Source organism: Podarcis filfolensis (genome assembly GCF_964270895.1).
Source record: "Podarcis filfolensis genome assembly, chromosome: 14".
In the NCBI taxonomy this organism is placed as follows: Eukaryota; Metazoa; Chordata; class Lepidosauria; order Squamata; family Lacertidae; genus Podarcis; species Podarcis filfolensis.
The window spans coordinates 15,706,100-15,991,177 of NC_139616.1; the positions used below are offsets into that span (position 1 = coordinate 15,706,100).

General features: G+C 44.9%; 4 protein-coding genes and 2 long non-coding RNA genes across 15 annotated transcripts; 2 read left to right on the forward strand and 4 right to left on the reverse strand.

Annotated features, from left to right (window-relative positions):
• Window positions 1-108,678: 108,678 nt before the first annotated feature.
• On the forward strand, window positions 108,679-143,710 carry TMC3 (transmembrane channel like 3). The gene is made up of 23 exons (XM_083586290.1): window positions 108,679-109,009; window positions 111,366-111,908; window positions 116,493-116,636; window positions 117,742-117,817; window positions 120,902-120,983; window positions 121,877-121,983; window positions 123,991-124,089; window positions 124,202-124,344; window positions 126,838-126,985; window positions 128,268-128,311; window positions 128,447-128,594; window positions 129,312-129,421; window positions 130,841-130,919; window positions 131,578-131,832; window positions 132,257-132,385; window positions 133,101-133,168; window positions 133,669-133,797; window positions 136,505-136,615; window positions 137,348-137,473; window positions 138,809-138,887; window positions 139,093-139,135; window positions 140,156-140,501; window positions 142,793-143,710. The coding sequence occupies exons 2-23, from the start codon at window positions 111,811-111,813 to the stop codon at window positions 143,652-143,654; spliced, it is 3,426 nt and encodes a 1,141-aa protein (XP_083442416.1). The 5' UTR covers window positions 108,679-109,009; window positions 111,366-111,810; the 3' UTR covers window positions 143,655-143,710.
• On the reverse strand, window positions 143,654-149,225 carry LOC310749782. Its single transcript, XR_014541778.1, has 3 exons — window positions 149,016-149,225; window positions 144,243-145,504; window positions 143,654-143,752 (listed from the first exon to the last, which is right to left on the reverse strand). It is a non-coding gene; the product is annotated as an uncharacterized lncRNA (long non-coding RNA).
• Window positions 149,226-149,477: 252 nt separating this feature from the next.
• STARD5 (StAR related lipid transfer domain containing 5) lies at window positions 149,478-159,444 on the forward strand. Its single transcript, XM_083587068.1, has 6 exons — window positions 149,478-149,770; window positions 153,247-153,296; window positions 154,437-154,569; window positions 155,022-155,139; window positions 157,689-157,782; window positions 159,272-159,444. The coding sequence occupies exons 1-6, from the start codon at window positions 149,681-149,683 to the stop codon at window positions 159,417-159,419; spliced, it is 633 nt and encodes a 210-aa protein (XP_083443194.1). The 5' UTR covers window positions 149,478-149,680; the 3' UTR covers window positions 159,420-159,444.
• Window positions 159,445-160,940: 1,496 nt separating this feature from the next.
• Window positions 160,941-229,144, reverse strand: IL16 (interleukin 16). 10 transcript variants are annotated; one of them, XM_083586222.1, is made up of 23 exons: window positions 228,816-228,948; window positions 219,098-219,457; window positions 208,033-208,185; window positions 200,954-201,347; window positions 197,539-197,675; window positions 196,283-196,415; window positions 194,010-194,118; window positions 192,350-192,495; window positions 190,770-190,880; window positions 189,848-189,962; window positions 188,800-188,873; window positions 187,869-188,082; window positions 186,628-186,745; window positions 181,122-181,254; window positions 177,725-177,812; window positions 175,820-176,301; window positions 173,911-174,049; window positions 169,000-170,074; window positions 166,975-167,161; window positions 165,829-165,930; window positions 164,799-165,048; window positions 164,063-164,188; window positions 160,941-162,456 (listed from the first exon to the last, which is right to left on the reverse strand). In XM_083586222.1, exons 4-23 carry the CDS (start codon window positions 201,260-201,262, stop codon window positions 162,260-162,262), a joined length of 4,245 nt encoding a protein of 1,414 aa, XP_083442348.1. In that variant the 5' UTR covers window positions 201,263-201,347; window positions 208,033-208,185; window positions 219,098-219,457; window positions 228,816-228,948; the 3' UTR covers window positions 160,941-162,259. The 10 variants fall into 10 exon arrangements, with proteins under 10 accessions (XP_083442348.1, XP_083442341.1, XP_083442347.1 ...); XM_083586215.1 differs by lacking the exon at window positions 208,033-208,185 and having other exon boundaries at window positions 187,869-188,085; window positions 200,954-201,350; window positions 228,816-229,144; XM_083586221.1 differs by lacking the exon at window positions 208,033-208,185.
• Window positions 229,145-233,587: 4,443 nt separating this feature from the next.
• On the reverse strand, window positions 233,588-243,324 carry CFAP161 (cilia and flagella associated protein 161). Its single transcript, XM_083587006.1, has 7 exons — window positions 243,143-243,324; window positions 241,797-241,886; window positions 238,965-239,200; window positions 238,135-238,219; window positions 236,595-236,753; window positions 235,307-235,380; window positions 233,588-234,026 (listed from the first exon to the last, which is right to left on the reverse strand). Exons 1-7 carry the CDS (start codon window positions 243,230-243,232, stop codon window positions 233,825-233,827), a joined length of 936 nt encoding a protein of 311 aa, XP_083443132.1. The 5' UTR covers window positions 243,233-243,324; the 3' UTR covers window positions 233,588-233,824.
• A 12,991-nt stretch (window positions 243,325-256,315) lies between these two features.
• On the reverse strand, window positions 256,316-260,208 carry LOC310749825. Its single transcript, XR_014541824.1, has 2 exons — window positions 259,684-260,208; window positions 256,316-256,880 (listed from the first exon to the last, which is right to left on the reverse strand). It is a non-coding gene; the product is annotated as an uncharacterized lncRNA (long non-coding RNA).
• Between the last annotated feature and the right edge of the window lie 24,870 nt (window positions 260,209-285,078).

Below are 285,078 nucleotides of genomic sequence, written 5' to 3' on the forward strand. Positions count from 1 at the left end.
CTCGTTGCACACAGCCAGCAGAAAATTCATTCAAGCATCATTGGGCAAATGCCTCGAGGCCTATTGGATCCTTGTATGCTTTTACTTTTCTTGCTCATCAGGGAAAGCAGAGAACTGTATAAAGACCCTATGCAGTTCAAGCATCATCATACCACACAGTTCACACCCACACCCAAATCCTGGAAATTGTCATTTCTTAAGGGCGCTGAGGGGGGTGCAGGTGGCGCTGTGGGTTAAAGCACAGAGCCTAGGACTTGCTGATCAGAAGGTCGGTGGCTCGAATCCCCGCAACGGGGTGAGCTCCCGTTGCTCAGTCCCTGCTCCTGCCAACCTAGCAGTTCAAAAGCACATCAAGGTGCAAGTAGATAAATAGGTACCGCTGCGGCGGGAAGGTAAACGGCGTTTCCGTGTGCTGCTCTGGTTCACCAGAAGCAGCTTAGTCATGCTAGGCACATGACCCGGAAGCTGTACACTGGCTCCCTTGGCCAATAAAGCGAGATGAGCGCCACAACCCCAGAGTTGGTCATGACTGGATCTAACGGTCAGGGGTCCCTTTACCTTTGCCTTTAAGATAACCAGGACCCAAGTTGTTGGGGCTTTGTAAATATAAGGAACTTAAACCATGACTCAATAGTGCAGTGGTGTCTCATGTCAGGGGTCCCTTTACCTTTACCTTTTAAGGGCGCTGAGAATCATTGGGAGATTCCTACTGCTCTCACAAAACTGCAGTTCCCAAAGTGGATTAATAACCAACCCCTCCTCCCAAGGAACCCTGAAAATTGCAGCTCTCTGAGGGTTATTTCAGTCATGGCTTCCTCCCAAAGAATGACGTGAACTGATAGCTGTGAGGTGTCCCATATTCTCCTCATGGAGTTGCAATTCCCAGAGGAGGTGGGCAGCCGGGTACAGTTGCCCCAGACCTCAGAGGGTTAAGCCGATCAGGGCCCCCCACCAGATACCGGCTGCTTTTTTTAGTTTATAACTTTATTCTAACAAGATTCCTGCTCCGGACCTCAGATAAGCTCTGCACGGGCAGTTGTCACCCTGGGAACTGTAGCACTGTGAGAGGAATGGAGGAGCCCTAACAATTCCCAGCACCCATAACAAACTACAGTTCCCGTGAATATTTAGGGGAAGCCATGTAAAACAGCATCATAGTGCTTTAAAAGTATAATGTGTTCAGCAAGAGGACTAAAAAAATAAAATAAAATGCTCGGAGCTATAAGCTCTTGACTTCTTTCCAAGCAAGAACCAATTAGACTTGTCTAGTGATCTCTGAAACAAGTTGACTTCAGGGGTGTCATCACAGTCAAGCCTAGTGTTGTGGAATTGGAAAATTCCCCTTTTCTCACAGGGAATTTCCTGCCCTCCAGGGTGAATTCCAACGAATCATAATAGTTACTTTTAAATATAAACCCTTTTCTCTCATGGAGACTGAGAGGTATTTGGCGTCTCCACCCCCTTTTCCTGTTTTGTTCAGCCCTGGCCATCTTGATGAGAACAATGCTGTCTGTTGCTACCCTGTTCACCTACAAGAGACCTTTCCCTGCTCTTCCCCTTAATAGTTTCAGGCTCTTTCCTGGGAACCTTCCCCTTGCTAATACATGAGAAGTCAGGGCAATGCATTACAGGTCAGATATTTTCCATCATCGATGGCTGAAGCCAAGGGATTAGCCTGATGATGGATGGGACTACTACAGAAGCTGACTGTGCGGCTGTGTTTTCGCAACTGGGATTTCATAGAGATTTCCCTCCCACCCCCCCATGTGTCCTTTTCTTTCCCATCCATCAGCTCCCAATTCCTCCCTCCCCTCCCCCTCCATCCCTCTTTATAAGGTCTTGAGTATCCTTTTGTATAAGGGACGTGGGGTGGGTTAAACCACAGAGCCTAGGGCTTGCCAATCAGAAGGTCGGCGGTTCGAATCCCCATGTTGGGTTGAGCTCCCATTGCTTGGTCCCTGCTCCTGCCAACCTAGCATTTTGAAAGCACGTCAAAGTGCAAGTAGATAAATAGGTACCGCTCCGGCGGGAAGGTAAACGGCGTTTCCGTGCGCTGCTCTGGTTCGCCAGAAGTGGCTTAGTCATGCTGGCCACATGACCTGGAAGCTGTACGCCGGCTCCCTCGGCCAATAAAGCGAGATGAGCGCTGCAACCCCAGAGTCGGTCATGACTGGACCTAATGGTCAGGGGTCCCTTTACCTTTATCCTTTTGTATAATGAAGAGTACGACACAATAACAAACACATGGTACTTGCAGTTGGCTATCTGAATAGTGGCCTTAGGACCCACCCTACTCCCATGACTGATTTTGTTTAAGCTGTTCTTAATACTGCCTTTTCTATTCCTGTGACTCACGCTGACACAGTGTGGGGCACAGGGTTGCTGCCCTGGGTGCAAAACTATTGGGGGCACAAATTTTCAACACCCGGTGCTGCCTCAATACAGCTGTTCGCTTCCATCTCTGGACTCTGTTGAAAACGGCTTCTCCATGTGAACCAGGAAGTGGCCTCTCCAGACAACAGAGCAACTCTTAATTTCTTATCTCTGCAGCTGCAGTTTCCTGGGTGACATGGATGCCGTTAGGCAGTTGAATGCACATGCGTATTCCGTCCATTTCCTGGCAATCCACACTATGCCACTGCCCTGGCACCTTGGGTGAAGGGCAAGTAATTAATTAAATTTATAATGCTAATAATATGGAATATGGATATAAAATTTACAGCATGTTATGGACTAAGAGAAAATTATATGAAAATGTTGTATCGATGGTACATAACACTGAGTAAATTAGCAAAAATGTTTAAATCCAAATCAAATAAGTGTTGGAAATGTAAAGAGAAAGAAGGTTCTTTTATCACATGTGGCAGTCTTGTAGCAATGTTAAAGCTTACTGGGAAATGATATATAATGAATTGAAAAAGATGTTTAAAATAATGTTTGTAAAAAAACAACAACAACCCAGAAGTTTGCCTTTTGAGGATTATAGGGACAGACTATAATCGGAGGATTATAGGGACAGACTAGACATTATTCATGTATGTGACTGCAGCAGCAAGAAAGTTACTTGCCCCAAAATGGGAAGAAGAAGTCCCAGCAAAAGAAGAATGGATACAAAAACTTATGGAATATGCAGAAATGGCGAAACTTACTGAAAAAGAAGAAATCAAGATAACAAACTTTTTATAAAAGAATGGAAATGATTTATTGAATATTTACAAATAAACTGTAAACTGATAAGAACATTGGTAGGATTATTCTAAGAACCTGCAGTTTTATGAGAGTATATATTTAAAGTAGATGAATAAATGAGCAAACTAAGTTAATTTGTATATGCAGAAAATATTAAAAATACACTTAAGGAACTGTAGAAAAGTATTGTGCTTAAAATAAGAAAATGGGTCAACAGCCAACATTTGCTCCATTTGGACTTTCTCCTCCCCATTACAGAGCCAATGGACCACTTGCATTCCTACCATGCCATGTGATAACAGTACAGAGGGAGTTGCACTGGCTGGGGATTATCTTCTGAGCCAAGATCTGGTCTACAAAGCCCTAAACAGCTATCTGAGAGATTGCATACACTGTCAAGGTCACCACAGTCCACAGATGACGGCCTGCTGATTCTATAGCATTCTCAGAGGTACATCTGGTGGGAGGTGCAGAGGAGAGCTTTCCCCATTGTCCCACCTTAGCAAGTGTCCCATGATTGAGGAAGAGCCATATGGAGGACCCTGAGACCCTGAAAGGTGAACGTGTTGGTCACAGGTAGTACCAAGAGGCTGTTGGTCAAGAGTACCAAGAGAACGTGTTGGTCACAGGTAGTACCAAGAGGTACTACAGAGGCTGTTGTCAGCATAGGAATGAGGTGGGTGTGGCCTTAGCTTTGCAGTACCCAAGTGGCTGCTCTTTATGGCTGGCGCCAGCTTACTTTAGGATTGAAAGGCAGACTTCCCCTGGTAAGAATGGATCAAGAATGAACTAGGTCCATGAAAACGCTGGCAGTATTAAGATAAATTCAACAGTGTAAACACGTTTTGATGGATGTATTAATGGAATACTGAATGGTTTAGTTTTTGTAAAATATGCAGGGATTTATGATATGCAAATTGAACCATTGAAAGAGAAGAAGGGAAGTCATTGACATTTTAAGGCTCTTTAATGAATATTTTAAATTGTAAAATAGAAAGCTTAATAAAAATCTCTCTCTCTCTCTCTCTCTCTCACACACACACACACACACAATATGAGGATGTACTAGACTCTGAGTTCCAACAGTGGGACAGACAGGAGTGAGGGAGAAATTTGATTCAGTTCTCACTCACTCATTCATTTATTCATTATTATTTATTAAATTTGTTTACCATCCTATACCCGTGGGTCTCAGGGCGGTTTACAAGATAAAATTACAATACAATACCTAATCCATACTTTCTGAAACAGTATGCAACCGTATGCTTAGACATTTGCACGTCTCCAAATTTTGCAATCCAAACTTTTGCAAGTGATGAGTGCAAAACTGCATATACTTGGGTAAAGTGTGCATAAAATTGCTTTGTAACAACGTGTATATGAGGAGAATGTTGCACTGAAATGCTAATGAATTTTCATGAGGACTTTGGAGGAGGGGGAACACCTAAAAGTGATATGCAAATGTGGACGACTGAACTTAAGATGGGGGGAAAGGGGGGAAACGAGAGAAACCAAAATTAACAGATTTTCCCACTCTAGGACAGCCATGCCAGGACTCAGGGCATAGTCTGGCTATGTGAATTGTGATGAATTTTTCCCTCTGAATAATTGAACCAATGTGCTGGTTAGAGTGTTGGACTAGGTAAAGGTAAAGGTAAAGGTAAAGGGACCCCTGACCATTAGGTCCAGTCATGGCCGACTCTGAGGTTGTGACGCTCATCTTGCTTTATTGGCTGAGGGAGCCGGCTTACAGCTTCCGGGTCATGTGGCCAGCATGACTAAAGCACTTCTGGCGAACCAGAACAGCACACAGAAACACCATTTACCTTCCCGCCGGAGTGGTACCTATTTATCTACTTGCACTTTGTGCTTTCAAACTGCTAGGTTGGCAGGAGCAGGGACCGAGCAATGGGAACTCACCCCGTCGCTGGGATTCGAACCGCCAACCTTCTGATCAGCAAGTCCTAGGCTCTGTGGTTTAACCCACAGCGTCACCCACGTCCCTGTTGGACTAGGACATGGATTCATATCCGAAGGAAGCCAAGAAACTCACTGGGGGACCTTGAGCCATTCACAGTCTCTCAGCCTCACCTACCTCACAGGGTTGCTGTGAGAATAAAACAGGAGGGGGGAGGGGACAAGCCTGCATGTCAGCTCAAGCTCCTTCCAGGTCAGTTATGAATATAAGTAATAGCAGAATTTTTTCCTATTTAAAACTTCTTTTCTTTTAAGCTCTCCTCCTAAGTTTAGGGATGCCATTCTCTTTCTTTTAAATGGTAAACCAACAATAGAGAGTGTTCCTGTGGGGAGAAGAGATGGCCTTTTTGAAATGGGCGAGACATACCCATCAAATCAATACCTTTTGTCCAATTCTAGTTTCTTCCAAGTTTTTTTTTTTTAATAAAAAATAAATAATAATAGAAATCACTTCTGCCAGGCAGACAATGCCCTGATTGTTCCACAGATGCAACTTCCCAGGTAACTTCTTCCATTTCAGATCCGTGCCTGCATAATTAAAACCCAAAGCTGAGACCCTCCTCCCTTTCCCCCATTCACCCTTTCTCTCCCTGATTTCTCATTATGCTGCTTGATGAGATTTTTAAGCTTCGCAGAACACCGACTAGGCCACTAATCCGAGGCAGATCACAGACCCTTCTCCGGCCATTCTTACTGGGTTAATCAAGGAAACCCAGTGAAGCAGGAGCCTTCTCAAAGCCTGCCAAATTCGAAACCATAGATCAAAGTTCAGGGCCCTCTGACCTTTGTGCCCTGCATTCGCCTCAGCACATTTCCCATGAATGGCCTCTTTGTGAACATGTCCTTGTGAGAGGAGGGTTGGTATATATATATATATATATATATATATATATATATATATATATGCGCATGCATGCAATTCTTTGGTCTTAGAATTGGGCAGGGGATGTGACGTGACTGATAAAATGCTTTTGCTTCTCTCTCTTCCTCAACCCCAGAAGTCTAAAAGGCTTGTGTGGTTCCCCCCTCCCTCTTGGTTGCCTATAGAAATGCCCCCCCCTCCAATGGCCACAATGGAAGTAAGGTGATAATTGTTCCTGTCAAGACTCAGCTCTGGGTTTTGTGATGGAGTATAATTAAATGGTTCAGGAGGCAGGATTAGGAAAACGGCTGTGTGGGACACAGCAAAAGCTTGATTTCCATATGGTCAGCCCATAAAAGACAACATAGCGCTGCGCTCTAGAACAGACTAGATTTAAGGCCTATATGAGGTTCCTTCATCCCCGCTGCACATCATGCTCTAAATTGTCTACCTAACCTGGGCTATTTTTTATTTGGTTTTCCTGATGACTGAATATTTTAACCTACCTGTTTTAACTAATAATAATAATAATAATAATAATAATAATAATAATAATATTTTTATTTATACCCAGCCCTCCCTGGCCAGAGCTGGGCTCAGGGCGGCTAACACCAGTAAAATTACAATAAAAACATAATGGGGGGGATTTAAAATACAGGTTAAAATGCAATTTAAAATGCAGCCTCATTTTAAAAGTAGCCGAAATATCAAGACCATAAGGGGAGGGTCAGACTGAGTCCAAACCAAAGGCCAGGCGGAACAGCTCTGTCTTGCAGGCCCTGCGGAAAGATGTTAAGTCCCACAGGGCCCTAGTTTCTTGTGACAGAGCGTTCCACCAAGTCGGGGCCAGTACTGAAAAGGCCCTGGCCCTAGTTGAGACCAATCTAACCACCTTGTGCCTTGGGACCTCCAAAGTGTTGTCATTTGTGGACCTTAAGGTCCTCCGCGGGGCATAGCAGGAGAGGCGGTCCCGTAGGTACGTGGGTCCTAGACTGCATAAGGGCTTAAAGGTCAAAACCAGCACTTTTAAAGCCCTATGCCGCCTAGGACCCATGTACCTAGGGCTGGATGAATACCCTAAGCAATGAAAAATGATGGTGCCCTCCCTATGTGATTCAAAATAAAAACAACACTAAACCATAGTAAGAGAAATAAAACAAAACAGATTTATTACGTCATGGCCCGGATAGCTCAGTTGGATAAATCATGGGCTGTTAAGACCAAGGCTGCAGGTTCAATCCCCATATGAGATTGTTGCATATTCCTCCACTGCAGGGGGTTGGACTAGAATAGATGATCCTTGTGGTCCCTTCCAACCGCAGTTCCACAAATCTTACAATTCTAACCCATAAACCGTTCTGCCTGGACACTGAGGTCCAGCGCCGAGGGCCTTCTGGCGGTTCCCTCGCTGCGAGAAGCCAAGTTACAGGGAACCAGGCAGAGGGCCTTCTCGGTAGTGGCACCTGCCCTGTGGGACGCCCTCCCACCAGATGTCAGAGAAAAATAACTACCAAACTTTTAGAAGACATCTAAAGGCAGCCCTGTTTAGGGAAGTTTTTAATGTTTAATAGGTTATTGTATTTTAGTGTTTTGTTGGAAGCCGCCCAGAGTGGCTGGGGAAACCCAGTCAGATGGGCGGGGTATAAATAATAAATTATTATTATTTATTATAACAAGATCTGATTTCCTCACATCATTTCCATCTACATTAGTAGGATGGTTCCTGGTTTAGGTGATAAGCAATAAAATAGGAACAGAAAGATGGGGGAAGTTTGTGTACAGGTGGTTAAGGTAGTCTGTTGGCACAGATGTCATAGAATAGAATCGTAGAATTGGAAAGAGACCACAAGGATCATCTAGTCCAACTGGAATCTTTTGCCCAACATGGGGCTCAAACCTATGACCCTGGGGTTAAGTGTATCAGGCTCTACCAACTGAGCTTTGATCCTTTCTTTTTTTGTGAAATATCAAATGTTAAATTTAAATCTGTGGTGCCCCTGAATTACAGTGCCCTAAGAACACGCTTAGTTTGCCAGTTGGGTAATCCAGCCCTGAACCTATCCTCTTTTTGTTTCTTTCATCATCAACAGCAGCAGTGCAATAATGAACTAACTAACGATATGATACGATAATCTTTATTGTCATTGTCCTATACAGAACAACAAAATTGGGGGGGGGAATCTACATAAGACATTCAAAACCAACAAGCCTGCTATCCCAGCTATCCCAACCTGGTTAGCCCCCTAAAAACTCTGATACCCCATTTTAAAAGTACAAGCCACTCCCACAGAGACTCCTTAGGTAAAGGGTAAAGGGACCCCTGACCATTAGCTCCAGTCATGACTGACTCTGGGGTTGCGGCGCTCATCTCGCTTTATTGGCTGAGGGAGCCGGTGTATAGCTTCCGGGTCATGTGGCCAGCATGACTAAGTCGCTTCTGGTGAACCAGAGCAGCGCACGGAAACGCCTTTTACCTTCCCGCCAGAGCGGTACCTATTTATCTACTTGCACTTTGACATGAATTCGAACTGCTAGGTTGGCAGAAGCAGGGACTGAGCAACAGGAGCTTACCCTGTCACGGGGATTCGAACCGCCGACCTTCTGATCAGCAAGTCCTAGGCTCTGTGGTTTAATCCACAGCACCACCCCCCGCATCCCAAGAGACTCCTTACACTGCATTTAAAACCAAAATCGCGTTTGGATAGAAACTGTTTCTCAGGCAGCTAGTCCTAGTCTTTATAACCCTGTACCTTCTTCTAGAAGGCAGAAGCTGAAAGAGATCATTTCCGGGGTGTGCACTATCCTGCGCTATCTCTGCAGCTTTCTTATAGCATCTGGAAGCATAGATTTGATCCAAGGTGGGAAGAGTGCACCCAATTATTCTCTCCGCAGTCTTTACAACCCTGGACAGCATTGTTTTTCCCTGTTTAACTAACTATCAGAATCTGGCAAGGTTGTGTCCTCTGGTTGGGAGGGGCTGAAGACAGTCCTGAAAGTCCCCCCGCCCACAAAAGGACAGAGTCAAAGGCTCCTCTTCCTTTTGAATCCATTGCACATCATATGGTCTCTGAGTCATGACACTTGTGGATAGCTTGGTTGGTTAGAGTGTGGTGCTGAAAACGCCAAGATCGCAGGTTCGATTCCCTTCTACGGCAGCTGCATATTCCTGCATTGTAGGGGGTTGGACTAGATGATCCTCAGGGTCGCTTCCAAATCTACGATTCTATTATTCTAATGCTGAGGAGGGCTGTGTACAGTATCTCAGGTTTCCAGATACTCTTTATTTTCAAGGTTAGGCTTTTTATTTGTTTTGGAAGGAACTGCAGTGTCCGTGATAGTAGTGATTTTAGTTTTTGTGTTCACTGGAATTATACCTATTGGTAAGATTGCAATCTGATTAGAGTATTTTTTTAAATATAAAAATATAATAATGTGAGTTTTAGTCAATCAAATTGGACTATCAATTAAACTTGCATCTGGGTAAAACTATTTCTGAACACACTTTGTTTTTAGATTGTGAAAACATGTAGTAGTAGTTTTTATTCTAGAAAATATAGTCCTCCTCTGAGAGAAGCAGAACTCCTCTCTTAAGATGATGCTTACCTTGTATTAAAACATTTTTTTAAAACATACCTGCTTAATCTTGGGCACCTTTTTAGTTAAGTGTTTTTAAAATCAGTGATGCTAAGAATACAATAGAAATGGCACTTTTCTGATACGAAAAGGGAGGGAGTTGGTGCCACCACCGTAAAGGCCTTACTTTGGCAGTGTATAGTACAGAAGGGATGAAACAATCTTTCTGCTGTCCTGATCACAAGCTGTATAGGGCTTTGTACACCAGGACCAGCACCAGCTTCTAGAATGCATTCTAGAACACTCTTCAAGACCAAAGGTATTTAAATGTTAAGGTCCAAATAAATCGGTAAGAGATGTCCAAGCAGGAAATGACCTGTTGGCTCATAATGATAAACTACGGTTATGAGAATGAGCCTTAGATTTGTGCACTCCACACTTCTTACCTTTTCTAGAAAGGTAGTGGGAAGATCAAAAGCATGTGCCTCCATTTCTCATCAGCCATAGCCTTCCCTGTTGACCAAACCCAGGCAAACTGTGACTAGTCTTGACCGTGGTTAGTTGAAACAAACCAAATACAAACCATAGTGTATAAAGCTAGCTGGTTAGTTTCAACAAACTCGGCCCTCCAGATGTTTTTGGCCTACAACTCCCATGATCCCTAGCTAGCAGGACCAGTGGTCAGGGATGATGGGAATTGTAGTCTCAAAACATCTGGAGGGCTGAGTTTGAGGAAGCCTGCTTTAGATTAACCAGAGATTAGGGTCAAGAGGACACAATCAACTGTGGTTTGTCTAAAGCGGAAGCATACATTTCCAATCTTACACTTCGAACATAGCTGTCTGAGCCAAGTAGAATTTGTCAATTTGCTTCTCGGCTAAGTAAATGGCATAATGCTCCTTACTGGTTATCTCCTCTTCAGCTTTGGGGATATATGCCTTTGCCTTCTGCCTGCAGAATGCCCTGTCGATAAATCTGAGCAGAATTTCTTGAAGTGTCACACTGATGGATGGTGCCATGGCAGAGGCGGCTCAGCCAGAGCAAGAGGGAGACTTGACCCATTCATCACTCTTCCTGTTGTCGAGGCTACCAGGCAGGTCCAGACTTGTCTAGGTCACTGTGCCACCAGGGGAGAAATTAGGTCTCACCACCACCACCACCACCATATTTCAGACATAGAATGTTTGGTACATACACTCCAGCCTCTGTATTCAGTTCATTAACTTGGAATCTTATTATGTGTGGTGGTAGCAATTTTGAATAATAAGAAAAGAAAACATTGGGACTGGAATGCTATTTTTTGCCTCTATGGAATATTTCTGTGGCTGTCATGCTCATGAGCAAAGAAAGACTTCTGTCATGATCATGAGCAAAGAATGATTTCTGATGATGCTTCTGATTTGAATTTTTAAGAGGCAGCTAAACGAAGAATGATTGATGGTAAATAGTAATTGATTTTATAATCAACCAGTGTTAGAATTTTAGACTAGGACCTTGGAGACCAAGGGTAGGGATGGCTGAAGCTGTTCATTTCAATTTCTCTCTGCTCCTCATTTTTACAATCTTAAATTCCAGCTCTCTAAATTTTCACATCAGTTTGCGAATTTTGCAAAAGTCATCATGAAAATTCACTAGCATCTTCTCCTAGTATACACAAGTTTCCTATGCAGTTTCTCCTAATATGCACACTTTTGCAAAGCAATTTCTCCTAAGATAATACAGTTTTGTAAGTTATTTTCACTGACATTTGCATTCTGATGCATTTTTTTTTAAACACACTACTTGGGTGGACAGCTCCACTGCAAAATTTGAAAAGAAGACTGTGTTTCAGTTCTCATATTGCTTTGGAAAGTTTGAAAATTTTTACTCACCCTTCACTCCTCACTTTACTGCAAGACACGATCAAGCCATAATTAACTCATGGTTTCCAGAACAAGTCAGGAGAGTAAGCCATGGTTTGAAGTTAGTTTAAGATTATTGCCTTCTCAAAAGTAAGTAACCATGGTTTCCTTGTTGGGACAAAATGGAAAACTAATGTTATTTAAGGGATTCCCAGTTTTATCTTGTGAACCATATATATATATATATATATATATATATATATATATATATATATATAAAGTTTAAGAAAATTAATCACAGCTCACTCCAATGGGTTCGGTGCATGAGCAAAAGTTTCATACATACTGTATTTCACATTAATAAACTGTAGTACAATCATCCAAACTGGGCTGTTGTAAACGGCTGATAACAGCTTGCAGGACAATAGTGCTTTTTCCAATGTAATGAACAAAGACCCACTTGGCTCTTACAACTGTACAGAAGTTGGCTATTTCACAGTTAATGAATACAGGAAATGGCAGATGGAGCACTGCCTTATTGGGGTAGGGAGGGGGCAGGGAATGCTGGGCAGTAATTCTTGGCATAAGAATAGGGGTGTTATAACTAAGTCCTCTTTCTGTTTCCCTAAGTCAAATGACATGAGATGCAGCCAGATCAACAGCGTTAGGAAGCCCTACTGAGCAGGATTAGGAAGAAGGAGAGTCTTAAGTTTGCGGTGGTTACAATTCTATCCCACCCTTCATGGATCACTGCCTTGCCATGGCAAAGGGGCTTGAATAACTCAGAGACGTTTTCTTGGGAGAAAAGCAATGACAAACTAAGACAGCATCTTAAAAAGCAGAGACATCACCTTGCCAACAAAGGTCCGTATAGTTAAAGCTATGGTTTTCCCAGTAGTGATGTATGGAAGTGAGAGAGGGACCATAAAGAAGGCTGATTGCCGAAGAATTGATGCTTTTGAATTATGGTGCTGGCGGAGACTCTTGAGAGTCCCATGGACTGCAAGAAGATCAAACCTATCCATTCTGAAGGAAATCAGCCCTGAGTGCTCACTGGAAGGCCAGATCCTGAAGCTGAGACTCCAATACTTTGACCACCTCATGAGAAGAGAAGACTCCCTGGAAAAGACCCTGATGTTGGGAAAGATGGAGGGCACAAGGAGAAGGGGACGACAGAGGACGAGATGGTTGGACAGTATTCTCGAAGCTACCAGCATGAGTTTGACCAAACTGCAGGAGGCAGTGGAAGACAGGAGTGCCTGGCGTGCTCTGGTCCATGGGGTCACGAAGAGTTGGACATGACTAAACAACTAAACAACAACACAATTCTATCCCACCACCATGTCTAGCATGTCTCCTACAACTGTATAACAAATGAAATTCAGCCCGGTGAAGTTATATCTTCTGAACATCTACTCTTCTGGTGAAAAGAGAAAAACATTGATGACCTCAGCAAGGTTTGGTTTGCCATCCTTGTTCCAAAGGAAGTTTAGACGACTCCAAACAGCTTGCTCTGTATGAATCCGTGGCATATGGAAAATGTTGAAGTGAGACAATAATGATCTGGAGTGCTCATGTTCTTATAGGTTTGGACCCTGAAGGGCAACTGCTGAGTTATCAGAGGCACAATAAATATAATCTAGGAGTGCAATTTGCTTAGATGGGGATGGAAAGAAACACATTATCCCAAAGTGATCTTTGCGATAACATCTCTAATTTAAGAACAGAATGGTGTGTTTCCTGGTGCTAATTAAGCTGTTTCTGCACCCAAATAAGAGGTGAATTTTGGCACGGGTTGTAAGCCACAGTACCTACAAATTAATTAAATTCAATTATCTGAACGGATTAGCAAAATGGCTCCGTTAGCACTCCTAAAAACGTTGTGCTTTCTCAAGGTATGTAATGCAAAGGACTCCTAACGCCACGGAGCCTGTTTTGTTGTTTTTGCCTCCACCTCCTTTGAGCAAAACAGCAATAAGACAAAAATCGCCTCAAAGGGACACTTTGTGTTTGAGGGAGAACTACTGATTGATAGCAGAGGAAATTTAATATGCTTTCGTTCTTTGGTTCTCTATCTTTGTAGTGCAGCCAAGCTCTTAGAAATAGTTAATTATGGGTTCAATGGAAAATATTTAGATGACAGCTATATGCCTTCATCCTCTCTGTGCCTAATAACACTACAAAATGCGCTTGTTCTTTCTAGTGTGTGTACTAAGTGGATAAGCAGAGCAACTAAAAACAGATCCCAGATCCACTGGTCAAAGCATAAGGAAGGAAGACTTAAATGGGAGAGGCCTTGTTGTCTTCTGTTTTTCTCTGCACTGAATAAAAATGTAGGGCTGCTGTAAGATTCAAGACAAGACAGACCCAAAGAGTTAAATTATAGAATCCATTCCTACCAGATGTGGGGATGCCCAGCCACTTGAAGTCCCCAGGACTTCAAAGGCAGAATTGATGTCCACAGGGAATTTCTAGAAGGTGGTGCTTTGTCTTGGATCTTAGGCAATTGAAAATTTGTGGGGGTTTGGACAGTTGTTTCGTTTTTGTTTTTTCAAAAAGCTTTTTAGACAAACTTTGGGGTTTTCCTAAAGAAAGCTCAACAACTTGAAATATAGCAACTTTACACTTGGCTAGCTTTAAAAGAGCATTGGAAATGGAGGATAAGGCTATCGGTGGGCTACCAGCTTCAACGGCTATGTTCTCCCTCAACTATTGGAGTCACTATAACCTCTGAATTCCTGTTTTTGGGAACCCCAAGTAGAGAGAGTGCTGTTGCACCTGGGTCCTGCTAAATTCTCTGTGGAGAGGGATTGAGTGTTAAATCATTTGGGAATTGTAGCATACCCTCCAAGATTTCTCCAGTGAAAACAGGGACATCCTATTTCACAACAATAATAATTTTATCATTTATACCCTGCCCATCTGACTGGGTTGCCCTAGCCACTCTGGATGGATTCCAACACATATAAAAACATAATAAAACATTAAACATCAAACCTTCCCTATACAAGGCTGTCTTCAGGTGTCTCCTACAGGTTGTCTAGTTACTTATCTCCTCGGCTTGGGGACGTCCTAAGGAAACGCAGGACATTCTGGGATCAAATCAAACTGGGACGGCTTCTGTAAATCCGGGACTGTCCCTAGAAAATAGGGACACTTGGAGGGTCTGTTATAGTTCTGTGAAGGGAATTGGGACCTCCTAACAACCTTCAGCTCCCTTAACAAATTGCAGCTCCCAGAATTCTCTGGGAGAAGAAGCCACGACTGTTTAAAGGGGTGTCATAGTGCTTTAGATGGATGGGATGAATGTGGCCTTGGCCTCTGACTTCACCCGTAGCCCCTCCCTTGTAACGTGTCTGGCTTAGAGGCGCCTGTCCAATATACCACGGGCCACATATATTCTGCTCTGCCTTCAGCACAGCGCTGCATTGCTTGCTGCATGCTCCAGCTAGCTCTGCTCAGTGCGGCTGGCTCCAGGCAGAGGAACAGCTGGCGAGAATTACTTTCCTCCAGGCTTTCACGCAGGCTTTTAACAACGGCTTTCTGGCAAGGGAAAGGGGACCGGGTTCCACTCCGCAGGCAGAGAAGATGCTGACACGGCTAATTCTCTTCCTTTTGTGGCTTTGGGAGCCTGCTGCCAAATGGCCGGCGTGTTGAGAACCCCAGTGCTGCGTGCCGGGAGGAAATGACTCCTCTGCAGCCTTAGGGTTGATGTGGATTAATGGGAGGTTTTCTAGGGACAGCAGAGATTACTTTTGAAGCGATGGTGCAAGGCAGATTCTGCCCAGGTCAGGAAGTGGTTTCATATCTCTCTCTTTCTCTCAGTGTGCGTGTGTTTGATAGAAAATGTACCAACAACAGATGTGGTTTGTATACCCTCCAACATTTCTCCAACGAAAATAGGGATGTCCTATTTAATAATAATAATAATAATAATAATAATAATAATAATAATAATTTTCAATAAGAATACATATACCCCACCTATCTGACTGTGTTGCCCCAGACACTCCAGATGGCTTCCATCATACATAGGTAAAGGGACCCCTGACCGTTAGGTCCAGTTGCGGACGACTCTGGGGTTGCGGCATTCATCTCGCTTTACTGGCCGAGGGAGCCGGCGTACAGCTTCTGGGTCATGTCGCCAGCATGACTAAGCCGCTTCTGGCAATCCTGAGCAACGCACGGAAACGCCGTTTACCTTCCCGCTGGAGCGGTACCTATTTATCTACTTGCACGTTGACGAGCTTTCAAACTGCTAGGTTGGCAGGAGCAGGGACTGAGCAACAGGAGCTCACCCCGTCGCGGGGATTTGAACCACCGACCTTCTGATCGGCAAGCCCTACGCTCAGTGGTTTAGACCACAGCACCATCCGCGTCCCGATACATCAGCTACAACATCATAAAAAAGAGGGGGGAGTATAGATTTGCATAAAATTTGCATGTGTAAATGCCAATTCAGGAAGCACGAGTATAACTTAAACAGAAATACAAGACATCTCACCTTGTGGGGGAGTCTCAGGTGAGGGGCCCTATGTGCCTGCTCAGTCTAAGAACATAAGAAGAGCGTGCTGGATCAGGCCAGTGGCCCATGTAGTCCAGCATCCTGTTCTCACATTGGCCAAGCTGTTAAGGTAAAGGGTAAAGGAACTCCTGACCATTAGGTCCAGTCGTGGCCGACTCTGGGGTTGTGGTGCTCATCTTGCTTTATTGGCCGAGGGAGCCGGCGTACAGCTTCTGGGTCATGTGGCCAGCATGACTAAGCTGCTTCTGGCGAACCAGAGCAGCACACAGAAACGCCATTTACCTTCCCACTGGAGTGGTACCTATTTATCTACTTGCACTTTGATGTGCTTTCAAACTGCTAGGTGGGCAGGAGCAGGGACCGAGCAACGGGAGCTTACCCCGTCGCGGGAATTCGAACCGCCGACCTTCTGATTGGCAAGCCCTGGGCTCTGTGGTTTAACTCACAGCCTGTTTGCTAATGCAAGTCACTTTGGGGCACCCTGTGACTAGCAAATACAACAAATAAATAAACTGTGAATGGGCCCATACAATAGCTGATTGTAGTCACTAAAGGCTTCAGGTTAGGAAGGAGCAATCTGTTTATTTCGGTTTCTTTCAGTTTCTCATGGGAAAAAAATCACTAGCATTTTACCAAATATACACAAGAAAGACTAGACGCCCTTGACTGAAGATGAGCGCACATTTGAACCCAGAATTTTGGGCCCAGTTTTGTGACAACTGCCCCATATAGGTTTAATGTTTTGTTCTTTATTTTAGTTATGTGTATCATTACTTTAAAAAACATTTCCCCCCTCCAAAGCAACTCAAAAATAAAAGAGAAACAGCCATAAAACACAATTAAAACACAATATCAAAGAATTAAAAAATGCCTCAGCACGAAATGTTCCACAAACTCATAAAAAAAACCCTTACAAAATAAGGTATTGCACAGAGATTACTGTAAACCATTTCGTGAGTTTGTCAGACCAAAAGGCGGGCCTTAGATTTAGTAGATAAATTGCACTGTATAATATATTCTGACATACCAGTTGAGAAGTTAGAAAACTCTGAAGGTTTCAAGAGAGTCTCCAACTCTCTCTCACTCCCCATTAAAGTACCCAACAATATTTGCTGCCAAGTTAGCCGGAAAGTTAGTAAGCCCAGGAGCTGCTGAAATAAAAAGCGCAGCATTTGAACTTCATGATCTGATTCAAAACAGGACTTTGTTGCTCCTCCTGTCTGTAGAAGAATATGTAAGGTGAGGGAAGCCTGAGGCTGGCTGATGCATTTTAGTGAAGGGGGGACAACAGAAGGAAGAAAGGAAGGGGGAAAGGGGGAAGGGGAATTGGGGGACACATTGAACATCAAACAGCTGAAAGCATCCCTTTGATCAGTAAGGGTAGGGAAAAAACACTTTGTGGGGTGGTTGGAAAAGAAAAGGTCTTGATGGAGAGTACTGTTCAACCACTACTGTACATTTCCAGAGCTGTCTTGCCTTCTCTCTCTTAGGCAATGTTTTCAAAGTTGTTTTTTTAAAAAAGAAAAAGACATAATCAGCAAATATATCAGTTTTGGGTTTTTTGGCATCCTTTCCTTTCTTTGCAAGATTATCTGCAACATGGGTGTCTTTAGTTTGTCTTTTTCGGTAATATCCAGCTAAGTTCCACTCACTGAACTGAACGGACCCAAGTTAGTCATGCACATTCATTACAGTGGGTCACACTTTGGCAGAATACAATTTTGTTGTATTTTGCATTAGTGGAAGGTTTTTACCGGGCAGTCCATACACAGGGCCATAGCTAGTGGGTGGTGAGGTGGGCCCTCGTCAGGGGCGAAGGCGATTGGGGGGCACAAAATCGGCTTAAAAATATGTCCATAAATATAAATATCGATTATTGCCTCATAAAAAATGGTTTTAAATAGAGGGTGAAGTGAATGGGTGGAGGGGGGGTTGGAGGAGAGGTGAAAAGAAGAGCTAATTTGTCTGTAGCTAGGGGGCGCAATCTGGACAGTTCTGCCAGGTGTGCAAGATCACCTAGCTACGGCTCTTTCCATACATCACTTTTTTATTTCTTAGTTTTTCTGCAATGCTTCTCCGATTGAGGAAGGGCCATCACGCAGTGGCAGAGCATGCAGGAGGTCCCAAGTTGAATGCCTGGCATCTCCAGGTAGATAGATGCTCACCTGAAACTCTTCATTGGCTCCCAGTACATTTCTGAGAACAATTCAAAGTGTTGGTGCTGACCTTTAAAGCCCTAAACGGCCTCAGTCCTGTATACCTGAAGGAGCGTCTCCACCCCCATCATCCAGCCTGGACACTGAGGTCCAGTGCTGAGGGCCTTCTGGTGGTTCCCTCACTGTGAGAAGTGAGGTTACAGGGCAGAGGGCCTTCTTGGTAGTGGCGCCTGCCCTGTGGAACACTGTATTGTTTTTAATATTTGGTTGGAAGCTGCCCAGAGTGGCTGGGGAAACCCAGTCAGAAGGGCGGGGTATAAACAATAAATTATTGTTATTGTTATTGTTATTGCGTGCTGAGGTCCCCCAAAACACCCCTACCCCAATAACTCACACATCACTCATAAATTTTGTTTAAGGTTTTTGGCATAATTTTGGCCACAGCTTTATTAAACCTACAAATTGTGAGTGGTTGCTTAGGCATTGGTTATGACTATCTGTCCCGCCCCGCCTTGGGGGACAGCACTGACTCCCGGATTCCAGCGAAAGCCAGTGTGGAGGAACAAGATCAGGGATAACTGGAGCTGCGGCACAGACCCTCAGCTTCTCCCCGCATGCTCCCAGGGGCTTACGCGGCCCAAACCCGATTCCAGGGGTTTGGATGAAAGGATGGTAAGCTCCTGAATTCCTTTAACGGAATTCCCGTGCAACAGCAGCATTGGAGGGGCAGGCACAGCCAATCCATACCCCTCCAGCAACCAGTTTAAACCAATGCCTAACCGCCAACCTTACAAGTTGTGACGATTTGCTATGCAGTAGGCAAAAACCAAATGGCACACACTAATCAGCCAAATGGAAAAATTCCTACCAGGCCCCCGCACCAAGGCGGACGACCCCATGACAGGCATAGCAAGGTCAAAGCACAAGCCCAAACAAGGGAGGGCGGGCGGGTGATCCTGTGCCCACAGCGAAAGAGAAAGCAGCTTGCTGTGAACCTTGTTTAAATAACCTCTGTTCCCACCCCCAAACTGGCAACATCAAATTTACCCCAGCAACATCAACCACCAATCCAAGCCAGGCCCCTTCAATCTATCCTGCCTGGCAACTACGGGGTGCTTTGCCTGGCCCCATCCGCAACACGTGCTCTCCTTTAGTGAGAACACGCTTTGTTATTGTTATTGTTATTGTTATTGTTATTGTTATTGTTATTGTTATTGTTATTGTTATTGTTATTGTTATTGTTATTATTGAGGACACTAACATAAATGGACCTCTGGTCAGTAAAAGGCAGCTTCCTATGAGGTGTGTTAGGGGGCCCCCTTCAGACTCCCCAACCTCGCAAGTACATACAGTGGTACCTCGGGTTAAGTACTTAATTCGTTCTGGAGGTCCGTTCTTAACCTGAAACTGTTCTTAACCTGAAGCACCACTTTAGCTAATGGGGCCTCCCGCTGCCGCCGCGCCGCTGGAGCACGATTTCTGTCCTCATCCTGAAGCAAAGTTCTTAACCCGAGGTACTATTTCTGGGTTAGCGGAGTCTGTAACCTGAAGCGTATGTAACCCGAGGTACCACTGTAGTTGTATCTGCAACGTGTCATTAATGCAAGAACATCTGCGGTGTAGCAAATTTCAGGATTTCAGCAAGAAGTCACAGGACATGCTCTGATTGGAAACAAAGCAACAGACCTCCCTCTACGGTTTTGCAGATGTGACAGTACTGGAAGCAGGAATCTGTAAAACCAACCCAATACTTCCATAAGCCTAGGCCACCGTGAAACAATTGCAGCCAAAGAACCAAACCCAAAATGATACATGGGACAGAGTGACCTCCCTTTAAAGTAAGGTTGAAGCACTGAGGATTTTTTAGTTTAGAGAAAAGATGGTGATGATGATGTATGCTCCACCCATCTGGCTGGATTTCCCCAGCCACTCTGGGCAGCTTTCAGCACATATAAAAATATAGTAAAATGCCAAAGATATAAAACTTCCCAATACAGGGGAGCCTACAGTTGTCTTCTAAAAGCTGCGTTGTTCTTTATTTTGGTCGCCCAAAAATTCCTGCAGCATGAGCTGAGCTTCTCTTTAAAACCATTTTTTGAACACACAAAAATACACTTTCCTTAAACGAGACTTTCCTTAAGTTCACTGAAATCTGCCACCTCGTCCCACCCCTCGATCATTTTCAAAAGCTATTTCTTTTCTCATTAATTGATAGAGAATATTTGTGTGAATGTTATTTTTTTTAAAAAAAAAAAGTGGGAGAAATTTTTATCATTAGCTGTTAGGAACAGGCAGATCTGTTGATTTCAGTTTCTCATTTCTTCCAGTCCTAGATTCTATTCTCCACATTTCCACATCAGTTTGTGTTATTTTAATTAAAAAAATGCCTGTGGAAATCCGTCAGCATTTTCATGTGGATTTCTCAGAATATAAACAGATTGGTATGCAATTTTGCCTAAAACACATATTTTTGCAAAGCAATTTCCCTTAATATAAAGCATTTCTGAATGTTACTTTCTAGGCAAGGCTCAAGCTGGTGTTTGTATTTTTGTACACATTTCTTGGCCGGAGAATCGAACTGCAAAATTTGAATAAGTGAACATTTTGAAGGAGGGCTGTGTTTCCACTGCATTTTGTTTTGTTTTGTTTTGTTTTGGAAAGGGAGAATTGGGTAGGTTCGCCTTTAAATGTGAACTAAATCAAATTGTCCTCCCATCCCTTCTCTCTCTCTCTCCTTTCCCCTCTTCCCCCAAATTCACCGCAAGCCCACAATATTTTTATAAAACTGCTGACTAATTCAAGACGTTTTACAGATTTTTGTCTTTCGCTACGCAACTTATTGTAAAAACAAATTTTAAAGGAAGCTTAAGTGGGGGGCAGCGGGTGGTTTTTTGCATCGCAGCGAGGGGGACGAAGAAGGCCCGCTCCCCCCTGACAGAATTGTTCCAGTGTTGTTTGTCAGTAAGAGAGAGAGAGAAATGGAGAGGGAAGGGATGTAACAGCGGCTAGACAGACCATTAAATTGGTATTAAACACTTTTCCATGTGAGGGAAGTCTCCTTCTGCCAAAAGCCCGGAGTAGGCAGATCGCTTTCCATTCAAGCACTGCTGAGATGGGGCTAGATAAACTTTGAAAAATTAAAAGGCGACCAGGGGTCAAAGCACAGACTGGAGACCTCGTCTGGCTGGCTTCCTTATAAACTCACAGAGAATTGGCTTGCCCCACTTGCATGACGTCCTCCTGCATAAACATTCAATCTTCCTGACCAGTTTGTTCCAGTGCTTAACGTGGGAGGGGTGGGAGAGAGCGGGGGAATACATAAAACCAACCCAAGCTGTTTTATATCAGTTTTCACCATGCAGAACCCACAAAAGGATTCCTGTACTATATCCAAAAAAGGGGGGGAGGGGGGCAGGAATGGAAAGAGGTTTCGCTGCCAAACTGCATGCATGTTTTCACTTCTTTTGCAGCTCTTTCCAACAGGGGGATTCCTCTGAAATTATGCCCAGGCAAGACAATGCTACTCTGTACAACGGCATCTATTCCACCCAAAGCAAAGCAAAGCCATAAAATCATAGAACTGCAGAGCTGCAAGGGACCCTGAGAATCATCTACAGTGGTACCTCGGGTTAAGAACTTAATTCATTCTGGAGGTCTGTTCTTAACCTGAAACTGTTCTTAACCTGAGATACCACTTTAGCTAATGGGGCCTCCCACTGCCACTGCGCCACCACAGCGCGATTTCTATTCTTATCCTGAAGCAAAGTTCTTAACCTGAGGTACTATGGCATGCTCTAGTTATCTCCCGCTTGGACTACTGCAATGCGCTCTACATGGGGCTACCTTTGAAGGTGACCCGGAAACTGCAATTAATCCAGAATGCGGCAGCTAGACTGGTGACTGGAAGTAGCTGCCGGGACCACATAACACTGGTCCTGAGAGATCTTCATTGGCTCCCAGTACGTTTCCGAGCACAATTCAAAGTGTTAGTGCTGACCTTTAAAGCCCTAAACGGCCTCGGTCCTGTATACCTGAAGGAGCATCTCCACCCCCATCGTTCAGCCCGGACATTGAGATCCAGCGCCGAGGGCCTTCTGGCGGTTCCCTCATTGCGAGAAGTGAGGTTACAGGGAACCAGACAGAGGGCCTTATCGGTAGTGGCACCCACCCTGTGGAACACCCTCCCTTCAGAAGTGAAGGAAATAAGCAGCTGTCCTATCTTTAAAAGATATCTGAAGGCAGCCCTGTTCAGGGAAGTTTTTAATATTTAATGCTGTACTGTTTTTAACATTTGATTGAGAGCGATACCCAGAGTGGCTGGGGAAACTCAACCAGATGGGCGGGGTATAAATAATAAATTATTATTATTATTATTACTATTTCTGGGTTAGCGGAGTCTGTAACCTGAAGCGTCTGTAACCTGAGGTACCACTGTAGTCCAACCCACTGTAGTCCAACCCGCTACAATGCAGGAATATGCAACCTTATGGGACTCGAACTTGCAATCTTGGTATTACAAGCACCACGGTTTAACTAACTGAGCTACCCAGGCAGACAAGGCTCCTTCTTGCCAGCTAGCACACAAAGCGATAATTGTTAAAAAAAAACCTCTTGGACCTCCGCCTGCAGGTTCTTCTAGACTTGGGCTTAATATGCAACTACACCACTGAGAAGTCATAAACTGTTGCAGTCCATGCTAGTCCTACTCAGAGTAGACCCATTGACATCAATTGACACAACTAACTTCAGTTTCCCATTGTTGACAGTGGGGTCGGATTTTCCCTGGAAAAGGTAAATTACTATTAATCTGGAGAAGGGGGAACAGAGGCTGGCATTTTGATACCAACAATGTCATGTGGAGGTTGTTAAATAAACTGCTGGGATAGTCCAGTTGGTACAGCACGAGACTCTTAATCTCAGGTCACGAGTTCGAGTCCCACATTGGGCAAAAGACTACTGCAATGCGCTCTACCTTTGAAGGTGACCCGGAAACTGCAACTAATCCACAATGCGGCAGCAAGACTGGTGACTGGGAGGACTTTCAGGTTAGCGCCATCGGCAATGGCGGAGTTCCTCTGACTGAGAGGAACCCGCTCCGCGAAAATCGGGTCTTGCCGCCACGGTGAAGGCGGAGACCCCTTAAAAATCCCAGGCGGAGGAAGCCTGGGAACGTGGAATTCGGCTGACACCAGGAGCGCCTCCCCTACTCGCAGGGAACCCCTTTTTTGGGGATCCGAAGCGACGTGGGGTGAGGGGTGCAGTGTTTTGAATCGACCGCTACTTTTACGGAGTGAAGCCGCACAGCCGTTGCTGGAGAGCGCTGACTTTTTCCTGTGGACAGTTGGACTCTAAACAAGTACCCGTGAGTAGAACAGAAAAATGGATTAAGAAACATTTTAATTTGGTATCGAAGCGGGAAGGTCTAAACAGGAAGCCCGCCTTCCGCTTTTGTAAATAGACTAAAGCAAAAATTGTGCAAGCTAAAGCCTGGAAAGTTGTATATAAAGGTCTAAATTTCCTTCAGTTTTAACCACCAAAACCCCTCTTGGAAGCAGGAGAAAAGAGGGGGAATTTTGATTGTTCAAGCCTGCAGAGAGAGTGTAAAGAAAGATAAATTTCCACCGTCTCAAACCTGGGAACGGGGTGTCAGAGACAGAATTTTTTGTGGAAGTTCATTGACTCTGACCTTGAATAAAAATGTGTTTAGAAGAGGTTTTGGTGCTTGCTTTCTGCAAGACAAGTGCATTGTTGGAGCAGATGCATGAGAAGATGGATTTGATGACTGTTGCAGTCAAAAACTTTGGACAAACAGAGAACACTTATATAGAAACCATTCAGGAACCAACCCAGGAACCTGTTTTGAAAGGGCAAGTGCAAATGCAGAAGACAATGGAGGAGGTTGCTGTTGAACCTCAAGTAACACAAATGGAGAGACCCGAGGCCCTGCAGGAGCATAAGCCACTGTCCTTGAAGATTGAATCTGGAGCGGGCCAGGGGAGGTCTGGAGTCGTGGGGGCTCTTAATTTTGGAGGGACTTTGAAACATGCTCTTAAATACTTTTTGGACTACACTGCTGACTGTGGGGAATGGGACTGTGGGGAATGGGCTGATCTGCTGAGGGGAGATGGAGATATCTTTGGGTTGGAGTTTCCCCGAGACCTACCCCTCAAAGAGAAAGGAAAGAAACTAAGAAAGAGATCAACAAAAGACAAGGTAAAGTGCGGGTATAAACAAGAAGAAGATCTGCAGAAGGGACATGGAAAAGACTTAAGAGCCTCGGACATAAGATTACCAGGTTGATGGACTAGATGGAATGGACAGTAAGGACTGATACAACCCGAGACCAGGAAGAAGAGACGTTGGAGGAAGATTGGAAGAAAGTTTCTAAAAAATTTATTTGGGGAATAAAGTGTAAAATTAACGAGTATTAGGGAAAATGTTGGAATGAAACTATTTGGCTTTAGTAGAAATGATATAAGGAGTTATGTATAAATAAGCTTTAAGGTATTTTATGGTAAGATAAGGTTAAAACAAATTAAGGTAAACTGAACGATAGAATATAGTGAAAGATGGAAAGGATTTGCTGAATTAATTAATAAGTTAGACTGCTAAGATAAATTACCCAATAAAAATTGAGAAAGATGGAAAGAATTTGCTGAAACAAATAAATAAACTAGAATACAAAAAGGGAGGTGTGAGGAGGTCAATGAAACAAGTAAATGAAAGATAAAGATATGGAATTATTGGATGTGTGTTTTTTATTGTTATTGTTATTGTTGTACTTTTATTTTTTTATTTTTCTTTATGTATTTTTTATGTATTGTAACGTATGTTTTGTTAAATTTTTTGTTCTTTTTTTCTTTTCTCTGTAATCTTTAAACTTCTAATAAATATCATTAAAAAAAAAAAGACTGGTGACTGGGAGCGGCCGCTGAGACCACATGACACCCGTCCTGAAAGACCTACATTGGCTCCCAGTACGTTTCCGAGCACAATTCAAAGTGTTGGTGCTGACCTTTAAAGCCCTAAATGGCCTCAGCCCAGTAAACCTGAAGGAGCGTCTCCACCCCCATCGTTCTGCCCGGACACTGAGGTCCAGCGCCGAGGGCCTTCTGGTGGTTCCCTCATTGTGAGAAGCAAAGCTACAGGGAACCAGGCAGAGGGCCTTCTTGGTAGTGGCGCCCGCCCTGGGAACCGCCCTCCCTACCTGACATTTAGAAGACATCTGAAGGCAGCCCTGTTTAGGGAAATTTTTAATGTGTGACATTTTAATGTATTTTTAATCTTTGTTGGAAGCCGCCCAGAGTGGCTGGGGAAGCCCAGCTGGATGGGCGGGGTACAAATAATAAATTATTATTATTATTATTATTATTATTATTATTATTATTATTATTGCAATAGATGACCCCCAGTGCTTCCTTCCAACTCTACAGTTCTACAATTCTGTCCCACAATAAACTCCCACCTAGATGTACCCTCCTTCTCTGGCTTCATTCTAACTCCTTCTCTCTAGCCCCGCTGCCAACGAAGCTGGTGGGGAGATATTGACTACCTAGTAGCCACCAGCCATAAGTGCTCAGTGAAGCAACTGTCAGCCCCAATTTAAAGAAATTTAACCAGCTGTGTGAAAACGTCTAGCGAGGCTTACCTCTTTACTTGATATAATTTGCTGAGTTCCTCTTTGAGCCTAAATCCAATATAGAGGGGAGGGGGAGAGAGATTGTTAGAGGCCACATTTCAGACCCTAATTAAAATTAAATATTCAGCACCTGGTGAAATACCTCAGGGCAAGATAAGTAGAGTCTGCCTTAATTTTGCTGCCAAGATTTGAACGTAGGGCTGGGTTGTTAGCAGCGAAAGCGGCCGTCATGGTGCAAGGTGCAGCTATTGCCAATTTTGTCCCACCCCCCAGAAGGTTAGCAGCCTGTGGCTGTTTATAGGATCTATACATTATTGTTAAAGCGCTCATGCGCGCGCATACATGCATGGAATTACCCATGAGAGGCTGCAGGAACTTCACCTCTGTTGCTGCTTTTGTGGCAAGTCATCCACAGTGGAATATCTACATCATGGGTAGGCAAACTAAGACCCAGGGCCCGGATCCGGCCCAATCACCTTCTAAATCCAGCCCGTGGACGGTCCGGGAATCAGTATGTTTTTACATGAGTAGAATGTGTCCTTTTATTTAAAAGGCATCTCTGGGTTATTTGTGGGGCATACGAATTCTTTTCTTTTTTCCTTCAAAATATAGTCCAGCCCCCCGCAAGGTCCGGCCCCCTGCTGAAAATGTTTGCTGACCCCTGGTCTACATTATATCCTCCCCTTGCTATGTGGGAGTAGAATCTTGCAAAACAGAAGCTCCAAAATGTTGGATATAAGCTACCTTGCATGCCTCCATTCAGGGCAGGATTTAGGTTTGACGAGGCCCTAAGCTACTGAAGGTAATGGGGCCCTTTATATGTCCAGCTGTCCTTTGTCAACAACAAATTGCCACTGGGTTTTGAGTTGAATATATTCTATGTGGTAATTTATGGACCTAATAGGTATCTAAAACCATTTGCACATGCAGAATGCAGGCACCCTATACAGTGGTACCTCGGGTTAAAAACTTAATTCATTCTGGCGGTACGTTCTTAACCTGAAACTGTTCTTAACCCAAGGTACCACTTTAGCTAATGGGGCCTCCCGCTGCTGCCATGCCGCCACCACGCAATTTCTGTTCTCATCCTAAAGCAAAGTTCTTAACCCGAGGTACTATTTCTGGGTTAGCGGAGTCTGTAACCTGAAGTGTCTGTAACCTGAAGCATCTGTAACCTGAGGTACCACTGTATATAGAAATGAGCAAACCAGTGATATTTCAGGGAGCAGGCTAGCAGGAGGGGCCCATTATTTACATCATAGGCGCCTACACAACACAAAACACTGTTGCTGTATGTGGGTTTTATTTTGTTTCTTCTCTTATATTTTGGAAATGTACATCCAGGTTTTTTTTCCTTTAATTTTTTTGGGGCCCCCAAGAGAGTGGGGCCCTAAGCTATAGCTTGTTTAGCTTATACATAAATCAGGCACTACCTCCATTCAGCAGAAGGCAGGAAGGTTGTGTAAAAACCTTCCTTGGAGGTTTTTAAGCAGGGGCTGGATGGCCATCTGTCATGGATGCTTTAGCTGAGATTCCTGCATTGCAGGGGGTTGGACTAGATGATCCTTGAGGTCCCTTCCATCTCTATGATATGCCTGCAGCAGCTGCCCTTTTCATATCTGGCATTTAAAAGAGCTAATTCTTTGATGGAATTCTGGAGCACAGAGAAACTTTTCTTGCTTTAGGGTGTCTGGCTCGATCACAGGGCTCGGACGGAAAGTTAGCAATAAATGAAAGATTTTAAAAATAGAAGCCTAATATTTTAGCCGGGTGGGAGGAGGTGGAACGATGCACCAACCGAGGGCTGCTGTCCAGAGAAGCGACTGCAAACAAGACTTGACAAAGGCAAGATTTAAAAGTTTGTTCTAGGGTAGAAATGGCCCAGAGGAGATCAAGAGACTCTGTAGCGCAGCTCAGGAAGACCAAAGAGGGCAGCAGAGTTCAAAAGGAGAAGGTTGAAAGATTATAGCAGCTTGGCAGCGGCTCAGCCAGGGCCACAATCAAAAGGCCACGCTAAAAATTGGACGATGTATAATGGGAAGGTCAGGAGTCAACGTTTGCTCTGAAGTCCTTTCAGGCAATTCACGATAGAAGAGATGAGCTTCCTGGTGTATTTTGCAAGCATCTGACCTTGAAAAATCCAGCTGTAGACTTGAGCGGCGCATCTCGGTGACAGATGCATCCTGGAAATCCATGTTAGCTCTGAGCTAACTTCTGCCAAGCTGCAGCTCTTCACAGGTTCCTGCTGACCTTGGCTATGAAACCCCCATTCAGATTTCCCTTAGAATTGTGCCAATGGGTAGCACTCGGTTCTCCCAGTAAGACCCCAAGGGGACCTTTCATTAAGGCAGAAAGGAGACTCCAAATGTGGACCTCTAGGCCTCTCTAGCTCCAAATGTGGACCTCCAGGCCTCTCTAGCTCCAAATGTGGACCTCTAGGCCCAGTGGCGTAGCGTGGGTTGTCAGCACCCGGGGCAAGGCAAGTAATTTGCGCCCCCTAACCCGTGGATTTGCGCCCCCTAACCCGTGGATTTGCGCCCCCTAACCCGTGGATTTGCGCCCCCTAACCCGTGGATTTGCCCTAACCCCAGATGTTGCGCCCGGTGCGGCCCGCCCCCCCTGCACCCCCCACGCTATGCCACTGTCTAGGCCTCTCTCTCAGAGTGCACCCCTGTTAGCAAAGTCACTTAAATGACACAAATGGAGGGGGGGGAGAAATCCTTATAACATTTTACTGAGGAAACTGAACAAAACTGTGTATTATTTGAGGAGCAAGGAACAGGAAGGTTTTGTCTTTTTTAGTTCGGGCCTTGTACATAGCAGGCAGACGTTCAACGAAACATACAGAGAGAAAACTCCCTTGGGATGTCTGCAGGGAGGAAGCTATTGATCCCTGACATCTGCACATATGCCAGGGGTCAAAGGCTTCCTGGTTGGGTGGGACTGCAGCATAAGGTTACCTGATTACTAGGACTGATGGGAACATCAGCAACATCTGGAGGCCAAAAGTTTCCCAATCCTGCAATATGGGAACACAATAAGCCCATGATCCACCTAGCTCAGCACTGTTGACACTGACAGGCAAAAACTCTACAGAGATTCAGACAGGTGTCTCTCACAGCCCTATCTGGATATTGAACCTGGTAACTTATGCAGGCCAGGCAGACCCTCTATCACTAACCTACATAGAAACAATATTTCTCTCGGACAATATTTCTTAATTTTTGATGGTAAGGTTGTGTGGCAGGTGTGTATATGTGTCTCCTTGTGTGTTTCCTTTCTGAGTTGCTTAAATCTTTTGAACTTAGCAAATGTAACCTGAAGTAGACTTTCCGCAACCCCTCCTGAACCGAGCTGAACTTCATGTCCTTTTCTAATAAGCATGTTTTCCTTGCTTATTACAGCTTACTGAGTTCCTTTCTAATCTTTCAATTGCAGCTTTGAAAATAAGCATCTCATGTAACAGTTAATAGCGCTTATAAGAAAATGAAATGGGTGTGTGTGTGTGCAAATTTCTCTACCATAGCTGTGTTGACAAAAATAGCCTTGACTGTTAAGCACTCTCAAATACAGCTTTGAAATAAGAATATTCAAGAAGTGGGTTATTTGAGTTTGTCATTTATAGAAAAGTTGTCGTTGCAGTGGTTATACCATAAAAATGTTGGGGAGGGCACAGAAGGGGCAGAATGCATTTCATGAAGTGGGGAGGTAGCTTTTTCCAGAAATCTTATCACGTAGGTAAAGGTAAAGGACCCAAGGATGGTTAAGTCTAATCAAAGGCAACTATGGGGTTGTGGCGCTCATCTTGTTCTCAGGCCAAAGCAGCCGGCGTTTGTCCACAGACAGCTTTCCGGGTCATGTGGACAGCATGACTTAACCGCTTCTGGCGCAATGGAACACCGTGACGGAAACCAGAGCGCACATAAACACTGTTTACCTTCCCGCTGCAGCGATACCTATTTATCTACTTGCACTGGTGAGCTTTCAAAATGCTAGGTTGGTAGGAGCTGGGACAGAGCAACTGGAGCTCACCTCATGGAACCCCAGAAAACATCTGCATTGCCACCCATATCCCTTCTTATCGCATAGAAGCAACCCAGGCATCAAAGAGAAAGCAAGGGTGTAGGAACACAGGTGCATCTTGTTTGCTCAAGTAAGGCTCAAGTGGAACAAGAAGCCTTCTGATATCTTGACCTGTCCACAGTGCCCAAAGGCCACCATAGGTGGGATGAGTCAATCTAATGTAGTCTCTACTCCAATTCAGCATGAAAAGTTCAGCTTTCTATTTTGCACATAAGAGCAGCGATGGGGAACTTCAGTGCGGCCCTCTGAGCCTCTCTATCTGGTCCCTGTGGCTGTTCTCAGGAAGAGAACATGGTGGAAGAAACGACTCTCCATCTGCACAAGTACCAAGCCCTGCTGAATGTTGATCTTGAGGCTGCCGTTTAACAAGAAACTGCTGGAGGAAAAAGAGAGCAGAATTATAATGCCCATTCCAATTTTTGCTTTTCTGAACGGGAGAGGAACAACCCGCGAGCCAGCAGGAGAATGCACTGAGCAAGTTGGAGTTAAAAGGTAAACGGACCTCTGACCATTAGGTCCAGTCGTGACCAACTCTAGGGTTGCGGCGCTCATCTCACTTTATTGGCCGAGGGAGCCGGCGTACAGCTTCTGGGTCATGTGGCCAGCATGACTAAGCCGCTTCTGGTGAACCAGAGCAGCGCACGGAAAAGCCGTTTACCTTCCCGCCGGAGCGGTACCTATTTATCTACTTGCACTTTGACGTGCTTTCGAACTGCTAGGTTGGCAGCAGCAGGGACCGAGCAACAGGAGCTCACCCCATCGCAGGGATTCGAACCACCGACCTTCTGATCGGCAAGTCCTAGGCTCTGTTGTTTAACCCACAGCGCCACCCGCGTCCCATAAGTTGGAGTTAACTCTTAGCAAAAACAGGATCTACACAGGAGTGTCAGGCCTAGTGAGCACAGCAACTCATCTCTGGCAGGTCGGGCCCCCTATGAAGCAGTTGCTAAGACTGAAGGCCCCTGCCTCCCCAGTCCCCTCCTCTCCAGGGTTTTTCTCAAGCAATCTGAGACTATATCTGTGCAAAGCTAACTTTTCTGCCCTCTTCACGCCTCTCCTGGTTCTGGCAGACCGGTGGGAGGGGAGCTTGTTGCAGAGATCTGTGCATCTTGACCAGCCAGACTCCTCTCTCTGCCTCTTGGCCTCCAGCTTCTGCCCCTGATTCTGGACATCTCTCTTCTACAGACTCTCCCTGCTTACCAAGCCCTGTTTCCTCTTCAGCTTCTGAAACAACCTCCTCCCAGTCTTATCCCTCTGACCACTCATCGTCATCCCACCATCAATCCCCTGGCTCTGAAACGCCTTCCCTCGGGGGTTCCACAGCTGGTTCCTCCCTGTGTCGTTAACATATGAGAGAGTGCTGGAGGTGAAATAGTTAAACAGGTTGCCCAGTCAGGACCCAGGGGGGTGGAGTCAGTGGGACTATAAAACCAGCTCTGGGAGGGACAAAGGAGAGAGTTTGTTGGGAGTTGGGTGGTTGGTTGGAGTGGAAGTGAATTGGGCTAGAGTTGTGGGTAGGGTGAGTTAGTGTAGAGAAATAGGCTGAGTCAGGAACACTTAGGGGCTAGGCAGACAAGTAAATATCGGAGAATTGGTTTAGTGAGTGACAGCAGGTAGCGGAAGTTATAGGTCTGGATAGGCACCCCATGAATGTAATTGACTGATACTGTTTATGAAACCACACACTTGTTAAACTGCAATAAATAAACAAAAGTTTGTTTCAATTTAACCCTGACTAGACTTAGTATTGTCCCAGGTAGGGCCTGGGTGGTGGCAGCGAGAAATAAATTGGTGGCACAGGGATCAATAGACGGTGAAACGTCCGGGGACCCTGTGTGATCGCCACACTCCCTCCATTCCTCCTCTTCATCCAACCTGTCCATGACACCCACCCCTGATTAAGACTGTTGAAATTAGGAGTGGCCTAATGGCCCTCCAGGGACGCAGGTGGTGCTGTGGGTTAAACCACAGAGCTTAGGACTTGCAGATCAGAAGGTCGGTGGTTCGAAACCCCGCGATGGGGTGAGCTCCCATCGCTCGGTCCCTGCTCCTGCCAACCTAGCAGTCCGAAAGCACGTCAAAGTGCAAGTAGATAAATAGGTACCACTCCGGCAGGAAGGTAAACGGCATTTCCGTGCACTGCTCTGGTTCGCCAGAAGCGGCTTAGTCATGCTGGCCACATGACCCGGAAGCTGTACGCCGGCTCCCTCGGCCAGTAAATCAAGATGAGCGCTGCAACCCCAGAGTCGGTCACGACTGGACCTAATGGTCAGGGGTCTCTTCACCCTTTACCTTTAATGGCCCTCCTCGGGTGTCTTTGCCTGGCTGGAATGTGCCCTTGAGCTCTTGATCGCATCTTTTGCTTCCCTGGGTGGAACATAGAGAGAGGTGGGTGAAAGTGTATATAAACTAACATACTAGTTTCAACACTTGACTTGACACTCATTGCTGTGCTCACTTGTGCCTCTGACCACCCCTTTCACTGCCCCGTTGGCTCCTTGAAGGCAGTGGCCCATTTGCCCTACTGGGCCAGCTTCCACTGGGACCCAGAACTTTGCTGCCCACATGTATTTCTAGCTGTCAACCGGTGTAACGTGTGAAAATGTTTCATTTGCTTTGCGTTGCTCGCTTTGCTTGATCTTGCTGCATCCCCCTCTCTCCGCAGTGAAGCTGGAATAGCTCCTCTCTATTTATTCCCTCCCCACAACCAATTTTGAAATTTAAAATCCTGCGCAGCTCCCAGCAAAACAGATATTATCAGCCACCTATCACCTCTGTTTCTGGCTTCTCCCGTCTCTCTCTGACCCTCTATGCTTTTTCGAGCTATGATTATTGCTTCCAGGAATGAGCCAGGAGATGAATGTGTTAGCATTGCCAGCACGCTCATTTTCTGCATTAAGTGACAAGTTCCCTGCCACTGGTTTTTAAATGCCTGTAATTAAAGAGGCAGGAGTGCTTGTAATGTCAAAGGTCCAGTGAATGGAAATAGAACAGGGTAGAAACGACAGCCCCGTTAAGGGAGCGGAACGATCCATTTCAGTTAGTTAGATCGATTGCGCCAGCATAATCTGATCAACTCCTATTGATCTCGGTTTTGCGCCCGCCGTGTAAATGTTGCATTTCAGCACCCTGCAAGCCTGAAATGTTTGGACACCGTTTTCACAGCTAGGGGAGGGACCACAGCTTAGCAACAGAACAAATACTTTGTGCGCCGAAGGTCCCTGCCATCTCCAGTTAAAAGCAAATGGGGGGAAGGGAGATAGCTCAGTCGGTAGAGCATGAGACTCTTAATCTCAGGCTTGTGGGTTCATGCCCCATGTTGGGTAAAAGATTCCTACACAGTGGGTTGGACTGGATGATCTTCGTGGTCCCTTCCAACTCTACAATTATGCGATTCTGTGATTATAGTTAATGCTAGTCCCACTCAGAGTGGACCCATTGAAATCAATAAAATCGTGGTAGTATCCTTCAATGAGTAGGATACAATCCACAGTCTGGTGCTCCCCGAGTGGGGCATTTTGTAGTTTCAGCACATTATGCAGAATCTATCCTTTGGGGCCAAGGAAAGGGAACACCAGCCAAATCTTAGGAATGTGGACTGGGTGCTAGGACTACTCCCTCACTCTCTATCTTGTTTTGGAAGCAAATCCAGCTACAATTTCAATAAGACACACTTCTAAGTAAATGGCTTAAGGGGGAGAAAAAACGACAACCCACTTATAGTCCCAGAATTAAACTTTTGACTAGGAGACAAAGCCTTTAGATCAGGGGTGCCCAAACTTTTTTCAAAGAGGGCCAGATCTGATGAAGTGAACATGCGTGAGGGCCGACCAAAGTTGTTGAACTTTTTTTTTACAATTTTTTTTTTACAATTTTTTAAAAAGTTGAGCTTTTTAAAGGATTTTACCCCAGGACATATACTGCCATGGGGGCCGGATTAAATCGACTGGCGGGCCGGATTAGGCCCCCAGAGCGGACTTTGGACATGCCTGCTTTAGATAATTAGAAATCCATCCACTCATACATTTTCTCAACCGGCCAAAAACAATCACTCGAGCTACATACTCTTTAACCACCTTTGAGCAAATAGTTGACCCCATTAACCCACTAGAAAAATGAATAATTTCCCAAATTCATAAGATACTAGTTCAGTTGGCTTTATCCCCACTTACGCTTTTAAAGAGGTACACCGATGGCGCAAACACCCTGCAAAATTGCATAAAATCAGCCAAAATACCTCTCCATTATGCTGGCGAGATTGTAAACTTCCTGAATCACTGTACCACACATATGGTGGTAGCGTCCAAAGTTTGTTCCCTTTGCGGGGAAAAGTTTTCCAGACCACAAACCAGATTAGGAAATACCTACTCCAAAATAGCACTCTTATCTTATTTTCTTTTAGATGCTCAAGGAATGCCTATAAAAGTTCTTTTTACCCATTTGCCAGAGTAACAATTGCCAGGTTTTGGAGGACTCTTAAAATAAATCCCATTGAAGCCTGGCTGTCACAGATATGGGACTCTATTCTTACTGTCAGGGTCTGGGCAGAGGAGGAATGGTGACTCAAAGTACATTTAAGTATGCAATTTTACTCACCTATATTCCGAAGTGGGAGGCCTGTACAACATGATTTTTAATGAACATTATAACATGCTGCTCAGGCTGTAATTCACGGTGTCTTAAATCAGCTTCTAGTGAGTCTACTTGGAAATCTTGTCCATTGTAGTCTCCTAAGCAATTCTCCCCCTATCAATCTTATGCTTGCAAATCCTAATCCTATTTTACACCTTTCCTGGTGTTTCAAAAACTCCTTCAGCACATTTGTGCAGTTATCACTCATGCACAGAATGAGCAACTGAACATTCCTTAATAGTTTCTGACACTTATCTTCCTCATCAATCCTCATTGTTTATCATCAAACTCCTCACGGTGACAAAGGATGATTCAAGAGCACGGATCTTAAAGTGGAAGCTGGTGTCAGAAACTCTTCCTTGAGTGCCCTGCTGAGGTGTGTGTCAGTAATACTGCTGCTATGAAAAGCAAAACACTGCTTGAAAAGAAAACCCACAGCATTTTGGGAAGAATGCTTCTGCTTAGCTGCAACAAAACCAGAAATTTGCTCACCCCCTCTACAGTATGAAATGGTGCAGTCCAGCAGGGATGGAGGAGAAATTGGATCCAGTTTGCATTTAAAGGTGATCCTACCTAACTTTCACTTTTTAAAACAATGCAGAAACTGAAACATAGCCAGTCTTCGAAATGTACACTTAACTGAATTTTTCAATGCATTTCTCCAGCCAGGTAATGTGCACAAAAGTATGTAGAGTTAAATCTGCATAAAGATGCATATATTAGTGAAAATAATATACAAACAATGAAATTATATGTGGGGAAATTGTATGGGGGAAATGTGTATGTTAGGCAAAATTGTATACAAGCATGCATATTAGGAAAAATCAGTATTTAAATACTGAAGAATTTTAAAGAGGACTTTTTTTTTTTTTAAGACAGCAAACTGATGTGGAAATGTGTAGAAGTGGAAAACTGAGAAACGGAGAGAAACCAAAACTGACAAATTCACCCATCTCTACATTCCAACAAAAGCTTCGTTCCTATTGCCTCCACCCATAACCCGAACTGGTACACTCAAAGTAAACCTTTACCTGTCCACTAATGCTGTTTGTATAGATTGACCCTCTAGAGTCAAAGAGCTGGTACAGACATAACATCATCTGGTCTCTTAGCCTTGGTCATATTCTCCAATTAATCCAGGCCAGGGATTGTCACAGGTCTGTTTATGCAGCATCCATCCTCATTGTTTGCATTGAGTTTATACAACATCCACTGTTTACTGAGTGTGCATTCTGATTTGTTTCCAGAGAGGTTATGTCCAAAAAAGTGTTGCCCCAGACTTTCTGGTGCATTTCCCACCAGTTTCCTAACTGTAAAATGCCAGAGTTTGGGGCTTGTTTTGGAAGGCTGTTTGTTGCACAAGAACACCAAATCCATTCAAACTGTACAACCTAAATTTCTTGACCTGACGCTGAATCCCAGCTGAATATTTCCAAAATGACATATAGAACCGCATCATATTAGGGGAAACTGCTTGCAAAAACAATACTTATATTAAGAGAAATGTGTACTAAAATGCTGGCAAATTTTTAAAAAATAATAATAAAATTGGAAACTGATGTGGAAAGAGGACTGAATTTGAAATCTAAAAGATAAGAAACTGAAATTGATAGATTTGTCCACTGCTACAAATACATGCATGTTATGCACACCTTCCCCTACAAATTTTGCTGTTTTTGTAGGACATGCATTGTTTGGGAATGTGCAAAATTAGATAGGTTCATAAGAAAAAGTGTATGGAACCAAATCTCTCCCTCATCTTTACTTCCTCTTATCTGTTGCTACTCAGTTATTGCAGACTTTCTTTTTCAAAAATAATAATCACAAACTGGAAATAAGGCAAACTCAGCTTAAGCCTGGATAAAATGAGAAGCTGAAAGAAGCCAGAACAGATAGATTTTTCTCAGCTTGCTGCTCTACAGTGCTTGCTCTGTTTCTTTTCCTTCATTGAAGCATCCTTGTGGATGTCTCCTCAAACCTCAGTTTTAAATATCAAACACCAGAGAAGTCACATTAGTGATTCAGCCACTTCAGATGCTGGAGGCCTTGAAATCCAATTTAATCCGTTCACAAGTGCTTGAAATCTTCAGTGTAGAGCAGTTCTGTTAAATGGCCACTTGGCAAATATCTTTTGGAAAGTTGTTATTAATTTAAGCTCATTCCATCACCTTTACAGTGGTACCTCAGGTTACATACGCTTCAGGTTACATACACTTCAGGTTACAGACTCCAGAAAGAGTGCTTCAGGTTAAGAACTTTGCTTCAGGATGAGAACAGAAATTGTGGCGTGGTGGCAGCAGGTGGCCCCATTAGCTATAGTGGTGCTTCAGGTTAAGAACAGTTTCAGGTTAAGAACGGACCTCCGGAACGAATTTAGTACTTAACCCGAAGTACCACTGTACAGTGCACCCAACCCTCCACCCGTCCATATGTAATAGTGTTCATTGTCTTAAACATTTCTCCCATCTTGGTTAAGCTTATATACATATCTGGCCCCCCAAACTGTACTCTAAAATTAAAATAGCATTGCTCCTGTCAATTCACAACACTGGGTATATGGCTTTAGGGATCTTTCATTCACTCTTATCAGACACAATGAATGCAGATGGTTCAGATTTCAAGTTCATCCTGCTGGCTGAAGAGGGAATTTTTTTGGGGGGGGGGTGGAATGAGGGAAGGGAACTGGAAGGAAGAGACAGACAGAAGATGCAGATTCCATCCTACAGGAAAACAGGATGGCCTTTCAGAGACCTTGACCCAGCAACAAATTGCTTGGGGAAGAGCCGAAGCTCAGTGGTAGAGCATCAACTTTGCATGAAGAAGGACTCGGGTTCAATTCCTGGCATCTGCAAGTAGGCCTGAGAAGGACTTCTGCGTTAGACCCAGGAGAGCCACTGCAAGAGTTAGTGTTGTCAGTAGGCATGGGTGAATCTGTCATAATAATAATAATAATTTATTATTTATATCCCGCCCATCTGACTGGGTTTCCCTAGCCACTCTGGGCAGCTTCCAACAGAATATTAAAATACAATAGTCTATTAAACAAAGCTTCCCAGATGTCTTCTAAAAGTCTGGTAGTTGTTTTTCTCTTTGACATCTGGTGGGAGGGCGTTCCACAGGGCGGGTGCCACTGCCGAGAAGGCCCTCTGCCTGGTTCCCTGTAACTTGGCTTCTCGCAGTTTCAGTTTCTCCCCCCTCCCCATCTTATGATCAGCTCTCAACATTTCCACAACAGATTCCATTAATTTAAAAAATAAAAAATAGTCCCCATGAAAATTCATCATTTTGGTGTGCTTTTCTCCTACCACACACATTGATATGCACATTTATGGAATCATAGAACCTTAGAGTTGGAAGGGACCCTGAGGGTCATCTAGCAATGCAGGAATCTCAGCTAAGGAATCCATGACAGACAGCCACCCAACTTTTGCTTAAAAACCTCCAAAGAAGGAGAGTTCACCACCTTTGATGGGAGTCTGTTTCGCTGCCAAACTACTCATACTGTCAGAAAGTTTTTTCAAATGTTTAGTCATATTCTCTTTTCTTGTAACAGCCCTTGGTTCAAGTCCTGCCCTCCAAAGCAGGAGAAAACAAGCATGTTCCCTCACAAAGCAGTTTCCTCCAACATAATGCATTTTTGTCTACAATTCCAATGCATTCATTTTGCGTACACTTAGTAAATGCCCTTTTGCACACACTACTTGTTTGGGGACTCTTGAGAGTCCCCTGGACTGCAAGAAGATCAAACCTATCCATTCTGAAGGTAATCAGCCCTGAGTGCTCACTGGAAGGACAGATCATGAAGCTGAGGCTCCAATATTTGGCCACCTCATGAGAAGAGAAGACTCCCTGGAAAAGACCCTGATGTTGGGAAAGATGGAGGGCACAAGGAGAAGGGGACGGCAGAGGACGAGATGGTTGGACAGTGTCTTTGAAGCTACCAGCATGTGTTTCACCAAACTGAGGGAGGCAGTGGAAGACAGGAGTGCCTGGCGTGCTCTGGTCCAGGGGGTCATGAAGAGGTGGACACGACTAAACGACTAAACAACAACAACAACAACAACACTTGTCTGGGGAAGTGCATTGCAAAATTCGCAGGAGTGTGAATTTCAAAGGATGGCTGAGTTTCAGTTCACGTCCCCTTTCAGAAAGTGTGGATTTAGCTGGCTCGACTTTAAATGTGAACCAAATTTCATTCTGCCCTACTCCCATCTCTAGCTGTCAACACTCAGCTAGACGGACCAATGGGCTGACTTGGGAGAAGGTACTTTCCTAGTTCTAACATTTATGCCATTTTTAAGGGTTAAAAGTGCTTCACATGTGAGACCAGGGTTTCCCAAACTTGGGTCCTCCAGCTGTTTTTGGACTACAGCTTCCATCACCCATAACTAGCAGGACCAGTGCTCAGGCATGATGGGAAATGTAGTTCAAAAACAGCCGGAGACCCAAGTTTGGGAAACCCTGTGTTAGACTTGTTCAGACTGCTTCCATGAATACATTAAATACATGAAGAAAGGGGGGATTGGGACCTACCATGATTGCACATTTCTGGTCCTGCCTCCTTGATGCAGGCAGTGACTCTGGGATGTCAGAATGGAAAGGAAGCACCTTCTGGCTTCTGCCATCAAGTGGGAAGTGGGCAGGGCTGCCATGCCCAGTACAATATATATATATCTGGCCCCCCAAACTGTACTCTAAAATTAAAATAGCATTGCTCCTGACATCAATACTATGCTAGAGTATTATATTCAATAACTTGCAAATATGGGAGCTTCTGAGGGAATCTTTTCCCCAGTAATTTAAATCCATCCATGATTATCTTTCTTCAAATTGCCAACTATTATGAATGTCCCATTAAACACAGAGGGGGAAGGAAGCTATCGATATGTTTCAATCTCACTTAATCCTTTTCATAGTGCCTTTTGTTGAAATACTCCGAACGGACTTGTCTTCACTTCACTGCGGGAATCAGGTCAGTGGACTAAATGGAAACACATGGATGTGACTCAGCCAGACTGATCTGATGTTCTTCTGTTCTTATGACCCACGATGGTGCAGAGAAGCCACCTAGTTGCATTGGAGCATCTAGTTCCGCTTTCTGGTGTGTCTGTCCACCAGATCAGACAGAGTCGTGACCCAATCCTTCAGAAGAACCCTTTCAATATTTGGTTTTGCAGGTACCCTGAGCATTCCTGGAAAATTACTTTTCAAGCTATTGATGGCTACTTGCCATGATGACTACACTCTGCACCCACAGTCAAAGACAGTATGTTTCTGGAAAATGTAGGAGGCGAGAGTGCTGTTGTGTTCAGGTCCTGTTTATGGGCTTCCCATGGGCATCTGATTGGCCACTGTGAGAGCAGGATGCTGGACTAGATGGGCCACTGGCCAGATCCAGCAAAGCTGTTCTGATGTTCTTTTGAATAACAGTGAGAGAGGAGCTGCTTTCTTTCTGCCCCGTCTATGGGCTTTCTGGAAGAATCTGACTGGCCACTGTGAGACATAGCTGTCAACTTACAGATTTGAAAATAAGGGACTAGCAGCCTCGAAAATAAGGGACTAGCAGCCTCGAAAATAAGGGATCAGCAGCCAAAATAAGGGATTTTAGTCAACCAGCAGCCAAACGAAGCCTCAAGTGGTGGTTCCCATAGTGCAGCAACCCGGCAAAGGGGATGCAGCAAGGAAAACCACCATCACCTCTCCGCTGGGAAGCGCTGAGCAAAGGCGAGTCCCCAGGCAACGCAGCCTATTTGATCGGCACTAGGCATGAAAGCTCCACCCCCTCAGTCATTCTTAGACTCCTTATTGGGTGAGCAACACAGCCAAGCAACACAGTTGGAGCCTCCTTCCTCCCTGGCCGGCAGGGAGGGAGGGAGAGGAGCTGCTTCCTTTGAAACCCGGGAAATTTAAGGGACATCATCAATAAGGGACAACAGCGGGGCATGGTGCTGGGATAAGGGACTGCCCCGCCAAATAAGCAACGCTTGACAGCTATGCTGTGAGAACAAGTTGCTGGATTAGATGGACCATTGGCTGGATCCAGCAGAGCTTTTCTGATGTTCTTATGTAAAGATAAGCAGTTCTGCTCTCCTGGCACTTAGCCCCTTTTCTCCCTTCCCATCCCCCCATTTTCATTTTCTTTATATTGTAAAATGAGTAAGAGGAGCCATAGTTTTCCAGATGCTGGTTGGGCTTCCCTAAGGAGGCACGTGAAGTGCTTTGAGACCATGCACATTCCACTTTGACCCCATCCAGGTTAATTCTTGTGTTTTGCCCTGATTAAGCTAGGAGTTAAGCTACCAACCTGCTCTCTTAATCCCCTTGCGGTAAGTCTAATGCAGTCACCCGCAAGGTCAATCTGCGTCTCTGCTTGTTGTGTTGATTGACACCCCACACACCTCAAGCCCCCTTTCCCTCTCTGATTTAGAAAAAAAGAGAGCACAAAACCTGTGCAGTCTGATGACTCAATCTTTCCTTGTCTAGCTGGAAATCGTCACGTTTAATGAATAGCTCATTTGAGGATATTGGATCCAGCTGCATATGTTCCTCCTATGTTCGCTTTTCTTCAGCCCAGTGCCTTGAGGATGTGCAGGTCATGCTCAAGCACACCCGCTCCGTCTTCCAAATGGAGAGAGTTAGGGTCAGCCCAAGAATTCTTTTCATGTGGATATCAACTTACTCAGGCTTTCAGAGGCCCAACAGAAACCCAGTTGGGAGTCAATTGTGGATTACCCAGCACTTAACATGACTTTCCCAGCAATCTATTGGATTTAAATTGGGTGGAGGGTTAGCAACAGTATTTGTGGGGAATCCCAATTTTCCCTTATCCATAATTTATACTAGCAGGGTGTTTATTATTGCTGTGATATACAAGATGGCATTTGTGGGATGTTTGGGGCCCTGGTGGGTGGCAGGGTCTGGGTTGGAGCAGAAAATGAGTTAGGACAGGTGGTGAGCAGGAAATAAATTAGGACAGAACCAGCAAAAGTTAAAAACCATTGCGTCTCCCGGTTGCTCGTAGAAGCATATAGTAGGGCTCTTACTGTAGCCTCATCAATTCACACTGTTGATCAAAACACATTTATTCAAACAATATATTGCTCTCGCATGCAACCATTTACCCTTAATGGGTTAGAATCTGACCCTGTGATGCAGTTATTAGAGACTGCAGTCTTAAACACACATACCTGGGAGTAAGTTCCATTGAATCCTGTTGGTTATAGCCAATGTTGGTCCTATTCAGAGTAGATCCATTATGACTCACTTGTGTCCATTAATTCCAATGGGATTGCTCTGAGGAGAACTTAGTTAGCTAGCACCCATGGAGCTTATTTCTCAGTAGGCATGTATAGAAGTGTTGCGGGACTATCAGATGTGGTCCTACATCAGAGTCACAGAGTGAGCTGTTCAGTAAATTACACAGCTCAAAGTTGGAGTTACCTCTTTATTAGCAAAAAACACTATCTTCACAGACTTGGCTGAGTTTCAGGCCTAATGAGCACAGCAGCTCATTTCCTGTAGGTATGACTCCATGAAATCAATTGCTGAGACTAAAGGTCTTCACCTCCCCAAGCCGTCTATGTCTCCTCCTCTCCAGGGCTTTTTCTGAGCAATCAGAGACTGCGTCTGTGTAGAGTCTGCCATTGCTCTGCCCATTTCATACCTCTCCTGATTCTGGAAGTCTATTAAGAACAATATAGTACAACAAATCGATACAGATGCTGATCTGGAAAGCTAGTGGAAGTAATTCCATTCCGACTTTATTGTGCTACACAAACACAGACCCTCCATATGTCCCTATTTTCCAGGGACGTCCCTGATTTAGAGAAGCCATCCTGGTTTCTGATTTGATTCTGGAATGTCCCGCTTTTCCTTAAAGGTAAAGGTAAAAGGACCCCTGACCATTAGATCCAGTTGTGACCGACTCTGGGGTTGCGGCGCTCATCTCGATTTATTGGCTGAGGGAGCCGGTGTACAGCTTCCAGGTGATGTGGCCAGCATGACTAAGCCACTTCTGGTGAAAACAGAGCAGCGCACAGAAACGCCGTTTACCTTCCCGCCGGAGCGGTACCTATTTATCTACTTGCACTTTGACGTGCTTTCAAACTGCTAGGTTGGCAGGAGCAGGGACCGAGCAACGGGAGCTCACCCCGTCGCGGGGATTCGAACTGCTGACCTTCTGATCTGCAAGTCCTAGGCTCTGAGGTTTTTTTTTTTTTTTAATGATATTTTATTAGGTTTTTCCGTAATATCTCCAATCATACAATTTTTTAACATCACATATTTTAGCTTAGTAGACCTCCCTCAACTCCTCTGACAATCATTCATGCTTACATCCTATCCACACATTCCTTAGTATAGTATCGCCTTTTAATACATTTTTCCATCCTCTTTTGCATTTTTACGATATTCCTTATTTTTTCACAAAGCTTCTTTGAAACACACTAGCGTTATATTTTCTTCACATACAGTTTTCAAATATTCTCTAAATTTTCCCCAGTCCTCTAAAAACTTATTATCTCTCTGAAATCTAACTTTCCCAGTTAGTTTATCAAGTTCTGCAAAATTTGTTAGTTTTGCTCTCCATTCTTCCAAGGTTGGAAGTTCTTCCTGCTTCCACTTTTGGGCCATCAATGTTCTCGCAGCTGTTATTGCGTATTGGAAGAGTTTACAGTCCCTCTTATTTATGTCATTTTTAGTTATTCCCAAAAGGAAGGATTCTGGTTTCTTTACAAAGCTATATTTCAGTATTTTCTTTAACTCATTGTAAATCATTTCCCAGAATCTCTTCACTTTTTTGCACTCCCACCACATATGTATAAATGTACCTTCCTTTTCCCCACATTTCCAGCATTTGTTACAAATTTTATACATTTTTGCCAATTTAGTTGGGGTCATATGCCATCTATATACCATCTTCATAGTATTCTCTTTCAACGTAATACATGCTGTAAACTTCAAGTTTTCATTCCATATTTTTTGCCAATCTTCCAAATCTATACTATACCCTAAATCTCTGGCCCAGTGAATCATTACTGCTTTGACTTCCTCGTCCAACGTATGCCACTCCAGTAAGATTTTATACATTTTGGAGATTATCTTACGATCATTATTAATAATTTCTGTTTGAAATTTCGAATCCTTTTCTTTATACCCTCTTTCTTTCACCTCCTTTTTAAACATATCACTTATCTGATAATAGTGTAACCAATCAAATACATGTTCTTTTACTTGCTCATATGGTTTCAGTCTCCATTTCCCATCTTCTTTTACCACTAAGTCTCCGTAAGTAATCCAATTACTTCTCATGTTGATTTTTTTGACTCCCATAACCTCTAATGGGGATAACCAATGTGGAACCCCCATTTCTAATATATTCTTATATCTGTCCCACACTTCCATTAGCGGTTTCCTGAAGATGTGGTTTTCAAACGATTTATAACCCATTTTCTTCCCTTGCCATAAGTGAGCATGCCACCCAAATCTAACATCAAAGCCCTCTAAATCCAATAGTTTAGTGTTTTTTAGTTTTATCCATTCTTTTATCCAGCAAAGACATGATGCCTCATAGTACAGTTTTAAATCTGGCAGGGCAAAGCCTCCTCTTTCTTTTGCATCTGTTAGTAATTTATATTTGATTCTCGGCTTTTTGCCCTGCCAGATATATCTTGAGATCATTCTTTGCCATTCCTCAAATATCCTTACTCCTTTTAATATTGGGATCATTTGAAATAAGAATAGCATCTTTGGGAGCACGTTCATCTTGATCATTGATATCCTGCCCCAGAAGGATAATTTTAGCCTTCCCCATCCCTCCAGGTCTTTCTTAATTTGATTCCACACCGGGACATAATTATTTTGGAACAAATCGATATTTTTTGGGGTTAGCCATATTCCCAAATATTTGACCTTTTTGACGATTTCAATACCCATTTGTTGCTGCAGCACTTCAATCATTATTTGATCCATATTCTTGATTATAATTTTAGTTTTTTTCCTATTTAACCTAAAGCCTGCCACGTCACCAAACTAGGCTCTGAGGTTTAACCCACAGCGCCACCCGCTTCCCTCTCGCTTTTCCTTAGGATGTCTCTATTTTCATTGGAGAAATGTTGGAGGGTATGGAGTTATCCGACCCCTGAGCTGTCTAAAGGCAATCCTATATAGGGAAATTTTAAAAAAATGTTTTGTTATGTTTTTATATGTGTTGGAAGCTGTGCAGAGTGGTTGGGGAAACCCAGTAAGATGTGTGTGGGTATAAATAGTAAAATTATCATTATGGAATGGGACGTTCCTATTCTCATTGGAGAATTGTTGGAGGGTATGCAAACACACAAACACCCACACAGCAGAAGCTTACCGATTTAGGAAGAACATAAGAAGAGTCTGCAGGATCAGGCCAGCAACCCATTGTTACAGTGGCCAACAAGATGCTCGTGGAAAACCAGCAAGTAGCACCTGAGCTCAACAGCACTCTCCCTGCCTATGAACCTCAGTGACTGAGATTCAGAGCCCTACTGCCTATGGCAGATGTGGTAGAACATCACAGCCATGGTTAGTAGCCATTGTTCTCAGACAGCTAGCAGAAAAAAACATACAGTGGTACCCCTTGGGTTAAGAACTTTATTAGGATGGAAGACTGAAGAAACCCCAACTAAAGAATCATGGCAAGAAAAATTGATGGACTATGCAGAACTGGCCAAACTGACATATAAGCTACGGGACAAGGATAACTGTGACTTTATAAAGATGAATGGGAACCGTTTACAAAGTATTTGAAGAGGCAACAAAGTGAACTGGACTCCTTGGCTGGCTTTGAATAAACATTCACAAACTTTTTATCGATAATAATCAGCTAAATAGTTTGAGGATCTATACAACTGTGTAACATGCAGAAAACAGCATTTTTAGAGAAATTAGACTGGAACTGAGGGAAGTCGGGGGGTGGGGGTGGGTGGGTTTTGTGTGGGAGGGTGGGGGGAGGGAGGGAAAATGGGGGGAAAATAAGGATGATATGTTTCTGGATAATATGTTTTGTTTTAATTTTGAATTAAAAAAAAGGTTTTTTTAAAAAAAGAACTTAATTAGTTCCGGAGGTCTGTTCTTAACCTGAAATTGTTCTTAACCTGAGGTAACACTTTAGCTAATGAGGCCTCCTGCTTCCGCTGTGCCGCCGCCACACAATTTCTGTTCTCATCCTGAAGCAAAGTTCTTAACCCGAGGTACTATTTTTGGGTTAGCAGAGTCTGTAACCTGAAACGTCTGTAACTCGAGGTACCACTGTAGTGTGGTGGGTTTTTCACATAAAACATTGCTATTCCCATTGTTCTGAAATGCCATAGGAAGAGGAAAGGGTGGGAGGTAATGGAGGATTTTAGAAAGCCGGGGGGTGGGGTGGGGGTGGGAATAAAGAGGAAATGAACAGGAAGGAAGAAACTCGGAATGGAAGAATGGGTGCAGCAACAATTGCTTGTACTGACAATTGTTCTTTGCCACACCATTCCCAAATCAGCACGGATATCTTCGGAAGGACTTACTTTCTGCATGATTTTTGTATGATTGTTAACCCCGTGAAGATTTTCTGCAATTAAGACTTCTGTTTCAGTGTATCGAAAGAAGTGTGCATGCACACGAAAGCTCAATAACAAAATTAGTTGGTTTCTAAGGTGCTACTGGAAGTCTTTTTTTTTTGGTTAAGAAAAATCAGTTTTTGATACGTGGGTTGTTTTTTATGCTGCTCGTTATACCTTCGTTTTCATTTTGTTTAATGAGATTATTTACTGGGGGAGAATGATAAGGAAGGGCACAAAAAGAATACATAAATCAGCGTGGAACCTTATTTCCATAAAATAAGAACAAAAGCATTTACAGGGAAGGGAAGAACTCATATAGGTTTAATTTAAAGGTGGGAGGGACTGGGGAAAGCAGCTTTCCCGCGGGAGAATAAAAGAGATGTTGTTTGAGTTGGATACAGTGGTACCTCGGTTAAGTACTTAATTCGTTCTGGAGGTCCATTCTTAACCTGAAACTGTTCTTAACCTGAAGCACCACTTTAGCTAATGGGGCCTCCTGCTGTTGCCACGCCGCTGGAATACGATTTCTGTTCTCTTTTTTTAAAAAAAGATATTTATTGAGATTTTACAAAAACATAAGTTTACAAAATAAAAAAAGTCATATAGAAAGAAAAAGAAAAAAAGAACATACAAAATTACATAAAAAAGAAGAATAAAAATACAAAAAACAAAAAACAAATAGATAAAAAATAATTAAAAACAAATCCGTTTTTTGTAACTTTAAACTCATTAGCTTATTTCCTTGGCCTCCTCACACCTCCCCTTTTTGTATTCCCATTTAAATAATCAAATCAGCAAATCCTTACCCTCTTTCGTTTATCTTAACTCTATATCTTAACATATTATAACTTTATATTTTCATCCATTATCAATTCATTTTTGCATATTCTTATTAACTTTGTTGCTAATGCCACTTATTTTCAATCCAACATCATTTTAACATTCATTAATTTTACAGTGTTTCTGCAGATAGTCTTTAAATTTCTTCCAGTCTTCTTCCACCAACTCTTCTCCCAGGTCTCGGATTCTGCCAGTCATTTCCGCCAATTCCATATAGTCCATCACCTTCATCTGCCACTCTTCCAGGGTGGGTAACTCTTGTGTCTTCCAATACTTTGCAATAAGTATTCTTGCTGCTGTTGTTGCATACATGAAGAAAGTTCTATCCTTCTTTGGCACCAATTGGCCAACTATGCCCAGGAGAAAGGCCTCTGGTTTCTTCAGGAAGGTATATTTAAATACCTTTTTCATTTCATTATAGATTATCTCCCAGAAAGCCTTAATCTTTGGGCACGTCCACCAAAGGTGAAAGAATGTACCTTCATTTTCTTTACATTTCCAACATTTATTATCGGGCAGATGATATATTTTTGCAAGCTTGACTGGTGTCATGTACCACCTGTATATCATTTTCATAATATTCCCTCTTAAGGCATTACATGCCGTAAATTTCATACCGGTGGTCCACAACTGTTCCCAGTCAGCAAACATAATGTTGTGACCAATATCTTGTGCCCATTTGATCATAACAGATTTAACCGTTTCATCCTGCGTATTCCATTTTAACAGCAAGTTATACATTCTTGAAAGTATCTTAGTTTTGGGATCTAACAGTTCTGTTTCCAGTTTTGATTTTTCCACCTGGAAGCCAATATTTTTGTCCAAATTATAGGCCTCTCTTATTTGATAATAATGAAGCCAGTCTCGCACTTTATCTTTTAATTTCTCAAAACTCTGCAATTTCAATTTGTCTCCTTCTTGTTCCAATATTTCCCAATATTTCGGCCATTTGGCCTCCATATTGAGCTTTTTCTGAGCCTTCGCTTCCATTGGTGACAACCACCTTGGGGTTTTATTTTCCAGTAAATCTTTGTATCTTATCCAGACATTGAACAATGCTTTCCTGACAATATGGTTTTTAAATGCTTTATGTGCTTTAACCTTGTCATACCACAAATATGCATGCCATCCAAAAACGTTGTTAAAACCTTCTAGGTCCAAAATGTCTGTGTTCTCAAGAAGCAGCCAATCTTTCAACCAGCAGAATGCTGCTGATTCATAATAAAGTTTAAGGTCTGGCAGGGCAAATCCACCTCTTTCCTTTGCGTCAGTTAATATTTTAAATTTTATTCTAGGCTTCTTGCCCTGCCAGACAAATCTGGAAATGTCTCTCAGCCACTTCTTGAAACAGTCCATCTTGTCCAAAATTTGCAATGATTGAAACAGAAATAACATTTTTGGCAATACATTCATCTTTATAGCTGCAATTCGACCCAACAAGGAAAGCTTCAAATTTGACCATATTTCCAAATCTTTTTTCACTTCTATCCAACATTTCTCATAGTTATCTTTAAATAAATTTAAATTCTTAGCAGTCATATTAACCCCCAAATATTTTACTTTCTTAACTAATGTTAAACCTGTCTCCTTCTGAAACCTCTCTTTCTCAATTGGTGTAAAATTTTTCTCAAGCACTTTAGTTTTTGACTTGTTCAGCTTAAATCCTGCCACATGACCAAATTCTTGAATCAATTCTAATACTCTTTTCGTACTAGATTCTGGCTCCTGTAACGTCAAAACTAGGTCATCTGCAAAAGCTTTCAATTTGTATTGTTTGGCTCCGACCTGAATACCTTTAATCAGACGGTCCCTTCTAATCATATTCAGCAAAACCTCCAGAACCGAAATAAAAAGCAATGGGGAAATTGGGCAGCCTTGTCGTGTCCCTTTCTCTATCTTAAATTCCTCTGTCATCACATTATTGACTATTAACTTAGCTTTTTGTTCTGAGTAAATTGCACTTATACCATTTTCAAACCCTTGGCCCACCCCCATTCCCTGAAGATTTTTCTTCATAAAATTCCTACGATTTCTGTTCTCATCCTGAAGCAAAGTTCTTAACCTGAGGTAGTATTTCTGGGTTAGCGGAGTCTGTAACCTGAAGCGTATGTAACCCGAGGTACCACTGTGTATTATGGCACTCAGTATACTAGTATTTAATTGCACGTCTGTAGTGGAGTGACGCGGGTGGCGCTGTGGGTTAAACCACAGAGCCTAGGACTTGCCGATCAGAAGGTTGGTGGTTCGAATCCCCGCAACGGGGTGAGCTCCCATTGCTCGGTCCCAGTTCCTGCCCACCTAGCAGTTTGAAAGCACATCAAAGTGCAAGTATATAAATAGGTACTGCTCTGGCAGGAAGGTAAACGGCGTTTCTATGCACTGTTCTGGTTTGCCAGAAGCGGCTTAGTCATGCTGGCCACATGACCCGGAAGCTGTACGCCGGCTCCCTTGGCCAATAAAGCGAGATGAGTGCTGCAACCCCAGAGTCGGCCACGACTGGACCTAATGGTTAGGGATCCCTTTACCTTTACCTTTAACGTGCTACTGGAAGGAATTTTTGTTTGTTTGTTTAAGAAAAATCAGTTTTTGATCTGTGGGTTGTGTTTTATGCTGCTTGTTGGACCTACGTTTTCATTTTGTTTAATGAGATTATTTACTGGGGGGGAATGATAAGGAAGTGCACAAAAAGAATACATTAATCAACGTGGAACCTTATTTCCATAAAAGAAGAACAAATGCATTTACAGGGAAGGGAAGAACTCTTATAGGTTTACTGTAGTTTAAAGGTGGGAGGGACTGGGGAAAGCAGCTTTCCCGTGGGAGAATACAAGAGATGTCATTTGAGTTAGATATATTATGGCATTCAGTACAGTAGTACAGTGGTACCTCGGGTTACATATGCTTCAGGTTACATACGCTTCAGGTTACAGACTCTGCTAACCCAAAAATAGTACCTTGGGTTAAGAACTTTGCTTCAGGATGAGAACAGAAATCGTGCTCCAGTGGCGCGGTGGCAGCGGGAGGCCCCATTAGCTAAAGCGGTGCTTCAGGTTAAGAACAGTTTCAGGTTAAGAACGGACCTCCAGAACTAATTAAGTTCTTAACCCGAGGTACCACTGTATTTAATTGCACATCTGTAGTGGAGGGGAAAGTGTGGAAATTGTTCATTCTCTGCTGCTGTAACAAAACATCCTGGTTTCGCCAGTTGATCAAACGCTGGTGATGCTCTGGCCGGTCTTTGCCAGAGAAGATACTCAAAAGGGTTGCTGGTAGCTGGGTGGCTTTTTATATCCCTCTGCCCACTGTTGTGTCATTTATTGGTTCCTGAAGGGGTGGGATGCCTCAAACCCTCAGGCCAAATGCAGCCTTAAGGGCCTTTCTCCCTGACCCTCCAATATTTCCCCAAACCACATCCCTCACTCACCCTCTCTGCACCTCAGACGTTTCTGCATGACTGGAATGAGTCCCTGATCACGCCTGGCTGGGGGACAGAGAGGGGCATGTGAGTGTTCCAACTGAAGAAAAGTAAAATTTGCACGTGTTGCTCCTCCCACTTTTGTTCCTGGATCCGCCCACCGCTTTCACGCATCCATTTGTATACTTCTTTCGTATTGCCTTTTATCTAAACTGAAAAAGCCTTAGAGGCTGTGACCTTTCGTTGCTCCATCCCTTTGATCATGAGTTGAACATCAGTGTTGGACTTGAACCCAGAACTCCCCCGTTTAATTCCCTGCTCAGCTTTGGGAATGGACTTGGGAAAGTCATCCTATTGCCCTCTCTCACACACCAGCTATTTAAAAGAAAAAGGGAAAAGGAAAAGATTTGGCGACTAGATTTGGGTTGCTCGTCTCATCGCATGAAGAGAAAATAAATAGAAAGTGGGGAGAGACATTGCTCTGCAAAATAAGCATTCTGTCGCGCTGCCTAAATCTGGGTTTGAAAAATAAACTCCCGCCCCCAGCCTGCAACCTGCTTACAAGCTGTTGCTGACAGGTGCCAGCTAAAAGATTTAATAAAGAGATGATTACTTCATATACAGTTTGAGCAAACACAGGCATGCTTTTCTGCTGAGATCAGAATGACTATCGTGAGGAACTGAGGCAGGAGGCAGCAGCAAAACCGTCCATGGTTGTTGTGCTGGGCTGGGGTCCATGGTTGTAATCGCTGCTGAGAGTCTGCTCAACGGCTTCCTTCCAACCCCCTTCATAACTGATTCAATTGCTTTAGCGAACCTTGGCTAGATCTGCAAAGGACCATATTTTTATACCTACTAAATTGCAAACATCTTGCACGGGGAAGGAGGGAAAAATCTGTCGTCCCTTTCAGTTGCAGCACATTTTCATGTATTTGTTTGTATGTTCATTGGGGGTGGGGGCTTTAGGCATAATTGGCAGTCAAACAGCCCCTTCATTTTTAATCTCCATCTTTGCAAGTATGTAAATAGCTTGCTTTTTTTTGTTCTTAATTCCCTTCCAGGATGGATTGTTTTAAAAAAGAATCTGGACAATAAAACCGTACTTTATTTAGATCACAGGTTTGTTTCTTATTATGTCCCATTTGGTGGCTGGACGATGCATATCCTGTGGTTTGCCCCTTGGAGCCCCACTTCATTGCTTATTATGTTTATATCTCATATTTCCTCTGAGGAGCTCATGGTTCTCTGACTTTTGACCCTCACAACTATTCCACGACGGCAGCCTTTCTCAACCTGTGGGTCCCCAGATGTTGTTGAACTACAACTCCCATCACCCCTAGCTAGCAAGGCCAGAGCTCAGGGATGATGGGAGTTGTAGTCCAACAACATCTGGGGACCCACAGGTTGAGAACCGCTGGCTAAGAGGGAAGGAGGGTGACTCGGTCTAAGATCACTTAGTGAGCTTCTTCACTGAGTGGCGATTAGAACCTAGGTCTTCTCCTGCCGAATCCAGTGCTATAACTGGTATTCAGAAGTATAACTCCCTCCTGAGCTTAACTATCATGACTAGTAGCCAATAATCTTCTCCATGAATTTGTCCAGTCTTATTTTAAAGCCATCCCAGTAGGTGGTCACCACTCCCTCCTGGGGGAGCAAACTCCATAGTTTCACTATGAGCTGCATGAAGAAGTCCTCTCTTTTGTCTACAGTGGTACCTCGGGTTACATACGCTTCAGGTTACATACACTTCAGGTAACCCAGAAATATTACCTCAGGTTAAGAACTTTGCTTAAGGATGAGAACAGAAATTGTGCTCTGGCGGCGCGGCAGCAGCAGGAGGCCCCATTAGCTAAAGTGGTGCTTCAGGTTAAGAACAGTTTCAGGTTAAGAACGGACCTCCGGAACAAATTAAGTACTTAAACCAAGGCACCACTGTATTCTGAATCTTCCAACATTCAGCTCTGGAGGAAGTGTAGCCTGAGAACCAGGTAGACAACCCTGAAGGACTAGATTTGATCCTTGTGACTAAGGTTCTCCACCCCTGTGTGGCATCACAACCATAGCCCCATAGCTGTGGTTACCATCAGACCTCCCAGATAGAATCTTCAGGATCTGATGGTAATTATCCTGAGCCGCAAGTAATCATTTGGCATGTGAGCATCGCTCTTGGGAATGCTGTAGGTTTGCCCTGGGAGTATTGCCAAGGTCTCTTCCTGTGGTGATTAGGTGTCTCTTGGCTAATGCTGTTAATGACATGGAGTCGGCATTCCTGAGAACTCTGAAGCAAGCATGATGGTGTAGCCAGTTGCTTGGCACACATTCTTCTGTGTGCCGGCATTCTCCATGATAATTAATTGCACCATATTCGTTGTGACTGGAGGGGAGAGGGAGCATTTGGATCTTCCATCTTGGCTTCCGTGGGCCTGCCCTGTATTGAGCATTTATGTAGTGCTTTTGAGCAGACATGGGTAGATTTCAGGCTTGCACAGGATTTCCTTTGTTTTTCTACCACCTTCATCCAGATTCAAAATGGCGGCATGGGAAGCAGATACTTATTAAAAGGCAAGGTAAAGGACCCCTGGACAGTTAAGTCCCGTCAAAGGCGACTATGGGGTTCCTCATCTCGCTTTCAGGCCGAGGGAGCCGGCGTTTGTCCACAGACAGCTTTCCGGATCCTGTGGACTAAACTGCTTCTTGCGCAACAGAACACCGTGACATAAGCCAGGGCGCATGGAAACGTCATTTACCTTCCCACCTCAGTGGTACCTATTTATCTACTTGCACTTGGCATGCTTTCGAACTGCTCGGTTGGCAGGAGCAGGGACAGAGCAACGGGAGCTCACCTCATAGAACCCCCAGAAAACCCCTTACATCTCATGGAACCCCAGAAAACATCAACATTGATAGTATTTTCTAGTCGTTCCTTTCCATCTTCTTCTGAAACTCATCTTTTTCACTTCTCAGAAAGATGCTTAACCTTTCATTATGGTATGACACACAGGTAAGTGTGTTAACATTTGGCGGTATGAATTTAAAGCACATAATCCCCCCCCTTTGAATCCTGGGAAAAGTAGTTTACCCCTCATGTAGCTACAATCCCCAGCATCCTTCAAAAACTACTGTTCCCAAGACTCATCTAGAGAGCTCATGTTCTTTACATATACAATGTACTCAGCCCATATTGGATGGTTTGTAGCTGGTTCCTAGTGGTAATGGGGAAGTTTATTTTTAATGACCTGCTATGTGAATAGCTATGAATGTTGTTTTGGGGGCTAAGCCAGGTGGGTCTTTATTATCCCCCCCTTTTTAAATGAAGGCACTTCATCTTTTCCACAGGAATGCTGGCAAACGATTGGCTGTCCATTAAAAATCAATGCAGGTGTCTGCCTACCGCCCACTCCCCTCAGGGAAGAAAAGTTCTTGGAATTTTGGCCAAAGCCTTAGTTGGGGTTGCTGCCTTTTGAGGGGAAGGGTGAAGGGAAGTAAAAACTCCATGTAGCTTCCAGTTGCTAGAAACTGTACTTCCATCTTGTGCTCGGATCCTGCTTTCAGTGTTCCCTCAGGCAACTGTGTGGCCAATGTGGAAACAGGATGCTGGACTAGATGGGCCACCAGCCTGATCTAGAAGGTTCTTCTAATGTTCCTAATCCTTTGTCACTGACATGTATTAAACAGCAACTTTTGTCCCGTGCATAAAGCACCCTTAACAAACTACAGTGGTACCTCAGGTTACATACGCTTCAGGTTACATACGCTTCAGGTTACAGACTCCGCTAACCCAGAAATAGTGCTTCAGGTTAAGAACTTTGCTTCAGGATGAGAACAGAAATCAGGCTCTGGCGGCGCGGCAGCAGCAGGAGGCCCCATTAGCTAAAGTGGTGCTTCAGGTTAAGAACAGTTTCAGGTTAAGTACAGACCTCTGGAACGAATTAAGTACTTAACCTGAGGTACCACTGTACAATTCTCAGGATTATTTAGGGAAAGCCATAACTATTTAAAGTGGCATGATACTGCTTTAAATACATACCCTCTGACATTTCTCTGATGAAAATAGGGACGTCCTATTCAACAACAATTTTATTTCTACCCCGCCCATCTGACTGGGTTGACCCAGCCACTCTGAGTGGCTTCCAACATCTATAAAAACCTAATAAAACATTAAACAACTTCCCTATGCAGATGTCTTCTAAAGGTTGTGTTGTTACATATCTTCGTGGTTCAGGAGTCACCTAACACCATACCCTCCAACATTTCTCTAATGAAAATAGGGACATCCTAAGGAAATGCGCGGCATTCGGGGGTCAAATCAGAAACTGGGACAGCTTCCCTAAATCCGGGACTGTCCCTGGAAAGTAGGGACACTTGTAGGGTCTATAAATGTACCGTGAAGATGGAGCCATACTCAAAGAAGACCTACCGAAATGTATGGCTGTGACTAACTTAGCTCAATTTTAGTTGAGCCTACTCTGAGTAGGATACTCTTAGCTGGAATACAGCCCACTATCTGATACTTTGTCTTACAGGGGTCACATATACCCATTAATGCATTTTGGCCCTTGGGGTTAATTATGATCCAATACCCAATTACAACAGAATGCAGTTGTATTCCTGATGTGTATCTTTATCAAACACCAGCTGGAGCATTTGTTTTCTTCCATCTAGAAACGTTGGAGGCTGAGAATGGATTAACAACACAATTAGTCGAAAGGATTAATGGAAATATTACATCATAATGATAGTCATAATGAATACGGCTGGTACACAGAAAACACAATGACCCTCGACGTATATAAGCTCTGATGGGACTTATTACTGTTTACACAGACCTCCCATGACTTTGCTAAACGTAAAACGCCATTCAGGGTTTATAGCCATGTGGCTTGCGACAAATTACTCTTTTATTTATGCCACAGCACTGTAACACAAATTGTGAGCAGTGGCAGAGCTTCATGCTCCAGCACCGGGGGGTGGAGAGGAGGAGGAGGAGGAGGAGGAGAAGAAGAAGAAGAGGAGGAGGAGGAGGAGGAGTTTGGATTTGATATCCCACCTTTCACTCCCCTTCAGGAGTCTCAAAGCGGTTAACAATCTCCTTTCCCTTCCTCCCCCACAACAAACACTCTGTGAGGTGAGTGGGGCTGAGAGACTTCAAAGAAGTGTGACTGGCCCAAGGTCACCCAGCAGCTGCATGTGGAGGAGCGGAGACGCGAACCTGGTTCCCCAGATTACGTGACTACCGCTCTTAACCACTACACCACACTGGCGGGGAGGTGGCTGGCGTGCGCCCCGGGGGCATGGCGCACGTCCTGGGGGCATGACGTGCATCCTGGGGGCGTGGCACGCCACCTGCAGGGGCATGGTCCCAGCGCAGGTGGGGGGAGCCACGATGGCACCCCACCAGGATCGCGCTGCCAAGGGCAATGTGCTCCCCCCCGCCCCCCTCTTCCTCCGCCAGTGATTGTGAGCAGAACAGTGCTTTGATCATGCCTGACTTATTTCCTAATGCCACCCATTTTTTTATGAAAGCAAGGAAGATTTTGAAATGCTAAACCCGGCATATATGTGTGAGTTCTGTGTTTTCTTCTACCTTTTAGAATATGACCTCACTGGACCAGCTCAGAACGGTTTGTCTGAACTACAATTTTAGCTGATATCAGATTGCCTTATCAAGGAGACCATGAGCTACCTCCAAGTCAGTAATGGAAGCTGGCATTACAAAGTGGCGTGGATCTAAGAGTCAAGCTAGATGTGACGTTAAATGTGTGCATGAGGCCTCATGGTAGTGCTGAGGCTTGCTGATCAGAAGGCTGGCGGTTCGAATCCCCGCGACAGAGTGAGCTTCCTTTGCTCTGTCCCAGCTCCTGCCAACCTAGCAGTGCAAGTAGATAAATAGGTACCACTGTGGCGGGAAGTTAAATGGTGTTTCCATGCGCTCTGGTTTCCGTCACAGCATTCCGCTGCGCCAGAAGCGGTTTAGTCCTGCTGGCCACATGACCTGGAAAGCTGTCTGTGGACAAATGCCGGCTCCCTCGGCCTGAAAACGAGATGAGTGCTGCAACCCCGTAGTCACCTTTGATGGGACTTAACTGTTCAGGGGTCCTTTACTGGTACCTTTTTATCTGCACTTAAAGCAGTTTCATGCCTCTCCTGGTTCTGAGAGACCAAGGAGGAAAGGGAGCTGGTCACAGCAGGAGGGGTACACACCCGTGCCACTTCTCAAACCTGATCCATCACTCTCTCTTCACCTCCCTCCTCTTCTGCTTCTGCCTCTGTGCCTGGACTACTCTCTACCACAGACTCACCCTGCTCACTAAGCCCTGTTACTTCTTCTGCTTCTAACGCCTCCACTTCCTAGTCTTCCCCCTCTCCTCTCTCTGACCACTCACTTTTGTCCCACCACCACTCCTTGGACTCTGAGCCTTCTTCTTTTGGTGGTTCCTCAGCTGGTTCCTTCCACCATCATCATCCAACCAGTCCCTGACATCTGGCATGTGGCGCAAGCCCTAGCTGTAAGTTGCTGTTCCTGTTAACCTGTTCTTCACAGATAAATGCTGCTATTGAACCTTTCCTGACTCCTGCTGCAAAGGTTTCCTCACACAGTGAGTACCCTTCCCACAGGATACAGTACCTTTGGCCCAATGGCCAGGGATGATGGTAGTTGTGATTCAGGAACATCTGGGTGTCCAAAGACTCTCCATATCTGGTCTAAGGGTTCCAATATTCCCATGTGTTTTAATGTAGAGGCAGCTAAGTTGAATATTAGCATTGGGAGTGGATAACATAATTGACCAGTGTTTATTATACTACAACCAGCTAGCATTGCTACTTTAGCACATAAGTCGGTATCAATAGATCTGCAATAGACCAGGCATTGTACTTAGTAAACAGATGCAGCTGGGTGGTGTGAGAGCCCAGCATTAAGGGAACTGCAGAGATCTCTTCATAGGCTTATAATTCAAAAAATTCTCTTCATAGGCTTATAATTCAAAAAATTCTAATTGCAGAAGACGGTAATAAAATTGAACATGAGTGGTTCCCTTCATTAGCATTAACGTCACATGCCCTTGATTTGAACTGCCTCATTGGTATGCACATTCAAAGACACAACCGCTGCTAACTATTCCTTCATAGACAATCTTAATAATGTTGCAATATTTCAGTTTTATTCTCATAAAAATTAGAAGCATCTTTTGAAGGGGGGAAATTAAAGCCATAAAACTTCTCCATGCTTCCTAGGAAACATTCTAATGTCCTTCATCAAAAACCTTTAATGTAATAAAATAAAATAAAAATCAATCAATTGTATCCCCATCAACAATTTTTTTAAAAAAATAAATAAAAATAATGACTCACATATATATATTTGTCCTATAAACTTTCTTATTCATTGTCTGTATGCAGGAAACAGAGTGCATTGGCAGAATGGACTGCCGGTAGGAAATCCTGTCTTTGAATGCTCATGTAGAAGAACTCCCTGCAAGTAGAAATCTCGGATATCAGGGACAAAGACTGTAACCCAGTTCTCTCTCTCCTGTGCTAGTTTTCTACTTAGACATAGATGTATCTTCCCCCTTCTCTATCAACATCCTGATGTGCCACAATTGTCCCTCCACCTCCACCAGAATTACACCATCTCATCCAGTACTGCTAGAAGACATAGCCTCAGAAATCTAGCTTTCCATATATACTACATTTCTGGCCAGTAGTGTAGTGGCAAATTCAGAAGTTCAGTGTCCCTTTGTAATAATCACAGTCACTCCCCCTCATAGCCATGCCCCTTTTGAAGATTATAAAATAATCTTATAAAACAACAACAATAATTAGATATTTATTGCAGTGATCAAGGCAGATCTTCATGTGTTGTTTTCATATATGTCAGGGGTTCAGGAGCAGAGGGAACGGATGGCGAGGAATCGGAAGGAGAGGTTAGCGATGATAGCCGTCCGAGATCTCTAAGTCTGTCCAGCGAATCGGAGGATTCACAGAAAGGGGCTCCCGTGGGCAGAGCTGGGGGGTTACCAAGAGGGGCACCCCAGGAAGAAGGGACCAGAGGGGATTCAGAGAGCAGCAGCTGGAAATCCGGACCAGCTACTCCACCAGAGAGCAGCAGGGGGGAGGAGTTCCAGGCACCAGCGACAGGCAGCTCTCCGGCAGCAGCCACGCCTGCGTCAGAGAGCGAGGAAACGGTAGAGAGGAGGGTCGGAGACAGCGCGCGCGCGCCAAGTTCAAATGTACCAGAGGGAGGCGCAATGAGCAGCCCGGAAAGGGAGCCAGGTCCTAAAGCCCGCCGAAGGGAGGGGGAGGAATCCGAAGGGTCCGCATCCGAGGCATCCAGGAAGGAAGGAACCCCGGGGGGTGGTAGGACCCAGAGGCGAAAGGAGAGACGCAAAAGGTGGAGCAAGGCTAGGGTCTTGAACTGGTGTACAGGAGGCGGAGATTCAGATGGGACTTCGCCGATCTAGGGAATAGACGTAGAGACGCACGCTAAGATGTGGAAATGGAAATTATACTTCAATAAAGACTTTATTCCGTTCTACCGGCTAGCGTTGGTCCTTTGTGAGCCGGGACCTAGAGGCAGTCTCTGACAATATAGCTCTACTATTTTCTGTGCAGACGCATGGGCAAATTGATTGGAAGTGCTCCAATATCTTCTTTTGGAGTGATTTAAGTTGTGTTTTCCGATGTGGCAACCAGGCGAGTGTCCAGTTAATCACCGTTCAGACATACAGAACTTGATGACTCTGAAGGATTCCTGAGCCAAGGAAATGATGTCATTCAATCTCATTTTTAAAAGAGTCTCTGAGGACTCAGCTAGACTGGTAAAGGAAAAGCGATTTATATGAGTTGTATGTGTGATATAACATTGTGCCACCAGATGGTGACATGGAGTCCCATTTTTCTCTACCCATTTTCCCTGTTTAAATTTATGACACTTTAAACTGAAAGGTGGACGCGGGTGGCACTGTGGGTTAAACCACAGAGCCTAGGACTTGCCGACCAGAACGTCGGCGGTTCGAATCCCCACGATGGGGTGAGCTCCTGTTGCTCGGTCCCTGCTCCTGCCAACCCAGCAGTTCGAAAGCATGTCAAAGTGCAAGTAGATAAATAGGTACCGCTCCGGCGGGAAGGTAAACGACATTTCCGTGCGCTGCTGTGATTCGCCAGAAGTGGCTTAGTCATGCTGGCCACATGACCCAGAAGCTGTACGCCGGCTCCCTTGGCCAGTAAAACGAGATGAGCCCTGCAACCCCAGAGTCGACCGCGACTGGACCTAATGGTCCCTTTACCCTTTACCTTTAAACTGAAACACTTCTTTGATGTGTCTAGATCCAGCCTAATTGTTTGTGACAGGGAAGAGTAGGGACCAGTGCTATTTTTCTAGAAAAAGAGGTGCCGGAACTCACCATGAACGCCTCCCTTGTTCTCTTAGAATGGCAATGGCGCCCACCTGAGAGGTGCCAGAACTGAGTTGCAGTGAGTTCTGGCCGAAGAAAAGCCCTGTTAGGGATACTGCCTAGTCCTGCAGAACTCCTGTAAGTGCCCTGCTTAGGAAATAGGCAGAACCTGCAAAAGACCAACGAGCACATAAGACAAGCATCCTTATTTCCAACATCTCTGCCCCAAAGCACTGTGATCAGAAATTGACTCTGACCTGTCAATCACATCCTGCTCACTTTCCCTCCTTTCTGACCAAGGCTGTTTTCCATACAGTCAATTTGGTTTCATGTTTTGCCAAAGGGAAAGTCTGCTTTTTCTTCTGTTTTGCAGCAACCATGTAAACACAGCTGAACCAAGCCTTTAGGAGAGACTTGATTGGGTGAGTCTTGTAAAGATCTCACCTTGCATTGGCCAAGCACAAATACACACCGACTTGGGGTTCATGTGAATTCACTGCACACCCCAAATAATGGAAATAATGTGTCCTTTGCATGCCTGAGTGTATTCCAAAAAGGATGCTGTTGAGTTGCTTTGCCTCGTCCTATCTCATGGTTTTCCCTTGCATTGTTTCATCAAAAGTGATGCACGTGTTCTGTTTATCATAAATAAACACACAGCTTCCTTGAAAGCACTTTTCTCTTTTTGCAAAGAGCGGCTCCCTTGCTACCTCCAGTAACTTGCCACCGTGCAGCTTAAAGGAGGCTGTGCCATGTGTCAATTTTTACGCATGTGAGTTTCCTCTCCCTTTGTCTCCTTGCAGGAGACTGTAGTGATGGGGTTTCTGCCTCATTTTTCATGCTAGCTTTGCCGTTCCATTTTCGCCAGTAATGAAAGTAACTGCCAGATCTGGAGGACACCAGGCGCAAAAATTCAGCTGGCAGGTAGTCTTGGCCTCTTTTAAGCAACGCAATCTCGGGTTAGAAGATGGTAATTAGAAAGGCGGGTGGGGAATGAAATCGTCTCCATTTTTTGTGCCTCTTACATTTTCTATGCTCTCATGTTCAGTTCGGTGATCTTGATTCACTACATAGGCTGTAGTTCAGTGATAGAGCAACTGCTTTGCATGCAGAAGGTGAGAGCAGAGGCCCTTTCCTGCCTGAGACCCGCAAGAGCCACTCGCATCCAGTGCACATATGGCTAGACTGAGACCTTTAGAGACCCTAAACGCTGAAAAGGTTATGGTGCTCACCATAACAAAAATAATGCTGAACCCAAAACTGAATTTTATTCTTCAAATTTTTATCTTTCAGTCTGTGTTAGCGAATTGTAAGGATACCTAACAAAGTCCTGATTTTCCCCATCACAATCACTTTGATGATTTTAAATACAGTGGTACTTCTAGTTGCATTCACCTCTGGTTAGGTATCCTTCAGGATATGTACACGACAAACCCAGAAGTATTTTTCCAGGTATCGCCATGCGCACATGCGCAGAAGCACTCTGCGCAACGCGTGCATACACAGAAGTGCAAAACCGCACCGCGCACGTGCGCAGAAGCAGCACCTCCATTGTGAATTCCTCGGGATGCAACTGGAGCTCCGGAACAGATCCTGTTTGCAACCGGAGGTACCATTGTGTGTGTACACACACACACACAATGTCTAATTTTTTTAAAAAAAATCTCATTTTTGTGTGTGCACTCCTGACTTGCTGCTGCCCTCAGCACAGGCTTGGTCTGCCTATTGCTTAAGACTGTACTGAGCTAGATGGACCAATGGTCTGACTTTGGAAAAGGCAGCTTTCTGTGTTCCTCTCTTCCTAATTGATCTTGCACTTCAAAGAGAGCACTCATAATTTTTTATTTCACAAAGTCCTCCATGTCTGCCCCACATATGGGCAAACAAAAAAAAACCCCAAACCAATTTATATTAAGTAAAATACCTCAGTCATTCATTCAACTTGTTGTTAAATCTGGGCTTGTGTAGGCAATGGGAGATGGAGCACCAAAAGATTTACTGTATTTTTTGCTCTATAACACTCACTTTTTCCCTTCTAAAAAGTAAGGGGAAATGTGTGTGCATCTTATGGAGCGAATGCAGGCTACGCAGCTATCACAGAAGCCAGAACAGCAAGAGGGATTGCTGCTTTCACTGCGCAGCGATCCCTCTTGTTGTTCTGGCTTCTGAGATTCAGAATATTCTTTTTCTTGTTTTCCTCCTCCAAAAACTAGGTGCGTCTTGTGATCTGGTGCGTCTTATAGAGCAAAAAATACAGTAAGTGCTAAGATTCCTAGAACCGTGTTATTACTTTGTTCCAGAAAATTGGAGAGACACTTAGCCTTCATTCTTAGATGTATTTCTTTACCATCTTGTTCATTTTTTTAAAAGTTGACTCTGACTTTCTGTTTAAGGCTAAATCAGTACCATACATATAAAGCAATATTGGATGCCATCTGCATTGTCCATTTAAATCAGTATATACCACTTTAAACACTCTTGGCTTTCCCCAAGAATCCTTTGAACAACAGTTTGTTAAGAGTGCTGAGAGTTTTTAGGAGACCCCTATCCCCCTCACAGAGATCCCTGGGAAGAAGGATTGATTGGAGAGAGTTGGGTTGGGTGAGGCCATTCTAGCCTTCCCCCTCCCCACACCCTGGCATTCACCTGATTTGGCGGTGTGATTAATAACTGCAACATTTTGGGGACATGCTGTCTGTCTTTCTGAGAGTGCTTTGAACTACAGATCAGCACAAATCTCTACAAATCAAGTTGTGGCAAGCCCTTCTGTCTTGTAGTGATTTATAGCTGCTTCAACCCAATCCATACAGGATACAAATCAGCCCAAATCAGTTCAGGATTCAGCTGAATCCAGTTCACTTAGCTTGTTCCCAGGTAAGTGGGTTCAGGATTGCCTCCTTAGTCATTGATATAGATACTTCGTATCAAGAGTGAAAGTGCTTTTCCTTCCTGGATCAAATGAGTTGCACATGTTTTTGTTTTTTTGACTGAGGTATCACTACTAGGTGTGATCCCCTCACTCTTGTGGGGAGAGCTGTAGGTCAGTGCTTTACAGCTGCTTTACATACAGAAGTCATAGGTTCAGTTACCAGGTGAATCTGGAAGGAACCCATACCTGAAATTTTAAGGAGTGTCATTGGTAGCCAGTGGTGACAATAATGGGCTACATGATCTGACTCAGCTTCCTATGTTAGTGTAAGAGCTTTTCTTGAACAGTACAGTATTTTGCTCCATCAGAGGAGGTTTCTTTTGCCTTTTTAACCAATGGCGGATCTACAGTAGTTGTTTATAATGTTAAAAATGTGTTATTAAAATGTGATGCCAGAGGGTGCTGCAGAGCAGAAAGCCACCAGCAAAAGGAAACTGCCATCAAATGTTATAGAACGTTATTTTTAATAATGTTTAGAAGATCAATGTAGATCCAGCCCTAGTTACCATTATACATATTAAAACAGGGTTAGGAAAGCATTTTAAGAGTATCTTCCCCAAAAAACAGAGTCCTTTTTTGTTGGGGATAATTCAGATGGAAATTCCCAGGTGTCAGAAAAGGTTCTTTATGTATGCCACTACTGCAGCCCCAAAATGGAAAACGAGCGAGGTCTCAACTAAAGAAGAATGGCAACTTAAACTGATGGAATGTGCGCACCTTGCAGTCTTAACATATAGAATCAGAGAACAAGAAGAAGATACGTTTAAAGAAGATTGGGAAATGCTTATTGACTATATGGGGGGAAATTGTGTACACTTGAAAATGCTGGCAGCATAACGATAAATTCAACAGTGTAAATAAGGATGTAATAATGGAATACTGAATGGTTTCGTTTATGTAAAATATGCAGGGATTTAGGGTATGCAAAATGAACCATGGAAAGAAAAGAAGGGAAGTCACTGATGTTGTAAGGATGTTTAAATGAGTATTTGAAATGGTAAAACAGAAAATCTAACAAAAATTATATATATATTTGAAAAAGGAAAGTGTTTTGAGCCTTCTGGGAGCCATAAGCCAGTGGTGGGTGGGGCCAGTTGCAGAAGTGGGTGGAGCCGTATGTGCAACTTTTACTTTGGTACAGTAGGCTAGTTTCGACATGCATACTCACAGTCTCCTCTCTCTCATCCATCCAGACAAGCAAGAGACATTACTGGCATTCCGGGTCACCTTCCAGGCAGGAGAAAACACTTGGGATGTGAGAAAGGGTCTTGGGAGAGTTCTCAGGGCAAGAGACAGAGATCTCAAGGGAACCATATTTGGTTCCAGGGCTTGAATTCCCCCCCCCCCACACACACTTTTTTTAAAAGGAAGTCTGCAGAGTCCAAGTTTGCTCAGGGAGATTTGAAGCAGACAGGCAGGAGGCTTGCTGCCAGTGACAAGCTGCTATCACCTGGCACCATATCAAATGCAAAAATGTTTGAGCATCAAATCTGTATGTCTCACCATGACTTGAAGGAGAGACGCATTAAGAAAGCACTGTCAGTCGCACGGATCTTGATGGGCAACTATACCTTGGGATGTGGCTTGCCTGTCAGGTGACGAAATGTCCTCTCCGGTGCTGTTTCTGAAAGTCAAGAACCAAGTGGGTAAATTACAATTTGTGCTCCCAACTAAGATCGGCTGTCAGCAATTTGGGGTGGGGGAGAAGGTAGGTAAGTAATTTCTGTCTTCCAGCCGACCTGCACACTGCTACTTTTCTGTTCGCATGGGGATGGATTTGTCCCCTGGAGGCTAAATAAATAAATAAATAAATGCAAAACTAGGTCTGGAAACCTGATCTCTGCCCTAGCCTTGAGAGATCACTGCTATTTTAGAGAATTTGCATTTTTGATATTTCAGAGAATTTTTCAATCACCCTTGGGGGTTGTAATAAGGCACCATTTTCTCTTCTGCCCTGTGTTTGTCAGATGCAGCGCTGTTTCCATGCTGCTGCAGTTCGCCTTTGACCAAAAACTACCTAACTTACATAATTTAATTACACAAATTCCGCTGTCATTCCGTTGTTCCGCCCCACTCATTTCAGGATAAAGGAAACACTAGGCAAATAGAAGGGGGGAAAATGTATGTTGTGTTTCATTTGCAGATTGAAAGCAGCAGCAACAATGAATGCTAATAAAATAATTTTTCTGTACTATAGGTAACAATGCCTTCAGCTCTCTTAAAGCCATATACAAAATTACAACTCTGTTCTCTGTTTTCATTGAAAAGTTTTTTAATTTTTTTACTTTCATAGTATCCTCACAAAAGATTTTGAATATTTTCATGCTTGCCTAGAAACCATTGCATGATCTCACTGCTTTCCCTGCTTCATCAGTTAACAATCTGATCCTATCTGAATTCACTCAGAGTTAAGCTCTGCTGTGTTCATTGGGGCCTACTCCCAACTATGCATGCAGAAGATCCCAAGCTGAACAGAATTTCTTTGGAGAAGCCCATGGTTATATATGTGGTGATCACACAGGGTCCCTGGACGTTTCACCGTCTGTTGATCCCTGTGCCACCACTTTATTTCTCACTGCCACCACCCAGGCCCTACCTGGTACAATACTGAGCACAGTCAGGTTTAAATTGGAACATAAACTTCTGTTTACAGTGGTACCTCGCAAGACGAATGCCTCGCAAGATGAAAAACGCGCAAGACGAAAGAGTTTTCCGTTTTTTGAGTCGTTCCGCAAGACGAATTTCCCTATGGGCTTGCTTTGCAAGACAAAACGTCTTGCGAGTTCTTGTGAGTTTGTTTCCTTTTTCTTAAAGCCGCTAAGCCGCTAAGCCGTTAATAGCCGCTAAGCCGCTAAGCTGCTAATAGCCGCTAAGCCGCTAAGCCGCTAAGCCGCTAATAGCCGTGCTTCGCAAGATGAAAAAACCGCAAGACGAAGAGACTCGCGGAACGGATTAATTTCGTCTTGCGAGGCACCTCTGTATTTATTGCAGTTTAACAAGCGTGTGGTTTCATAAACAGTATCGGTCAATTACAATCCAGTGTGGTGTAGTGGTTAAGAGCGGTAGTCTCGTAATCTGGGGAACCGGGTTCGTGTCTCCGCTCCTCCACATGCAGCTGCTGGGTGACCTTGGGCTAGTCAAGCTTCACTGAAGTCTCTCAGCTCCACTCACCTCACAGGGTGTTTGTTGTAGGGGAGGAAGGGAAAGGAGAATCTTAGCCGCTTTGAGACTCCTTAAAGGGAGTGAAAGGCGGGATATCAAATCCAAACTCCTCCTCCTCTTCTTCTTCTTCTTCTTCTTGGGTGCCTATCCTGACCTATAACTTCCGCTACCTGCTCTCACTCACTAAACCACCTCTCTGATATTTACTTGTCTTCCTAGCTCCTAACTGTTCCTGACTCAGCCTATTTCACTACACTAACTCAACCTACCCACAGATTCTATCCCAATTCACTCCCACTCCAACCAAACACCCAACTCTCAACGAACTCCTCCCTTCACCCCTCCAAGAGCTGGTTTTATAGTCCCTCTGACTCCACCCCCCAGGGTTCTGATTGGGTAACATGTTTAACTATTTCACCTCCAGCACTCTCATATGTTAACATCACAATATGTTCAGTGGTTCTGCATGCAAAAGGTCCCAGTTTCAACTCCCCGAATCTTTAGGTTGAACTGATCAACCCTCTCGCTTATAATCCCAGACAGCCAATGCTGCTCCATTGTGGACAGCTCTGGGGTTGACCCTGCATAAGTCAGCTTTGTGTATTTATTGATGAATTTCCTGGCACAAACTTCACACTCTGTGATGTACTCCACTTAGGGCAAAGTGGGGCGTTCAAACCGAGAGAATGATGAATTTGGCTTGCTGGAATGTGAGGCTGCAGGATGGCGGCCGTCCCTCGCACATAGTAATTTCTCCACAGTCTGCAGTCTCCATGAAAATACTAATCAAAGACAGATGCTTCCCTTGTTATAAATAATCACTGCTCCTTGCACGGGCCAGGAAGAAGAAGGGGGACCACGTTGTTTAGACTGGTGTTACTTAACTTTCTTGGACCTCTGTATCCCTTGCCTGTCCTTTTTCATCTTCCCCCTGTCTTTCTAATTTTCGCTATTCACCTGAGGAAATAAAAGGAGGAGGGAAAATATTTCTTGGCACAATCTGAAGCCCCACCGGATTACCCTATACAGTGAAATTAAATGCACATGACATGAGAAAAGGGTGTGTGCATTTGTGTCTTTTTATTTTCTCTTTTTAATAGGGGAAAGAATAACAATCAGGACTTATTCCCAGACCAAAATCTTCCCTGTACTTTCCCCAGGTCTTTATGAGATGGGGACCTTTTCCTGCAAACAAACCAGCCCCACTAATGAGATTCTTTGGGCTAGATCCCAAAGTGCTACTTTAAGACATGTCCAAAGGCTTGTGCACACTCATGAAGGTCCTCCCCACCCAAAATAAAATAAAACAAATCGTCTTTAAACTGAAGACCCCTCATGCAGCATAAAACTCCACTTTGGAAACTCCTCAGCTGTGTCTTTCTATGCATTAGGGCAAGAATAAGAAGTGGGCTGCTGTTAACCACTAAATATTTACACTGAAGGGAGGGATATAAATTATTGCTACTATTTTTTTTAACATCATCATTGATTTACTAATCACCTTATAAACCACCATGATGTATTAGGCCTGCCATACGTCCGGATTTTCCAAGGCAGAATTGACGCCCAGGGGAATTTCCGAAATGTGGTGCTTTGTCCTCGATCTTAGGCCAGTCAATCGGAAAATCATGTTTTTTGGCTTTTTTTGGGGGGGTGTCCTGAAATAAGGTGAAATATATTCAGAGTCGAGAGTGGATTTCATGCTCTTTATTCAGCTCATAGTGGTGAGGAGGAATGAATGTCCCCTCAAATTATCTGCTTTATATGCATTATTTACACAATGGGCTGCACGTGATTGTTTAATTCCGGAATTCTCCTGTAGGCCAATCAGGTTGTGGATTCACTTCCATCTGGAGCCGGATTGGGTGGCTCCTGCAGACCAATCATACTGCTGCATTGTTCTAGGACCAATCATACTGCTGCATTCTGAATCCTATTTTTCTAGGACCAATCAGACTGCTGCATTTTGGATCCTATTGTTCTAGGACCAATCAGACTGCTGCATTTTGGATCCTATTCAACTCAGTACATAACAATAGGTGTATGCCTAAGATAATTAAAAAGCCAAAGCAACAAATACATTTAATACAAGATCGGAACACTAACAAGTGGGTGCTCGTGGTAAAGACCCTTTGAACCAGCAGGAAAAACCTGCTGGACACAATTTGCTGGTCTAGATATGCGACTAGGCTTTTCCAGGCTGCATACTCATTGGCATTCTTTGGGGTCCAAAGGGTGAGGGAGTGCAATGTCATTCTTCCAGTGGGTCCATTAACCCGGGGTCTCCTGCTGAGTGACCTTAAGCTCTCTCAGGGTGCCTTGAAGATATGCGTGTGATTTTGTGTTACGGAAATTACGGGGGGGGGGGGGCGGGCACATCTTTAAAGCTAAATGTTACAAATATTATGCCTGAATGTATCCTTTCAACTTGACAGCTCAGGGAAGTTACCTAGCTTTAAAAATAATATAAAACCAACTCCTTTGCCAGTTTCCTCCATTCCAAAGCTATTTTCCCCTTGAAAAAGAACTCCAGGAAGTTTCCAGAGGTGACAATTGCTGGGCTCATTGCTAGCCAAGGGAAGCCAAATCTCATAACCTGACTTGCCTCAGCTTCCAGACATGCAAAGGAAGTTCTATTGTACTTTTGCGTGGTGGGTACTTAAGACATATTTGTCTATGCTAATCTTATACCTGAGTCTTGCCCTGTCATGTCTGCTTATGCTAATCTTGTACCAAGGAGTTATCTGGACATGTTTGCCAAGGTTAACCCCTCCCCTTTTGTGACATGTCAGTGATGTAGCAATGATGCTGTACGAACTGTATTCTGGGATATGGTGGGGAAGTTTGAAAAGTCTTTGTCCACCCCATCCTCAGGGTTCAAAATTCCTCTTTTGAACCTGTTGCACAATAAACTGATCTATGGCTATTTGCTCCGGTTGGTGGCTGGACTCCTTCCTTTATTCCGCAGGGACCCGCGGGCTCTGCCCGACGAGTTGGGTGGCTGAGCAGCCTCACACCTAGATTTTTCCGTAACATTTTATAAAACCAACCAGTTGGGCAAGGGGACTGTTTTGCACTTCTCAATCCCCCATGACTGAACCTTCTTGACTCCCCCATTTTTTGTCATCATCGTCCCCCCAGCATTTCCTATCAGAAGAAGAACGAGTGTCACCAGCAGGACGCAGCATACACACCCTCCCTAAAAAACCCCCCACTACCAATCCTGATTTTATTTTATTTTATTCTTTGGTAGATTTACAAAAACTAAAACACTCGCCAATCGTGAATTTTAGAAAGGGGCACAATTAGACGTGGAAGTACAAAGCATTTTTTTTAAATAAAAAAATCAGAACTCTTTGAAATCCACTCTACAGTGGTACCTCGGGTTAAGAACTTAATTCGTTCTGGAGGTCCATTCTTAACCTGAAGCTGTTCTTAACATGAAGCACCACTTTAGCTAATGGGGCCTCCTGCTGCCACTGCGCAATGTCTGTTCTCATCCTGAAGCAAAGTTCTTAACCTGAGGTACTATTTCTGGGTTAGCGGAGTCTGTAACCTGAAGCGTCTGTAACCCGAGGTACCACTGTACTCCCCCTTTCTTCCTGCTCAGGGTGGATTGCCGTTCAGAGCTGGTGCGTCACATGGGGCTGGCCTTCGACGGCCACAGCCTCTCCCTCTCTCTGGTAGCCACTACAAGCAGTCCAAAAGAGGAGGCTGGTGGCGGCCAAGGAGAGGCAATGGATACTCTGACTTGTTTACAGCAACCATTAATATTAGTACAACATTTCAGTAGCTCTCTGTTCTTCAGCAGCATCACTTTCTAGATTTAATATCCAATTCAAGCAAACAGATAGCTGATAAGCATCCAGTCAAAGCTGGGAGGCCCAGTTTATCAAAATCCATCTCCTTAAAAATTGCTTCAAATTCAGGAATGGTTGCTGCACACAGACAAACACAACTCCCTCTCATATTTCAGCATGAAGCTCCCAGAAAAGCATCTGTTTTACTCATCAATAATTTTTCAGGGAGATAAGAGGAGACCGATGAATTGGAAAGCTGTTTGTTTGGGATAGGTTTCTTTCTCACTTCACACAAAATATCCCCCCCCCACTTTCTTCTGCAGATAGTAGAATCTGTGCACCTGGAGCTATCTATATTTCCTTCTTAATGTCTAAGACAGTACAGTGGTACCTCGGGTTAAGTACTTAATTCATTCCGGAGGTCCGTTCTTAACCTGAAACTGTTCTTAACCTGAAGCACCACTTTAGCTGATGGAGCCTCCCGCTGCCACCGCATCGCCGGAGCACAATTTCTGTTCTCATCCTGAAGCAAAATATTTAACCTGAGGTACTATTTCTGGGTTAGCGGAGTCTGTAACCTGAAGCGTATGTAACCTGACGTGTATGTAACCCGAGGTACCACTGTAGTGGGAAAGCTGTAGTCCTGCGAATGTTGATGGAAGCTTGGACTCCAACTCCCATCATCCCCTATCATTGGCCATGTTGGCGGAGACTGGTGGGATTTGGAGTCCCACAACATCAGGGTAATGAAGTTTCCCTGCCTCTTGTTTAAAATATTAGCTCTGCAATCCAAGACTATGGTTATGAATGATGTTGTCAGGGGCACTTACAGACATATTTCAAGCATTCTTCAGTAAGGGAGCAAGGAACACGGACACATCGCTACATTTGGAACGCAGCAAGGGTTTTAAAAATAAACCTCTATTCCTCTAACAGAATGACAACACCCCGAGTTCTCTGGGAAAAGGGATTGATTTGAGGTCTCTTAACAGCTCTTAGCACCCTTAACAAACCACAGTCCAAAGGATTATTGGGGGAAGCCATAATTGTTACAGTAGTATCAAAGTGCTTTCAATGTACAGTCGTACCTTGGTTGTCGAACAGACTGCGTTCCGGGAATCCGTTCGACTTCTGGAACTGTTCAAAAACCAAGACACAATTGGCTGCAGGAGTGTTTGGCCACCGAAAATCGTTCGAAAACTGGAACACTCACTTCCTGTTTCTGATCCTTCTGGAGCCAAAACATACAAGTTCCAGGGCATTCGACAACCAAGGTATGACCATATGGTGTGAACACAGTCAGTCTTCCCCATTCTGAAGAGGTGTATTTCTATTTAAATTACAGCTGTTGTTTCTAAATGTGTGTTTCTACATATACATAAGCACAGGCAGATATTATGCAAATCTCTGTCCTGTTCTGTTCTCCCTTTTGCAAGTTGCATTTCCGCTTTTTGACAATGTGCAAATGACCGCACTAAATATACCCTTGATTCATCCGAAGCTAGTGACAAGAAATAGACCTCATCTTTCTACCCCACAAACAACCTTCCAGAAACTATTTAAGGATACCAAATGGTTTTCATTCTCTGAATTATTTCCTCTTAAATTAAACCTGCAGTACGTCATTTTGTTTCTGTTTTAAAACTTGTGCAAACATTATCTCTCTGGAGACTGATGCATGGTTAATTCCTTCTCCAGAACCAGGGGCGGGAGAGACCCTTTTTAGGCCAAGGGCTACATTTCCTCACCAGCAACCTTCTGGGGGGCCACACCTCAGCGGTGGGAGGGGCCAGAGACAAAAATGGGTGGAGCCATAGAAGCCACTTTCTTTTCTGTAGCAGGCTTAGGCTACATTTCAGCCATTGAAGGCAGATGGTTCTAAACACACACACCATCTAGCAAGCAAGGACCATTATCACAGGGCACCCTTTAGTGAGTTCAAAGTGGCCCTTTAGGGGCAAAGCACTTGACAAGAGTGCAGAGCAGGCATTGCGGGAGCATTATTTGGGAAAGGGGCATAGCTATCACCACCAAATCCCAGGACTCAGCTACATTAGTAAAGAAACGATTTCAATGCGCTATAAAAACGCAACACCAGATGGCGCCAGAGAGCAGGAAATTTTAATATGCGTTTTTCCATAGGGTTTTTTTTTTGTTATAACTAATTTCTGACTTGAGGGAGGCGGGTGGCGCTGTGGGTTAAACCACAGAGCCTAGGACTTGCCGATCGGAAGGTCGGTGGTTCGAATCCCCGCGACAGGGTGAGCTTGGTCCCTGCTCCTGCCAACCTAGCAGTTCAAAAGCACCTCAAAGTGCAAGGAGATAAATAGGTACCGCTCCGGCGGGAAGGTAAACGGCGTTTCCGTGCACTGCTCTGGTTCAGCAGAAGTGGCTTAGTCTTGCTAGCCCCATGACCCAGAAGCAGTACACCGGCTCCCTTGGCCAATAAAACGAGATGAGCACCGCAACCCCAGAGTCGGTCACGACTGGACCTAATGGTCAGGGGTCCCTTTACCTTTACTTAATTTCTGAATTATTTATAGCATCCCCCCCCCCGTGTATAGATCCTCCCCTCAGTTTTCTACTTTTCCATACTCACTGAATGTGCTCAGTCTTCATGCCCAGTTCCCCTTCCTCCAGGCTTTGTTCTGAAGGATTTTTTTGGTACTTCTGCAACCCTTGGGCTTCCGGCAAGCATCACTCTCTTATGCAGTATGAAGAAGAAGAAGAAGAAGAAGAGTTTGGATTTGATATCCCGCCTTTCACTCCCTTTAAGGAGTCTCAAAGCGGCTAACATTCTCCTTTCCCTTCCTCCCCCACAACAAACACTCTGTGAGGTGAGTGAGGCTGAGAGACTTCAAACAAGTGTGACTGGCCCAAGGCCACCCAGCAGCTGCATGTGGAGGAGCGGAGACGCGAACCCGGTTCCCCAGATTACGAGTCTACCGCTCTTAACCACTATACCACACTGGCTCTCAGTATGGTGCTGTGCTGACTAGATTCATACTCATCAGGGCACACCCACAGCACACATTTAAAGCATATGGCTCCCCCCCAAAAAAAATCCTGGGAACTGTAGTTTGTTAAGGGTGCTGGGAGTTGTAGCCCTGTGGTGGGTAAATGACAGTTCCCAGAATTCTTTGGGGGAAACCCTGTACTTTAAATGTATAGTAGGTCTGACCAGAAGAATTTGCCATCAGATTTGCTGGGTGTCCTAGATGTTTCCTACTCCTCATTTTTGGGAACTGAGAAAATTTCCATCTTACCTTTTCAAGCATAAAAGTGATCTGCATCTGGAAGTTAAATCCAGAAGAAAACGAGGGAAACAATGAAGTGTGGTGAACTGTGGAACACTTTCCCTGCCTTTCTTTAATTTATTTCTTTATTTTGCAAACAGGCATGTATTTATTGAATGAGCAAGTGTTTCTGAGCTATAGCTATATTACCTAATGGCTGGGGTATTTTAAGTGAATAAACCTGGTGTTGCTCCATCAAACTTCCATCAGCGTCTCTCCCACCCACCCCTCCTTTTCCCCTTTTCAGTTTCTGTTTTATTCAGTGTTTCTTGTTAGTGCTGCTGCCAAGCTTGTCAAACTGCTGGCAAAAGCATTTGTTTGTGTAGTAAGATGGCTGTAATCTTTCTCATGTGCTATTTTTGGGGCTTTGGGAAGTGGGAAAAAGAAAAGGTCCCCATCTCCAAGTTCAGACCAGCTGAATTACTTGGAAGTCCAGTCCATTGATGTGTGTGTGTGTGTGTGTGTGTGTGTGTGAGAGAGAGAGAGAGAGAGAGAGAGAGAGAGAGAGAGAGAGATGCATATTTATAATATATATGTAATTGGCTATACAGTGGTACCTTGGGTTAAGTACTTAATTTGTTCCGGAGGTCCGTTCTTAACCTGAAACTATTCTTAACCTGAAGCACCACTTTAGCTAATGGGGCCTCCTGCTGCCGCCGCTCCGCCGAAGCACAATTTCTATTCTCATCCTGAAGCAAAGTTCTTAACCCGAGGTACTATTTCTGGGTTAGTGGAGTCTGTAACCTGAAGCATATGTAACCTGAAGCGTATATAACCCGAGGTACCATTGTAATGCGAATTGAACAAGGTTCTTACATTTGGATCTTCCAGGAAGGAAAATTCGGATTCCTTGTAGCTGAAATTACAAGATGAACCAGGACTTGGTGTATTTATGATTATACTGTGCAACAGTATAGCCAGAATTCAGTATCTGATTTTATTTTATTTTATGTAAAGTTTTTTTTAGCCCTATAAGTTGATAATACTGTTATTTTCATCATCACCCATCAACTCATAAAAATAATAATCATAATAAAATCATTAACACGTCAAAAAATATAAAATCACACAATAAAGAACAGATGACCTACGCTGAGATGAATTTTTGAAAATTTCAAGATAAGCTTGAATTTGTGCGCAATCCTTTTCAAATTGTGTAAGAGGGTGTGAGAGGATGTCATAATAAATAAATTATGGAAATAATAACATTCTTTTGTATGGTATGTCATCATTTTTATGCATTTATGTCAGGGAAGAGGAGGGTTTCTTTTGGCCGTGGGGCAACTGCTCCACAGTCATGTTGCTACATTCATACAAGAAGCATCAAGTCCTGTGTGGTTTCTAAATAGCCCCTTTCGCTCTTCCACACCAAGGCTGCATCTGCACTATACATTTAAAGCGGTATTATGCCACTTTAAGCAGTCATGGATTCCCCCAAATAATCCTGGGAACTGCGAGTCGTTAGGGGACCCCCTATTCCCCTCAGAGCTACAATTCCCCCAAGTTCCCTAAGAAGAGGGTTTGATTGTTAAACCGCTTGGGGAACTGTAGGTCTGTGAGGTGAACAGGGGTCTCCTAGCAACTCTTTGTTGTTGTTTAGTTGTTTAGTCGTGTCCAACTCTTCGTGACCCCATGGACCAGAGCACGCCAGGCACTCCTGTCTTCCACTACCTCCCTCAGTTTGGTCAAACTCATGTTTGTAGCTTTGAGAACACTGTCCAACCATCTCGTCCTCTGTTGTCCCCTTCTCTTTGTGCCCTCCATCTTTCCCAACATCAGGGTCTTTTCCAGGGAGTCTTCTCTTCTCATGAGGTGGCCAAAGTATTGGAGCCTCAGCTTCAGGATCTGTCCTTCCAGTGAGCACTCAGGGCTGATTTCCTGAAGAATGGATCGGTTTGATCTTTTTGCAGTCCATGAGACTCTCAAGAGTCTCCTCCAGCACCAGAATTCAAAAGCATCAATTCTTTGGCGATCAGCCTTCTTTATGGTCCAGCTCTCACTTCCATACATCACTACCTAGAACCTTTTAAAAACCCCACAGTTCCTAGGATTGTTTGTAGTGAGGCTGCCTAAAGTGGTGTGATAGTGCTTTAAATGGGGCCTAAAATTCAGCACCCCAGTCTCATGGCTGGGCCAATATTACTTGAAGGATCCCTATTTCACCAAGGTCCAGAAGGACCAATGTACGTGTGTGTGTGTGTGTGTGTGTGTGTGAAACCTTGCAATCATAAAACAGAAAGGAAAGCTGGACACCGGGATCTCTCTGCCAGATGAGCCTCATGAAACAAATGCCTGGAAATACCTGGGACGACAAGGGCTCACGGCAAAGTGATCCCTCTTAATGAGAAGCAGAGCTTGCCATGTGCTAATCAGAAGTTGCTGCCGATCTAACCCATCCTGTCACTTTTATAAAGGGAGCACCCCGAAGGGCAACTGGAAAGGGAAAAGGAAGGAGGCTAACGATCGCATATGAAAGCAGCTCGTTCCTTGCTGGGTCTCCGACTTCAAACAATGCGGCGCTTTTATGACTTAAAAAAAAATTGGGAGTGTGACTTGAGCTTGGATCGTTTTCATCTGGCAAGTGGTGTGTGTGTGTGTGTGATTTATTATCATTCTGCTTCTTATTAGAATGGCAGGAGAGGTTCAGTTCCGAAGAAGAAACAGAAATACAACATGTAAGTGTATTGTTTGAGACACTATTGTTCCTTTTCTTTTTTAAAAAAAACACAGTGTTTTGGGATGTTTTTACGTGTGTTCTCTCACTTTAAAGAAATAAATGAATCCAACCTGTCATGCTCATGTTCAACCATTCTGGAGAGAGATACTCAAAACAAAAGAGGCTGGCTTGCGCTGAGACAGACTGTTCATCCATCTACCACGGCATTTTCCGCATGGAGTGACAGGCGCTCCCCTGGGTTTCAGATTTTCCCAGCCTTACCTTGAGATGTCAGAATCTGGGGTCTTCTGCATGACAAGGAAATGGATTGTTATGAATTGTAGGTGCCACGTTTCCCTAAATTCCTGGATTTAGTAAGTGTTAGAATTTAAGTAAGTGGTAGAATGTAAGTCAGACAGTTAATAGTTGGGCTCAGGTTCCCATGTTCAGGAAATCGCCTGGGAAAAGAGCCATTAGGAAGAACAAAAGGAAGGTAAGGGGCGATTAACAAAGAAAATACTCTGTGCCAGCCAGCAGAAGGGCATGAGCCCCTCCTTCAACAGAGATAGTTAGCGGAGATGAAGCAGGGTTGAGCAGATGGGGAGGCATAGGCAGGAGGAAAATAGTGGCACTCTGTTAAAAGCAGCAAGCTGGAGCTGAGGGCTAGAGCCATGGAGGAGGATAGAACAATTGACAACTCTTAGTTATGGTGACTATGTGAAACCTCCATATTCAGATGTAGTTTGCTTCTGAATACCAGGTTCTTGTATAGTCCACAGGGCTCATTTGGGCTTACTCCTCAGAAAGCATGTACAGAATTCAAGCCATTTATTTTTGTTCTTCCTGTTCTAAACTGTATCAAACAGTCTTTTTGAAAACATTTTTTTTACAAACTTACTCTCCTTCCTTGCCCTTTAATTCCCTTTTTTGCCTGGTTATCAATATGTTTTATGTAAATAATAATAATAGTAATAATAATATACAGATAAGGGATGATATTCAATATTAGTCATAGAGGACTCACTGGGATCAGTAAGTTGCTTACACCCAGTGATTCCCATGAGTCTATTCTGAGTATGAAGAACATTGGATACTACTCATTATTTTGTGTGTGTGTGTGTGTGTGTGTGTGTACATACACACAAAACAATACTGATCACCATGAGAAAAGGAAAAATTATTTCTAGACCCATTGAATTCAATGGACTTAAACTGGTGTGTGGCTTAGGCCTCAGCTACACTATACATTTAAAGCAGAATCATATCACTTTATAAGCAGTCATATGGCTTCCCCCAAAGGATTCTGGGAGATGTTGTTTGTTAAGAATGCTGAGAGTCGTTAAAAGGTAAAGGGACCCCTGACCATTAGGTCCAGTCATGGCCGACTCTGGGGTTGTGGCGCTCATCTCGCTTTTTTGGCCAAGGGAGCCAGCGTACAGCTTCCAGGTCATGTGGCCAGCATGACTAAGCCACTTCTGGCGAACCAGAGCAGCGCATGGAAACTCCGTTTACCTTCCCACCGGAGTGGTACCTATTTATCTACTTGCACTTTGACGTGCTTTCAAACAGCTAGGTTGGCAGGAGCAGGGACTGAGCAACGGGAGCTCACCCCGTCATGGGGATTCGAACCGCTGACCTTTTGATTGGCAAGTCCTAGGCTCTGTGGTTTAACCCACAGCGCCACCCGCATCCCATGCTGAGAGTCATTAGGAGACCCTATTTGGCTCACAGAGATACAATTCCCAGTGTGGTTAAACAGTCAGTCTTCCTTCCCAGAGAGCTCTGGGTGTTGTAGTTCTGTGAGGGGAATGGTGTGGCGGGTGTCTCCTAGTAACAAACTACAGTTCCCAGGATTCTTGGGGGGAAGCCATGACTGTTTGAAGTAGTATGATACTGCTTCAAATGTATAGTGCAGATGGGGACTCAGTTGGATACCAACCAGTTTTTTTTGTAATCCTGTATTCCAGCATGGCAATCTAATTTTGGGGGGGAAGGGGGGGAGACACCCTGCCCTTGATGGATCCAATAATGTAGCCATTATGGGAAAAGAGAATGACAGCAAACAATTTTTGCGGTTGCTTTGTGGTATCCATGCAGCGGTGTAATAGCAGTCTAGATTGTTTGCCGCAGTGAACCCTTCCATTATTTATTTTGATCTGGCTGTGGGTCTAATGTACTAGTCAATCATATGCTAGTTCTTTGTTGTTAAACCATTATCCAGACTGTTATGTATCTTTGGATCTTTGTTGCCATACTGTCCCGCTTTCCCAGTCCTGATTTAAGGCTTGTTTTACTTGGCTGATAGTAACTGTGAGAAAATCAATAATCATTTATTTCCATTAAGTGGCGAGCAGCTTTTATTGCATTCCTGAAGTTTAAAAATAGCAAAGCGGAGTAGGGTTTCCTGAAAATTTCTGCAATTACACCAAAGCCCTCCAAAATAAGCAATATGTGAATTCTCAGACTTTGATGGCCATATTTTAACAGTGGACGCGGCTGATCTCTGAATGCATCACTGAAAGTGAGATTCTTAATCAACAGGGGCTTTATTAATATTATTATTCCAGAGAGGAGATGTGAAGGCTGTATTTTTCTGTGCTCTTACTTGGGATTACTTGACAACATGGAGAGCACAATGTGAGAAATGAAACACAGCCATCCTTTGAAATTCAGAGTTATCAGAATTTTGCGATTACAATTCTTCAACCAACCAATATTGACAAAAGCACATATATTAGGTACTTAAATATGGATACATCTGTGAAAATAACATACAAAAACGCACTATATTGTGAGAAAATGCTCCCAAAAATATGTGAGTTATTCAAAACTGCACACAATATTGTAGTTATTAGGAGAAATTTGCACAAAAATGCTGAAGAGTTCACATGAGGATTTCCCCCCCCCCAAAAAAAAAAAATGAAAATTGCTGAGGAAATGTTGAGAACTGAACTGAAAATTGGAAGGAGGAGAAATGGGATGAACTAAAATCACCAGATTCTTCCATCCCTAGATATCACTCTCTACCAATAAATTAGCATATTCAGATTTTTTACAAATCTGTGTCCTTGTGTTGCACTTTTGGTGATGCGCCTCTCCATCCCAAACCACGGAAGATTTTCAAGGTAAGAACCAGCAACACCTTTAACCAAGCCCAGAAATGAATCACTAGCCAATAAAACAGAAGCGACGACAGAGTTTGATGTTCCAACAAACTGCCTCTGTGTTTCATCACCAGCCCTTGAAATGGCTGAAGTTTCCAACTGCGGCAAGTCCTTCGATGAATAAAATACCAGTTGCTGAGAATCACAGGTGGGGAAAGTGCTGTTGAACTCATGTCCACCTTGTGGGCTTCCCAGAAGAGGCATCTGGTTGGTGAGAGCAGAATGCTGGACGAGATGAGTCTTTGCATGGTCCAGCATGGTCTTATGGTCGTATATAAAACCAATGAGCTAGCTAGACATAGATGCTTCTCAGCATCTTGGGTCTCCAGCTGTTTTTGGATTACAACTCCCATCATACCTAGCTAACAAGACCAGTGGTCAGAGATTATGGGAATTGTAGTCCAAAAACAGATGTAGACCCAAGTTTGGGAAACACTGCTTCTGAGGAACAAACACATACCCATCAACTGCCCCGTTTTAAGCGGGATATCTTGGAATCACAGAACCCAATCCCAGCTTCTGTTTAATTTCCAGGTGTCCTGTTTTTTTGGTCCAGTGCTCTGATGGCACTCATGAGGAGAGTCGTGGCAGAGTATCGAAGGTCCAGCACTCTGATATGACCCTATGATGAACCCAGAGTGCCAGCGCCGTGCTCATGCCCCATGCTTTCACCCTACGCTCCTCTCACCCCACGTTTTTTGGGGTAAGAGTGTGGCGCGGGTCACATGACACTCAGGAGCGACATGTGTCACGATTTCAGGTAAGAAAATGTTGGATGGTATGAGCCTCACATACACTGGTACCTCTGGATGTGAATGGGATCCATTCCGGAGCCCCGTTCACATCCTGAAGCGAACGCAACCCGCGTCCGCACATCTGTGCGGGTCGCGATTCGCTGCTTCCGCGCATGTACGTGACGTCATTTTGAGCATCTGCACATGCGTGAGTGGCGAAACCCGGAAGTAACATGCTCCATTACTTCCGGGTCGCTGAGGCGCGCAACCCAAAAATACTCATCCCAAAGCTACTTCAACCTGAGGTATGACTGTATTCCTAACCTTCCAAAATGGTGTTTTTCCCACGTTTCTCTGCTCTAAGAATGAGCCAGAGAGCATCAAGGATCAATTTGTTAAAGGATGATGACCCTCATGTTGCAGATTGTCTGCGTTTGGATTCTGTGGTTCACCAGAGAGGCTCTTTAATGAGAAAAACAGGCGACAGGATAAGCAGGAAGCCAAAATAAAGCATTAGGTGGGGTGTTGGGTCAGCAAGCTGACATCTGCTTGAGGTTTCAACTTCAAAGCTGCAAAGCTTAAACTTTTCTGTCTTTTTTTTCCTTTTTTTTTTTTGCTTTGTGGCATAAATAGTTCACAGTGCTAATGGCAGGAAGAAGAAGGGCTCCTTTTTAAGCACCAGGTAGTGCCGTTCCCCAAGCAAATGTTTCTTCTGAGACATATGGAGGGCATACCTTAAGTAAGCATGAGTCATGCGTGAGAACTCCAGCTTGACTTTCTGCTGAAGGCGAAAGATGAATACAGCCACAGATCACCATGCAACAATGAACCATGGTAGTTTTATGTCTGGAAAAGTTATTCCATGCTCCATAATACTTGGCAGATTATGCTAATAGGGAGAAGGAAGGTTCATGATTGAAGGCAATGAGCAAGATCTAAATTAGCTCAACTTTCACAACCTGGTAAGTGGGGGTAGAATGCTGCCCTCCAGATTCCATTATCTTACCCACAGAATTTTTCCCAGGCCACACCTCCTTTCCAAAGGCCACGCCCTTCACTGGTCTTGCTTTGCGCTCCAAGTGTTTATTCCTGGCTGAAATGTGTCCTTGGTCTCTGATAATGTCAGGAGCGGGTGTCAGGAGCAGGTCAGTAATAAATCACACATCATCAGTGAAGTTAACTCTTCATTAAAGGAAGCAAGGTTTGCTCGGGAGGCCAGGACTAGTAAGCACACCAACCTGTTCTGGTAGATCTTGCCTTTATGTGGACTGAATTTCTCCCCTTCCCACAGTTGCCCAAACCTCCTTCACCTATTCCCCAGGTCCTTCCCAAGCGTTCTGAGACTCCATCGCCTTGCCTGTCTTTGCTCCTCCCTCTTCATACCTCTTCTGGTTCTCGGAGACAAGGGGTGACAGGAGCTTGTCACTGGCAGAGGGGGAGACACCCTGGCTTCGTCTCAAGCCTGATCATGTCTGCTTCTTGGCTTCTGCCTCAGCGTCTGATTCTGGATTTCTCTCCGTCACAGTCTCTCCCATCTCACTAAGCCCTGTGACCTCTTCAGCTTCTGACCCATCCTCCTCCCAGTCTTCTCCCTCTGACGACTCACTGCCATCTCACTACCAGTCCCTGGACTCTGAGCCTTCTTCCCTTGGGGGTTCCACAGCTGGTTGCTCCCACCATTCCTCTGAGTCCAACCATGACAAATAATGCCCCTTGCTTGCTCGAATGGAGAGTAGTAGTAGTAGTAATAATAATAATAATAATAATAATAATAATAATAATAATAATAATAATTTATTATTTATACCTTTCCCATCTAGCTGGGTTTCCCCAGCCACTCTGGGCAGCTCCCAACATAATATTAAAAACACGATAAAAGATCAAACTTAAAAAAACTTCCCTATACAGGGCTGCCTTCAGATGTCTTCTAAAAGTCAGATAGTAGTTTATTTCCTTGATGGGAGGGCGTTCCACAGGGCAGGCGCCACTACCGAGAAGGCCCTCTGCCTGGTTCCCTGTAACCTTACTTCTCACAGTGAGGGAACCACCAGAAGGCCCTCGGAGGTGGACCTCAGTGTCCAGGCTGAACGATGGGGGTGGAGACACTCCTTCAGGTATACTGGGCCAAGGAAGTGTATGCAGAAAGCCAAACTTGACCTTTCACCTTGTACAAAGGTATCATTTGCAGAGGTAAAATTTGCATTTCTTGCTCCACTTACTTTTGCCTCTGGTCCTGCTCACTGCTGACATGTGGCCCTTGGGAGACTGCCCAGAAGTGAATGTGGCCCACAGGCTGAAGAAAGATCCCCAACCTGTATGTTATGCCTTATGCTCATTAAAAAAGAAAAAAAGTCTCTTTTGTAACTCTGATGTGCAACTACAATCACTGATGTCTGCACACTCAATCCAGATATTGCCTACATGTTGTGTACCATGCCTTGACTTTCATCATGCCCAGTACTTGTGGAAGAATACCATCCTCAATTCCCCAAAGTGTGTGGGTTTTTTTTAATACTTCTACCTCTTACTTGTCAATGCAATTTCCACCTCAATTGTCTGCAAGCTATTGATGTCCTGGGGCAATGGAGTAGCTTATTAGGCACTCAAATTACAAGGTTTTACAAAGCCCCCTTTCTCTGCCACTCTATAAAACCCCTCACATTTATCTTGGCAATACATAGAGGCATACAGTGCACCTCCTTAGAGGAACATAACATATGGACTCTCTGCGATGGACATTTAAAACGTCTTGAAGAAAATTGTTATGGCAATAAAACCGTGGCTCTTTTCCCCCCATATACTTTGACACCAGCTGCTATACTTTTTATTCACTTTGCTGCTGGTGACAGCAAACGGATGGGCAGAGACCAGGGAAATATAACACAGGTGGGACTTGTGAAATATTGCTGAATTAGACCACTTATAAGACACAGATGTTTTCTGTGTGTGCCTTTAAAAAAAAAAGTTTCTTAAAAAAAGGAGGACTGTTTCTTTAGCCTGTGCTTTAGTCTCATGCTTAATTTTGCATTTACTTAATCTCCAATGTGTCTCTAACCTTATCTTGGGCTGTAAAGAATAATTAATCAATGGTTGTTTGATTACACAGTCAAACAAGGTCAGCGGTTCGAATCCCCGCGACGGGGTGAGCTCCTGTTGCTCAGTCCCTGCTCCTGCCAACCTTGCAGTTCGAAAGCACATCAAAGTGCAAGTAGATAAATAGGTACCGCTCCGGCAGGAAGGTAAACGGCATTTCCGTGCGATGCTTTGGTTCGCCAGAAGTGGCTTAGTCATGCTAGCCACATGACCTGGAAGCTGTGCGCTGGCTCCCTCGGCCAGTAAAGTGAGATGAGTGCCGCAGCCCCAGAGTCGTCCGCAACTGGACCTAACGGTCAGGGGTCCCTTTACCTTTACCTTGGTCTCATGCTTAATTTTGCATTTACTTAATCTCCAATGTGTCTCTGACTTTATCTTGAATAGAATAGTATAGAATGTTGTTTAGTCATTTTGTTGTTGTTGTTGAGTCGTTTAGTCGTGTCCGACTCTTCGTGACTCCCTGGACCAGAGCACACCAGGCACTCCTGTCTTCCACTGCCTCCCACAGTTGGGTCAAACTCATGTTAGTAGCTTCGAGAACACTGTCCAACCATCTCGTTCTCTGTCGTCCCCTTCTTCTTGTGCCCTCAATCTTTCCCATCAGGGTCTTTTCCAGGGAGTCTTCTCTTCTCATGAGGTGGCCAAAGTATTGGAGCCTCAGCTTCAGGGTCTGTCCTTCCAGTGAGCAGTATAGAATAGTATAGAATAATTAATCAATGGTTGTTTGATTACACAGAAAGCACAGAGCATACAAACTCAGATTACAAGACATAGGAGTGACGTAGATTAATCGGGATTGAAAGGGGTGTAATCCTTAATTGGGAGCCCCGTCATTTCTAGGAGATGTGTTCTTTGTTCTCTCGCTGTGATTATTAAAGTTTCTAACTGGCAAGAAGACTCCTTTTCCTTTCTTCTGCTTATCTACTGCCACGGGGGGAGGAAGCTGATTCCCTGAAGCTTGACAGCCACGTTGCTGCTCAGTCTCTGCTGCTAACTGCAGACAGGCAACTTCGATGCATCCTCTTGTGGTTCTTTGCTTTTAATCTGAAGATGGACCAAGCAGACCATTAACTAGAGAATACAGTGGACGCTTGGGTTGCGAACGTGATCTGTGCAGGAGGCACGTTCGCAACCCACAGCATTTGCAACCCACAGCCCAGTGTCTGCGCACACGGGGGTTGCAATTTGATGCTTCTGCGCATGTGCAAAGTGCGATTTAGCATTTGTGTGCATGTGCGAGGGCTGAAACCTGGAAGTAACCTGTTCCAGTACCTCCGGGTTTTGGTGCATCCGTAACCCAAAAACACACAACCTGAAGCGTCTGTAACCCGAGGTATGACTGTATCTCCAAACAGAGGAGTGTCTTCTGAGACACATGACTCTTGGGAATCCTGCTGTGATGTTCGGATCAGGGTGGCCCATTCATGTTGCCTTCAGTAAGCAAGGAACATACTTGTGTGTCAGCCAACCCCATTGAGGACTTGTGAACAACGGTGCGCGTTGTGTGAAATGGCACAAAATCCAGGAAATTATTTTGATGGCCTCCTTATCCAAAAGCCTCTTAAGAAACCCATGTCATAACTGTGATCCCGCTAACCCCAACGGACAAAGAAGGGATCTGATTTTCTGTCACCAGGGTTAAATATGTGGACAGCTGAGATGTAAGCCTCCAGGATACGCTGCTTTATCTGATTGGTCTTGGTCTCGATCTGGCACTTGAAAGGGAGATTTTTCAAACAGAGGTCACTGTCTGAGCCCAAAGATTAGGGTGAGGTCAAGTTCACTTATGCTATCACTGTATCTTGTTACAGACGTAAAACAAAGTGGTATCTTATGAGGGTTATTCCAGTGAAGTTGCAGCATTTGGGAGGTTTTCACTGAAAGCATTTTCTCTTTATTTATTTTTGATACAGGGAAAAGTTCTACCTCCAGGAAGAACCAGTTGCAGGCCAAAATAATAATAATAAAAAATCTCTGTGTGCTTTTCTGCTGAAGGAACAAAGGAAGACAGGACTTTTGTCCCTAAGCTCCAAGGTGCAATTTTTGTGCATATTTTCAAAGCGTACGCTCAATCATAGTTTGTAAAACAATAACTCTGGCTTCTTCACATCAGCAAATTTGTTTGCAGGAGGGGGGAAAACAGCAGAATCTTCTTTTCACATTGTACCGGTGGAGTGGAAACACATACAGTATTCTTTGTACAAACTCCATGTTCCTCTTCTGAAGAAAAAGGTGCATTTTGGAGCACAAAAAAAGCATTTGTTTCTGTGGGTTTCAGGGGGGCTTTCCCGATTTACTGCTTTGGTTTTAAGGTCTGTGGTTTAAGTAGTGAAGGCCACTTGGCAGCCTTCCCAAATTCTACTTAACTTGTTTCATTTTATTTAAACAGGACATTTATATCTTGCTGTTGTAGAGCACAGGGTGGTTAAGAGCAGAGATAAGTACAAAGAGCATAAAGCAAGTATAAAGCATCCTTTGAAAACACGGAATCATATTCCAGCTACAATAAAATCAACAGCAATAGCATCTGTAAAATAACACCCCAAAATAATAATAATAATAATAATAATAATAATAATAATAATAATAATAATTTTTTATTTATATCCCGCCCTCTCCAGCCGAAGCCGGGCTCAGGGCGGCTAACAACAATAAAATAATACAACATTCTAAAATCATTTCATTATAAAATTAATTCAAATCAAATTGATGGCAACCATTGGGCTAGAGTTCTGTGAAGATTGCCAAAGGAGGGAGTCAGGCTGTGCCCTGGCCAAAGGCCTGGTGGAACAGCTCTGTCTTGCAGGCCCTGCAGAAAGATGTCAAGTCCCGCAGAGCCCTAGTCTCTTGTGGCAGAGCGTTCCACCAGATTGGAGCCACAGCCGAAAAAGCCCTGGCTCTGGTTGAGGCCAGCCTAACCTCTCTGTGGCCTAGGACCTCCAAGATGTTTTTGTTTGAAGATCGTAAGTTCCTCTGTGGGACATACCAGGAGAGGCGGTCCCGTAGGTATGAGGGTCCTAGGCCGTATAGGGCTTTAAAGATTAAACCAGCACCTTAAACCTGATCCTGTACTCCACCAGGAGCCAGTGCAGCTGGTATAGCACCGGGTGAATGTGATCTCGCAGCGAGGACCCCGTAAAGAGTCTCGCTGCAGCATTCTGCACCTTCTGGAGTTTCTGGGTCAGTCTCAATGGCAGCCCCACGTAGAGCGAGTTACAATAATCCAGTCTGGAGATGACCGTCACGTGGATCACAGAGGCTAGGTCAGGGCGAGAGAGGTAAGGAGCCAACTGCTTAGCTTGGCGGAGATGAAAAAAGTAATTCATCTGATAGACCAACACCTTAGCCAAATAAAAAGATATTTTGCCTCCTCTGAAATATTTCTACTGAAGATGGTGACAGAATGTCACTTGGAAGGTGCCACCACCGAGAATCCCCTGTCTGGTCTCACCACCTTTGTTGCCTCTGTTGCGGGTGGGACAATGAGCAAGACCTGTCCTGCTTATCAAAATGCACATAACACCAGTTACTTGAGTCCAACGTCATTTAGGGCAGTGTTACTCAAAATGGTGGCCTGCAAAGTGATGCCAGCTCACGAGCCATCATCTGCCAGTCCACAGCGAGTTTCTAGGAAAGAAAGAAACAACAGGATAATTGAAAAATCACACCGGAATTCCAGGAGCAGGAAGGGAAGTGACAGCCAAGAGGGGTGGAGAGACCCAGGGTTTCTGTCACTGCTGCAGAGACTTTGAACTCAGTGGTGGCAAGAATACTCATGTCTTGGACACACTGAGCTGGGGTGAGGGAGAAACATTTTTCTAAACAGATGTGCTTATGTGCCTGCATATATGAATACAAGAATAATATCGCACAAGTATGGTCCTGGCCCCTGGCAGATTGGGGTGGTTGGACTTGCCTGTCCACCACATCAGATAGCTTGAGAAGTACTGATTTAGGCCAGAAGTGGGAAATCTGTTTTTGGCTTAAGAGACCCAGACCTCTGGCATCATGCCACGCAGGCTGACATGCCAGTGGTGGGTGAAACCAGTGGCAAAAGAAGCAGAGCCCTGACTATGAATTTTGCCTTGTACAATAGACTAGTGTAGAAACTAGGCAAGCAAGAAGTATTATCGGAGTTCAAGGGCACGTTCCAGTCAGGCAAAAACACTCAAGGAGGGTGCAAAGCAGGGCTGGTGAGGAGCTTGGCCTGGGGCAAGAACAGGTGTGGCTGGCAAGCAGGTGTGGCTTAGAGAGAGCTTCCAAGGGCCAGACAGAGAGTCTTAGAGGGCCACATTTGCCTGTCAGGCCTGAGCAGTGCTGGATTTATGTATAAGCTAAAGAAGCTATAGCTTAGTGCCCCACTCTTTTGGGCCCCCCAAAAAAATTTAAAGGGAAAAAACCTGGATGTACATTTCCAAAATATAAGATAAAAAACAAATAAAATAAAACCTACATACAGCAGCAATGTTTTGTGTTGTGTATGGACCTATTAGGTCCATAATTACCATATAGGATATATTCAACACAGAAAACAGCGACAATTTGTTGTTGACAAAGGACAGCTGGACATATAAAGGGCCCCAATACCTTCAGTAGCTTAGGGCCTCATCAAACCTAAATCCGACCCTGTGCCTGAGGTTCTCAATCTTTGGTTTAGGGTTCTGTATTCTAACAGCAAAACTTTGAATTGGGCTTGGTAGCTCACATCCTTATTGTGCAAGAATAATAATGCCTCTGCTGGGGCCAATTATCAACAAGAACTTTATTGGAGTTGGGTATCTTCTGAGGCTTATCTGAGGCTAACTTCCAACTATCAGTAACAGAAAGAAAAGTGAAAAGAAAGTTAATTGCTTTGTCCCTATAAGAGGCCATGTCAAAATGGCTCAACTGTACAGCCTACCAGGACAGACTTTGCTCGTGTGCTCAAGACATCGATTCCATAGAACATATTTTGTTGCACTGTGCAAAATATGAGCAAGCCAGGGCTGAACTGATACTACCCTTGCTGGTACCTTTCCTGGGAAAATCAGAGGCTCACTATGTCAGGTTCCTATTGGAAGACCGGACAAATGCTAGAACGTTAGCAGTGGCAAAGTTTTTATCAGTGGTTGCAAGAACCAATGATTCCTATATTCTGAACAAAATGCTAGCTTAACCTGGAGGTAGGCTGTATGAATTGTGTACTGCTTTGTAACGATTTGTTGGGTCTCTGGACCGCAATAAAGATTGTTAATATATATCATGATATGAAACTTGTATAATTTGGTTACAGCTTCTCTTTTATAAACCACCAGGCAAATTAATCCACCTGTAAATAGGCCCACTAAGCAAATAATAATAAACATCAGCATCTTTTAAAATCCTTCACCCCCCCCCCATCTTTACACCAGCAGCTAATTAGGATGATGGAAAATTTAATGTTCAGTTTAAAAACAAACTGAAGCAAAGAACAAACTTGGGGGGGTGAGTGGAAAAGCTGAGAATTACACTCTGACTATCATGGCTTCCAGGTAGAGTAAGCTCCCTGCACCAGAGCTTTGCCCTTCCACTCATGGAAGGTGATGGAAGCGGTGACAGGGCAGAGCTTAGCATTCTTGAATTTGCCCCCCCCCCCAATTCCTTCGCTGGTTTTCCACGCAAGGAGGAATGGGGGCGATAAATTCAATTCAGTTCACATTTAAAGGTGAACCTACCTAATATGCACTTTTCTGAAATAATATGAGAAAGGAAACACAGCCATCCTTTTGACATTCACACTTCTCCGAATTTTGCAGCGCAGTTTCCCAGCCGAATAATTTGAACAGAAAAGGCATATGATGAAGTAAACTGTGCATAAAAAAAATATATATATGAGTTTTAAAAGAAACAGATGCATTCTTTTAGAGTAAATTACCTCGCAAAAATATGCTTATTGGACAAAATGGCATACAGTCATGCATATGGGAGAAATTCACACTAAAATGCTGGTGAATATTCATGACGGCTTTTACAAGAATAGTGAACTGATGTGGAAATGTGGAGAACCAAACATAATATTTGAAAAATGAGAAACTGAAATTGGCAGATCCTCCCTCCCACCATCTCTCCACACAAACAGGGTGCCCAAAGAAGGCCGGCAAATGGGCCAGGGTGACGAGGAAGGGGGTCCTCTGAAGGACATCTTGCCCCAGGACCCCTAACATCTGAGGCTACCATTGCTTTCTATACATACTTTACTTCTGTGACTATATGTTGGAATGCATTTGTGGGTTTTTTCCCCATTCTCAGTTATCACTGTTGTTGTGTTAATGTTGTAGCGGAAAGAACTGCTATATCTGTTGGTAGCAGAATTCCAGAAGAGTAAGTCTATTATAGTCAAAGCACAGATCCATGTGGTATTTTATAGATAGCTGGACTTTGGCCCATGGTTTCGTTTTCAAGGTACTACAACTCTCTGTCTCTCTCTCGTTTGGGTGTGTTTGGGTGTGCTGTGTACTATCACTCAGTGATGTGGGGCGGAAAATTTTCTGGGAAACTTTCCAATGCCTTATTTTCCCATGGAAGAAACCTTCCATTTCATAAATTCATTCATAACAATGAATTGATGCCAACTGCAAATACAATATTACACAACCTTGTCAGTTTCAAAGTTTTTAGCTTTGTTAGCTAAATACAAGTCAAATAAATGTGCTAAATGAGATCACTCTCTAGGGCAGGCTTCCTCAAACTCGGCCCTCCAGGTGTTTTTGTCCTACAACTCCCATGACCCCTGGCTAGCAGGACCAGTGGTCAGGGATGATGGGAATTGTAGTCTCAAAAAATTTGGAGGGCCGAGTTTGAGGAAGACTGCTCTAGGGCATCAGAAAATTGTCTGGGGAAAACTGACACCCCCCCAAGCAAAGTAACGCAATTTGCAAGGGAAACATTCCCCCACAAAAAAACCCACCCCATATCATTGCTGTCACTGCTAGTGGTAATAGATAGTTTTACAGAAAAATAGGAAACACCTTGAGAACACAGAGAGGCCTACCTCATTTTAATAGTAGAGGAGACTGCAGAGAGGGAGGATCAATAGCGTTTAATTATTGTATATTGCTATTATTATTCAGCATGAAACCAGTCACCAAATATTTTCCTATGACATAATGAAGTGTCCTTGGTTTCTCCCTGCAACATCACTACTTTGGATTTCGTGGGTGCAAATGTGTTAGAACAAGGTGTGAGCAAATTTTAACAAGATAATCTCTCCTGATGAATTAACAGGGGTTATTTTTAGGAAGTTTGCCTAGCCTGCCAGGGAGATTTAATTGGCATGGCACATCTCACCAGTATATTTTCTCAAGTGCTGCTCTTGGGGTGGCGTCCGCGAGCTTATTATGGTTGGCAGACCACTTGTGTTTAATAGGGAGGGTTCTTGTGTTTAAACGAAGGTTTTCTTTCCTCTTCCTGCTTTACGTTCTACGCACTGGAAATGTGGCACATGTAGTAATTACATCTGCTGTGGGTTGGGAGGGAGTGGTTTCTTGAAAGCCACCTGCAGCAGTGGTGGGAATTTGAATGAGGGACACTTAACGCACTGCAAAGTAGCGGATTGTTTAGATGTGTGTGTGGTGCAAGCCACCCACTGATGATTGGAAGTTGTTGCCTTAAATTATGCCTCTGGCACACCCCAGAACTGAATGCATACCCTCCAACATTCGTCAGATGAAAATAGGGACAATTCTCACTCTGCCCTCCAATTGACCCTATTCCTTGCTCCCTAGCAAAGCATTTCCACTCACACTACACCAACAGAATACAGTGGAACCTTCGTTCTCGAACGGCTTAGCTGGCGAACAAATTGGCTCCCGAACGCCGAAAACCTGGAAGTAAGTGTCCCGGTTTTCGAACGTTTTTCAGCAGCCAAACATCCGACACAGCTTCCAATTGAGTGCAGGAAGCTCCTGCAGCCAATTGGAAACCACACCTTGGTTTTCAAACAGTTTCGGGAATCGAATGGACTTCTGAAACAGATTGTGTTCGAGAACTAAGGTACCACCGTACAGCACAAACACCCTTCACTGTCCTAGGAAAACCCCTTAATTCCAATCTTGTTTTATTTTATTCTTTGGTAGATTTACAACAAGAAAAACTCACACCAACAACTAAATTTTAGAAAGGGGCAAGATTAGATGTGGCGGACAAAGCGTTTTTATTTTTAAAGCAGCAGTCCATGCACTCCCAGTACACTTTTCATGGTTGTGCTCCAAACAGTCCCAAGTCTTGCAGAACCAAGAGTTGTGCAACTAAAAGAAGACCATCTTGACTGGCAAAATTCTTTGTTAATTTTTAGATTGGATTTGCTGGGGGACAGATGGGCAGACGAGCACAGAAGATTCGCCACCGTACTGTGAGATTTCTCACCACATTTAAACCACAAATTTGAGAGAGAGAGAGAGAGAGAGAGAGAGAGAGAGAGAGAGAGATATCTCACTTGAGTGTCCTGGGCACCTCTTCTCGGCTCACTGCTGCCATCACGAGGTTTGTTTTCTGCACTGCAGAAACGGTTGGCGGGGATTTGTCAAGAGCAGTACTCAGCTTCCGGAAGAGGCAATGTGAAGAGACAGAGAGCCTATTGTGGTGGCAAGGTTAAGAGAAACAGAATCATTGAGGTTAATCAACATCCTGCAGCAGACAATGGAGGGCTCCAGAAGGGCTTCAGGCTATATTGCAGAGAAACATGTGAGAGATGAGATTAAATTCATTCATGCTGCCTGAGACCAGGATGAAAGGCTGGCAGCTCCTTGTACATGTTAATGAAGCTGGATACAACTTTCCTCAGGCAAAGAACACACACGTGCCACTGGGAGCAGATCCCATCCCCCCCCCACTGCCACAGGATGAATCCCAAACCATTAAGAAAAGAGAGACAAGAGTCAACTATTCGTAAGAACTTGGTGTTGCATCTCACTATTGTTCTACTTATGCTACTCCTATTTATTCATTTATTGTTTCACAATGTGTGTACCACTAGGGATGAGAAATTCAATTCAGTTTGCATTTAAAGGCGGATATACCTAATTCGCACTTTGCAAAACCATATGCAAACTGAAACGCAGACATCCTTCAAAATTCACACATCTCTGAATTTTGCAATGCAGTTCTCCAGCCAAGTAATGTGTACAAAAATGTGTATGTGTGTGTGTGTTTTGACACACATACATAAAATGTGCATAAATTAGTGAAAAAATGCTTTGCAAAAATGTATCTGCTAGGCAAAATTGCATGTATACTTGTACATTAGGAGAATTTTGCACTAAAATTCTGATGGTTTTTTTAAAATTGGAAACTGATGTGGCAATGTGGAAAACAGGAATTAAGATTAGATAAATGAGAAATCATGGATAGGTTTGCCTACCCCTAATTTAACATGTAACACCGTAGTTTCTAAGCTGTGTACATTGAGGTTACAAAGAGACACCATACAGATCAAATTGGTTGAAATTAGTCATACCACTGGAAACACGGAAATAAGAAAGCCTTCACCAAGTGCCAGACATTCAACAGGGAGCAGACGTGGCTGATCTCAACCAGGAAGGAGTTCCATAGAACTGGACCCACAGTACTGAATGTACAGCTCCTAGAGCAGGGGACAGCAACCTTTTTCAGCCATGGGCCGGTCCACCGTCCCTCAGACCATGTGGTGGGCCAGACTATATTTGGAGGGGGGTGAACGAATTCCTATGCCCCACAAATAACCTAGAGATGCATTTTAAATAAAAATACATATTCAACTCATGTAAAAACACCAGGCAGGCCCTACAAATAACCCAGAGATGCATTTTAAATAAAAGGACACATTCTACTCATGTAAAAACACGCTGATTCCCAGACCGTCCGCGGGCCGGATTTAGAAGTCTATTGGGCCGCATCCGGCCCCCGGGCCTTAGGTTGCCTACCCATGCCCTAGAGGATATGAACCCTGCATTTACGCTGTGGTGGGCCACCAACAGCATCTCCCACAAGACATCAGTGATCAGGCAGGGATATAACAGTTCAGCCAGTCCTGACAATATGATACTCAACTCTTTCAGTCATTGGGTTGTATCCAGCATAGTGCTCAGTTAAAGTCACTTAGTGGTATATTTGCTCTGCGGGTGAAAATGTTTGGCACCAGGAGAGCATTGTTGCACTGGAGAATGCATAAGCAGGTTGGCGGTAACTCTGTTGTGCGGTAGATTGTGCAGTCTGTTGCCTGAGTTGCCACTAGCGCAGCTGTTGCATTAGATTCGTCTGCTGTGCCACATTAAAACCCATTTGCTAGTGCAACAGCCTCTGCAGCTATGGTGGCTGTGTGTTATCTACACTGTCAGAAGCAATATGTCTCTGAATGCCAGCTGTTGGAAATCACAAGGGTGCTGCGCCCTCAGGTCCTACTGTGGGGCTTCAAACAAGCAACTGGTTGGCCACTGCGACAACAGGATGGTCCAGCAGGGCTCTTTTTATGCCCCTATGTTAACCCTAAACAAATAAAAGAATAAAATAACCTGGAACCAGCTCTACTGACCTACCTTACAACAACAAAAAAGTTTGTGTGTGTGTAGGGATCAAAAGCACTCATTACTGAAGTACTTATTGCTGGACCTAATTGCTACCTGCCCATCACCAAAGCAGAGAAGGGCAGGTTTCCATTCTTTGCTCTGGATTTAGGTTTGTACTCCCAGAGTAATCACTTTTTGTCCCTTTCCAAGAAAGCACTCAGCAGTTGGGCTAAGGCAAAGGAGGGGTTTGTGGGTGGGGTGGGGGACATGCAGCAGTCCTACGGTATTAATTACGACCGAGGCTATTTGTTTTTCTTGGTTTACATTCCTCCCATAACTCTAAGCAGAAGTCCATATGGATACTATCATCAATCATATGTTTGCTGGGCAGGAGGATTTTGTGTAAATATTCGTTAGCACAGCATATAGCCAAAAGTACCAATATAAAACAGACTTGCTGATTCACCCCATTTTGCCATTAAACACCAACACCTGGGGCAAATTCCAGAGAAAGCGCTCTTGCCCTACAGCCAACTTCTCTCTCTCTCTCTTCCCCATACAGCTGGCCAAACATCTGGGCAGTGAAGAGTTCACAAGCTCAGAACAGGCCCCACCCAGCCAGGCTGGCTATTGGGCAATCCTGGACAGGAAGAGTTACAAAGGAGTTCCTGTTTTGGTCAGGATGCTGTCCCAGCAATAAGGTATTTCAGGCCTTCTCCCTGATTCCCAGCTCCTTGCTCACTCAGGCAGTTGACTATTACAACTCAGTTTTGATGTGTCAACCTCGGGTTAAGCCACCGTGGGGAACCTCAGGCCCATGGGTCTAATTCAGCCCCCTCCATTTGACACAGGAGACTGTTTTGGCAGAGTCATATTCACCCGCCCTACACCCAGGGCTTTTTCCAGCCAGAACTCACCAGAACTCAGGTGGGCGCCATTGCCATTTAAGCGAACAAGGGAGGCATTCATAGTGAGTTTCAGCACCTCTTTTTCCAGAAAAATAGCACTGCCTACAGCTGACATCATAGACCAGCATTTCCCAAGCAGTGGGTTGTGCTCCATGAGTGGGTCACAAAGCCTGTGGGTTGTGGGCTATATAAGTAAACCCCAGATAATTAATCTTTAGCTGGCATGTGATCAAAACCTTTATAACTTTGTTTTTGAAATATTGCAATACTGTGTTGACACTTGTAAGCAAACACTGAAAGGATCAGGTCTTGCATTTTGATGCATTAGAACCTCTCTTTGTTGGCTAGCAAAAGATTCAATGATGGACCCAACAAGGTGCTCATAGGTGGTAAGTACATTTTTGCTTGGATATGCCAAGTAATGCTTGTAGAATTGGTTAACTTGCAGTTAAAATGCACAAAGACAATGGCTGCCGAAGACCCGAGGTCTAGCATTCCTGTGATAATATATCAACGGGTCACCATACCAAGTGAATTCGGAATTGTGAGTCACCACGCCAAAAATGTTGGAAACCACTGCAATCTATGATTTCAGCTGCAGCTAGGGTTGCCAAGTCAGAAGCATCTTAGACCATGAAATGTATGAGCTGAAAACTGAGATCTAAAGGTGGCATCCTGATGATGTCACAGTGGGAGACTCCTGCTAGTATCATGGTGTTGATGCTGGAAATGGAGGTTAATTGGGAGAAGGGAGCAGAGGTGGGCAGACTGCTCCCCAATACAATGGTACGTCAGATTAAGTACTTAATTCGTTCCGGAGGTCCGTTCTTAACCTGAAACTGTTCTTAACCTGAAGCACCACTTTAGCTAATGGGGCCTCCCACTGCTGCCGCGCCATCGGAGCACAATTTCTGTTCTCATCCTGAAGCAAAGTTCTTAACCTGAGGTACTATTTCTGGGTTAGCGGAGTCTGTAACCTGAAGCGTATGTAACCTGAAGCATATGTAACTTGCGGTACCACTGTAGTCCATAGTATACTATAATTTGAAGGATATGTGTTAGGCTTCAGGTTAGGGGTGGTTTGTCTCATTTCTCTGCCCTAAGACAAAACAGAAATAGGCCACCATGCCATGCCACTGCCCCACCTCCCCATTGCCACCACCTCCCTTAGCTGGGTTGTGTTGTGGCACCCACAAAGATTGCAAAATCTCATCAGAAGCTGGCACCACTGCCGGTGGCAGGGTGGGCAGGGCAGGGCAACCATTGAGACACCGCCTCTTGGGCTTCCACTGCCCAAGGCGACTGCCTCACCCTACCTCATGGACAGGCCAGTCCTGCTTTGCGTCTCCTGTTACCCAAGGAAAGATGATTCCTTTGGGAAAAGGTCAAATCTTCAAACAGTTTCCTGGCCCAGCAGGCCGGCTTCTGCATCCTATAATGGTCTCATTTGTTAGCCTGATCAATATGTGCATCTGCATCATTTGGTTGATTGAACACTTGTCATTTGTATCTATTAGCACATTCTTGAAAGCCTATAATTTTGTTTTGTGCTTAGTGAGCAATAATCATTCTTTCAGAGCCACATAGTGGATAGCTCAGTTGGTTAGAGAATGGTGCTGATAACGCCAAGATTGCAGGTTCGATCCCTGTATGGGAAGGGTGCATTATTCCTGCATTCCTGGGGGTTGGACCAGAGGCATAGCAAGGCCAGGTGGTACCTGGTGCGGAAAATTTCTCGTCACTCCTCTCCCCCACATTGAAATTATTAAAAGAAGGAAAAATAAAATACTTACAGTTGCAGGTGTTATTTTCTGGTTTATTTATTTAACATTGTGAGCATAAGCACTAAAAACCATTTTTCCCTAACTTTGTCCTCTGCCCTTGAGCAGGGCTGATTCATGCTCAGCTTATCATCTACTACAGTCCCGAGATCCTTTGCACATGTAGTAGTGCAAAGCCAAGTAAGGTAAAAGGTAAAGGACCTCTGCACTTTAAGTCCAGTCAAAGGCGAATATGGTATTGCGGCGCTCATCTTGCTTTCAGGCCAAGGGAGCTGGCATTTGTCCACAGAAAGCTTTCCAGGTCATGTGGCCAGCATGACTAAACTGCTTCTGGCACAACGGGACACTGTGACAAGTGCCAGAGGGCACAGAAACGCTGTTTACCTTCCCACTGGAGCGGTACCTATTTATCTACTTGCACTGGTGTGCTTTCAAACTGCTAGGTTGGCAGGAGCTGGGACAGAGCAACGGGAGCTCACCCCGTCATGGGGATTTGAACTGCCAACCTTTCGATCGGCAAGCCCAAGAGGCTCAGTAGTTTACACCACAGTGCCGAATATCTACCATCCCATTTCTTTTGTGTGTGTGTCTAAACGCAGAACTTTGCCCTTGTCTATGCTGAATTACATTTGGCTGAGATTTCCGCTCTGTAAGTAGTTGTACTTTTGCTGAGGAAACAGCTCAGGGTATACGTAGATGACATATAGTATTGACACATCAATCAGATTCTGCACACTGAAAGGATCTGTTCAATCATTATTGTTGTCGCTGCACCCAAATGTGGCATTTCACTAAATAAAAGTATCCCGGCAGTTTAAATCCAGCACAGATGGGCAGGCTTCAATATCCTGAAATGAACCCTGTCAGCTGTGTGTCTCTTACAGGCCACCCTTGGCACCCTCTGTGTTAACTTACAGAGGTCCTGTGCCAATTTCCCCCTCCCTTATTGTACATCTGAATTCTAAATACAATCTGCAAGGCCCACACAGCTTTCTTTGTTCCTCGCGTCCATCTGCATCAGCAGTCTCCAGTAGGCAATGTGCTCAAGCGCTCTTTGCTTTCAGATTGCGCGATCAAAGCGCACTGAAGTCAGTGGGGCCTTTTAATATGTGCTGTTTGTTTCCAAAGAAATGCGGTTTACCAGCTCATGACACAAGCCAAAATAACTCCAAGCAAATATTCAACACTAGTATTGCTATTTGCTTCTTTGTTTTGTCCCTTCCCCCACCCTCAATCTTAAAAGTGGCATTTTCGTTTAGAAAGTCACGTGTGCACCATTCATGGGGCAATTTCATCTTTAATCTCAATTGTTTGAAGGCAAGGGTGGAGAACCTCAGGCCTTGGGGGCACATGTGGCCCCTCCAGGACTCTCATTCTGGCCCTTGGAGCACCCACCAGGCCACACCCCCTCTCTCCAAGCCACATCACCCAATGATCCCGCTTTGCATACTGAATGTTTTTTGCCTGGCTGGAATATATCCTCAAACTCTGGCAATGCCTCTTGCATCCCTGGATAAAGGCTAGCAAGATGTGTGTGAAGGTGTGTGGAAACTCACCTACTGTGGAAAGGTAACATTTGCATTAATTGTGCTGCCCGCTTTTGATTCCGGCTGCACCCAGGACTCAGCTACATTAGTCAAAAAACAATGTTTTGAATGCGTTATAAACAGGGAACACCAGATGGCGCTGGAGAGCAAAAAAAAATTCCATGCAATTTTTCATAGTGCTTTCCCCCCATTTGTTATAATGATTTAATTTCTGACTTATTTATAATGTTTTCTTCCTGTGTGTAGATCCACCCCCAGTGGCATGGGGGGGGCAGGAACCCTCTCTTGACACCATTCAGAAATCTGAGCTTGTGCACTGGAAACCAGTCTGTGATGGTAGCTGTATACATGCTGATGCTAGCTGGGCACATCATCTTTCCCAGTTTGGCATCTGACTTCACTTTGCAAATGTCACGTCTGGAGCATTTGCTTTGGCTGGCAAAAATCAGCGTGAGCCAAATCCCTCATATGCTACCGCTGGCTTAAGTTTGCTTCTTTCAATTGTACATTATTTTATGGAGAAAATAAAACAGAAACACAACAAGAAACTCCTTTTAAATTCATGAAGTCGCCTTCATGTTTTAGGAAGGAATTAATAGGGCCCCCTGCCATTGGAGAAGCAGCAGCAGTGATGAAAGCTTGCACAGAGCTCTGCCAGGGCTTATGAGATCTCACTGGAACCTGCTGCCACCACCTCTCCTTGTTTCTCCTTCAGTGGCACCAGTGGGTGGGAAAGCGTGGCCTCAGGCAGGTACAGTGGTGGCATCTGCCACCTCAGGATCCTAGTGGGATCCCACCGCCTGAGCCAATTACCTCAGTTTGCCTAATGGCGAGGCCGGCCCTATGTGGAGAGCCTAATTATCAGCATTTGCAAAGGCAGGAACAATCTGTGCTTATCAGCTACTTGCCTTCTCAGTTCCCCAAGAGCCAAGTGTCTGAAACAGAATAAACCTAAATCCTCTTCCCTCCTGGGCAAATTTCCTGCTCTAAACTGCAGCATGTGACGAAGCCTAAACGCTGGGGCTCTCCGTGAAGCATGAATATATACATAAGCGATAAAGCCGAAAGGAACTTTTGTAGCGAGCTTGTTTGCAAAGGACAATTTTCCAAATCAGTAGCCTTGCTCTTGATGAAGAGGGCGGTGAGTTTAAGGCGAGCTCTTGGCGCCTCCGACAGACCCAAGGCCATTCATTATGTGCCGTGCGCTGAGCAAATGAATGCCGGGGAAATCAGAGGCACGCCTTGAGCATAACTGGAAAGCTGGTAGCGGTGAGATGCTAAAGAAGTAACTTATGCCAATGAAGTCGTTCCATGCAGCAGAAGGAGTGTTATTTTTTTATCTAGAACAGGCATCCCCAAACTCGACCCTCCAGATATTTTGGGACTACATTTCCCATCATCCCTGACCACTGGTCCTGTTAGCTAGGGATGATGGGAGTTGTAGTCCCAAAACATCTGGAGGGCCGAGTTTGGGGATGCCTGATCTAGAGCATTTGTACACCTTCAGTCAAAAAGGCTCCCAGAGCGGCTTAAGGTAAAGGTAAAGGGACCCCTGACCATTAGGTCCAGTTGTGACCGACTCTGGGGTTGCGTAGCTCATCTAGCTTTATTGGCCAAGGGAGCCGACGTTTGTCCACAGACAGCTTCCAGGTCATGTGGCCAGCATGAATAAGCCGCTTCTGGCGAACCAGAGCAGCGCACGGAAATGCCGTTTACCTTCCCACCGGAGCGGTACCTATTTACCTATTTGCACTTTGATGTGCTTTCGAACTGCTAGGTTGGCAGGAGCAGGGACCGAGCAATGAGAGCTCACCCTGTTGCGGGGATTCGAACCACCGACCTTCTGATCTGCAAGTCCCAGGCTCTGTGGTTTAACCCACAGCACCACCCGAGTCCCCCAAAGCGGCTTACTTGCAAGCAAAACAAGACAGTGCCCACTATACCTAAGAAAATAAAATAAAAAGACGCACAAGGGGAAAGGAACAGGGAGGGAAGAGGAAAATCATCTCCAGCAAAGCCAGAGAAATGAATGAGGCCTGCTTCCTATCTCTCCCACTGAGGCAGTCTGAGGGAATGGCAGCCCCCAGGTGGCAGGCAGATGGCAGAGGAGGTCTAATGAAGCCAGCCTGCCAAGGGGTGCCATCTTGAATAAAATATGGGGGGGCAGGTAAGCCCATAATTGATCACATGATATGCACACACCATTTGAATGGCAATTCCCATCAACTTTGGCCCCCCGGCTCCCTCAAGTATTTTATGGAGGGGGCTACAAAGAGACCTTGGCCCCTAGGAGTTGGCTCCCATGGGCCTGCCACAGCAGAGCCAATGAATAACCATTATGAGGCAAATGGGGGATGGATGACAGTGGTTGAAGGGAAGGGACAGGCTGTGGGAATTAGACCCTAGTGCCCATTTACAGAGTATGCGGAAGACAGCCCTGGGTCATTTAACCCTTTAATAAGTTTTCTTTTCCCACCTAGAAAAACTACATTCTCTTTTGAAGTTTAAAGAACACATAACTTCTACTTAGTGTACTTGCGGTTGCAGATTGAAGAGACAATGCAGATAGGCGATACTTTAGTTGCTAATACAGTGGTACCTCAGGTTAAGACCTTAGTTCGTTCTGGAGGTCTGTTCTTAACCTGAAGCACCACTTTAGCTAATGGGGCCTCCCGCTGCACTATTTCTGTTCTTATCCTGAAGCAAAGTTCTTAACCTGAGGTACTATTTCTGGGTTAGCGGAGCCTGTAACCTGAAGTGTATGTAACCTGAAGCGTATGTAAGCCGAGGTACCACTGTACGTCTTAAATAGGACTCAGCTACACTGGTCAATTATAACGTTAAAAATGTGTTTTGGTTATAAAATGTGACACCAGAGGGCACTGTAGAGCAGCAATCCATCGCCCATGGTAAATTTTGTTGAGAGCTAAATATTTTTTTTGAATAGCGTTTTTTCGTGTCAATGTTGATCCAGCCATAGATTAAACTGTTACGGACTAACTAGCTAATTGACAGACAGCACAAGATAGCATACTTGTTGCTCTGACTGTTTAGACTGTTTCGTTAACTGCCATAACTGAAATAACGGCCATAACGGCCACAGAGCATACGGCATCACAGAGTTCTACAGCTCTTGCAATTAACCCTTTACATAGGCATTCTGGATACTAACATCCCACCCAGGCTGGCTGCAAGAATTGCTTGAGATAGGAAGCGGGGCTCATTCAATCAGCTCTGCTGAAGGATTTCTTCTGCCAGGCAGGGGCGGAGGAAGGGGGGTGTGGGGATGCGGGCCGCCCCAGGTGTCACCACTGAGGGGGGCAACAAAATGGTGGGTGGCACTCACCGCGGGGCCTGGGAGTGACGTGGTCCACCCGCTGCCTCCCCCCCAGCTGTAGGGCAACTGAGTGAGAGGAGGCAGGCAGACTCTGGAGGCCCTGCAGTACACCTTGCCCCTATGGTTGGCTCGCCCCAGGCGCCCAAGCGGCTTCCTCCGCTGCTGTTGCCAGGCCTCCTCTACCTCACTTGTTGCTTGGTAACCGCCATTCTAGCAGCCTGCTTCAGTGAGAGAGATGGGAAGAGTCCCTTCTGCCGCTGAAGTGTTTCCATTCCTGCTGGTCATTCCCTTCCATTATTCTTTAACTTTAAGAACCAGGACCTGCATTTTTATTTTGGTTTTTTTCCTCCTCCCTCCCTCCCCGTTCCCTTTTCCTTTTGTGCCATGACTTTTAAATTGTAAGAACTGCAGACAGGGACTGTCTTGTTTGAATGTTAACCACCCTTGGAACACTTTTGGCTGAAGAGCAGCATACGAGTGCTCTAAAGAAATAAACATTAAAATGACTAGTCTGGTTTTCTTGACTCCAAACAAAAAACACCACTTCCCCAGGCATGGTTGGAGGGTGGGGCTCCTGCCCTGTAGTTAATAGTTGCACAGGAGAAGGAATTTCAGCAAGGGTGGCTTGTCATGTGTGGTTGCTTTAATGTAAAAATAATAATATTTGATGTTTTATCGTGATTTTTATGTTCTGTTGGGAGCCGCCCAGTGTGGCTGGGGAGACCCAGCCGGATGAGCGGGGTATAAATAATAAAATTATTGTTATTATTATTATTATATTACTGGGGGATCTAGTCACAGATCTGCTGTGCAGGGTGTAGCTCAGCCTCAATATGAACAAAGGAGGAAGCATTGGGGGGTTTCCCATGATTTTAAAACAATTTTTTTAAAGTATGAAATTATTTCATGTCTAGTGATAATGTTAACAGTTTGACCCATTATGCTATCTTGCAGTCTCTGCTGCCATCTGGTGAGTGGTACCTATAAAGCTGGAATGTCCTGAAATGTCTTGGCTGTTAACTTGGGAAAATAAAAATGGTAACCTCATTCAGCCTTTGGCAGCCTTGTGTTCTCTAGGCATTTTGGACTGCATCAGGATAGGAGAAAATTACATATTCAGTCAACCCTAGCAGGGACATTGGTCCCCATTCCAGAATCCTTGGTCAACAATCTGATCTTGGTCTAAGGCAGCTTCCTAGGTAATTCATGCAATTTGCAGGAATTCCTTGTTCTCTTTTAACTTCCGCAGCAGGGTATTTAAAATAGATCATCTTTAAGATGCCATAAGACTATTTGCTTCTTTTCCTGCAGCAAACTTTGGTTTGATGCTATGTTTGTGATGTGGTTGCTGCTTCCACATTTTTGAGTCCCAAACCTAGGAATGGGCAAAACCTGTCAGTTTCCATTTCCCATTTTTTCCACTCTTAAGTTCAATTTCTCCACATTTCCACAATAGTGTGCAATTTTTTAAAAAAGTTCTCTGCTCATGAAAATTCATCAGCATTTTAATACACATTTCTCTCAATATACATATTTTGGTCTGCAATTTTGCCCAATGAACACTTTTGCAAACCAATTTGCTGCAATACAATGCATTTTTGTAAATGTTACTTTGCTAGAATATAGCTGTGTTGCAATACTCAGAGGAATGCGAATTTCAAACCATAGGTGTGTTTGGGTAGAGCTGTGCACCAGATTCGGTTCAGGCCTGAGCCAAATTGGGCATATTGGGAGGACATCAGTTGGGTTGGGCTGGGATGGGCAGGCCCCAGATCACTTCAGGTCAGGTTGGGTGGTTCCAGATTGACCTGGGGCTGTCAGGAGGCACAACACCAAATTGCATCACAACTGCATCTTCACAAGAGACTGTAGGGCAACCCCTACATCCTTTCCTACCAGACCTCTCCTTCTTTCCAGGCTCTGAAGCAGCAGTATGCAGGATCGAATCCTGTTAATAATAATAATAATAATAATAATAATAATAATAATAATAATTTATTATTTGTACCCCGCCCATCTGGCTGGGTTTCCTCAGCCACTATGGGCAGCTTCCAGCAAAATATTAAAATACAACAATTCATCAAATATTAAAAGCTTCCCTAAACAGGGCTGCCTTCAGATGTCTTCTAAAAGTCAGATAGTTGTTTATTTCTTTGACATCTGGCGAGAGGGCATTCCACAGGGCGGGCACCACTACCGAGAAGGCCATCTGCCTGGTTCCCTGTAACCTCATTTCTTGCAGTGAGGGAACCGCCAGAAGGCCCTCAGAGCTGGACCTCAGTATCTGGGCTGAATGATGGGGGTGGAGACTCTCCTTTGGGGATACTGGGCCGAGGCCGTTGAAGGTTTTAAAGGTCAGCACTAACATTTTAAATTGTGCCCGGAAATGTACTGGGAGCCAATGTAGGTCTTTCAGGACCAATGTTATATGGTCTCGGCGGCCACTCCCAATCACCAGTCTAGCTTCTGCATTCTGGATTAGTTGTAGTTTCCTGGTCACCTTCAAAGGTAGCCCCAAGTAGAGAGCATTGCAGTAGTCCAAGCCTGCCAGCTTCATGGTGCTGGTTGCTGTTACTTCACGAGCAAAGAGCAGCACCCTGCAGGATCAAATCCTGGCCACTCTTAGTCAGCTTTGTGGAGAGGAGGAGATACAGTGTCTCCTCCTGCTCCTCCCCCTCCCAACCATATGTTAAAGCCTGAACCTCAAATCACGTTGTGGATGGATCTGGGGTGAGGCAGGTGGTCCGTGGGTTGACCCAAGGCAACATCACTCTGATTAGGGGCTCCTGGATCAGGGCAATGGGGGAAATCAGTGGGGGTTGTGCACAGCCCCGCATTTCAGTTCACATTCTGAAAGTGCAAATTAGGTCTAAAGGTAAAGGGACCCCTGACCATTAGGTCCAGTCGTAACCGACTCTGGGATTGTGGTGCTCATCCTTTTTTACTGGCCGAGGGAGCCGGCGTACAGCTTCCGGGTCATGTGGCCAGCATGACTAAGTCGCTTCTGGCAAACCAGAGCAGCGCACAGAAACGCCGTTTACCTTCCCGCCGGAGTGGTACCTATTTATCTACTTGCACTTGACGTGCTTTCTAACTGTTAGGTTGGCAGGAGTTGGGACCGAGCAACGGGAGCTCACCCCGTCGCGGGGATTCAAACTGCCGACCTTCTGATCGGCAAGTCCTAGGCTCTGTGGTTTGACCCACAGCGCCACCCGCATCCCTGCAAATTAGGTCTATTCTCCTTTAAAGGTGAACCTGATCCGTTTCCCGCCCCTGCCTGCACTGCAACACTGATTCTTGAAATGCAGCGAAATGCACAAGTAGATGATATGGCATCTTCCCATGCCAGTGGCGCAGCTCCCCAAGGATGGCATAGACAGGGCAGATTTCCAGATCTTCTGTTCTGTAATAAAATGATGTCAATTTCAGTCCCCTTTGGAAATGCAGCAGCCGCGGCGTATCTTCGAGGTTTCCTGGATACCAGCTGTTGTGTCTGTTCCGCTGGGCCTGCTGCTTTTTCTGAGAGGTGAACGCTGTTTGTCTTATTGATATGGTGGCTTCACATTAGATCATGTTACAGATACCAAATCTGATTATGCTGGAAATCAGATTAGCCTCTCGGCCTCCCAGCCCCAAAGCTGCTCTCCAGACAAAGTGGAAGAGGTGCTGAATATTTGATACGGGCAGACTTTGGCTTGATATCTGAGCAAAATCAAAAGATTTGCACAATCTGAAAAGAAACCAGTGCCTGGCCTGGCTGACCTCTGCTGACTAAGGCAAAGGTAAAGAACCCCTGGACAGTTAAGTCCAGTCAAAGGTGACTATAGGGTAGTGGTGCTCATCTTGCTTTCAGGCCGAGGAAACTGGTGTTTATCCACAGACAGCTTTCCGGGTCATGTGGCCAGCATGACTAAACCGCTTCTGGTGCAACAGAACACAGTGACGGAAACCAGAGCGCATGGAGTACTGTGAGGGGAGAGACTTCATCAGGCAAGGCCTTCTTCCACCTGGCTTGCCCCATTCCCCCAGCCCTGGGACTCCTCATAAAGGAGCTGTTCCTGGAGGAAGTACTGTGAGGGGAGACATGCTCTCTTCCACCTGCCTTGCTCCAGCCTCTAGTCTCTGTTTCTCAATTTCTATTGTATTATTTCATGTGCTGCGGCTTGCCATTGTTTTATTGATTATAGTTTAGAAATTATTTATCGTAACTGTTAAGGGTGAATTTCTGTTTAACTTTTATATGCTGATATTATTTTATACTATTCTAATGATTGTTGAATGTTACTTTTTTGATGTAGGTTGCTTATTTAAAAGTTAGGTTTTATTATCACATTTTTGTATTGCATTTGATTGTTATGAGATGTACATTTTTTGTTTCTTCAGCTTGTAAACAGCCTTGAGTATTGTAAGATAGAAAGACGGTATACAAATGATGATGATGATGATTTGCCTTCCTGCCACGGTGGTACCTATTTATCTACTTGCACTGGTGTGCTTTCGAACTGCTAGGTTGGCAGGAGCTGGGACTGAACAATGAGAGCTCATTCCATTGTGGGGATTCAAACCACCAACCTTCCAATCAGCAAGCCCAAGAAGCTCAGTGGTTTAGACCACAGCGTCACCCGTGTCCCTAACTATGTCCCTAGCACCCGTGTCTGCTGACTATGCCATGCTCAAGCATCTGTTATACCCCATGAGCCTGTGATCCTGCATTGGGATCCACTTGTGAAGCAGAACTGGAGGAAGATATGGGCAACCACCCACCCACCTCTGCAGTGTTTTAAGAGCAGCCCAGCAGGTTGTAGAATACCACCCTATGTCAATCAAAATTTGTTTTTCAAAGGAAAAACCAAAAGCAGCATAAATTTGAGGTCTCCCATCAGGATTTCGTTTCCCCTGATGGTCAGAAGCAGCCTTTGCCTTCCAAGTATTGAGGTCACATAATTGTCTGATGATATAATCTAGGACTGCTTTGGAAGCAGCGGGGCAGGGTTCACCATTTGTATCTGTTGCACTAAGTAAAGTAAAGGTAAAGGGACCCCTAACCATTAGGTCCAGTCGTGACCAACTCTGGGGTTGCGGCACGCATCTCGCTTTATTGGCCAAGGGAGCCGGCGTACAGCTTCCGGGTCATGTGGCCAGCATGACTAAGCCACTTCTGGCAAACCAGAGCAGTGCACGGAAACGCCATTTACCTTCCCGCTGGAGCAGTACCTATTTATCTACTTGCACTTTGACGTGCTTTTGAATTGCTAGGTGGGCAGGAGCAGGGACTGAGCAACGGGAGCTCACCCCGTCATGGGGATTCGAACCGCCGACCTTCTGATCGGCAAGTCCTAGGCTCTGTGGTTTAACCCACAGTGCCATCCGCGTCCCATATGTTGTACCAAGTGGTGTGACATTGATTTAAACCCTGCCCCTTTGCTTGCTCCCTTTTGTCTGGCGCTTTCTCTCTGCCATGGCAGCACTGGGCGCTGTGATTACATCTCTGCTCCATTTCCCTTATAATTTATGTGGAGATCCTTCCACGGCAGGGAAATACGAAGTGCATGAAGCATGGAGCAGCATGACAGTGTGTGAGATTTAGGGCAGGCATTAGAAACTGAAGGCGGAAAGTGGTCATGACTCAGGAAATTTCAAGGTCGTCCAACACAAAATGTGCCCGAGTCACAGAGCAATTTAATGTCCTGGAGATATTACCGTATTTCATTGCTTCCGAAAACCCCAGCGATTGCCTGTCGCCGCTTTTTATGTATCTTGGTGTTTTATCTTGGGAGCAAAATGGATCAATAGTATTCATTTTGTAATGTTTATTACCAGAGGCTTAATCACTAGCTTGCTCGATATCACACAGATATTTGGCTGAACTATAACTCCCCTCACACCTGGCCATTGGCTATGCTTGCTGGTGCTGGCGGGAGTTGTAGTTCAACCATGTCTGGGCAGCCAAAAGTTCCCTCTACCTGCTTTCAGCAGAAGCACAATCTATCTCTCTATAGTGCGAAAGACTTTGTCCAGGGAGCCTATGGGCCTGCTCTGTCTGTGGTCCAAGTACTGCTAACTGCTGATGGGGAACTTCAAGGCCTCTGCAGTTACTCTTCTGGTTCTTGATGTCTAAAACCACACACTTTTACCAAACCACCCTTCAAACAGAGGGTTGTCCTCTGTAAAGTTGGACCCGTGTCCTCACTAACCACCACAGGAGGCAGTAAAAAAAGAGAAGAGAGAACGAATGGTATTCAACAGGAGTCCTACCAAGAAAAGACCCACTGAATTCAATAGTTTATGAACGAATTATTATGAGACTGAGGAGAAAGGCGGGATAGAAATTTGATTAATAAAAGAATGAGTGTCACAGCACTGTCAGGCAAGGAATGTCCAGAGCAAGAAATTAACTTGTTATTGTCAAAAGTAGACTTACATATTAGGGAAATGCATGCCCATCAGTCCTGCATCTCTTAGCTACTCCTAGGTGTGGGACTCAGGTGGTGCTGTGTTCCAGCAAAACACACCTCTGTTCCCACATCATTGCTTTCTCTTTGATGCCTGGGTTGCTTCTATGTGATAAGAAGAGATGTGGGTGGTTCTGTGATCTAAACCACTGTCCCTTATGGGCTTGCCGATCGGAAAGTTGGCAGTTCGAATCCCCATGACGGAGTGAGCTCCTGTTGCTCTGTCCCAGCTCCTGCCAACCTAGCAGTTTGAAAGCACACCAGTGCAAGTAGATAAATAGGTACCGCTGTGGTGGGAAGGTAAACAGTGTTTCCATGCACTCTGGTTTCTGTCACGGTGTCACGGTGTCCCGTTGTGCCAGAAGCGGTGTGGTCATGCTGGCCACGACCTGGAAAGCTGTCTGTGGGCAAACGCCAGCTCCCTCGGCTTGAAAAGCAAAATGAGCGCTGCAACCCCATATTTGCCTTTGACTGGACGTAACCGGCCAGGGGTCCTTTACCTTTTTTACCTAGACCCACTGAATTCAGCAGTTTATGAACTAATTATTATGCCCAGTGTTGGATATCCCCTAGTGAATGCAGCAAAATGAGATTGGGAGGAAAGGTGGGGTAGAAATTTCATTTAAAAAATAATAGGAATGCCCAGAGTGAGGAATTAAATCATTATTGCCAAAAGTAGACTTACACATTAGGGGAAAGCATGACCATCAGTCCTGTGTCTCTCAGCTACCCCTAGGTGTGCACTCAATGAGGCGATTGCCGCAACAGAGAGGCCCCAGCCCCAACTGCAGCTTACGTATCTCCTTTATTTGAGCTGTGTGCAAGCAGGCAAAGACTACGCCTGTGTGCAGGGCCATCTTACCCATAGGTGCTAGGGGTTCGGGGCACCTGGGTGCTGGGCTCTCAGGGGCGCCAGGCCGAGAGTCCAGGGCCTGATAGTTGAGTCTGGGGAAGAGCCCGCCCATCAGTCAGAGAGCCGTGACGGGCTCTTCTGTTGTGGGCGGCTCTGCGCCATGAGTTCAGGGGCGACCGAGCCAGCAAGACGCTGAGGCAGCCAGCCGGCTCCAACCTCCTGCATGCCTGGGACTGGGCAACCTGGGGGGAGCTCCCGCCGGGCGGATTTTTACACCCCGGTGCTGCATATGCTTAAGACAACCCTGCCTGTGTGTAACCTGTTTCTGTTCCTCTCACTGCAATCCTCTTCTGGTTCTGGAAGACAGTGGAATAGGAGAGGTGGGGGGAAGGAGGAGAAGGTGTAGAAGCCCTTGACTCTCCACCAGCCTGACCTCTCTCTCCCTGCTCCTGCACCTGCGCTTCACTCTCCAAGCCAGCAGCTTCTCCTGCCTCCACCTCTTGTCTCCTGGCTGTTACAGGTTCTCCCAGAACCCTGCTTCTTCCAGCGCCCACTCATCATACTGGCAGGAGCTCTGCTGGACCACTTGTGCCAGCCACCCCCTTTCCTGTATCTCTGCCAATTGCCTCCAAATTTCTACCTTCTGCATTTCAGCTGCATCCTGTTCCTGGTTTCCAGCGATTCAGGTTCAATGCCAAATAATCCAATTAAGACGCTTTCAGAAAAGTCCCTGGTGGGCTGAATATATTTGTGACATCCAGCCTACGTTCAAAGGGGCCTGAGAAAGACAGTCTGACTGGAGTCGCACATGGAAGGTTGTATATTATCTGATGCTCGTCTGAGATCTTTAGTCTCATAGGGGCAGCCAGCAAAATTAGTTCAGAATCTGAAGTAGGCTGGGAGCTTGGAATCTGGTCCGGTAGACTTGGGCAGCTCCAAGGGACCCTGCTAATGTAGCTGCTGGATATGTTGTCTCTGCAGGGAACTATATCATGTCTAAGTAGTCCTGGAAAATGGTACCCACTTAAGCTGTTATGGCGGTGAGCATCGCAGGATGCTTCAAGGGAACAGTTTAAGGAAATTATTATTTATTGCAGAAAGGTATCCCTTTTAAGTAAAAGCTTCTGAATTCAACGTTTGCCGTTCTTGTTCCATTTTATCCATTTCTGATACTGTTCACATACTCTTAAATCCACACACAGGAACTTGGGCTTGGTGACAAGGTCCTCAACCAGTGTTTCTCAAACGTGGGTCTCCAGCTGTTGTTGGACTACAACTCCCATCATCCCTAGCTAGTTGGACCAGTGGTCAGGGATGATGGGAACTGTATTCCAAAAAACAGCTGGAGACCCTGGGAAACCCTGTTCTAGACTAAAGAATGGGGATTTGGGGTCCTCGAGCTGTCACAGGACTGCACCTCCCATCACCTCTGACCATTGGCCATTCTGACTGGGGCTGATGGAGTCCAATAACATCTGGAGGGCCACAGGTCCCTCACCCCTGTTCTAGACATTTCTGTTGGTTATAACAAAATAATTGGTTTCCCATTAATTTATTTAAAGATTATTTTTCAGATGAAAGCTGCATTTAAATGCGATTGTGTGACAAAATGCTCATTAAAATGTACAAATTTAAATATGCATTTACCGTAATCTGCAGATTAATGCGGACAGGGATTGGGATGGAATTATGAGTGAAAACATGTTAAATTGGCACGGGTCAAAAATAGCCAGATTCACCCATCCCTAAGTAGGTGCTCAAGACTATTAACTGATGCTTGAGACTAGACCAGTCAATCAGCCAATCTAATTGCTCCATTTTATTGTCGTTAAATCATTAGATGAGAGGTTTATCTAGCACCGGCATGAAAAGGGGCGATCCGGCAGCTTGACTCCAGTTTATGAGCAAAACAGAATTTCATGGGCTTCTGTGATGTTCCACACAGTTATCTTAACCCATTCCATCTGGGAACTTGAGATAAGCCTTGCAGCTGAGAGATTGGAGGAAGGTATTTTGGAGTTGATATATCCGTGACATTTGGCTGCTTATTTGTGCTTGAATTTAATCTGTGGCCTGATTGGCAATTATGCCAGCCAGGCAATTTTGTAGGATTGTGACTCAGGGGAGGTGGCAGAGAGAGAGAGAAAGAAAAATGAATGGGGAAATGATCTCGCTTAATTTATTATCATTACAGTGGTACCTCAGGTTAAGTACTTAATTCGTTCCAGAGGTCTGTACTTAACCTGAAACTGTTCTTAACCTGAAGCACCACTTTAGCTAATGGGGCCTCCCGCTGCCGCCGCACCGCCGGAGCATGATTTCTGTTCTTATCCTGAAGCAAAGTTCTTAACCAGAAGCACTATTTCTGGGTTAGCGGAGTCTGTAACCTGAAGCGTATGTAACCCGAGGTACCACTGTATAGTGCACTTTTTCTAACAATAAGGGACAAAACATGTCCAGCACAGGAATGTGTGTGTGAGAGAGTGTTCATGAAACTTGTTTGTTATAGGTTTGGGCACCATATATTTTTGCACAACGGTTTCCTAGGATCAAGGAGCAAGTTCTCATTTGTTTGGATGCATTTGAACGCCATTTTGAATCAAGATGGTGGAATGAACCTTCCAAAGCTGTTCTGGTTTCAAAACAACCCTTTTAAAAGCATTTGATGCTTCTTAATCATGAGAGAGAATATCACTTAAATGGCTACAAAAAAGCAACAAAAGAGGTTGGGTAAGAGAAGAATAGTTCAGCCATTGCATTTTGGTTGCCTGAATGCATAGAGGGTTTAACTATGGCCATTTAAAGGGGACATTTTTCAGCTAACAATGACACAGTAGATTAGCTGGGAGTGTGAAGAAAAGCAAGCTGGCCTCAGCTACAAATCTAGTGGAGAGAACTTAATGTTCTGTCTTGAGAGAGAAGACGTATAAAAGTGTACAGAGGCCATGGGTGCCTAATATAGGCAACTGAAGCCTCACATCCTTGCAAAATCTCAACCAGAGGACTCAATAAGAAATGAATGTTTATCTGGCCCTCAGGACTCTTCCCAGGATGCCTTACTGGCCCCGCCCTGAACTCTCAAGTGCTTTTGCCTGGCAGAAATGTGTCTCTGAGCTGTAATAATGCCTTCGTTGGATGGAAAGAGGTTTGTGTGTGTGTTTGTGAAATGTGGCATACTGTGGAACAGCAGTGTAGCGTGGGTTGCCAGTGCCCAGGGCAGGGCAAGTGTTTTGCCCCCTGGTGGACTGGGCAGCTGGGGTATGGGTGGGTGAGCCAGAATGGAGGGTGAACAGAGCCCACCTCCAACAGGCTCCTCACCTGCCCACACACGAGGTTCCCCCAGGGCACAGCTTTAGGAAGCATCGGTGTTACACACTTGAAATGCAAACGCTGCAAAATTACCCTTTTAAAATGGTGGCCACAATCATTCTTGACTCGGGGTTTTATTTATTTCTAGCGTCCGGAGCAGGCTGCATCGTTTGATGATGATTTTTGTGCACCTAATGTAGTAGGCTTTTCCGTGGAAAAGCTATGCCTTGATGAATGTGTGCTACGAGACATGTCGTCTTTTTCCTTTGCTGCAACAGACCAAGAGCACCGCAGCTGCTCCCTTGGACGTGAAGGAGGAGATCAAGCATCGCTGCTACTGTGCTACAGGCTCTGGTGCACTGTACCTTTAAGATTATGTCTGTGTTTCCAGCTTTCTGGTCTTTCCCAGACTCAGGAGTGCCAGATGCCACCAAGAGGGGAAATAAGGGAGTCCGCTTCAAGATCCGTCAGCTTCTGGTTCTGCTTTGAGATACCTGGTGGTACCCAACGCTTTCCCCCCCATGTTCTCAAGATCTGATTGTTGCTGCTGCCTTTCAACACCCTGAGTTTTGAAACACCCAGAAACTCCTGAGATGTCGTCTGGAGGTGCTTCTTCAGCAAAGTCCTGCAAGAGGTCGAAAACGGTGAAGCGCCATGCCAGCATCTACACCTACCAGGAGCCACCCCACAGGTGAGAGATTGCCTTTGGATAGGATAGGCTAGACTAGAAAGGCTATGGGGAACCAGGTGCAAAGAGAGACTGCTCCTGTTCAGGGTTGCTTGCACAAAGCTGCTGCTGAGGTAAGATTCTATTCGGTCCTTATTAAGCACTCTTGTTTATAGGGTGAATTTGTCCAGCATTCATCCCGATTTGCTTACAGGGTGTTGATACATCTTCATGTTATTCATTCATCCCACCCTTTTCAGTGCATTTCCTTTTCACTTTCCAAACTGCAAAAAGTCAGATTCATTTTTTTTTAAAAGGGACTTTGCTACACCTGGGTGACAGCACACTTCAACCCACTTCAGTTGCACAAAGCTAAATTTCTGGTATGTGCCGCAAAATAGTGACAGTCTGGAGGAGCCCTAAGAGAGGGAATTTAATTAGGTGCTGATTCTCTCATCCTTGCCTGACAGGCTTCACCAGCCAAAAAATGCCCCCTTTTATTCAGCCTTTCCAAGTACAAGAGCATAGTCCCCTTTGGGGATTTTCTCATTCTCTCTGACACACACACACACAACCCACACATCTACTTCCTTGGTCTTATTATTAGAAAATCGTTGATATCCCTCTATTCTGTCACTCAGACACCCAAGGAGTTCTAACACATGGTTTAAAAATGAACACACTCAGAACGCTATTCTGGGTATAGCACCCACGCAGTCCAAATTAACAATCTAACCCAAGCACTGCTTTTGCAACTGGCCTTTTGTAATGCCCTGAAATGATGCATGCAGGAACCTGCATTTTAAAATCTCCTTTGCCTGCAAGTTTCTCTGCACTTCCAGTGTTGAATTCCAAAGCCGTGCATTTCTATTTCTGAAAGATCCCAGCTTTATTGATAGATTTCGGCAGGGTGGCAAGCGGTTAAATCTCTTTGGTTGTTTATTTGTTCGGAGACTCGTTTTATGAATGTAAGAAAGTGTGGTCTTCTGCATCTCCTTCGCACACACATCTTCACAACCAACATTGCAAAGAGGAATACTGTCCATGCAGTTTATGCCTCTAGATGCTGTCTGAATTTAGTAAATGTATATTATTATTATTATTATTATTATTATTATTACTACTACTACTACTACTACTACTACTACTACTAGCTGTTATATATGTACCCCAGCTTTCCTCCAAGGAGTTCAAGGCAACTTACATAGGTCTCCTTCTTCCCATTCCACCCTCACAACAAGCCTGTGAGGTAGGTTAGGATGAGAGATATTGACTCTGGCTCAAGCTTCACGTCTGAGTGGGGATTTGAACCCTGGTTTCCCAGGTCCCAACCCAACCCTCTGACCAGTACACCACACTGCCCCTCTTATGTGCAACAGGAAATTGTTAGCAATGAGTCTTGGTTTTAAAAAATTCAGGCACATGCTACCTACTTCCCTCAGAGTGTAGTCCTGTGTGTATCAACTCTAACGTAAGGGGAACCCAAATAAACTCAGTGAGGCTTACTCCCAAGTAAGCATATATAGGATTGTTTTCCTCCCTGTCCCTTTTCCCTTGTGTGTTGTGGATTTTTTTAGATGGTAAGCCTGTGGATAGGGACTCTCTTGATTGTATGTTTGTCCCTCTGGGAATCTTTTTGGATGAAGAGTGGGGTACAAATGCTCTTAAATAGATAAATATATAGGATGGCAGCCTCAGTGGCAGAGTAATAATATTGCTATTTTAAAACTAAGGTTGCTGTCATCATCATATGCATATTTACTTCAGAGCAAATCCAATTGGGGGACCTATATCTGGCTAAATATGCAGAAGATCTGGTTGCAGAACCCTTTATTCGCAGTCCCGGGGAATTGATAGCCTTGAGCCATTTATTCTACTGTTATTTACACATACACACACTTCTAGAAAGGAGCATTGTGTTATCAGTGCGACTCAGATAGAAGGCGATGCAGAGCTGCAATTAAATGTGCGGCAAGCGCTTGTAATGGAAAACGCAGACATGCCACTTCAGTCCTATGGAGCCATGTGTTTACAACAGGGCGGTCCAAAATGCAGGTAGTTCTCGAGGCCTTTTTTCCAGCCCTCGGCAACATTTGAACTCCCCCCTCCAAAACCCCCCTCGTGGTGCCTTCCCAAAGCCAGGTAAGAGAGTTGCTGGGCTTGGAGAAGGAAGCATGAGGGCTTTGGCAGCTTCCTAGTGTTATGTACTGAAGTTCTCACCCTGGGCCAGCAGGGGGATACTGTAGATAGTTATGCAAATAAGGGATCGAAAGTGACGTTCAGTGATTGGATAGTTTTAGAAAATTGTTACAGTTACGTTGTACTGGAGCTCTATAAAAGCAGGCTGGCTGAACCCTTCAGTTCTGTTCTGTTCTGGCCTGTGAATAAACAAGAGCTGTTTGAAGAATCGCTGTGTCGTCTGATATGTTCACCCACAACTTAACACCTAGAGTCCCCCATCCTTCTTCCCAGAGCTTAGAGAGCCCTTTCCCAGCTTTGGGAAGAAGGTAGAAGGGCTCTAGGACCCTGGGAGAGCTTTGTGCCTCCTTTCCAAAGCCCGCCACATCACTTATCTGGCTTTGGGAAAACAGCATGAGGGCAGGGGGCACTCAAATTTTGGCCTCCCCCCCCCCCAACATGACAAGTACAGCCCGTGGGTTCCATGTCTTTTTTTCCCCAAATTTTTTTTATTGATTTTCCTAAATTTTTAAACAAACAAACAAACATACATCTTAACTTTACCTGATCCAATCTTGGTAACATTGTTAAGTGACTTCCTCAAATCCCCCTGGCTGAATTTCAGTGTATATCATTGTAACAGTTTTCCAAAACCAATTTTCTCATAAAATGAACTTAATCACTTAACATCTTTCTTTCTTTTCATTTTGACTTTAAACATATTATTCTCTAACATCACATATTTAAATCCTAAGCCTATCTGGTATTTGCAAGTTTTCCCAATTAAGTTATCTTAACATATTTAACTAAATAGTCTTTGAATTTCCTCCATTCCTCCTGGTACTCCTCCTCCTTCTGGTCGCGGACTCTTCCAGTCAGGTCAGCTAGCTCCGAAAAGTCCATCATCTTCATCTGCCATTCCTCTACTGTTGGGACTTCTGGTGATTTCCAATTCTTAGCTAACAAAATTCTAGCTGCAGTTGTGGCATACAAAACAATCCAACATCTTTTTTGGGCAATTCCAAACCTATTATTCCAAGAAGAAAGGCCTCTGGTTCCTTAATAAATGTATATTTCAACATTTTTTTCAATTCATTATAAATCTTCTCCCAGAAGTCTTTCACCTTGGGGCAGGTCCACCACATATGATAAAAGGTACCCTCCTTTTCTTTACATTTCCAACATGGATTATCACTATTATGATATATCTTTGCTAGTTTTACAGGGGTTAAGTACCATCTATACATCATTTTCATAATATTTTCCTTTAACACCGTACATGCAGTGAACTTGACCGTGGGTTCCATGTACTCTCGTGGCCCACTTGGTATAAAAACTTAACCACCCTGGTCTACAAATAAAGTGCTTTGGTCAAGCCTTGAAGTCAGAAAGACAGGTAGCCAGGCTTATCTGGGACAATTTCGGTTCTCTCAGTTTCTTATTTTAACAATCTTAAATTCAGTTCTCCACATTTCTGCAGCAATTTGGAATTTTCTTAAGGAAAATAAAACTCCCCAGGAAATTTTTGTATAGTTTTATTGCAGGTTTCCCTCAGTAAGCACTTTTTAAATACAGTTTTGACTAATGTGCACATTTTTGCAAGCAATATAATTCTACTACAATTTTGTAAGTTATTTTCACTCACATGCCCATCGCTGTGCACACATTCTCCTAATGTATGGCATTTTTGTCAACACTGGTTAGAAAACTGCATCACAAAAAATCCAGGTAACTGTGAATAAAAGATGGCCGGTTCATTTATTCTCTTATTGTTTTGAATGCAAAAATGTGATAGATGTGTCTTTAAATGTGAACTGAGCTGAATTTCTTCCCTGGGTTAGATTTCCCTACTTGGGAGTAAGAAGAGTTTGGATTTGATATCCCGCTTTATCACTACCCGAAGGAGTCTCAAAGCGGCTAACATTCTCCTTTCCCTTCCTCCCCCACAACAAACACTCTGTGAGGTGAGTGGGGCTGAGAGACTTCAGAGAAGTGTGACTGGCCCAAGGTCACCCAGCAGCTGCATGTGGAGGAGCGGGGAAGCGAACCCAGTTCACCAGATTACAAGTCTACCGCTCTTAACCACTACACCACACTGGCTCTCGAGTAAGCCCCATTAAACTGAGCGATGTCTGATTAGAGATGTGTTGAATTGTGATGTTGGGGGCTGAGTTTATCAGACTGCTGTTTAAAGCGCAGAAACATTCAGAAAAGGTAGACTAAATTAAGTACCAGAGTCACAAGGATTGAAATATCCAACCATCTGTTTGTATGATGGGGGTTTCTAGATTATCTGCACTGATGCAACCTTTTACTTTTGACTGAAAAATCACTGTGATGATAACTCACCTTGCGCTCTCTCTCTCTCTCTCTCTCTCTCTCTGTGTGTGTGTGTGTGTACATGCACCATGGGATATTGGCCATACCTAGCAACTCAGATGAAGATAATGGGGATGAGAAGGTTGACAGCAGTGACCCAGAACAGATCTTCCAGAATATACAGTTTCAGAAGGAGATCATGGCCAACATCCGTTGCAGACCCTGGCCCATGAGGCAGAAACTCAGGGCGTTAAGGTAATGGAAATTCTCCATCGACATCAGTCATTTCTGAATCATACACCCTTGTGGGTTTTGTGATCTCAAACCACTTACACTTTCCAAGAAACAAATCAATGGCTGCATCTGCCTAGTGATAAGCAGTAGGTAATATTCTGTAAGTCAACAGTAGGACCATTAATCTGCAGGATTTCAGAGGGTGATCTTCTTAGGTATACCTGGAAATAATACATACATACATACATACATACATACATACATACATACTTACTTGCTTACACCCCGTCCATCTGGCCAGGCCTCCCCAGCCAGATTCCAGCAGGATATTAAAAACACAATAAAACATCAAACATTAAAAACTCCCCTAAACAAGGCTGCCTTCAGATGTCTTCTAAAAGTCAGATAGCTGTTTATCTCCTTGACATCTGGTGGGAGGGCGTTCCACAGGGCGGGCGCCCTGTCAGGTCTCCTTCAGGCACTGTAGTGGTTAAACGCCTTCTTCCTTAGTTTTTGTTTTCTTAAATTTCTTTGTTTAAGAGAAAACATTGAGTGGAATTACAGACCCTCCAAGTGTCCCAATTTTGCAGGGACAGCCCCAGATTCACAGAAGTCATCCCGGTTTCTGATTTGATCCCAGAATGTCTCACTTTTCCTTAGGACATCCCTATTTTCATCGGAGAAATGCTAGAGGCTATAGAGTTATGCGACCCCCGAGCCAAGTAAACCTTTAGAAGACATCTGAAGGCAGCTTCATAGGAAAGGGGTTTTTTCTAATGTTGAATGTTTTTTTAAGTTTTTATATGTATTGGAAGCCGCCTAGAGAGGTTGGGGCAACCCAGTCAGATGGGTGGGGTCTAAATAATAAAATTATTGTTATTATTGTTATTGAATTGGGCATCCCTATTTTCGTTGGAGGGTATGGATTTAGCATTGTTGCAATGCTCCAATTTCTTTTAAGTGTAGAGAGGGAGGGGAAGGTCCACAAGGCAGGCTGCATTTTGCAGCAGTATTTCGCGCTCCTTGGCAAGTTCGTTAGATGTTATTTATGAGAGGGGGACGTCAGGAGCTGGGGATGTAATGAGATTTTGGCCACGCGGAATGAATCTCTCGTCTTCCTCGGCAGACAAGCCAAAGAGATTGTACTGAAGTACGAAGGTCGGCTGACTCGAACGAGAGGCTACCAGGCAGCCGGAGCGGAGGTTGGTCTGCTTTTCATTACAAGCTCCTGAACTCGCTTTCCATGAAAGTGATTGAGGATTTCCATTTACAGAGGGAAATCTTTCCAAGTCATCATTATTAACTAAATGGGAAAAAAAGAGGGCAGCAAGGTAGAGGTTGCCGGCATATCTGTCTGGCAGAAATTCTGAAGGGGAAGCTTTCACAGCCTTGCAATATATATACAGTGGTACCTCAGGTTACATACGCTTCAGGTTACACACTCCGCTAACCCAGAAATAGTGCTTCAGGTTAAGAACTTTGCTTCAGGATGAGAACAGAAATCGCGTGGCAGCAGCAGGAGGCCCCATTAGCTAAAGTGGTGCTTCAGGTTAAGAACAGTTTCAGGTTAAGAACGGACCTCCGGAACGAATTAAGTACTTAACCCGAGGTAGCACTGTATAGGACTAAATATATATAAATATAAAGGACTAGTCGGGCGTGTCTGTCACCACCCAGGAATTTTTAGAAGTGTAATTTCTGACTTTGGACCCATTGTGCCAAAAATTGCCCCAAGTCATGCCCAAGTCACATGTTGGTTTGCCATCTTGATTCAAAATGGCGGACAGCAACATGGACAAAAACTGCCTCCCCCACCTCAGGAGCCCTCGTGCCAAGTTTAGTATCAATATTTCAAGAGGCAGCCGAGCCTTTTGAGAACCATTTTCCCAAATATTGTTACAGATTTGGGAGGGATCCCTCAAACCCTATAAATTAATACAGTGGTACCTCGGGTTACATACGCTTCAGGTCACATACGCTTCAGATCATCTATGAATCTGCCCAACCCTATTTGAAAGCCACCGCTGCCTCTTGTGGCAGCGAGTTCCACAGATTTAACTGTGCTCTGGGTGAATTGCTCTCTCTTTATCTTTTAGCATTCAGCTGTGTCTTATGTCCAATACAGTGGTACCTCGGGTTACAGACGCTTCAGGTTACAGACCCTTCAGGTTACAGACTAACCCAGAAATAGTACCTCGGGTTAAGAACTTTGCTTCAGGATGAGAACAGAAATTGTCCTCCGGCAGTGCGGCAGCAGCGGGAGGCCCCATTAGCTAAAGTGGTGCTTCAGGTTAAGAACAGTTTCGGGTTAAGAACGGACCTCCAGAACGAATTAAGTACTTAACCCGAGGTACCACTGTAAATGGTAGTGTTTACCCCTTAACCTTTTCTTCTCCTGAAGATATCCCGCGAGGCAGTGGAGGTTTAGGACCAGAGTTTTCCTTCTCCTAGATGGGCTACCTTCCCAGGTTGACAAGCCCCATCTACCCCACAGTTCCCTCTCCGGAATGTGCAGAAACCGCCTTCTTGACTGTTCCACCCACTAATGGGCATGTTCACTCAATCCACCAGAGCTTGTTCTCACATACAGAGGAAGTCGATGACTCACCAAGGGTTTGAGACCCATCAGCTACCGTCACCTGGTTTAGCCAACCAATCAAAGCTGTTCCTGGAGTGTGGCTGCTGTCACATGCTGACAGCTTCTAGGAGCCACAGACGGGAGCTGAGTGCAGGATGGGGCCCAAAGGTGGACAAACCACCCTAGAAGGAGCATTTGTCCCTCACCGGAGGTACTTACTGAAGTGTAGGTGGGTTCCCATGAGGCAGGACATAGTGATAACAACAAGAAGCTTTATTGAACCACATAACTGGGAAATGGGGGCAAAGCAACTGCTTATATACATTCCTGAAAGCCTGGGCCTCTCCCACTCCCAACATGATTGGCTGTCTAAACTTCCAAGCTGCGAATCACGGCTCAGAGTTCAAGGGCCAATGGCAGAGGCCCAAATCCTGAAATGTTCTGTGATTGGACATCATGTATCGAATCAGAACACATCATAATCCTTAGTCCAGACTCAAGCTCAGGCAAACACAGACCACTGAATATGTAACACTAACCTTCCCCTAACACCCCATACACCTCATGGAAGTTGTAGGCTAGCCACATCTGGAGGCCAGCAGGTGCCCCTTTGCTGCTTTACAATATATTGTCTTTATCTGTGCCATTGGTGTGGTTTTCTGATTGATCGAGAAGGTCTGTGCCATCTGTTAATTTTTTCTTTAATTAAAATACTTCCACTTACAGCAATAAAGTCTTGGAAGACCTGTGGAATTAATTAGCTTTGACCACGGCATTGATTATTCATGGGTTAAGAAAAATCTGGCTCGAAAGAAATTGACTGTGCATGAGCAACTAGCGACCAGAGAAGGTGGCCTCTTGAGATTGACTAATGGGCTGAACCATCATAGGCATGGCAATGTTATTGCTTTCTCAATACCATGGAGCAAAAGGGTCAAATGAGAAATTTTGCCCAAAGCGCAGTTCAGCATGAAATCGAGAGTTACTCCATGAGCAAAATGTCTGAGGAATTTTACAAGAAATACATGTTATCAAATGTCAGAGAACTTTCTCCTCTGGGCCAGGTTTGAAGGGGACACTGGGAGTCCCCCCATCATTGTAGTCATATGTTTGTTTGTATTCTGTTTTGCCAAAAAGTGTGCCCAAAGTGGCTTGCAATATATGATAAGAAGACAAAAGTTGTTGTTGTTGTCAATACCCTGCTCATCTGGCTGGGTTTCCCCAGCCACTCTGGGCAGCTCCTAGCAGAATAATATGAATAAGAATAAGAATAAGAATAAGAATAATGTGATAAAACATTGAACATTAAAAACTAATAGAGAAGATTTGGTTGTGGCTGGGGAAACCCAGCCAGATGGGTGGGGTATAAATACTACTACTACTACTACAACAACAAATTATTATTATTATTATTATTATTATTATTATTATTATTATTATATTTTTATTTTTATTAAACCACTGTGGGAATTGTAGTTCTGTGAGAGGAATTGGGGGGGGGTGTCTCCTAACAACTCTCCAAGCCCTTAACAAACTATACTTCCCATGATTCCTTGGGGAAAGCCGTGACTGTTTGAGGTGGTATGATACCGCTTTGAATGTACAGTGCAGATGAGACCTAAATGTTGAGAATGATCCCTTGTGTGGGCAGAGTGTATTCCTTTCACGTAAACTAAAGCTGTTTCTAATATGTCTGTGTTTTTCCTAGCTGTGGCGAAAATTTATTCGGCTTGCATATAACTTTGTGGTCATCTTTATTCCCTGGGAAATGAGGATCAAGAAAATAGAAAGTAAGTATGGAGGGAGGCTAATTAACTAAGATGTTGCCTGTCATGGGAAAGTGCTGGGAATAAGGCTTTCTCTTGGGCTTATTGAAAATATTATATAATATTATATTATAGATATATGATAGAGATAGATAGATAGATGATAGATAATAGATGCTTCCAACATTTGTCATATTGAGCCAATTAAAAAAATTTAAATCAACATTCCCTTATTCTTGAGCTGAGGTTCTAAAGCACACTTCCCTCAGAGTAACACTGCAATCTTGCATGTTTCTACTTGGAAGAAGGGATGGAAGAACCTGCCAACTTCAGTCTGTCATTTTTCCTCCCAATCTAAAGTTTGTTGTTGTTTAGTCATTTAGTCATGTCCGACTCTTCTTGACCCCATGGACCAGAGCACGCCAGGCACTCCTGTCTTCCACTGCCTCCTTTGTCCATGGAGTTTTCTTGGCAGGGATACTGGAGTGGCTTGCCATTTCCAAATCAGTTTGTGATTATCAGTGCTATTTTGGTGGGAAAAGAGGTGCCGGAACTCACCACGAATGCCTTCCAGCATTTTTCTGTGAATTTCTCCTAATGCCTGGGAGAGGGAAATCTCTGTGGTAGCCTCTTAAGTTGCCAAACTCCCTCCCCACAGGAGGGACCTTTGTTATGCAGCTACCGTCAAATGCTGAAGACCCAGGCTTTTGACACTTCAGATGTATGTTTTTAGGGCCCACGTTATTTCTGTGGGGGCAAGTTGTTAGAAACTCTTTTTAATATTGTGTTTTAATTGTTGTAACCCATCCTGGGACCATGGGGGTGAAGGGAATAGAATAGAATAGAATAGAATAGAATAGAATAGAATAGAATAGAATAATAATGCTAATACTCCCCCCCCCCTTTTGTGGTTGAAGGTCACTTTGGCTCTGGAGTCGCCTCTTACTTTATTTTTTTGAGATGGCTATTTGGAATCAATATTGTTCTGACCATCATGACAGGAACATTTGTTGTTTTACCAGAGGTAAGCAATGCTCATTGTATGGTATTTCTTGGTGGGATGTGTGGAGAGTTATTTATTTATTCATTCAGAAGTTTGTTATTGCCAGTATTTTTTTTAAAAAATCTCTAAGCGGTATACAAAAACACAACATCATACCAAAAACAAAACAAAAAGAATCAATGAAAAACAGAGATACAACATTTTTTTAAAAAACAAACAAAACCAAAACATCAGCAAAATTGCACTATAAAAACAGGAATTCGCTAATAGGAGTCCTGTCTTATGTGTTAGGTACACTACTGTCTGCCTGCTGTGGTGTGGTGTGGGAGATTTGGCATGGTATGTGCCTATTTATTTATTTATTTGTTTATAAATTAAAGCATGTATATACTGGCTTTTGGCCCTCAAAAGAGCCTCCCCAGGTGGTTTACATCTTGATACAATTTAAAAACTGAAAGCAATCAACACCTAGGTTCATATGCAAAGAGGCAGTCCTTGAGGTACTGCGTCCTGAGCTGTTTTCACATACCCTCCAACATTTCTCCAATGAAAATAAAGACGTTCCTATTCCATATGAATAATAATAATAATAATGATGATGATGATAATGATAATAATGATAATAATAATAATATAATTTTATTATTTATTATTTATGCCCAGCCCATCTGACTGGGTTGCCCCAGCTAATCTGGGCGGCTTCTAACATATATAAAAAACATAATAAAACATTAAGCATAAAAAACCTTCCCTTTACAGAACTGCCTTCCGAAGTCTTCTAAAAGTTATATAGTTCCTTGGCTCGGGGGGTTGCATAACTGCACACCGTCCAACATTTATCTGATGAAAATAGGGACATCCTAAGGAAAACCAGGACATTCTGGGGTCAAATGTCAAGGTTTCAGGGAATTACAATCCCTCCCCCGGTGGCAGTCAAAAAGCAGATAAGCAAAAAGAGTTCTTAACCATGTAATTTATTCAGTATTCACAGAGAGAGACACAAAGGAACACTGTCTCTATTAAGTAATGGCATTGCTCCAAGTCAAGTCCCACCCCCTCAGTCCCTCCTATTCTACATCACCCCTGCGCCGGCTGATTTGTGCTTTCTGCCTCTGAGCTTTCTGTTCTACTACTCTCAATGCATGCCTGGTTCTGGGAGAAGGGAGTCAGGAAGGCTTTCTGGAGACACTGAGTCTGTCAGCTGTCTCTCCCCTGGTGCATCTTCTTCCTGCTGCTCTCTCAATATTTCCCAGCTTCTCCCCTCTGCAGCCTCTGAACTATGCCCTTCTGCAGACCACTGTTCTAAATCTATACTGTTCTCCTCTTCTTGGAAGGTGCAGAGGGGGTGGTGTAGGCTCCCACCATTCTTTCTCAGTCCAGCCCCTGACATCAAATCAAAAACTGGGACGGCTTTTGTAAATCCGGTACTTTCTCTGGAAAATAGGGACACCAGGAGGGTCTGTTTATTTTATTACTATTTTTTTCACAATAATATTTATTATTTTCCATACATAAACATAACAGAAGAAAAAGTTAACAATAATAAAGGAAAAAGAATGAAACGGGAAAAAGAAAAAGAAAAAAGAATATAAAACATAAAATACAACAAATCACCGCATAAACTAAAACTTAATTAATTAAATAAAATCCATCTTCATAAACATATTATTTGACTTCCTCAAATCTCTTCCATCTGAGTTTCTTAGTAATGATATATAGCAGTTTCCAATATCATTATTTCATAAAACCATATCACAGTCATAATCATATTTCCTAACTTTTCTTATCGTACATTTTCTTATTTATTTATTTAATCCCAGTTTAATCCTAGGCCTAATTGATTATTTCAAGTGATTACATAACTTTAATATTACAATATTTATTCAAATAGTCTTTAAATTTCTCCCAGTCTTCTTGGTGTTCCTCTTCTTTCTGGTCGTGGATTCTCCCGGTGAGATCAGCCAGCTCCATAAACTCCATCATCTTCATTCCAGAGGACCTGTTTAAAGCTTTGCTTTGTTATTACAGATCCTGGCTGGAGAGCCCTTTGGAAGCACTCCCAGCAAGAGCATCCCTGCCGGGCAAGAAGAATCTGCACAAGATCTCGATACGATCTGGTCTTTGGGGGCAAGGCGAAAAATTATATTATCAAATCAGCAATTGATTGGGCCTTTTTTCTTTAGATGGACTGGGTGGCTACCCTACTAGATGCTGATTTATTTCATTGGTGTTTCCACAGGGGTACCTCCAGTACTCGGTTTTATTCTACGGCTACTACGGACAGGCGAGGAAGATTGGGACAGCAGGCTACCGGCTGCCCCTCGCTTACTTCCTCGTCGGAATGGCCGTCTTTGCTTACAGCTTCATCATCCTCTTAAAGAAGTAATGCAGCTCTTTTGCTTAAGGCAGGAGTCGCCAACCTTTGGGGCTTGGGGCAGACATTTTTGATTTTTGAGAAAGCGCTGTGGTCACAAAATGGTTGCTACGGGGCATGTGGGAGAGGACGGGCAAGTAGGGACTGGGCATCAGGTTCAGCCAATGCCTGAATCCCAAATCCAGAGATGGGCCAATTCAGGGTGGGATCCAGGCTTTGTCCAAGTCAGGTCATGGTTGCCCCGAGTTGGGCCACCCGAAGCGAGCCAGAGTTGTAAGGGGGCAGGGAGTTGGGCAGGAAAACAGAGGCAGACAGCCTCTGCGGAAAAAAAGCATGGGTTTGTTTGCAAGCAGGTTTTTCAAACAGCACCACACTGCAGGGGAACACACATGCTCAGTCTAACTGAGCAGGATCGATCCCTTTGTTCGTAACCTCCCCCCCCCCCCCCAAAAAAAATAATCCACTGGACTAAAGTTATCCAACTGGAATTGCTCCCCCTGCCATGCTTACATTACTTCATTTGCAAGTAAACAAACTGGCTAGGATTGAAAAATGTGTAAATAAGCAAAGGCATAAATAAGCAAAGATGTTTGGTTGGTGTTTTTATTGAACCATACCTGTATCCCTGGGGACACGGGTGGCACTGTGGGTTCAACCACAGAGCCTAGGACTTGCCGATCAGAAGGTCAGCGGTTCGAATCCCCGTGATAGGGTGAGCTCCCGTTGCTCGGTCCCTGCTCCTGCCAACCTAGCAGTTCGAAAGCACGTCAAAGTGCAAGTAGATAAATAGGTACCGCTCCGGCAGGAAGGTAAACGGCGTTTCCGTGTGCTGCTCTGGTTTGCCAGAAGCGGCTTAGTCATGCCGGCCACATGACCCGGAAGCTGTACGCCGGCTCCCTTGGCCAATAAAGCGAGATGAGCGCCGCAACCCTAGTCGGTCATGACTGGACCTAATGGTCAGGGGTCCCTTTACCTTTACCTGTATCCCTACTGGTGCTAAAAAACAGTGTTTAGGAGCAGGACTAGTTAGAAGAGAGATTCCATGGTGGGGGATACCCATTTCAGCATGAACAGTCGTCTCTCAGGAGGAATCCTCTATTTATTTGAAGAACTGCCTGGTCCAAGTCCGGTTTCGAGATGAATCTGAATAGAATGAGGAACAGGGGGAAGAGCCATAAAGTTTCTCACCTGCAGGTAATATGTGGGCAGCAGACTGAACTGGCTCCCACACGACCTAGCCACAGTCTTCCCTATAGTGGCAAAATGCCTGGCATTTCCTTTTAAATTATAGTGATAATTTCTTAATTTGCAGCTACACATATAAATTTGCACATGCAAATTTTGTGCAAACCCATTCCCTCTTTTGCCATCTTGGTTACCCTGTGCTGGACAGATGTGCTGATTTATTGGGGGTAAGTCACATAACCATTTTTGCAAGCCATTTCCCATAGCATTTGCAATGAGGAGCATGATGTGCAGGATGAACCATTGTTGAAGGCCATATTACACATGGTGTTTGCTGTGCAGTTTTCCCTTTCTAGTTGACTTAAAAAAACCAAAGCCCTGATCGTGTGTGGTAGTGGGGTGGTTTGAGATTGACAAAGAGATTGTGACCAGGCATGGGAGCAGGGGCGTAGAAAGGGGAACAGTCTGCCCCAGGTTCCATCATGGAGGGGGGTGACAAATTATCACGGAACAATTACTGCCCTACTAGGGCGGTTCATAAAAAACTTTTTTTGAAAATGCCTGCTCCAAAGGTCTTATCTTACCACACTGGGTATTATATAGCTATATATGAAATTCCATGCATATCAGTTAATATCTTGACCCTCCTCCATGAAAATAGCTGTTTACTTGGCCTTTTTCCTATGTCGTGAAGGCTGAAATTTCAGTTCAGTGGAGCACTTACTGTTCCCAACCCTAACCTTGCAGAAAGTCATCTAATTAGACTTTAATTTGATTTTGACATGTTTTTAGGAGGTAATTTAATTATTGTTTGATTTTATACCAATGTTATGTATCTGATGTTAGTCGCCCTGAGCCCAACTTCGGCCGGGGAGGGTGGGATATAAATAAAAGTTGTTTATTATTATTATTATTATTATTATTATTATTATTATTATTACTTATTATTATTCCTTTGTAAGAAAATAGGAAATAACGTAAAACCATTTTTGCAGGCATCAATGGGGGGGGTGACAAGAAATTTTCTGCACCGGGTACCACCTGACCTTCCTATGCCTCTGCATGGGAGATCTTTAACTCTTTTGCCTCCAGAATTCTTGTACCTGCAATGGGAGGATTCGTATTAACATTATTAACGTTTAGCCATTTGCAATCGGGGCGTTACTATCATTCAGTGCCTGTTCAAACACTGTGCTTTGGAGTGGAGTCAGTTCGCACATTCAACAGAGGAATTTGGTGACTGGGGATCAGATGCATGTATGAACCAGCCTTTGAGCAACTCACATTTATGCGATGTCTCTGCTGCTCTTATCCAGGATGGCTAAAAATTCAAGAATGAGCCTAGCAAGCGCTTCTGATGAAAATTACACGTTTTGTTGGCGTGTCTTCTGTGCCTGGGATTATCTCATTGGCAACCCTGAGGCTGCAGAGAGCAAATCAGCTGCCATAGTTAACAGCATCAGGGTAAGCAACTGGTCTCTGTAGCCGGAAGAGATGCCTGCCTGTGATTGTTGTGCATGAGGCAAATGTGTTACGGAGCGAATGCAAAAAGAAAATAAAAATGCAATGCATTAATGCTCCAATTCTTGTTAGTGTTTGAAAGTAACACTGTTCGGTGGTAATTGTATGTAGATGCATCTCTGCAAACAGCAGACAGAACCTCAAAGGGATCTGTGGAAAAAACCAAAGATTCTATTTTCCCCAAGGAAATAGATGACTTTAGAAGAATTAAGAGCTCTTTTTTAATGGATTGCTAGCTACAGGGCATTGTGACCTGCCAATAAATGATAAAGCCTTGCATTTCTAAAGAGAGAATAATAATCATCTAGTAGAATCTAACTGGACATGGAAATAGCAGCACATGGTCACTCCTAAAACCTATTATAAGAATTCAAATGGTCTGCCTCTCTTTTCTGACTGGGGGTAGTAAAAACAACAAAAAGGGGTTGTGGCGCCTAAAAAGCTTGACTTGCACCCTAACAGTTCTCTAACACCTTAGAGCAGGCATAGGCAAACTCGGCCCTCCAGATGTTTTGGGACTACAATTCCCATCATCCCTGACCACTGGTCCTGTTAGCTAGGGATCATGGGAGTTGTAGTCCCAAAATATCTGGAGGGCTGTGTTTGCCTATGCCTGCCTTAGAGAGGGACAGGAGAGTCCAAAAGGGGGCTGACTCAACACTTCAATCCTATGCATGTCTACTCAGAAGCAAGTCCCACGAAGCTCACCACATGCCATAGGAGCCAACTCTTAGGGGCTGTTATGTACTGAGTTGAATAGGATCCAAATTGCAGCAGTCTGATTGGTCCTAGAACAATGCAGCAGTATGATTGGTTGGCAGGAACCACCCAATCATGCTCCAGATATAAGTGAATCCACAACCTGATTGGCTTACAGTAGAATTCCAGAATTAGCCAATCATGTGCAGCCCATTGTGTAAATAATGTATATAAAGCAGATACTTTGAGGGGACTTTCATTCATTCCTCCTCACCACTATGAGCTGAATAAAGAGCATGAAATCACTTTGCGACTCTGAGTATATTTCAGGGGCCAAGGTCCCTTTGCCCCCCAATAAAATATTTGAGGGGGCTGCCCCCCAAAGTTGATGGGTATTGCCATTCAAATGGTAAGCGTGCACTGCATCATGTGATCGATTATGTGGGGCGGGGCTTATGTGCCCTGCCCCCAATATTTTATTCAGGTTGGCATCCCTGCTACATGCTATTATTTTTGTGTTTCACAGGAAGCCATACTAGAAGAACAGGAAAAGAAGAAAAGCACAAACATGTATGTATATGTATCATTTCCCAGCCTGTGTTCCACGATTGCAAAAGTGGAATTGTCTTCCTCCTGTCCTTTTGAAACAATATGAAAATGACTTGCTGAAGCAATATCCATACTTTGTCCTACCCTCGTGTAAAGGGCCGTGACCATAAGCTTAAGGATCATCGCCAACATCCTTGTTCTCCTCTCACTCGCCGGAAGCATTTACATCATTTACTTCGTAGTGGATCGATCCCAGAAATTAGAGCGCACGAAAAAGGAGTTAACACTCTGGGAAAAGAATGAGGTAAAAAAAGCACATCCTCTTTGTCTCCGTCTGCAGTATGGGGGCGATTACCGTAGATTGACCTTTGTTACTGGGCTATCCACACTTAAATACAGGTTTTTTAAAACACATTTTCTCTCAAAATACACATTTTTAAACCTTATTTTGAATACGGGTTTTGAGCCAAGAACTGGGAGCCACAGCTTATGTAGAAGTGTGGAATCCAAGAGAGAGCAGCAGTTTGAGCTGAACATTAATCTGAGATGTGTGGATCAAGTTATTCTGCATCCCGTTTAGCAAATGGTTGAATTCCACAAGGACCCCTGGCAAAATTGATGTACAAACTGCGAGACAAGGACAACTGTGACTTTAAAGAAGAATGGGAACTTTTTACAATTTATTTAAAAAAACAAATGAATTGGACTCCTTGGCAGGTTTTGAATAAACATACTCAAATTTATTGATTGTTGACATAATAGACAGATAATTTAAAGATTTTTACAATATGCAGAGAACAACATGTGTTGAAAAATCAGAGAGAGGAGCTGAGGGAAGTCTTGGGGGGAGGGAGGGAAGGTTCTTCTTGGGAAGGGGGGAAGGGAAAAATTAGGGGGGGGGAGGAAGATGATATGTTTTAATAATTTGTTATGTTGAAATCCTTAATAAAAACTATTTTTTTTAAAAAAGAATTCCACAGGGACCCCTGCTAAAAATCACACGTGTCCCTCTTCTTTCCAGGTAAGTGTTGTTGTCTCCCTCATCACAATGCTCGCTCCTTCTGCCTTCGAATTGGTTGCTGCACTAGAGATGTACCACCCTCGAACAACCCTACGCTTTCAGCTTGCCAGGTATGGGAAGGAGGGCTGGACTAATTGTATACAGTGGTACCTCATGTTACATTTGCTTCATATTACGTTCTTTCAGGTTACATCCCACGGCGACCCGGAAGTACTGGAAAGGGTTACTTCCGGGTTTCACCACTCACGCATGCGCAGAAGCGCTAAATTGCGCTTCATGCATGCGCACAAGCGCCAAATCGCGCTGCGCACCTGCGCAGATACGGCACTTCAGGTTGCACTCTTTTCATGTTGTGAATGGGCCTCCAGAACGGATCCCGTTCGCAACCAGAGGTACCACTGTACAGTGGTACCTCGGGTTACATACGCTTCAGGTTTTAGACGCTTCAGGTTACAGACTCCGCTAACCCAGAAATAGTACCTCGGGTTAAGAACTTTGCCTCAGGATGAGAACAGAAATCGTGTGGCGGCAGAGGCAGGCCCCATTAGCTAAAGTGGTACCTCAGGTTAAGAACAGTTTCAGGTTAAGAACAGACCTCCACAACGAATTAAGTTCTTAACCCGAGGTACCACTGTGTCATATTTTTGTCTGTATGGTAGGGCTGTGTATCACCAGCTAAACATCGCAATATAGTGACACATCACAATGCTGAAAAGGAAGGAGCATCAAGCCCCCTGGCCCCAAAAGATGCCAGGGTGAAACCGCTGCTGCTCCCTCTGTCACCAGTGCCCGGCACATGGAGGGAGGAGCAAGGAGCACTGGTGCCGGCCCTGTGAGGCTCTGGGCTGAAATTGCCACTGCTCCCTCTGCCACCAGCGCCTGGTACAGGGAGGAAGGAGAAGAAAGGAAAGGCGCTGAGTGGCAGGCAAGCCCGATCCACGATATACTACCGGGTAAAGACGCCATCGCGATCTGGTCCTCAAACTGGTCCTGGTTGATGTATCAATACATTGCCCAGGCTTACTGTATGGTACAATGGGGAGGCAGTGGTTGGCTGGCAGAACATCTATTTTGCACGCAGAAGATACCAGCTTTAATCCCTGGTATCTCCAGGTAAGGCTGGAAATATCTCATGTCTGATATCCTGGGAAGCCACTGCCACTCAGTGTACACTCAGGGTTACATACGCTTCAGGTTACATACGCTTCAGGTTACAGACTCCGCTAACCCAGAAATAGTACCTCGTGTTAAGAACTTTGCTTCAGGATGAGAACAGAAATCATGCTCCAGCGACGCGGCAGCAGCAGCAAGGCCCCATTAGCTAAAGTGGTGCTTCAGGTTAAGAACAGTTTCAGGTTAAGAACGGACCTCCGGAACGAATTAAGTACTTAACCCGAGGTACCACTGTATAGGCAAGAAGAAGCTGGAACAGATCCAAGTGTCTAACTCAGTATAATTCAGTTTCCTATATAGCACTGTGAACTGATGGTAGCTTTCTGCACTTGACGTTTCTGTTTCTGTTTTGACAGAGTTCTTGTCTTATATCTGGGAAATCTATACAGTTTGATCATTGCACTTCTGGACAAAGTGGACAGCATGAGCATCGCTGTAAGTTGCAAATCTCGACCATCTTTGGGATGTAACTTCTATGCTTTTTATTTATGTTTTTGGCCTTTAATGTTCCATCTGTTTTTCTGAGGAATTCAAGGTGGATAACAAGTCAAAATGCAAAAACAATATTTCAAAAGTATTAAGAGGGTCCAATTGCATAAAGAAGAGATCGACAGACAGGACAGCTTACTCTATGGCATTAACCCCTTCATGCATTAATTAGACTTAAGCATGCTGGCTCCCTCGGCCTATAGAGCGAGATGAGCGCCGCAACCCCAGAGTCGTCCGCGGCTGGACCTAACGATCAGGAGTCCCTTTACCTTTTATGCTGGCTATATGAGGCTGGTTATCTCACACTTTGTTGCTCTCCTCTGAACTGCTCCCAGCTGGTAAGATGCTGTGCCCACTGATTTACCTTATAGGGCTGTTATAAGGGCTGGAAGAGAACCTGCCACCCTCCAAATGTGGTGTACTCCATATTCCCATTGTCCCTGACCATTGGCTGTTGACTGATGAGAGTCGGAGAGTTGTCCACAGGTTCCCTAGCTCTGTCCTAAAAGATCTAGATCTCCAAACTGGCTGGAACCAGGATATTTTAAGCACCACCTTCTTAAAGCTTAAGTTTATGAGTTTGACTTTTGCTCCATGATTTCAGGAATCTGAAGTTCACAACAACGGAAGCACCACAGTGATTGCCACAACCACTTCAGCTACTAAACTTGTTAGAGAAGACAACTTTTCAACAATCATTCCCAGTATGCACATTATGAGGACCAGCACCTTTCTTCTGGTTGACAACCACACTCAAAGCTACGCTCTACCCATCAGCATGGTGACCAACAAGACAGCATCTTATGAATCCAATACTCAAAGCCACCAAGATCAATGCTGGGAGACCTATGTTGGGCAAGTAGGTTTGACCTTTATGTGAGACTAGACAGGCAGGTACCCAAGACAAGCTCTTTGCAGGGATGGCAGCAGGATTGATGAATGGTTCCACTGTGGAGATCTGTTGAGCCCTTTTATATGTCAGCTTTGGGATCAGGGATGGGGATTCTGTTTTCCTCAAAATGTTGCTGGGCCAACTGTATTCACTGGATTGATTTCCATTCCAAACATGGGACAGACAAACAAACTTTGTTAGGCAATTTCTACTCCTGTGTCTGTATTTGTTGCAATTCTCTGACATTCCTACCCATGACTAAAGTGTGTGTGACATCAACACAGAATAGAAATAGTTTGATCCATCTATCCCTGTTCCTGGCAGCAATGGAAGTGACAGAAGAGCATTCCTTGCCTTGGAATGTGATATTTTTGCATCCTTCCTGTTTCAGGAAATGTTGAAGCTGTCGATTATTGACATGCTCTTCACCGTGGCGAGCATCCTGTTGATTGACTTCTTCCGTGGGCTTTTTGTCCGATACTTAAGTGACTGTTGGTGCTGGGATTTGGAAAGCAAATTTGTGAGTATACTTTCCTATTAGTAAAGAAGGAGAAGGGGAGGTAAAAACGGGGGGCACATTACACAGACGTGGAGGTAGCTGCTGACTACTACATCCCTATATTGCATCGCCCAGCCCTTTTGCTGTAACACAATGGCGGGGGATCTGTGGACCCTGCAGATGTTGTTGGACCATTAGTCACTCTGGTGGAGCTGATGTGAGTTGCAGTCCAACAACATCTGGAGGGCCATAGTTTCCCTACCACTACTGACGATTGTATCTGTGATTATTATAACACCTCCAGTCAATAGGTGGTGCTGTTCCACATCCTTTGTTGTTGTTGTTTAGTCGTTTAGTCGTGTCCGACTCCTCATGACTCCACCCAGCTAATGTTCTATACCTTGTCCATCTTGTTCTTCTTTCTTTGGGGGTTCCTAAATTGGTCAGATCTAAACTGGGGAGCAAAGCACCGTTGTTTTAACTTGCTAATTGGTTATAAAGTCTGCTCTTCTAAGTGAGTGTTAACAATAATTTCATTTAGCCACCATGCAACGTTCCCCATCTTTGCTTTACAGTAAGCATCACTTGGTATTCCAGCCAGATCTGCTCTCTTTAGGACAAAGAATTATATTGACAACAGGCTGTGGGGTATTATTACATTAAGAGTGCCATAGATGAATATTTACTCTGAAAAAAAGAGTGGCTTTCTAGTTCTGTACTTTTGTTTACTTTGCAGCCAGAATATGGAGAATTCAAAATAGCAGAAAATGTCCTGCATTTGGTCTACAATCAAGGGATGATATGGTAAGTGAGAACACATATGGAATTTTGTGACAGTTGTGTTTTTTTTAAAAGTTGTAATTGCAATTGATTTTATTTTAATTTTATTCAATATTTGCATTCTGACAATAATACTGAACTGAAAGTGGCTCAGAATGGCATTAAAAATTAAACAAAGATTGCAGTCACTATTAATCATATCAGAAGTGCAACAGCATATAAATAAGGCAGAAAACAAACAAATTCACCAAACAGTTAACACATTTCAATACAATCTCATAGTGATTCAAAATAACTTTTTATGCGATAGATCTAGATTGTGTGTGAACTACACAGGAAAAAAACAAGTAGTCTGTCTCCACTGATTCTGGAATAAAATGTCATGGCTTGAGAGCTCGCAGTTACCCCACCTGCTCTGAGATGACCAATGGCAAGCTTGCTTACCTGTATCTCCCCTCTCCTCCATGCCTTCCTCCCCCCAATTCATCACTGCTTGGGGGGACGATGCTTGTTTTCTCTCCTAGGATGGGAGCCTTCTTTTCGCCCTGCCTCCCAGCGTTCAACGTTCTCAAGCTGATAGGGCTCATGTACCTGCGGAGCTGGGCTGTGCTAACTTGCAATGTCCCCCATCAGCAAGTCTTCAGAGCCTCAAGGTAGGTTAGTCAGTGAGTAAGTAAGTAAGATGGCCATAGTGTTGTATCCAGTGCTACTCCTATTCAGTGTAGACCCACTAAACTTGATGTGCACATAATCAACTTAGTTCCAATAATTTTGATTGGTCTCCTCTAAGTAGGACTTTGTTGGCTTCACACCAGTTTAGGGAGGTGAAAAACAGTAACTTCTGCTTGTATATATTAAACGAATGGGTGTGTCTTGCTTTTAATTTTTTTTAAAAAAATGACAACCGCTGGGGGCTGGAGCTGGTGGAAACACATGTCCGGGAAGCAGATTTTCAATTGCTCACCTTTAATTAGTTTGTTTATTTATGTAACAAAACAGACTGCTTAATTAAGCAGTTTATATGAAATAGTATAAAATATTTACAACAAAACACTGTTCAATAAACTTTTTTTTTAAGTAGACATTTATAAAATCATCAAAATATAGATAAAATTAACAGTGGCCTCTTCACTGTGAATATTCCCTCTTTCCTAAAGGACATTAGTGGGTCTGACCTGATGCCAGAAACACAGTTGGGGAGGCTGTGCGCGTGATTTTTACAGGGACCAAGGAGCTGGGGGTGAGGGGAGAGAGTTAACCTCCCTCTCGGTGTACTGCAGTCTCAGTTCTCATTGCCAGTAGCAACATTAGGTGCAGACTTCGTGGTTGAAGTCCGGGGCAGCTTGGGGTGGGGGTGGCAGTGATGCAAATAAGGCCAGCCAGTGAGGGGCAGCTAATGGGGTGAGTGTGTCATGCCTGCCTCTCAGATGCCAAAGGGTGAAAATGCAGCAAAGCAGCATGGGCATTCCATGGCAGTGGAGGGGCGAGCGGGGAAGAGGCATCTGGGAGAAAGGACAAATGGCCTTGGCCCAGTATACCTGAAGGAGCATCTCCACCCCCATCATTCTGCCCGGACACTGAGGTCCAGCTCCAAGGGCCTTCTGGCAGTTCCCTCCCTGCAAAAAGTGAGGTTACAGGGAACCAGGCAGAGGGCCTTTTTGGTGGTGGCGCCCGCCCTGTGGAACACCCTCCCATCAGATGTCAAGGAAATAAACAACTAACTGACTTTTAGAAGACATCTGAAGGCAGCCCTGTTTAGGGCAGCTTTTAATGACTGATGTTTTAATTTATTTTTAATCTTTTGTTGGAAGCCACCCAGAGTGGCCAGGGAAACCCAGCCAGATGGACGGGGCACAAATAAATTATTATTATTATTATTATTATTATTATTATTATTATTATTATTACCAGCATGCCACAGGGGATCCCGAGTGGGTGCTTCAACCCTCATCCCAGGCCATTTCCCTGCATGTAATTGCTGCCTTAGCAGGATGCCTCAAAGACAAGCATCCATTTAATATATCCTTCAGTTTCCTCTGGAAGTAGAGTTTTGTAGGGCACTGTAGATCCCAAGAACGTTGCAAATGCCTTAAAGGAAGGTGTGTGTTTATTAGAACCGATGGTGCCACAAGGGGTGGGGACCTGTTGCAGCCCCCCAGAGCTTCTGGGACCCCCATCAATGGTTGAAGGAAGCTGGAGCTCACTGACATCTGGAGGCTCACAAGTTTCCCCCCTCCCAGCTCTCATAGATCACAAAGCAGCTTCTTCGCCTCCAGGTCATTGATTCGAAGCCAGCAAGGGGGAGAGAAAGGCTATAGCTTGATGGCACTTTGTTAATTGAATTGTTTGAAGTTCATTTTCTAAGTGACTGTATTGCACTGGGATCACATGGGACCTCGGCGAGAGATGGAGCCGTGGGCCAAAGATTGGAGCTGGGCAGCTCAGGGTGAATGCCAAAAGCCAAGCTGGACCAAGAAGTATAGAATAGGTCAGAGGGATGACAACTGGTTGGTGAGGGCAGACCAAAGGCACAGATAACAACTGGGCAGTGAGGGCACAACAGCACAACAACGCCAACTGTGTGGTTAACCACCAGAAATGGCAGCCATCCTGCTCCTCTCTCGGCCAGTAGTATTTAATAAAGCAAAGGCTGTGAACACCTTCCTTCCTCTCTTCCTTGGATTCTGCCACCATGTGACTTGCTATACTTTATTAAATATTACGGGGAGGGGTGTAAAGAAGAGATAAAAGGTAAAGGGACCCCTGACCATTAGGTCCAGTCGTGACCGACTCTGGGGTTGCGGTGCTCATCTCGCTTTATTGGCCAAGGGAGCCGGCGTACAGCTTCTGGGTCATGTGGCCAGCAGGATTAAGCCGCTTCTGGCAAACCAGAGCAGCACACGGAAACGCTGTTTACCTTCCCGCCGGAGCAGTACCTATTTATCTACTTGCACTTTGACGTGCTTTTGAACTGCTAGGTTGGCAGGAGCAGGGACCGAGCAATGGGAGCTCACCCCGTCGCGGGGATCCGAACCGCCAACCTTCTGATCGGCAAGCCCTAGGCCTAGAGCCCACATCCCTCTAGACCTTGGTTATATCCCCCCAATAACCCCCAATAACCAAAACAGGAACTTCCGAGGTGGGGTAATGCCATATATCTTCCTTCCTAGCTATGGGATACAGTGGAAGGAAGACTTTGGGGTCAAGGATTCAAGTTCGATGCGTAAGATGCCCAGGGAGGTGGGAAATCCTACTCTAGGAAGAATTCCCCTAGCAAAAGAATTTGCTGTGAATGAGTTAGGGTGTTGCTAGAACCCATTATGCTGTGGAACTGGGTATTAACTATTTCTTTCCTTGTAGATCTAATAACTTCTACCTGGCTATGCTGCTCTTCATGCTGTTTTTGTGTATGCTTCCAACCATATTTGCTATTGCCCGCTATAAGCCATCCCTCACCTGTGGGCCGTTTAGGTGAGTTGATGCTAGTGAGGCTTTATTTGGGGTTTGTTGTGTTGTGTGAGAATCCTACAGCGAGACAATCATTTAGATGTCATCTAGCCCATGCACCCTTGCTCAGCACAGGAATCTGACAAACTTCGGAAAGACAAAACTCAGATATGCTCATCTCCATCCTTTTCTCCCAGTCCTTTCCCCACTTCCCCAACAAACGCAGGCATAGCCGCCTACACAAGAGTTCCAGTTATGGTTGTGAAGCTTACTGGGTGACCTTGGGCTAGTCACTGCTTCTCAGTCTACTCTACCTCACAGGGTTGTTGCGGGGATTAAATGTGGAAGGGCAGAACCATGTGCAGTGGTACCACGGGTTACAGACGCTTCAGGTTATAGATGCTTCAGGTTACAGACTCCGCTAACCCAGAAATAGTACCTTGGGTTAAGAACTTTGCTTCAGAATGAGAATAGAAATCGTGCAGCGGCGGTGCGGTGCCAGTGGGAGGCCCCATTAGCTAAAGTAGTACCTCAGGTTAAGAACAGTTTCAGGTTAAGAATGGACCTCCAGAACGAATTAAGTTCTTAACCCAAGGTACCACTGTACATCACTTCGAGCTCCTTGGAGAAAAAGGTGGGATAAGAATGCAATCAATAATATGGCTGTTACCAGAAGACAACTATGAAGTGTCTTAAGATGCTGGGGATTATTATTATTTTTCTCCCGAGAGAGCAACTGAATGTTTTTCACCCTAGCGGACAAGAAAAAATATATGACATTGTGTCGGAAACCATTCAAGCTGACTTTCCTGTCTGGTTCCACAAGATGATGATTTATGTGAGCAGCCCTGTAGTTGTCCTCCCGGCTTTATTGCTTCTCTTGTAAGTCTATAAACCTCTTTATCGATTTCACTGCCAACATTACAGCTGCTGTTGACCTACATGTTCAGAACATCCTTTGACCCTTCTGCGGACTGTATCATTTTAGAATGATGACTGACACCACGGTGGAATATGGTCTCCCATGACAAATTCTCCCCAGGCATAGAAAAAGTAGCATGTAAAGAAACACTTTAGACCTGAAGCTTTCTTCCTGACATACTGTCTTTCCAGATTTTATTTTTATTTTTAATGGGGAGGAGTTTCCAGTCTTCCTATTTATAAACACACACACAAGCATGCACACAACATGTCTGGATTTGGGTCTACGTCCCATTGAGCTCAATAGGACAAGTGAGCTGTGACTTATTTTCATTCTGCTAATTTCAATGGGGTTTTTAGTGTGACAAGCTGTCTCTGGTTTGAGGCCATACATATGTGGGTGTATGTTGTCCTCAGGTGTCTGGGAGGTTCACGGGGTAACACATACAATAAGGCCACCCTGTCCACTTCAGCTGAACACTTCAATTGAAGGTGGCTTGGAAAGGAAACTGTACACAAAGTTCTCCAGTGAAATGAATGGGAAGAATGAATCGTGTGCATCATAGTTCACACAGGGGTCTGGATCAGGAGTTTAATGTGTATTTAAGACCTATTGATAAGATAATGGAAGATTGTGCATTTTGGATTGCAGTATATGGTATTCTTCTAACCTGCTGTTATGTAAGTGGTCTCCCATTTCAGTGTATTGATCAGCTTATTGATCAGGTCCACACCTGCTTAGTTTCAGCAACTCTGCCATGAAGAATGTTTATTGCTCAGATAAGCCTTGGCGTCCAGCCCGCTTCGGCTGCGCAGTTCTGCTAGGCCTCCGGACTTCAAAGGCCACATTCCAAAGGCTCTGAGCAAACGCAGAGATTAAGCAGTGGTCAGAGAAAGCTGCAAACTCCAGTGCGTTCTTCAGTGTGCTTAAATAAAGTCCACTCAGGATCTTAGCAGCTAGAAGCAGTTTTTATTTACAGCAGACTATCCATTGTCTATCACAGCGAACAGCATCGTGAAAACACGTCCTCTCTCCTCAAAAGCGAAAGTAGAGAGAAAGAACAAAGGCTGGAGACTCTCGGAAATGACGAATCTCGCCCCTCCCATTAGTAGGCAGGGCGTACACTCTGAGCTGTTTAACCCTGTAAGCTCAGGTCCTCCTCACATGCCAGGTTAGACGTTTATACAACATTCACTGATCTTCATGGAAATGAATTGTTTGCAGTTATAATCCAATTCCTGTCCCCGCACCAGAGCAATGTGGTTCAGTGATGACCCTGTGTTTCTCTTTTCCAGCATGCTAATTTATTATCTGCAGAGTATTGCTAGGTCGTTAAAATTCACTAACAATCAACTGAGGATGCAGATCCAGAATGTAAGTACTGATATCTTTTAATTTTTAAAAGCTCTTATTTCACATGTTTAGTGGCATTTCAAAAAGGACTTAGCACCAAAATATCGGGTAGGCGAGGACTGGAAGAGGAACTGTAATATTTATTCTGCTTTAGCAATTTGCACTGGGTGTTTCTATTATTGACAGATCCTATTAAGTCATCCCAAGTGTTTTGTGTGCATTCTAGGAAAGAACTGAAGACAAGAAAAAAGTGGTTCAAATGGCAGCAGGTGAGAAGAAATGCTAAATCCACAAACAGGAACCTAAGAAACACTTAGCTGTATTTGACTGAATGCTCTTTGGGAGCGAAGACCATATATTACAGCAACTACTTCCACCAGAACCACTAGGAAATCATGCCACATTTATGCCAGTGGGAGACTTAGCATCAATATTATTGGGTGCAAAATTTTCCATTGCTTTATTCTTCTGCTGAAAAATTTGTTTCATGAGCTCGTGACTAACAATGAATGGATGGCAACTGCAATACAATATTAGACGGGCTTGACAGTTTCAAAGTTTTTAGCTTTGTTTGCTAAATTAGAGCACGCTGGGCAGCTTCCGACATATATAAAAGCATAATAAAACATTAAACAACTTCCCTATACAGGGCTACCTTCAGATTTCTTCTAAAGATTATATAGTTAGTTAGTTAGTTAGTTATCTCCTTGGCTCAGGGCTCCAACATTTTTTCAATAAAAATAGGGATGTCCTAAGGAAAAGCAGGGGGACGCGGGTGGCACTGTGGGTTAAACCACTGAGCTTAGGGCTTGCCAATCAGAAGGTTGGCAGTTTCAATCCCCATGATGGGGTGAGCTCCCGTTGCTTGGTCCCAGCTCCTGCCAACCTAGCAGTTCGAAAGCACGTCAAAGTGCAAGTAGATAAATAGGTACCGCTCCAGTGGGAAGGTAAACAGTGTTTCCATGTGCTGCTCTGGTTCGCCAGAAGCGGTTTAATCCTGCTGGCCACATGACCCGGAAGCTGTACGCTGGCTCCCTCGGCCAATAAAGCGAGATGAGCACCGCAACCCCAGAGTCGGACATGACTGGACCTAATGGTCAGGGATCCCTTTACCTTTAAGGAAAAGCAGGACATTCTGGGACCAAACCAGAAACTGGGACAGCTTCTGTAAATCTGCGACTGTCCCTGGAAAATAGGACACTTGGAGGGTCTGCAGTTGTGAAAACAAATGTCCTAATTGATGAATAAAGAAGCTATAACCGTGTTCTTGATTTAATCCACATCTTTAGCCAGAATACAAACTACAGAAGGAAACGACATAAGGCCGGAGCAGGAGAGTGACATCATCAGCCAGGAGTCCTCAGCCCGGTGCTCGACGCCGAGGAAGAACGGCAGTGTGGTGAACTTTGAGTCGCCCAAGGGCAGGAGAATACAAACCATCTCCCAGTCTGTAGCACAGCCTGAAGTAGCCAAGCCAGTCAGCCCACCGCCGGCAAATGCTCCTCCTGCGGCCCCAGCGCCTATAGCGGCTCCCTTACCCATAGCATCCCCAGTGCCCATAGCTCCGACACCCGTCACTCCAACGCCATCGCTGCCCAGTGTACCGAAGCCGAGAGCAGAACCAATTGCCAACAGGTAAAACTCTCCTCTTGAGCTTTGGAAGTAAATGGAGGCCCACAAGAAGCAGCTTCAGTTGTTTTGTTCATGTTACGCTATTGCAGACCATAAGAAGAGCCCTGCTGGGCGACCAGGTAGTCCAGCATCCTGTTCTCACAGTGGCCACCAAATGCCTGTGGGAGACCAACATGGATGCAACAGCATTCTTCCCACTAGTGAATCTCAAAAACTGAAACCCAGAGGCAAGCTGCCTGTGGCAGAGGAGGTGGATTAATAATAATAATAATAATAATAATAATAATAATAATAATAATAATAATTTATTATTTATACCCTGCCCATCTGGCCGGGTTTCCCCAGCCACTCTGGGCGGCTTCCAAAAAAATATTAAAATACCGTAATACATCAAACATTAAAAGCTTCCCTAAACAGGGCTGCCTTCAGATGTCTTTTAAAAGTCTGGTAGTTGTTGTTTTTCTTTGCCATTTGGTGGGAGGGCATTCCACAGGGTGGGTGCCACTACCGAGAAGGCCCTCTGCCTGGTTCCCTGTAGCTTTGCTTCTCGCAATGAGGGAACTGCCAGAAGGCCCTCAGTGCTGGACCTCAGTGTCCGGGTAGAACGATGGGGGTGGAGACGCTCCTTCAAATATACTGGACCGAGGCTGTTTAGGGCTTTAAAGGTCAGCACCAACACTTTGAATTGTGCTCGGAAACATACTGGGAGCCAATGTAGGTCTTTTAAGACCGGTGTTATGTGGTCTTGGCGGCCACTCCCAGTCACCAGTCTAGCTGACGCGTTCTGGATTAGTTGTTGTTTCTGGGTCACCTTCAAAGGTAGCCCCACGTAGAGCTCATTGCAGTAGTCCAAGCGGGAGATAACCAATAGAGATAGGAAGAATTATTTGAAGCTCGCCTTGGATTGTTTTGGAGGCTTAACTTGCAAACCAAACAACAATGAGAAGACCTAAGTCTTTTTCCTCTCTAAACCAATATGAGGCCTATTCCTCAGAGTATGAGGAGCCAGCTAGAACTGGCCTAGTTGCTGAGATTGGAAACCAAACCATGAGATTGCATGCCAAGGCACCCAAGCCCCAAAGTTCACAGGAGAACAATAAATCACACTGGCACGGAATATTTGGTTTATGGGTTCAAATAGGCCACAACTTTATTGGTTACAGATGTGAGCAGTTTGGCTTAGGCATTGGGGTGAAGCCAGGCTATATCTTGACTCCTGCCCATCTGCAGTGAGTCCACGGAAGGGTAAACCACTGATAGGGGGCGACTTAGAATTACGTCAGATAGTGGCACCCCATGGGGTCCCCATAGGAGCTGTGACATGGCCCTAGCCCATGCCCAGGCTTTGGACAGTATTCACACCCCAGATCCCCTTAGCAGGATATCCTTACTGAGGAGGGGCAGGCGAAGGCAACAACCTCCCATCCAACCAAACAAAGGCTTACCCAATGCCTAACGTCACAAAAGTTGTGACGATTGCTACTAGGTAGGAGAAAACCCTCAAAGCTGGTAGCATTTGGCAAAGTCTCTTTCAGGAAGATAGTTGGCCATTACAGACAATTTTGCGGAAGGACACCCATTTGATAACAAACTGGTGTAGACTAAGGACGAGAACTAACATGAGAACAGGCCTTCTCTGCTGTGGCCCCCCATCTGTGGAATACTCTCCCCAGGGAAGTTCGCCGGGCGCCTTCATTATACACCTTTAGGCACCAGGCAAAAACGTTCCTTTTTAACCAGGCCTTTGGTTGATCTGTTTGACATCCTATGCCCTTTTAAAATGTGATTGGGAGGGGGGCATTATTGGGTTGTTGTTTTAATTTTTATTATATATTTTGTTGTTTTATATTTTGATTTTGTTCTGTGAACCAGGCAGTATATAAATTCAATAAATAATAATAATCCACACTTCCGCTTGTGCCATGCCTAGAAAGCATGGTTCTGAGCAGTTATCACTCATTTCCTTTTTTAAATATATATATAATTTTTTATTAGTTTTTTTAACATATCATTTTCAACAGTAATTAAACATACTTTTACATCTTATTCAAATTTTTGACTTCCATCAATCCTGTCTGACAGGAGTTATTGCTCATTTCCAGGGGAAAATCCGTTTTTTAGATAGACCGGAACAAATGGCAATCCAGGCAAAACCCAAATAGTTGGCCCCAATTGAGCGCTAAAGAGCTATTTTCCCCAGGGAGGAAAGCAGGAGGAGCAGTGGAAGTGTGGATAAGCCCTAAATTAATCTGCCTTCTCTCACACACACTTTCTCTCTTTCTCTGTATCTGTAGATACCCCAGTGCTGCCCATGGAAGTGCAAGCGACCTCTGCAAAGCCAAGGCTTACACCCCTGTGAAGTACAAGAAGCGCCTAGAAGATGTTCACTCAGAACCTCTGTTCAGGAAGAGCCTCCGACAAGCCAACCCCGAGGCTCGCGGCGCTGGGGGCACCCCTGCTTTTGTGGGCCGCAGGTCTCACACGGCCAGGTACTTCCTTGTCAACGAGCACGAACCCCGGAAAAAGCTCCTCCGCTCCACCACGCGGCTGCCGAGGAATTTCCGAATGGACGAGTCGGGGGACATTGTGGAGCTGTATCCGAGAAACATCCGGAGGTACATGGTTCGGACGCCACACAGGGCCTACTCCCCTCATTTCAGCGAAGAGGAGGAAGAAGAGGAGTTGAGGAGAGCTCTGGCCAATAGATCCCACCGCCCACGGTCGCTCTCCGATCTCCGAGCAGCCCCCCGCTTCTACATTGGGGAGTGTGCTGACAGCCAGATCCTTAGTAGCAAGGCGCTGGCGAAGATGCACTACAAATCTTGGGAGGATGGCTTTGGGCTCACGTTTGGCAGGCCTGCTCACGCCCACCGGAAGATTCACCTGAAGAACATTGAGCTGGACCCGCGCTACCCGGAGCAGCACCCGAAGGCGAAATCCAAACACAAGCCCGAGCCGTCCCCCACAGAGTCTGACTCCATCTCTGTCGAGTCGAGCAGTGACCAGCCAACTAGCGGCAACGACCAATACATCCAAGTCATCCACAGCAAAGACAAGTACCTGAAACCTGGAGCAACGTTAACCAGGAAGAAATCCAAGACTGGTGCTGACTTGAACATGGCCGAGGCTAATGAACTGATATGCTCAAATGTTTAGTGGGGAAGGACGAAGCTGCTTCATTCGAGAGCAGAGGTTCCTAAACTTATTTGGCCTACAACACCCCCCCCCTTTCAGAAAAGAAAATGCAGTGGTACCTCGGTTTTCATCACCTTGCCAACAAAGGTCCGTATAGTTAAAGCCATGGTTTTCCCGGTAGTGATGCATGGAAGTGAGAGCTGGACCATAAAGAAGGCTGATCGCCGAAGAATTGATGCTTTTGAATTATGGTGCTGGAGTAGACCCTTGAGAGTCCCATGGACTGCAAGAAGATCAAACCTATCCATTCTTTAAGGATATCAGCCCTGAGTGCTCACTGGAAGGACAGATCGTGAAGCTGAGGCTCCAATACTTTGGCCACCTCATGAGAAGAGAAGACTCCCTGGAAAAGACCCTGATGTTGGGAAAGATGGAGGGCACAAAGAGAAGGGGACGACAGAGGATGAGATGGTTGGACAGTGTTCTCGAAGCTACCAGCATGAGTTTGACCAAACTGCGGGAGGCAGTGGAAGACAGGAGTGCCTGGCGTGCTCTGGTCCATGGGGTCACGAAGAGTCGGACACGACTAAACGACTAAACAACAGCAACCTCAGTTTTCGAATGTAATCCATTCCAGAAGACCGTTCGACTTCTGAAACGTTCAAAAACCGAGGCACAAAGGGCGGTCTCCCAATTCAATAGAGAAAATTGTGAAAAACAACAGATACATACAGCAGAAGCCGTTTGACTTCTGAGGTGCATTAGAAAACAAAAGCATTTACTTCCAAGTTTTTGGCTTTCAAAAACCAAAACGTTCGGCAACGGAGACATCCGAAAACTGAGGTACCGCTGTACTCTGTGTCTCCCCCCTGCAGGAAAGGTTTTTCAAAACTAGACGAAGGGTAGGGTAGGCCACGGGATTAAAAACCCATGGGGTGGACCAGAGTCTGATCTGCCCCAGGGGTGGTGCCCCAGCCCACCTGCCATTGGCCAAATAGGCAGGCAAGCTGAGATCCACTTTCCAGGCTTGGGGAACCACAGCTCCTATCAACCCAACTGGCCGTGCTGGTTGGGGCTGATAGCAGCTGGGGTCCAGCCATACCCTGAGTGCCACATGGTACACATCCCTGCTATAAAAAATGTTTTGAAGCAAAGAGGCGATTGCATTGTACTTGGAGCAGATACCAATCAGTCCTTATACTGAGCAAGATTCTCTATATTCAATCATTTGTGGCTGAACTGTTACTGTGAAATGATATTGCAGCAGTAGAGAAAGGCATTTAAAAGCACTCAAAAGAAACGTACAGAAACCATCGTGTGAAGCTTATTCCACCCTCTCATGAATCTTGGTGTAGTATATTCACATGTAAGCCACAATGCATTCAAAAGGACATATTCCTAGGTTAATTGTGTATAAGAACACAATGGGAAGTATTGTATTCTGCGTCATTGCCAGAAGGTGGCGCTGCTGAGTTGCTCTCTGTTATGCTTGGGTACCACCTATGGCTGGATGATAGTACTACATTTTCCAGTTCAGCAGTTGCCATGTGACACAGGTAGCCCAATAGGGTTCCACCTGGCTGTATAAAATCACTCGGATTGGCTCCTCCTTGCTCTGAGTTTGTATGACAACCGCTTTCAGATTGCAAACCTACTTAGCACCTCATTGCCTGTTCTGCCTCCAGATCAACAGTGCACTTTCTAACTCTGTACAATACAGTGCTCATCACTGGCATTAAATAAAATATTAAAAGCAGTAGTTGAACATAGTTGAAAACTCACGTCTGGTCAACTCCCTTCTTAACATCAGTGTTTAGTATCTGCTTTGCTTCAGTTTTGCACAGTGCCCGTTTCCAATATAATGACTAAGGCTGCAATATTATAAATCAGTTTGAAGTTTAATTGTTCTAAGAGGTGAGGACAAATCTCACTGACAGAGCAAAATATATTGGGCTGACCCTAACACAGAGGAGGTGAGAGGCTGGACTCATATGTTTACACACAGTAGCAGTGAAACTGGTTCTTCCACATTTTATGGAAGGTGGAGGCAAAAACAGATTGCAAGATTGGTCTGTAAACCCTGCCTCCTTATTTTATTAGTGACGTACTCCACAAGGGTGACTTTATAGTGAAGCAAAAAGTCTGGTGGCACCTTGGAAACTACAGTGGTACCTTGTTCTCAGACTTAATCTGTTCCAGAAGTCTCTTCCAAAACCAAAGTGTTCCAAAACCAAGGTGCGCTTTACCATAGAAAGTAATGCCAAACAGATTAATCTGTTCCAGACTTTTAAGAACAACCCATAAAAAAGCAATTTAACATGAATTTTACTATCTAACGAGACCATTGATCCATAAAATGAAAGCAATAAACAATGTACTGCAGTCACACAATCAATCAATCAGTAGCCTAACTGGGTCCCACACAGTTACAAAAAAAAAAAGAGCCGTAAAAACAAAAATGTAAAATAAATAGCAAAAACAGACAGATGGAGGTGTGGCATTAAAAACGGAAGTGTAGCACTCAAAACGGAGTACATTCAGCTTCCAAAAAAAGTTACTTCCGGGTTTGCAGTGTTTGGGTTCCAAGTCGTCTGAGTACCAAGGCGTTTGAGAACCAAGATACCACTGTACAAATTATTATAGTCCATCTTTCCTCCATGGAGCTTAAGAACTCTGACCCTTCCCCATTTTGCATTCGCAATCTGCTTAAACCAAACCAAACCTTCAGTTCATCTGCCTCATCGGTCTTCGGCTGGAGACCAGGAGAATGCAGTACCGGGCCACAACCTCGTTTAAGCTGGGCCACCATGGCAGCACTACCATCATACAGATATATCATGGAAATGATGGTCCTTGAGTCTGAAAAGGCTGAAGATTATTGATTTAGCTTGATATTGTCAAGAGCAGGGTTTCCCAAACATGGGTCTCCAACTGCTTTTGGACTGCAACTCCCATCACCCTAGCTATCAGGACCAGTGGTCAGGGATGATGGGAATTGTAGCCCCAAAGCAGCTGGAGACCCAGGTTTGGGAAACCCTGGTCTACAGCAACTGGCAGTGGCTCTTTGGGGTTTCAGACAGATGCCTTCCCCAGCCATATCTGCAGATGCCTGGAAGTGGGGAGGGTGAGGCTTCTTGCTATATGAGAAGATTGGCAATGAAAGAGAGAGGCGTGTTAAATAGGGCATAAGTGAAAACAAGATCCAGTCGAAAGTGTAAAGGGTTCAACCGGAGTGGGCATAACCCTCTCCCAGCTGGTAATGAGCTGGCAAAGCAAGATTTGTAGCAGGCACGAACAGAGGGCACATTTACTTTCTACAGTGAGCTAGCCACACCCAGTCTCTGTTGAGCCCAAATCTGATAGTGTCAAATTACACATGAATTCCAGATCAACAGATTGGAAGCGTCCCTTTGCCACAGGCAATATATGCCATTGCGTGCTAGCAATGACCGCTCCCCACATCAAATGGGAGGTGCCTTTTGCATGGTCGTGTGCAGACCCCCAAATCCCAGTGCGCCCCTGGTAGTTCGGGCTGGCTTCATCCTGCCCAGGCTGGATACCTGGAGGTCTCTGCCTACCTCAGCCAATCGCCCAATCCCACCTAGGGAGGCATTGCCAGGGGATCGGCCAGGTAAGGGGAGGAACTGCCCTGCCCACACAACAGAAGGTGAATCTTACCTGTGAAGTGTCAGTTGGCTCCAGAGCTTCTCCCACCCTGCCCTCCTTCAGTTAAGTCTTCTTTTGCAGAGTAACCTCTGCTCCACAGGTACACAGGCACTGCTACGTCAGAGTCACTGTTGAAGGGCCAGAAAGGAATTTTCCTGCTTTGGCAGGTTTTGCCTTTCCCATAGCAAAACGTCACAACTTTGGCAGTTTCAGGCCTTGGGTGGAATCCTTTAGTCTATCTTCCTAAATGGGGGGAGGTGTGAAGCGGTGACCCACACCCCCCTTGCGGCGGTGATACCAGGGTTCCCTGTTAAAGGGGTCTTGAGGGGAGGCATTGGCCATACACCGAGAGGTTGTCATTGCTCTCCCCTCCAACAGTGGCAAAACGGGGGGGTGGGCTCTCTGCTTGAACATATGTTCTCCAGAGCCAGCCCAATCCCCACACATTCTGGATAACCCTGATGTCTCCCAGATCCCCGTCTGGGGACCGGGAAGGATAAACGCCCAATGCCTGAGCCAAGGTCTCCCTACATCTGAAACTTAATAAAGTTGTGGCCAATTTAGCACGTTCTCTTGAGTCATTATTCCGCTCGGGGGTCGCCAGGGGCTGGGGGGGCTCCGCCTGTCCACACAATTGCCATTCTGTTACAGCTGGTGAAACTGGACTCTCAGGCAGTGGCGTAGCGTGGGTTGTCAGCACCCGGGGCAAGGCAAGTAATTTGCGCCCCCTAACCCGTGGATTTGCGCCCCCTAACCCGTGGATTTGCCCTAACCCCAGATGTTGCGCCCGGTGCGGCCGCCCCCCCCTGCACCCCCCACGCTACGCCACTGCTCTCAGGAGGATTAGTGGAAACAAATTGGACATGGCTGTGGCACATCTCTCTCCTGCAGTTGGGTCTTCGGGTCTTATTTTCTTATCTTCGGGTCTTATTTTTCAGTAATACTTTCACACCCTTTCCTGTCCCATCTGCCGCTCAGTTGTCATGATCATCATGCAGAAGGCCCTGCGTTCAGTCCCTGGCATCTCCAGGATCAAGTGATGGCAAAGCCTAAACCTTTGGAGAGGCCACTGCCAGTCCCAGCAGACAGTACCGAACCAGATGGGACAAACTGTAGGCAGCTTCCTATCTATAGAGCACAGGGATTGCTGGGCTGCATCACCCACCAGACTTAGTCAGCATGACCAATGGTCAGGGAAGATGCAGGATTTATGTTGTGGGGTGGAGGCCTTTTGGAGGGGGCAGAAATGAGCTATCTGTGACTCAATTGGTCAGTTAGCTAAGAACTTTTATTTACTTGATTGGGGGGGCAGCTGCCCCCCTGAACCCACCCATGGGATAATGGGAGTTGTGGTCCACCATCAATAATAGGATACCACATTGGCTACTTCAGTATAACTTTTTTAAAAAATGGAGAACACACTACTAGCAGAGGTAGAAAGAGGAAAAACATCAGGTGCTTGAAATAAGATTTATTCCAGGCCTGGCTTATTTTGGAATAAATCCTTCACGTTTTTAGCCCAAGGAAGGATTTGTTTCAAAAAAAACACATGGGGACTGGAATATATCTTATTTCAAACACGTGGAGCACCCTCCCCTTTTTTCTTTTCTTTTCTTACCTGCATAAGTGCCAGCTGAGAATAAACGCTTCATGCATTTTGCAGAGTTGCCTGTATCCAACAAAAGCTCATACATACTACAGTAATGTCTTGCTTACCCTTTAAGTTGCTACCCGATGCTTTGCTGATTGTTCTTGTTAATGCTTTCTGGAACTCTGCCAGTAATGCGACTGGAAACTGAATTGTGAAAGGTTCCTGGGCGCACGGCCTCTAATTTTATAGTACCAACTTTTATTCCCGCTTCAATTAAAATGTACTGGGTGTTCCCATATATAGGACACTCCCTTGGCGAAGTGCCCCTTATTTTTGAAATTTTACCTCGGCAACCCATTGACGGAGGGGAGCTAAGGTTGCGTGCTGCTTTAATTTCCTCATGGATGGATGAAAGGCATGCGCCGCCTTCTCCTTTAAAAGCGCGGCGCGGGGAGGGGGCAGCGGGAGACTGGCAGCCAGCCACCCTGCCTCTCCCACCCGATTCAGCAAGCGATGGGACGCAACAAACCTCTTCCCTCCTCCTCCGTTTACACGGGAACCGTCGCTCCGCTCCGGGCCATTGATCCGCCCACGTGCGCAAGCGGCGCTCCCTGGGACAAGCCGAGGAGAGCGGCCCCGGCGCCGCGATGCTGCCTCCAGGCGGGGGCGCTTCCACGCGGAGGCTCGGCCCCTTTTCTGGGCCGGCCTGGGCAGCTCTGTTCCCCCGCTTCCGAGCTTCTGGGCCAGCAGCCGGCAGCGCCAGAGCCATTTTGCCCTCCTGCTCGGCGACATGGACTACCGGGAGGCCGCCAGCTGGGCTGCGGAGCGCATGCAGAGCTATCGCAAAGACTGCAGCGGATGGCGCAGCTGCAAGCGCACGGTGAGGACCGCGCGGCGCGCTTGGAGAGGTTGCCCCCCTTCTCACCGCTGCAGCCTGGCTGAGAGGGGGTAAAATCCTGGTGATTCTCCTTTTGAAGCAGAGGTTGGATGGCCATCTGTCATGGATGCCTTAGTTGATATTCCTGCATTGCGCGCGCAGGGGAAGGGGGGGTTAGACTAGATGACTCTCGGGGTCCCTTCCACTCTACAATAATATGATCGTACCGCTTATGGACGGGGAGATGCGCCTAGCTTGTTCGTCCTGAGTCCTGGGAGAGCCGCTGCCGGTCCGGCCGGCAGGTGGAAAAAGAAGCTGGCCCGGGATGTGGTTGGTGGCTTCCCCCGTGCGTGCATTTAATGCGCAGCAGCGCAGGGACGCGAAATGCCAGCAAGCTGCTTCTTCTAAGGGTCCCTCTATCCATCCCTGTTAGTCTGTTTTGGCAACAGCAGAAGTAATTGGTGACAAAAGGTTCTTTCCGAGGCCAAGAGACGCTTTGCTGTAGCTGCTGAATGTGTGTTGAGAAGGCATCTGTTCTGGCTTGAGTCCCCCGGGACCTTACAGCGTGGGGTGGGCGCACGGGTTATTTATTGGAAAGGAGGAACAGTAGTAACTCAATATATAAAATCGTGTCTGGCATTGGAGAAAGTGGAGAGGGAAAAGTCTCCTCTCTCCTAAGGCTGGAAGTACAGTGGTACCTCGGGTTAAGAACTTAATTTGTTCCGGAGGTCCGTTCTTAACCTGAAACTGTTCTTAACCTGAAGCACCACTTTAGCTAATGGGGCCTCCCGCTGCCACCGCGCCGCCGGAGCACGATTTCTGTTCTCATCCTGAAGCAAAGTTCTTAACCCGAGGTACTATTTCTGGGCGAGCGGAGTCTGTAACCTGAAGCATCTGTAACCTGAAGTGTCTGTAACCCGAGGTAGCACTGTATTGGACATAAGACAGAGCTGAATGCTAGAAGATAAAGAGAGAGCAATTCACCCAGAGCACAGTTAAATCTGTGGAACTCGCTGCCACAAGAGGCAGCGGTGGCTTTCAGATAGGGTTGAGCAGGTTCGTGAATGATCTGAAAAGGAAACCTTGGAGAGAAAATGGGGGACAATGCGTTATTTGGAAGGGGCGAGAGAGGGCATGAACCTCTTCCAAGTGAAGAGGGGCTTGTAATTCCCCCCCCCGCACGCCTTGACCCCTGCATCTCTGAAATGTTGGAGGGAATTCATTCAGTTCCCTCTCCCCTTGAATGCTCTTTGGTGTCTGTTCCTGCCGCGAACAAGCAAGCAATGTGACACTCATTGTTTAGCCTGGAGGAGGGGGGGAAGGGGGAGGCATCAGCAGGTCTCATTGGTGCATCTGAGGACATGCTACAGTGTGATGTTGCCAGCTGGGAGGAGACAATGTGGTTCCAAGGAAGCTGCAGCCGCCAAACTTGTTTTCAGTAGTGCAGTGGTACCTCTGGTTACAGACGCTTCAGGTTACAGACGCTTCAGGTTAGACTCCGCTGACCCAGAAATAGTACCTCGGGTTAAGAACTTTGCTTCAGGATAAGAACAGAAATCGTGCTCCGGCGGCGCAGCGGCAGCGGGAGGCCCCATTAGCTAAAGTGGTGCTTCAGGTTAAGAACAGTTTCAGGTTACAAACAGACCTCCGGAGCGAATTAAGTTCTTAACCCAAGGTACCACTGTACTTTAAATTGTAAAACAGACAATTCAATAAAAATTATATACAAACGTTCTCCAAAATCCACAAGAGACGGTGGAAGAAGACTGGAAGAAGTTTAAGGAATATTTGAAAAAATATGTTAATGTTTAAACTTTAGAATAGCTTTGGAAGTGGATATAGGCTGTAGGGTTAGACGTAGAAGATAGGGTATTTTAAAATAGTATTATTTGTAAGCGATAAAATGTGAAGTTATTTTAAGTATGATAAAGATGGTTAGAAATTATGATATATGTACGGTAAACAGCTAAAGATGAAGTAAAATGAAAATCAGATAGGTGGGACTTGGGGAAGCCAACTTAACAATGTTTAGAAAAATAAGGATATGACAAGAATTTGTTCGTATTGTTTGTCTTTTCTGTCTTTGTTTTTTATTTGTGTTATAAAATGAATAACAAAAATTTGCAGGGGAAACCAAAATGCACATGTATCCTGTGTTTTGTTTTAAGATATCACTGTTGGTGTGTATTTCTCAAACTAGCTTCTTCCTGATCGGGCTCTTTAAGGCGTTCCTCATTTGTCTCTTGTGTGAACACCTTGGCATGGTGTAAAGGCACCCCTGTCTTGTCCCTGCCCCCTGGTGCATACACAGGCAGAAATGAACAGCTTCACTGCACCCATAGATATTGGGAGAAGCCGGCTCTGTTCCTGATGATGCTCTGTAGAACATCCGCTGTAGAAAGCCCCAGGTTCCATTTGCAGTATTGCCAGTCAGTGTAGACAATATTGAGAAAGATGGACCCAATGGTCTGACTTTGAATAAGGCAGTTTCGTATGTTTATAGACAGGCTGGTCTAGTCTATGAACATTGATGCCACACTAAATGTGTTAGCCTTTGAAGTGCTGCAGACCTCTTTTTTCCGAAAGGTACCCTATTTGAATAGGGACGTGGGTAGCTCTGTGGGTTAAACCACAGAGCCTAGGACTTGCCAATCAGAAGGTCAGCTGTTCGAATCCCCGCGATGGGGTGAGCTCCCGTTGCTTGGTCCCTGCTCCTGCCAACCTATCAGTTCGAAAGCACGTCAAAGAGCAAGTAGATAAATAGGTACCGCTCTGGCGGGAAGGTAAACGCCATTTCTGTGCGCTGCTCTGGTTTGCCAGAAGTGGCTTCGTCATGCTGGCCACATGACCCGGAAGCTGTACGCCGGCTCCCTTGGCCAATAAAGTGAGATGAGCCCCACAACCCCAGAGTCGGTCATGACTGGACCTAATGGTCAGGGGTCCCTTTACCTTTACCTTTACCTTACCCTATTTAAATGCTGGTCCTTGGCATTATTCCCCTGAAACAAATAAACAAGACTTCCAAATATGAGTGGTGCATTTACTGGTGCATTTGAATCCTACATTGCCGTCAAGGAGAAGAAGGCAACTTGGATCGTATCCTAATCATTTGTCTTCTCAACAAACCTGTAAGATGTAAGACAGAGAGTTGGTGACTGTCACAAGATAACCCAGTGAATTTCAGACCTGCATTTCCCTGAATTTAATCCAGCGTTCTAATTAATTCAGCTCACTGGTTTAAGCCATACACTCTGTCTCAAGCATGTTTCCCTACCTGCAATATAAGAGGATATTCATTCTAACTATCTTACAGGACCCTGTGGAAAATACTGAGATAATACTGAGAGAGCTTGAAATACTTCTAAAGTGCTATATAATTGCTGAGGTTTTTTTTAAAAAAAGTTTTTTTTTAAATAATCTCAATTGACACAGTTATAGTGTAGGAGTGGATTTTGACTGATTTAATTTAATTTTTCTAGAATGAAGTTTCAATATCTTGGAGACCATCAACTGAGTTTCATGGAAACATGTAAGTAAAGTTGTACACACATACACCCAAAATGAGCATATTTATTTAGGAGGTAAATTACTTGGGGAATAAGGTAAATCCCACCACTTTGGTCACATCTGCAGTACAATCCTATATATTCTATGAACCATCCTGAGATCTTTTGATGAAGGGCAGTATCTATATTTAATAAATAATAAATAAATAAAAATATATGTCTGTTCAGAAATAAGTTCCACTGGGGCCTATTTCCAAATAACTCGAGTATAGGATTGAACGGGCAGTTTCCATTCAGTTTTTATACATCTGAGTTACATTCCGAGCACAATTCAAAGTGTTGGTGCTGACCTTTAAAGCCCTAAATGGCCTTGGCTCAGTAAACCTGAAGGAGCGTCTCCACCTCCGTTGTTCTGCCCAGACACTGAGGTCCAGCACTGAGGGCCTTCTGGCTGTTCCCTCACTGCAAGAAGTGAGGTTGCAGGGAACCAGGCAGAGGGCCTTTTTGGTAGTGGCACCCGCCCTGTGGAACGCCCTCCCATCCAGGAAATCTGACTCTTACAAGACATCTGAAGGCAGCCCTGTATAGGGAAGTTTTTAATGTTTGATCTTTTATCGTGTTTTTAATATTCTGTTGGGAGCAGATTTTCTCCCCAACCTCCCCACACAGCCTCCAACCAACTGGCAGACTAATTTTTAAAAATGCCTTCTACCAAGTGGACTATGGGAAGAAGAACAGGGTGACCTGTCACTCCCCACCCTACATCAACCCACTATGTGTGCATCCTGGTTGTGGGGAGACGCCCCTTTCTCCTCAACTAGCACGGAGACCGAGCGAGCTGGAGGAAAGAGGGATGGAGCAATCCCTCTTTCCTCCACCAGCCCATACCTGTATGAAATTTGTAGTCACCTGTAGGAGCAGGTGGATTGTTAAGTACAAGACCAAAGCAAAGTCATTGGCATGAATAATGCATTTCCAGTTCACATGGCATTTGATTTGAGTTTATTATGTGGATGGGAAATTGAAAAATCTTTAGTCTGGAATGGGATCCCATCATCTCTAGCACCAGAGGTCTGCCTACGGAGACCGAAATAAAATGAGGTCAATTTTTTAATTATTTGTTTATGTCTCTATGTCCCTTTTGTTCTTCCTTCCCCTGAAAGATACAAAGCGGAAGGGATTATGCCTGCAAAACCGGAGGATGTCTTTAAATGTTTGAAACCAGAGACGGGTGGACTTCGAGAAAAATGGGATCCAAACGTGAAGGAGATTGAAGTCGTTGAAGAGATTAGCGAAGTAAGTATAACACAGTTGGAATGTGGCAACTGGTAAAGTGCAGCTGCTACATTTTGGATCCATCTGCGCTTAACATTTAAAGTAGTCTCATTTCACTTTTAAACAGTCCCCCAAATCATGGGAAATGTAGCTTGTTAAGGGTGCTGAAAGGTGTTAGAGAACCTTATTCCCTTCACTGAGCTACATTTCCTATAGTGGTTTAACGATAAGTCCCTCTTCCCAGGGAACTCTGGGAACCGCAGCTTCCGTAGGGGAATCAGAGTCTCCTAACAACTCTTGGTGCCCTTAACAAACTACAACTCCCAGGATTCTCTGGGGGAAGCTATAACTGTTTAAAGGAGTATGATACTTCTTTAAATGTATGGTGCAGATGAAGGCCGGGATGGGGTACCTGCAGTAGATCAACAAATACGCCCCAATATTACATCATAACCCTGGTATGTGCTTTGTAGGATGTTTCCATAGTCAGAACTATCACACCGTCGGCTTTTATGAAGATCATCTCTCCGAGGGAGTTCATAGACGTCGTCCTGATTAAGCGGGATGAGGATGGAACCATCACATCTAATGGTAAGATGGCCAAAGCCTAAATATATTGGCCCCCAGAGGCTGGTGCCCATGTTAGTATGAGTACTCAATACCAGTGGTTGTGGGTATGGACTGGCAGCAACCTGAGGCAACCAGGAAATTCTCTTTCTGTGGTGCTTGACCTGTCATGCGCCATCACACACACACACACACACACACTCCCCATAGCTGTCAACCGTCCCTTATTTGACGGGAAACTCCCTTATCCCAGCGCCGTGTCCCGCTGCTATCCCTTATTGATGATGTCCCTTAAATTTCCTGGGTTTCAAAGGAAGCAGCTCCTCTCCCTCCCTCCCTGCCGGCCAGGGAGGAGGGAGGCTCCAACTGTGTTCCTTGGCTGCGTTGCTCACCCAATAAGGAGTCTAAGAATGACTGGGGGGTGGAGCTTGCATGCCTTGTGCCGATCAAATTGGCTGCGTTGCCTGGGGACTCGCCTTTGCTCAGCGCTTCCCAGCGGAGAGGTGACGGTGGTTTTCCTTGCTGCATCCCCTTTGCCGGGTTGCTGCGCTGTGGGACCCACCGCTTGAGGCTTCGTTTGGCTGGTGGCTGGGCTTTCGGCCTATGGCTCAGAGGGGCTCAGAAGTTAAACATACCTGTGCCCAGAAAATCCCTTATTTTGGCTGCTGATCCCTTATTTTCGAGGCTGCTGGTCCCTTATTTTTAAATCTGTAAGTTGACAGCTATGACACATACACACACCACTTCTTAGATGTTGCTGCCATCAAGCAATGGTCTCACATATGTGAACTGATGCTCTGAAAGCTAGTAGCCATTCAGTAACAGCACAGGTGAGAGACCCAACAGTCTCATACGTAGCACAGAATGCAACAACCTGAAAATTTCAGTTTTGATCCCCACCAGTAAAAAACCAAAAAAATCCTAGAAGCTGGCAACTAAGCAATTAACTGGCTATTTCAAATCAATATGATGCACATGCGTGCGCGCGCGCACACACACACACACTGGCCTACCCCCTGCTGCAAACTTTGTGCTTCTTGCCACCTAGAAAGCTACCTTGCATCAAATGAGACCATTGGTCCATTCTAGGGTGTGTACTTTTCTACACTGACAGTGGGAAATTATGGTGCTTGGGATGCATGCCAAGCAGATGCTCTACCAATGAGTGGACTTTCCCCTAAAAATAAAGTAAGACTCTAGTCCTCATGGATAAAGAAACATAAGGACACTGACAAACTGGAACGTGTCCAGAGGAGGGCAACCAAAATGGTCAAAGGCCTGGAAACGATGCCTTATGAGGAACGGCTAAGGGAGCTGGGAATGTTTAGCCTGGAGAAGAGGAGGTTGAGGGGTGATATGATAGCCATGTTCAAATATATAAAAGGATGTCACATAGAGGAGGGAGAAAGGATGTTTTCTGCTGCTCCAGAGAAGCGGACACGGAGCAATGGATCCAAACTACAAGAAAGAAGATTCCACCTAAACTTTAGGAAGAACTTCCTGACAGTAAGAGCTGTTCGACAGTGGAATTTGCTGCCAAGGCGTGTGGTGGAGTCTCCTTCTTTGGAGGTCTTTAAGCAGAGGCTTGAGAACCGTATGTCAGGAGTGCTCTGATTGTGTTTCCTGCTTGGCAGGGGGTTTGGACTCAATGGCCTTTGTGGTCTCTTCCAACTCTATGATTCTATGATTCTAAGAAGCTGCCTCATTCTGAGCGAGATATTGCATTATAATGTTGCACCTCACCCTGACCTTAAAAGTGTTCCACTCTGTTAGGTTTACAAGGAGTTGCTCGTGCACAAGCAGGGCAAACTTCTCCCTGGCTGGCTGCTAATGTAAACTTTATCTGTCTGGAGAGCCACTCACCCGTGGCCACCTCAATCGCTGGCAGAATCCGTGAGTGGGCATTTCTTAAACTTCTTCCAGCAAAGAAGCTCCTTGTCGCCCAGTCTCCGCCTTCCCTCTCTGTGCGAAAGCCTTCTGCGCAGAGAGGGCGTGGGCAGCGGAGGACCCCTTCCTTCCCCGCTTGTCCCAGGCAAGGAGTCGTGGGACCACCTCGCCACATCCGACTCCTGCACCCCCTCTCCACTGGAGCTGCGTTTATTCTCTTCCCCAGAAGAGGAGCTGCTTCACCTGATCCCTGTAGGCTCTCTATAATCCCTCTGGTTTTTGCTCTCTCCCTCCGGCACTGATGGCAGTTCCCTGACACACTCCTCTTGCTGTTTTATTACAGTTGTACCTTGGAAGTCAAACGGAATCCGTTTTGGAAGTCCGTTCTACTTCCAAAATGTTTGAAAACCAAATCGTGGCTTCTGCAGCCAATCAGAGCTCCTGCAGCCAATCAGAAGCCACAGACGCCCCATCAGACGTTCGGGTTCCGAAAGAATGTTTGCAAACTGGAACAATCGCTTCCGGGTTTGCGGCGTTCGGGAGCCAAAACATCCGAGTTCCAGGGTGTTGGGTTCCAAGGTACAACTGTATTTCTACTATTATTTTTAAATTGAAAAGGCTCTCTTTCCCCCAAAGCACTAAATGGACTTTATCTTGTGCATTATTTTCATATCTCTTCCTTGCAGCAACCAATGTGGAGCACCCGCTCTGCCAACTTCAACCAAGTTACGTGAGAGGCCTTAATTATCCCTGCGGCTGTTTCTGCATCCCGGCCCCAGGGTAAGATGGGTGGAAATGTTGTAGTATCACAAGCATGTACCTTGGTTCTCAAACTTAATCCGTTTGGGAAGTCTGTTCCAAAACCAAAGCATTCCAAAACCAAGGCACGCTTTCCCATAGAAAGTAATGCAAAATGGATTAATCCGTTCCAGACTTTTAAAAACAACCCCTAAAAGGGCAATTTAACATGAATTTTACTATCTAACGAAACCATTGATCTACAAAATGAAAGCAATAAACAATGTACTTCAGTCACACAATCAATCAATCAGTAGCTGAACTGGGTTCCACACAGTCACAAAAACAAAACAATAAAGCCACAAAAACGCAAAATAAATAGCAAAAACAGACAGACCTCAGTATAACAGTCAAAACAGAAGTGTGGCACTCAAACTGGAAGCATGACACTCAAAACGGAGCACGTTCGGCTTCCAAAAAAAGTTCACAAACCGGAACACTTCCGGGTTTGCAATGTTTGGGTTCCAAGTTGTTTGAGAACCAAGGTACCACTGTATATATCTATATGGTGCATGTTGTTGGGTTCTTGCTTTCGTTGAGTGGGAGGAGTTGTTGCAAAGTTTAGGCAAAGGTTTGCCCACCATCCCACTAGATGCTAAAGCCTCTAAAAGCCGATTTGATACAAGGAGACTGAATTTGCTGAGAAATGCAGTCAGCTTGCTGTGAGTAAAATGGCTGATTGCTCTGTGAGTAGCTTCTTCCTGGTTCATTTCTGCAAAGGCTTCTGGGAGGTTGGGGCCTTTGAAGCCAGAGTATCATAATGCCCTCTTATTTCCAATATATGCAGGCTTTGAGCACTGTCGCTGTATGGGGCTAAAACAGCACACACATTCCCAGAGTGGTTTAGCAATCAATCTCTCTTCCTAAGGAATTCTGGGAATTACAAGCAATTCTCTGTACCCTCAACAGGCCACAATCCCCAGGATTCTCTGAGGGAAGCCATTCCAGTTAAAATGGTATCATAATTAAAATGGTACCATAATTAAATTTATAATGCAACATGGGAGACATTGCCACATGTCCTGCTATTCTGATAATGGCCACATTAACATCATACAAAAGCACTGTGGTACCAATTTAAACAGGCATGGTTCCCCCCCCAAAGCATTCTGGGAGCTGTAGTTTTCAAAGGGTGCTGAGAGTTGTCAGGAGACTTCTGTTCCTCCCACAGAGCTACATTTTACAGAGTGATTTAACAACCAATCTCTCTTCACAGGGAACTCAGGGAATTACAACTATGTGAGAGGAATAGGGGCCTCCTAACAACTCTGAGCACCCTTAACGAACTACAGCTCCCAGAATTCTTTGGGGAAACCATGACTTCATGAAGTGGTACCATAGTGCTTCAAATATCGGGAACCTTGGGCCACATGGGTGGGACTACAGGAATGGGCTCTCCTGCATCTTTGGCTAAAACTGGTGATTTCTGCTGACTTATTTGGGGCTTTTTGGTTTGTTTCTCTCCCTACAGAGAGCCATGTAAGACGCAACTCCTCACTTTCTTTCAGACAGACCTAGGCGGCAACCTTCCTCAAACAGTTGTGGAGTCCTTCTTCCCAAGCAGCATGACCGGTTTTTACAGCAATCTGACCAAAGCAGTGTTGAAACTAGCGGCTTAAGCAATTAAAAACAAACAAACTCCAATTGCACATGTGTGCGCACAGAATTCTGCGATTGCCCTCTGCAAGTAATGTGGGGATGTGGGATTCAAAACTGTGGCAGCTTTGGGGCACGATTGAAACAAAGTTAAGCAATTGCAAATCCCCTTGGTTTTTAGTTGGGGAAGATTTTTAACAGATGCCTTGACATCAACTGGGCTTGCCTTACAGTACTTTGGTATAACCCTGGGCTGGTGGGTATTGAGAGTCCCAACAGCATTTGGGGTGGGGAGGAGACCACATTGGCTACCCCTGTCCTAGTTCTTTTGCCATTCCATAATAATTATGAACTGTGGTTTTCCAGTACAGCGAGGGACACCCTTTTGATTCCAGTTTTTTTAAAATCCTGGGCTGTCATGAATCCCATCCCACTTTAAAACACCTCTGAAATCCCTGAACATTTTTTTTGTGTGTGTGTTCTGGAGCTGCTACCACCTCTGCAGTGATGTCTTTGCTTGTCCAGATGTCTATACAGTGGTACCTCGGGTTACAGACGCTTCAGGTTACAGATGCTTCAGGTTACATACTCTGCTAACCTAAAAATAGTACCTCGGGTTAAGAACTTTGCTTCAGGATGAGAACAGAAATTGTGCTCCGGCGGTGTGGTGGCAGCGGGAGGCCCCATTAGCTAAAGTGGTACCTCAGGTTAAGAACAGTTTCAGGTTCAGAACGGACCTCCAGAACGAATTAAGTTCTTAACCTGAGGTACCACTGTATAGACTCAATGTCGTTCATTCTAATGATGCGTTTCCAATCCAAGCATCAAGGTGCTGCTTGCATGACAAGCAAAACATACTAGCAGGAAAAACTGTGGGCGGGGGTGGCTCTTGAAAGGAAACTATCTGCACACTTCTGCCCTAGGGTGAGAAGCACGTATCTTGTGATCACCTGCCTATAAAGCCAGCTGCAATCCAGGTCGATAAGATCTGGGTAGCCTAGCAGCCTGAAGCAGAATCCCGTGCGTGCTGCAATGCACACATGGAACTGTGGGAAAATATCCCTGCTCTCGTTTGCTTGACCAATGAAGGCAGCTCCACCCCATGGAGCTGAATGAAGAAGACCTTCTTCCCTTCCTCGTTTTTTGCGTTGTTGGGGTTTTTTAGATTGTAAGCCTTCAGGCAGGAACTGCCTTGTTTTTCATGGCTATGTGTGAGCAACTCTGGGAACCTCTGTACAAATGCTCTAAGTCAATAAACACACACACACACACTTGGATCTGGCGTTAGGTCTACAAGGCCTTACAGTTCGTGGACATCCTTAGCCATGCCACTGTAATCTTAGCACAAATTCTCCTTGGTGTGGATTTGCTCTTGTTCCCATTTACCAAACAGCATTCAGATAACAGTGTCTGTGGTGGTGGTGAGAGGATCACACAAAAACCCACCTCTGCTGATAGAAAGCCAATGTATCAGGGAGAAAAGTTCTGGCTTAGCCTTCTCTCTAACATGCTAGTCTTCTGTGTGCAGGGATATTTGTTTGAGAGAGGGGGAGAGAAAGAGAAGCATTTAAGCAAGTGACCTCCTACCTGCACCATTTCACAGCCCCACCATGTGCGATTTGGTTCTTCGCATAGCTCAGGCAATAAAACTCTTCTACCCTTTTTGTTTTTTATGGACCATAAGATGGTTAAAGGTAAAGGGACCCCTGACCATTAGGTCCAGTTGTGGCTGACTCTGGGGTTGCGGCGCTCATCTCGCTTTATTGGCCGAGGGAGCTGGTGTACAGCTTCCGGGTCATGTGGCCAGCATGACTAAGCCACTTCTGGCGAACCAGAGCAGCGCATGGAAGCGCCGTTTACCTTCCCACTGGAGTGGTACCTATTTATCTACTTGCACTTTGATGTGCTTTCAAACTGCTAGTTTGGCAGGAGCAGGGACCGAGCAATGGAAGCTCACCCCGCCGCGGGGATTCGAACCGCCGACCTTCTGATCGGCAAGTCCTAGGCTCTGTGGTTTAACCCACAGTGCCACCCGCGTCCCGATAAGATGGTTAGTACCTTGTAAATTAATCATAATCGTAGTCATAATAGATGGTGCTTTTGAACTGTCACTGATGTGTTTGTGTTGCGGCTGGAAAGCCATGGTACTTAGAGTGATCAGGCAAGTTCATTAAAGAGGGGTGGGTGGTAATTACAAGTAAACTTACAGTGATTACAACAGTGATGATTTATTTGGGCAACATAGAACAGAGTTGAAAGATGTTGCTAAATCAAGTGTCCCTGAGCCGGATACGCCCACAATCCATGCACGGCGCTTAAGTGATGAGGCCATGTGTTCCCGTCAGTGTTGCACCATGAGTCCACTTTCTACATCTTGCAGCAATAGAGGGTGGCTCATGACAAAACGTGCCACCTAGACTACACATGTGGTTCCCATCCATCAAAGGGATCCATATGTCCAGAACCACTTCCATGCGCCACTCTTCCCTGCCAGATGTGGGTGCATGAGCAATGTGCTTTATCCACTCATTATGCAATCAAGACATGTTAATTCATCAGCGTCTGTTTCACCCCCAAGCTGATTTACAGGTTTTGGCTCTTGAGTTGCTCGTTAACAAAGCCTCCTTTTAATTAGTGTACCCCTCACGGCAGCTGCTTTATTAATACTGGGACCACGACCAACCAAGCTTTTGACATACACCTCTTCTCAGTCCTGGCCAACTTTCTCTTCGCTCGCAACGAACATCTGGTGCTGGACACCTGGGTCTTCTGTGGCTTTTGAGTGATAAATGAAAGCTTTTTTGGTCATTGTTTAACATGGGCAGCAGTTCAGGCTCTGTTCTTTCCTTTTTTAAAATCGCTGTCATTCCTCTCCATGGAGAGATGCCGTAGTTTTGCTGATGGAGTTTTTTCTCTTGATGACAGCATTAATCGGTCCATCAGGCAACGTCTTGATGATGTTCCAGGCTTCGAAACGAGTGAGTCCTTGCATCAGAGTTGTGTGCACCTGTAACAACTCGTCCCCAGGCTGAACTGTGGGGCTGTGTTCCAATGCCGCCCCTACAAGAAGCAAAAGGAGTACAATAAATGGCTTATGAGAATATGGTATATGGGAAACAGCACAAACACATGAAGAACCAACCCCAAACGCCACCTCTTCCAATGAAGCCTTTGGCACAACCAGTAGTTCCCATTCCTAACTGCAGGGATTGCCAACATAGTGACCTATACATCTCATTGTACCACAATCCCCATTGTGCTTGACCATTGGGCCAGAGGCAAAAATACACATAAGAGACATTCTGCAAATGTTATCAGTGTAAAGGTGTGGCGTTTGCCTGCCAAGGTGTGTGGCATCATACTAGGTTCATAAGGAAAGGGTTAACTTATTGTAAAATGACTAACCAATGGGAACCCCAGGGGGCAGAGTTAACAGTGTATAAGGTTTAAGCATAGAGGGCTTTTGGAGGAGTTAGAGTTAGGGTGGTTGAGAAGACAGTCTGGAGTTAGAAGAAACAGGATAAGTCTTTAGGTTGGGCTAGTCTGATGTAAGAGAGTGAGAGAATTTGTTAAGAGGAGTCAGTCAAACAGTTGAGATAATCAGAAGGTATTAGGAAGGTATAGGCCAGTAAAGAAACTAAAGTTAAGATACTGACAGGAATATTATCGGAGAAACCATAAACTTGTTAACGTTTGTAAAATAAACTTGTTTTTTGGTTCACTTTTAACAAGTGACTGGACTCAGTGTTTTACTCGAGAGTAACTGGTTGGTGGCAGCGGGGAAGCGAGCACAGTGGTGGCACAGGGATCAATTGACTATTAAACGTCCAGGGACCCTGTGTGATCACCACAAAAGGTTGCAAACTCCAGCTTTTATTGGGCCAGAAATTCAGTGCAAAGTTATATTTTTTTTAATGGAGTGCAGGACATCTTTGGGAGAAGAAAAGGCTGAGGAGTAACTGAGGAGTAAGCCCTACACAAATCCAGAGTGGGGTCCATAAGACGGTTGGATGGCAACCTTCTAGCAACTTCAGCAGCCAAGCTGGTATTACTCTACTTTCAGTAAGGCTGAGAGGGGGATCTTGTCTAGCCAGCCCAAGACCTCCATACACACTGCCTAGGTTTTTGCCCTGGAGAGGTCACTTCAGTGCTGCAAATGCAGCAAACCAGTGCAAGACCAGTTACAAGTTACTGGTCTCTGCAGCCACAGCAGGCGCTGTGATTCTCTCAAGACAGACGGTCCTAAATGCGTCATGTTTGGAAATAAACCTTTCTGCTCTCTAGGTAAAGAGTTTGATAGGGCACATTACCTTACATGTTAGGTCCTGCACAGTTCACTGAACTCCTTGGGGAAAGTACATGCTGTGCGTTTCCAAGTTAAATGAGTACATCTGTGCTGTTTGCTAGGGTCAGAGGGGTTTAATACATCCCTGGGGTTGAGCCTCTATGCCAAGGATGGATAACCTGTGGTCCTGCAGATGTTGAACTACAACTCCCATCATCCCCTACTGTTTGCCATCCTAGCTGAGACTGAAAAACCAACAATATCTAGAGGGCCACAGGTTCGCAGTTCCTCCTCTGCAAACCAAAGATCCCCTTTGTGAGCATCACAGTGTCTACAGTTTGAAAAAGAATAACGCTCAACTATTTTGCTGCCATTACATACCTTTAAAAAGTCTGTTGACAATGATTGGCTTATCTCCGTTGATGGAGCCTTTCCCTCCTTCTAAACTGAAACCCAAACCTGCAGATGTCTTCTCCAGTATAACTGTGAAGATCAGGTCTTCAGATGCTGTGTGGAGAAGACAGAATATCGTCAGAGGGGGATGTGTTGGTTTGGATGGGCTGAAGCTCAGTGGTAGAGAGCTTGCGTCTCCAATAAAAGCTGGGAAGGATCTGGCCCCAGCAGTAGTATGTGGCCCCTGGAAGGTTACCCAGAAGGGATACCCCTCAGGCTGAAGTTCACCATCTCTGACCCCAGGGCTTTTTTTCAGCCAGAACTCACCAGAACTCAGTACTGGCACCTCTCAGGTGGGCGCCATTCCCATTACAGTGGTACCTCAGGTTACATATGCTTCAGGTTACATACGCTTCAGGTTACATACTCCACTAACCCAGAAATAGTGCTTCAGGTTAAGAACTTTGCTTCAGGATGAAAACAGAAATTGTGTTACGTCGGCGCGGCGGCAGCAGGAGGCCTCATTAGCTAAAGTGTTGCTTCAGGTTAAGAACAGTTTCAGGTTAAGTACGGACCTCCAGAACAAATTAAGTACTTAACCTGAGGTACCACTGTATATGAGAACAAGGGAAGGCTTCATTGTGGGTTCTGGCACCTCTTTTTCTAGAAAAACAGCACTGCCTGACCCTACTGCTTATTTAAGCCTTGTTACCAAATAACTCACTAGACTCCATTGAAGTTTCACTTCCTATAGATACAGAGGATGTAATGGACACATTGGGGCTCCTTTCAGCCTCTTTGGGTTTTCTCGTGACGATGACTGCCAGCTTCGGATGCCGGGCATTTCGCAAGATCTCCAGTGCTTCGTTGTGAGTGGTGCCTTTGAGCGACTTCCCATTTATCGATAAGACCTCGTCGCCTTTCTGAATAGTTCCTTCCTGGCACGCAAGCCCGCTGGGGAAAACTCTGTGGACCTGTTAGACAACACAATCGCATGCATAAAAGAAAGATGTGTGGCATTTTCAATTTGACATATCAGACAGCCATGCATCCTCCATGAATTTGCCAGGTCCTCTTTGAAAGCCATCCAGGTCTTGGGACCTGCAAACCTCCCAGCCCAAATTAGCAAATCTGTTCCGTCTCCACACATTAAAAAAACTGGAGGGTGTAGAAAGTCATTTAACTTGCAATGTCCCTGCCAGTGCTGGCCCAATACATTTTGCTGCCCGAAGCTCAGGATCTTGCTACAGCCAGCAGTCAGATGCAATCATAGACTTGGAAATCTATGCTCAGAAATGTTATAATTTGCTAATGAGCGAACTGTGTTCTTCATGCCCATAGCTTTTCATATGCCTTGGGATGAAAAACCTAACAGAACAAGATTGTTTCTGGCAGAGGTGGGAAACCTCAGACCTTGGAGCCAAATGCGGCCCCCAGGCTTCTCTATCCGGCCCTCAGGAATCTCCACAGGGCCACACCCCTCATCAGTCGTGCACCATGCCCTCTGCAGATGCTTCTGTCTGGCTAGACTGTGTCCTTGAACTGAGCCTGTTGAAATCTCTGAGTTCTGTATAGCCGGAATATTGCCTATCGAATGTACAAAAGCAAGAGCTCCACCCACTTTTGTCACTGGCCACACCCCTTTTCCTTTGGCCCTCCCCACCACTGGAATGTAGCTCCCCGGGAAGGTCGTCCATGAGAGAATGTGACCTTTGGGTTGGGGGGGGGGGGGAATTAACCCTCCGCTAACTTACGGTAATGGCTTTGTTTTCTAGGTCTACTCCGCCTGCCAAGCTGAAACCAAGACCAGCGCCTTCTTCTTTGTGCAGAATTGTGACATGAATGTCGCTGAGTTGCTGTGCAAAGGGAGAACAAAGTGGACCTCAGTCAAGACAGTGGCAGGATGCACAGACACAATGGGAAGAGGAGGGATAACAGCCAGAGTGCCTATGCTCTTAATAGGTGACTGGAGGAGGTGATTCCATAGCATCTCCCCAATGTAACAAGCTTCTTTTGGCTGAAATCTCCTCTTTGGCACATTAATGGAGCAGGAACCTTCCTTTGCAAGAAGATCGCTCTGTGACAAACCGTCCACCGTTTTAAAGTACTCTAACAACCTTCCACACCAGTGGTGGCTTGCAAGGCATATAATAGGTTGCTTCTATGTATCAATGGGATGCGGATGGCGCTGTGGGTTAAACCACAGAGCCTAGGACTTGCCGATCAAAAGGTCGGAGGTTCGAATCCCTGCGACGGGGTGAGCTCCCGTTGCTCTGTCCCTGCTCCTGCCAACCTAGCAGTTCAAAAGCATGTCAAAGTACAAGTAGATAAATAGGTATCGCTCCGGCGGAAAGGTAAACGGCATTTCCATGCGCTGCTCTGGTTCACCAGAAGCAGCTTAGTCATGCTGGCCACATGACCCGGAAGCTGTACGCCGGCTCCCTCGGCCAATAAAGCGAGATGAGCGCCGCAACCCCAGAGTCGTCTGTGACTGGACCTAATGGTCAGGGGTCCCTTTACCTTTACCTTTATGTATCAATACTTAGATGCTCCAATGCTTTGGCCACCTCATGAGAAGAGAAGACTCCCTGGAAAAGACCCTGATCTTGGGAAAGATGGAGGACACAAGGAGAAGGGGACAACAGAGGACGAGATGGTTGGACAGTGTTCTCGAAGCTACCAGCATGAGTTTGACCAAACTGCAGGAGGCAGTGGAAGACAGGAGTGCCTGGTGTGCTCTGGTCCATGGGGTCATGAAGAGTCGGACACGACCAACAACAACATGTATCAAATGCTCCACGGTAAGGGGAAAATCCAGCCCTGGTCCTAACCCAACAGTTGAAAACCACTGAACATGGATGGGTTGGGGAAACCGGAAGTGTCCATAGCAAAAGACTTACCTTTAACGTTGCCTCGTCTAAGGACTTCACCTCCTCCATTAGTTTTTCCAGTTCTTCAGGGGTGAGCAGCGATATGACGGCCTGTCCTGAGGAGGCGCCTAAAGGTTGAGGAGAAGAGCGCTCCCTCATGTTTCCCTCCTTTTCGCTGCCTGACCGACTTGCATTGTAGTCTCTCAGCTCGGAGAGGCTGTCCGATTGTGGAATAGGAAACAAGAAACACCAAATTATCATAGCCAACTTTCCCTGTGACCCATCACACACCAGAGGCTGTTGGGTCCACTGTAGTGGGTTTATTATGAATGTGCTTTTCATTCCCAGAATGACTTTGATGTCCAAATTCCTTTAGCAAATACGTACTTTTTAAATTTATCAAAGTAATCACAAAGGACCTGATCCAAATTGGAACTTGGGGTGGGGTGGTGGGAAGGCTTTACCCCTCCATCGTCCCCCTGCTGCCTGATCCAAATTAAGCCCCCTTCACCTGTTCTTTGCATTGGGTGAGATGTTCTCTCGTAGGTCCATGTGGCACTTTTCTACCAATGCAAGCTGCAGATGTGGTGGGGGTGTGTGGTTCTGATCTGGATTGGGGGTCCTGTGCCTGTTATTTACTATTTTAAAAATCCATTCTCACACTTGTTCAATGATTCTTCCCCCCCAAAATCCTGGGAATTGTACTTTGTTAAGGGCTACAATTCACATAGCGGTTTAACAATCAGTCTGTCTTCCCAGGGCACTCTGGGAACTGTAGTTCTGTGAAGGAGACAGGGATCTTCTAATGATGCTCAGGACCCATAACAAACTACACTTCCCAGGATTCCTTGAAGGAAACCATGACTGTTTAAGGTGGTACGGTACTCCTTTAAATATTTAGTGCCAATGAGGCCTTAGAGCCATTCATTTAAATGGATCTACTCTGAGTAGGGCTAACATTGGATGCAAAATGACAAAATCCCCAAAGAGATGTGGCAATGAAGTGTGGGCCACTCCCCTCCCCAAACCTGAAAATATTCAGTTTTTCCCAAACTTGGGTCTCCAGCTGTCCCCCCCCCTCAATCACCCACCCTCCCTCCCTATTTTGCTGGTTAGGCAATGGCCTTGCTATGGACTTCGGTTGGTCGCCTTGGTTGTCCGAGGGGCCTGGTAGGAATTTTTCCACTTGGCAAATTGGCACTGGCCACTTGGTTTTCGCCTACCTCGTAGCAATCGTCACAACTTTGTTAGGGTTGCGGTTAGGCATTGTTTGACCTTGTGTGGGGGATGGGGGGAGGCCATCACCTGCCCCTCCAGGCTATGGCCTGGACACGACCCCGACAGGAACACCAGGGGGAGCTTGAGTTGATCCACATCGACAGGGCTCCCCCTACTGGTGGCTTACCCTTACTGGGGACTTCCTGCACAATGGGCAGGAGTCAGATATAGTCAGGTCCAATCAATGCCTAAGCCAATACCGCTCACATTCTGTAATTTCAATAAAGTTGTGACCAAAAATAACATAAACCTAATATCCATGTCCTTGTGTGAGTTATTTCCAACGAGGGGGTGGCTGCAGGGTCTCGACACACAATTCCCATCATTCCTGACCACTGGTCTTGCTAACTAGGCATGATGGGAGTTGTAGTCCAAAAACAGCTGGAGACCCAAGTTTGGGAAACATTGTTATGAATGAAACTCAGAGTAAATACTGATTAAAATGTGATAGGGAGATCAAGCCAGGATATGGGACCCAGAGGTGGCTTGTGAGGGGCTGTCATCTGCCCATCTCTGGCCTAAACTGTAAAGTAGGGATAAGGTACCTGTAACCCTCCATATGTTGTTAGACTACAGCTTCCCTCATTCCTACCCATTGGCCATGTTGGCTGGGACTGGTGGAAGATATTTGTCCACCACATCTGGTGGAAGATGTTTGTCCACCAGACATCTGAAGGGCCCTAGATCCCCAATCCCTGTAGAGCAACTGATGGCACACAGGAAATTGCTCACTGATCAGAAACACACATTTAAAAATACCAAGTAGGAAGGTCTTACTTCAGAGAAAAGCTGGTATCCGAAGAATGAGCTTCATGCGTCTGCACGAGAGTTGTCCCATTTTCTTCTGTTTGGGGGGTTGGTGACCCATTGTGTGGCCTCCGTGGGTTTTTCCCAGAACACAGCGGGGACTGAGGGAGGGAATGCAACGATTTCATTAGAGCTGACGAGAAGTGGTTGCTGATGGAATAGATCTTGCTGCATTTCTCCCCGTCCATTTTCTGCATCTCGCAAGATTGGGCCGAGGTAAGTGGGAAACTCCGGGCTCTTTTGCTGGGTGCTTTGGCGACTTGTGAGATGGGCTCCGCGCCTTGTAATGGCGTTGATGTCAAGGAAGATTCAGTGGGGAGACTGCTACATGCTTTTGGACTCGGGGCACAGTCTCCTCTTGAACAAGACAACGAATCTAGGCCAGTGGCATCCGGATAGGGCTGAAGGTGGCTGTGTTCAGGACCTTGAAAGTCAACACTCTCACTGGGAACTTGTTTAGGATGAACTGGCTCCCTCCTATTGGAAGATCTTTCGTTCTGCATTGATAGAAGTTTTCTGTTTCCTCTTTCTGGAGACTGAGGAGTGCCCAGACTTTCAAATGAGCTTATTCTTTGCTTTATTGACGAGCCTCTAGGCGAGGCCCGGATTATCTTCGAAGTAGAACCCACTTCGTTGTCAGAGACGCTCTGGTGCTCAGCGGTGCTTCTGACGGCTGCTGCCTCCGAACTTCCTTTCTTCAGCCCTTTCAGGCTCTGACGAAACCAGGCTGGCTTAGGGGCTACTGGCGGCCCTTTCTTAGCAAAGTCGCCTTCATCGGATGACCTGGGTGCCTTTGAGTCGCCCTCTTCCGTTTCTGATCTCTGCAGGGCTGCTTCTGAGCAGCTAGAGGTTTGGTTCCCTTCATTTGCATCAATGGTCGGGTGCAAGTTTAAGGGGCAGCTGCCTTCTGACATGCTGGGGTTAAACAAGCTTTTGATGCAGTCCGAAATTCGAACCCAAGGGTCTTCAGTCGTAGCCTCAAGGCTATAATCTACCCGTGCCTGCCTTCTGAGCACAGGCCGTTGGGTTGGTGAAAGAGTCTTCCCTGTATTGGGGGGAAAATGTGATTTAACAGGAACATCGTGCATTCCTGTAAATGTACCATAATGGTTAACAGTGAAGAAGTGATAATAATAATAATAATAATAATCATCATCATCATCTATTATTTATACCCCGCCCATTTGGCTGAGTTTCCCAAGCCACTCTGGGCAGCTCCCAATCAAGTGTTAAAAACAGTACAGTGTTAAATATTAAAAACTTCCCTGAACAGGGCTGCCTTCATATGTCTTTTAAAGATAGGATAGCTGCTTATTTCCTTCACATCTGAAGGGAGGGTGTTCCACAGGGTGAGCGCAACTACCGAGAAGGCCCTCTGTCTGGTTCCCTGTAGCTTTGCTTCTCGCAATGAGGGAACCGCCAGAAGGCCCTCGGCGCTGGATCTCAATGTCCGGGCAGAACGATGGGGGTGGAGACGCTCCTTCAGGTATACAGGACCGAGGCCGTTTAGGGCTTTAAAGGTCAGCACCAACACTTTGAATTGTGCTCAGAAACGTACTGGGAACCACTGCAGATCTCTCAGAACCGGTGTTATGTGGTCCCGGCGGCCACTCCCAGTCACCAGTCTAGCTGCCGCATTCTGATTAATTGCAGTTTCCGGGTCACCTTCAAAGGTAGCCCCATGTAGAGCGCATTGCAGTAGTCCAAGTGGGAGATAACTAGAGCATGCACCACTCTGGTGAAACAGTCCGCGGGCAGGTAGGGTCTTACCCTGCGTACCAGGTGGAGCTGGTAGCTGCCCTGGACACAGAATTAACCTGCGCCTCCATGGACAGTCCAAAATGTGAGTCCAAAATGACTCCCAGGCTGCGCACCTAGTTCATTTCATTCCAAGATTTCGCACAGATAGGAATCAACAAGTCAATTTTATTGTCTTTCAGTTTCTCATTGTTCTAGTCTCAAGCTTAGTCTCTAGTATCATTTCCACATCACTTTGCAATTTCTTTTTCAAAAGTCCTTCTGAAAATTCATTAGCGTTTTAGTGTGAATTTCTCCTAATGCACACATTTCTGTATGCAATTTTGCCTCACGTACGCATTTTTGCAAAGCACTTTTCCCGAATGTGATGCATTTCTCTGTCTTACTTTCATTAATCTGTGCATTTTTATGCAAACTTTGCACCCTAGAATATGCACTTTTGCACACATTACCTGGCAGAAGAACTGCATTGCAAAACTGGGAGAAGTACAAATTTCAATGGATGGCTGCATTTTAGTATTGTTTTGGAAAACGTGAAATAGATAGGTTTGCCTTTAAACACAAACTGAATCAAATTTCCCTGTCCTCCTGCTGCATAAACCTGCGGCCATGATCACATAAGATTTCTATGCAAGCCATGACTTTCTCATAGTGTGGCTGCCGCTGGTGACAGATGCAGGAGGTGCTGGAGGAACAATGAATTTGCAAGCCTCTCTCCTGGTTCTCAGACCTAAATCTGCTAGCTTAAAATTTTCGCCCATTGCATTTTACAGAGGGAAGAGCTAGAATCAAAGGATGTCAGTCCAATTCTATCTGAGCGACCCTTGAAATTGCATCACAAATTATTATTATTATTATTATTATTATTATTATTATTATTATTATTACAAAATCGCTTCACAAACTCACAAGTCCACCACAAGGGGGCGGTGAGGTGAGCTCTCCCTCAGCCCTGCCTCTTCCTTGGGACAAGCAGATTTCAGTTTACAACAGGGTAAGTTTTCTGAAGCTGTGTCTGAGCTACCGTCCTCCCTCCAGTCTAATGCAACAGGAAATGAATGGAAGTGCCATGCCTGAACGCTACATACATTTTCATTTGGGGGCCATTTCATTTTACTGAATGAGCAATGCCCTCTAGCATCTAAGTTAAGGCTATTTCATTTGAATAAATATTCATTATAATATCAATTCAGCTGCTTATGCCTCCTCTAGGTAAAGGTAAAGGGACCCCTGACCGCTAGGTCCAGTCGCGGACGACTCTGGGGTTGCAGCGCTCATCTTGCTTTACTGGCCGAGGGAGCCAGTGTACAGCTTCCGGGTCATGTGGCCAGCATGACTAAGCCACTTCTGGCAAACCAGAGCAGTGCACGGAAACGCCGTTTACCTTCTCGCCAGAGCGGTACCTATTTATCTACTTGCGCTTTGACGTGCTTTCAAACTGCTAGGTTGGCAGGAGCAGGGACCGAGCAACGAGAGCTCACCCCATTGCAGGGATTCAAACCACCGACCTTCTGGTTGGCAAGCCCTAGGCTCAGTGGTTTAGACCACAGCACCACCAGCGTCCCTCCTCTAAGTTTGTTTTAATATATTTTTTTTAAAGATCCAAGTTTTATTTATTTTTTAAAGAAACATAATATAGCTCTAGTATCTTTGGGGAAAGAGAGAGTGGTCTAGATTTTTCTAATTGCATTTAGATTTTTCTATGCCACTTCTACTCCAACAGCCCTCCAAGCACCTCGGAACAGTGAACATGAGAACAATGTAGTGAGCTAGGATAAAGAGAACATTATGGTTCATATATCATGGTAAGCCAGAGTATGGCTTACCATGGCTGCACAGATGTCTTGGCTCCCATTTTGCTCCTCCCTGGGTGTTTTGGGTTAAGGCAGGATGAGAAATAAACCAAGGTTTATGCATTCATACACCACTTCCTAGTAAATGTTGATGAAGTAGAGTAGAAAAGAAATATCAAAATAGCAGCAGGTATATTAAAAATTATGTATGCGGAACATACATCTTAAAAGCACCATATCACAAAAGTCTGCACAGAACACATCGTAAAATAAATGAGCCGTCCATTCCTCAAGATCATGTTCCACTTTTGCTGCCATTTATCTTTCTACACCAAAAGTTAGCTGTGATTAAGGCTGCATCCCTAACAGTTCCAGATTTACGTATAAGCTAAACAAGCTATAGCTTAGGGCCCCACTCTCTTGGGGACCTCAAAAAATTTAAAGGGAAAAAAACTGGATGTACATTTCCAAAATATAAGATAAAGAAACAAATAAAATAAAATCTACATACAGCAACAGTGTTTTGTGTTGTGTAGGCTCCTATGATGTAAGTAATGAGCCCCGCCTGCTAGCCTGCTCCCTAAAATATCACTGGTTTGCTCATTTCTATATATAGGGTGCCTGCATTCTGCATGGACTGGTTGCACAGCAACATGTGCAAATGGCTTTAGATACCTATTAGGTCCATATATTGCCATATAGCATATATTCAACACAAAAAACAGCGACAATTTGTTGCTGTCAAAGGACAGCTGGACATATAAAGGGCCCCATTACCTTCAATAGCTTAGGGCCTCATCAAACCTAAATCCAGCCCCGATTTCTAAGGCTTGTGACTCAGGTTACTACCTAGGTTGGAGTCAGTCCCATTGAACTGAATGGGGCTTGCTTCCCAGGGGAGATACGCAGGATCGCACAGCAAGGCTACAGCCCTGAGCACAGGTAAGTCCCGCAAGACGCAGTTCCTTCCATGCATTGGATTCTCCTGCATGCCTCATCGAAAGCAATGCAGCTTTGATTCCTGACATACTTACCTGGGAGTAATCACCACTGAATACAGTGAGACTTCCTTTGGAAGTGTGACTACTTCAGAGCAGATGTGTATAGGAAGGACTGCACTGGCTAGCTCACCAAAATTCATTTCTTCCACTGGGATTTACAGGGCAATCCTATACATGCCTAGTACGCATAAGTGTGCAGTCTTGTTCATAATTTAACGTTTGCATAAATTCACAATTTAACACGGAGCAGAAATTTCCTTCCAAAATAAATTCCGTTTCTTTGCTGCAGTGAGTACAAGTGATGTTTGTCATCATACAAGGAAACATACCTTTGCTGGTTTTTCTGTCTTGGGCTGAGGCTCCTACACAGGCATCAGGCTGCTCTGAAGCTCTGGGTACTAAAGAGCTTGCAAAAGCACCGTGAGTGACAACTGTCTTAGTTCTCTGCCGCAGCAGATCTTCTGCTTCCTGTGGAATAAACAGGAAGCTCAAGTGTAATGAGGCCCGGTTGCACAAAAACTACATTCTCTGCACCCACAAGCTGGCCCCTGCTCTCTAGAATGGCGGCGAAACATTTACGCTGGGACTCCTAAGGAGGAATGAACCGATAATTAAGGATGCCCCCAGATTGTCAATATTTTCTGACAAGGATTCAAGTGCATTCTGGGAAATTTAGGGTTGTGCAATTAAAGTGGATTACAGCTCAGAATAGGCAGTAACGTCCTTTTTGTTTTGTTTTGTTTCTCCCAGCTTCTCATTCCTTCAGTCATCAATTCTCCACATTTCTACATCAGTTTAGATTTGTTTTTAAAGTCCTCGTGAAAATTTGTCAGCATAATTTGTCAGGATTTCTCTTATATGCACCTTTGCAAGCAATTTCCCCCAATGCAGTGCATTTTAATTTCACTAATGTATGTATTTTTATCTACACTTTTCCCAATTTACACAAATTTTGTAGACATTTGGTTGGAGAACTGCATCACAAAATTCAGCTTCAAAGGATGGATGTGGTTCCTGTTTGCATATTGTGTAGGAACGTGCAAATTACATACGTGCACATTAAAATCTCAATCACACCAATTTTCTCCCCATGCCTAATTTAAACTGTTCTACTGTCCTAACACAACGAATGCACTTTTTAAAAAATGACTTTCTGCAGTTAGGAAAGTGACAGGGATATGCATTGAAAAGTGTGGAATGAACAAATTATTGAGTGGGAAGATTTAGAAACACTCCACAAGAAAATCAAGATGAATACAAGATGACTACTCACAGTCATATAACAGCCCTGCAAACAAATCAAAATGAATTACCCAATAAAGACTGAATATGATTGAACGTTTACATAAACTTGTTAGGATGAATGAATGAATAAGGGGTGTTGCAATTCAACATCTGCAGGGCACCAGTTTGGGGAGGAAGGATCTAAAGCAGACTTCCTCAAACTCAGCCCTCCAGATGTTTTTGGCCTACAACTCCCATGATCTCTAGCTAGCAGGACTAGTGGTCAGGGATGACGGGAATTATAGTCTCAAAACATCTGGAGGGCCAAGTTTGAGGAAGCCTGATCTAAAGCAGTGTTTCCCAAACTTGGGTCTCCAGCTGGTTTTGGACTACAACTCCCATCATCTGTAACTAGCAGGAACAGTGATCAGGATGATGGGAATTGTAGTCCAAAAACAGCTGGAGACCCAAGTTTGGGAAACCCTGATCTAAGGGGTTACCCTTCCTCAGTGACTTATAGGGTTAAATATCTGTGGATGCTACTGGTGCATATTTGAAGGGTGGAAGACCAAAAATCATACCTACAATTTTTTACCATAATTGGTGTTTGTTTGTTTTTTAATCATTCTGCAGCGTTTCATAAGTTCTTGCAAAACTTTGTACCAGTGATATATTTGTTTTGCTTGCTTTGCATATATGCTACCTGGTACTTTCCATTGTTAAGCTCAAAAACTACTGTAGTTCCTTTTTCACTGAAGCTTTGTATACTTGTGCAAATGTACCAGAAGAAGCGTGCACTCACAGTTCTCTTGGGTAAATTTGCTTTTAAATGTGAGCAGAATTGAATTTCTCCCCAGCTTACCCATTGACATCACTTCTGCCCAGTGAAAGTGGACCTTCTTCCTAGTCCGAGAGTCACTGCTCTTAGAAGGTGTGGATTTTACCAGGGAGGTATAATCCACACCTTTAAGACTCCTATTTTTGTTGGCTTCATTCTCTGGGAAGTTGTCTTACCTGTGCGCTGGAAGGAGGTGGGCTCCCGTCCCCTTGCATCTTGGGCTTCTCTTTCGCTTCCCTGCTAGCCTGCTTGCTGCTGGTGCAGTCCTGCTTGAAATATTTCCTTGGCGGAGGTTTGGGCTTTGAGGACCTGGGTTTCCTAACCAGGATCTCTGCCGACCTTTTCGTATTTTGCAAGAGGTGACCGGCTTCTTTCAGCGTTGGTGGAGAGGAATCTTTCTCCAGGCTAGTTCTAGAGGAAGAATACAAGGAGCCAGGCTGTCTTGTAATTGGTGCATCAATGCTGTGTCCTTTTTCTTTCATATCAGCCAGTTGGTAGGGAAGGCCATTGCCACATGATGGCCTGGGGTTGTAACTGCTGTCACTGCTGGAGCGGATCATAAGCTTTTGGGAGCGGTGGCTGGAATGAGCATTATTCCTCTCTGAGTATTTTTCACATGGAGGTCTCTTGTGCCAGCTGTTTTCCAGGCTTTTAACACCTGCATGCAAAAAAATAACCAGAATCTAATCACCCACACAACTAATTCTGTGCACCTGAAAAAGCTCTGGAGTTATTCCAAACCCACAACACCTTCCCTGCATGAGCTGCACTTTAAATAAAAGAAATAAAAAACAACCCCAAACCCTCTGGATGACTGCAAATGGTAAACCTACATGGCAAACCCAGTGCTTTTTTTCTGGAAAAAGGGTGGGGAAACTCACTACAAAGTTTGTTTGTTTGTTTTGTTGCAGGCCCAGTCACAGTGCCCCCCCACCACAAAGCAGAGGAAAAACCTGTACAGCTGCAAACTATAAACATTTCCAAACCATACTTTCAAAGGATCTGCTTACTCGGTGTCTCTGATGACAAATACATGACAAAAAGACACCACTCCGCTGCAAAGTCCAGCAGGTCTCAGTGGCTCTTCAAAGAACTCCCAGCTGATGAGCCTTACGGAGCCAGTTCATCATGGGATATGATTAATAATAATAATAAATGTTATTTATACCCCGCCCTCCCCAGCCAAGACTGGGCTCAGGGCGGCTGACACCAGGTATAAAAACAATTTATTGAAATACAACTTAAAAACAAGATTAAAATACGACATTAAAACATTAACATGTAGCCTCATTTCAGTAGAAACTCAAATCAAAAACTTGGGGGGGGGGATGAAAACGTCAAGTCTTTACCAAGGCCAACTATCCAGACTGGTCCTACGTGGGCCAGAAAAAAGCCAGGGAAGTCCCCAGATAGGAGTTCCATCACAGAAAGAGAAAGGAAAAAGGAAAGAGGGGAGGGGATCAAGTTGATTCCAAGCCAAAGGCCAGGCAGAACAACTCTGTCATACAGGCCCTACAGAAAGAATTCAGATCTTGCAGGGCCTTGGTCTCATGAGACAGAGCGTTCCACCAGGCTGGAGCCAGTGTTGAAAAGGCCCTGGCTCTAGTTGAGGCTAATCTAACCTCCTTAGGGCCCAGGACCTCTAGGGTGTTACTATTTATGGACCTTAAGGTCCTCTGTGGGGCATACCGGGAGAGGCGGTCCCATAGGTACGGAGGTCCTAGGCCATGATTAAGGCTCCTTCCACCCTTTCGCTGTGAGTAAGCAGACAGCCCCCAGCAGGCGGATGATTAAAGGTTTTCTAATGGCGGTCTGAATTCTCTCCCACAAACATGTTTTGTGGGGAAAGCCTGGGATCTAGAGTGATGCTCCTCTGTCCACCGGTGGTCCTGATATCTGATATTGCCAAACTCCAGAACTTTCAGGGGTGAAGGCCCACCACATATGATAGCAGGACCGTCTGGAGCTACTTCCCCTCCAGAAAATGGGGGAGATGGACTTTGAGATACGATTCAAGTGGGCCAGCGTCAGAAAATGCATTCAATTTTTAATAATTACTAAACCAATTGGGATTTCCTTACCTTCTGTCCGCCACTGGTACCTCTCCCTTTCAAACTTGTTGCTCTCCACCGCTTGTGAAATGGCCTCCTTTAGCTGCTGTTCAGAAACCTACAAAACGTCACAGATCACAGAGCTACTTGTGGAAGTTGGAAAGTTTGGCTAACGACTGAATTTGGTTCCCTTTTCCTGAGTACCTTTCTTACACAAAGGAGCCCCTTATCACTCAAGTTTCTGTTGGGCGCTTTATCAATTTTCTTTTTGTGATTTGTGAAGCATGGCTTCCCCCCCCCCCCCCCCCACACACACACCTTCATTTTTTTGCCCACAGTGTATTGACTTTTTTTTTTTTTGCTTCGGAAATCATGGAATCATAGAATTGTAGCGTTGGAAAAGACTGTGAGGATCATCTAGTCCAACCCCTGCAATGCAGGAATCTTCCACCGAACATGGAACTCAAACCCAGAACCCTGAGGTTAAGAGTCTCATGCTCTACGAATAGAACTAAGCTGAAATAGCACTGACTACATAGCTTGGCTCAAAGAATATGTAGGAGGTTTGGGGTTTTCTAATGCGGTATTTGACCAGATACTAGCAGCATACATAAAACCCAGAGGGTTGTATCTAGCTCAGTTCTACTCAGAGTAAACCCACTGAAATTAATAAGACTAAAATGTTGTTGTTTAGTCGTGTCCAACTCTTCGTGACCCCATGGACCATAGTACGCCAGGCACTCCTGTCTTTCACTGGCTCCCGCAGTTAGTAGCTTCGAGACTAAAATAGCCATGTCTATTACTTTCCTATTACTCTGAATAGGACTAACACTAGATAAAAATCTGACTTGATAAGAGGGTGTCTTTGGTGACATATACAGCATTTCCTTTTCCTGCCACCTACATTTTGGGGACCCTGAAACTTGAACTGTTATGGGTGTCCCTTCACAACCAGCAACAAGGTCTGGGTAGCCACCATTATGTTCTTCAGTTGGTTTGTTCCACAACAGATCACAATTTAAAAAAAGAAAAGAACTATCACATCTCTGATTAAAACTGCTGTACTGGATTATCTTGCAAGTCAAAGTCACTGTTGTGAATAAAAATTACCTAGGCCTTATACAGTGGTACCTCGGGTAAAGTACTTAATTCGTTCCGGAGATCCGTTCTTAACCTGAAACTGTTCTTAACCTGAAGCACCACTTTAGCTAATGGGGCCTCCTGCTGCCGCCGCCAGAGCACGATTTCTGCTCTCATCCTGAAGCAAAGTTCTTATCCCGAGATACTATTTCTGGGTTAGCGGAGTCTGTAACCTGAAACGTATGTAACCTGAAGCGTATGTAACCCGAGGTACCACTGTAGTTTTTGTGTTATTGCAACATTCTACCTTTACAACATCTGCACTACTGACTCTCAGACTTTGGGGTTGTTGAAATATATACCATAAAAAATTAATCAGTTTGAGATGTGAGACTCAAACTGGGTTTACTAGACCAAAAATTGTTAAGCAATGTGGACTCAAGTTGCTTCTAGGGCCCCTCCAGGATTGGGGCCCCCTAAGCTTAAACTTCATTAGTTTCAAAGTAGATCCATTCCTGGCCACCCGCTATCAAGACTGAAAATGTCTTATGTATATAGATTGCTAGGAAACAATTCTAAAGTGAAATCATTTGAATAACTGCTTTCTTTTTTTACATCCAGGAAGCTAAAAGCCACCAGATAACAACATGTAAAGCATTTGAGTTGCTGCTAAATGGCACTTTGCTCACGAGGCTTAAAGACAAACAGTAAATGCAAATGACTGTACATAAACCTTGAGCACTTACATTTTAAAGGAGAAAAAAGATGCAGCGAAGAACACCCAATTTGCGGTAGAAGAGAAGCTTCACCTTTTCCACATCCGCCACATAGAATCATAGACTTGTAGAGTTGGAAGGGGTCCCAAGGATCATCTAGTCCAACCCCCTGCATGCAGGAATTTCAATGAAAGCATCCATGACAGATGGCCACACAATCTCTGCTTAAAAACCTCCAATCTTAGCTCCTTTGCTTCTTCTCCATCATGGGGGTTCCTAATGCATGTTGTTAGCAACCCTACGAGGGTCGAAGCATCTGGGCAGCGACTCCCTTGAAAGGTAGTGCAACCTCCTCCTTTGGAGGTTTGTAAGCAGAGGTTGATGGCCGTTCTGCCTTGTATGATCTAGTTGAGAGTCTTGCATTGTAGGGAAACACTGGTCTGCAAGCGCTCCAACTGGAGAACAGCCTTGACCAAAGGTGTCATGGGCTTTGAAGACACTCGAACTCAGGACGTAAGGGAGAAACGTGCTAAGAGGAAGGCACCCTTGGCAAATCCACACTGTGATCAACTCCTGCCCAGAAACCTGTGTCCCCACTGTGGAAGGTCGTGTGGGTCCAGAATTGGCCTCCACAGTGACTTGCGGACTCATTGTTGAAACCGTGTTTATGGAAGACAATCTTACTCGGCTACAAGTGATCGCCAAAGAAGAAAGAAGAAGAAGGACTAGATTACCCTTGGCGGTCCATCCCAACTCTACAATTCTACAATTTTATGACTACAACCACCACCTCCAATGGTTGGCTAAGTTGGCTGGGGGATCTGATGGGAGTTGTCGGTCTAACAAGGTTGATGATCTCTGGGCTCTGTGTGAGCCTGCCCCATATGGCATCCCACCAGGGCCAGATTTAGGTTTGATGACGCCCTAAGCTACTGAAGGTAATGGGGCCCTTTCTATGTCCAGCTGCCCTTTGTAAACAACAAATTGTCACTTTTTTGTGTTGAATATATACGATATGGTAATTTATAGACCTAATAGGTATCTAAAGCCATTTGCACCTAACAAAATACAGTGGTACCTTGGGTTAAAGATGCTTCAGGTTACAGACACTTCAGGTTACAGACTCCACAAACCCAGAAATAGTACCTCAGGTTAAGAACTTTGCTTCAGGATGAGAACAGAAATTGCGCAGCAACAGCGCAGCAGCAGTGGGAGGATCCATTAGTGGTACCTCAGGTTAGAACAGTTTCAGGTTAAGAACGGACCTCCAGAACGAAATAAGTTCTTAACCCGAGGTACCACTGTATGTACTTTATCTAAGTACATCCAGTTTTTTTCCCCTTTAATTTTTTTAGGAGCCCCCAAAAGAGTGGGGCCCTAAGCTATAGCTTGTTTAGCTTATATGTAAATCCAGCACTGTATCCCACCAGAACAGCAGTTGGGATATCTTCCTGGGCAATAAAGAGTTGAAAACCAGGCCTGGACTATCAATGCCACACCAAACCCAGGCTGTTCATTGGGGCCTCTTAGACAGGAAGAGCTATAAAAGGTAACAAGGTCTTCCTGGTTGTGACTCCATGGCTCAGTCCTGACACTCAAGCATCTTCAGAATATGGAAGCTTCAAGCTTACCTGAGGGTCAGGGTGTCTGCTGATGATAATCTGCACAGCGCCAGGATTGCAATGACTTAAAACTGCATGGACCTCATTGAGTGACATGTTTTGAACCGATGCCTCGTTGATTTCCACTATTTCATCTCCGCACCTTCCAAAATGGATAGGGGGAAAAACTTATATATTTCAATCCGGAAGCCAAGATGTGATTATTTATTTTAGCAGACATTTACAGACCCTCCAAATGTCCCTGTTTTCAAGTAACACACCTGGATTTACAGAAGCCATGGATTTAAGCTTGTCAGTGCAACTTCCCCACTGCTTTGCCAAACGTAAGAGTTATTTGGGTAATGCAAGTGGAGGGAAGTTCAGTGGTTTTATTAAAGAGCAGACTTCAATACATGCACAAAAGGCAGCCTTTTAAGAAAAAATAGCATAGCATGAACAAGATAAACTACTTCCCCATTCTGCTATTGGGAACACCAGCAACTGATAACACAGGCCCTCCAAGTGTCCCTATTTTCCAGGGACAGTCCCAGATTTACAGAAGCCATCCCAGTTTCTGATTTGATCCTGGAATGTCACCCTTTACCTTAGGACGTCCCTGTTTTCATCAGAGAAACGTAGGAGGATATGGAGTTATGTGACCCCTGAGCCAAGGAGATTACTAACTATACAACCTTTAGAAGACATCTGAAGGCATCTGTTTTAAATGTTTTATGCTTTGTTATGTTTTTATATATGTTGGAAGGCACCCAGAGTGGCTGGGGCAACCCAGTCAGATAGGCAGGGTATAAATATTATTATTATTATTATTATTATTATTATTATTATTATTATTATTAGATAGGACATCCCTATTTTCTTCAGGGAAATGCTAGAGGGTATGCATTTACTACTGAGGGCAGTCCAACTTTTCATACCAAGTGGGCCACAACAGTACTTTGACCCACAACCTAGGGGCCACACACAGCCTTGTTGTGCGGTGGAGCCGAAGAGCAAGACAAAAATTTGTTTTGTTGGTGTTTTTTTTTAAAAAAATAGTTATACTTTTCAAATTTATACATTTCATTAGTTTTGCAATCAATTTCACATTTCAACATTTTACTCCCTTCCCCCTCTTTCTGCGGTTCCTTAAATTTATTTTTTTAATCTCTTCTGCATATTCAAATTCATTTGACTTGCTCATTAAATTATCTGCTGTAAATATATACTCTTATAAGACTGCAGGTTGTGACAGTAATCCTGCTAATGTTTTTATCTGTTTACAATTCATCTGTAAATATTCAATAAACCATTTCTATTCTTTTATAAAAAGTTTGTTATCTTGATTTCTCATTCTTCTGGTAAGTTTTGCCATTTCTGCATATTCCATAAGTTTTTTTGTATCCATTCTTCCTTTACTGGGACTTCTGCTTCTTTCCACCTTGGGGCAAGTAACGTCTTGCTGCTGTAGTAGCACACATAAATAAATTTCTGTACAATTTAGGTACCGTATTTTTTGCTCTATAAGACTCACTTTTTCCCTCCTAAAAAGTAAGGGGAAATGTGTGTGTGTCTTATGGAGTGAATGTAGGCTGCACAGCTATCCCAGAAGCCAGAACAGCAAGAGGGATCGCTGCTTTCGCTGCACAGCGATCCCTCTTGTTGTTCTGGCTTCTGAGATTCAGAATATTTTTTTTCTTGTTTTCCTCCTCCAAAAACTATGGTCTGGTGCGTCTTATAGAGCAAAAAATACAGTAGTTCTGTCCCACAAGGCCAAAATTTGACGCTCCAGTTTGTTAAGGGTGCTGAGGGATGGTAGGAGACTACTGTTCATCTCACAGAGCTACAATTCGCTTTGTATCAACCCCTCTTTCCAGGGAACTCTGCGAATTGTAGCTCTGTGGCAGGAAGAGGAGCCTTTTAAGAACTTTCAGTGCCCTTAAGAAACTACAGCTCCCAGAATTCTTTGGGGGGAGCCATGCTGGGTTAAAGTGGTATTATCGTGCTTTAAATGTATGGTGTAAATGTGGCCTAGGTGGCCTACAATATACCGTATTTTTCTGTGTATAAGTCAATGCTTTTTGCTTGAAAAAATAGGGGAAATTGGGTGTCGTCTTATACGTGGATAGTGAATGCAGGGGGGGACATGCGATTAATGGCAGCAGCAAGCAAGAGATTGGCAGCGGCAACTGGGTGGGTGATTGGTGGCTGCAGCAAGGCTTGCTGGCGATTGGCTGTGGCTGAGGCAATTGGGCAGGAAATTGGCAGCTGTGGCGAGGCAGGCGGGCAATTGGTGGCTATGGCAAGTGGGCGGGTGGGTTGTTGGTGGCAGTAAGTGAGCAGACAATTGGCGGCTGCGGCGAGGTGTGCGATCGGCAGTGGCTGCGACAAGCGATCAGCAGTGGCGGGCAGGCGGGTGAGCAATTGATGGAAGTGACCTCCCCCACCCCACCCCCCAAAAAAGCTAAACAACTTAATTTCTTAATTTCAGGTTTAAAAAAAAAATGTTGGAGTGGCATACAAAGGATGAACAAGTTAAATCCGTGATGATAGACTGGGCAAGAGATGTGGGACATAACATAATGTTTGAAGATTGGGAGAGGTTATGGAGGAAAGGGGTCAAGTTCACTGCATGTACGGTGTTAAAGGAAAATATTATGAAAATGATGTATAGATGGTACTTAACCCCTGTAAAATTGGCAAAGATATATCATAACAGTGATAATTTATATTGGAAATGTAAAGAAAAAGAAGGTACCTTTTATCATATGTGGTGGACCTGCCCCAAGGTGAAAGACTTCTGGGAGAAGATTTATAATGAATTGAAAAAAATGTTGAAATATACGTTTATTAAGAAACCAGAGGCCTTTCTTCTTGGAGTAACAAGTTTGGAATTGCCCAAGGAAGATGTTAGACTGTTTTTGTATGCCACAACTGCAGCTAGAATTTTGTTAGCTAAGAATTGGAAAACACAAGAAGTTCCAACAGTGGAGGGATGGCAGATGAAGATGATGGACTTTTCGGAGCTAGCCGACCTGACTGGAAAAGTCCGCAACCAGAAGGACGAGGAGTACCAGGAGGAATGGAGGAAATTTAAAGACTATTTAGTTAAATATGTTAAGATAACTTAATTGGGAAAACTTGCAAATACCAGATAGGCTTAGGATTTAAATATGCAATGTTCGAGAATAACATGTTTAAAGTCAAAATGAAAAGAAAGAAAGATGTTAACTGATTAAGTTAATTTTATGAGCAAATTAGTTTTGGAAAACTTACAATGATATACACTGAAATTTAGCTAGGGGGATTTGAGGAAGTCAAGTAACAATGTTACTAAGATTGGATTAAGTATAACTAAGATCTATGTTTGTTTGTTTCAAAATTTGGGAAAATCAATAAAAAATAGGGGAAAAAATAAGGGTCATCTTATACATGGGGGCATATTATACACGGAAAAAAACAGTAATTCTATTTTCCTCCCTTTTAGTCTCTCAGTCTGTAATGGGGCAGAGGGAGATAGAATTAGGCTGCAAATAATAATAATAATAATAATAATAATAATAATAATAATAATAATAAATTTTATTTATATCCTGCCCTCTCCAGCCGAAGCCGGGCTCAGGGCGGCTAACAACAATCAAATAATCAAACAATCAAATAAACCAACATTCTAAAAATATTTCATTATAAAAATTAATTAAAATCAAGTTGATGGCAACCATTAAGCAAAATTCTGTGCAGATTGCCAGAGGAGGGGGTCAGGCTGCGCCCTGACCAAAGGCCTGGTGGAACAACTCTGTCTTGCAGGCCCTGCGGAAAGATGTCAGGTCCCGCAGGGCCCTAGTCTCTTGTGACAGAGCGTTCCACCAGATTGGAGCCGCAGCCGAGAAGGCCCTGGCTCTAGTTGAGGCCAGCCTAACCTCTCTGAGGCCTGGGACCTTCAGGATGTTTTTATTTGCAGACCTTAGGTTTCTTTGTGGGGCATACCAGGAGAGGCGGTCCCGTAGGTACGAGGGTCCTAGGCCGTATAGGGCTTTAAATGACTAAGTCCCAGAGGGCTGCCTGCCCAGGAGAATATCCCCGAAATACACAGTGTGTGGAAGTCGTGCAGGTCTGAAACACCCGTTCATCCTTCACACTTTGGTGACTTCTACAAACTTTCTTCTGATGCGCCTTTTGCCGCAACCAGACCTGCGGTGTGTGATTTGTCAAGTGTTTTGCACCCACAGTTTCCTTCCTGCTTGCTTGCTTAGCCTGGCCTTTCACTTTGGGGGTAGGGGGGGGGTGAGTGTTGCTTAAGCACTTCCAGCTTAAGCACAGAAGGCTGAAAGAGCAATGTGGTCCAAGCCCTTCACGGTATATGCAGCACAATTTAGCTTGCTAATGTGCAGCTTCTCATACCATTCTAGGAAGTGTGCACATGGTTTTTAAGAGCACTGGCAGTTGCAGCGTTTTGAGAGTGGTTGCTCTGTTGTCCCTAGAAAATGTGTGTGTGTTACGTACAGAGGCTGTTTTGGAGTCAGTCCGGTGCAAGATTGTTGTGTAGACATGCCCTTATCGCTGCCATGTGTGTGGAAGGGAAGTGGGGCTGACACCATCAGTTTTGAGGTTCTCGTATTAATTTACAGTGGTACCTTGGTTCTCAAACGCCTTGGTACTCAGACAACTCAATGGTCTCGTTAGATTAGGCATCCCCAAACTCAGCCCTCCAGATGTTTTGGGACTACAGTTCCCATCATCCCTGACCACTGGTCCTGTTAGCTAGGGATGATGGGAGTTGTAGTCCCAAAACATTTGGAGGGCCGAGTTTGGGGATGCCTGCTTTCGATAGTAAAATTCATGTTAAATTGCTGTTTTAGGGGTTGTTTTTAAAAATCTAGAACGGATTAATCCGTTTTGCATTACTTTCTATGGGAAAACATGCCTTGGTTTTGGAACGCTTTGGTTTTGGAATGGACTTCCAGAATGGATTAAGTTTGAGAACCAAGGTACCACTGTAGAAGGCCCTTTAACAGCTTGGGCCCAAGACTATCTGATCACTGAGGTCTTGGGAGGGGGTCTCTGTCCTCCATGGCTCAGGTGCATGACTCATAAGTCTGTGCATTCCCTGTTGTGGACCAAGCCTGTGCAGCCCCCTTCCGACTGAAATTGTACAGGCCCTCTCTTTGCTGAACTTAAGTGCAAATCAAATACTTTCTGATTCCAGTAGGTGTTTTATGTTCAGTTTTATGCTGACTTTTTGATGTTTTATTCTGTATAGTGTATTGTTTATGTACGTCACTTAGAAATGCTAACGGTTAAGCAGTATGTCAATGCCTAAAATGAATAAATGAAAATCGACTGCAAATATAGGGACATCTTTTCTCTTCATATTTTCTGTAATTAGATTTCCTCATGTATTTTTTTACAACTGCAGGCCGACAGTTAGTGACTGCCTTCTAAAGAGATGTGGATTCTCTCTCTCTCTCTCTCTCGCATACACACACACACACACACACACACACACACATATCTGCTGTTGAAGCAGGTCTCAACATACCTGAGCCTTCCATCCATGTGAGCTACAGAGCCTGGAGAGAGGGCATGAATGAATATTCCTGATATACACTGAAAATAAGGGATGCTGCATAATCCGATGCCCAAACCCACGCCAGCCTCTGAGGAAAATATATCAGAAAGATGCAAAACAAAGACAATCTGTTATGTTTTTTGAATTATATAAACTGCCTGTAAGTCATTAGATGAAAATTAGATTGGTTTCTCCCCTTTCTGTCTAAATCGGGTGTGGGAAACATCAGGATTGGTGGCCAACTGTAACCGTCTGGATCTCTCTATCCCTTCCTGCCTCTGGGACTATCTCCTCTCTTGAGGCCACACCCCTCCTTCCCAGATCCCACCCCTCAGTGGCCCTCCTCCTTGCTGGCTTGGAATGTTTTTGCCTGGCTGGAAGTGCCTTTAAAATGTGAGGTTGGTGCTTACCTGGCTGGAGAGATTTGTGCATGTAGGGACATCCATCATTTGCATGGCCAGAATGTCTACTGTATAAAGCAGGCATAGGCAAACTCGGCCCTCCAGATGTTTTGAGACTACAATTCCCATCATCCCTGACCACTGGTCCTGTTAGCTAGGGGTGATGGGAGTTGTAGTCCCAAAACATCTGGAGGGCTGAGTTTGCCTATGCCTGGTATAAAGGAAGGAGTCACATCTGTTGCTCGGCCCACTTTTGGAAACTGACAATTAGGCTTAAGATTTCCTCACCCCTTTATAAACACTGGCAATTTTCCCCTCACCTTGCCCTACTCCTCTTAGTAGACGATGACTTATTAAATCTGTTTGGGGGCAAATACTTGGCACCCCCCCACACACCCAAAGGGGGAGTTGTATCCAACTACTCAGAGTAGATCCCACTGAAATCAATAGACTTATGTTAGCCAAGACCATTCATTTCGATGGACTTAAAAATTATGGAAGTAGTATTCTAAAAGATCTGGAGGGCACAATGTTGGCTACATGGAATTAAATCATACTTGAATTCAGGGGTAGCCAACATTGTGCCCTCCAGGTCTTTTAGGATACTACTTCCATAATTTTTGACCATTGGCCATGCTGGCTGGGCCTGATGGGAGCTATAGTCCACAACATGTGGAGGACACCTTCCTGGCTATCCCAATTCAGTTGAATTCAATGCCCAGGAAAGATCACCGATTTGGGGAAAGCCTTCCAAGGGAACGCAGAGCTGCTGCTTCTGTTCCCTTGTGCTCTGTTACTTCTAACACTCACCTTTCTTGAGGGAAACTTCCATAATGATCCTGTCGTTGGGGTTGGCAGAGTTCAAGGGGAAAGTGGTGCCTTCTGAGCCAAAGGAGCTGTTCTCCTTGGTGATAGACATGCTGGTGCTCAGGGAACGGCAGAGATGGGAGGATAAGTAGCTTGCGGCAGAATGTGGGGTACTGAGGCTCGTCCGGACCGTAAGTGTGAGAAGACCTTTCTTGGCCTGCTAGAAACAAAGAAGCAACATGAGTTGTGTGTGTAATGTATATAAAGAGAGAGGAAATGGGGCAGACCCAAACATTGGGCAGAGTGAGGCAGCTGCCCCAGGGAACAGATTGGGGGGAATGAAAGAACAGAAAATTGTTGGGTTACTTGATTTAGTATTCTTGTGTTTTTGCTGCCTGGAAAGCGGGAGAATGTGCCTGTGCCATTTTCTGTCTCAACTGCAAATGGACAAATCTGTTCTTTTACATTTTTATCTGTTTCTCAATTCTCCCATCTTATGTTCCAGTGTCTACATTTTCAGGTAATGTGATTTTTTTTAAGTCCTCCTGAAAATTCATCAGCATTTTAGTGTGCATTTTGTCTAATAAACACATTTTTGCAAAGCAATTCCCCCTAATGTGATGCATTTTTGTATGCTGCTTTCACTAATATTTTCATTTTTATGCACGCTTCCCTCTCCCCCCAGTATACAGGCTTTGGTACTCATTACTTGGCTGGCAAAATGCCTTGCAAAATTCAGAGATGCGCAACTTTTGAAGAACGGCTGTATTTCAGTTTGTATATTATTTTCAGAGAGTGTGAATAAGATCACATTTCTGTTTCAACCCTAGTCCTGAGTGCCAAGCTAACTTGGATGACCTCCTGTAATCTGCACCATGACCTGAGTGCGTGTGTTGGGCAAGGGGAGGTGCAGGACTTCAGAGATGGACGTAACCTTGAATTTCTGCAGAGCTTCGTGATGTGTGAGTCCGTGCATTGATTCTCCATTCAGTTCCAGGATTTCATCCCCTGTTAATTGAAAGAAATAATCCTGTTAGAGAGCCTTATCTTAGTTTATATGTAACACCATCGCTCCAATAGATGTCACAAACGAAGATTCAGAGCCATTGTGCATTTTCAGTTTCCACTCAGAATAAATGAGTGTGCACGCACACAAACAAACACATTTATTCTATTCATTCACAAACAAACACATTTATTTATTCTATTTCACAGTTACCCACTTGTTGTGTGTCAAAGCCCCCAAGCCACCCCCACCATGAGAATAAATACACAAGGACACAGAATTTTAGGTTGGTGTTAATGGGCAAAATTTAGGCTACAGCTTTATTGGTTATAGAATGTGAGTGGTATTGGCTTAGGCATTGGCATCAACAGACTATATCTGACTCCTGCCCACCTTGCAGGGAGTCTGGTAAGGGTAAACCACCAGTAGGGGGAGCCCCGCCAATGTGGATCTACTCAAGCACCCCCTGGGTTCCCGCTGGGGTTGTGGCATGGCCCTAGCCCCTCCCTGGGCTTCGGACAAGATCCACACACCCGGATTCCTTTAACGGAATACCCCTGAGCACGGAGGGGCAGGTAATGGCCTCACCTCCGCTCTCCCACACAACACTATTCCAATGCCTAACCGCCAAACCTTACAAAGTTGTGACAATTGCTACGAGGTAGGTGAAAACCAAGTGGATGGTGCCAATTTGCCAAGTGGGAAAAGTCCTACCAGGCCCCTCAACGGCGACCAACTGAAGTCCATAGCAAGGCCGACGACGCAACCTGAACAAAGGTTGTGGGTCACAAACGAAGATTCAAAACCATGGTGTATTTTCAGTTTCCACTCAGTATAAATGAGTGTGTGCACACAAACGAACATACTGCAAAGAAGATGCAATGCACAACAGGATGTCTTTATTCTATTTCACAGATACCCACTTGTTATAAAAAGAAAAGGCCAGTCTGCATATACATAAGCAAAGTTCTCCCACCTTCTTGCAGCCTTCCATCTGCAGCGGCAGCTCCTCCAGGAAAGATAGTCTTCACATATATGCCAATGGGGCCATAAATACTGTCTTTGCCACCCACAATGCTGAAGCCAAGGCCCTAAGGGGAGGATGCATGGGGAACATGTTTAGTTGATGAAGCGGTTTTAAAAAGGCTTTCCCAATTAAATGTAAATGCTGCACATTACAAAGGTCTTGCCATTATTTTATTTTATTTTTTGGCCAAAGTTCTTGAGCTTTCTTTAGCTTTGCCCAAAGTTGTTTTGAGCTCAAAAATCGAAGTTTTCCAGCTATTTTTATGGAAATCTGGGTGTCTGCACATATGTGTGTTGTTGTATGCAATGTTTGGGAGGAAATAAGACGGTAAATAACAAATAACAAACTAAATATCGATGTATGTAATTTTTATTTCTTAATTATATTTAGTGGTAGTATGGCTGTATTGTTTTTTGTAACATAAAATCATTCAATAAAAATTATTTAGATATATATATATATATTTATGGAAATCTGCCAAAATCTGCACTTCCAACATGGGTTACCATATATCCAGATTTTACCAAATCCCAGCTATGTCTGGGAAATTCCTTATGGCAATGCTATCCCACCCAACCCTCAAAAATACAGATGGGAGAGAACTTATGAACTGATAGACAAAACCTACAATTTCACAGATATGCCATGAGTTCCACTGAGTTCAGTGTAATTACTCTGAGATAAGTGAGAATACAATTCCACTCCTACTAAACAATGTGTTGGCTATGCTGAATGGGGCTGATGGGAGTTTGAGAATGGTTAATGATGCCTTCCTACATCCCTCCTAAGTCTAAGAAGTATTGGTTAGCAGCCTCTCTGAAACCATTCCTGCCCAAGCAGAGGAGACACATGATTAAAATTAGCACCTCACCTTCCCTTGGCCTTTCATTAAAACAATATTGGAGATTACAGAGGCTTGAAGACCACACGTCGCATGCATCAGCTGGGCTGTACTCAGAGACCGCGAAGACCTGGAAAGGGGCTGCATATTCAACGAAAAGCAACAGGTCAATGCCACTTGAAAGGACAGGAGACCATGGATGTTATGACTAGGGGTAGGATACAAATAGGGCTTAGTTTGAATTTTAACGTGAACCTACTCAATTCACACTTTCTGAAACAGTATGAACACTGAGGTCCAGCTCTGAGAGCCTTCTGGCAGTTCCCTCACTGTGAGAAGTGAGGTTACGGGGAACCAGGCAGAGGGCCTTCTCGGTAGTGGCGCCCGCTCCGCACAATCGGAACAAATTTCAGAAGCCAAAAAGGCATGTTGGAAAATGCGATTTTTGAGCCACCTGGCCCCAAAATGGCAATTAGGCATTCCGTTTTGGCAACTGTAACCCTGGTTTAAGGGAGTCATTTGGTGCCTAGATTAGTTATTTGAGTTTCTAGCACTGCTCGCATCATTACTGACAATTAGTCACTCAGGCTGGAGCTGAGAGGAGTTATAATTTGAGAACATCTGGAGGCCACCACATTAAATCCCCCTGCTCCTACCAAGAGAGTCTTTCCTCGTGGTACCTAGTGTGGCTTGAACTGGAAACATTATGCACCACGATGCATATGCTCTACTACCGAGTTACAGCCAGACTGAGAAGATAATGCCTGGATGCTTAGAGATGCTGTGGGCAGCCTCCTCCATGCATGGATGGCTTTGGGTTCATTGGAGACATTAATTAGTTAATAAAGTAAGGTAAAGGACCCCTGGACGGTTAAGTCCAGTCAAAGTCAACTATGGGGTTGTGGCACTCATCTTGCTTTCAGGCCGAGGGAGCCAGCATTTGTCCTCTGCCCTTGAGCAGGGCTGATTCATGTTCAGCTTGTCATCTACTACAGTCCCGAGATCCTTTGCACATGTAGTAGTGCAAAGCCAAGTAAGGTAAAAGGTAAAGGACCTCTGGACTTTAAGTCCAGTCAAAGGCGAATATGGTATTGCGGCGCTCATCTTGCTTTCAGGCCAAGGGAGCCGGCATTTGTCCACAGACAGCTTTCTGGGTCACATGGCCAGCAGGACTAAACTGCTTCTGGTGCAGCGGGACACCGTGACATAAGCCAGTGTGCATGGAAATGCCATTTACCTTCCCGCCACAGCGCTACCTATTTATCTACTTGCACTGGCGTGTTTTGGAACTGCTAGGTTGGCAGGAGCTGGGACAGAGCAACGGGAGCTCAGTCCGTCGCGGGGATTTGAACTGCTGACCTTCTGATGCGCAAGCCCAAGAGGCTCGGTGGTTTAGAGCACAGCACATCCCTTTTATTAGTTAATAAACTAATGCCCTGGCACACACAGTTTGGGAACAACAGCCCTATGCTCTTGTAGCCGTGATGGAAAATAGGTGACTGTTCCCTTGACAGGAGGGAAATTGGTAGCCATAAAGCTGTACACCAGCTGTTCCCTGCTAAGCATAGCTCTGCCTTGTTGCTGCTGCCATCTGATGGATTTCCACTTACGTTTACAGAGGCTCTTCCTGCTGAGGTGTCCAGCTGCTGAGAGAGAGACTTCCTGTTGCTGTAAAGAGAATGGGACTGTCTGTATCGGGAGGCTGATTTCTTTGCCATGGGGCTGTCAATTTCCCCTATCCAGTATGGACTCACACCTGTTAATAATAACACACAAGAGAAGGGAGAAGGTATGAAACAATCAGGAGTGTATTACAAGGACCAGAAGATAAGAGAGAAACTGCAGCGCTGGAAGCATTTCCAGATCGACATTTTCAAGGCAGATATGGAGGATGGAGAGGTGTGCCTGCTCACCATGCGCAAGCTTACCAGATATGGAGGATGGAGAGGTGTGCAGCTCCCTCAATATTCCTTAGTGGGGGGCTCAGGCCCCCGAATATTGAGGGGGCAGAGGAGGCCGAACTGCCGAGCTGAGCACGGCGCAGCATCAATAGAAGGTTGTGCCGGCCTGTGCAATGTTGGGAGATGCCTCAGTCCTGTATACCTGAAGGAGCATCTCCACCCCCATTGTTCAGCCCGGACACTGAGATCCAGCGCCAAGGGCCTTCTGGCGGTTCCCTCATTGCCTCAAGTGAGGTTACAGGGAACCAGACAGAGGGCCTTCTTGGTAGTGGCGCCCACCCTGTGGAACACCCTCCCTTCAGATGTGAAGGAAATAAGCAGTTACCCTATCTTTAAAAGACATCTGATGGCAGCCCTGTTTAGGGAAGTTTTTTTAATATTTAATGCTGTACTGTTTTTAACATTTGATTGGGAGCCGCCCAGAGTGGCTGGGGAGACTCAGCCAGATGGGCGGGGTATAAATAATAATTATTATTATGCTGTGAGGACTGGCATGGCCTGCTGCAAAGTCACACTGGCCTGCACACCAGCTACTCCTGACACCAAGCTGGCTGGTGCACCCTTCCGCTAGGCCTCATGCCATGCTGTGACAGTCTCCACAGCATCTCCTGACACCATGGAGACCAGTGTGGCCTAGCAAAAGGCTGCCCCAGCCTACACAGCATTGGAAGGTGTGTGTGTGACATCACACATGCAATGCGCACCACCATCCCAATCTTGGGTGCCACCCAGCACCTGTGGAGGTGTGTGTGTGTGTGTGTGTGTGTGTGTGTGCAGAAGCTAGCCTACTGTACAAAGTTAAAATTTCCCTTAATTGCTCCACCCACTATGGACTCTGGCCTTGCCCACCACGGGCATCTTCAGCCTCAGTCCTTCCTCCCCGCACACCCATCTGCAATATCACCATGGCAATGTCTATTATTATTATTATCATTATTATTTTTCAGGTTACTTGTTGCCTCATAAAATACATCTCCAGCTGATGCACTTATGCAGTTTTAAAAACAACCACCGAGTTCAACAAGGCAACAATTATTCTGCCCTGCCTTACGGTGTTGTTTGCCAGGATTACCGAGATAACATACGTGGATTGCTTTCAATATCCTAAAGTGCTATATAGTTCTTTAAATTCAGATAGATTTAAAAATGCTGATCTTCAGCTAAAGAAGGCTCCCAGAGAGGTTTGTCAATCACTTAAAAAAGAGAGCCTATAATCTAAGAAGGCACGACATGAAAGGAAAATGGATGTGGGGAGGAGGAGGAAATAACAACATTAAGTGTTAAAATATAAATTGCCGCTAGAACTTACTGGCTGAATTGCTGCGAGTCCTCTGACATTTTGCTTTTGTCTGTAGAATGGAGCCGTTGTGTACGTCCTGTTTAACAGGCTGTTCTTTGCGAGAACAAACTGAGGATTCCTGGAGTGGGGAGATTTATGGAGAAAAAGACTAGCTTAATCTTTTAAGGGGGCAATGTTTACTCTGAGCTTGCCTGAATAAGCTGGAGCTCTCTCCTTCTCTTGGCGTGCAACACCAATAATACCCCTCACCAAAATGGCAGAGCCATTTGTCATACCCATGCAAGAGATTCTTGAAAACTTTAGCAGACTTGGATGATGAGTCCCTTATATGTTACATAATTTTTAATTAGGGTTAACAAATCTTTGACTAACAGCTCAGAGCAAGATTAGTTTTAATAGCTATGTGGCAGGCCAGAAACGGGAGAAGGGTGGCTCTTTTCAGTATGAAGATAGGAAGCTAGGAAGCTGCCTTATACCATTAAGTCTATATAGCCAAGCATTATGTACACTGACTGGCAGTGGCTCTCCAGGGATTCAGGCAGGGGACTTAAACATCCCTACCTGGAGATGCCAGCAGCTCTGCCACTGAGCTACACAGCCCTTCTCATAACAACTGTTTCTGCCCCTGCTGAATGCCTGCCTGGATTCCACAAACCCCACATTGATAGACATTGCTGTTGGGCAGCCATGTATCCCACCCCACCCACCCCCTGCCAGGAATGCTCTTGGGAATACTTGCTCCTGTTTTCAACATCTGGATTTTCAGAAAATCCCATCGCAACCTGCCATCAAGATTTATTGTCGAATGGCGACTTCCCTTTTCCCCACAGCAGAGGGCGCTTTTGTTAAGTTACTCAAACGCCTTTGCTGGGTATCTTCCCCTTATTGAACACTTTGGGGGGGTACCATTAATGTAGAAAAGCATAGAATCCTAGAACTGTAGAGGTGGAAGGGACCCTGAGGATCATCTAGTCCAACCCCTGCAATGCAGGAATACAGAGCTGAGCCATATGGGGATCAGAGTTGCAACCTTGGTGCTATCGGCACCATGATCTAATCAACTGAGCTATCAAGGCTGATAATCACCTTTCTTTCCTGCAGTGTTCTCGATGGTTACTTTTTGTTTGTGTGGCAGTTGTGCCATGAAGAGCTCTGGGACAGGCAGAAATTCAAGAGGAGACATTCCCCCCCCCCCCCAGTGTGGCCATGCCACGGAGAGGAAAAGCGCACCTCTTTAATTTCTATCTGCCATGCAGGTATTAAAGGCACAGGGGTGGAAGTTGAATGTGTGTAAAGGTAAAGGTAAAGGGACCCCTGACCGTTAGCTCCAGTCGCGGATGACTCTGGGGTTGCGGCACTCATCTCGCTTTACTGGCTGAGGGAGCCGGCGTACAGCTTCTGGGTCATGTGGCCAGCATGACTAAGCTGCTTCTGGTGAACCAGAGCAGCACACAGAAACACCATTTACCTTCCCCTCTGAAGCACTACCTACTTATCTACTTGCACTGTGTGCTTTTGAACTGCTAGGCTTGCAGGAGCAGGGACCGAGCAACGGGAGCTCACCCCGTAGTGGGGTTTCGAACTGCCGACCTGCTGATCAGCAAACCCTAGGCTCTGTGGTTTAACCCACAGGCCACACCTTCCCTAATACCAACCACCTTGGGTCCTGTTTGTGGTGCTGCCCAGTTGTTCCCTGCCACGCATAGCACTGCCTTGTGGCTGATGCTGCCGTCTGATGAATTTCCTTTTACATTGACAGAAGAGATTTGCAACAGGGCCTTGTAAGTGGTGGCTCCCCTCTTTGGGGAATGGCCTACCTGGTCAAGTGTGTCTGTCTCCCTCATAACTGACTTCCAGGAGGAATTTTTATTTTATTTTTAACATTCTGGTTTACACCCAGACCATTGAAGGCTGAAAGATGCTGTTCCTGGAAACCTTGAAATTATTTGCTATGAGAATATGTAGCTTTATGTTCATGCCATCAGAGTCCTTCCAGGAGGACATATCAGGGGCTTTTCTTAGGAAATGGCCCCACACCAGTAATCCCTAGAGATCACTCGGTGCTCCTATGGCTATTGCTAGGCACTGGCTTGCTTTTTCCCCTCTGGAAAAAAAATAAGGAATAACAAGTGCTACTTGCCTCCCCTTTGGCTGAAGGAGCAAGTGGGCAGAGACAAAAAAGAAAAGAGGAAGGAGGAGTCATGTAGGGCATCTTGCCAAAGTCTCTCCCCCACACACCTGCAGACCTGTGGTCCTCCTACCAGGAGGTCTCTCCCACGTACCTTGTTAGCAATGACTAAGTTTACCAAGCCTTTTGCTGACTGGATGAGCGATTCCGCTTCTTTGCTGGAGAGCTCCTTAAGAGATTGTCCGTTGACAGTGAGAAGTTCGTCGCCAGGGCTTAGACGGCCATCCCTTTAAAAACAGCATCAGATACACACTATAATTGATGTTAGAAAATACAGTGGTACCTTTGGTTTTTGAACCTAATCCATTCCGGGAGTCTGCCCGACTCCCGAAACTGTTCGAAAACCAAGGCGCGGCTTCCGATTGGCTGCAGGAGCTTCCTGCACTCAAGCAGAAGCCATGTCGGACGTCTGGCTTCCAGGAAAAACGTTCGCAAACCGAAACACTCGCTTTCGCGTTTACGGCGTTTGGGAGCCGATTTGTTCGACAACTAACGCATCTGAGAACCAAGGTAAAGGTAAAGGGGCCCCTGACCATTAGGCCCAGTCGTGGCCGACTCTGGGGTTGCGGCACTCATCTCGCTTTACTGGCCAAGGGAGCTGGCGAACAGCTTCCGGGTCATGTGGCCAGCATGACTAAGCCGCTTCTGGCGAACCAGAGCAGCGCACGGAAACACTGTTTACCTTCCCGCCGGAGTGGTACCTATTTATCTACTTGCACTTTGACGTGCTTTTGAACTGCTAGGTTGGCAGGAGCAGGGACCGAGCAATGGGAGCTCACCCCGTCACAGGGATTCGAACCGCCGACCTTCTGATTGGCAAGTCCTAGGCTCTGTGGTTTAACCCACAGCACTGTATTTATTTGGAACTGGAATCACTTCCCTGTGGCTGCTTCGTTCCCTGAAGCTCAGGTAACTTAAGAGATTTGGAGACGGCACAGAGGTTCATTTGCCCCTTACCAAACAACGCCCCTCACCCCCCCACACCAGGTGATGCTGGAATGAGGCATAACAACACAACCTGTAAGTGAGAACACTTAATGTGTTGTGTTATTAAAATACTGCTCTGGCTGAGCTGCTGTGATGTCATGCAATGTTCACCAATGTTCCAATTTCTGAGTATCAGTGTTTGCAAACCTCCACGCAGCCTGTGCACTGTGATGAATCATGCAAATAGATACATACATGCATAATTAATTCCAATAATAGAATTTATTCAGTCCAGAATTGTGGATTGTGATATTATGCTAATGTCCTTTGCCTATTTTGAGCCTTGGTTAGAAGAGGTAAATTAGAAATATGAGTAATCAAATACATTCATATTCATCATCTTTAAGCGAAGATGTGAAGTACCTCTGGGCAGCTCCTCCGTCAATCACGTGGCTAACTGTGAATTCTTTTCCAAAAGCAGAGCAGTTGGGAGTCCTGGAGACTTGAATTCCCAGTCCATCGGTACCCGTGGCTATGCAGAGCTTCCAAATGCAGCTGTCCTGGTTTGGAAGATTTGGAACGGTATTTAAGGTAAGAACTGATGCTTCTCATGAGGCCAGCTATAACATTTGGATAGCCTAAAAATAGATGTGCTGGTGTATTCATACAAATCAGAAGACATTCCCCATTCCATGCAATCTTTGAATCTGCATCTTAGCAGATACATCCCCTCCAACATTCCTCCAATGAAAATAGGGACGTTCTAAACAGACAAACGGGACATTCTGGGATCAAGCCAAAAACTGGGACGACTTCTGTAATTCTGGGACTGTTCTGGGAAAATTGGGACATTTGGAGGGTATGCAGATAGTGTGGGGTGTTTGTTCTGTGGTCCTTGATAAAGTTGAGCTTTTTTATTAGTACTTTGTCTCTCAAACGAGGTCTACTTGATTTGGAGAAAAAGCCAAGATGGCTTTTGCGGTATGGTGACATACATTCTTTATGGGCCTTTAGGGATGTTACTTAACTGCACATTTCAGTATTTTTGACGTGCTCTCTGGCAGCAAAGCAGTTCGTTTCATTTTAGTTCCCTTTCTGTTGGAAGTTGGGCCCAGGAAAGTCTCTGAAGGAGCCTAGCCTTGTTCTAAAAACGTTACTGCTGATATGTAGGAGAATTTCAGCCTCTGATCTAATAAAGTTTTTACACATTACAGTTCCTTTTTAAAAACCTGCAGTTTATTTCTTTCTGCTTAGTTGGACTTTTTTGTGATGATGGCTTTATTGGTGTTTCTCTTTCATTAAAAATAAAAATCTGCATTGTTAAATGGATCAGTTTAGTTGCTTAGAGAGTGATGCTGATAATGCTAAGGTTGTACGAGACAGCTGCATATTCCTGCTTTGCAAGGGGTTGGACTAGATGATCCTCAGGGTCCCTTCCAACTCGACAATTCTATTATTCCTTGTATGCACAAGTCATATTTCAAAGGTATGAATTCTCACAAGCTTTCCAGCATCAAACACTAAAGAGCACTACACACCAACTTTTGTTCCTTCATAGTCATTCCTATATCATCTCTTATCAAAACATTTTTATACAGTTTTGTACTGCAAACAGGCTATGTTAGATACCATTATCTCTGCCTGCCTATCATCTTGTTGAATGGTTCTGCTAACATGAATTTGACACGAAGAGTATTGTTTTCTTTCACCCTTTTTGCAGACGGGTAGATATTTTTGGTCCCTGCTGCTTGCTTGAAAATGTAAAGCCCACAATCTTTTCTTTGTTACTTCTGCCTAAGGAGGGCAGAGAATTTTGAAACGGCTTGCATTTTAATGCAAACCTGCCTTATTTGTACTTCCCAAAACAATATGTAAACTGAAATGCAGCTATTCTCAAAATTTACATTGCTCCATATTTTAGGTAAAGGTAAAGGGACCCCTGACCATTAGGTCCAGTCGTGGCCGACTCTGGGGTTGCGGCGCTCATCTTGCTTTATTGGCTGAGGGAGCCGGCGTACAGCTTCTGGGTCATGTGGCCAGCATGACTAAGCCGCTTCTGGCGAACCAGAGCAGCGCACGGAAACGCCGTTTACCTTCCCGCTGGAGCGGTACCTATTTATCTACTTGCACTCTGACGTGCTTTTGAACTGCTAGGTTGGCAGGAGCAGGGACTGAGCAACGTGAGCTCACCCCGTTGTGGGGATTCAAACCGCTGACCTTCTGATCGGCAAGTCCTAGGCTCTGTGGTTTAACCCACAGCGCCACCCGCGTCCATATTTTACTATGTACTTAATTATTCTTATATATTTAAGAAGTTTATATCCCACTTCTCAATATATACCCTCAAAGCGGTTTACAGGAGAATAGTTCTCCAACCAAAACATACGTACAAAATTGCATATATTAAGGGAGAGCATAAAGGTGCATAAGTTTGTGAATATAACGAAGAATATGCATGATCTTAGGCAATTTGGTTTTGCAAAAATGCACATAGAAGGAAAGATGCACACTAAAACGCTGTCTAATTTTCATGAAGACCTAAAAAACCCCCACCACCCACTGATGTGGAATTGTGCCAATCTGTACTTAAGTGAAACTGTAATTGACAGAATCACCCATCCTGAGTTCTACAGCTCACTTTTATGCTATTGTATCTTGGTGGTGGTGGTGGTTTTGAAATCTCGGAGCTAGCTTATGGTCCTTTCTTTATGCAACATTAACATGACAATATTTAAAGTGTGAAATCTCATACTTTTAAAATACTAGGCAATATTGCATGTCAGCCACTGTGTACTAGTATCATAGAATTTCGTAATTGGAAAGGACCACAAGGATCATCTAGTCTGACCCCCTGCAATACAGGAATCTTTTGTCTGACGTGGGACTCAAACCCATAACCCTGAGATTAAGAGTCTCATGCTCTACCAACTGAGCTGTCCCTAACTATGCAGTTATTCCTATATCCACTCCACTCCAAGCCGTGCAGGCTTTCGCACTGCTTCAAAATCCCGCAAAGCCCCTTTGCCAGTGGATGACAGTAGGCGAGAGAAACAGATATGAGCAGTGATACCTTTCTCATATCACCTTCCACTGCATTAGGATTATTGCCTGTCTCTCCAGCCTATGGCTTGGGGCTCTCTCTGTATACAGTGGTACCTCGGGTTAAGTACTTAATTTGTTCCGGAGGTCTGTTCTTAATCTGAAACTGTTCATAACCTGAAGCACCACTTTAGCTAATGGGGCTTCCCGCTGCCGCCGTGCCGCCGGAGCACGATTTCTGTTCTCATCCTGAAGCAAAGTTCTTAACCCGAGGTACTATTTCTGGGCTAGCGGAGTCCGTAACCTGAAGCGTCTGTAACCTGAAACATCTGTAACCCGAGGTACCACTGTATATGTGACTGCACCATCCCTAAGGGGCACCCGTAACGTTTGCAACACAAGTCGGAAGACCTGTCTCCGAGCATTTCCCTCCAACTAACAGCTTTTAAGCCACATTTTGCTGATGAGAGGTGCCTTTTAAGACCCCAGCTTACCCCTGCTGTGTGCGCTGTAATGACAGCTTTGTATCATAGCAATGCTCTCTGTATTCCTGGTAGGATGAGCCTGCTGTGCTGCAGAACGGAGAGCACATTGGATGAGCAAGCCACACAGTAGGGGGGGTAATACCCTTGGCACGGAAATTCATGCTGCCTTGGGAAAGGGACACGGTTCTGGGGTTTGTCTCCCGAACCTCTAATCAGGAGAAAACCCATATTCAACTGGGGCGGGGGGGGGTGACTCTTACCCAGATCTTAGGGAACACCAAGCATCCAGTGGTCAGGTGTGACCCTCTTCCTACCTTGATGAAGAACTTTCTCTTCATATTCTTGCAGCCATCGCTGGCCGCAGCCCTCAGTTGCATCATGCTGGTGATCATAAAAGGATCAGGAGGGCTGTCCTCGCTTGACGATGCACACGTTAATTGAAGCCGAGGGCAGTAGTCGCTTTCCTCTTGACCCCAGTTAGCCTGCGTTTCGAAGGGATTGGGGTACTTCTCCTCCGGGCTCGATCCGTCATCGCTGTTCTTGCCATTGCAGAGGATGAGGGAGCGTGAAATGGAGCGCAGGGTCTTCGACTTCCGACTCTTTGCGCTGTTCTGTCGCTCCATCTTCGCCCACCCAGTAATCTTCTGCTTCCCCTCAATTTGCCATGGCTATTACAGGGGCTTGTCCCAATTATTGCAGCTGAACATCCTGCTGGAGGAGAGAGATAGAGAGAAGAGAAAGCTGGGTTGTAGATATTGCTGTTTCATCTCTTCTTCCCCACCCCACCCCAAAATAACACACCGTTTCAAATTTGCGATTTTTATTTTTTTTAAGACACAGGCCTTCAGTTCAGGCACAGCAACGTGATGCCTCATGACTTGCTAATTCTGTATTTTTCAGAGAAGTGCTAGGCATGTCTCCCCTCACCCCCCCCTTCGCCGCCTTCATCTCTTGGCTTTATATTCTTTCTATTTCTGTCTCTAAGCACCATGGAAGACTCAAAACAAATATTTTGCATCGGTCCTCTTCAGTTTTGGCAATCCTCCTGTGTCCCTTCCTCCTCAAAAATACACCCAAAAATCAAAGTGGGCATGTGGCAAGCACATGTTTCCAAACATCTGTCATACAGGTACGCCGGATAGAGGATCCCTGTATCTTTTTTCCCTTTGGGGAAGGCAAGTAGCTTGATTACCTGTCCAGCCTGAAGCCACCTGTAGCTGCTTAAGGAAAGGAAACTCTGGGCTGGTGGCTGGCCAGATGGGGACAGAGGGAGTCAAGAAACCGTATCCAAATAAATGCATTGATGTGCAGAAGTCTAGGATTGGCTGTGATTGTAGCCCTGTTCCAATATTCAGCTGCCTATGGAGAGGAATGGAACTGCACACACAGTCTCTTTTCCCAGCCACCCCAGTAATGCCGTTTTACTTGCCTTTTCTCTAAACTACTCCCCACCCCCTTCCGTGTTGTAGCCTTTCCTCATTGGGGAATTTGGGCGTGCTTAGGAAATTGATTGATCCCTGGTCAGACTGTTTTTGCCCATCTAGCCCAGTGCTGTCCACTCTGGCAGGCAGTGCAATATTTAGAGGGTGCAATACTTGCCTTGCCCCGGGCACTGGCAATCCACGCTATACCACTGCTGGTAGCTCCACAAAGACCAGGATGCTTGCTATCATCGGCTACCTGGTTTCACTTCTCCCCTTTTTAAGAGTGCTTTGAGAGTAGGAATTGCCTACCTTCAGAGAAGTCTGCCCCACTGTGTTCTGTGTGAGTCACTGTTTCAGGTGCAAAAGGGTAACTCATGCCGAAAAGCAGGGGGAGAACTCCTCTTAAGTTAGGTCTATGTGTCTCTTTGAGGAATAATGGGATAAGTCCATTGCACCAAACTCATATGAGGCAGAACTGGCCATCCTCAGTGGAGGCTGATTGAAAGGAAGCAAGGGGAGAGCATGGAGTGTCAAAAAGAGCTAACGGGCAGCTTCCGCTTGTGGGTAGTACTTCAGAGTTATGGTAGCTTGTAATAGTTTGATTTAAATTTTATTTCTCACGGCACACTAGCTGTTATCTATATTGGCACATAGTTAACTATTGTAGTAACATATCTCTACAAAGATGATTTCCTCTTCTAACATCTTAAGGGTAGTGCTTAAAAAAAAAGATCTCATTGGATAACATATACATTTACGCCTTGTGGAATTAAATTATGCAAAGGAAACATGTTTAAACTAAAAGCCAAAAATATGCATCGTACAGATGCTTTTGAGGATTTTGTTAGGTCTGGGGTTTTGTAAGTAGACCAACCAAGAATTAGTTTCCCCAAAAGGCAGTTTCCTTTCACTTTTGTGTTGCTCCAGATTTTAGAATATAATTTTTGGCTCAGCAAACTACATGTTTTAGGATAAATATTTCAAGTTAAAATGTGTACCTAAAATGCGGGCACAAAATGATGTGAAAACGAAACCAAATTTATGAATGAATGCTCATGTAACTGACACAGACCAGAAATAGACTGATCTGATTATCCTTACCAGGGATGGATGAATCTTTCCTTTTCTTCATCTCTGAGAATCTCATTTTCCCAATCTTAGAATTCCTTGTGAAAACTCATCAGCATTTTAGTGTGCATTTCTCATAATATACACATTTATTAATGTCGTTTTCAGTAACACTGAAAGCACTCAAAACCATTTAAAAGCACTCACACACTACAACACCCACTCTCAGAATACCTGCCACAACAGCCAGTTAGTAGCCAAAGGACTGTTGGAACAAAAAAGGAGGCCAGCCTCCCATGGAAGGGAGTGTGGGATAACCAGCCTCACATAATCAATATACTTCAGTCTAATTAATACATGAAGGAGTTAATACCATAGAGTAAGCTGTCCTGCCTGGCTTAGCTATGTCACTTCCCTTACTTTAGAAGGAAATAGGCAAACAAGACTATTGTTTCCCTCTGAGTCTACCTGAGAAGTTCAGCATGTTAAGAGGTTTGAGCTGGTTGCTGCAGCTCAACAGCATGGCTCTCACCACACACTTTTGAGTTCCTATATCAATAATCTAGGAACTTTCACCACTTTATAACCAAGCTAAGTTTTACTGCCTGTGCAACTTTTCTGACAGATATATGGAAAAGCACATGAAGCAGGCCTTTGAAGAGTTTGTAAGTAAACCAAATTTTAACTTATCAAACGTGTTGTCTTCTATGTTACGGGAAGTGGGACTCACTTACTTGGAAGGGCATATTTTAAAGGTCTAGCAGCTTATATTTCTACACTTTAATTTGTTACACATTTTGTGACTTTAAATCTCTGCTGCGGTGCTCTCACCAAAGAGCACTTGTCCCAAACTTGGATCTTGGCATCCAGGAATTCTCATTTCTATATATGTTTTGCACCAACAAGGAGTTCCACAATCTGGGAGCAGCCACCAAGAAGGCCCTTTTTATGTACCCTCTCTCTAATATACACATTTTTGTACACATTTCTTTAATCGGAAAGCTCCATCACAACATTCAGAGAACTGCGAATTTTAAAGGGTAGATGTGTTTTGGTCTGCATATAATTTTGGGAAGTGCACCAAACAGAATCTCCTCAGTATCCTCTTCTTTTCATTCCTTTTCTGCTAATGTACTGATGAATCATGATGTGTGACCAGACCAGCTCTGGCTGTTTTTCCTTTAAAACCTCAAGTTGTCTGCACATATTGTGACCCTAGAAAGGAGGATATGGATGTTGGCTCTGCATATGGGATTTCCATAGCAGGGAATGATTGGTGCTGAGGCCTAGCAAGGAAGAGGTGGATAAGGTCTTCCTTGCTCCATGTATTATGTATTAAACTATTTCATTTCTGAACCAAAGAAAACTAAGCTGTACAGTCATACCTTGGTTTTCGAAAAGGCTAGTTCTCAAAAGCTTTGGCTCCCGAATGATCAAAACCCGGAAGTGACTGTTCTGGTTTTCAAACATTCTTTTGGAAGCTGAAAGTCTGATGGGACTTCCGTGGCTTCCAATTCCTGCAGCCAATCAGAAGCCACGCTTTGGTTTTTGAACGCTTTGGAAGTCGAACGGACTTCCGGAATGGATTCCCTTCAACTTCCAAGGTATGACTGTATACAGTGGTACCTCGGGTTATGTACTTAATTCGTTCCGGAGGTCCGTTCTTAACCTGAAACTGTTCTTAACCTGAAGCACTACTTTAGCTAATAGGGCCTGCTGCTGCCACCACGCCACCGGAGCACAATTTCTGTTCTCATCCTGAAGCAAAGTTCTTAACCCGAGGTACTATTTCTGGGTTAGCAGAGTCTGTAACCTGAAGCGTATGTAACCTGAAGCGTATGTAACCTGAAGCGTATGTAACCCGAGGTACCACTGTATAACATTCAGAGAATAATGCACATTGAGTCAATGGTGCGTAATGTCATATTAGTTTTTGCATAATTTAGTTTAGCTTTGCTAGATGTAGGAATGATGCGAGGCGTTTTGAAAAGCACTGCTGCTCCACACCCAACCACTCAGAGGTGTCTTCAGGAAACTCTTATAAGAGTCGGAAGGCCACCTGTCAGAGATGTTGTATTGCATTCTGCATTTTAGATCCTGCATGGAGAAGGTATAGATTACATGGCCCCCAGGTCCTTCTGTTCTATCAGAGATAGGAGTTCGCTCTTCTTTAAACATCTGAAATCCTCAAGCAACCAAATTATGGTGCCAATACCATATTCTGAGGATTTTATGTCTCTAAGAGAATTGAAGAACACACCCACAATTTTGGCTATTGGGGTTTTCCCTCCTGGGCTTTGCTTGTTTCTTTCTTTTTTTCCTTGAGAAAGATAACAGAGGAGAACCAAATTTGCAGAGCAGTCTCTAGCCCCTCTTTGCCTCATCTGTGAACCCCAGGTAATCAAGGACCTGCTCATCCTTGGCTAAAAGGGTTCGTGCTGTACATGGAAATGGACTAACCCTGTCATAAATCAGAGCCACAACAGCAACCACAACAGAAGCAATTACAGCAGAAACCAGCCTGGCGTTGAAACCAGCCCAGCTGCTTCCCTTAAGCATGATCTATCGCCTTGGAAAGGAAAATCTCAATAAGTGAAGAAAGGAATTCGAGACCACCTTCTGATAAATGTTCGCTTTCCTGGAAGGAATGCATTCGGGGAAAGGATTAATAAGGCGCAGGTCGAAGCTGCACAAGCAGGGATCAAAAGAGCGCAAGGGGGGATAGATAAGATGGATTTCCTAGGCCAAAGCTGAATAAGTGTTTTTATGGTAGACTGAAGTGCTTTAAATTTTGACCCATGAGCACTGACCCAGAGTTCAACATAATACATCTGCCTACATATCCACACGTGTGTGTGCTGAGCTTAAAACTAAGGTGGTCATGTGACCAAGTTACCATTTGAGGTGCTGGAGGAGACTCTTGAGAGTCCCATGGACTGCAAGAAGATCAAACCTATCCATTCTTAAGGAAATCAGCCCTGAGTCCTCACTGGAAGGACAGATCGTGAAGCTGAGGCTCCAATACTTTGGCCACCTCACAAGAAGAGAAGACTCCCTGGAAAAGACCCTGATGTTGGGAAAGATGGAGGGCACAAGGAGAAGGGGACGACAGAGGACAAGATGGTTGGACAGTGTTCTCGAAGCTACCAGCATGAGTTTGACCAAACTGCGGGAGGCAGTGACAGACAGGAGTGCCTGGCGTGCTCTGGTCCATGGGGTCATGAAGAGTCGGACACAACTAAACGACTAAACAACAACAACAACCAACCCAAGTCTGGTTTAAAGATAAAGAAACAAGAGCATTGGGAGCAATAGAATTGCCTATCCCCAGTTAGCACCAGGATAGCAGCCTGAGCAAATGCCCAGGTCATCTGGTCATAGTCTTTCTCACTGTGGTGACATGTACTATATTCAGGGATAGGGGGGGACTTCAATTCAGTTTGCATTTAAAGGCAAACTTACCTTCATTAGCCCTTTCGGGAATATTGCATGAACCAAATACAGTCATCTTTGAAAATTCACACTTTCCGAATTTTGCAATTCAGGTCTCCAGCCAAGTAATGTGTACAAAAATGCACGTCTTTGGATACGGTGTGCATAGAAATGCATGCACTGGTGAAAATGACATACAAAAGTGCATTGCATAAATGAAATGCTTTGCCAAACTGGATCTATTTTGCCAAATTACATACAAAAAAATTGTCTATTGGGAGAAATTCGCACTAAAATGCTGTTGCATTTTCGTGAGGACTTCTTTAAAAAGCAATTTGCAAACTGATGTGGAAATGTGGAGAATTGAATTTAAGACTGGAAAAATCCCTAACAGTATATCTATCTAAATTACAGTATTTCTAAATGTGCCTTTATACATTTAAATATAACACATGAAAAATCGTGTCCTCTTTCCCCCCTCTTTTTCATCTTTTTGGTGATGCTTAAGTGGCTCTCCTACCTGAAAGAAGGTTTACCTGATCTGGCTGAGTGGATCTGAAACTTTCTTAAGTTTTTCCTCCTCCTTTTTTAGCTGCTAGGTGAAGGAATAAGATTCACTGTCACGATCGACCATGCAGAAAAGAATAATACAAATGCCCCACAAGTTTTGTGAACTAACGTATGGAGAATTATTTTGTAGACACTTGCCCACCTGCCAAATCCAATGCAGTCATAAGTCGATGTAGCCAACATGCCCTGATGAAGAACACCCTCCTCCTTAAGGATTTTTCTTCTGTTTCCTGTATGCGCTCCAGATACAAAGTTGTCTTGCGTTGTTTTTGTAATCCAAATCAAATGTTTAACAGCTTGGCTGGCTGGTCTCACTTCTACACACGCACGCACACACACACACACACCCCGCTTCCAACCTCCCTTCCTCTGTTTTGTGCTAAATTATCCTAACCTTTTTTTGGTTCTTTATGTAAACAAATGTGCTTGCAAGGAACAGCGTCCATTCTGTTTACACTTCATTTGGGATGACCAAACAGAGCATTTACGAATATAATAAAAACTGTTTGGCGCAATTGCAAAACCGAACTGGAGAGTATTGCTCTTAATGAAAAGACAGGAAATGCCAGATTTCTTCCTTGCTGTAGAGATCACGAGGGTTTTTGTGCCGTTTGGCGTGAGCAGCGTAGTTTGACTTCTTTCATCCAGCTCTGATGAGAAGCCGAGAAGGTTCAGCACTCTCTTCTTCTTCTTCTTCTTCTTCTTCTTCTTCTTCTTCTTCCTCTTTTGAGCTTTTCCCATAAATAAAAGGAGAAGGATCCGATGTGTCTTGGGCTATCCCATTGGTAGGTTCCCCCTTTCTTATAACTTCGTCTAGCAGAGCCTGGGGTTATTGCAGCGGGAACAGGAGAGAAGCATATAGAACCATTCTAAGAAATGAAATGTTAAAAGGGACTTACAACAAAGCAGCAGCAGACTCCCTCAGAAGGCTGTTTGTCTTTGCGGCCCCGGCAGAAAGCTTCAAGTGCAATAATTGAAAACACACCCTCCGACTGTCACATGACTTTCTTTCAGTAATTCTGTACAGGGCTATGGGACACAGCTATTGTTTCCTAACCGCAAAAAGGGGCAGGGGAAAGAAAAATGATAAATGAACCCAGTGATTTTTTGTGTGTCCAGGGCATCCCACCAGATGTCTTAGTGCACCCCACCCCCCACAAGCAGGCTCTTGCCATTTTGGTTTACCTTATAAAGGGTTAACTCTTCTGACAAAGGCTTGCAGGGGCAGGGAAGAGGGGAAAGGTTGTCGCTCATTGGCATGGTATCTGCCCTGGGTGCAGAAGGTCTTGGCCTCCATCCCCAGCATCTCTAGGTAGGGCTAGGAGAGAACCCTTTCTGAAACCCCAGGGAACCACAGCCAGTCAGTGTAGACCAGGGCTTTCCAAACTTGGGTCTCCAGCTGTTTTTGGACTACAACTCCCATCATCCCTAGCTAGTGGGGCCAGTGGTCAGGGATGATGGGAGTTGTAGTCCAAAAACACCTGGAGATGCGATACCGAGCTAGATGGATCAACAGGTCTGACATTGTATGAGATGGCTTCCTCGGTTCCTAGGCCTTATAGTTTCCATTACATCTACAGGGCTGAAGGGCACTACACAGCAGGGTGGACACAGTTTGCATGATGAGCTGGAGGGGCATATTCTCCCTCATCACATTTTATCTAGCATGAAGAGGGATAAACTCAAAGGGCAAGAAGGCAGCATACTGCCCAGACATCTTCATTGTCTATTGAGAGGGTCAGTCAGGGTTAAACTGAAGTGCCTGTCACTCAGAGCCAGTTCACATGTAATGTGGAAGATCGAGGAGGCAATTTGCCAGTGCAAATCCCTAAAAGTTGCAGATATGGGGTCTCAGTTGGATCAGGACCGTGAGATTCATGGCCAGTGTAGACCATGCATGAGGACTGTATGGCCCTCCAGAACTTGCTGAACTACAGCCCCCATCAGCCCCAGTAGGCATGTCAATGGGCAGGGATTATGGGAATTGTTGTACAGCAATATCCGGAAGGCCTAACCCCAACCCTCCAACCCTAGCCTGTCATCTTTTTGTATGTTATTTTCACTAGTATATACCTTTTAAGGCACAATTTATCATTTTGGTATGCATTGCTTGGCTGGAGAACTGCACTGGAGAATTGCAAATGTCCCTGGGTGGCTGTATTTTGCTTCATGTGTTGTTTTGGAATGGGCCTATTTGTTCTTTAAATGCAACCTGACTTGAATTCCTCCCCCTTTATCACCATGGGAATGTGACTCTCAACAAGAAGGCAAAAAGTATTATGGGGTATGCTACAAGCCCGAATGGTTGACAAGTGTGTAGCCATTATTCTTTTTAACACGTGAAACAATTATTCATTCTCCAGCTTAGGAAGCTGCCTTACATTGAGTCAAGCTATTTTTGCCCATCCAGCTCAGTCCTTGCTCTGACTGGCAGCAGCCCTCCAGGGCCTCAGACTTGGGTTTCCCCAGCACCTTTTGTCAAACATGAAGGATTGAAACTAGGACTTCTTATGTGGAAAGCAAGCACTCTGCTATTGAGCTATAGGATTATGCCTCTCTATACAGTAGTGGCGCTGTGGGTTAAACCACAGAGCCTAGGACTTGCCAATTAGAAGGTCGGCGGTTCGAATCCCCGCGATGGGGTGAGCTCCTGTCACTCGGTCCCTGCTCCTGCCCACCTAGCAGTTTGAAAGCAAGTCAAAGTACAAGTAGATAAATAGGTACCACTCCGGCGGGAAGGTTTCATGCGCTGCTCTGTTTGCCAGAAGCAGCTTAGTCATGCTGGCCACGTGACCCGGAAGCTGTACACCGGCTCCCTCGGCCAATAAAGCGAGATGAGCGCCGCAACCCCAAAGTCGGTCACGACTGGACCTAATGGTTAGGGGCCCCTTTAGCTTTACCTTTATACAGTGGTACCTTCGGTTGTGGACGGGATCCGTTCCAGAGCTCCAGTCGGATGCTGAGGTTTTCACAACCAGAGGTGCCTGTTCTGCACATGCACATGGTGCATAGAGTGCTCCTGTTCATGCATGAGCAGCGAAACCAGAAAAATACTTCCAGGTTTTCTGCTTTCGCAACCCAAGGTAACTTAAGCCGAGGTTCTACTGTACAAGGAATGTTCCTAAGATGCTGAAGAGACCCGGCGCTAATGGAGGAGACGTATTTGTTAAGCTGCAGTTTGCCCAGCAAAAGGGTTTGTAGGAAAGGAAATGTTGACAGCTGTGACTTGCTACCGAAAGAGCTCGCCTGATGATTTGTGCTCCTCGTGCCTCCTAGCCGCCCCCAGCCAGATTCCTCGGAAGCCTGTCAAGGATCTGTGATTCAGTTTGTGTGTAGGTGAAATGCCCTGGCCTTTTTGTGGCATTTCTTGTGACGAGCGAGGACCGTGAATTCAGAATTTGCAGTGTGTAAAAAGCAGGGACCAACAAGCAGCAGGGGCTCCCGAAAGGCAACTGCTGTGAAACCATTACTGTTTTGCTAAGATGTGTGGGCCCTGATAGGAATGTTACACTTTAACAAAACTTTTGAGTGAGTATGTATTCAGGGATGGAGAGCATCTGTGAGTGGGTGGTAGAGGAGGATGAAAGAATGTCTTTAAGGATTGCTTTGCTTGATCAGACTGAAGGTCCGCCGAGGACATAATCCTCTGCTGCTTATAGCAGCCTGTCAGATGCTCCCAGGAAGCTCCCAAGCAGGGCATGAAGTCTGCCCTTGTTGTTTGTCGCTGAGATCTGGTAAACTGCACCTGAACATGGAAGCTCAATGTAGCTGTCGTGTTTAATTGCCATTGGTAAAATGTAGGTTCCATAAATTTTCCTAAGCTTTTTATTTAACAGAATTTTAATCGAAAGCCTCTAAGTGGATCACTTGACACAATATAAAATACTCATTTTAAAATACAAATGAAATGGTATATTAGAACAAGCTGAGCTTTAAAGAAAGGATCAGAATGTAAGTAAAATTGGCAGTATTAAAAATATACATAATAAAATAAAAATTCAGCTCAAAAGTATACACCTGGGTAAAGGTACCCCTGACTGTCAGGTCCAGTCATGGACGACTCTGGGGTTGCGTGCTCATCTCGCTCTAAAGGCCGAGGGAGCTGGCGTTTGTCCGCAGACAGCTTCTGGGTCATGTGGCCAGCATGACTAAGCTGCTTCTGGTGAACCAGAGCAGCACACGGAAACGCTGTTTACCTTCCCGCCAGAGCGATACCTATTTATCTACTTGCACTTGACATGCTTTCGAACTGCTAGGTGGGCAGGAGCTGGGACAGAGCAATGGGAGCTCACCCGATTGCGGGGATTCGAACTGCTGACCTCCTGATCGGCAAGCCCTAGGCTCAGTGGTTTAGACCACAGCACGACCTGCGTCCCTTACCCCTGGGTAGGCTTACCTAAACAAATAAAAGTTTTTAAGCTAATGCCAGAAGAAATATAGCCAAGGTGCCTGCCTGGCAGTGGCATAGCATGGGAGGGGCATGGGGTGGTTGTGGCAAAATTGCCAGCAGCACAAAATCTCAATACCCGGTGCCGCCACAATACAGCTACACGCTTCTATTGCTGGGCTCTGTTGAAAAAAGTTTCTGCATGCGAACCAGGAAGTGACCTCTCCAGACAACAGAACAACTCTTCTTTTCTTATCTCTGCAGCTGCGATCTCCTGGGTGATGCAGATGCTGTTAGGCAGTTGAATGTGCATGTGTATTCCTTCTGTTTCCCTCACTCTGCATGGCCCCGGGCACTGGCAACCCACGCTATGCTAGTGCTACCTAATGTCAATGTGCAGAGAGTTCTAGAGTGTAAGCGTTTCTACAGTGAAGGCTAGTTACCTCCAAGTGCAGGATGAACACTAGGAAGCATTCGTAGGAATGCCAGTTGCATGTCTAGACCCCGCAGCCACCCCCTTGTAAAGAAGACACCAGGACACAGATAATATGTTAATGTTAATTGGGCAAATTTTGGCCACAACTTTATTGATTACAGACTGTGAGCGGTATTGGCTTAGGCATTGAATGAACCCAACTATATCTGACTCCTGCCCGTTGCGCAGGAAGTCCAGTAAGGGTAAACCACCAGAAAGGGGAGCCCAATCGATGCAGACCAACTTGAGCTCCCCCAGATGTTTCTGTTGGGGTCGTGTCATGGCCCTAGCCCTGCCCCGGACTTCAGACAAGATTCACAGCCCCAGATTCCTTTAATGGAATACCTTTAAGCTTGGAGGGGCAGGTAATGGCCGCACCTCCCCTCCCCCATCATAAGGTCAAACAATGCCCAACCACAAAACCTTACAAAGTTGTGATGATTGCTACAAGGTAGACGAAAACCACAAGGCCCCATGCCAATTTTGCCAAGTGGAAAAATTCCTACCAGGCCCCTCAACGGCAACCAACCGAGGTCCATAGCAAGGCTGATAAAACAGAAACCCGTAAAATAGGGAGGGAGGGAGTTTAAAGAAGCGAGCCAAGAAAGAGGAAGCCCTCCGGCTCGCGCCTAAGCTTAAATGACCCCGGCCACGCCCCCCCAGCCACCAGATTGGCCAGCTGGATGATGAAGTGGCTGGGATCCCCCGGGCAACGTGGGACTTCGTCCCCCGCCCCCAGAGGAGAGTGGGTGGAGTGAAGTGGAGCGGACTTCTGCAAACAGAAGCAGTCGAGAGGGCATATGTGAGGTAAGGTGAACATTCAAGTAAGGGTTTGTGAAGAGAGGTTGGGGGGACATCCTCTCCAATGCATCAAAGTATTGACAGTCCAATTGGCAGGTGAGCCAATCAGACTAGAAGTGAGGTTGCAAGGGAGAGATCAGTGATGAAGCAGCGCTGCTTAGCCTGACGGAGGATAAGAAATGCATTGGGGCAAGAAATGCATTGGGTGTGGATCCCGGTGACCAACACAGAGAAGGGGAAGCAGGAGCTGATAGACATACGGGAAAGGAAGCGGCAGTAAAAGAGGCGGCAGCAGATCAAGGATGAATCGGAGCGTGTGAGAGACAGAGGTGGAATGAAAGAAGAGCGTGGGAGGGAAGGTAGGATGGCAGCCTGGTGTGAAGATGAGAGAGTGAGAGTGGGCGGACTGGAATGGAGGACAGAACGGGAGCATGAATGTGGGAGTGAGCATGAAACAGAGGAGGAGGAGAAACAAGCTGAGGGCAAGGTAATAAGCAGGCAAAAAACAGGGGAAGAAATGAGAGGCAGGCGTAAGACCCTGACTAAAGCCAGAATAAGGGAACAGAGCATCACCTGTGGTGCATTAGGAGAAGAGAGATTACAGCCATATGAAAGGGAGTGGGGAGCTTTAGCAGAGAGGCAGGAAACAGATAAGCGAGGAAAGGGATTTGGGAAGTCTGGGGCAGCAGACCCCCAGTGGCAGGCCAGCAGGCAGGAGCATAAATAAACAAATTATAAATTTGCCTGCTGATGAGGAGAGCCCTGACCTCGAAAGGAAGAGGGGCTCACTAGGTGGCTTTGAACACAGAAGGCAGGTCTCTTCAGACCTGGAGGAGGATGAAGGGGGTAGGAAGGACTTTTCCATGTCATGTTGAAGGTCACAATGGGGATGTTGCTTTTGAATGTTCCCAAATGAGTGTACTCCCTGCAGATAATCATGCAAAGAAACCCTGCCTTGTCTGGAGGAACAAGGACGCTCCCCGATATGTTGGTTTTCATAACTGATAGAATAATGGCGATAGTAATCTCAACGAGGGATGGGCGAATCTGTCAATTTCGCGTTCTCTTGGTTTTTCATCTTTCCAAGCTTAAGCTCAGTTCACAAACTGATGTGATGGCTTTTCCAAAAATATAATAATGAAAATTCATTAGCATTTTAATTTTTTTCCCTAATAGACACCTATCTGAAATCCAGTTTTCTCTAAAGTACACATTTTTGCAAAACAGTTTCCCCTAATATAATGCATTTTCGTATGATATTTTCATTGATATATGCATTTTATCCACACTTTACCCCAGTATGTGCATTTTTGTGTCCACATTCCTTGGCTGGAGAGCTCCCCAACAAAATTCAGAGAACTGCAAATTTCGAAGGATGGTTGTGCCACAGTTCTTCTATTGTTTTGGAAAGTGTGGATTGGGTAGATTTACATTTCAATTTGAACTGAACTAAATTCTCCCCCGCCCCAAGTCTCAAAATAGGGAACCTGCTAGATGGGCAGCCCAGCTTTGCATGTAACTTGAATTCAAGCCCCAGTGTCAGCATGCAAACACCTGGGATAGCTTTTTGGAGTGGAGTATTCCACCAGGGCATTTGTGGAGCTGATGTTTGTCCTGGGCCAAGTGGCTGCATGTGAATCTATATTTCCCACAATGCTCCACAACAGGGGAACCATCAGGCACTGTGAGGGCACTGTCTAAAATCTTAAATGATGGCTTGATACCATCTATTGCTCTAGACAGGAATAGCCATAGGCGGGAGAAGGGAGCTCTGGGGAAGAAGGAGAGCCTGCTGAGGACTCATTCAGACCCGGAACCAGCCTCACAGGAGTCCTGCCTTCATCTCTCTCCTACCCCCCCCCCTTATGCTCAAAAGGGGTTATTGGGTTGTTGCTTTTATTTTGATTACATATTTTGTGGTTTTATAGTTTGATTTTGTTCTGTGGACTGCCCTGAGACCTCCGGGTATAGGGCAGTATATAGATTAAATAAATAAATAAAAGCCCCAGTCACTTTTGCCTGAATTAATGGGACCATATGTTACAACACTTCTGACCATTATAGTTACTCTTTGCCATATTCTTCTCAGTTCTGCAATATGTCTTCATGCAGAGTGCCTTTAAATCACACAGTTTTGATCCTAGGATCTTATGACCAACTATTTCCCCCCCTAATAACTGGTTGCTGTGCAGCATATAAATTATTTTGGCTTTGGAGCCGTAGTGATTTATATGAAATTGCCAATTTGGCATTGCCACGACTGGTTTTTTTTAAAATCTTTTTTGTGGACTTTCATCTACATTTTGAATACTAGTTTCTTTTAAAAAAAATAAATCTGGCTTCTTTTTAAAGTGGTTACTCCTAAAGTAGAGGCTGAAATAAAGACCCCTTTAATGCCTGAATTAAAGGAGGTATTATAAAATACCATTTGACACACAGCCCAACCCCCCCAACCCCCAGTTTTCAGGAAAGTTGTCTGGTAATATGAAAAATTGGACCATAAAGAAGGCTGATAGCCGAAGAATTGATGCTTTTGAATTATGGTGCTGGAGGAGACTCTTGAGAGTCCCATGGACTGCAAGAAGATCAAACCTCTCCATTCTTAAGGAAATCAGCCCTGAGTGCTCACTGGAAGGACAGATCCTGAAGCTGAGGCTCTAATACTTTGGCCACCTCATGAGAAGAGAAGACTCCCTGGAAAAGACCCTGATGTTGGGAAAGATGGAGGGCACAAGAAGAAGGGGACGACAGAGGATGAGATGGTTGGACAGTGTTCTCGAAGCTACAAACATGAGTCTGACCAAACTGCGGGAGGCAGTGGAAGACAGGAGTGCCTGGCGTGCTCTGGTCCATGGGGTCACAAAGAGTCAGACACGACTAAAAGACTAAACAACAACAAATATGAAAAATACAGTAGTACCTCGGGTTAAGAACTTAATTTGTTCCGGAGGTCCGTTCTTAACCTGAGGTACCACTTTAGATAATGGGGCCTCCCGCTGCCACTGCAGCACGATTTCTGTTCTCATCCTGAAGCAAAGTTCTTAACCTGAGGTACTATTTCTGGGTTAGTGGAGTCTGTAACCTGAAGCGTCTGTAACCTGAAACAGAGGTACCACTGTACTTGCATTTGAAACTGAATGAATATTTGGAGCTGGAGGTTTTTGACTAAATAGAAGTTATTTTAACTGCAACCAAAACTCTTATCTTTAATTTCACAGTTTTATCACCCCTTCCCCTTTATACTATAGAAACAGCAGTTAGATAGGCTGTAACAGGAGTGGGGAATATGTGGCTCTCCAGATGTTTTTGAACTCCATCTCCCATCATCCATGACCATTGGCTATGCTGGCTGCAGCTGATGGGAGTTGAAGCATAAGGACTGGAGCCTAACAGTGCCCAGGTTTCTTTAGTGCAGATTTGACTCAGTTCCATCACTGACTAGCTTCTAGGCTGATCTCATGTCCTACTTGACAGAGGATAGCTTCTGTCTGAAGGAAACCTGTATTTGGAAAGCTATCCAGTTCAAGTCTGGTTTAAAGATTTGTAAAACCCTAAGCCGCTGTGGGCTAAACCACAGAGCCTAGGACTTGCCAATCAGAAGGTCGGTAGTTCGAATCCCCCAACGGGGTGAGCTCCCATTGCTCGGTCCCTGCTCCTGCCAACCTAGCAGTTCGAAAGCACATCAAAGTGCAAGTAGATAAACAGGTACCGCTCCAGCAGGAAGGTAAACGACGTTTCCGTGTGCTGCTCTGGTTCACCAGAAGCGGCTTTGTCATGCTGGCCACATGACCCGAAAGCTGTACGCCGGCTCCCTCGGCCAATAAAGCAAGATGAGTGCCGCAACCCCAGAGTCGGTCACGACTGGACCTAATGGTCAGGGGTCCCTTTACCTTTACTTAAACTTAAGAAGGGACAAGGGTTCATGGAGGTTACGCATCAATAATTAGCACATGGACAGCAGACTTAGCAAGCACACAGACTAGCTGATCCCACAATCTTCCCCACTTTGGCTATTTCCCCGCCACTGCACCCAGCCATATTTTAAAAATAAGATGGCAGTTGGCCCTCCCAGGTTCAGTTCCAGACTATCTGTGAGTCATAGTCCAGTGAGAATTCAATGCGCTGCTCTTCTTCTTTGGCGATCACTCGTAGCCGAGTAAGATTGTCTTCCATGAACACAGTTTTAATAGTGGGTCCGTAAGTGACTGTGGAGGCCAATTCTGGATCCACACATCCTTCCACAGTGGGGACATAGGTTTCTGGGTGGGAGTTAATCACGGTGAGGGTTTGCCAAGCGTGCCTTCCTCTTAGCACGTTTCTCCCTTTCGTCCAGAGTTCAAGCGTCTTCAAAGCCCATGACACCTTTGGTAAAGGCTGTTCTCTAATTGGAGCGCTCGCAGGCCAATGCACAACTACCTTAGTCTGGGCCCAATCCGTACCGTCCACACCAAGCTGCAGCTCTGCGTTTGTGATGCTGGCTTTAACATTTCCCACAGAAATGATACTACTAGGAAGTAGGGCTTGGCAGTCAATGCAAACTCCTTCTTCTTTGAAAGCCAATGCACCAAGAGGCCCACACAAAGAAGCGGCAAGGACTAAATATAGCTCGTTTCAGGTTTTCCGAGAGTTTAATATTGCTGTTGCGGGGGGGGGGGGCTTCCCTCTATTGCTTAGAGAAGCATGTTGCCACCAGCCCCCTTTAGCCCCTCAAAATGTCTGGGGCCAAGTCGGAAGAATTCACAACATCTTTGGGAGCTGTTGTTATTTCAGCTGCAAGGATTTAGCCGTAAGTATTCTGTAAGTCTTTTGTCGTATGTTTCATGTGCCCGGCAAAAGGCAGAACTGCTCGGTTCAAAATTTTCCTTCCTTTCTTTTTTGGTCTCAGATGAATTCTGAGCTCTCCGTTCCTTCGCTTACGTTCCTTTCCTTGATCCCCCAACATTCTGACAACTCCTCTAAGTTGTCAGCACAGTTTCATTTTTAACGTGAGGTTTTGCTGCCAAAGATTATCACTGTTAAGCTCTTGCGGCCAGCCACCTGGCTCCTTACCCAGGTAACCGGCATGATGTGAAAGCCTATTATTGCCGCCTCCCCCCTATAATATCTCAGCATTAATAGTAGGCAGGGCTAGTTATTTCAGCATAAAGCCCTTATGTAACCCAGCAGGTTTACATTTGGGAAGACAGGGCTGCATATACCAGCTTAAGCAGGTATTCAAATCTAGCTCCAAGGAGAGATGTCCCTGCTATGTTTTCTCTCACAGAGAAAACAGCACCTCTGGGGAGCAGGTTGCAGGGGAAACCAAAACAGTTTTTGATGGGCAAACGACATAGGAGAAGGTCTTCATTCCCTTTTCCCCAGCACTGAAGTTCCAATCTGATTTGCACAACCATTTATCTATATGCTTTTCATTTTTAAGATTCAGAAACAATATTTTCAGAGAAGCTTAAGATGAATATATAAATAAATGAATATATAAGTAAATATGAGTGAACGAAGATGTGAATAAACTTATAAATGCTTCTTGCACCGGCTTATTTACTTTAATCTGTTCGTTTTAAAGAATCCTTGCGATGTGACAATAGCATTTTCATACAAATGACACAATGATATACATAGGGGACAATGACGGCTTCCATTTTCCTAAGAGGCACATAAAAACAGCGTAAATCGGCTCAGATAAAACAGATAAAAGACAGCAGAGAAGGCTGCTCTCCCAGGGGAGAGCATTCCGCATGCAGGGTCCCACCACCAAGAAAGCCCTTTCCCTTGTCACCACCTGCCTCACCTTAGATGGTTCCATCCAAGCCCATTGTCAACAACTGACATCCCTGGGTACCTGCCCGGGCACCAGTACTCATGCCCTGGCCCTCCCTTGCTTTATTTTCAAGCAGTGACTACTGACTGAATCTACTCACCCATCTAATTTTCCCACAGTGTCTCTGACTTTGTGATGTTTGTGGACATTGGGGGCAATTGATGGTGCTGTCCAGTGCTACAATCTCAAGTATTCCCTTATTCAGCTGAATGCTTTTGTTTTTGTTTTTATTTCAGCTTGCATATTTAAATTCTGGAATTTGCTGTTGTGGGTTTATATATCACTATGCCTCTTGAATGAAGACCTTTCATTTTGATGACCAGAAGGTTTGTGGGCGCCTGTTAAACCTCTCTGAACATAGCCATCTAGAAGTACCGCCCTCTGGATTCTATTATACTTACTCTCAAGCAAATGTTATGTGGCCCCAGCCTTTACAACATCATATAGGAAACTTAAACAACTTGGTTAAAAATAATCACTCACCATTATCAAGAGATCAGATCCATCCTTTGCATTTCATTGCCGTGGCTTGATCAAGGTGAAATACACAACACAATAACTTTCTGCAGTGGTTAAAAGTTGTGTTCTGTTGCTAAAAACCAGTCTGTAAATCCATAAAAGTTTTCAGATACCTTGGTGTAAGTCCAGGGCACACGAAGTAACATTTCAGTTTAAAACTTCCTTCAGCAGCAAAATATATTTTGATTTGCCTCTTTAGGCTGGCTGGATAGCCAGCTAAGCTTCCAATCTCCTGCCCGGCTTGTTCAAGATGGAGCTGGCCGTGTGGGTAAAGGAGATGTTATTTCACTGAATCGGCCACCAAGATTTGTCGTCGCCAGTTTCCTGTACCACAAACAGAAATCGAAAACCTGAGTCTTTCGTTCTGGACATTTACCGACTCCCTTCTACAACAGGAGAGGCGGTGAGGGGGGGCAGCACAGCCCAAACATCCCAAGCTTTTTTGACACACACATGGAAAATGTGTTCAACTGTTTAGATAATCTTCCTGAATCCATGTCCTTCCCCTCATTGGTTAACTGGCTGCTCCTATGTAATTGCATGGTTCATTTCAAATGTAACACCTAAAAACCCGTTGCCCAAAGTTGAAATGAAACGATTCATTTATTACTATTTTTTCCCCAAAGAAGAAGGGGGGAGTGAGGAGACCCAATGTACTTCGTTCATTTCAGCCTTGGTGAAAAACGGCTTTCATAGATGCTTGTGTTGAAGGCATGGTGTGTGTGTGTGTGTGGAGGATGAAAACCATGTAGTGATCAGCAGGGCTCAGAGGGAGGGGTGGACTGAGATCTTTGCAAGAATAATGTGGCAATAACACAAAGATTTTGGAGCCACCAATATCCTTGGTTGTTGGTTCCTTTCCTCCCCCCCCCCCTCTCTCTCTCACAGACACACACACACTCCCCCTTTGCTGGCTTAAGAGTTTATTCAGCTGTTTTAAATCATGCGCTTTCAGTTCCTCCTCTAGCAAGGGCTCTTACCTTTTGAGTATTTCCAGATGGAGGCTTTTGTGAGTGACAAATGTCCCATGAGCCCTTCACCTGCAACGCGCTGTCTTTCTCTCCCCATCCCACCCCAGCCTCAGCTGCCACCTCCACCAGCTACAACTGGCCTGTCACAGGCTGCAGCAAACATTATGGCATTACAGCCTTGTATGGTGGGAGTTTTCACAGTGACCCTGTGTGATGAGGTCACGGTTAATCCCATTTTACAGATGGAAAACCGAGGTTGAGAACCTGTACTTTGCATCAGGCCATCCCTCAAGCAAACATATGGGGTCGGGGGGGGGGGGTCGGTGAGCCTCCAGATATGGCTGGACTCCAGATCCCATCAGCTCCAACTACTGGCCATGCTGGCTGGTGGGGGGAAGTCTGATCCCAGCCCCAGAAATATCTGGAGAGCCACAGGATCCCTATCCACAGTGTAACCAATTGAAATTATATATAGGGGCTAAGATTCTCATAGTCAAGGCACACCTTTTTCTGAAATAATAATAATAATAATAATAATAATAATAATAATAATAATAATAATAATAAAGGGATGGTACTCTTAGATAAAATGGTCTTACACAGCCCCACCTCTAGATTTAACAGTTTTATCAGCCTGGTCGGGGGCTCATTAGATGGTAATGTTATTGCTTCATTTACTTCAAAATGTGGTAAGCCAGGCATAGGCAAACTCTGGTCCTCCAGATGTTTGGGACTACAATTCCCACCATCCCTAGCTAACAGGACCAGTGGTCAGGGATGATGGGAATTGTAGTCCCAAAACATCTGGAGGGCCGGAGTTTGCCTATGCCTGTGGTAAGCCATTTTGCTGGATTTTCTGGGTGTGTGTTCTGCTGAATGAGTCCCAAACGTCAGCCCCCAACTCCACCCTTGATTGAAGGTATATCACACCAGATTGAAAGGCATGCTACACATCATTCTTAAACCAAAAAAAGAGAGTAAGAATTGCCCACCTTCAGAGGGGTTCACCAATGTGATTCTGTGTGAGTTGCTGTTCTGCACAATGGGGGGGGGGAGTTAAGGGTACAATGGTGACTTGGGTCTGAACATAATGGAATATATCCTCTGAGGGTGAGTGACTTTTCTGCATCTTTGTATTAAGAATTACGCGGTGGCCCATTCATGCAAAGTCTGTACAAAATTACGAGCCCTCCACTAACAGTGGAGACTTACTGAAAGGAGGTAAGGTAAGAGTTGGGTACCATACAAAGTGGGTAGACTCCTTCGTGTGGTGAGTGGTGAACCAGCCTCACCCTTCTTTGACTCAGAGGTTCCTCCAGTCCGTCACAGTAGGAGATTACTGGAGGAGGCTAGACCTCTTTAGGTAAAGCAGAACAAAAAAAATTTTTTTTTCCTTCCAGTAGCACCTTAAAGACCAACTAAGTTAGTTCTTGGTATGAGCTTTCGTGTGCATGCACACTTCTTCAGATACACTGAAACAGAAGTTGCCAGATCCTTCTATATAGTGAGAAGGTGGGGAGGGGTATTACTCAGAAGGGTGGTGGGAATGGGTGGTTGGCAGATAGCTGTGATGAGCCTGTTGACGACTCTTAACGACTGCAATAGGTCTTACAGGAAAAAGCAAGGGGTGAGAAGGTGAAAAATGGCTTTGTCATGTATAATGAGATAAGAATCCAATGTCTTTGTTCAGACCAGGTCTCTCCATGGTTTTAAGTTTGGTAATGAGTTGCAATTCAGCAGCTTCTCTTTCCAGTCTATTTCTGAAATTCCTTTGTAGTAATACAGCTACTTTGAGATCTTGTATAGAATGTCCTGGGAGATTGAAGTGTTCTCCTACTGGTTTCTCTGTCTTGTGATTCTTGATGTCCGATTTATGTCCGTTTATTCTTTGGCGTAAGGTTTGGCCTGTTTGTCCAATATAGAGAGCTGAGGGACACTGTTGGGACACTGTTGGCAACTTCTGTTTCAGTGTATCTGAAGAAGTGTGCATGCACACGAAAGCTCATACCAAGAACTAACTTAGTTGGTCTTTAAGGTGCTACTGGAAGGGGAAAAAAATTTTTTTTTGTTTTGACTATGGCAGACCAACACGGCTACCTATCTGTAACTAAGTAAAGCAGGACTTTGGTACACCTGTTGCTATTATTATATAAGGGCTCAGATTCAGCTCATTTCTTACTGGAGCAATTTCATGTTATGTTTAGTTGTTTAGTCGTGTCCGACTCTTCGTGACCCCATGGACCAGAGCACGCCAGGCACTCCTGTCTCCCACTGCCTCCCGCAGTTTGGTCAGACTCATGTTTGTAGCTTCGAGAACACTGTCCCACCATCTTGTCCTCTGGCGTCCCCTTCTCCTTGTGCCCTCCATCTTTCCCAACATCAGGGTCTTTTCCAGGGAGTCTTGTCTTCTCATGAGGTGGCCAAAGTATTGGAGCCTCAGCTTCAGGATTTGTCCTTCCAGTGAGCACTCAGGGCTGATTTCCTTTAGAATGGATACGTTTGATCTTCTTGCAGTCCATGGGACTCTCAAGAGTCTCCTCCAGCCCCATAGATCAAAAGCATCAATTCTTCAGCGATCAGCCTTCTTTCATAGGGCTGTGTTACAAAAGCAGTGCCCAAACGCTGCCTTGCCTTAAACTCAGTTTGGGACTTGCCTTGCTGTGCAGCAGGGCAGGACAAGAACCTTCTAGTATCCTAGCACACATCCTTCATAGAATTGTAGAGTCGGAAGGGACCCCAAGGGTCATGTAGTCCAACCCCCTGCAATGCAGCAATCTTAGCTAAAGCATCCATGACAGATGGCCGCCCAGCCTCTGCTTTAAAACCTCCAAGGAAGGAGAGTCCACAACCTCCTGAGGGAGAAGAAGCATGTACGCTTTGACCTTCGGCAAGGAAGGTACTTAGGATCACAATACCTCAAGGACCGTCTCTCCCCCTATGAACTGACCTGGACCCTGTGACCATCACCTGAGGTCCTTCTTCGTGTGCCTCCTCCATGAGAGGTCAGGAAGGTGGCAACACGAAAACGGGGCCTTCTCTGCAGTGGCTCCCCATCTGTGGAATGCTCTCTCCAGAGAAGCTTGCCTGACACCTTCATCATACATCTTTAGGTGCTGGGTGAAAACGCTCCTCTTCAACCAGACCTTGGGCTGATTAACATCCTCTATCCCAGGGGTTGGCAAGGCTTACCTTGCATGGGCCAGTTCACTGCCACAGAGGCCCCTGCGTGGGCTGGATTGTGGGTGCGTGTGAGTACGCGTGCCCACACTTTCCAGCATTGGTGTCTGCGCAGACGCAATTTCTGGCACTGTGAAAGCGAATCCCTGCGCCACACTGTGCTGGTTTAGCGCAGCGCGTGGGGACTTGCCGAGCAGGAAACTCGGTTCGGCGGCTGCTTGTGGGCTGGTAAAATTACCCCCATGGGCCGCTTGTGGCCCATGGGACTTAGGTTGCTGACCCCTGTGCTATCCTTTTAAATGTGTTTGTGGGAGGGCAAGTATTGGTTTGTTTCTTGTTCTTGTTTTTATTATATATACAAATTAGCTAGGTAGCTGGATCTAGAGCTTTGCTGGTTTTTCTCCTCTGGCAGTTGGCCTGAATATGGATCTATCTATCTATCTATCTATCTATCTAGATCTATCTATCCATCCAGAGGGACGCGGGTGGCGCTGTGGGTTAAACCACAGAGCCTAGGACTTGCCGATCAGCAGGATGGTGGTTCGAATCCCCGCGATGGGGTGAGCTCCCATTGCTTAGTCCCTGCTCCTGCCAACCTAGCAGTTCAAAAGCACATCAAAGTGCAAGTAGATAAATAGGTACCACTCTGGTGGGAAGGTAAACGGCGTTTCAATGCACTGCTCTGGTTCGCCAGAAGCGGCTTTGTCATGCTGGCCACATGACCTGGAAGCTGTATACCGGCTCCCTCGGCCAATAAAGTAAGATGAGCGCCGCAACCCCAGAGTCGGTCATGACTGGACCTAATGGTCAGGGGTCCCTTTACCTTTACTTTTTATCTATCTATCTATCTATCTATGCAAATTTGCATGGTGAGTTTGTTCCCTGGGGTCTTTTACCTACCCAGGAATGCCCCTGCTTGCTGGATAAAACTGGTTCACCTAGGAAACAGTTAAATCTCTTGGCCAGCTTTCGCCTCTCTGCAGAGAATACTAAGCACACTTTGTTCATTCTATAAAACTCAGTCTTGGTTCACTTTTTCCTCTCCTGCTTTCGTAGCTGGGCATAGCAAGAGGACCTTGTGACATCCTCCAGATACTGAAGGAGCTGGTTATAAAAGCACAGGCTCTCCAACCACACCCTCTCCAGGCCGTTGCTGTGCAGATGGGATTCCCATTTGCTTCGCTTTAGGCTGAGACTAAACAACATAAGGCTGGCAGTTCCAGTCCCTATTTATAGAGAGAATGTATCTGTCACTTGTAACTAAGGAGGTGGGTGGCAGCTGTCCAAAGGGGTGGGCTAGTGACTAACCACAGCATGATATTTCCACCTGGAATGTGCCATTATTGGGAGTTAGCCACTTCCAAGCAAATTGGGTAGCAATTGTGCTAGGTTCGTAGCTCTCTTTAGCTACTCCATGGTGATAAATGCAACAGAACTACAGACCAATCTGTTTTCAAATAAAACAGGAATGTAGTGTGTTGCCTCTTCTGTATGTGATGAAAACTTCAGAGAATCATAGAAAAGAATCATAGAATTACAGAGTTGGAAGGGACCTGGACGATCATCTAGTCCAACCCCCATCTAGTCCAGCCAGTGTGGTGCAGTGGTCAGGAGCAGTAGACGCGTAATCTGGTGAACCGGGTTTGATTCCCCGCTCCTCCACATGCAGCTGCTGGGTGACCTTGGGCTAGTCACACTTCTTTGAAGTCTCTCAGCCCCACTCACCTCACAGAGTGTTTGTTGTGGGGGAAGAAGGAGAATGTTAGCAGCTTTGAGACTCCTTCAGGTAGTGATAAAGCAGGATATCAAATCCAAACTCCTACTCCTCCATTATCAGTACCATGCTCTAACCAACTGAGCTATCGCAGCTGACCCAAAGCTCCTGGTCTTCGAGAGCATTTTTGCCTATTGTTTTTATTGTACGGGGAAAGGCCATCGTTCAATGGTAGAATTCAGGAGACTGCCCTGATACTGAGTCAAGCCATTGGTCCATTTAGCTCAGTATAGTCTACACCAGGCCTGGCCAAACTTGGCCCTCCAGCTGTTTTGGGACTACAACTCCCATCATCCCTAGCTAACAGGACCAGTGGTCAGGGATGATGGGAATTGTAGTCCCAAAAACAGCTGGAGGGCCAAGTTTGGCCAGGCCTGGTCTACACTGACTGGTTGTGACTCTCCAGGGTTCTCTCCCAGCCCTACTGGCCAATGGCAGGGATTGAACCTGGGACCTTCTGCATACTGAGCAAATACTCTGTGACTGAGCTAGGGCACCTGCTTGGCATGCAGAAGGCTCCAGGTTGAATTCTTGGCAATGTGTGGGATGGAAGAGACCCTTACCTGAGACCCTGGGCGGTCAGTGTAAGACAACATTGAGCCAAATGAGCAATGATCTGTCTTGGAATAAGACAGCTTCTAATGTTCCTGCTGCAGTTATATGGGGTTGTATGGGGTTTTACTGGGGAGTGGGGGGTAGGACCTCTGGTTGGAAACACGTCATGGGGTTGTATCCAATGCTAGCCCTACTCAGAGTAGACCCATTGAAAACAATGGTAAGGTAGTCCTGTTCATCAATGGGTTTACTCTGAGTAGGACTAGCATTGACTACAACCCTCAAACTGCTAGGTCCACACTGCGTATTCACCCCCCACCTCTTTCCTTACCTCACATTTGCTGTCTATGTTTTTAAAACTTAAAATACCCAGCATTCAATATACGCCGTTAAACTAAATGCTTACCATGCGGCTAGTCTTATAATGTACCCTATTCTTCCTGGTCTGGTTTCTAATACAGTCCCAATGTTTTGTTTTGCTTGCTTTTTTTTTTTAACCACTGCTGTGAGCTGAGCAGAAGTTTCCACTGAGCCGTGCAGAGTAACGCCTAAGACTATTTTTCTTTTTCTTCTAGAGTGGTTAACTTAGAAATACAGCCTGTGAGTGGATAGATGAAGTTCAGACGCCCGTCTGTCTTGCATCGCCTCACACTTACCTACGGCACAGGATGTCATCTGCTATCTCTTTGTGCCAAACAGCTCCCCCTGTTTTGGGGCATATGTCAGGGGGGCTCCCAGCTTCCTCCTTTCCCTTCTGCCACCATGGAAGTCACTGAAATATCCAGATGAGTCTCAAATACAGTCATACCTCGGGTTAAATATGCTTCAGGTTGAGCGTTTTCAGGTTACGCTCCGCAGCAAACCGGAAGTAACGGAACACGTTACTTCCAGGTTTTACCGCTTGCGCATGCACAGACGCTCAAAATTACATCATGTGAATGCGCAGATGTAGCTAATTGCGACCCATGCACGCGCAGACGCGGGTTGTGTTCGCTTCAGGATGCAAACGGGGCTCCGGAATGGATCCCATTCACATCCAGAGGTACCACTGTAATGATCACTATTGTTGGGCGCAATCTATCCAAAGGGAAAGTCCTTGGGTGGTGTTTAGCTTATCAGATTTAACTGGGAGGGATGCACTGGATGGGTTCGGGATAGGAAGGTTGAGATGTCATTACAAGAGGGTGTGATACTGGCTGCCTTGAAAGAGTCGGAGGTGCGGCCATTCCTAAAAGACCCTCCCCAGTGTGTTTAGCCTGGATAAGAGGAGACTCAGAGGAGTTATGATGGCCATCTTCAAATATCTAAAGGACAATGGATGATGGAGCTGGCTTGTTTTCTGCTGTTCTGGAGGCAAGGACCCAAAACAGTAACTTGGCTTCAAGTTATAAGAAAGGAGATTCCAACTAGACGCCAGGAAGAACTTTATGGCGGTAAGAGCTGTTTGACAGTGGTCCCTCTTAGAAGGTGGTGGACTCTCCTTTCTTGGAGGTTTGTAAGCAGCGGTTGGATGACTATCTGTCATAGATGCTTTCCTGGGCAAAGTGACGAACAGAGTGATGGCTGAGTAGCTGAAGATATGGCTGTGGGAAGCAGATTATCTACGGTTATTTCAGCCTGGTGTTAGACCTCATTCTGACACTGAAAGGTCACCAAGGTTAAAGACCTATACCAAGAGAGAGGTGACCTATGCAACCCTGTTGGGTCTCTTCTCAGTGGCTTTTGATACCATTAACCATGGTTTCCTGGAGCAACACTGTAAACTTGGGTGTGGGGGCACTACTATAGTAGTTCTGCTCCTGCTACCAGGACATTAGTGACATTAGGGGAACTTCTGCTCAGCCCCTTGGTATTTGTGCTGTGGGGTCCCATGGGGTTCCATCCTGTCCCTTCCATGCTTTTCATCCTCTTTAGGGAGTTGCTGGGAGGCATCATTCAGAGATTTGAAGCCTGGTGCCACCAACATGCAGTTGCCCTCAATATGGCTCCATTCATCTGATCGCTTTTCAGGTGCTGCTAATTACCTAACACTGAAGTTGGTCCAAGACAGACTGCTTAGATGGCAGAGTCCAGCAAGTTAGGGAGGAGGAACTCCAGCTATTTTGAGCTGTCCGGGCAGCAACCTGATTGTGAGAACTTGCAACCTTGCTCTCCAGCCTGAAAATTTGCTTCAGTTCACATTGAGAGGCTAACGTACCACACTTTCCAAATCATTACATGAACCAACACAGCCATCTTTGGAAATTCACAGGTCTCTAAATTTTGCAGAGCCATGTAATGTGCACAAACAAATAACATATCTTGGGTTATAAAGTGTGCATAAAAATATGCCTGTATTGGTGACAATAGCATACATTATTATATTATGTTACATTACATCATATTATGGGGAAATGGCTTTGCAAAAATGTGTATATTAGGGAAAACGGCATGCAAACAGAAATTAGGAGAAATTCACATTTAGAGTTTGATGAATTTTCATGTGCTTAAAAAAAACTGATGTGAAAATGTAGAAAACCAGATTTAAGATTGGAAAAAGGAGCAACTGAGAGAACTAACATTGACCTCTACTTTAGAGGCATTTGCAAACAAACTCTGGTCACTTCCAGGTATCTGTTTATTGAACATTCATTGTGCTTTGTGGGGGGGGGCGGTTATATGATGTTGCCCCAAGCAATTCTTCTCCCACCCTTTCCAGTGCATTTTCCTGTCACTTTCCTTAAGCACAACATGGTTTGAGGTTTTGGTTTGAAGGCAGGTTTCTTATGCAAGACTGCCAAGTCCACTTTAGTTGCACAACCTGAATTTGCCAGTGTGTGATGAACACCCCCCCAAAAAAACAAACAAAAAAAAAACAACCCAGCAAGAGTCTGGAAGCGTCCTCCATACCCATACACACACAAAAGAGAAAAGTTAGGAGACTCCAAAAAGGGTGGCTATGTAGCCTTAGCAAAATGCACCAAGTCTCCCGAGACAGTGTAAAAACTAACACATTCATCATGGCAAACACAATTCGCCAGCATGCCATTGTTGGAATGAGCTCCTTTGCCCCTTCAAGCCTTCTCTTTAGCTCTTCCTCCCTCTTTCTCGTTTGCTAAATTCAAATTAAAAGCAGGCTGTCCCTATGCCAAGTAGCGGTTCATTTGACCAAACTTTGCAGGCAAAATGATTGCAAGCCGAGCCAAACAGGAAACAAGTCACTTACCTGCGAGACGACGACCCCCATCTTCAGATTTCCAGAATTCTGCTCCCTAAAAGTTTGCGTTAACAAGAGTTGAGTGCCAGTGATGCAGCCGAGGTGCCTTTTTGATTCGGTGAGACTGGCTCCTCCCGCTCATTCCTTGACTGGTCGCTGCTTAGTGGAGATCTCCTCTATCCCAACCTCAGCGTCTCCATACCAGCCAGTTGGGATCCTGTTTGTGCACATGAGATGGAAAACTACAGGCCCATCACACCCGCACATCCATGTCCTGAAGGTTGCACGCAGGAACACAACCCCTGTTCACAATTCAGGAAAAGAAAAACCCGGTCGTACCCAAGGTGTCAGACATTTCATAAGTGTGCCTAGGCTGAGACAGCGTGTGTTGTTTTTGCTGGGTTTTTTTTTAAATTGTTATGTTTCTTGGGGGAAATGGCCTTTAATCACCTCTCTTCTTCTAAATTAGCATCCTGGCCATACAATGGACCTTACTTCATTGCAAAATAAAGGCAACAAGACCTTGATTCGTGTCCGGCCCACACATGCTACGAACAAAAAGAGCTTTGAGTCTGGCTCGAGGTCTTTATATAATGTGTAGCTCTTGAAACTAAACAGCTTACAGTAGGGTTGTGTAAGAGGCCTAATGTGTGGCATAAATCAACTTTGCCCTGCTGGAGTTGGACTGGGGGCTGTGAGGGGAGAGAGTCTGTGTGCATGTGTGATGAATGAGTGCTTTGTTCAGGGGGGGAAATAATTGCTTGCAGGGGAAGTTTGACGACGTTTGTGCACACGCTAGTATACAGTGCAAATGGCAAGTCCCCGTCTCCTTCTAATTTAATTTCATAGAAAGCAGGCACAAAGCGGGGGGGGGGCAGTCTTTCTTTTACTGTGTTTATGCAAAGCATGAGAAAGAGCCTTTCGCTCTTCCAGTGACACCTGGAGACAAAATTCCGCCACTGCCCGTAATAGCCTTTTTAAAATGAATTCAGGCAACAAGAGATTTGGCTCTCTGAACTCACAAGTCGGTCGAGGGAGGGGGCTGATGGGACTGCTTTTAAAAGAAGGAAACACAAAATGTACAGAGGTGTCGATTTCTCTTTTGAGAAGCACAAGTGTTCTTCTGGGGGCTCCACACACAGCGGGGGTGCGAACTTGAATAAAATATTGGGGGAGCCAGGTAACACACACACACACCGCATAATTGATCACAAGACACAGTGCACACACACCATTTGAATGGCAATGACCATCAACTTGGGGAGGGCTGGCCCCCTCAAATATTTTATTGGAGGGGCTGGAGGGATCTCAGCTGCTGCGATGATGCTCAGAAAAAATGAATGTGTTTGCATGCTCCTTTTGAAGTGCGGCTAAAATCTAAGCCCCCCACCCACCCACCCCCACACTTGTGGCTTAGTTCACACAAACAAAAGATGAAATAGCAAAACTGTTATTGGACTGTACTGGTTCCATACAGCTGAATGCCTCCCCATGGAGTGACAGGGAGAATCACTCAGGCGTTTTAAAGCAAACCATCAAGGAAGAAAGTTAGACTAGTAAATGGATATTTGTGTGCATTGGGGTTATACACTTGTATCTAGTGATGAGAGAGGATTCTGTCATGTGATCCTCCCCCTTTTAGGAATGAAAAGTCCAGGAACATTCCCCCCCCCCCGCCATCTGCAGTCTGTGGGTTTTTTACCAGTGCCAGTCCTACTCACAAGCCCACTGTACAGACCCACTGTAGTTTCTGGAAATGTCCAACGTGGATTCATTCACGTCAACAGGTCTACCCTGAGTAAGTAGCACATTTCAGATGCCAGGGATGGTGTGCAGTGATACCACATCAATCTGCAACCTGTTTGTCCATCTGGTCCAACGTTGTCTTCCCTTGACTCACAGCAGCAGAATTTTGTTCAGCAATTCATCCAAAGGATGCATGGAAGTGTTTTGGGGAAAATACTCTGGTTTCATGCTGGGTGCTGCCTTAGGCATCGTGTCACACCATGTTATGCTTAAGAACAGAAGAGAATAGTTTCTGCCCAAGGGGGTCTCTCAGCTAGAGTTGACTGGACTGCTAGCCCTGCTGAAAGCCAGATAACAGTCATAGATTCCTGTTCTGGGTGGTCTGACCGCTTAGCTTCGCTCCGATATTCCACGTGTGACTGGGCTTGACATAAGTCAGAAGGCAAGCCCCAACCAGTTTGTATGCAAACATATACCAGGAACTCCTCTGCATAAATTATCCTGCAGCAGCATAGCTGGAAAACAAATGCATTCCAGGTTCCTGACTGCTAATGCATCACATACCGTAGACTCCTAGAGCTGGCAAAATGGCTTAGAAAGTCTAGGGGGTTGCTGGGGAGAGCTATGGTCTTGTTTGAGGTGCACTTTCCTGGTGCAAGGAACCTTGCTACTCGTTTTTAGGAATGGACAGATCCATCAATGTCTTGTCCGTTCCAGTTCTTTATGGGGATGGGGCTAAGTCTGTCCTGTCTCATTTCCATGTGAATTTTACAAGAAATCCTTTGAACTCTGTTCAGAAAAACTTAGGATAGAAATACATACATGGTACCTCGGGTTAAGTACTTAATTCGTTCCAGAGGTCCATACTTAACCTGAAACTGTTCTTAACCTGAAGCATCACTTTAGCTAATGGGTCCTCCTCCTGCTGCCGTGCCGCCGGAGCACGATTTCTGTTCTCATCCTGAAGCAAAGTTCTTAACCTGAAGCACTATTTCTGGGTTAGCTGAGTCTGTAGCCTGAAGCGTATGTAACCCGAGGTACCACTGTACAAGCATATATGCGCTTATGAGGGGATCTGATGGCTGCAGCAATAACTCTGTCCAACCCTGTAATAGAATCTACAGGATTCCAGATTCTAAAGAGGACCAAAGGGAACTCATACTCTGATCTGGGTCGTGACCTTCCCTAATCGAATCAGAGGAGTTGGCTTTGGAATCTGACTTCTGCAGATGCCTCCTCCATCCCTACACATGGTCAACTGGGGGAGTCCTCATCAGAGGAGGACCACGAGGAGCCACCAGGATAGTTCTGTTGGCTAGAGTGTGGTGCTGTTAACACCAAGATCCCAGGTTTGATCCCCGTAAGGGATAGCTGCATATTCCTGCATTGCAGGGGGTTTCACCAGATGATCCACAGGGTCCCTTCCAAATCTATGATTTTATTACCCTGCCTTACGCCAAGCCTTGGGTCAGGCTCCATCTGGGATCAAGGAGCTGGAGTTCTGCAATGAGACTGAGATGGGGTGGTCTGCTGCCAGGGTGGCTCCAGCCTCTGACATCAAGGCTGAACAGGTCCCAAGCCTGTGGGAAAAGTGGCACCTTAAACCTGACCTATCCACAGAGGTGCTTGACTATGGACAAGGATTCCTCAGGAGTAAAGGTCTTCTTCTTCTTCTTTGGTGATCACTCGTAGTTGAGTAAGAATGTCTTTGATGAACACGTTCTTAACAGTGAGTCCGTGACTGTGTAGGCCAATTCTGGATCCACACGCCCTTCCACAAGGGGGACATAAGTTTCTGGGTGGGAGTTGATCACGGTGAGGGTTTGCCAAGCGTGCCTTCCTCTTAGCACGTTTCTCCCTTTCGTCCCGAGTTTGAGCGTCTTCAAAGACCATGACACCTTTGGTAAAGGCTGTTCTCCGATTGGAGCGCTCGCAGGCCAGTGTTTCTCAATTGTCAGTGTTTATACTACATTTTTAAACATTTGACTTGAGAGAGTCTTTAAACCTCTTTTGTTGACCACCAGAATTACGCTTTCCATTTTTAAGTTCAGAATAGAGTAGTTGCTTTGGAAGACAATAATCAGGCATCCGCACAACATGACCAGTCCAACAAAGTTGATGTTGAAGAAGCATTGCTTCAACACTGGTGATCTTTGCTTCTTCCAGTACACTGGAATTAGTTCGCCTGTCTTCCCAATTGATGTGTAATTCTTTTTGCAGACACCGTTGATGGAATCTTTCAAGGAGTTGGAGATGGCGTTTATAAGTGGTCCATGTTTCACAAGCATATAGTAAGGTTGGTAGTGCAATAGCTTTGTAAACAAGCATTTTGGTTTCCCTGTGAATGTCCCAGTCCTCAAACACTCTGCACTTCAATCGAGAAAGCTGAATTCACAGAGCTTGACTGACTCCAACTACAACAGCAGAGGCTGCTGAACAGATGCTTAGGTTGCGGGGTTGTTTGAGGGCTTGGTTGCTGTTATTATTTTTGCACCTTTAGATCTTCTTATGATTTATGTGCAAATCGTTTGATTTGGCTGTGGGCTTTTTGCTGTGTTTTATTTATTGTTCATGGCTACATTTGTTTATGTTTGTAATTATATAATTCATTTCATGTTGTAAGCCACTTTAAACCAGTGTTGCCCAACCTCAGGTCTTGAGCTGTTTTTGGACTACAACTCCCATCATTCCTAGCTAGCAAGACCAGTGGTCACAGATGGTGGGAATTGTAGTCCGAAAAAATGCTGGAGACCCAAGGTTGAAAAACACTGGTTTGAACTATGGAAAAGTGGTATACAAACAAAATGATGATGCTGATGATGCTCAGGGATGATGGGAATTGTAGTCCAGCAACATCTGAAGGACACCAGGTGTCCCACACTGGTGTAGTTCCACCTTTAGATCCCTAAACGAGAGGTGGGAGAGAGTTTTCTTTATGTCTGGCTTTCTTTTTAAAAGATGCTGCCACCTAGTGACCAGGATAGGAAAGGACACAATGTTGGCCAAGGTACGTAAAAAACTAAGGCGATTCTAAGTTTGTTGTACTGATATTGTATTCTGGATTTTTTATTTATTTTTTACAGGATAGAATAATGTTATATTTCCATTGCTATTTGAATACATCCTTACCTATCTGTTCAGCTCGAATGAAGAAATAGCAAAGCATCCTTCGTGCTCTGCTGCCAGTTTACATCTTCAGATCTCTCTCTCTCTTTCTGTTTACGTGAGCACAAAAAAGGACATTTTTGTATTTCCTTTTTAAAGCATGGGCTTTAGCAGGGGCATATTACTTTGGGGATTTCACTGTTTTGCACTCTGTCTGCGTCCGACGGAGGCTTCGGCCTATCAAACATCGTGGTTGATTTGTCACTCGGATTCCCAGTAACTACGACCCAGTAATTCTTGTCTTCTTCAGCTCTGTGTGTATCCAGGTATGTGTGGCAGTTTACCTCAAATTCCTTTCCAAAGTATGTCCTTCAAAAGAAGAGAGTAGAAATTCAACAATAACGGCTAAGCATTCCGTAGCCTCAGCCTGAATGTTGGCCAACCACTCACACACACAATTTTAAATTTTTCAGTTAATTGCAGTGTGGCTTGTTTGTATGTGTGTTGGGGATAAGTTGTTGGGTCAGGTTGGGTCATATGCTATGGGGTGGAGGGGGATAGGTTGTTGTCCCATTGTGCTATGTATGTGATAAAGGGAGAGTCAGACGTATATTTAAATGATTTATACTAAAAAAAAAGAAAAGAAAACACAAACCACCACACACTTTGCATTTGAAGTGGGGGCAGGAAGCTCACTTTGTGGTGTTGACTTATGTTTATAATAATAAATAATATTATTTTAATTTGTATCCCGCCCATCTTGCTGGGTTTCTCCAGCCAATCAGGGCAGCTTACCGCATATATAAAAACACAACAAAGCATCAAACATTAAGAAATAACAAAATATCCTATACGAGCAACAAACAAACCAATAAATCAACAGAAACCAATAGCAACTGCAACAATAGCAATAATAGTAACAGCAATAATAAACAGTTTACAGTTACAAATTAAAATAACCACCAACCCCAACTAAACATTTAACCAACATCAACCTGACAAAAAACAGAGGACCCAAAATTAGATCGTTTTAAAATATTTTAGCCAGTTGCCTTGTTACAGTCCTCAAATGTTGGCCCTGTTCTCCCATTACTTTTTTATATAAGGTTCAGCCAAAATTCCTTCCCCAGTTACTCAAAGTATCCCCCCCCACACACACAAAAGAAACAAGGACCAATTTTCTTTCTTGGGGAAGTGGAGGCATTTATTTTGATTTTGGGGGAGGAGGTGGTTGCTACTTATGAGGAAATCCAGCCTTTGTAAATACAGTCTTACACTACTTCCCACTGTCCCCAGAATTCCCCGGGGAAGATGTGACATTGCATTTTTATTGGGCAGTTCTGGCCAATGTACACTTTCTTTCTGCAAGCGGCTCCCCGTGATATCTGCATTCTTGTAAGCATTGTTTGGTTGCAGAGTGGCATTGCAAAATTCAGATAAGTGTGAATTTTGAAAGGTGGCTGTGTCTTGGTTCACATGTTGTTTTACAAAGTGCAGATTTGATGGGTCGCCTTTAAATGTTGAACTGAAATGAATTTATCCCCAGGATTGTTTGGGTAAGGTTTTAACCAGGGGGTTCAAAACTGGTGTAAAGCCAATGCATATTTGGAGTGGAGTGTAGATGTGCCCTTTCTACAAAAGTTGCTCACCTTATCCAGAAGATCCGAGGAACTGCCAAGGCCTGATTTGTATGACTGTGAACAATGAGGATCTTTGTATTTGCCTAGAAATGGGGGCGAGGAGAGAGAGAATGAGAAATACTTTAAGGAAGGGCGGGCTTAAATTCTACTGTTTACGCATGAATTTGATTAAAATTTCCTTGGGAATCAGAAGCAAAGCAGAGAAAGGTGTGGCAAGGAAGAATTATTGTTCAAACGGTGCAGAAAAGCTGGAAAGTGACGAAAAGCCGCCCACACCGTCGATTTAAAGCATTTTAACAGTGAGGGTTCCCCCAAGGAATGCTGGGAACACAGATGCCAGGTTCTCACCAATTTTGGGGGGTGCTCAGCACACGTGTGTGATGTCACACACATAATATGCATATGTGATGTCACACAGCTGGAGGAAGACATGAGGCCCACTGCAGCCACGGGTAGGCCCAGTGAAGCCCTCTGCAGGCCATGGAATATTGAGGGGGCCCAGGCCCCTCCTTGAAAACTTGGGGGGCGCTCTCAGCCCCTTGGCCTCCTTAGATAGTGCCCCTAGCTGGGAATTATAGTTTAACCACTTAGAGAGCTATTCCCAGCACCCTTTCACAGAGCAACAATTTCCACCGTTCTTAACAAACTACAGTTTCAATGATTCTTTTTGGGGGGAAGCCATGTGCTTCAAATGTATGGTAAGGATGCGTCTGAAGATGGCTTGATGGGTAAAGGATGCAAAGCCGTTCCCACAATATGGGCTGGCATAAAGGTAAAGGTACCCCTGACCATTAGGTTCAGTCGCAGACGACTCTGGGGTTGCGTGTTCATCTCGCTCTATAGGCCGAGGAAGCCGGCGTTTGTCCGCAGACAGCTTCCAGGTCATGTGGCCAGCATGACTAAGCTGCTTCTGGTGAACCAGAACAGCGCATGGAAACGCCGTTTACCTTCCCGCCGGAACGGTACCTATTTATGTACTTGCACTTTGACGTGCTTTTGAACTGCTAGGTGGGCAGGAGCTGGGACAAAGCAATGGGAGCTCACCCCATCGCGGGGATTCGAACCGCCAACCTTCCGATCAGCAAGCCCTAGGTTCTGCGGTTTAGACCACAGCGCCACCCGTGTCCCTATAGGCTGGCATAGCAGAAGCCAAAGAGGTAAGAGTCACGGGAGGCAGCTAAAGGCTCCTAGAGCACAGGAGCATGTGTGGAGCTGGTTTAGGAAAGGAGGGTTGGAGAACATGAGAGACCAGTCTGAAAGGCAAGGTACTCTTAAGAAGCTCAGAGTCATTTCTTACGGGAACTGGGAACCCTTCGTATTCCATGCGTAACTGTGGGTCCAGATAGGTAGCTTGCCAAGAACACAAGTAGGTAAGCTCATCGGTCAAGAACACAGGCTGGAGGGAGGATTTCTTTGTCATGTTCCGAAAACTTCTGTGGTCACTCGCAATAAATAGCTGGAAATGGAAACATGTGGGAATGATTTGTCTGCGAATTGGATAAACATTGTTGTAGATTGACAGAGGCCAAAGAACAAGCAAAACAAATATTAGCGCGGTTACGAATCTGGGTCCAGTATTGCGCTTACATCATACTGTAATCACATGTTGTGTTCTTAAGTTTGCTCTATGGACTAGTCTGGCATGAATGGTTGGGTGTGAAGGACTTTGCATTTGCAAAACTTCAGGAAATGAGGGAGAGGGTGGACAGAGAGCTGCAAATCCCAGCGCTTGCCAAAAGCAGAAATACTACCGGAAGTTACATTGATCAAAGCCACACAGAAAGCAAAGGCAACGTTGAGCATCTGGCCTGATGATGACCTCTTAAGATATCATAGCCAAGTTTTGTGCAATGGTTCCTGAGATCAAGGAGCAGGTTTTCATCTATGTTGGATAGAAGTGGATGGCGTTCAAAATTGGCCAGGTGTCAGGCACATTTTGCACCTGGCTATCGGCCGCTTGCAACCAAGTGAAGATGCCCAAGGTGCCAAGATGGCACCTGACATCTCCACCATCTGGAGATGCGTTCCTGGGCATCCTTGGATCGTGACTGTTTTCACACACTAGCAACACAAAGAGGGAGCTTTTAACTAACGTTGGAAGGAGTCTTTGCTCAACTGGACTTACTTCTGAATTTTCAATACTTGTTTACTATTTAGAAGATTTTGGGTCCACCTTTTGGCTACAAGAACTTCCACATATATGCAATTCACCGCAATAAAATACAAAAGAACGAAGAGTTAAGAACCAGAGCATCGTGGAAGCAAATTGGCCACCTAGAAACACATTACTGAATAATGCAGAACAATATTAAGTGCTGTGTGGGAAATCAGCTTTGAGTGGAGAAAAGAAATGCATCATCAGGGCTTAAAAAATAAATAAATCCTAGTGCAGGATCAACCATTGTTCAGGTAAGGGGTCCAAGCTTAGTGAGATCCTGCATGGGAGACTGGTTCAGGGTCCCAAGTATGTTGGTGTGAGCTCTTCAAAGGAGAAGCAGGTTAAAATTATGAAGTAGGTGATCATCATAATCACAGAGCTTTCCAAACTGTGTGTCGCAACTTGTTGGTGTGTCGGCTGTAGTGTGTAGGTGTGCTGCATGATATGTGTCCTTATCTCTTATAAAGGGTTAGTTTAACCTCTGATTTACTAGTGAAACTCAATCACCATGTCGCAAAATGATGCATTTCTAAAAAGTGTCACTAACATGAAAAGTTTGGAAACATGGTGAACAGTTAGCAAATAGCTGTTGCATCCTTAATCCTGCATAGGTTTATGGTAACATAACATTATAGTCATTAACATAGTATGGGCCGTTCTGTTTCATATATTCACTTACCATCTTCTCTGGAAACCCTCCAGATGCTCCAAGACCAAAATTCTGCCCAAATCTAAGTGGCTCTCCCATGCATTCACCTTCAATGCTTTAATAAACAGACAAAGGTCATTATTTCAACAGAAAACATGTTACAGATCGTTTACGAGGGGTGTGCGGCAGATTCAAATTGATCCCAGGTCCTGAGCCCAAAGCAAGGTTCTCCTGAAGGATTCTGGGTTTGTGCAAAGCAAGGTGGGATCTTTACAAGGTGCACACAACTGAAGTAGGCACCTTGGCAATATAGGGTAAAAAAAAAAGCTAAAGGACCCCTGGACTGTTAAGTCCTGTCAAAGGCGACTATGGGGTTGTGGCGCTCATCTCGCTTTCAGGACGAGGGAGCCGGTGTTTGTCCACAGGTAGCTTTCTGGGTCATGTGGCCAGCACAACTAAACCACTTCTGGTGCAGTGGGACACCATGACAGAAGCCAAAGCGCACGGAAACGCCGTTTACCTTCCTGCCACAGGGGTATCTATTTATCTACTTGCACAGGCTTGCTTTCGAACTGCTAGGTTGGCAGGAGCTGGGACAGAGCAATGGGAGCTCACTCCATCACAGGGATTCGTACCACCGACCTTCTGATCAGCAAGTCCAAGGGGCTCAGTGGTTTAGACCGCAGCGCCACCTTGGCAATATGGATGCAAAGGAAAACATGCAGCAGGCGACTTGCCTGCTAACAGCAGAACTAGTCTTGGCGTATTAAATAAGGAGGGAGAAAGAAGGAAAGAAAGAATGAAAAAGAAAGAAAGATACAATTCTAGGAAGTTACAAAATGATTTAACCAGTCTCCCACCTTAAAATCCGGAATGCATTCCGGCCAATTGGGGTCACGCTGCTGATTGCGCTCATATCACAGGGTGCTGTCAGTTCATTCTCTGAGAGTATGTCTGTTTCCTTGGGATTAACAGCCAGAGATAGATTCCCACTCATGGTAGGTTCCTTGTCAGGTGAATTGTTGTTATCTGGGCTCACCAGCATAACCGTATCTCCAAAGTGAATAAATCCATCTGTTGAAATAGAGAGCTGCTCCTTTTTTAAAAAAAGAAGAAGAAGAAGGTGTGGGATCTCAGATGATTATAGCATGATTTGGATTTTCACTTTGGTTGTCTCCAAAGATCATTTTTTATGATCAAGCCAGATGGGTGGGGCATTATTATTATTATTTGCTTGCTGCACTGGAAAAGATGGGCTTCCCACGCATCCTTACAAACACAACCTTGAAGCTGAAACTGCTCATCTGGCAAAAGCAGCCTCAAGTCAGGGAAATGATCTGTTGGCCTGTGATATGGCACATCCTTCTCTTGCAGATTCCAAGTTGAGTCTCTGGCATTTTACAGGTAATCCTTAAAAAGGAGCCCTGCCTGAAACCCCAAGGAGCTGCCCATTGGTATATACAGTGGTACCTCGGGTTAAGTACTTAATTCGTTCCGGTGGTCCGTTCTTAACCTGAAACTGTTCTTAACCTGAAGCAACACTTTAGCTAATGGAGCCTCCCGCTGCCACCACGCCCCCGGAGCACGATTTCTGTTCTCATCCTGAAGCAAAGTTCTTAACCCGAGGTACTATTTCTGAGTTAGCGGAGTCTGTAACCTGAAGCGTATGTAATCTGAAGCATATGTAACCCGAGGTACCACTGTACTAGCATTTCCCAACCTGGTGCCCTGTAGATATTTGGAGCTGCAGCTCCAAATCAGCTCCCATCAGCCAGAGCCAGCAAGGCTAAAGATCTGGTATGATGGCAGTTGTCGTCCAAAAATCCACTCCACTTCCCAGTGGGGAGGAGTTGTAGTGGACCACGTGGCCACCCACTCCCCCCTGTGGGCAGGGGATGAAGTCCCACATCCCCCGGAGGTTCAAAGCCATGTCATTCGCCTGCCAGCCAATCTGCTGGCTGGGGGGCGTGGCCAAGCCCTATTTAAACTGAGGTGCGAGCCGGAGAGCTTCCTCTTGGCTCACTTCCTCAATCGCCATTGAGGTGCCTGGTAGGAAGTTTTCCACTTGGCAAATTGGCATGGGCCATTTGGTTTTCGCCTACCTCGTAGCAATCGTCACAACTTTGTAAGGTTTGGCGGTTAGGCATTGGTTGATCTTACGATGGGGGAGGTGAGGTGTGGCCATCACCTGCCGCTCCAAGCTTAAGGGTATTCCGTTAAAAGAATCCGGGGGTGTGGATCTTGTCCAAAGTCCGGGGCTGGGCTAGGGCCATGCCACGACCCCGTCGGGAACCCAGGGGGAGTGCAAGTTGGTTTGCATCGACGGGGCTCCCCTATTGGTAGTTGACCCTTACTGGACTCCCTGCATGACGGGCAGGAGTCAGATATAGTAAAGGTAAAGGTAAAGGGACTCCTGACCATTAGGTCCAGTCGTGCCGACTCTGGGGTTGCAGTGCTCATCTCACTTTATTGGCCGAGGGAGCCGGCGTACAGCTTCCAGGTCATGTGGCCAGCATGACTAAGCCGCTTCTGGCGAACCAGAGCAGCGCATGGAAACGCCGTTTACCTTCCCACCAAAGCGGTACCTATTTATCTACTTGCTTTCGAACTGCTAGGTTGGCAGGAGCTGGGACTGAGCAACGGGAGCTCACCCCATCGCGGGGATTCGAACCGCCGACCTCCTGATTGGCAAGTCCTAGGCTCTGTGGTTTAACCCATATAGTCGGGTCAATTCCAATGCCTAAGCCAATACCGCTCACATTCTGTAACCAATAAAGTTGTGGCCTAAATTTGCCCAATAACATTAATATCTGTGTCCTTGTGTCTTATTCATCAACGAGGGGGTGGTCTCGGGGTCTCAACACCCAACATCGGGAAGGCATCAGGTTGGGGAAGACAGGATGTTCAATTGGACTGATCAATGGTTTTTGACTTGGTTCAAAACCAGTTCCCATTAGGGCCTATTGTCTTATGGGCTAAATCAGTACAGAAGGGGAGGGATGGATACGCTAGCTTAGCGGCAGAGCATCTGCTATGCATGCAGAAGGTCCCAGGTTCAATCCCCAGCATCTCCAGGTAGGCCTGGGGGAGAATCCTGTCTGAAATCCTGGAGAGTAGCTGCCAGTCAGTGTAGGCAATATGGAGCTAGATGGACCAAGTTCAAGAGTAGAATACGCTCTCAGTCACAGATAGTTGCCTTCCAACACTTCATTATGGAGCGTGATGAGAATGGCAGTGAAGGGGGGGAATCTGAGTAAGGGTGCTTGTCACCTCAACCTGAATATGCCTCTGGACTAGTGGATGCCAAACTCTACCTTCAGGTAACACTTTCTACCTTGATTTGTCTCACAGAATTGTAGAGTTGAAAGGACCTCAAGGGTCATCTAGTTCAACCCTGAGGAAACTCTGCACACGGCAGAGGAAATTCTTATTTTGACTCTTATTCCACTCTTGTTCTGCCTCCCCACTCCCCATCAACAGTATTTGCCATTCCTTCCCATCTTGATTCATCCAGAGATCTGATATGCATAGTAATATGTGAATCAGTTATTCAAGATTAAGGAAAACAACAGCAGTTCATAATATCACAAGTTTTCTGTACAGGCATAGGTTAAAGTCACATATTATTGCACTTTTTCTAAAGCTAAGCAAGTGCTGGTAGAAATGTAGAAATGCAGTGGGTGATCACATACCTTCTTGTAAAGGTTCTCTTTCAGTTTTTTTGATTTCTGGATTAGAAGCTCCCCTCTTTCTCTTTTACATAAGAAGTCTTTCAGGAGTTCCTGTTTTGGGAAAGAATTTTTTTAATGTGAGCTTGGCATTTTAACGTGCATGTATACCTGCATGTGCATGTATAACGTCCTTTATACCCTAAGGAGCGTCTCCACCCCCATCGTTCAGCCCAGACACTGAGATCCAGCGCTGAGGGCCTTCTGGTGGGTCCCTCATTGCGAGAAGTGAGGTTACAGGGAACCAGACAGAGGGACTTCTCGGTAGTGGCGCCCACCCTGTGGAACACCCTCCCTTCAGATGTGAAGGAAATAAGTAGCTATCCTATCTTTAAAAGACATCTGAAGGCAGCCCTGTTCAGGGAAGTTTTTAATATTTAATGCTGTACTGTTTTTAACACTTGATTGGGAGCCGCCCAGAGTGGCTGGGGAAACTCAGCCAGATGGGCGAGGTATAAATAAATTATTATTATTATTATTATTATTATTATTATTATTATTATTATCCGTTGTCTCATCGCGGCTCGGTCTGAATAGCGCAACCTTCAGCCACCGCAAACCGTGCCAAATGCAAATAAAAAACAACAGCAATAAAAGTCTGCTAAATTTCACCATTAAGAGGTGTGCAAAACTAAGGCAGACTCCCAAAATTGAGCCAGGGGTCACAAATAGAGTTTGAAAAACACAAAGCCGATTACAAAATCCAGAAAGGGGTGTAGAAAAGGAAGCAGAATCAGAAAAAAGCTGGGTCAGTTGGCATCAGTAAGAAGCACTTTTTCGTAATATCCCAAATACAGGAAAAGAAATATCCTTTGTTTTGGACAAAGCATTTACCTAATTATTTGCCATAATTAAAGTCCATAAAATATAAAGAATAAAAGTACAAAAATTTATCCATAGATTTAAGGGGATTTTCCTTAAAACATCCATAGTAATTGATATCAATAACTTATGCTACAAAATTTATTGACAAAACACATTTCCTCATGTACAGTGCTTTTTTCGGGGGGGGGAGGCACAGGGGTATGCATACTCCTATCTGAATCTAAGTTTGGCCTCCTTGAGGGCCAGTCTTTCAATATGAGTAGGAAAATGAGAGTATCCCTAAACATATTTTTATTTTTTTAGGAAAAAAAGCACTAACCATGTATCATATATCAGAAATTAGCCAATGCGCACTTAACTGAGAGTAATCTCACTGGACACAGTGGAGTTTGTTTCCAAGTACATATAGAAAGAACTGAACAGAAAATGGAATAAAGACACAAAGTAAACGAAAGAAGTCAAGTGGGGGGGGAGCTTTTAATTACCTCTTCCAGACACACATCTTCGTTCCAGTTGCCAATCAGCACCCCAGGGCTGTATTGTCTGCCACTCATACTAGTCCTTAGGTTGAACATTTTGGATTACTTTGAAGTGGGCCACTTCGCTAGCCTTAAAGTCGAGGAGGTAAGTGCCACAAAACACGCTGCTGTGAGAAAGATGATCTGTGTTGACAGGTTGCCATGGGGACCTTGTGTGTGCACCTGGGATTGGCCCTGCTGGAGGAGAGCTGCTAGCCAATCAGAATAGGGAAGAATGGCTGAGAAAGGAGGTGGGGGCTCTTGCCATCGCTTTAGCAACGGGATAGAACTGGGACCATCCATAGATGGGACGTATATTTTATAAGCAAGAGAAGGGGAGAGAATGGAATTTATTGTGCTGTGATTTGTGTGCACACACAAAAACTGTAAACAATAAATATCCAGGGAGGAAATTCGATTTTATATACTCATATTTCCTTGTTTTATTGTAAATCGTGTTATACTGTGAACCACCATGTACAAAGGGTACAAATAAATAAACTGGATTCAAATAATTTAGATTCAAATAGATAGACACACAGAGAGTACGCCTTCCCCGTACTGTTTTAGATGCTTCTTGAAAACTTTTCTGTTTCAGCCGGCCTATCCAGACACATGGTTTAGTTACATTTGTATCAAATGCTTTTACTGATTTTGTCCTGTTTTTCAGTGATGGATATACAGTGGTACCTCAAGTTACATACACCAGGTTACATACGCTTCAGGTTACAGACTCCGCTAACCCAGAAATAGTACCTCAGGTTAAGAACTTTGCTTCAGGATGAGAACAGAAATCGTGCAGTGGCGGCACGGTGGCAGCGGGAGGCCCCATTAGCTAAAGTGGTGCTGCAGGTTAAGAGCAGTTTCAGGTTAAGTACGGACCTCCAGAATGAATTAAGTACTAAACCCAAGGTACCACTGTATGTATATTTGTTTTTGATTGATTTGTGGATTTAAGTCATTTTTAAAATATATAACTGGACTTTTTTTCTTTTTGGAAGTGGGATTTGCACACACCTAAATGAAAATCTGCATTACGGTTTGCAGGGTGTAGTTTTAAGTACATGCTTTGAAAATTACTTAGCGGTGCATGGCCTGAATCGCCAATAAAAATGTCTCGTCCTCTTTGTTTGCTTACATACTACAACCTCCAAGAATTTCCTAATATGAAACTTGAAATATGAATCCCTGTCAATCAGATGCTGGAAGTCATACACTGAGGGCTCATCCACAATGACCGCTCCCCACATCAAATGGGGGGTGCCTTTTGCGTGGTCGGGCGCAGTCCCCCGGATCCCAGTGCGACTCCTGGTAGTTCAGGCTGGCTTCATCCTCCCCAGGCTGGATACCTGGAGGTCTCCACCGACCTTAGCCAATCGCCCAATCCCGCCTGGAGAGGCGTTGCCAGGGCATCGGCCAGGTAAGGGGAGGGACCACCTTGCCCACACAAAAGAAGGTGAATCTTACCTGCAAAGCATCAGTTGGCTCCAGAGCTTCTCCCACCCTGCCCTCCCTCAGTTAAGTCTTATTTTGCAGGTTAACCTCTTCTTCACAGGTATGCAGGCGCTGCTACATCAAGGTCGCTGTTGAAGGGCCGGAAAGGAATTTCCCTGCATTGGCAGGTTTTGCCTTTCCTGTAGCAAAACGTCACAACTTTGGCGGTTTCAGGCCTTGGGCAGAATACTTTAGTCTATCTTCCTAAATGGGGGGGGGGCCTGAAGCGGTGATCCACCCCCCCCCCTTGCAGCAGTGATCCCAGGGTTCCCTGTTAAAGGGGTCTTGAGGGGAGGCATTGGCCATACGTCTAGAGGTTGTCATTGCACTCCCCTCCAACGGCGGCAAAATGGGGGGGTGGGCTCTCTGCTTGAACATATGTTCTCCAGAGCCAGCCCAATCCCCACACACTCTGGATAACCCTGATGTCTCCCTGGGAAGGATAAACGCCCAATGCCTGAGCCAAGGTCTCACTACATCTGAAACTTAATAAAGTTGTGGCCAATTTTAATCCCATAGCATGTTGCCTTGAGTTATTATTCCGCTCAGGGGTCGCCTGGGGTTGGGGGGATTCCGCCTGTCCATGCAATTACTTTTTGCCCCATACTTTCTAGGCAGAGGTCCGCACTGTATCGAAACAACTGGCATTTCAGGTTTTCTGCAGAATTGCTTTCAGCGGTTAAGAGTGGGGTTTTGCAAGGAAAGCACTGGGGCTGAAGAAAAAAAAAAAAGCATTCCAACTCGGAGCTTTAAGTGGGACCTGTGCCTAAAAAGGTGGCATGAAAGGATGAGCCCATAGTTCAACTTACACATCTTGAATAATGTACCGGTAATTCTAGGTGGTGTACCTTAGTACAACAGCTCCATCTTGTGGTTTATTTAGGACAACTCATTTTCCGGCTAAATTCATTTTTAAAGTTGGTTTGCAAAACTCCTCCTCTGTGCGGCTTATATAAGAGGATGAATAAGCGTTAGTTTTTGGTGAAGATTATTGATAACTGCCAAATCAGGATTTTGGAAGCAACACGAATGGTGGTGATTTAGGAACATCTTAGAATAATCACATGAAACTGCGCGGCATCATAAAGAGATTGCGTTTTAGAATGTGAACGTCTTGTCCTTGTCTTTGCAAAATCGAAGGTTTTAATTAAATTAGGATGTCTGTTTTATCTCAAGCATGTTTGAGATGATGTTTTAGCTATATATGCACATGACTTAACTACATGAAAGGCAAGTTACTTCTGATTAAATCATTTCCCAGCTATATGCAACTGGATCTCTGGGTTTTCATTTCCCCTTTCCCTTCACAATTAAACCAATGTTTAATTAACTTCCTATGTTCGTCAACATGGTTCTGCAACAATTGTTGTTTTTAACAAAGCACACAAAAAGTGCTTATATCCTGCTGTTAAACTTATTTGCAAAATTATGGAAGGCTCGTGAGTGGTTTCATATTTGTGATAAAGGTTAGAAATGTGGAAAATGTTGATATTAACTGATGATTTTTAAGATTTTTAGGCGGTGGGGAAGTCTGGAAATGTTTGTGTTCTAAGCTTTGCTTTTGATACTTGCAATCATGTGCTTTATTGATAAGCAATGGAACTGTAATGTTCTTTATATATAACTCTGGGCATAGAACATGAGTATTAACTGAAAAACTGGAGTGCTAAAATCCATTGCCCAACCAGACAACAACTAGAGACATTCAATTGGCATTGACATTTAGAGGTAAATCTTATAAGGGTTGCGACTGTTTTACTGACGCTGTTCTCTGAATTTTCTAACATTTCCGTTTGGATCTCTTAAAATATTGAAAACATTTTCTAACCACCAAGTTCCTATAAAATAATTTTTATTCTAGAATAAAACCCTCTGGCAAAATCCATCTCTCTCATAATTCACGAGCCCATGAATTTCTTACCCCAGTTGTGTTTATTGCCCATCTTTGAAGGCCATAGAAAGACATAGTTGATACAACCCATTGTCCGTATAGGTGCAGATAGCATTTTGCAATTTTTTTTGGAGGGGGGGAGGGGGAATTTATTGTTTTCAAACCTATTTCTGCTGTGGATTCTAAGAAGGGATATTTTCTTGCCATATTTTCATCCAAGGGATTTTTTTTCTTCTCCTGTTGGACACGTGAGTAGCATGTCCACCTAAACATTAGGAAGAACTTCCTGACAGTAAGAGCTGTTCGACAGTGGAATTTGCTGCCAAGGAGTGTGGTGACGTCTCCTTCTTTGGAGGTCTTTAAGCAGAGGCTTGACAACCATATGTCAGGAGTGCTCTGATGGTGTTTCCTGCTTGGCAGGGGGTTGGACTCGATGGCCCTTGTGGTCTCTTCCAACTCTATGATTCTATGTCGGCCTTTCATTAACTGTGGAAAAGGAAGACAACTCAACTCTTTAGCATCTGCTCACCAGAGCAATCTGAGTGGGTCTTCTTTTTAATATGCTGCTCTGACAAGTACCATATTTTCTGAAAAGCTGCTTTCTTGTCTTTGGACTTTGAAGATGGTACATCTGTTTTTTAATTGTGCTTCTCTCTGTATGATAGGTAATACACTAATGCAAAAAAAAAAGAAGATGACCCCTCTCTTTCCAAGCTGTGAATGATGTGGCTTTATATACATAGCTAAGTGGCGTATCCACTCGCAAGAAGGAGGCATTGGGAAGCTTGGAGGAAGCAAAAATTATTGGAGAAATGTACTGGGCTGTTGGGAACCTGCCCCCAAAACAGTCCAGTGAACTCTGAGCAAGCTCAGTGACCATGGATCCTGACAGTTGAGGGGGGAGGACCCAGGAAACTGTTCAGCATGTGTTCACCAAAGCAACATGTCTGTGTTCATTTTAATATGCCAATCTCACTATTCCGACAAACTGTCAGAATGGTGCTGTATGGGGAAAGGCTGTAGAATGTCTGCTTTTCCATGTACAGTGGTACCTTGGGTTACAGACGCTTCAGGTTACAGACTCCGCTAACCCAGAAATAGTACCTCAGGTTAAGAACTTTGCTTCAGGATGAGAACAGAAATCGTGCTCCAGCGGCGCAGCGGCAGTGGGAGGCCCCATTAGCTAAAGTGGTACCTCAGGTTAAGAACAGTTTCAGGTTAAGAACGGACCTCCAGAACGAATTAAGTTCTTAACCTGAGGTACCACTGTACAGGGTGCGAGTCAAGAAACTGTCAGAGTTTGAGGACACATTCCAGCCAGGCAAAAACCCTTAAGCTGGGTGCAAAGCAAAACCAGTAAGAGAGGTGACTGAGACGAGAATGGATGTGGCTGAGGAGGGGTGTGTTCTAGGGAGAATTCCAACAGCCAGAGAGACACAGGGGGCAACATTTGGCCCCCAGACCTGAGGTTCCCCCTTCCTGCTCTAGAAAAAAAAAATTTAGAGATGAGGAGAATTTCCCATACTCTCCAAACTTTCTCTGATGGAAATAGGGATGTTCATAATAATAATAATAATAAGACCCCACCCATCTGACTGGGTTGTCCAGCCGCTCTGGGTGGCTTCCAACACATATAAAAACATAGTAAACCTATACAGTGGTACCTCGGTTTAAGAACTTAATTCGTTTTGGAGGTCCATTCTTAACCTGAAACTGTTCTTAACCTCAGGTACCACTTTAGCTAATGGGGCCTCCCGCTGCCGTCGCACCGCTGCCGTGCGAGTTCTGTTCTCATCCTGAAGCAAAGTTCTTAACCTGAGGTACTATTTCTGGGTTAGCGGAGTCTGTAACCTGAAGCGTCTGTAACCTGAGGTACCACTGTACAAGGCTGCCATCAGATGTCTTTCTAAGGGTTGTAGAGTTAGGTATCTCTTTGGCTCAGGGGTCACATAACTCCATACCCTCCAACATTCTGGGATCAAATCAAAAACTGGGATGGCTTCTGTAAATCTAGGATGTCCCTGGAAAATAGGGACACTTAAGAGGGTCTGATTTCCACCCTTAGGTGAATGTAGAAGCATTTCAGCTCCGTGGTTTTGCTGGCTGAGGGGGATGAAATACAAAGGTTCTCAGCAAGCAGTGCCTATTTTAAGTACATAGCATTGTTCCCTGGGGGTTCTTGAACAGATCCGTTTTGCAAAGGTGGTTAGGGCTGTGGAAGAGGGGAAGATGCCAGCATTTCCTACTGCTGCTTTTTGATTCAGCTCCTCAGATGGTAATAAACAGTGGGGAATCTTGGTGTTGCAGACAAGGACCCTTGCAGCTGCCAACAGCATTGTAAACATTGTGGTGTTCAGAACTTCAGCTGGCAGCTGTTCTCTCCTCCATCTGCCTATATTAGCTCAGCACCGGGGGGGGGGGGGCACAGGACTGCGGGAAGACATTGGCCACTGTGGTAACTTCCTTTCTTGAAGAAGTTCTCATTAGAGAGAATTTGCGTGCCAGAGTATAACGAAGGTCAGGATCAAATCTCTACATGGCCATGCCGCATGAACAGAGTTCAAGGACACCTCCCAACCAGGAAGAAAATTCAGGGAGGAGGGTACAAAGCGGGACTAGTGAAGAGTGTGGCTTAAGAGGGTGTGTAGCCTATATTATTCATTTGCCACATTTGGACCCATTGCTCTTTAGCCACACACAAAAGTCCCAGAGTGGCTTACAAAAATACGACAAGTAAGATGAAACCTGCCCTCTGGTTTACCATCTAAAAAGATTTGGCACGCAAGGAAAACGAGAGGAGGAGGGAGGAGGAAAAGGCAGTCTCGGGCACAAGTTCTTAACATTGCAGGCCTCATAAAACAGTTAAGAACAGCGACTACAGTGGTACCTCGGGTTACAGACGCTTCAGGTTACAGACTCCGCTGACCCAGAAATAGTACGTCGGGTTAAGAATTTTGCTTCAGGATGAGAACAGAAATCGCGCAGGGGCAGTGGGAGACCCTAATAGCTAAAGTGGTACCTCAGGTTAAGAACAGTCAGATTAATAACGGACCTCCAGAACAAATTAAGTTCTTAACCCGAGGTACCACTGTACTTGCAGATGTCAGTGGTGGTTCTTGGGTGTCTTGCCCTTGGTAAACAGTGCCCCCTCATATCAGATCCAGGAGTACAAGAGGTGGCAATGTCCAGGCCAGGAGGACAGAGCAGCTCTTGCCAATATGACTTGAGCCTCATGCTGCCAAAGTCACAATAATACAATACCAATTTATTGTCATTATCACTATTTAAAGATAAAGATAGATAAAGATAAAGATAGATAAAGAGCCACCATTTTGTCATCTATACAATAGGCAGCTGAATCTTTTATCTGGGGCTGGGGGATACATCAGGGTCTCTTCCCCACTGTCTGTTTTGTTTTGCTTTTAAGAGAGATAAAATGCTGAAGGATCTGCTATTAGCTTATATATATAATTTATTTGTGTGGGGTTTTTTCTAGAAACTCCTATACACAGAGCTGGCATCTGACCAATTCTATTTTTAATGCGAATGACTGCAGAAGCTCATGTTTATTGCCCTTCAGCAGAGGAGTGTCAGCTAAATTCATCTTTGCACACCCATTTTGGCCGTCCACTTCCTCTTGAGCAGGAAGTCCCCCATCAGGGGGATTTTTTTTGAGCCTTCCACCTATTCATAGTGTTGGGAAAGGACACACCCAGGCCTGCCAAAAACACCTCCTAGATGCAAAATCATTCTCTGAAGTTCCCAGTTGGGAACATAAACTCCATAAAACTACCACAGGAATCAGAGGAACTGTCTCTGACTCTTCTCACCGTGCCTCCCACCCTGCTACCTTCCATTTCCATTTCCATTTTCATTACTCATTCTTGTTTTCCTTCCTTCTTCTTCTTTTTATGGGACAGATGAGCAAGAGGAGAACAAGGGCAGAAGGACACATGGTCCTCAACTATGGTATGTGGCCAAACTAGGCCAGTCTGGGGATAAGAGGCCCTTGGGAAAGTTGCCTCAGGTGCGCCTCTTCCTGCATCAATGGACCCTGGTGGCCTCACATGGCATCAGCACCAGACAGTGGCCATGCTCTTAGTTGGACCTGGATGGCTAAGAGCCAGAGGCGCTGCCATGCGCCCAAAATTGAGGGGGCCCTGTGTGAACTGTGCGCACAATGTCGCTTCTTCGGGAGGAGCCCAGATTGGCATGGCGTGACTTCAATGGCTGGCTCCTCCTCCTCTCTTGCACTCAGGAGGAGCCAGACACTGAACCGCTCCATGCTCAGCTCCGCATTCAATCTTCTCTGCCCCCTCAACTTTGAAGAAGCCCATCCCCCTGTCAGCGGATATTGAGGGGTCTGAAGGCACCTTGACCCCATAGAGTTGGCATGCCTGCTAAGAACTGGCTATTCACTTAAGCGCTGTCACCCTGAGGCATTATGGGAAAGAAAAATGGCAGCTCCTGGGCCTAGTCGTCCAGCACTGATTGGAGTACAGTGATACCTCCGGTTGCGGACAGGATCTATTCCAGAGCTCCGGTTGGACCCCAAGGTTTCCGCTACCGGAGGTGCCTGTTCTGCGCATGCGTGCAGTGCGGTAGAGCACTTCTGCACATGTGCGTGTGGTGAAACCCGGAAAAACTTCTGGGTTTGCCGTGTTCACATCCTGAAGTTTATGTAGCCAGAGGGTTATGTAGCGCAAGGTACTACTGTAATGCAATTGTGGATGGATATAGCAACAAAAACCAAGTGGTGTGCCCCGCCAATTTGTGAGGAACCTGTCATGCCTTGCCCTGACCCGGGGCCATCCACAGAGCCCTCAGAGGACAAAATGGACCCTCCACTGGTTGAAGACCTTGAGGAGCAGGCAGGGTCACTTGGAAACAGTGCTGAGGAGATCTCTGGTGGGAGCCCATGTTAAGTATAGTGGTTTAATTTACTGAAATTGGGAATGCTTAGATGAGACACTGTGTGTTTAATTCTGGAATGTTCCCCAGTAACTCTCGTGCGATTGGTTGACTCTGGTCACACAGGGAGGTATCTCATGACATTTTCCATTTTGTTTTGTGTGCAAGTGACTCGGCAGTCATGGCTGCATCTCTGTGAACACTGAAGAAGAGACAAATGTTAGATAATTCTCTAAATGCAGTAGAGGAGAGGAGGGCTAATGTTTCTGTGTGAATCTACGTGACAGAAGGAAGTACAGGAGTTGATGTTCTCCCAAAGAAGCAGTAAGGAGAAGTCTTCTGGAAGGAGAAAGTGGAAACCTCTCAGAAGGAACTGCAAAGGGCCTGGCTGGGTAATGGACAGAAGGCTGAGTACAGGTACTGGAAAGAGAGAAAAACACAGTTTGTTTGAATGTTTAAAGAAGACGTTGTAATCTTCAACTAAGATAAACTTAAGCCCATGCTTGGATCAGCATGTGAATGTAAATACCTTGCATATATTCTGTTTTAGCTATACGTTCTGCACTTATGAATATTTTAACAAGTGGTTGGACATTGTTTTAATTTCAAGAAAAGAGTCAGTACAGTGGTACCTTGGGTTACATACGCGTCAGGTTACATACGCTTCAGGTTACAGGCTCCGCTAACCCAGAAATAGTACCTCGGGTTAAGAACTTTGCTTCAGGTTGAGAACAGAAATCGTGCTCCGGCGGCGCGGCAGCAGCGGGAGGCCCCATTAGCTAAAGTGGTGCTTCAGGTTAAGAACAGTTTCTGGTTAATAACGGACCTCCGGGATGAATTAAGTACTTAACCCGAGGTACCACATGATGTTGGCTTCCTAGTGGCAGTTTCAACAGTCAGTGCTTTGTATAATTATTTGCCCTTCCTATGACTATCGAAAGCAGAATGAATTATGCCGCTCCGCAGAATTTGCATAATAAATATAATTCATAATGAATTCTTACCTTGGCACTGGCTTTTGCATCTTTCAAAGTTCAAAGGGCATGTCTTGATTTAAATCATGTCTGCGCATTGTGATTTCTATGCAGGCTCCAGAACGACATCAAAGGATCAGTGCAGGAGTTCTGCTTTTCCTTTTTATCGGCCAACTTGGCCCTCTGTTCCAGTTCCCACCCGTGTGATATAATTCCTGGAAAAATTGCCCTTGCATCAAATACTTGACACAAAATCAGCAAACCGCTGAGAAAGCCAGCGTTCTGTGCTTCTGGGACACTTGCTGAGGTTTGGCACTGCACCGATATGACTAAAATGTAGCTAACTGGGTTCCCCTCTGGAGTCTGGCCTGAGAAGTTTGCAGAGAGAGAGAGAGAGAGGCAGTTGTGAGTCATCTTTGGACAAGTGGCAAGGAAACTCACAAGCCTGACTTAGCACGAGATGTTGGTGAAATTACTAATATTCAAATTATTAGCATCAATATCATAATATTAGTAATTTCATATAGCCACTGTTCAGACTATTTGCAACAGGGGGTTCTCAGAACCCCAGAGAGCTCCCTTATCTCAGGGTTCACCTGATGGGTCTCTAATACCCAAAGGGAGTAGCGATCCATCATTGCTGACAGTTGTTAGGAGACCCCATTCCTCTTTTTTGTTGCTTAGTCGTTTAGTGGTGTCCGACTCTTCGTGACCCCATGGACCAGAGCACGCCAGGCACTCCTGTCTTCCACTGCCTCCCGAAGTTTGGTCAAACTCATGCTGGTAGCTTCAAGAACACTGTCCAACCATCTCATCCTCTGTCGTCCCCTTCTCCTTGTGCCCTCCATCTTTCCCAACATCAGGGTCTTTTCCAGGGAGTCTTCTCTTCTCATGAGGTGGCCAAAGTATTGGAGTCTCAGCTTCAGGATCTGTCCTTCCAGTGAGCACTCAGGGCTGATTTCCTTCAGAATGGAGAGGTTTGATCTTCTTGCAGTCCATGGGACTCTCAAGAGTCTCCTCGAGCACCAGAATTCATTTTTTTTAATATAAAATATTTATTAGGGTTTTACAAAAAGCAGAAATTTACAGAATAAAAAGAAAACAAGAGAAAAAAGAAAAATACAAAAAATACAAAAATACATAGAGAAAAAAAAATACAAAATACAAAAAAAATAAGTAGAAAAAGTTAAAAACAAATCCATTTTTTTCATATCTTTAAACTCGTTTGCTTGTTTCCTTGACCTCCTCACACCTCCCTTTTTTGTATTCCCGTTCACATAGTCAGTTCAGCAAATCCTTACCCTCTTTCATTTATCTTAACTCTATATCTTAACATATTATGACTATATATTTTCATCCATTATCAATCCATTTTTACATATTCTTATTGGCCTTGTTACTAATGCCACTTAATTTCAATCCAGCATCATTTTAACATTCATTAATTTTACAATATTTCTGCAAATAGTCTTTAAATTTCTTCCAATCTTCTTCCACCGACTCTTCTCCCTGGTCTCGGATTCTGCCAGTCATTTCCGCCAGTTCCATATAGTCCATTACACACACGCTTCACCTTCTGTCCCAAGAGCATTCTGTTGGATCTGTGTCTAGGAACATGTGTGTATATGCAATTCACACTTGACCCTTAAACATGCATGTGTGAGAAGTGAACCTTTTGCATGGGTCAGTCACACACTGCCCTGAGGATATGTCTAAAACATTCTGAACCCAGAAATTCACATCTGAGACACAATTTTGAGAAGAAGTTTATTACAGCAGCCTGGAGAAAATAAAATTTCAGCTCCAAACTAATAAATGAGATATTCTAGCACATTCCTTTAAGCTTAAGCTAATAATAATAAAAAAGAGGTCACTCTTCTAATGAAATAAGAGGAAAAGGAATAGAAGCATGAAAAGTTGACGTGAAAAATAGGACAAAATTCAAAGTTACTTATCCAGTGGCTGGAAGGGCATTTCTGCAGCTGTGTGTATGCCTGTTTGCTGAAGTTAAAAAACAACAAGAAGAAGTACAAATACCTACTGGGAATGTAAAGAAAAAGAAGGTACCTTTTATCATATATGATGGTCATGTAAAGTAATACAGTAGTACCTCAGGTTACATATGCTTCAGGTTACAGACTCCGCTAACCCAGAAATAGTGCTTCAGGTTAAGAACTTTGCTTCAGGATGAGAACAGAAATCGTGCTCCAGCGGCGCAGCAGAAGCAGGAGGCCCCATTAGCTAAAGTGGTGCTTCAGGTTAAGAACAGTTTCAGGTTAAGAACGGACCTCCGGAACGAATTAAGTACTTAACCTGAGGTACCACTGTAAAGGCTTTCTGGGAAATGATATATAATGAACTGAAAGAAATGTTTAAAGCAACTTTTGTAAAAACAAACAAACCCAGAAGTCTTCTTATTAGGAATTGTAGGTACTGACATCCCAAAGGAGCTGAAAAGACTTTTTATGTATGTGACAACAGCCGCACAGGTGCTGTTAGCCCAGAGATGGAAAGAAGAAAGAGTCCCTACCACAGAGGAATGGCAAACCAAGCTGTTAGACTACGCCGAAATTGCAAAAGTGACTGGAAAGCTCAGGGATCAAGAAGACAAAAACTTCAAGAAAGAATGGGGGAAATGTATAATTTACTTAGGAGACCACTGCAAGCAGATGAAAACAGCAGGATGTTAATCTCACTTGTAATGTAACAAATACTATGGACAATATGGATAGATATAAAAAATAGATTATGAAACAATATGCCGGTTGAAACAGTTGACAATAAGCCCCATGGGGGGGGGGAGTCTTGGGATTCAGAGAAATCCCTTTATATGTCCAGCTGTCCTTCGTCAACAACAAATTGTTGCTGTTTTTGTGTTGAATATATGCTATATGGTAATTTATGGACCTAATAGGTCCACACGCAACACAAAACACTGTTGTTGTATGTAGGTTTTAGTTCATTTTTTAAATCTTATATTTCATAAATGTACATTCATTTTTTTCTTTAATTTTTTTGGGGGGGGCCCCAAGAGAGTGGGGCCCTAAGCTGTAGCTTGTTTAGGTTGTACGTAAATCTGGCACTGATCGTAGTGGGCACGGACACCTTTTATTCCCAGAAAAAAAGCACTTCTGTCACCCATTGAACCCACTGAAGGGCATTCCGCCTGCAGCCCCTTCAAACCCAGAGCCAGGATTTGAACTGGGAACGTCTGGCTCCCAACTCAGCCTCTTTGGCCCTGCTTCCTAGCTAACTGAATCCACAGCGGGCGTGTTTTAACCTACAGTTAAACTGACCTTGCTGCCCTGAATTTAGCCCAAACCTTGCAATTAAAAAAATATATATCCCACCTGTCCGCCATGGGCTTTTGCTTTCCAAACCCTTTTAAAGTCTATGTGGGGAACAGCGAGGAATGCTTAAAATCCCGCTCCTCGGCTGCCTGTTTCTAATATTAGAATGGAGGGAGCTGTTCACTTCCTGGAAGCTTCAGCTCGCTTTTGTTCTGCAGATTTTCTTTACTTTTTCTTTCTCCACCCTCCCCGTCGCCCCCACCGCACCCCAGCAGTTGTCAATGAGCATGTGGAAACAATTATGATAAACAGCTTACGATTAAATGCAAAGTACCTCCAAGATTTGTAGCAGTTAAGCTTTCTATTTTAGTGGGTGGTGGAGGGGGGGCGGCGGCGGCAGCAGGGGGGGTCTACAAAAGGAAAGGGAACGGCTACATCCTTAGCTTTCATTGTTATTTTATTGCATTTCTTACCCACCCTACGCCATAAGGTCCCAGGGCGGGTTGCAACCATATCAAGTTACAAGATTAAAATCAGCTAAAACACTCTAGAGTCAGAAGAATTAATCTGTAGTAATATCTCAAAAGTATTGTTTTATTGTTATTATATTAATCCGCCCTTGACCAGAAGGTCCCAGGGTGGGTTACAGCAATATAAATACAGCCTTAAAAACAGTTTAAAACAAACTACAGTAATAGCTAGAGTGAGTCCAGGGCTTTTCCCCCCCAGCCGGAACTCACTCAAGTGGGTGCCGTTGCCATTGTAAGAGAACAAGGAAGCGGTTCATGGTGAGTTCCAGGACTTCTTTTTCTAGAAAAATAGCACTGAGTCCCAGTAGTAGTAGTCGTCGTTGTAGTAGTATCAGTATCCTGCTCCTCTGACTGGGTTGCCCCTGCTACTCTGGGCAGCTTCCACCATACAGTCATACCTCATGTTACATCCGCTTCATGTTACGTTCTTTCAGGTTACGTCCCGCAGCAACCCGGAAGTACCAGAAAGGGTTACTTCCGGGTTTCGCCTCTCGTGCATGCGCAGAAGCGGCGAATCACAACCCTCGCCTGTGCAGACGCGCCACTGCGGGTTGCGCTCTTTTCATGTTGTGAACAGGCCTCCGGAACGGATCCCGTTCGCAACCAGAGGTACCACTGTATATAAAAACATAATAAAACATTACACATTCAGGTGTCTTCTAAAGGTTATAAATACAGTCGTAGTCATACCTCGGAAGTTGAATGCCTTGCGAGGCGAATGTTTTGGCTCCTGAACGCCGCAAACCCGGAAGTGATTGTTCCGGTTTGCAAACGTTCTTTGGAACCCGAACGTCCAACGGGGCTTCCTGCAGCCAATCGGATGCCGCGCCTTGGGTCCCAAACCATTTTGGAAGTCGAATAGACTTCCGGAACGGATTCCGTTTGACTTCCGAGGTACAACTGTACATAGATATGTGTGTGTCAAAGGCCAAAGTATTGAGCATAAGATGTAAGCTGTACAGTTAAGATGCCAGGACACACATCTGTGGAGAGGGAATTCCAGAGCATTAGGGGGTGTCAAAGAGAATCATGTCCTTTCTAGGGTCAACCTGCCGCCCCCCCGAATCTCTGAGGCTGGTGCAATTGCTAAGAGGGCGTCTTCTACTGCTCTTAACAGCTGAGCAGGTGTATAGCAAAGGAGGCAGTCTTCCAGATATTTGTTCAGGGCTTTAAACACCCATTTGAGCACCTTGAATTGGGTCCTCAAGTTGATACAAATACTTCCAACAAGGCTTCTAAGGGGACTTTTTTTTTATCTCAATGGGGATCTGAATTTATTTGAAATGATTTTTGGTATGAACAGTTGTTTTGTATATGATTTTTTATTAGTATTCTATCTTGAAATCGTGTTGAGGTGCTTCATAGGAAGCAATTCATAGATGAAATACATAAACAATAAAATCACAGTAACCCAGGAGGTGGTCCATATTCTATCAAAGTAATTGGCAAAGTTCCCCATTGATTTGGACAGACCATTTTCTGGGGAGATGCTCAGCTCTGGGTTTCCTGGATCAAGATGGGAGTTGGACCACGTTTCCTAAAAGACCTTCACTTATTGATTCTGTGCACTATTGAGTTCAGCGGAAGTTTCTCTCCGGCACCCCATTTCGGTTTAATAGGATATGCAAACCAGGTCAGAGAGACGAGACGTGCAAGTTCAGAGATGTTAAAACTTCCGTACCCACAACATGTTGAAATTTGTGTGAGAGAGAGATTAATACTTAAGCATCATGCTCTGTTACAGAATGCAGGAGGAAAACTAAGGGGGCAGCCCCCCCAAAAAAAAAGCATCCCAGTGAGAACGGGACATGTTCAATGGCCACAGAATGTGGAGAGTCTGGGATAGGGCACACAGAACAGTTCCAGCAGATCTCACTTTTACATCTCTCAACATTCCTTCTTAGCTGGCTTTGTTCACTCAAAATCTGTGAGAAATTGAGGGGACTCTCTTATGAACTATTATTGCTCTTGAATGAAGAATGAGTGAAATGTTTTTAAAACAAAAAATGTTTTAGCTGCTCTTTTCCAGTTCTGATTCCTTCTCCCAAAACATCCAAACTGGGCTTTGTTCTTCTATCCTTAAGCTTTGAAAATACAAATATTTCCAGGACTCATTGTCTACCAAGACAATCCTAATTGAGCAAAGTTTTCTTGCAGTTCCTTACATTTGCTCCCTAAATTCTTTGATGAAAGAAAAAGCTGGGCTTTTCTTATAGTAAAGGTGGATAGGATTGCATAGATCTTATTATTCAGTTTCCTGGTTTTTGCCCAGCCCTCATTAATGGGTTTCCTGGTTTTTCCATTTGCACTGTCCAGGATGTGTGTCCGGTTGATATCAGCAAAATGTGCTAATAGAAGAATGATGACATCAGTATCAGGGTGATTTACATCACCAGATTCTGACTGTAATACCACTAGGCCATCTTTCTGCAACAATGCAGGCAAAGCTTGCAAACTAATATTTGAATCAACTTCCTCCAGATTTGAGCAAAGCAGTTCAAACCAAGGTTTTCCCCTCTTCCATAATTTGGTAACTACCACCCTCCTTTCGATTCCCTCCCTTCCAGAATAGTTGAACAGGGCCAGCCCACTCATGAGACCAGGTGAGGCGACCGCCTCAGGCAGCAAAATCCACAGCGGCAGGCAACAGATCCCACTGACAATCTTTCTTCCCCACCTTGTTCCTGATGTAGATTTTCTTTCACCCCTTCTTCCCTGGTGGGGAGTGGGGTCCACACCTGTAACTGAATGTTGGTCTTGCAAGACACTCATTACAACAGTCATTCATTTCTTGTCCCTAAATTCAGCAAACCACGTAGGACGTCTACTCATAAGAACATCAACACTATAGACAACTGCCTGTCCTCTGCGTGGAATTTCAGGGATGGGGGTGGGCATGCACACCACAAGTTCTGAGAAAGTTGCAGGCAATTTCACAATGCCTCTAGTTATAACTATTAAGTCTACAATATAGGAACTTCCAGAGAAATATCTTTTGCTGCTATTTCTGAAAGGCTCTCTGTGGTGCAATGAATGAAGTTAGGTTCTGGGGGTTGAACGGTTCTTGACGTCACCTAGTTCCTTAAGTTGCCTAGTGTTCCTTAAATGGAGAAGACATTCCATTCAAAAGTTTATGTCAAAGCTCAATTATGTTTATTTGATTCTGCCAGCAGCAGTGGAGTGTCTCTTTCCTTCTTCGTTTCCTTGGCTTTTCCTGAAATCTTCGACTTAACATTCACATTTGCAGTTGTTTCATAAAGCAAAGGCACTACTGGCCCAGCACCACCCTTGATCATTGATCACTATGGCAGGACATGATGGGAGTTGAATTCAGAGGACCATAGGTTCCCAACCCCTTTTCTAAAGGTAATATAAAGCTAACCTGACAACCTGCAATTTGTGTTGTCCCATAGCTCACCTGTCTTTTTCTCACACCAAATAATAGAAATGGGCTGTTTCAGATAACAAGCAGGTGTAGCTGCAGCAAGATGACACATCAGCACTGGGATTCAGCAAATGAAAATCTACAAAATAAGAGGCATCCGTTCAGATTTTCACCCATCTTTGGAACAGTATTGTCTGATTACAGTTTAAGTTGGACTGGTGTCAGAACCCAGCACCCTCAGATCCCACTTGCAGGCTTTCAATCAATACCCATGTAGTTGACCACTGTGAGAACAGGATACAGACTCAACGGGCCTCTGGCCTGATTCAGCAGGGCTCTTGTGTTCTTATGAGTTAATGGGACTTGCTTTTAAATGGAAATGCATATGATTGCACTTGTATAATTAAGATTGGGGTTTTTTTGTGTATGAGCACGAAGTTTGTCTCTGTGTGTGGAGAGAACTTTTGCATAACAGAATAGTCAGGCGGTGCAATCCTGTTTGTGTTTACTCAGAAGTTAGCCCCTGCTCCTAGTAAGTGTGCTTAGCAGGGACAGGAGTGAAATTTGGTTTCATTTGTATTTTACCGAGAGCCTACCTAATCCACACCTCCTTAAAAAATCGACTTGCCTCATTCACAAATATATAATCAACTTGCATCAGTCAGCAATATATAATCAATTGCATCAGCCATCAATCACCATTCCTAGGAATTATGAAAGGTAAAAAAATAAGGAAGTGGAACAAGTTCCAAACCCTTTTTAAAAGCTCTTTGAAATTTTCAAAAGGCAGCTTGCTTTTATATCTTTGCATCTTTCAGGGAGGGAAGGAGGGTTGTTAGAATGATTCTCTTGACACAAAAATAAAAGAGTGAAACTCTGCATCTGTGTACAATTTTCTTCCACAATAAAGCAGCATGGTCTGAGAATACTGTTGCATTGTGGAACCATCATATTAAATACAGGATATGGGCATGAGCAGAGTGTATTTCCCTTGCCAGTGAGGAAAAACTATATTTAATATATATATATATTGGAATATATATATATTGCAATTAATTTTTTGCACTGTATCTCCTAAACTTTTATACCCCCAAGCCCTTTCTGACCCTCTTGGAAGCCCTGAATCTCTGTTCACCCCCCGCCAGCAACTCCAGCATATCAGTAATGACCACTTGGGAAAAATTGAGCTGAACCATGCAGTTGTTTGAAGGTCGGTCGTCTGAGAGCCCTTCGGATAAAAGAACTGTCTTCTGAAAATGGCTCTCCAAAGGTCTTACACATGTGGAACAGGACCCACTTCCTGATCATGTCTGGATCTAAGATGAGTTGCCACAGGCACCATAAAGGTAAAGGGACCCCTGACCATTAGGTCCAGTTGTGACCGACTCTGGGGTTGCGGCGCTCATCTTGCTTTATTGGCCGAGGGAGCCGGTGTACAGCTTCCGGGTCATGTGGCCAGCATGACTTAACCGCTTCTGGTGAACCAGAGCAGCGCATGAAAACACCGTTTACCTTCCTGCCATAGCGGTACCTATTTATCTACTTGCACTTCATGCTTTCAAACTGCTAGGTTGGCAGGAGCAGGGACCGAGCAACAGGAGCTCACCCCGTCGCGGGGATTCGAACCGCAGACCTTCTGATCGGCAAGTCCTAGGCTCTGTGGTTTAACCCACAGCACCACCTGCGTCCCATAGACACCATACCACCATACAAATAACTGGTAAAAAAATAAAGAAAGAAACCAAATGGGCTCCCAAATGCATGTTTTGGGTTAGAAGTGGATTCCAGCTCTGAAAACCTTGAAGACTGTGCTCAATGTTCAGTTCTCAGTATGGGTTAGTGGCAGTGAAGAGAGTTTTTTTTTTCCTCTCTCTCTCTCTCTCCCCTTCCCCCACTCTCTTTTTTTCATTTAATAGTGAAGTTATTTATAGTAAGCTTCTTCATGCAAGGTTCTTGCCAGAGAAACAGATGTCACATGAATATGTTGTCATAAAAATAAGGGCGAAAGGCTAAGGGAAAATATAGAAAGCACCCACCTTTTAAACATTTGAACTCGGCAATAACAAGCTGGGTGTGTCTACTTTAAAACTGCAACTTGTCCAAAGTTTAGAAGAAGGGAAGGGTGGGAAACTTCTCTGCTTATTAGTTCATAATCTGTTTTGGTTAAAGCATATCTGACGCTGTTTGTGGTTTCATAGAACGAAAGTCACTTCTGGTGTTTTGAAATACAGCTTTTTTAAAAAGGGGGGGATTCTTGTGGCTTAATTCATTGTGAATGAATTCTGCAGAATACATTAATCTGTTCAGGGAGAGGGAGGATTTAAAATATGTATATATACTGTTTTCAAGCAAAGTTTCTCAGCCGAGAACCTAATGAAAGATGATCCCGATAGCACAGGCTTCGTGCTGACATTTGTTGTTATGAAATCTAATGCTATTTCAGTCTTTATGAATGAGGCGTTCAAGCTGTTTACCGAGGACGCCTCTCCTCCAATCCCATTTGGCAGGGTTTGGTGAATGAAATTCTCTGCCATTGGAATAGAGCAGCAGTAGAAAGAATATAGTTCACCCAGGGGGAGGGAGGAGCCTTGAATACCATAAAATTAGCTTTAGCAGCCTAAAGCCATCTTGAAAATAAGTCAACAAGTATTACCAACTCATATCAGTATTTAATCAGCTGATTCACCCACACAGTGACCTATATTAGTCATTTGCAGCTTAAAATAATAATAAAAAAGGAATCCATTTTTTGCAAAGTCCCTCTGCCTTATCACCTAGAGGCCATTCTTACTCACCCCCAGAAATCAAGCAAGAGGTTATTTGCAAGTCTGGCTTAAAGATGGGAAAAGGAAATATGTCACGATAACGGCAGAAGAGAAGTCGAACCTGACCAGAACTGCTCTGCTGAATCCAACCAATGGGTTATCTTGTCCAGCATTCCTCTTTCCCTCAGCGGCCAATCAGATGCTCCCAGGAAGCCTACATACAAGGCACAAATGAGCTCAGGATCTGGTGCTCACAGAGATGCCCCTATATGCACAGTACACCCAGATGTGGGACCAGGGCTGGAATTAGGTTTGATGAGGCGCTAAGCTACTGAAGGAAATGGGGCTCTTTGTATGTCCAGCTGTCCTTTGTCAACAACAAATTGCCGCTGTTTTTTGTGTTGAATATATGCTATATGGTGATTTGTGGACCTAATAGGTATCTAAAGTCATTTGCACATAACAAATAGGAGCCTATACAACACAAAACACTGTTGCTGTATGTAGGTTTTATTTTATTTGTTTTTTATCTTCTGTTTTGGAAATGTACATACAGGGTTTTTTTTCTTTAAATTTTTTGGGCCCCCCAAGAGAGTGGGGCCCTAAGCTATAGCTTGTTTAGCTTATACGTAAATCCGGCACCGAGCTGAGTGCCCCCAGGTTATTACCATACATCATTAACCGAGAGGTTATCTTTGAAACGTGACAACAAAAAATGAATTGTCATTCATGAATTCTAATATTTTAGGGGGGGTTGTATTATATTGCTTCTCTTCTCTTTGGACATGGCTGTATTTATGTGAACGAATAGGTGCCAGCCTCCCCCCCCCCGCCCCACCGACCCGACCACATGCAGACCCCACATTAGATATAACTCTATTACACACTTTTACTGGTTCCATATTTTCAGTTCTTCCTGTAACTAGAGAGAGCCAGTGTGGTGTAGCGGTTAAGAGCGGTGAACTCGTAATCTGGGGAAACGGGTTCGTGTCTCTGCTCCTCCACATGCAGCTGCTGGGTGACCTTGGGCTAGTCACACTTCTCTGAAGTCTCTTAGCCCCACTCACCTCACAGAGTGTTTGTTGTGGGGGAAGAAGGGAAAGGAGAATATGAGCCGCTTTGAGACTCCTTCGGGTAGTGATAAAGCGGGATATCAAATCCATACTCTTCTTCTCTTCTCTTTGGACATGGCCGTATTTATGTGAATGAATAGGTACCAGCCCCACCCCCTGCCACATGCAGATCCCACAGGCCATAAATCTACCGCTACAGAGATGCACTGGTGAACCTTCTGCTTCTGTCCTACTATCACAGATAATACCCATTTTGATCTTTGCAACAACCCTCTTGGGGTAGTTAGGCCAAGAGATGGCAAATGACCCAAGGTCATCCAGCGAACTTTGCAACTCGAGTGGAGACATGACTCTGGGTCTCCACAGCCTTGCTCCAACTCTCTAAATCACCATTCCACACTGCTTTCAAAAACAGGTGGCAAACAAGCCACTACCACTTTGAATTATTCACCTACGAAACCATTTGTGTTCTCTTTTTATATTTTTATGTTGCAAACCGCCCAGTGATCTTTGGATGAAGGGCAGTATACAAATAATGATAATGATGATTACAATAATGCAAAACAGCCCCATATTACTTTGATTAAATAAATGAGGTAGAACAATCTTGCTAATTTTTGCTGCAGTTCATCTGCCCCCAACACATATTTTTGAAAGGCAGGACTGATTGGAATGGCTTGGATACACAATTATGTCTTCACAAAACAAAACTATGCTTAATTATTTTTCACCCTACTAAAGACTGATGTTTCAGAATGAAAAGCGCTGTAGGCTTGTTCACACATTACACTAAACACAGGTGAAAGGTCTGCACAAATACAAGTGAAAAAGTATACACTTATTGACTAGTACAGCTCAGTTATGTGCACAGACAGATGAATTGGTGTGAACACCCTTGCTGTAAAAATTATGAAACCCTCATCCAACTTATCTTTCCTTCAGCATGTAGGATTAAATCATGTTTCCATAATACCCATTTTCAGTGACTTGCTGGTATTTAAAATGTCAGCCCTTCCTTATCTGGTACTGAAAAACGGCTCCCTGAAAATCTGTGGGGGGTTTTGAGTGGCAGAGAGCCTTTGTTAGTTTCTCAAAGGGATCCTGAGGTCTGAGAATATCCTCAGGGTGATGTATGGTAAAGCTTTTGGCTCTGCTCCAATGTTTATCCATAACCCCTTTTCTACTTGGGTTATTTAAAAGTTTCCATTTGCATTTGAAAAGGGGTATTAGCATGTTGATGGAGAGCTATAGATTCCCCCCCCCCCCGTCTAATTATGGGTGTGCGAGGGCGGATTCACAGAGTGGAGAAGGTGTGGGCTCTGCGGTCTTCTACTTACAGTACTTGGAAATATGATTTAGACTGCTTCTGCGCCATACAGTTAAAGCACATTAGTTCCCCTAGAGAATGCTGGGAACTGTAGTTTGTTAAGGAGCTGGGAATTGTAGCTCTCTGGGGGATAAACTACAGGCTTTGGGTGGGGGGCCATGGGATTTAAATGTAATTTTGATGTTTGGTGTGTACACAGCCTATAGTATGGATGTGGGAGGCGCTGTGGTCTAAACCACTGAGCCTCTTGGGCTTGCTGATCGAAAGGTCGACGGTTCGAATCCCCACAACGCGGTGAGCTCCCGTTGCTCTGTCCCAGCTCCTGCCAACCTAGCAGTTTGAAAGCACGGCAGTCCAAGTAGATAAATAGATACCGCTGTGGTGGGAAGGTAAATCGCGTTTCCGTGCGCTCTGGTTTCTGTCACGGTGTTCCATTGCACCAGAAGTGGTTTAGTCCTGCTGGCCACATGACCCGGAAAGCTGTCTGTGGACAAACGCTGGCTCCCTCGGTCTGAAAGCATGATGAGCGCCACAACCCCATAGTCGCCTTTGACTGGACTGAACCATCCAGGGGTCCTTTTCCTTTACCTTAACAGCTGTTTGCAAAAATCCATGCAATGTGTGTATAGATGCGAATCTAGAAATAATGTCTGTAATTTAACGAGGAATTCCGTATCTCTCAACTGGTGACTCCCCATTTTATGTGACTTCACTGATGCGTGAGGAGGTTCGGAACGGAACCCCCATGTAAATGAGGAGCTGTCGGACTAGCACCTATATCACCCTGAGGAGAAACTTGTGTAGACCACCTTTAGAATCAATCCATGTTATTTGCTACAGGAGTCCCCACGCCCTGCTCCATTTTGCTCCATTATCTCCATTTACAGAAATAAGTTTTCAAAAAAAAGCATTGAAAGGGAATTTAAGAAGCTTGCTTTTGTCCTCCTCTCAAACAGGTTCTGCAGATAACAGTACAAATAACTGCAAAACTTACTTAGTACAGGCGTAAGTGGAATAAGCAGGCCCACTGGGAGCAGAAATCCCAAAATGCTTGTTGGGGGGGGGGAGAGAATACCATCTTTTATGACTTATTCAGGTGACTGCCCAAGAGAATGAATTTAAAGTCAATGCATTTAATTGGACCTTCGGAGCTTAGCAGCTGCATAAATAGCATCTTACCGCAATCTGCCTTGCTAATTATTTCTAGCCGTATCATTATCAGGGGACGGTGGGGAACTTTTTCAGTTAAGCCCTGACCTTGGCTCCGTTTCAGGGCAACCCTGCCCTAGTTACGTGTGTGCTCTTCTCAAGGACTCTGAACAAGGCCTTTCGGAAGAGGGTTACTCTGACCTAAATCAGCTTAAAAGTGCTTAAGAGGCTTCGCTGGCTGTCCTGATCAAGCTCAGGCTGTGTTCTTTGCTTGGCAAAGCAGGTGTGAAGGCAGCGCATAACCGTCAGTTGAAGTGTAGCCTCTTAGAGGGCCGAAGCTTTGAAACCCTTTTCAGACTTTTCAAGCATAAATGATAGACAAAGGCAGATGATGGTGGTGGTGATAATAATAATAATAATAATTTATTATTATTATTATTATTATTATTATTATTATTATTATTATTATTACCCCGCTCATTTGGCTGGGTTTCCCCAGCCACTCTGGGCGGCTCCCAACAGAATATTAAAAGCACAATAAAACATCAGTCATTAAAAACTTCCCTAAACAGAGCTGCCTTCAGATGTCTTCTAAAAGTCTGGTAGTTGTTTTTCTCTTTGACATCTGGTGGGAGGGTGTTCCACAGGGAGGGCGCCACTACCGAGAAGGCCCTCTGCCTGGTTCCCTGCAACCTCACTTCTCGCAGGGAGGGAACCGCCAGAAGGCCCTCGGAGCTGGACCTCAGTGTCTGGACTGAACGATGGGGGTGGAGACGCTCCTTCAGGTATACTGTGTAAGTTTCTGGTTCCTTCTCTGTAATCAAGTATGGGTTTAGCAGAATATTGTATCTCTCCAACAGAGTAATAAAAACTAGCAAGGGAGATGTGACAGTTTTATGAAGGCAGAAGAAAGATAGATGTAATGAAAATCAGAACGGAAGATTTACCATAGCTTCCATCTGCTAGTGGAAACTGGAAAAATCAGGAACCATTACAGCTTTCATCTTTGCATACGCCAGCTTTCTGTCAAAATCTCTTTCGGAGATGAAATTTTCCACAGCATATCTGTCCAAAAGATAATGTTTTGAAGAAACCTTTGAATGTAATTTTTTTTTCTCCTCCCTGCATCTGGCTTTTGAGTTACTTTTTCCCTTTGTTGTGTGTAAAAAAAGTGTTAAACTGTTTACCATGTAGATAACTCCAAAGGTGGCATTTGTGAGTAATGATCTGGGGCAACAGCTGCAACCCTCATTGTTTACTTCCAAATATTCTTACAAATTTAATAAATAATAATTCAGCTTCACTGGATGGCCCTGGCTTGTAGTACTGTATTTTGCTTGGTTTGCATCTTAAAGTAAACGCAATTTGCAGTTTCCAGACATATACATGGATGCAGTTAACAATCGGACAGCAGACTTCTCTAAATTCTGTGACACAATTTGAGTTTTTAAATATATGTGTGTGTGTACAAGTGGGAACGCGGGTGGCGCTGTGGTCTAAACCACTGAGCCTCTTGGGCTTGCCGATCAGAAGGTTGGCGGTTCGAATTCCCGCAACGGGGTGAGCTCCCATTGCTTGGTCCCAGCTCCTGTCAACCTAGCAGTTTGAAAGCACGCCAAAAAAGTGCAAGTAGATAAATAGGTGCCACTCAAGCAGGAAGGTAAATGGTGTTTCCGTGCGCTGCTCTGGTTCACCAGAAGCAGCTTAGTCATGCTGGCCACATGACCCAGAAAAACTGTGGACAACCGCCGGTTCCCTCGGCCTATAAAGCGAGATTAGCGCGCAACCCCAGAGTCGTCTGCGACTAGACTTAACTGTCAGGGGTCCTTTACCTTTTCTTTCTTTCTTTTTTTACAAGTGGGAACACATAGAGAAACATGCAAAAGTGTGTATCCTAAGTTGCAAAGGCAAACAAAATACAGTGGTACCTCGGGTTACATACGCTTCAGGTTACAGACTCCGCTAACCCAGAAATAGTACCTCGGGTTAAGAACTTTGCTTCAGGATGAGAACAGAAATTGTGCTCCGGCGGTGCGGCGGCAGCAGGAGGCCCCATTAGCTAAAGTGGTGCTTCAGGTTAAGAACAGCTTCAGGTTAAGAATAGACCTCCGGAACGAATTAAGTACTTAACCCAAGGTACCACTGTACATATTTTAGCGGAAAGCTCTTACAAAAATGTGTATCGATGAAATGCATTTTTCATGCAGATGTCTTTTTTAAAAAATCTGCAGAAAACAGGACAGAACTATGATTCTGCACATTGAACAGCACTAGGCACACTTGAACCCAGAACCTTTTCTTTGTATGTTAAGAGTGGCACTGCTCTGAGTTTATGGGCCCTTCCTATTACATGGAACTGCCATATACGTATCTTGCTCTTGAGTCAAATTACACTTTTTAAAGACAGGATATCAAACCAGAAAAGGTGTGTGTGATGAGGAGGGAGAGATTGCTTTTTTACATATGCAAGGAGGCATTACGTCACTGGTGGGATGGAAATGGAGAAGTCGAAGGGAGTGGGGCGGGCATTCTTTCCTTCTTTTACAGGAAATGGGTGAAGCCTTGCTTGAAATCATTACTCAGACTTATTTCTCTCTCTCTCTCTCGGTGAAGGAAATGTCTCCCGATAGTGCAGGCTATTGGTTTCCTGTTGCTAACTAACAGGGTTTTTTGGCACGGCCAAGAATGGAAAGGAAGGACAAATATTTGTCACCAGGAGACCCTGGGATTAGAAGTAGAACGCCAGCTTGCCTTTGGACTGAAAAGCATATTAAATTGCACAGAAGCTTTTAATGAAAAAGCAGGCTGATGGATAATTAATCGGACATTTTATCCCTGTGGGACCTCGAATGGGTGGTGGTAGAGGGGAACTGCATGTGTGCAAATGAGTCTTGAGAGTGAATGATCCCAAGCTTAACGGACTACAGAAGATTTAAGTGCTATGTTGCTATATTAGAGCAGAGGTGGGGAACCTCAGGCCCAGCACCTAATACCTGCTCTGTCTCACCAGAGTGGTGCATGCTCTAGTTATCTAGTTATCCGCTTGGACTACTGCAATACGCTCTACGTGGCACTACCTTTGAAGCTGACCCGGAAACTGCAATTAATCCAGAATGCAGCAGCTAGACTGGTGACTGGCAGTGACCGCCAGGACCACGTAACACCGGTCCTGAGAGATCTTCGTTGGCTCCTAGTACGTTTCCGAGCACAATTCAAAGTGTTGGTGTTGACCTTTAAAGCCCCAAAGGGCCTCGGCCCAGTATACCTGAAGGAGCGTCTCCACCCCCATCGTTCAGCCCGGACACTGAGGTCCAGCTCCAAGGGCCTTCTGGCAGTTCCCTCCCTGCAAGAAGTGAAGCTACAGGGAACCAAGCAGAGGGCCCTCTCGGTGGTGGCACCCACCTTGTGGAACACTCTCCTATCAGATGTCAAGGAAATAAAAACTACTATCTGACTTTTAGAAGACATCTGAAGGCAGCCCTGTTTAGGGAAGTTTTTAATGTTTGATGTTTTATCGTGTTTTTAATATTCTGTTGGGAACCGCTCAGAGTAGCTGGGGAAACCCAGCCAGATGGGCAGGAATGAATGAATGAATAAAATTATTGTTGTTGTTGTTGTTGTTAATAATAATAATAACTAGTGTCTCTGTCTGGCCCTTCAGGCTTGCCCCAGGCCACACCTCTTCTCTCCAGGCCACACACACCCTACCGGCCCTAATTCCTACCCTCCCTAAGTGTTTTGCCTAGATGGACTATGTCCTTGTGTGTGTGGAAAGTAGCCTACGGTACAAAGGTTAAAATAGGCATGCATTGCTCCACCCACTTTGACCTCTGGCATGTGGCCACTTCCAAAGATTGCCTGGATGAGAATATGCCTTCCAGTTTGAAAAGGGTCCCTCAGCCATATTTTAGAGGAAGCAATGAAAGCGGACAAATTACTTCGTAATCAATGAAGGGCAGAGGCAACCAGGTCTACATTGTTGCTTCCTACACGTGGTCCATTGAAAAAAAGGGGGGAACTGCAGAAGAGCGTAATAGTGGGTTGACCCAATGTCCTCTTTGGTTGTGACACCCTCTCTATTGTTCTTTGGAGCATCATATGGAAACCTTTGCACCTGCCCAGTGGCTTCTCAAGTGTTTCAAGCTTTGCAGTTTTAGTTTAGCCTTTTCTTTTCTTTCTCTGCTGTGGCTTGTTTTACTGCATTTTTTAAAAAAACATTTGCTGTTTCCATCCCATGTACTGAAAGCACACCCATGCTCTGAATGTGGATCCTTGTCTAGTGAAAAAGGAACCACCCACACACAAGAGGGAGGTATCAGCAGACTTGGGGAACTCCCGAACTTTGCAGAAGCAGAGACAGAGAAACTTCAGATTTTTAAGTGCAAAGGGGATTCCCTTAATGAGGGCCTCTAAAATGAAAATAAAGGCACAGAAAAATTAATCTCAGCATTTCAGATCATTGAAAATATATTTATCTGCATCAAGGTCAGCTCAGTTGGTTAGAGCGTGGTGCTGATAATGTCAAGGTTGCATATTCGATCCCTATATAGGACATCTGCTTCATATTCCTGGACTTCAGGAGGTTGGACATGACACTAAGGGTCCCTTTCCAACTCTACGATTCTGTGATTCTAAGGTGCCAGGTTGTTCTTTATAAAAGTACTTCTGTGCCACTATATAATAAAATATCAGGGCAGCGTTCAATGTCAAAACCATTTTAAAAATACATAGATGATCACTACAGTGCAAGCATAAAATCGTATTTGACACCTGAAAGTCAACAGTGAGGAAGCCTGCAGCATCTCTGCAAAAAGCAAAGTGTTCCACAGCAACAGTAAATGACTGACTTCTAAAAAGGTAAAGGTACCCCTGACCGTTAGGTCCAGTCGCGGATGACTCTGGGGTTCTGCGCTCATCTTGTTCTATCGGCTGAGGGAGCCGGCATTTGTTCGCAGACAGCTTCTGGGTCATGTGGCCAGCATGACTAAGCCACTTCTGGCAAACCAGAGCAGCGCACGGAAATGGCGTTTAGCTTCCCACCGGAGCGGTACCTATTTATCTACTTGCACTTTGGTGTGCTTTTGAACTGCTAGGTGGGCAGGAGCTGGGACCAAACAACAGGAGCTCATCCTGTCGCGGGGATTTGAACTGCTGACCTTCTGATCAGCAAGCCCTAGGCTCTGTGGTTTAGACCACAGAGACACCTGAAAGTCAAAAGTGAACAAGCCTGCAGCATCTCTGCAAAAAGCAAAGTGTTCCACAGCAACAGTACAGTGGTGCCTTGGGTTAAGAACTTCATTCTGGAGGTCCGTTCTTAACCTGAAACTGTTCTTAACCTGAAGCACCACTTTAGCTAATGGGGCCTCCCGCTGCCGCCGTGACACGATTTCTGTTCTCATCCTGAAGCAAAGTTCATAACCCGAGGTACTATTTCTGGGTTAGCAGAGTCTGTAACCTGAAGCGTATGTAACCCAAGGTACCACTGTAAATGACTGACTTCTATCTGAGGCCTATCAGGTCTCTGTAGCACGGGAGACAATCTCAGCGATTGAGCTGGGCTATAAGGGATCAGGCTTAAGGCATCTTTAGCAAGCATGCACCTGTCATTCTTTTGGATTTTATAGAATTGAATTTACAAAAGTGGGGGAGTGGAGCATAGCAAATTGTCTCTGTGCCTAAAAATAAGAGCTGCTTTCGGTTAACTTTGACTCCAGGGCTTTTGGGGAAGCAGAGGGGGTGGGTGGGATGAGAGAAGAACTTTCTAAGCTAATTCCGTTTACAGCCAGGTCTGCCAACATTCCCACAGGAAAATCTCCAAATCAGAAGATTTTTTTTTTCAGCACAGGGTGGGGGGGAAGCTGCACCTCCCAAGGCCCCCGCCATCACATGCAGCTGACAGTATGGTTAAAGTGAAACTATCTTCAGTTGCAGAGTCATCTAAGGACATGGCAACTCAGTGTATATTGTTTCTGCCATTCGTGGACAGCACCCGCCCTCTTGATCTTTCTACCAGTTGAAATCTTGCCACAGAATTAGGTGAACTCGCTCTTTTAACAGTTGCCTCTCTTCATTTTCTCCATTTTCTTTCTGCAGTTCAGAAGCAAAGTTTTGACACAATGAGTGGGTGGGTAAATGGGAGAGGGAGAGGGAGACAGCTATAGGTCTATCGTTGGGGGGCTTGAGATAAAACTGTAGAGGGCTTAAACTACATGTGGTTCCCCCCCACGGCAAAAAAAAAGGCTGCTAAAATGAAGAAAACAGGAGGAAGAAGAAGAAGAAGAAGAAGAAGAAGAAGAAGAAGAGGAGGAGGAGGAGGAGGAGGAGGAGGAGGAGTTTGGATTTGATATCCCGCCTTTCACTCCCTTTAAGGAGTCTCAAAGCGGCTAAGATTCTCCTTTCCCTTCCTCCCCCACAACAAACACTCTGTGGGGTGAGTGGGGCTGAGAGACTTCAGAGAAGTGTAACTGGCCCAAGGTCACCCAGCAGCTGCAGGTGGAGGAGCGGAGACGCGAACCCGGTTCCCTAGATTACGAGACTACCACTCTTAACCACTACACCCACTGGAGCAGAATGGTTTTGGACTGTGACTCTAGCTCAGGTCTTTGTGACAGCCGAGAGCCAATTTCTCATTTTTCAGATCTTTGGTTTTCCAATTTCGCATCAGTTTGATTTTATTTTATTTTGTGAAGTCCTCATGAAAATTCACCTGCATTTGAATGTGAATTTCTCCCAAGAAACCCCTATTTTTGCAAGCAATTTTAACAACAATGCATTTTTGTTATGTTGATTTCACTAATATATGAATGTGTGTGCACATTCCTCCCTAATGCCCCCAACATATGCATGTGCACATGTAATTCTTTGGTTGGAGACCAGCATTGCAAAATTCAGAGAAGCGTGACTGGCAAATGACAGCTGTGTTTTGGCTTGTGTGTTGCTTTGAAAAGCACACTTAATCAAATTTCTCTTCCATCCAGAGTGTGAGATAATGGTTAAGATGACAGGAAGGGCTGTCTTGTGGCCTTCCAGCATCAGTTGCATCGCTCAAAATGGCCACTGGTCAGGGCTGATGGGACTTGTAGTCTGGCAACATGTTGAGGGGCCTTAAGAGCTACAATTCGCAGGGAATCAATCCTTCTTCCCAGGGAACTCTGAGAATTGTAGCTTTGTGAGTGGAACAGGGGTCTCCTAAGAATTCTCAGCACCATTAACAAACCACAGTTTCCAGAATTATTTGAGGGAAGCCTTAACAGTTTAATTTGGTGCTAAATGTCACAGCAGGAGGCAAAGTAAAGGCAGGGGGGCCTTTTCGATAGTTGCGCTTGCCCTGTGGAACGCCCTCCCACAAGATGTCAAGGAAATAAACAACTATATGACTTTTAGAAGACATCTGAAGGCAGCCCTGTTTAGGGAAGTTTTTAATGTTTGATATTGTATTGTGTTTTTAATATTCTGTTGGAAACCGCCCAAAGTGGCTGGGGAGGCCTGGCCAAATGGGTGGGGTATAAGTAATAAATTTATTATTATTATTATTAAGCAGGAAATTTATTCCCTCCCCATTCTCAAAACCACTGGAAAGCTTCTATTTATCCATCTTTCTAGCTTCTGAAGGCACTGTTCCCACACTTCTTGACAGCCTAGAACAGGCATCCCCAGCCTTCAGCCATCCAGATGTTTTGCACTACAATTCCCATCATCCTTGACCACTGGTCCTGTTAGCTAGGGATCATGGGAGTTGTAAGCCAAAACATCTGGAGGGCCGCAGGTTGGGGATGCCTGGCCTAGAAGCTTGCTTTTTAAAAGTATGCATATTTGAACACCTAGATTTTCATTCAGGAAGCTGAATTCTGTAGTTGAAATATTTCTGGTGCACATACATAGCCCTGACTGCAACAGTTTGGTGATTAACTGCTAACACACCTGTAATAAAAATAAAAATATGCAAGGTAGTCCTCTAGCCTTAATGTGGATTGCTTCACACGTTCATAACTCACTTTGGGGAAACAATTGTATACAATTGTATACAATTTTAACAGTTCCTATCTCTCTGTGAAGTAGATCAGGTTAACCCCCACCGACAAATAATTTCTGAAGAAATAGTAGCATCTGGATTCAGTACAATCTCATTCTCTCCCACCCACCCCACAACAAACAGAGGGGCATACACTTGTAGCAATTAAGACAGGAAGAAAAAAAGTCAGCATGCAGATCTGCTTGCAATAATGAGAATATTCTAAAATCTTTAAGTCACCAGCAGCTACATTCCTGCAGACTTCTAAATTTTGAGTTCATTAACCATTTTTTCATTATTATTATTTTTTAAGCATTCGCTGCTTAGAACTTCTTGAACCAATGACAGCAGGCCAGAGCTGGCTCCTTGACGCCCACAGAGATTCCCCAAACCCGCTTGCCAGCTCTTTAAGCGAAGAGATTCGTTGCAGGCAGCAGCCTCAGGGCCTAAAGCTGCAAACTGTGCCTTTCCCCCTTTTGCCGAGTTCTCCTCCAGGCCGGAGTGCACAGAAAATGGAATTCAAAAGCTGTTCCAAGCCACCCTGAGCAGACAGCACTCCAAAGAACAGCTTATCCCCACGCGACATTTGCCGGAGTGTGTTTGTGCACACATGCACAATTTTAGCAGTAGCTGGGCAAGGGGAACACCTTTGTGTACTGAAGTGCAGCAGATGGTTAAAAAAAAAAAAGCACTGGGAAAAAGGGGTAGGAGTGTCGAAACCTGCATAGACGCTTCCCCATGGCCCAGAGGATTTCCTTCATTAATAAGTAGGGACCGAAATCTTGCTTTTATGCCATGAAAGCAAATCTTGGCTCCAAAGACTTCAGTGCGCGTACACACACACACACACACACACACACACACACGGTGGGGAGAGCTGAACGCTTGAGAAGCCTTCAAACCATGACTTCAGCAGGAAATTAGTGGGAAGGGGAAGGGTGTGGTCTGACAGGCCCACAAACACACTTACTTCTAGGAAAACCTCCGAGCTTGGGCAAGAAGCATTTTCCCCCCTCCAAAACTGCTTCTTCTTCTTCTAAAAGCATTTCTTTCTTTCCTTTCTTTCTTTAAAAAAATGCCTTAAGCACCAACTCTTTAAATACAGCCGGCCCTATCATTAGGTAGAAGCCTAAGGCAGCTAAATTTTGGATGCACGAAAGAGGAGGATATAGTCGTTTAATGTATTGTTGTGTTTTTACAGCCAGGGGAAAAGGAATAGGTGCACTGGGGATTTTATGCCAAAATAACTTGTCCAATTCCTAGGTAACCTTGATAGGGAGGGGGGTGGAAGGCTTTGCTAGCTAGTCAGGCTGCAAAATGTCTTAGGCCCTGGTTATAACAAAGCCATGTTAAGTAGCATTAACTCACACGGCAATTTCAAAGCAGTGATCGGGAAGGAGGGCATATAGTTTCTTTAAATCAAGGGGTTGCCTTTGATGTTGGTCCTACTCTAAAGTAGACCTATGGAAAATGCTTGAACATGACTAACTGGATACAATTTTAATAATGGGCCTAAACTGAGGAGAATGAAGCTGGATGCAACCCAAGATTTATACACCTGTTTTTCTCCTCCAAATAAGAGATTGCCTAATCCAGGCTTCTTCAGCCTCGGCCCTCCAGATGTTTTGGCCTACAACTCCCATGATCCCTAGCTAGCAGGAACAGTGGTCAGGGATGCTGGGAACTGTAGTCTCAAAACATCTGGAGGGCCAAAATTGAGGAAGCCTGGCCTAGTCAGCAGTAGCTAACATCAGTTCAAACGACCTAAAAACAACAATAAAAGAACCAATTAATAGTCACATCAAAAACAGGGGGAGGGGGGAAATCGACAGCAGTTATAAAACACCAAGGAAGGAAGGAACATACGATTAAAATAAAAATCTAAACAACAGAAAAATCAAGAGTTTTCAAGCAGTAACAGCTATGCCCTCAATTCACAGTTGGGGGCAGTAGTGTTTCTGAATACCAGTTGCAGGGGACCAGAGGAGGGGGTGAGTGCTTTGGTGCTTGAATCCTGCTTACTGGTTTCCCACAGGCACCTGTGAGAACAGGATGCTGGACTAGGTGGGCCATGGGCCTGATCCAGCAAGCGCCTTTTTTTGCATTTATTGTGACTTCATGCTATTTTATGCTCATCATGGTTTTGGGGCTGTCCTACGCGATCCCGCTTTCAATGCAAAGGTTTGGGGGCAGACATAACGCTTGGTTTTCCAGCCTGTCCCTCATCTCCCTTCTGAAATCCTGACGCTGTTTATACCACAGATGGCCTCAACCCCTCAGACCCCCACCTCACCCCGATGGTGCCTCTGTTATGGTGGAATGGTGCCCTTGCAGACATCAACAATTCAGCAATGTTTGGGAAGCGTCACGGAACAGATGGCAAAGCAGAATGTTGTGGGGGTGGTCTAGTATAAACCCACATGGGACGCAGGAGGCGCTGTGGTCTAAAGCACAGAGCCTCTTGGGCTTGCCGATCAGAGGGTCGGTGGTTCGAATCCCCATGACGGAGTGAGAGCCCATTGCTCTGTCCCAGCTCCTGCCAACCGAGCAGTTCGAAAGCACGCCGGTGCAAGTAGATAAATATGTACCGCTGTGGCGGGAAGGTAAACGGCATTTCCGTGCACTCTAGTTTCCGTCACAGTGTCCCATTGCGCCAGAAGTGGTTTAGTCCTGCTGGCCACATGACCCAGAAAGCTGTCTGCGGACAAGCGCCGGCTCCCTCGGCCTGAAAGCGAGATGAACGCCGCAACCCTAGTCGCCTTTAACTGGACTTAACCGTCCAGGGGTCCTTTAACTTTTTTTTTACCTTTATAAACCCACCATTATGGCATCATTAGCATGTTACAGAACACCTGCAAAAAAACACTTGGCTGGAAGGGCCCCATCGCATAGCAGTAGGGAAAGAAAGAAATGGCAGCAGGGGCAAGAGTGGCAATGCGGGCAAGCCTGCTAAGGATACACCAACTGCTGCCCAAGGTGGGCTTGCAGTGAGCTCTGATCCGCTGACTGGCACGAGCTTCCTGGGATCTGTGTGTCGCAGTTCTTGATGGGAAACTACCTAAAGCGTGCTTTCAGCAACCCCCTAGGAAGGCATATGTACATGCAAGTATTCCTTTGCATGGAGGTGGCCAACTCCCAAAAGACTGCGATCTACTTACAGAATTAAAAACTGGCTGTTAAGTCGTGGGTGAACGTATCAGACGACACAGCGATTCTTCAGACAGCTCGTTTATTCACAGGCCCAGGACAGAACTGGACTGAAGGGTTCAGCCAACCTGCTTATATAGAGCTCCAGTACAAAGCAACAGTAACAACTTTCTGTAACTATCCAATCACTGAACGTCACTTTCAATTCCTTATTTGCATATGTGGACCTGAGTGAAAACTATCTACAGTATCCCCCTGCTGGCCCAGGGTGAGAACTTCAGTACATAACACCGGTAGTGAGCTTTTTTTAGAGAGGAGGAAAGTCCCGTTTTTAAGGGTTTTTTAGGGGGAAAGGGGATCAGAAACTCACCAACAGATCGCTGGGGAAACAAACACCCTCACTGAGTAAACTCTGTCTTCCATTCTGCAGATGGAGAATGGAGGGTGGGGAGAGAGGGCGGGGCCGGATTCTATTTTTTAAACGCTAGGGAAAGGGACCCAGCGATCGACCGCGATCTACCAAAACCTCACGGAGATCTACCAGTAGATTGCAATCGACTTGCTGGACATCCCTGCTTTGCATGAATTCAAGCCTGCAACACAATAGGCTCTTTGTGTCTGCAGATACTGTGCACCCACAAAGGATTTAAAAAGCAAACAACAAGACCTCTGGGTCATCTAACGTCGTGTCAGGTGATTGACAGGCAGGTGTCAGATTGACAGGCCCACCTGTCAGAATGGCCCATGAGGGGCATGGGATGGGGGAGCAGTCAAAATGGCTCACCAGCTGGAAAAGGTTTCAGGCAACATTGGCATTGATCATAGTGAATGTCTTTAAACCAATTTGATTAGAAGTTGCCATATGGGCTTTGGCATTTGGCGATTAATGAATTCAAGAAATACAGTGGTACCTCGGGTTACAGACGCTTCAGGTTACAGACTCCACTAACCCAGAAATAGTACCTCGGGTTACGAACTTTGCTTCAGGATGAGAACAGAAATTGTGCAGCGGTGGCATTGGGAGGCCCCATTAGCTAAAGTGGTGCTTCAGGTTAAGAACAGTTTCAGGTTAAGAACAGACCTCCAGAACGAATTAAGTTCTTAACCCGAGGTACCACTGTAATAAACTGTGTAAAGAGAAGCAGCTAATACTTCTGGGATTGTCATCAGCCTGGGAGTCCCATTCCAGACCACTCTTCACATGCCTGCCTGCTCACCCTCTCGCCATGGGGAAATCTTACAGCACAACTAATGTATAGTTAGCCATAGCAATTTGTTCTTCTCCAAGGCTGCTGGAATCCACTGCTCCCTGAGGGCAAAGCAGTGGCAGAAAGGGTTGCAACAGGGTCCTCTGGCTGACTGCAGAATAACTGGTTCCTACAGCGGTGAAATAAGGGACGCGGGTGGCGCTGTGGGTTAAACCACAGAGCCTAGGACTTGCTGATCAGAAGGTCGGTGGTTCGAATCCCCGCGACGGGGTGAGCTCCTGTTGCTCGGTCCCTGCTCCTGCCAACCTAGCAGTTCAAAAGCACGTCAAAGTGCAAGTAGATAAATAGGTACCGCTCCGGCGGGAAGGTAAACGGCGTTTCCGTGCACTGCTCTGGTTCACCAGAAGCGGCTTAGTCATGCTGGCCACATGACCCGGAAGCTGTACGCCGGCTCCCTCAGCCAATAAAGCGAGATGAGCGCTGCAACCCCAGAGTTGGCCATGACTGGACCTAATGGTCAGGGGTCCCTTTACCTTTACCTTTACAGTGGTGAACTGGACGCGTCACACCAAACAGAAGCTCTTTTGCAGGCATTCTGCAAACTTTCTCAAATCTTCCGTTTTGGGCAAGGGACACAGCTGAGTGGTACATCATCTGCTTTAAATGGAGAAGGTCCCATGTTCAAACCCTGGCACCTCCAGTTAGGGCTGGGAGAGATCCCCTGGACAGTCACTGCCGGTCAGTGCAGACAATACCAATGGTCTGACTCAGTATAAGGCAGCTTCCTATGCTCCTGAATCTGCAAAATAGGGCAGGATGTAAATCTCAATTAATGAATATTACACAGGAAGAGACAGACGTGCTGCTCTTTTCCTGCATTTGAATACGTTTCTGGGCCAAAATGCATATGTAAAGATTAACCATAAGCTTGCTGATGACACAGTCAGCCTACTATAATAAATAAATGTTATGATTTTGGATTCTAAAATAGTTACAGACCTGCCAAAGCAACGTATAATGGTCAATACTTAATGCAATTACTTTGGCAAGCTAATGGCAAGAATATACTATCCTCCACCAAGTCCTGTGATTATGGGATGCATATTTCCAGGGCTACATATTAAGCATATTTGCATAACTTAACTCTTGCTTTTCATGGGGAAAGGAAAATACTGCACAGTACTAAAGCTCTCTTTGTACTCAGCTGTCGAGTCTACTTGCTGTACTCAGCCGTTGAGCTCACCAGTGTCAGAGCTCACCAATATGGTGCCCGTGGGTACCACGGTGCCCTTGCGGTCTTCTCCCGGTGCCCACAAAGCCTGTGAGCCCCCCCACAACCCCACTTTTGTGATGTGGGTGGTTACCTGCCTTGAAAAATGCATGGAGCTGAAGGAGGAAATTGGAAGAGACACTCTTCCCCACTTCCTCTTTTTAGCTCTATGTACTTTTCAAAAGTGCATAGACATGAGTGGCGCTGTGGGTTAAACCACAGAGTCTAGGACTTGCCAATCAGAAGGTCGACAGTTCGAATCCCCGCGACGGGGTGAGCTCCCGTTGCTCGGTCCCTGCTCCTGCCCACCTAGCAGTTCGAAAGCATGTCAAATTGCAAGTAGATAAATAGGTACCGCTCCGGCGGGAAGGTAAACGGCGTTTCCGTGCGCTGCTCTGGTTTGCCAAAAGTGGCTTGGTCATGCTGAGCACATGACCCGGAAGCTGTACGCCGGCTCCCTCGGCCAGTAAAGCGAGATGAGCACCGCAACCCCAGAGTCAGCCACGACTGGACCTAATGGTCAGGGGTCCCCTTTACCTTTACTTTTCAAAACAAAGATTAATTCTACTGAATTTGGCTGTTGCCCAGTTCCCACAGCTCTTGTTCAAAAATCCAAGTGTGCCGAGGGGCTTAAAAAACTTGGCCACACCCGACCTTGGACTTATTCTTCCCCAACCTGGAGCTCTTCAGATTATTTGGACCAACTCTGGGCAGCACGGATGATGACTGGATAATTCTGAAACCCTAGAAGACACTAGGCTGACTACCCAGTTTGAAACTTAAATCTCCGCAACCTTAAGGGATGAAAGCTTGCAGGTGTTTTTTAAAATGAAAGCTGAGATTACCATGGTTCTGTACTCTGGCCAGTGGGACCGCAGAACTGACGCAGCTGTCCTTACGAAAGGTGCACCAAATACACGCATTCAAGTGTCACTAAAGATAAGAATGTAAGGACATGAGAGCAGGTGAAAGGCTCAGCTATTCCATCATCCTGTTCTCGCAGCGGCCAGCCAGATGGGAAACCTGATAGCAAAACCCAAGCGCAGTGGTGCTCTCCTATTTGTGATTCAGAGTCCTACCTAAAGCTACACTCCTGCATCTAGTTACTTATTCCGAAAATGTTTGTGTCTCCCCTTGCCTAAATGTTCAAGGCAGCTAACGAAGTAGAAACATGCATGTTTCCCTTGGAGTCTGCCCAAGTGAATGAAGTGCAACTTACTTCTGAGTAAACATGCGCAGGATTGTGCTGTCAGCCTTGCAGAGGTTGACTCAGTTTGTTGCGCATACCTCCAAGCTGACTCACAAGGCCATCGGTTACAATATACCTGTATATGTAAAGGTACCCCTGACTGTTAGGTCCAGTCGCGGACGACTCTGGGATCGCAGTGCTCATCTTGCTCTATAGTCCAAGGGACCCGGCGTTTGTCCACAGACAGCTTCCGGGTCATGTGGCCAGCAGGACTAAGTCGCTTCTGGCGAACCAGAGCAGTGCACGGAAATGTCGTTTACCTTCCCGCCGGAGTGGTATCTATTTATCTACTTGTACTCTGACGTGCTTTCGAACTGCTAGGTGGGCAGGAGCTGGAACTGAACAATGCGAGCTCACCCCGTCATGGGGATTCAAACCGCCGACCTTCTGATCAGCAAGCACAAGGCTCAGTGGTTTAGACCACAGCGCCACCCGCGTCCTTACCTGTATATGTAAACTCTCTCAAATTGCCTACTGTGCTCCATTAAATCAGAGCTCAAAAATCTTGTGTCTCATACTAAGCTCCTCACAAATTAGGCCAGTTAGCAGTGGAGGCTGGTCCATATGGGCAGATGGGGGCACTGCCCCACTGACCTCAATCTGTCTCCATCCAGTACTTGCCAGGCTGATTTCTTACATTCAGTCCAGTTTACCAGCCTCCTCCTCAAGTCTGAATTTTGCGCTTGTAGAATGTGGCAGGAAGCAGAATGAGGATAAACCTAGAATAAGTTGGCTCCACCTGTTGGTGGCTCTGGCTCCACCTACTGTTGGCCTCCAGCCCCGTCTTCTGCCCTACCAGGCCCAAAGTTTCCTTGCTATAATAAAGCATATAAATCACACATCTACACACTAACAATGCAATCCTATACTCCCCCCCCCCACTCAGAATCAGGTGTCACTGATGTAAATGGGACTTTCCACCTAAGTAAATGGGGCTTTTCCGCCTAAGCGTCCAGCATTGCATCTTAAGTTCAGCTACTGGAGTTGCACTTAGAACGGCTGCTGGATCAAAAGCTGAGGAACTATCAGGAACACAGTCTTGAAAGTTTGTTTAGTTCAAAGCAGAAATTAAAAGCTTAACACTGAGCTACTTTTTTTCCATAGCTGAACAAAGAAATAAGAGTGTTTCACTTTCTGTTTGAGGTAGCCCGGGCATCAGTGAGTAAGTTCAGGGTCTCGCTTTCATTTTATTTAAGGGATCACACTGTTGCAAAAAAACAAGCCAACCCCGATTTCTCGATTGCGAAAGACACTTGCAGTCTGTTTCACTGGTACAGTGGTACCTCGGGTTACAGACACTTCAGGTTACAGACGCTTCAGGTTACAGACTCCACTAACCCAGAAATAGTACCTCGGGTTAAGAACTTTGCTTCAGGATGAGAACAGAAATCGTGCTCCGGCGGCGCGGCGGCAGCAGGAGGCCCCATTAGCTAAAGTGGTGCTTCAGGTTAAGAACAGTTTCAGGTTAAGAATGGACCTCTGGAACGAATTAAGTACGTAACCAGAGATACCACTGTAGTTTTAAAAAGTTCCCCTTTCCCCCATTCCAGTTTAATACTGGGGAGAGGGGGAGCAAGTACAAACCTGTGCTGGGTGTGGTCCAGCAAACATACCTAGATATGGAACGAGCTGAACTTTTGAAGGATGAACCAGCAGAAACAGCTTGGTATGTCCAAGAGTTACGGAGTAGTACTGAAAGCCTATACACAAGTCTCAAAAACAAAATCTAATTTGTAGCTAGCTCCAATCCTCTGAAATTCCAAAGTGCATAAAACATCAAAATCAAAGCCAGGAATCCCCAAACTGTGTGCCATGCTCATCTGCCAGACAAATTTGCAGTGCCACTCTATACTTGGAAACAAGCCCTATTGAGTTCAATGGGATTTACTCCCAAGTAACAGAGTACAAGATTGCAGCCTAAGCCTCACTTACTAAGTAGGACTTAATTCTGAGTAAGCATGCATAGCACTGTGCTGCTCAAGTTGCTATCCTGTGCAGAATTAGGCTGTGATCCTACAGGTAAGGTAAAAGGTAAAGGCCCCCTGGACAGTGAAGTCCAGTCAAAGGCGACTATGGGGTTGCAGCGCTCATCTTGCTTTTCAGGCTAAGGGAGCTGGTGTTTGTCCACAGACAGCTTTATGGGTCATGTGGCCTACATGACTAAACCACTTCTGGTGCAACGGGACACAGTGACAGAAACCAAAGCGCACGGAAATGCATTTACCTTCCCACCACAGTGGTACCTATTTATCTACTTGCACTTGTGTGCTTTTGAACTGTTAGGTTGGCAGGAGCTGGGACAGAGCAACGGGAGCTCACTCTGTCGCAGGGATTCGAACTGACAACCTGCTGATCGGCAAACCCAAGAGGCTCAGTGGTTTAGACAACAGCGCCACCCGCATCCTTTTTACATGATCCTACATCACTTACTTGCAAGCGCAAGCACATCTAGGATTACAGTGAAGCACACACAAGTCCGTTGATTTAAACAGTCTTTTGCTTATCTAACACTACAAACAATCGTGCTGTTGGACTTGAATATTAAGCAACATACTAGTAATCCCTTGGTATGTGGATACACACAAACAGACAACAGTGTCCAAATATTTAACGGCAAACCTCCAATAAATGTAAAGGTCTCATCAGGCAACAAGCAGAATTGTTAAATAAGTAGCTTTTGCATAAGAAGCCAAAGAGCTGGAAAGAGAAAAAGACTGCAGATCCTACAACCAACGCTAACATAAAAAGGAAATTGCAGGGAGTTAGGAGAGTTCCAAGACCTGGCAGGAAACCAAGAAATTCAAAGCAAAAGCCTGAAACTTCAGAGCTCACTCCCATGCCTAAATATAGCCTCTCCCATAGCATATGGCATGGCAAAAAATCATTTACAGTACATAGGGCTGCAGAGCCAGCTAATATTATTAGTGGTTCAGTCTGTGTCAGCGTGAATAAATTAACAGGCCAGCCAAACCCGGAGTCCAAGCAGTATTTGGGGAGTTTCAGCGGAATGACAATGTCAGAAAGATGGCAAAAAATATACATGAGAGGCTTATGACTCTCTCAAACACCTTCCCAATAACATTTCCCTCAACAATACCCTCCCTTTCTTACATCCTGCCCTGCGGATGGCACAGCCTGTCGATTTCCCGTCCCCTCAAAGTCACATTTGAACCATGCATTAATAAGCACTATGATACCACTTTAAACCAGGGGCACCAACTATAGGGGCAGAAGGGGCTTTGCCCCCCTGTATTGGTGGGGAGGAGGCTGAGCTCCTCCCCCAGTACTGAGGGCGCCACCATCCCGTTGCCACCAGGCAAACGCTCTTGCGCTAGGCAGGGGCGGGGCACACGAAGGGTGAAGCTCGCCCCCGCTGCCATGCAAGCGCTCGTGGGCACGGGTGGGACAAACCACGTGACGCTGCTCCCCCCCCAATGTGGGGGGCAAGTCGGCACCCCTGCTTTAAACAGTCATGGCTCCCACCCCCCCACCCCCCCCGGATTCTGAGAGATGTTGTTTGTTAAGGGTGCTGAGAATTGTTATCCACCTTGGATCAAATCTATGCTTCCAGGGGTCATAAGTAAGCTGCAGAGATAGTGCAGGATAGTGTGCACCCTGGAAATAATCTCTTTCAGCTTCTGCCTTGTGGAAGAAGGTACAGGGTTATAAAGACTAGGACTAGCCGCCTGAGAAACAGTTTTTATCCAAATGCGATTTTGGTTTTAAATGCAGTGTAAGGTAGTCTCTGTGGGAGTATATTATATTTAATTATGGGGTATCAGAGTTTTTAGGGGGCTAACCAGGCTGGGATAGCAGGCTTGTTGGTTTTTGAATGTCAGATGTAGATTTTTTTCAATTTTGTTGTTCTGTATGGGACAATGACAATAAAGATTATCGTATCGAATTGTTAACAAACGAGAGGCAATGGAGAGTGCCTCCAGGAGTGAAGTCAAACCGCTGCGCTAACAGCAGCAAAATGACCTCCCTGGGTGCAAGCCTGGGCAGTGTGCATGGAGGTCGTGGGCTGCCCAGACGACAAGACCCCCCTCCCCCACACCTCACTGATGTGGTCCAAAGGAAAGCATAGCAAGACGCTTGTCACCCACTTGACTGCAGGACCTGTATGATACTGCTTTAGGCCACAGCTGCAGCGTACATCTAAAACACTATGATACCACTTTAAACAGTCATGGGTTGGCCCAAAAAATCCTGGGAGGTGCTGGAAATTG

Coding starts and splice junctions, on each gene's coding strand:
- IL16 (XM_083586215.1), bottom strand. CDS start 201,262: ATGGAGCGACAGAACAGCGCAAAGAGTCGGAAGTCGAAGACCCTGCGC. Junction 181,255..186,627: donor CACATGGATGGAAGGCTCAG/GTATGTTGAGAC, acceptor CCATTTTGGAAG/GTGCGGAGATGAAATAGTGG. Junction 165,931..166,974: donor TAGACGAGGCAACGTTAAAG/GTAAGTCTTTTG, acceptor CCCTTTGCACAG/CAACTCAGCGACATTCATGT.
- TMC3 (XM_083586290.1), top strand. CDS start 111,811: ATGTCGTCTGGAGGTGCTTCTTCAGCAAAGTCCTGCAAGAGGTCGAAA. Junction 130,920..131,577: donor TGGACAGCATGAGCATCGCT/GTAAGTTGCAAA, acceptor CCATGATTTCAG/GAATCTGAAGTTCACAACAA. Junction 139,136..140,155: donor AGTGGTTCAAATGGCAGCAG/GTGAGAAGAAAT, acceptor CCACATCTTTAG/CCAGAATACAAACTACAGAA.
- CFAP161 (XM_083587006.1), bottom strand. CDS start 243,232: ATGTTCAACCTAAGGACTAGTATGAGTGGCAGACAATACAGCCCTGGG. Junction 239,201..241,796: donor AAGAGAACCTTTACAAGAAG/GTATGTGATCAC, acceptor TTTTTAAAAAAG/GAGCAGCTCTCTATTTCAAC. Junction 238,220..238,964: donor AATGCATTCCGGATTTTAAG/GTGGGAGACTGG, acceptor TGTTTATTAAAG/CATTGAAGGTGAATGCATGG.
- STARD5 (XM_083587068.1), top strand. CDS start 149,681: ATGGACTACCGGGAGGCCGCCAGCTGGGCTGCGGAGCGCATGCAGAGC. Junction 154,570..155,021: donor TCGTTGAAGAGATTAGCGAA/GTAAGTATAACA, acceptor TGTGCTTTGTAG/GATGTTTCCATAGTCAGAAC. Junction 157,783..159,271: donor TTCTGCATCCCGGCCCCAGG/GTAAGATGGGTG, acceptor CTCTCCCTACAG/AGAGCCATGTAAGACGCAAC.